The sequence below is a fragment of the Gadus morhua genome, chromosome 7 (assembly GCF_902167405.1).
Source record: "Gadus morhua chromosome 7, gadMor3.0, whole genome shotgun sequence".
NCBI classification, from domain to species: domain Eukaryota; kingdom Metazoa; phylum Chordata; class Actinopteri; order Gadiformes; family Gadidae; genus Gadus; species Gadus morhua.
Genome location: NC_044054.1, coordinates 20,360,385 through 20,590,384, shown reverse-complemented (window position 1 = coordinate 20,590,384; position 230,000 = coordinate 20,360,385). Strand labels below are relative to the sequence as shown.

Sequence of the window (230,000 nt, the reverse complement as noted above, 5' to 3'; positions counted from 1 at the left end):
TGTAGGCCGAGGCAGTTGGGGCCTGACCCAGGCTGTTGCTAGGGCTACAAGTGTATTTCCCAGCATCCTCGGGCTTGACTTGAGCGATGATGAGGGAACCGTCAATAAGAATACTGACTCTGCGCTTCAGGTCACTGTGAGAGGAGAAACGAGGAAAGTAGACAAGCGTCAAAGGAAAGGAGACAGGTTAAGATAAGTCGTGTCAAATCAAGAGGACATGTGCTCATGCCAGTCCTGGCATGAAAAAACAAAAATGATACAATTCTTTTGATTTAACTGTGGTGATATCATCAATAAGTATTCACAGGGAGCCGAGGATCCAGCATTTCAAGCAAATGTGAATGTTAACCTGGTCCCGTCAAAATGCATGCATGTGGGCACACCATTTGAACCTAATTCAGTAGCACAGCCGCAGAGGTGGACTCAACAGAAGGCCAAACAGAGACGGCAGGAGGGATTTGTGGGTGGAGAGAGGGAGGGAGGGAGGGAGAGAGAGAGACTACGGCACAACAGAAGGTTGTAGTCATCTGCTGCTGGGTCCCACCGGCCCGGGACAGAGCGGCCGGGGGGGGTATGGCGGGGGCGGCGGGGGGGGGGGGACGTAGCAGCAGCCTCCACATGTCTGGGCCTCCGCAGAAACGGGGCGGCCGTTTTTGCAGCTGAGTTAAGAAAAAAATGAATTAAAGAATGGAGTGTTCTCTGGCTCATGGGAGGAGGCGAGAGGAGAGAGGTTGTTCTCCTCACACTGCCGGCTCCTCTTGAGAGTGCTCCCACAACGCTCTAAATATAGCGCCTCTGACAAAGCTGATCATGCGTCCACCAGATGAATTGTTTCTATTAATAAGAGACCAGAAGCTGGTGGCTGTGACACGGGCCTTCCTGTATACACACTGAGAAAATAAGTACGACGTGCGGGTGACTTTCGATGGCCTCGGGGATCGCAGTTGTTCTACGTTGAATGGAACGTGTTTTAACCTTCTGTTAGAATTTGCACAGCATTAACTTGGGCTCTGACATGTTGGCAGCCGTGGGATGAATCATTACGTATGGAGCAAAAAAGGACGTGAGATTTCATGGTAAAAGTTGATCTTAGTTCGAGTTACTTTTCTGAATGCGTGAGCAGTTCCTCACCGGATGATATAAAACGGCATGAACAAGCATTTATGTGCAAAGAACATTTGAAATGTTATGATCTACACATTGCAGTGCCAAGTGAGCCACACGTGAGCCTTCAGGACAGCATGACGGTAGTGGTCCACTGCGTGGCTCCTAGTGAGCAGAAAGGACAAGGTGTTGCACAAATGTCTGGAGAAAACGCAGGAAAAATGTATTTTGCCCATGGCTTTGTATGGAAGACATATACACAATACAGGACACGTCCGTCATCCAACACACACACACACACACACACACCTGCGTGCCCACAGACACACACACACGCACACACACACACACACGTGCAAACTCATACCTTTTGACCAGACATGGGAGACAGTGTGCAAGATGAAACTGGGATTCATAAAGAAAAAGCCAAAAATAAACCCACGCACGTCTCAACGCTTGGCGTCCGGTTTGATGGATTTAAGAAGCCCAGATTCTCTTTCAGAAGCTTTTACCAGCTCATAAATAGGTATGTTTTTATCTTAAGACTTCAGCAGGTTTTACACAGCCTGCCTTGTCAGGTTGCTGTTTGCGGTGACCTGTGACTGTAATCCACTCCTGGTGATTAACCTTCCATCACTCACCTTGTTGGCACTGTCGGCTGATTCTCTACAGCTCTATTTTTTGGGCTATATTTATTAGCTCCTGTTTTCATTTGCCCACTTTATACACACATTGTGAATAACATCCACAAGAATAGCCACACAAGAAAAAACCCTGCTTTTATAACATCTCATAAACTGTCTTGTGCAGTTGTGGTTGGTTTATCTGCACAAATGTCTTTGGTTGTTCAATTGAATCTGATGCTGGTAGGAACAAATAATAAATATACTCCGGCTCGTGGAATATATGTTCTTACTTTCCTTCTCCTTAAGCTGCTCTGACCCGTTCTGTTGGTGTTTCCCTTAGTCGTGTGCAGTACTGCACTTTTTGTCGTTCATTTTGATTTATTCTTTTGATTGTTCTCAAATGTACTGTCACTATAGATAAAAGCGTCTGATTAAACCAAACAACTTCAGTAAAACATGTCACTAATGACAATCCTGCATGATCTATCAAAGAGGACAGCATACACAGCCTCAGCCTGACTGTACACACACACACACACACACACACACACACACACACACACACACACACACACTGGGCATGCAACCACCCAACAGCAGGGGGTCGGCGAGTGACCGGGATGAAAGGCAGGTCGCGGTCGGTACCAACGGGGCCTTACTTCTTGAAGAAGACGTTGTCCTCCTCCCAGAACCAGGTGTAGGTCAGGTTGCCCGGGTAGGCCTCGGCCTGGCAGGTGAAGAAGGCGTCCTGGGAAATGTTTACCGTGATGTTCTCTGGTGGCGAAACGATGAACGGAGGGCCTGAGGGAAAGGTTGACACGGGAAAAAAATTGATTTCATGGTTTTCACGGTCACACCTGTCAGGTGTGATAGTGAAATCTAAAACTATATCCAACTGTGGGAGACGTGTGACTATGATGGACCCATGACGTCTTGATTGTCCTCCCAAATGAAATGCTTCAGCTGCCTCTTGTGTTTGTGTTCCAGGTGTGTGTGTGTGTGTGTGTGTGTGTGTGTGTGTGTGTGTGTGTGTGTGTGTGTGTGTGTGTGTGTGTGTGTGTGTGTGTGTGTGTTGCAGGTATGTGTGGGTTTCAGGCTAAACAAACCATAGAATTATTCATTGAAAATAAAAAAAAAGGTCCACCATCTGTTATTTGACTAAACATAAATGTATCAAACAAAAGAACAGAGTTGTGTATCTAAATATACTTGCAGGCTAGACATATTGAGATGCATGTTCGTGCAACATTTACTTCTTTGTTTCCTTAGAAATTGATCATCTGCACTGCATAAGGTTGAGGAAACGGAGACAGAATGGGTGACACTCTTTAACGATTTGTCATTAAAACCAAAAAAAAACTAGTATAACACACCTATGCATAGACCTACGTCTCAAAACATACATTTATTGCTTTTAAATTTGCGAAGATTGCCTAGCATTGACCATGCACCCAATGTCGATGTGAAGCGGAGTAAGTCTCTTGCTTGCTGTGCGGATGTTCAACGGTGGACAGTGAGCCAATGTCATTAGCCAAGTTACAACATTCGCAACGACAATACTTGAGAATCGGTGCAGATCCGTTTATTTATGGACCCTGAGGCCAATAGACCAGAAGAAGAGTAGATACCAAGAGCATTTAAACGATCCGCTATTGCAGTCGATAGCATCCTAGGACTGCTGAATAAAATACTTAAATAGCACCTTCGGCGGCCCTAAAGGTGGAACAACAGTGTTAGCCACAGGCAGCTCAGACAGGAGAGTTGACGCTTAATTGAGACAAAACAAGAAAGGTCTTGTTTTGTGCTGGAATATACGCAAGGAACTATATTTACGTTTTTGTCACAATCTTTGAAACTTACAGAAAATGTTCTTCAACAGACAATGTTCAGCACTCAATGCTCTATTTTTCAAACAATACCTAAAACTTCCCTTCACTGTCTCACCAAACTCTGTCTACTGATTATTATGGGATTCCTGTTGGAAATTACAACACATTGGATAGGCTACACACTACATAAAAGAAAGGGGATTACCAAACACAACATACAACCAATATCCACCCGAGAGATGTGTGGAATTGTGTAGCTCCAACATATTGCCCGCTGTTTGAGTTTGGCGCCATCAAAGGTTGATGGGACATCACGATTTCACCCCAGCTGTGCCAGATGCTTGTTCCTATTCCACTCTCCTAGCACATATTTCATGTCAGTGTTTTTTTCCCTTGCCTCTTTTATCGCCCCACCGTAACCCCTGCTTGACCCCTAACCGGTTAAGCCCCTTAACCTGCTAACACTCAAGCTAACTAGTCTGGTGTGGCAGCAAAAACGACCATGCTTTTCTCTGTGAGTATGTGTGTGTGTGTGTGTGTGTGTGTGTGTGTGTGTGTGTGTGTGTGTGTGTGTGTGTGTGTGTGTGTGTGTGTGTGTGTGTGTGTGTGTGTGTGTGTGTGTGTGAATAAAGTCTAAGCTAATGCGCCTTTCAATAATCCCAAGGCACTTGGAAAACAAAACAAAAAGTAGATGATAGATGATAAAACTTAACTCAAATAATATATTAACATAACATAATATACCAGAAATATAATAGTCATTAAATTGTCAAAACTATTGCCTAGCCATGCTGAAGGTAACATGTCGGATATGTTTCAGGAATGCTTCTGTGCATGTCGCCCCTAGGTCATATCGGATCCCCTGTGGATCAGAACATTTTTCCTCTCCATCATTCCCATTGCAACGGTTCTGTGTTGAACTATAATCTCCATCACATTCCAAGCAATGTCAGCATGTGTGTTTATTCACGCTTTCCCTTTATTTGCAGCTTATGCTGCAGATAAAGTCATTCCCGTTTCCTTCTATGCGGTCGCCCTACCCTTCTTGTATACTTTCCGTGCATTTTTGTGCATCTGAGTTTAGACAGGAATACTGTAAGCATGACAGCAATTACGATTATGCTAATTGTAATTATTTTCTAAACATGTGTTTAATGTGATATAAAACAGCATTAGGTCAGCAGGCTCCGACACAAAGATTTTGATAGAATTAACTAAATGAACAATCAGGCGGATTTGGACGGGTTCATCCGTCTTCACTGTTCATCAATAGCCTTGTTTGTGTGACCCTCCCAATCTCCCGAGTTCCCATTCTGTTTCTCTCTGCAGATTTGTGTGGCCTCGATTCTGTTTAAAGAAATTTTAAAAGCCTTTCCAAAAAACGTAGAGTGCCGATCATTGCTCGGCAGAGGGTGTTCATGTCAAATAAGGAGTGCCGCAGTCGGCAGAATTAAAAAACAATTCAGTGCCCTAGGAAAGTGTAGCAATCTACACAACAATCCATGTTTTGCATCCAAAATAAATGGCTTTACTCAGATTAGAATCTGTTTTTCGCTTTTTGTCCGACTGCAAGATCCTGCAAGAGTGAAGAGGACAAGCATCACTCTGATTGGCTGGAGTTCTTTGAACAACGTATATTCGGCAATCAGCCCGGCCAAGGCCAGACTGATATTCATTGAGAAAAACAACCATGGATATCCAGATCGTCACATAGGGCTAGTTCCTCAAAACCTTGCATTCAAACATATCGAATAGAATACAATAGAAAATAAAATAAAAATAAATTCCTTTCAATGTAATCAAACGGTGCATATCGAAATGGTGTAGAAATCGTTACATAGCTTTCACACAAGAAATATTATACAACCGATGTCAAAGCATAAGCACATATGCATCTACCATCGCTTACCATTAATACACTCCACCATACCGCCACCATCAAATTGGTCAAACCCACAACGTAATCTCTAATCTTTAAATACAGAGTGTCTGTGTATACGACTCACATTCACACACACACGCACGCACGCACGCACGCACGCACGCACGCACGCACAGACCCAAACAGGCAAAGCCACAGTCAAGTAAACACACCCATACACCAACATTTGCACTCACACAGGGAAAGACAAGTTGGCGTTGCCACTTTAAAGTGCAAGCCCCATATGTTAGTCGCGATCTGAGCCCAGGGCCTGAGCCTTTAACAGGCAGGCCGCTTCCATCTGCCAACCCCCATTAGCAGCCCAACTACTACCAGCACCAGACGCACAAGTGTCTCTGACTATGTGCCTAGATGTGTGTGTTTCTGTGTGTGTGTTTCTGTGTGTGCGTGTGTGTGTGTGTGTGTGTGTGGTGGGTGCTTGTGTCTTTGTGTCAAACTCAAACTGTGTGGGAGTTGGTCCAGAACATGCATGAATGTGTGTTTGTGGGCATGTTTACTCTGTTGAATGCCAAATGTTTGTTTTTATCTCTATGTCTGTGCATATGCATGTGTGTGTGTGTGTGTGTGTGTGTGTGTGTGTGTGTGTGTGTGTGTGTGTGTGTGTGTGTGTGTGTGTGTGTGTGTGTGTGTGTGTGTGTGTGTGTGTGTGTGTGTGTTTTTGTGTGGCTTTGTGTGTGCGAGTGTGAGTGTGCATGTGCTCATGTATGTAAATGTGCGCATGTGTGTGTGTGCGTGTGTGTTTGTTTGTTTGTGTGTGTTAAGAGACAAGTATGCACATTTGTTGCTATTTTAGTTAGTTGTTTGCTCCCTATGCTTGAAGCAGGCCAGCTGGCTTAATGGTATCGTTGTTGATCGGCTGCCTGTTAGCTTCCCAGGATAACCTATAATAATCTGACACACCTTAGCCCCGCCCCTCCCAAACCCTGATAGTGGGTGACACAGAGCAATGGGGCTTCTGAATAGCCCCAAAGCGTTTAAATTGGTGTAATCAGTTGAAAGCCATGGTTAACCACCAATTAGCCTTTTGTCATTAAATATTAATCGGCCCGCTAACAGAACGCTCTTATTTATTTACGCTGCCCGTGAGGTGTCATGGGAGGAACATCCAACGTTTCAAGATAAATGTGTGTTTGCGTGTGTGTATGTGTGTGTGCACTATACGATTTTTGTGTCAAACTCTGTCAAAAAGTGGAAAAATAAATATGCCTGTCACAAAACATTTCTTTTTGACAGAGAGAAGAAATTCAACATCGTTCACAATTATTCTGCTGCCTGAAATAAGACATCAAATCTGTTTGAAATGGAACAGCACAGTTGTCAATAGCCACACATGTAGCCAGGCAACACAACATCATTGCACACAAACTCTGGTTGGAAAAGCACCCGCATTGTCAGTATGATAGAATAAAAGTAACTTGACTATTAATATCAGGCTAATATCACCATGAAATATTAATCGTTAATGAATTATTCATCACTGAACTGAACTGCCGTTGGGAATTTAGCATGCCAAAGCAACTTAAATAATCAATGACGGGGCAAGATTAGCCCTGATCTTTGTTACTTTGGGGAATGACCCTTTTCTGTCAAAGTCCATCCGTCCTAAAGCTCAGACAAATCTGACTGTCAAGTTTACTCAATCTATTCATTCCCTTTGATTTCCTGTTTACACAGCCCCTCCCAGAATCAAACGAACAACTGAAGTTCGCAAATTATTTCCACATGTCTCTGCTCCTTTACAGTAGGAAAGGCGGGTGCCAAGGAACCAGCTCAACATTGGAGACAAGAAAAGCAGCAACCTGAAAACCCTTGTTTCAGTCTTATTATCATTATTTATCTGTTCCTTCTTTAAGTAAGAAACACACCTCAAATCACTTCCTTGAAGGTAGTTTTCGGGGATTCAGGCTGATTTGCTTGGGGAAAAATATTAAACTCCACGAAAACACACACATTGACAGTGAAACAGATGTTGGAAATGTGATACTAATAGCTTGCTGATTGTTTGGCTCTCTGCCAAGAAAAGTTAAAATCGTCCTTATGAATGGAATATAAAGCAGAAAATGCTTGAAATACATATTTAGCCCTAAATGTTTCAATAAATGGTCCCAGAGCTCCATTCTTTGTTTATTTCCCAACCTGTTTGTGTGAATCACGATTAAACCATCATAACTGTCTCTCCCGGCTTCAATAGAACATCTGTTGGTATTGGTAACATGAGTCGCCAAAATGACGTGTTGTGTTTAGGTGTGGTCCTGGAGTTGTCATACCATAGCTAAAACCCATGATTGGTCATGCATTCTGAAGGCTGAAGGGGATTGAAAACCACAGGGCTCGTTTTAACGGAAGATAATCTCTGTATGCAGACTTGTGTATGGCAAATATAATATGCTAACCATATTTGCCAAAGATATCTTTGAATCATATGGCAAAGTGAATATATGCTGATTATAACATACTACAAATGTGCTGTATACAATATACTATGATGCGCTGAATAGATTATTCGATCCATATGCCAAAACTATTTGGTGGAGATTTTTATCCAAAATGTCTTACTAAACTCTTTTGACAGAGTTTGACCCTACCCCAGTGTGACGACCTTGAGCCCTACCTTGTACGAGCAGACGTGTGGTGTGGATGACCTCTCCTTGGGGGCTGAAAGCTCGGCAGGTGTACGCCCCTCTGTCATCCCTGTGGATGGTCAGCACCGAGAGACTGCCATCAGACACCTAGGAAGACACAGACACACACACACACACACACACACACACACACACACACACACACACACACACAGACACACAGATACACACACACACACACACACACACACACACACACACACACACACACACACACACACACACACACACACACACACACACACACACTCACACACACACACACAGATCATTATTGTAATACGCATTCTCATTGTACTATAGTAAAAAACGCTAACTATTTAAGCGTAGAAATTAATATATAAAATTGTGATGATACTTCAATGATTAAAGGATTAACAGCATATAACCCTAGGTGTTTGCTTATTAGATGCACAATGAAAATTGTTAAGCAATTAGCCATTGTAAAAAAAAAAACGAGTTGGTACATCCTCAAACATTGTAGGATAATCCTGCGGAATTGGCCCACCTGTACTCATAACTAAAGACACTGAAAAGAGGGACACGTTACGAGATCAAAGCTCAGCACAAGCACAGGCTGAGTGGGCTGCAGTCATCCATTAGAAATAGATGTCACATCCAGCCAAACATGGTAAATCTACTTCAGGCGAGGCAGCAGGCAGAAACAAAACCTGGCACTGGAGATGACAGAGCAAGTGTTTAGTATCCATTGGGCCCCCGTGACAAGACAGAAAGCCATGCCTGTCTCTTACTGGGACCTACTGTAAAGACTGTCAGCGCACACTATCGCCTCAAAGGACCGACGCGGCGCAAAGCACGTACTCCTTTCATCCGTGTTGCTCTGCCTTGCTTGCTTTGTCACCACACCACACACACATGGATAGTTGCAAGGAACGGATGCATGGTTTGAAGAAAAGCAAGAGGGAAAAGAAGAAGTAAAAAGGACATAGAGAACAAAGGAACAAAAGAAAAGAGACAAAGAAAGAATGCAATTATATTTATTAACTCCCACTCAACGCGTCCAGTCAATTGATTTCCAACTACCTTCCCTAATAAAATTATGAAATCAAGATACTAAAAGGCACTTCCACAGCCATCAGAGCTCATATCCCTAGAGGTGAGAGTATTGTACAATAATTATTCTGGGATGAATAAATAAATAAATAAATAAATAAATAAATAGAGAGTCAGCATTTGGTTAGACACTTTCTGACCTTTGCCAACCCGCACAATCCATCTCCTCCTGGGGGAACACGATGTATTGTCGGGCCAAGAGAAATTATCGGATCAATGCTGGGAAGCGAGATCTAGTAGTTGAACCAGCACCCCACTCCCCCTCCCCCACCTGCCTTCCATCTATTCAGGCACAGTGTGTCCCTGAGTGTGTCAGCCCTGGAGACAGGGATTACTTTACCATCACAGCTGGTGGAACAGCAAAGAACAGCAAGACATTTCCAGGTCTAAAATCTATTTTATTTATATATTTTTTATCGGAATGATTTTAGCATTCCATTCTATTTGATTGCTTTTGTCTTACACTTCTATGATACACAACGATCATGGAGTTCAAGTTTGGCAACAAAAAAAAAAGTCATGCTATCGTGTTTTGTCACACGAATAATTGTTGAAGTGAGCCAAAGTCTGTCAAATGCTCCCAAGAGTTGAGGTAAAACTTCTACAAAGTACGAAACAGAGATCACCTCCCGGAAGATTTACATTTGCATACAAGTTTAGCTTTTCATCCGTCTTCATCAAAGACAGGAACATCGTGTACCAGGGAGAAAAATAATGGCCGCGATTGTGGCAGATCCCTGCCGTTCAACTGGGATGAAAAAGCAATACCATAAGACAGCACCAGTCCAGGGTGTTCTTGTAACTCAGCCACTCTCATGGATCCAAAAAAGAATACACATGGAAGCACCAAAGTTCATGGCACACACATTAGGCAGATTGCAGTGACATCAGCTCAAGCTCATCACATGTCACTCCATCAGTGGGGAGTGAATGTGTTGATAGCACTGTCCACACACTACTGCTTAATGATATTTATGCATGAGAATGGAGAATATGAGGATGACAGACAATGGGTGGAGATGAGAGGAGGGGGAGAGCAAGAGAGTTAGAGAGAGAGAGAGAGAGAGAGAGAGAGAGAGAGAGAGAGAGAGAGAGAGAGAGAGAGAGAGAGAGAGAGAGAGAGAGAGAGAGAGAGAGAGAGAGAGAGAGAGAGAGAATGAGAGAGAGAGAGAGAGAGAGAGAGAGAGAGAGAGAGAGAGAGAGAGAGAGAGAGAGAGAGAGGGGAAGAGAGACACAGAGAGAGCGCTAGCGTCTCAAACAATGGCGAGTCCAATTTAGATGCATAACTCTTTCGAATAAAGTCATTTGAATAATTGATCCAGGGTCTGAGCATGGCTTATATTTCGGCATGGAGCAGGCAACAGAGGCAGTAGATCTAAGCATCTCTACTGTAATTCTTTTTTTTTTCTGCTACTGCAATGCGCTCCTCTGTGTTTATTAATTTCCCCTACCCCCTTAATTAAAAATGAGGAAGAGCAAAGCTCATAGGAGCTTGCTTTCAGCATGGTCCCTTGTGTTTCAAATGACGGGAAAACTTAAACATGTTAGAACAGTGAAGTGGGAGGGACGGAGAAGATGGAAAATGTTTGTTCAATTCAGATCTATATTTGAAATTAATATTTAACGATACAGCCGGTACATGTAACGGAACCTCTAGTAGGGGAACGGTTGGAGATAACACGAGAAAGAGGAACAAATGGTTTGAGAGACATTAAAAAGAGAAAAGGTTGGAATGGAAAGTTGACTTGAACGTACTGTGAGGAAAAATTATGAAAGAAAGATGGCTACCTTATATTTTTTTAACATTCGTAAGTATCATGATATTTATACTATGGGATTAGGAGCTACATCTTTGTTATTAAAAGCTATTTAAAAAATAACCCATTGTGTCGCATTTTGTCAAGTCAATAACTAAACTGAATTCTTAAAGATGTCCTGTACTTGATAATTTTAGCCTTATTGGGGAGCAAGTAAAGCCATGTTTTATCAGAGACAGCATTTCCTTCCTCCCTTAGACACACACACACACACACACACACACACACACACACACACACACACACACACACACACACACACACACACACACACACACACACACACAAACATGCAGCTGCCCCCCCCCGCGCCGCCCCCACCCCACAGACAAACACACACACACAAACATTTGTGTGAAACATTTCATTATTCACCCTCAACCAACAGACCCACAAAAATACACACCGGCACACAATGCATCCGGCTAACAACACTTAATCTCGGTAAAGGTGGCAGCTTTAAAACACACACACACACACACACACACACACACAGACACACACACACACACACACACACACACTCACAAATACACACACTCACACACTCAAATCCATACCATCTAAAGTCTTAGGTCACAAAGTACGGTCAAGTACAGAACACAATAGCCCGTGAAAGGGCAGAGGTCAGCGTAGGATGGCGGTTGTAATTGGAAAGCAGCAGCTGTCCCACCTTGTACTTGGCACTGTTGACCAGCAGGTTGCCCTCGCGCAGCCAGCCCACGGAAGGCTTGGGGTTCCCAAAGGCCGTGCAGGTCAGGGTGATGCTGCCCCCTTCCTTGGCCTCCACATACTGCGGGGGCGTCTCCGTGAAGGTGGGCGGAGCTGAGGGACGGGGAGGACGCAGAGAAGACAAAGAAATCAATGTGTCGAATGTATGCTTTGGGGTTTTGTGTCATGAAGCAGAAGCATGTGGACAAGATAAAAAGCTCCAAGCAGCCTGTTGTCAACGATTTCTATTTTGATAATGAAAGTAAAAACTACATATAAATATATATACTTTTATTTATAGATAGAATACTCAGTGGAAAGGTTTCAGAGTGCTTGTTCGACATAAGGCAATATACATGTTTTTTTCAAATGGAGCTATATTATTGATTTTGTTTAGCTGAAGTTAACTCTTTAATTAAGCTAAGGCTAAACGGAAAAAAACTTGGATGTAGAATATGTAATTAAATGTTCCTTCCAAAAGAGTCAGAGACGAGAGATTGTGTATAATGATTTTCTATCCTGAATTGATTTGTTGTAATGCATATTTTCTGTGAGTTTAGGTGATGTCTTTATTTATCTAACTGATGCATGTTTGACTAGTCCACTAACATGGGTTTAATCCGTGCCAGTAGATAATAAACCGTTAAGAAACGTTACATTATTCCTATAAATTTGTAATTCTTATGTTACACCATCTTGGCTTCATTGGTATTGAATACTGTTATACTGTAATAATTTGAAAGAGAAGAAGTAAACACATTTTTTTTACAGAAGAATAATTTTGTGCCTTAGAATATATTGACCCATGATAATACGGAGCTGCTACATATTGCTAACCAAATCGACATTGATCTGTTCGTTTTAGTCAATAATAATAATAATAACAATAATAAACTTTATTTATATAGCACTTTTCAAAACACAGTTACAAAGTGCTCACCAACATGTCGACACCACAGCGGACAAGCCCATACGGATATGATTGTCAGAAGTTCAACGGATTTCCTCTGTGCATAATTCCAGATTAATTTTTTTGGGGGATATATATTCCCTGTATAATCACCTTAGGACCATGGCTGATCTGCTTACATGCCTAATCCCATAGCCTCTCAAATGCTATCGTGTCCTTCTATCTACAGTCATAAGCCATAGACCATACTGCTAATTCAACACTCACACTGATTACGGGCCAGGGCACCACGCAGACCACAGAGATGAGGTCGGTAAAGAGATTCAAGTGTGATATGATTCCATTGATATGAAGTGAAGCTTTGATCGTCTTTTGTGTGAATATTCCTTCCAGAGAATGTGTTACCTGAATGATTTAAGGTTCAAACAGGAAGCAAGATATCACATCTCCCTGAGTTCACTTAGTGTAGTACAAGTTGAAAAATCCACAAGATGCGACTTCTCTTTCAGTGGTTGTTAGTAGTGAACAAACAGAAACCCCCAGGCTTTTACTCCGATTTTTAATCCAATGAAAATAATCCCAGTGTGTGGCGAGCGTTCTGGTGCAAACTGGCATCACCCAGGTGGGAGCTACACACTGATGGAAGAAGATGACCCCCCCATCCCACACACACACACACACACACACACACACACACACACACACACACACACACACACACACACACACACACACACACACACACACACACACACACACACACATATGAACTCACTAACAGCACTGTTATAAACCTAGAAATTGCCTAGAAAAGCACTATATGAAATCATCATAATCATAATCGTCAACAGTGGACCACATTTGCAGATGCTAAACAGGAAATGGAGGTGAACCATCCCAATTCATTCACATCTCCATGTGCATTGGGCAACGTCGATATACAGTGTGTTTACACATTGAATCACAAGCCTTGTGATTCTTCTTGAAAGCAACCCCTCGGATTCTCCCCTGACCTAATCTCATTGTGAGTGACTCCCTCTCAAATTAGAGTCACACACGGCATCATTAAATCAAAATGCAATTGTAACGTGACTTGAGGATGTATCTTATAAGGAAAAACGTTGAAATGAAACTAATCACCATTATGCACGCTATAATCTTTAGAGGCAACACACCCAGAAACACATCTTTTTACCCTTTTCATGGAATCGTTATGCTTGTCTTTATGTTTGTCTTTCTGGTTAGTCATTTCAGTGTTGTCTTTACAAGGAGAACTGTCTAATTAGGTTTGACAGCGAGAGCAATTGCAATTGCACAAACATAGTCAAACCCTTCAGCCTAGAGCTTTCTGCATGCTGGACGGCAAATCGTTGTTAGTACCGTAATAGGCTTTTTCGGTTTTTATTTGTAATGAGTGTTGTTTGTTTTTTGTTATGATTCAAATTTGACGGCCATGGAACATTCTGATAAATTGGAGGACGTAGAAAATTGCGGCTTGTCCCTGCATCAAATATTCATATCATTTTCAATGTTGTTTTGTTTCTGGTTCATTAAATGTCAGAGTCTTAGTCATTCTAATCGAGAATGGGGCCTTACTTCCTAAGGCCTCAAAATTACAAAGAGCCAACCCATGACATCAAATAAACACGCCTCTGTTTTCCGTTTTATTATTCCGACTCATCTCTTTGTCACTCCTTTTAGCTGTCAAATCCATTTGATCCCCACGCATGAGATAGAGATCTGGGAGGATGGAGAGACGAAATTAGGCTTTCGGTTTGTCGTTACATACTCATTTAGATGCCGGTGAGAAAGATCTATATACAGCAGATAAGCTTTGTGCTACATTTGCTTTTGTGCTTTTCTTCCGTTTCCTGTTAACGCACCTGAGTATGAATAAGTATCTAACTATGCTTGTCATGTCGAATCAATTAAAGGAGGCACATCTAAGTTCTATTGAACTTTGACCCTACAAGCAGAGCATAAGACAATGTTCGATATAATTTTTAATGCAGGATGTTGTTTGATTAACCTGTATGATCCGTATTTTAATGGCGATTGTTTTTGGTTTTTACAGTACTCAGGTCATCAATAGGTTAAGTCCTATTTATGGCAACAATAGCTACTTTTACCAATATTGTGCCGCATGTGTATCATTATCCTACATATTTACGAGTTTGATTACAGCTGTTAAATGTTACCTCACTCCTTGAGTGAGTGAATGTGTGAGTGAGAGGACTGTCATGCAGATTGTAAACTAAGAGCATGGATGGAAACATCTTCTTCTCTTTTATCCTGCATCCTGTTTGATCTTCTGTGGGAAAAGGCGTCCTTTTCTTTCTTCACTACAGCTAGTACCCCGTACAAGAAGTATTCATCTGCTCACCAAAAGGATGAGTTCTGTCTCTTATCTCAGTGGGGTATACAGTGGCACTAGTGTACATCCGTAATTAAGGAAACGAAAAAGCTTTTAAGTCCCAGGCCAGAACACATTAAATTAAACAAAATCCCTGTCCTACAGATGTATAAGGCGATCTGAATAATTCTAATACTATGAATTATGTCTTTCTAGTGCTTTTAATGAAATCATAGAGAGAATTATGAATGGAAGACGTTAACAGTTAATTGGATGATATTTGTATTTTTCATATTTTAAAATAGAAGTAGAAGTAGTTTGGGCCTAACTGCAGGGTTCTAGTAGACTAGAGCGCCCATGTAACAAGTTGATCTAGCTCTGCACAAGGCACTGGGGACAGACTGGCACTAGATCGGCACAAAGACAACCAAACAATTACTTTCAGCTGGCTCAGTGCAGGAGACAAATAAAAATCGACTTTGAAAATAAGTAAATAATAAAGACATGAAAAAATGTAATCTTGTTCGTCGCATTCAGAGGTGATGATAATGTCCTTCACAGCACAACGGGACATTCGGGGACTCAACTCTGAGCTGTCTAATCCTATGTGGGATAAGCAGTTGCCAGTGGTCATGTATAAATCTGTTTTCTGACCGTGACGCAGAACGAGCCAGAGACCTTTTTTATCCCTTTAGAGACCCTAACCTGCAGCCAAGAGACACACACAGACAGAGACAGACAGACAGAGAGACAGACAGACAGACAGACAGACAGACAGACAGACAGACAGACAGACAGACAGACAGACAGACAGACAGACAGACAGACAGACAGACAGACAGAGAAATAGAGAGAGAGAAAGGGAGAGAGAGAGAGAGAGAGAGCGAGTCATAATGAGAGAGAGACAGAGAGAGAGATAGAGAGCAGGAAAGACAAACACATAGATACAGAAAGACAGAAAGACATACATTTATTTATATATAAAGATAGATAGACAGATATATAGATAGACAGATAGACACAGTAAAAAGAGAGAATTAATGAAAGGAATTCATTACAGGGAAAATCACACTGAATGAAAATGGACAACAAATGCAAAATCGAGTAGAGACCAGCAGTTCTTTGGGGTATTTTGTTCACAGCAGGTCTGTGGCTCTGGCGCATCATCCAGCGGCATGGGGATCACGGAGGTGGTTGGGTCTATTTTTAAAGCGCAGGAAAAAAGACTTAGCCCCCTGTGAGTTGTGAACCCTGCTTCCTTCACATCTCCTCTTGTCTAGGCGGGCCATGCTCTCTGAGGGAGAACTGGGTCGGCACACAAAGTTCTGAAAGCATCTTAAAATGTTTGGAAAGGAGAAAAAAAAAATGGTACCGTTGCGGTGCTTAAGGAGAAGCTGCCGTGTCACACTGCAACCGTGGGAACATCTTGACTCGTGGATCGTTTGTTCATCATTTTGGGGCGGGTAATGTTACATACTCAGCGGTCGCAAAGAACATGTCGTGTTCCCTGAGCGCCAACTACACGCCACAAAACTTTGTTTCATTTTCATATTTTAGATTGTTGATAGCTATTTTTTTTTTCTATTTTTTTAAGTGTTTGCAGCATTTTATAGCGACAGAAGTTAACCCACCCTCATGGAAGTGATGACTCGTTTGGTTCACAGCATAATATAGCATAACGTAGCACACCCTCCCACAACTTATTCATCACAAGCTGTTTCAACGATTACATACAGATTTTTTCAACCCTATTTTGCCATGGTTTAAGTGACTAATGCGGGCAAAAAAAATGTAATGGGTTCGGCATTGCGTGAGAGCGTTGCAGCCATTGCACTCGTGAAACTGGCTACAATGTTACCCTTTGGGGCGATACCGCCCCTTCAAACTGCATCCTCTAAAAGTGCTTGTTTTCGCCACTGGAGGATCCTATTATTAGATTGCAGGGCCTGTATCATTACGGATATTTGGTTCAGGTTGAAAAATACAGAAGTCATCTTTTAACAAGCTCTGAGTTTGTCTAAAGTTGGAAAATTAAGAAGAGTAGGAAGCTGTTTCACGTTCCATTAATGAATGGATTATAACCCTGATCTGCTTATTGTTGGATTGGTTTGAAGCCTTCTGGCCCATCCAATTAGATGGATTCATACGCAGCATAACAGAACAAAACATTTCAGGATCCCCTTTTACTAAAAGAACAGAGGTCACCATCTCTATCTTTGGCTTTTAATACAAAGAGGAGCATGTCAACATTAAACAATGTTGCCTGACACACGATGTCGACAAGTTTTCTTGCTGACAAAGAAGTCTATCCCAGGATAAAACCTTCACATTGAGTAATATTACCTAACATGTTTCCTTTAGACACATCTAAAGGAAATTGACTACAAACCGGGCCACACCACTATATCTAATAAAACAATCCCATCACTACATTGAGGCCCCATCATGTACAGACCAAAGTTGGGAGCTGAGAGCAGGCTATCCAGTCAAACACCACTGATGGATATTACCTCATGTGCTGTGGGGCCACAAGGGGGTTGGCGTAGTCTAGTGTGTAGTTTACCATGGCAACCAGTATACCAACCTGTGTCAGGACAACCAGACTCCCTCGAAGTGCTTGTCTATGTGTGCAGTGTGTGTGTTTGTTTGAAGTGGCGATATAAACGCTTCAACAGCAGGCTGAGTTGACTGTGCGTGTGAAAGTGCATACTGCCGCATATGTGGCTGGGGGCGTTCCTTGAGATGCTAAGTTCTGTGAGTGTACAGAACATTGCATCCCACTGACTGTTAGCTTATGCACATACCATAAGGGATGACTAATATGGATCTCAGAGCCCCGTTTCCTGGGTTATTTCTGACAGAAAATGCCACAATTAGTATTTATCCACTACTTGTGGACTTGAATGTCAGTGGCCCTTGGGAAGGTTAGCAAATGGCTTCCAAAGCATATAGAGTATTTACTATGCAGTAAATACTATTAGAAACATAATGTCCTCTGGCTGTTGTGAAATACGCCAGGTAAGCACAGCAAAACATTGAAGAATGTGTGCAATGTTCAAAAACGTACTACTAATTACCCATCGTTGAGTGAACACCGAACATTACTGCCAGCCGCTCGGGGTGCAGTTCTAAAATAGAAGCAGTTTCGCTCCACGAAGATTTTTTAACTTCCAGAGCGTTGCTGGAAGTTAGATCTTGGAGGCATTGGCTGGTGTCAGAACAGGGTGTATTTGGTCTTCATTTTTAAAACACACCAAGATTAGTTGCACACCTTTTGGTTTTTCATAGACCGTTTATTAGTCACATATATTTTTCCAGACACCCCGTATGGTTTCAGACACTGCATATGACAAGGCGGGGTGCTGGGTGCAGGGTACTTACCGTTGACGGTCAGATGCACCCAGCTGCCGTTGTTGAAGGTGTCATAATGCTGCTCGAGCATCAGCACCTTGCACTCGTACCAGCCCTGGTCGTCGGAGCGCACATTCTCTATCCGCAGGGAAGACTTGCCCTGCAGACTGGCTCGGCCTGTCGCGAGAGAGAGAGAGTTGGGGAGAGAGAGAGAGTGGGGGTGAGAGAGTGGGGGTGAGAGAGTGGGGGTGAGAGAGAGCGAGTTGGGTTGAGAGAAAGAGTTTGAGAGGGAGAGAGAGAGAGAGAGAGAAAGAGAGAGAGAGAGAGAGAGAGAGAGAGAGAGAGAGAGAGTGAGAGAGAGAGAGAGAGAGAGAGAGAGAGAGAGAGGCACAACGATTAATCAATAAATCTATAATTTTTGGAACACATTCACAAATGTAAAATTACTCTCACCATCTGGACAAGGTATGTAGTGCAAAACCTGTGTGTAACTTGGACGACGACAAAAGAGGTTCAGGTTTAGGTTTAACTCCCCCTCAACCTGAACAGAGCTGCGTACTTGAGGATGAAGTTTGTTCAAAACTCTGGGTGACATATTGCTGACAATGCAAGGGAAAGGAATTTGCACCCAAAAGTTCTGCACTAAAATTGGATTTCTTTTTTTCGGGGCATGGAGAATGGGGACTGCATGTTTCTACCAATAGATTGCTGATATGTTTCGCGAACAGCAGGTGTTAGTTAACATGAGATGAAATATTCGCTGACATTAGCATGACTGATATTAATAAGGCAACACACTTTAATTAGTTTTTCGATAAGATTCTTCATCAAAAAGTTAGCATTCGTCAGGCAATAAGGCAGAATTTAGAGAATTATTAAGTAATAAGAACGGCTCAGGATATTGCAGAGAACATAAATGACACCTCTCCACAACAAAACCTGCAACTCAAGCCCTGCCTGCCACATCCTGCTGTACCCTACCATGATGTGAGTGATGTTTTCCATTTAGACCTGTGCCAAGAAAGGTCATTGCTTCCTGTGAGGCGGTGACCAACACAACAACATCACAGAGCCCATCGGGGTCACCTTCCATCGAGAGGGATCAATATTTTGAAATTGACTAGGACTACAGGAATTAAGGAGTAGCATTTTCCAAAGCATAAGGTGCTGTTGCCCCCGGGGCAATCTGGCACCCGGATTGTAGCAGATGGTATCTGGCAATATGGACGAGACAAAGGGCTTTCTGGCAGCAAACACCCGCTCAACGATAAAACGTTGGCATTATCAAAGCCTGACTATCCCTTATTAATCCTTCTATCCTCTCCACTTAGGGAATAGTCCTGATTTATCTAAACCCCTTGCATGCTAGTTTGGGTAAATAAAACTGTTGTGTGTAAACATGGGTGCAATAAAATGTCACTTCAGAACCCATGAGAACAATATAACTGTTCATAACACACAAATCTTGATTGGCTGTCAGGTGTTTAATTGGTTAATGCGTTCCTCCTGAACTCCTGGGGTTTCCGGTTCGAACCCTATAGGGTCGGACTATAACAATAGTTATTATAAGGGGTGCCGTGGAAGGTGCCAGTTTAAGGTGTAGGTAAATGCAGTGGCTGGTGGATTGTAGTAGAATCACAATGTAATCACAATGTAAAATGCAACTGGACTGATGTAGTGGAAAACCCTACTCTCAAAGAAATGACGGGCTTCCGTCTTATCATTTTGTTATAACATTGTGCGTCCGAGGGACAGCAAGCAGTGGAGGATCCAGTGTGCCATGGAAATTAGATCTCAAGGCTTCAAAAATGTGCGATTCAACTTGCTGAGCAACGTCACGTTCAAGCTATTATTTCTTTGTCTGTTTGTGCACGTTGCATAACAACAAATAGATTGTAGCTGTGATAAAAAGAAAAAGATAAAAATACAATTATGCTTTTTAATTATCGACATTGGGAGCCTCGATTGATGTTTGAGCATTGAGTCCCACCAAAAAACTTCCATTGTCTTCATTCTACTTATATTACTTATTATCATTATACTTATATATTATGCTGTTGTTTAGGAAATAATTCTGCAATGTGTGTAAGGCACCACAATGTGATGTATACATTGGACCTGCAGAACGGGAAACCACAACCATTATATGCGCTCTAAGTAGTCAGTACAAGACGGTACTAGTCAGTACAAAACAGTTGCCTAGTATAGAATAGCAAAGCCACGAAAAGTTTTCTCAGTTAAAAAAAGAACGCTCAGGAAGAGACAATTTCAGACACCGGGGATGGTTGTCAGCAAGCGTCAAACTAAATGAGGACAGGGTGAAATAATGTGGCAAAGTATTCAGTCGTACTGTTCAACGAGTTCCAGCAAAATAAACACATGGAGTTGCCATTTCATCAGGTATAAGGACCAATTTGATCCTTTTTTTTGTGTACCATCCCACTCTGTGGATCAGAGACTACATCCCACACTGCTATTAAGCCCGGAAGAGCAATTTCTCATTTCAACTTTTAAATACACATAATGGAGCAGCAACGTTGACTTTCAGACACATTTTAATGCTCCAGGGAATCCCTCCCCCCTACACACACTCCCACACACACTTTCTTTCGGGGGGGACTAGATGATAAACTGTCTACTGTCACACCGCAAGGCCCATAGACACTAACAAGAATGTATTCACTGGCCCAAGAGGAAAGTCTTGGATTAGACCATGTAGGGACCTGCATAGGCCACACTTGAGGTCTGAACGCAGGTTGTGAGTCTGGATGCACATAATAAAGCTCTCACAGGGGATCTCCTGCACATGGACAGTGGCATCTGCAGGTACTGTCCACTATATTCTGACCCATATCCAAGGGGACAGGAATGTTATCAGATAGGAAATACTGGGAGTTTTTACCACTGAGAAATGACTAAAATAAAATGATGGTAATGATGATACAATATGCAACACAACCCTGCATGGACAAAGGTAATGAACAGCATATTTCATATTCAGATGCAAGGTTGTTAAATTAAGCTTGGGCAGATTTATGTTTTTTTCATTTCTTATTCGCGAACCAATCTTTGACGCAGCTCATCTTTCTAGATGGCAAATGCCCATTCAGTTGAAAGATTTATTTTCTGTGCGCTCACGCATGGCCTTTTCTTTCTGGGGTTCATTGTCTTTTCCGAGAGGCCGGATATAACTACCCCCTAGCCTCATCTGATAGTGTTTAACTTTGCTCTGTTTGAACAGAGTCAAAGGAAGTAGCAACACAATCGTACGTGGAGGGAAGCGACAGCCCAGGGAGGCAGATAACCCGCAGCCAGCAGGACGTTCCTCACTCAGCTGATTAAGGAACAAGTCCAGCTGTTCGCCCACTAAAAAAATCTATTCAGTCAGCTTTCACGTCTGCGCGTCTCTTCCATCAACTCCCCGTTGTCCCCCAATTACAGCGCTTTGACAGACGCCCACTCTTCATGATTGACACAAACGAAGATGTCATGGCAAGAGTGGCCCAAGATGCAGGAGGATTGAAAGGGGTGTCAAGGTGCTTTAAGTGCTTTTTGAGTGCTTTAAGTACAATTCTTCTTTGTGTCATTTGTATGCAACAGTATTTACAAGCAAATACAATGCACTGCAACGTCCATGGTTGAAATGTATTAAGACATGTGAGACAATATACAAATCCATAGACCACAAGCGCACGTTAAAAACCTAGTGAGGAATGCAGTACAACGGCCCCCTGAATGGTTAAAACATTTTGAAAATAACTGACTACAGCAGTCTGACCGGTTGGCCGGACAAAACTCGATACGGCACACTTTTTGAGAGGGAGTGACCGATATGCGAGTCCTGAGGGGAGGTGTCTGTAATAGTGGTGCAGGGTGTGTTGTGTCTGAGGCTAATGTGTGACCCTTTCACCCTTTTCCGTCTAATGTGAACGCCGCTGAGTGATTCTTGCTCCAGTCCAATGAGTTTCTACTCATGCGGATGATCTTGTTGTGAGGGGGGTTGAGGTGGAAGTTGCTCATGGAACCAAACCAGGCGGTTGTGCTCAATGTGACGGCGGACGGATAAAAGATCTGTTGAATGCTTTTCAGAGAAAAAGCAGTGTGTTCTCAATCATGTTTCGCTTCAGATAAATAACCGTCTTTTTGGGGCAGGTTAGGTTCGGCTCTATGCCTGGAACCAAATTTATAATGAAATGATAATCCTTGAAGGTTAGACAGAAAAGGGAGGTTGCAGATTTATAAGCTGTAGCAGATGTCTGAGAGGTCGCTCCTTTTAAATGTCACCATTTTTAGTTCTGGGAAGGAGTTTCCATAGGAGGACCGGACCAAACCGGGGCACCCACTAATTCAATATATGGCTTAGTAATAGTTCCACGTTGACGCAACGCAATGATCGTACAGTCGATTCGACACAGTCGTGACCTGTTTTGTTTCTGCGTCGGGTTTTAGTGAGCGGACCAATCACAACCCTTGCTGCTGCGTTACCTCGACGCAAGGTTACAACTTTTGGGAGGCGCACGTCAGGCCCTTGTGGATGATGAAAGTCGGTTCCACAAGGACGTAATTGGTCCGGAAACCCCCTTGCGTTGCTTCCTTGAAGGGCCAAGCTAACCCCTTGAACCCACCACAGACCTGCCCCTTCCACATTGACCCTGCATAATTCTCTTTCCAGTATCTCTGAGCCCCTCTGTTTTTGTTAAGTTGCGATCTCACAAAAGGGACAATGACTTACAGAGACCAAGGGCAAACATGTTTCAGAGTCTGACAGTTTGCTTTGTGAACGCCAACTGCCGAAATGGTCATCCCGGAAATCACTTGTTCCAGATATCCTCCTGATCTAAAGGGATCACAATGCAAGTCTTTATGAGAGTTCATCCAAGCTGCACTGGATCTCGACCTCTGTGTATGCTACAATGATGATGACGTAGAACTGTTGCGTAGAAGCTGGATGCAGGATTCCAATCTGCAGTACAAAAAAAGGTCATGTGACACAATACCTTCTTTCTAGTGTGCACAGTATTGTTGAGGTTAGCTGTACTTTGTAGCATTGAAAATTAATTAAGCTTTAAGCTTTTAATGGTGTCCAAAAAACACTGCATATGCATGTGTGGGGGGGAATTGATTGGCTTTCATAGCTATAATAAAGTGAGAAAATGGCTCATATTGTTGCTAGTTCATATAGATTTGAGGAAGACAACTGTATTTATCGTTTCTCTTATAACATAAACATCATTCTTGTCACCTTCCTGTGTATTACCAGCTGAGAACACTGGATTGGATTTTATTGGATTAATATCTTAATTTCAAGGTTTTAACTGAATTAAATTTAAATGCGACAATGAGCTAAATTCCAATGAACGTCAGAGATCCATGATAGATATAACACAAACAACCAGCTAATGCAATTAGGCTGTCATATTATCAATTTAGTGGTTAGACAAGCTATACCCACCTTGTCTTCTACTCTAAATATAAGATGGATGATAATACATGTGCAAATATAGCTCTTAGGTAATCTGTAATTAACATAACCTGTTCTTTGCTTCTCTTGTCGCTGCCATTCCCTGTCCTCTGGCCCTCAACAGTTGCTCAGGAAAAGTGAATATCTACGATAAACCCCCACAAGAGCAAATATGTGTTTTGCTTGACAAAATGGTGAATTATAGGAGGCCTAAAAGGTGTAAAGAGCACTTTAATGGATATGTACTCCTTTATCTGATGCAGACTCTGGCTCTAAGGCACATATTGATAGATGTCAAAGTCAATGTTTAAATGGGATGCTAATTGTAAAATGCAAAATAATGTGATTGATTAGAAATGGAATTCCGTGGATAAAAAGCCATTTTTCCCTTTAGTAAAAGTTAGGGAGGGAAGGCACTGTGGCTTTTAATTGTGTTAAAGCTGTATTGTGCTTTTAACTAGCACTAGCATTAACGTGTCATGCACAAAACCCTTGAAACAAGCGAAAAAAACAATCTACTGTTTTTTACCTATCGCTACATAGATAAAAAAAAATAAAAAAAACATATAAAGTGTAAAGGTATTTTAGCCTCAATAATGAGTATTACGCACAACCACTGACACAATAACGCTAACAATAACTTAAAAAATTGACAAAGAGTTATCTGAAACATCATCCGTCAATTCCATTACCTTAAAGACAACATCGGGCCCCTAATTGTATGCATTGTTCTTGGTCCCATCAGAGCAAGAATTGGTTCAAAAAAGGAAACAATTTGAAAACAAATCAAAGTAATGGGTTCCGGATGAACCAAAAACAATTATAGGTAAAGAGAGTGACACTGGGGTATTGATGATACCACAGGGTAAGTGTGGTTGTGGTGTTGGAAGAGGTAATATTATCGGCCCTGAAAAAAGCACTGGCTTGTTTAAAGGTCCTGAAGGTACGATTTGTGCACTATAATTTGAGGTTAATTTGTTTGAAAGCAATCCTTTAGCTATTAGTGAGTGCAATGCTCACAGCAATGCTGTAAGAATATCTATTCTATCTGATTGTGCCTACCTCTGCATGCGAACATTACAATTGAATGCTGCTCCCGGGTAACTTCTGACCCCTCAGGGCATCTCTTCCCTGATTATTACGGGGAATCCATCTTGCCTGTCAATCACATGCGTGCACACAGTGTTATCATTGCTAAACCACAGGTGCAGGAGGGAGGGCAGATTTTTTGGGGATTATTTAGAATATCTTGCTCTCTTGAGTCTTATCTGCTTCCAAATCATACAGACCACTGCTTTAAGGGGTTGACTAAAACCCGAACTGAACAAACCTCTAGTCAAATAAATCTATACATCTATCATTCAAAGACTAATCCTTGAACTGTAGAGATACCACTTCCAACTTCCAAACTCAGCATTTAAGGCTAAAAGATTAATATAAGTGGAGCCAAAGTACGTCCCCAATGACGGCAAGCTGAAAACGAAAGGTGTTAATGGTTCGACGATGCATTCAGATCCTACAACAATAACCTTGTTGCGGTTTTATTCAGAGATGAAATTATCCGTGGTGCCAGTTTAATGTGAACCACAATGTCCGTCCCTTACACCATGTCCAAGCACAAGAAAACACCACATGCCCCTTCAAAAGCGAACGACCCTGCACACCTCACTGACATTCCCCAGGGGTGTTAAAGGAATAAGAGGACGGAGCTTACCAGCGTACTCGGGGTCCACATGTGGGGGGTAGAAGCGGAAGTTGATAAAGAAGGGGATGGGCATTCCATACTTGAACCACTCCACCACGTAGGGCTGACCGTTGAGGGGGTGGGGCACGTCGCATCCCAGGATGACGATGTCGCCCGCGCGCGCCGTCACAAACTGGGGCTCGTCCTGCACTCCGCGGGGGGCACCTGGGGTGAAGGCATTGGGGTTTCTTGGTCAAAATCGCCAGGGTTTGTTGCTCATACTCACAGCTGAAAGGGTTCTGGGTTCCTTCACCTCCAATGCAAGCTAACCTACAGGTATCTGTAAGCCAGCTGTCCCACCGCTACCTGCTCCATTTGAATACCATCGTCTGCCATCATTACATATATAATTGGCGCTATCATTATATTTTATGATTATTTTTATTTTAAGAATTGCAAGAATATGGATTTATTTGAATATCACTTTTATAACGAATGAGAGGAGTGCCAAACATTTCACAGTATCTCAAGTGTCGCCCTCTGATATTTTTATGGTCCGTGGTGTATTGGTTATAGTTGTCGATCTGAGAAGCTTTTTCCACTGATTCTTCCTGTCTATGAGGAGAATGAACACATCTTGTGTCATCTTCAGCAGCTTCAGCTATTTCTTCACTGCCTTGTATTATTTGTGTGAGTGTTGGCCAACAAAATCCTAGAATATAGTACCTACGCCATTTGGATGAGTCAACACGGGACCGAATCAACAGACAAACGTGTGTGCTCTCATGTGTACATTTGGGGTTCATGAAGGCATCAGCATCTGCTTTGATGGTACACTTTGTCAGCTCATTCACCTGAAGCAGTCAACTTAAGGTAACAGTGATGAATTATATTTTTTACCATTGCTTGTACACCTTTAGCTTTTTCAGAATCTAGTCAATTAAACGATCAGCAAACCCCATTGAAACACACGGTCTGGGTTGGGGGGGGGAGGGGGGAGCATCGATCTCAGGCTAATTACTGTGTAGCTGGTCTTTATGACCGGAAATGTGGTGTGGTAGCATTTACAAGTCAATATGGCTCATATGCACTCACGTGTCCCAGCATTCTAAAGCATCCATAAAGGCTTGGCTAATAAACTCCAGGTTTATTTGATATGTCTGCTGCGTGAGGCCCTACAGTTTCTAGTAACTGATCACGAAGCCATGGCGGCCTTGAAGGCAAATAAACAAATAGCAAATCTTCTTGACTCGAGATTAAGTCCGGAAGGGTAATGATATACTTTGGCATTATGTGCTCACGTCACTTCCCTATATCAATTTGAATCACTGCTGCGCTTTTTATTACACATCCTGCACATCACAGAGTGGTTCAGCCACCTGATGTGCCATGTACCAATGACCTCGTCTTGGTAAAAAAACGTTGGTGGACAGGTGTGGGTGAATAAACATGGCCTACTCCAGACTATCTCCCAAATATACTAGTCGGAGGAAGTTGATACTACAAACTATTCACCTGAAAACAAACATTTGAAGGGGATTTTGTAATGAAATGCGTTACGTTAAGTCAGAATTTTCATGCAAACACAGGGCAACCATGCATGGATGAGAGTACATAAAAAGACCTTCAGCCACAGCCAATCTGTGACGGGAACATTGAGAAGGGTGTGGATCAAGTGTTGGTTAACAGTGATCAGGCGTGCCTGGATGCATACTTATTTGGTGAAGCATTGATGTGTCCAAAAATCTAATAATAAAATGTTATAATCCAAGTGATTAGTTGATTGAGTGATCCAATCCACTTTTAAGTCGTGACTTTAGGGCGCTCCTTATTTGGCCTCCATGGGATCGGCTCTGGATGAATCCACATGAATTGGGCCCTGCCTCTCCTCCCTACTGGCTTTCTCAAGTCCGTTTGGTATAAAAGGGGATGATGAAAGCGTTGCATGCCAACGCCTGCGAGAGGCTTGGCTGAGTTAGGAGCAGGGTGAAGATCAAGGGGGCCAGAATCTTTAAACGCTACATCAGGAACTTATATTATTGCATTCCGCACACTAGGATAAAAGCCAATATTAATATTGATGACATTCATTTACATCGAGATCCATTAAGGGACCTAGAAATGTTACTAAGTAAAGAAAAAAAAATGCACGCCCACATATGTGTAACTTCAAACGATATTGTAAACTATATGGGTCATGTGAATGCTAATCACGAGCCTAAATACTACCTTGGTTTTTGCTTATCTGTAATGTATTTGAGGTGTGGAGATCTTGAAAAAAAGTTGATTTACACATTTCCAACTCCTTTATTCAGTTACACTTGACTACCCAACAGTATCTGTATCTCATCAACACCTGCAACCAAAGGTTTTTCGCTGGAGGAGCAAGAAAAGGTGAACTAAAGGTTTAAATATGTAATACTAAGGTATGGTAGATTGAGATTCATTCTGCAAAATTGGTTCCTGCAATCCAATACAAGATTGAGAAACTTCAATGATTTATGCCCTACCATTGTGCATAAATCCTGCAAGTTATTAATAAAAACTATAAGTGAGATTAAGAGGCACATCTCTATTTAGATCTACAGTCACCTTGCAACAAGGATGCACGTAGGCTATAGTGGCTCACTGCTGTGGCACATCAAAATCCATGTCTAGAACGAGGAGATAATATTCAGACCATAATTGCTTCATACGTGGCGAGTATGTTTCTCTCTTTCTATCGAAAGCGGCATATTGATGATGTAATGTGCTTGTGCGCTCTCATGCTTTCTGGGAGAGCAGTATAATAATGGGGTCTGAGCATGAACACAAGTGCTTTTCCCTCGTTCCCTCTCTCCCTCGCTCTCTTTCGCTCTCCATCTCTCTTTCTCTCCCTCACACTGATACCAACACAGAAGAGCAATAGAGACACACACACACACACACACACACACACACACACACACACACACACACACACACACACACACACACACACACACACACACACACACACACACACAAACATACACACACTCCCTCAAGCGGCACCATGTGTTGATTGGCTGCTGGTGACATCACCGCAGAAGGCGCAAAAACAGCCCCCTTGGAAGGTATGACTTCACTGTTTATACGGGAGCGACAGAAAGAGAGAGAGAGAGAGAGAGAGAGAGAGAGAGAGAGAGAGAGAGAGAGAGAGAGAGAGAGAGAGAGAGAGAGAGAGAGAGACATAGGGGATGGAAGGATAGGTTATATGCTTATCCTCTGCCCCATAAGGATTGGGCTCATTTACAAAGAAAGGCCCTTGAGAATGGGATGGAGGGGGAGGGTTGTCACATGGTGTAACTACAGAGGTGCACCGACTAAAGCACCAACCCAGTGGTGTACAAGACCTTGATGTCAGGGTTTGCATGGAAATCTCGTGTTCATTTCAGTACCATCTGAGTTGCCTTTATATGGCTGGATCTCTGTACCCAATGGTAATAGATTCGTAACTGCCTTTACCAGGTTCATAAATATATAACAAAAATAATTAATACAAATGACTTGAAGGCAAAACTCAATGGTATAGCATACATAAAGGAAATTGGAATTTCCTCCCAAAAAGCAAAAGAGAAAAAGTCTGTAATCTTTTTCTTGCTCTTTATCAGAGTTATTGTCACTGAATTGTCTACGTGTGTTAATGTGTTCATATTTCCGACTGGTATAAATGGTTCGTACAGTGTGTGCCTAGCAGCCAAAGTCAATGCCGGCTGTGAACCTGAAGATATCCTGGAGCAAGAAGTCCAACCTCTATCTGCTCCTTAATGGCATGTATCCAAATACAACTTCTCTAGATAAAAAAACTTTGAAGAAGTCTTCCCACGCATACTAGCACAGAGACTCAGAGCGTAGCAGATTAAAACCAACAGTATTTTACTGCATTTCATGGACACACTGTTGGTGTGTTTGTCTCTTACACACTACCCAGCCCTTTCTTTTGTTGCGCTGAACGTTGTCCCAGTATCCCTGGCTTCTATACACGCTCTCAGATAGTCTCCTGCTAGATGCTTGGCCATACTTAAGCTGGGACAAGTGGAGCAATCTGTGAAAGTGACTCCCACAATGGAACATGAGACTTTCACACAAAACAGCAGGAAACATTGACACATTTACAAGGTTGTGCACTATCGCACAGCCCATTATACTGGCAGTCAAAGAAGCAGCACTGTGGAGGACGGTTAAACCTTAAGTGTAAGCATGAGGGGCTGGGACTTCAAGTCAAGTGTGTGTGTGTGTGTGTCTGTTTGTGTGTGTGTGTGTGTGTGTGTGTGTGTGTGTGTGTGTGTGTGTGTGTGTGTGTGTGTGTGTGTGTGTGTGTGTGTGTCTGGTTGTGTCTGTTTGTGTGTGTGTGTGTGTGTGTGTGTGTGTGTGTGTGTGTGTGTGTGTGTGTGTGTGTGTGTGTGTGTGTGTGTGTGTGTGTGTGTGTGTGTGTGTGTGCATGCTCGTATGTGTGAGCCTGTTTGTGTGAGTCAAATTTCAGAGAAATAATGAACCCAAAACTAATCTTGGTTTTGGAAGTTCTTAAAAACTGTCAGCTATAGTTTGTCAGCTAGCTAGTATGCATGCTCAGAGCTTGATATCAACATCGCTAGCCACAATTTAAGCAAAGAATCACTTCTAAAATAGTCAACCATGTTCCAAAGGATTTGTTGCCCAATGAAAATATGTAAATGGATGCATTGATCGAATATATGAATAGGAAAGAAATTGTGCTGAGCCCGAATAATCAGATAGCATCTATTGCATGCTATATTCAAATATAAATTCAGAAAACATAAAAAATATTTGAAGCTTGAAAGTATGGAATCGGTCCAGCCCTAAAAATATAGCAATTAAATAAAAATACACCAAATATCACTAATGAGCAAAATAAATAATTTGTAAAGCACAGAAAGGCCAAGTGATAGTGTTTTGTTATTCTTTTTTTCCCGTAAAGCCAGGAAAGCAATTATGTTGAACCATGTGTGTCCAGGTACCTAGGGCAGAGACCTTAAAACATGACTTGAGATAGTCTTAATTAGAAGAAACCCAACCAAAATCATCCCTGCATTCACAGGTTACCCCAAGGGGAAAATAAAGATAGCTTCAAAACAGCCCCAGAATACAGATAGGATTGCTTAAGCGAATCAGCTTAGCGCTCAAATTCTCTTAACTAGACATAAAAAGCCAGTACAATACAATTTGAGATCAATAGAGCAAAGAGTGCGAAAAATAAAGTATTCACTGTGCAATCACCCCTTAGAGACAGTGGGAATCCAAGTAGAATGAGCTGTATGAGGGGATTGTAAGAGCTAGTGTTTAAGAATATTTTTTTCCTAAAATGAATCGCAATGCCAGAGCAAAGCCTGACACTTCTCTCCTTCGACAACTGTCCGGCTGGAGAGTCGATACCGCCGAAAATAGATCACAGTGGGTTGAGGAACTCTAACAGGGTAGGATGGACTTGACCTAGTTCTGCTCACAGAGCCCCAAACGAACATCCTTCATCATTTGAAATTCAAAGCAGACCATTCCTATGAGAATGCTGCATCTGACTCCTGCATCGCCTAAAATATAACTCCACAACTCTGCAGGATACTGTTACACTGACAGGCTTGGTTCAAGGGTTAGTCACATCTTAATTAACCCAGAAGAACCCACAACATCTCGATAACCCTCACAGAGGAATGCTGTGTTCCTAATGAATTAGGTTTGGACACTCGTTGTATGTGTTTGTTTCTTTGATCACATTTATGTTTTGTGATTTTGTTTTCACTGGATGTGCGTTTAAATGCCCTAGCTATGTCCCCTCGTTGTGAAACCTGCCCTATTCTTCGGTTAGGGTTGAGGATGCTGATAAATATCATGGAAAATAATTCTGTACTATAATGACTGTAATTAAAAACTTACTATCAATTAATATACTGAACTATAATTCTTTTTTTATCATCTTCCCAGATTCTTCAACCTGATAGTAGGTGCTTAGGTGAATGGTCGCTATCATCATAGAGATAACAGCCCATGCAATGAGCAAGTGCTCAATACTTAACGACTCTGAGTATCTGAACAAAGTTGCAACGCCAAACTGGAATCCCCAAAAATGAGCATTTCACCCAATAAATGAGCTGCATTATTTGAAGGGTCCAGGGTTCCTTTCCCGTCACATGGTTGACATCTCTGGGAATGTCTGCTGACTGCTACTGAAAGTCTGTCCAGCGGTATCCCAGCGGCCCTGGCCCTCCGGCGAGACCGGCAGGGACTGCAGTGTTCATTGAGGCTCACTGTGGGTTGAACCTCAAGGTGTTGGTCATTCTTATCAGTCCAAATAAAAGAGGACTGAAGGGACAGGTTTCAGGCGTTGAAGTGCCATCATTTAGCTAGCAGGTCAGCTACCACGAGATGCATACTGATCGGGGGAATTATGAGAATATTTGCATTGAGGTCTCACTTTACATAATTATTCAGTAACCCATCACCTCTGGCTGCTCTTGTCACTTAATACCCAGGTTCTATATAGGGGAGGGGTATGAATCAACCAATCAGCGAAGTAGGGGCCGTGAGACGAAGGGTAGGACTTAGATTCCTTTAGAATGGAGGGACTAGAAGCAGGACTACAATCCAATTAAATCAGTTGACCACGAGTGGCTCATGTTACACTGCAGGCTTTTATTTGGATCTAATAAAAGCCACACAGCGTGGTAAAGCATGAAGTGACACATTTGGCCAAATTAGATCAGTTGATCGAAAGGTTCAAACAATTCGCAGTTGTCTCCCTCCAGGCCTCTACAGGGAAGCAGAATATGATTAACACAAGTGGAAAGAGCATGGTGCCCCTTTCGGCAGAATCAAATAAAACATATACCGGTAAATCATGTTCCGCTATTTGATATCTATGGGTTCTAAAAAATCATGAAACAAAAACTAAACCCATTAATTTAACCTGTTGCAGAGTTATTCAGAAGTCTTCGCTGGTGGGAGTACTGACGAGGACAGAGAACTGGCTGTTGAGCTCCTGGTGACTGTGTGGAGCTATGGTGCGATGGTTTCAGGCGGCCCAGTGGACCTACTGCCCTTCTGAAGGTCCACACCATTCAGCCTGTCAGCTCTTCAGATGTAATAGGACAAACCTCACTGGATATCTTACCAGAAGAGCTTCAGCCGTAAGTATCCTCACATTGTAATAATTAAAAGATTGATGAAGATATTATTAATAGAAATGTGATGACGATGATGACGATGAAGATGGATGGATGGATGGCTGGATGGATATTGTCTGTTATATAATTGGGGTTTTTGAGGGTTTTTCCAGGCTGTGTAGACCTACAAGCCCACCCTTACTGGGCAATTAAAGCCTTTCAGCTTGATCTTTACAATTACAGGGAGTGAGGGGCTGATGGAATGTGCTGAACGATGGGGCCGACGTAGCCAGTGGTTCAGAAAATGGGATGTTTATCCATCTGGCTAGGATTTAAGGGTTCTACCACTTAAATTAAAGTATAACGGTAATTATATAAGAAAATATAGCCCTACAACCATCTCATCGTGTTAGTGGCTTAGTTGTTTTTTGAAGTTCTGTATCACCCAGTATTAATTAGCTAAATAGCTTCCTGGAGTTCAATTATAAGATGTTACAATATCAATGTTAATAACTGTGCCGAATTAAAACACAATAAACAGCGTACGTTCAGCGTGAACACATAGGCACAGACTACAGTGAATAATACATTTATGAAATGTTTGGCCTGAACATAAATGGATACTTATGGATGTCAACGGTAGCACCAACGCCACAATTATGGCAAACTTACTCAAGAAACACTCACATTTTTTTAATTAACAACCAATATAACAGATTTACGACTATACCTCAAAAACAACACAATAATAAGCAACACATCGGGCTGCGTATGGAAGCTGAGGCCTGTTAACACATTCCAATGAATATCTAGTTTATGACTAAATAATACATAAGTACAATATAATAAATAATAAATCACATAATGAATCTCTCACAAGGAATAAACACTGCAACAGTTGCAGTGTTTATTCCTCTTCAGTGAATACCAATGTGGCTGACTGGAGGCCCGCGGTGCGGCGTGCACCCCCATCCATCAGGCGGCTGCTGACACGCTGGAAACGAGCAAACAGCCAAGCGTTAATGTGAGGCCCCGCCATGTCGCTGGGAATTCAGAACACAGCCCGGTCGGAGGACGAGCCTCCGATGGAGTGAAATACAGAGATACCGGGAGGCGGGTTGAGCTAGTGCACACAACGTATCTGATTGCTTCTATTGACGTTGTGATCTGATGATACCATTATCGTCCTAAGCGTTGTACAGATCTAGCGCCCTCTCGTCGCTTTTTAACAAGGAATTATTTCATAATCGATTCGGTTACAGCTACACTTACCACTATCCCTTATTGTAAAATGAACACCGAACCCCTAACCAAAGATTGCCAATGTCATGTTTGCAAAGATTACTTGCATGGCCTTCCTTAACAGCAAATCCCTGCGCGATTTGCTGGGGAATATGACCAGAAACCCAATCCGAACTCCATACTTCCACGAGGCAGACTTTGGCTTTCCAACCTCCAGCCCCGGCCCTGCGATGCACGATAGCTCAGTATGCAATTGCTGTCGTCCTTGTTTGCCCCTTGTGTCTCTCTCTCTCGACTCTCCTCTCCTCTCCCCTCTCTCTCCCTCTCTCCTCTCCTCTGCCCTCTCTCTCTCTCTCGCCAGTAATACAGGACATGTCCTTGGCTGTTGGTGACCATTGCTGATTATGGCCCCGTATTCCGCCAGCCTGAATCCGTCTGCGATTGCCAAGCCCTGGTCTGATCCTAGCCGGACTTACTGGTGGCCAAAGCATAGGCTGTGGGAGAAAGCGTCCCAGAGACTTTCTGCTTCCATAATTGGACTGAGTGCTCTGGCTAAGCATTACACACACACATTTACACACACAGACACACCCACACACAGAAACCCATACACACACAAACACACGCATGCATACAAGCACACAGACACAAAATGAACAGATGAACCCAGAAAGAAAAGGCAGGCATATGCATATACACACATTATGTTAATCTGTCCTTTCCAATTGGGAGACTCTTCCGTCTTTTCTTAAAGAGCGGGTAGAGGCCTTCCCAAAATTACAAATACAATCTACAATAAGCAAAAACCATTCCATTAATATATCAGTGTGGACATGATGAACTATGTCCTGCTGAAACTAGGAACCACAGGCAAAAAGGATTCAATCTAGGTTTAAACCCGGATTTGAAAAAATCTAAAGCCTCTCTTTTGGATACAATAAAATATTCAAGCTCTTTTTCATGCTACACTGTTTTCAACTGCTGTCAATTTGAGCCTATAAAAAAGTGCACTTATGTGAGGACTGAGCGACTGTTCTTTAAATACATGTTCTACCAAGCTAATGTTCTATGACGCTGCTGCTTAGGTTTGAATTGGAGCCCTGCCAGTGTACCTTCCTAGGCTTTTGAGGAGGGCTGTTTGTGTTACTAATGACTGCACAGAGATGGGATGTCCTAGAAAATGTAATTTGTGTATGAGCCCGTGCCCCTAGGTGCCCTAAACAGCGGTCGCATTGTTACAGCTCCGTCTCAAAGCTTGAGAATGAGTCAGCTGCATTCAACGTCCATAATTCAACACATCCGAGAAACATAATGACTTATTATCCATTAGCACGTGATATTGATAACTAATTATACATCACAGGATGTTCCAGATGTTAAAGGCAGGTATATTTACTGCTGCTGTCAAAACCTAACTACCGGTATATAATTCTGTAACACACACAATCACATGCGATACCCACAGGGCTTTGAGAGAGAGAAAACACACAACACATTCTACTGGACAAGGGCATTAGAAGAAGGGACGTAGAGGAACGTAGAAGAATATACCATTGGCCTTTTTTTTTCTTTTTTTACTATCACTGCAAATCTAAATTGGGAAAATGCTAGAGTTGTGTTTGTGTTACAGAAGGCAGGGACAGATGTGTTTCTTAGAGTCAGCTGGACTCTTACTTGACAGCGAGGGTAACAGATGCCCTTCCACCCACCAACAGTTATTCTTTTGTCATAGCTGGTAGTCCTGCTTCTGCTCCTGATCGAATGATAGAGCAGCATTCTTCTGTACATTTCACAGTTTATGCAGAAGAAGTATTTGGGAGAACTACACACACACATTAGTGTGTACAATGGTCTTTAAACTCAACAGTGCTGGGATGTCTAACCTCACTCAACAACCAAAACACTTGTCAACAAAGACACAAGACACTGGCAACTGCTGTTGCCATGCCAATGATTCTTGCATATAACCTACCATTTAACAGCAATTGACTTTGAAACATTTGTGCAATTCATGGCGGCATGCCTTCACTATGAGCATCTGACATCTTGTTTCAATAGCACTCTTGATAGCTGGGTGGTCCTACTTGCCACGCTTGTCTGTCAATCTGTCACGTAACAATTGACAATTGTGTGTGTGTGTGTGTGTGTGTGTGTGTGTGTGTGTGTGTGTGTGTGTGTGTGTGTGTGTGTGTGTGTGTGTGTGTGTGTGTGTGTGTGTGTGTGTGTGTGTGTGTGTGTGCATGCTTATCTGCCAGATCATTAACTAAATGAAAGAAATAGTGAGAAGTCATCGGAATTCTACTGTACCACTTTTGTTTGAGCATAAGAAGCACAAGCTATATAAGTGGTTCAATCTCTATGGGGAATTCATGTTCTGAGAGCCTTAGATTTTTCACAAGTGCTTATTAAACGTGTTGAGCTAGTGCTGCTCTTTTATGCTAAGCTATCACATCCAACCAGCTTGGATCCCCCACATTTTCCTTTACCTCCATCTTTAGGCTGCAAACTAAACATGGAGTGTGTGGTTTTTGGCGAGCTCCATTTGTCCTCGGTTTTTGCAAGTCAGATCAGAGTATTGCGGTGGGTAGCTCATTATCTGTGGTACACTACAGACATTTGTTGGAACAGAGGCAATCTGAAAAACCTCATAACTAGGGTTCAGAAACTAGAAGGTCAAAGGTAATTTTTTTGGAAGCTGGTCTTGGAGTGCATTGTGTTGTGCGTTGGCAGGATAATTATCAGGATAAAAAAGGTTTCCAGTCAACAATGGATGACAGGGGGAGGTCAAATGGAAATGTTATGAAATGATACACAGGTATCAGGCGGGGGTTTAGTTAATGCATTTTTAAAACCTAGAGAAAAGAACAGCCAGAAACCATCAATTTTGTGTATAAGAGAGTTTGACTCCTAGCCAAGATGTCTACAGTCTAGCAGCTTGCTTGAGCAATATGGTAAACCCCTAACTTTTCCTTTGAATAAATATATCTGGCAAATAATTCAGTGTAAGTCGCTTTGAATCAGCAAACACTAAATAGTAAATATCAAGTTTAAGTACAGGGATTATATGAGTAGTGTTTGAATCTCCGTTCTCTACATGAAGCAGGAAGTTGCGTTATCCGAAGACTTGAAAGCTCGGATTTCCTATCCTTTTAATGAAAGTCATCAAAGTCACTTTGCAAAGATCACAACAAAAGCCCTTGCAGGCCTAATGGAAGTCGATGAATACTTTAATTTACTCTAATTTGGATTCAATTATCTAGACCGCAACATGTCCGATATATCTGTAGCTAGCAATCCCTGCAGCGCATCAGGCTCCGTACCTCAACCGACCCCACCACCACCATCACCACCCCCACCACTACCCCCACCACCACCTCAACCATCAGCCCCACCACCACCTCCACCCCCACCACTACCCCCACCACCACCTCAACCACCACCCCCACCACCACCTCAACCACCACCCCCACCACCACCATCACCACCCCCACCACTACCCCCACCACCACCTCAACCACCACCCCCACCACCACCATCACCACCCCCACCACTACCCCCACCACCACCTCAACCACCACCCCCACCACCACCTCCAACCCCACCACTACCCCCACCACCACCACCCCCACTACCCCCATCAGCAACACCACCATCCCCAGCCCCGACCTCACCACCATCCCCAGCCCCAACCTCACCACCACCCCCACCACCACCCCCACCACCACCCCCACCACTACCCCCACCACTACCCCCACCACTACCCCCACAAATACCCCCACCACCACCCCCACCACCACCACCACCACCACCACCACACCACCACCACCACCCCCACTACCCCCATCACCAACACCACCATCCCCACCCCCACCCTCACCACCTCCACCACCAAACCCACCACCACCTCCACCACCCCCACCGCCGCCATGTGGTGAACATCATATCAAGTGTCCGGCCCCGTCCTGAACAGTCTGCCAGTGTACAGCCAGACATCCGCCCGCCATCAATCCCATCTACTGTACTATGTCGCCATGACGCCGAGGAGAAGAAACCTCCCCGTCTCTTCCTGCTTCTCCTCCTCCTCTGCTGTTAGGAGGAGGATGTGGGCTGAATTTTGAGTAGCAAACGCCGGGGCTACAGTGAGATATCTCATAGCCTTTAGCCGATGAATGTTTAATGGCTCTGGAGGAGCTGACTACGCTGCATTGGACGGCTCTCTGTAAGATGAGACGGAGCTGGAGGAAGCTGAGGCTGGCACGAGTGGTGTGTGTGTGTGTGTGTGTGTGTGTGTGTGTGTGTGTGTGTGTGTGTGTGTGTGTGTGTGTGTGTGTGTGCGTGCGTGCGTGCGTGCGTGTGTGCGTGTGTGCGTGTGTGTGTGTGTGTGTGTGTGTGTGTGTGTGTGTGTGTGTGAGTGTGTTTGTATGTGTGTGGGGGGGGGGGGTGGATGGGGTACAGTTTGACATATTGATACATTTACAAAAAGAAAAAGGTCTTAAAGACAAAGTATACCTTTTTTTTGACTGGGTATAAACAGCACACTGTTCTGAATATACACCATTAATTCAAAGGTTAGCAGAGGATGTTTCTACATAGAAATTATAATAATCTAGCTTGGCTATCATAAGCAAGAATCTGTGTGACATTTTCATTCTGGGCAATCTCAAAGGGAGTAATCATAAGCCGAAAGCCATGTAAAAACGAGTAAAGAGCGGGCTTTGGGCACTCGCTATAAGGGCGGGTATCTACTTGAGGCCCAATAGGACTGCCATGCCTCGATGTCTGAGAGCGTATTACAAACAGGCACAAGGCTAACAAAAATGAAAAGCCCAAGAAACACCAAGATCCTGCTTATTGGCCATATTTTTTACAACTTTTGGTCATAAGAGACGGTTGCATACTTTTAAACCTCTAGTTAATGTGCTCTGTGGGTCAAATAGGGAAACATTTTATAAAGCATGTTTAATTGTGTCACAACATAATGCTAGCTGTCAACCCCTTTGACTTCAGTAATTGGTTTTCAGGCTTTGCTACAAACTATAGAAAGCGACCGTGGTCAATAAAGATCCAACGTCAGGCTGTATGAAGCAAACATTACTCATGAGGTGATAGTGGCTTGAACTACACATCCAAAGCCTGCCCTTGCAATTAGCTATAATGCCTAAGGGGATGAGCGCTACTACTGCGTGGTTATATGCAGGCCTTCCTTGGGGGCAAATATGGCAGGATGTTGAGCTCTCGGATGTCTTTGTGAACCCCCAGATAGATCTGCAGTGATTATACATCACACACACACCCACACACACACACACACATACACAGAGTCATTGTGCGGAACAAATTCCAATCTAATGGCTGAATCACCGCCATGACAACAACGCTTGGCAGAGCACAACTTGTGTGCGACTGTCAGGTGTACACAGGAGTCTTAAAACAGCCATTCAAGTCAAAGGCCAGAGGTTGTCCTATCGCAAGAATGTGCTGTTGCACCTGGTACCCAGCATAAAACGTATCTTTCAAACAAAGATTCATTATATAAGTTCAAAAGATATTTAAAAAGCTACTCAAAGCTGCATTCCAATTGTATTCTGAATATTGGTTGGGAGTGACAGTTGAACGAATCTCCCGACCGCGATCCAAATATATCTCCCCTCAAAAAGTACATTAACAATAATGACTTTTGATTCATTGGCAGGTTGTGGTGGAACCGTCTACATGATGTAATCGAACAAAAAATCGTAGATGTTCACATTTTATATAAGAAGAGCGACACAATGTGATGAACATTCAGATATTAGCATTACAATTAAAGCGTGTCATGGAACACAATAGTCTGTCCATGGCCAGGAAGTCTTAGAAAGCAAGTCTTCATCCATACTAAATATTACTAGAACCCATTACCCCTCCATGGGCATACACAACATTGTTCCCTAGCTGCTCCTTGCAGGGTTGATACATAATTTATCATATACAGAAAGGCAATACCAGATAAGGGAGGCTTCACCCCCCCCCCCCCCCCCCCCCCCCCCCCTCCCCTACTCACACATCCCTCCACCCACCGGCGCTGCTGATAGGCTCAGCACATAATGACAATGCAATTGGAATAAAGAGAGTGACGGTGGGCAACTGCCCACAATACACACCGTGTACATGTTTAATGGCGCCATAGTGCCGAGCCGGGGACTATATGGATCATGTAATGCATTGCGTTCCAACTGTTTACTATTTAGCAGATCCTTTCACAGTCACTTTTATCCACTGTAACATCCAGTGATAGTGGTCGTTGAGAACAGGTAGGGCTAATAGGCATCTTGCTCAAAGATACCCAGAGGTGGACCACACAGAGATTGAGAATTGAAGATGGTATAATTTGGCTGTGAGTCAAGCATCCGAGGCAATTCACTATCCTGCTTTGACTGATTGAAAAATATAAATGAACTCCTCAGGAATTTATATAATTTTCTAATATTGTGTACCTCCAAGTACACAATATTAGATAACACCAAAACTAAAAATTTTGACCAGAACATGCCTACGCTCCAAGCGCTGTGTCAATACTCTTGAAGAGGTCAAAGACACAATGTTCCTATTAGGCAGTAAAGCACCCACTCAAGAGCTTCTTATCGATGATTTATACATACTGCACAGAATGCAATCTAACTTCTTCAGGACAAGCAAAGTGCATTAAGCAAAAGCAGTACATGTATGGTCTTGCTGTGTTAATTAAACCAGTTGTTCTCAACTGGTCTAACCTCAGGACCCACAATTACCATCAGTCATTAAGTCATGACTAAAATGCAACTGATGTAATGTAAAAAAATTCAGTGATCAACGGTGCGTGTGAACAAAAAGCTGCAACTATTGGGGCTAAACTCAATGAAATGGTAGGCCATTGAAACATGAAATAACATAAGTATATTCATGGGCTTCTTTTAAGATTAGGGTTTGGCATATGCTCTGCGACCCATTAAAAAGATTCACGCGACCCACTTGAAAACCACTGAATTAAATATTGCCTTCTTCCGTGCCAATGGTAAAAGCCCTGCTCTTGTGATTGTTTGCCCTTCATTCGCAGGTCGAAACTAGTAACACACTGACCTTAGTATCACCCAAGTTCTGTCGACCATCCTCATTCATAATTCAGGGGGAAGGTTCAGCAAAGACCTACAACCCAGCACATCTCTTGCCTACGATCACACACTAGCCAATGCAGACCCACACATCACCCCGCCCCCGCCCCTCCCTCACCTTAACGGACTGGTTCACTGATATAAAATGGAGGATGCTGTGGCCTTGGGGGAATGACAGCAGCCCTCAGTCAATGCTTAGTCAATTGATTGACAGCTGAAGGTTGGTGACTTTTATGGAGCGCCATTCGCCCATGGCAACGGGGGTGCTGCTTTTCATCAAGCTCAATCAAAGTGAAGAGACCCCCCCCCCTTTCTCTTGATGAATCATATAGAGTCCAAGGCTAATAAACATACTGTCACAAAACCGCCACCCGTTAAATTAAATAACTGATTAAATATTAACTGATTGCTATTTGATTTTTAAGGATTTTATGTAAAATGATCTGGAGCATTAATTAACATTGACAGTTGAACACAGGTGTTTTTCTTCTTCTCGAAATAGTAACTGAAACCTCTGCTGGTAAGCTGTCACCCTTGTTAGCTGTCATTTTGGATGAAATAAACCCATTGGCATTGGGCTGTGTCAGTAGTGTTTCGACACTCAAGCATCCTTTGGCCTCCCCTTACGATATAGATGAGGCAATCTTACAGAGATACAATCAATGTTATCCTTCATCACACTCAAGGTAACCGAAATGCAACCTCTGGTTTTGTTGGGCGTACAATAGAGTGCAGATAACAGTTGGATAATTACATTTCTAAAAATAACAACCAGCGACTGCCAACTGTGAAATGTTGCGGATGCTGGGAGAATGTTGAACCGGTGTTTGCGATAGGATTTGAAGCCTCTGTAACTGGGTTAGCAGGGTTTGCGAATGTGATCCAGGAATTTGGAAGATAGTTTTACAGTATAGGGAGGACTGGCGCTGATCGAGCTTTGCGGATCACAGGGGGAAAGGCACATCTCAAACGGACACTCGTGTGTGTGTGTGTGTGTGTGTGTGTGTGTGTGTGTGTGTGTGTGTGGGTGTGGATGTGTGTCTGTGTGTGTGTGTTTGTGTGTGCAACTATTCCACGGAGCCAGACAGGAAGGAGCATACACACACACACACACACACATACACACACAGGCACAATGCAGACAGGAAGTGAGCTTTTATCAAAGTCCAAGAGCGTTGAAATTGACTCATATTGCAGAGAGGGATAGAGATATGGTGTATATGCTGTCCAAAGCACCTCTATGGATCATTACTGGAAAGGTAGCCGTGAAAAGGGGCAGAATAAATAGCTAAGCGACTCAAAACTCGAGGGTATTTGGACATTGTTATTGTATTATTTTTTTATTTAATATCGTTTCAATGGGTGAGTTTATATCGCTGTACTAGGCCTGTGTCATTTCAGCACAATCTATTTGATTGTGCTGAACTGCTGGTTGATCTTGAATTCCTGTGTAGTGTGTTGCACCTGTTACTATGACTACATCTATAAGATGGAACAGAACTTGAGTACTGAGATTGAAGCTGCACTACAGTAACTCTTACACTGCAGGCATCTGGTTTGTACAAGCTTATTTGAATGTATGTATGTATGTATATTAATATTATTACCATCAACTGCCTCAAACCATGGCTTACCGTTACCTTACGTTATGACTTAGATGATTGAGCTTGAGGTGGATGAAACGTTTAAAAGGTGATGAAGGGATAAGTTTAAATGCAGTTATGACATATATATACTTTTTTTGATCAATACATTTTTGAAGCATTTTTATAACTATTATGTTCAAAAGTTGATATTCTCTTCCTCCCCCTATGTGTAATACTTTGCAGCATGTTTGAGCCAGCATTTATCAGGACAAGGACAAATGAGTCTTTGTAAATTATGTACTACCAAATGATGGCTTGACTGCATTAAAGAACACATTGTTGCAGTGCTCTGGAGCCTGGTGCTCCATTCCTGTCTTGTGTGCGTGACCCCGCAATGGATTGGGGTCATCGCCAGCATTGTCCTCTGCCGGGCTCCGATAGAGAGCCAGTCGCCCACAAACCTAGCTGCAAAATAGATGGGTAAAACAATGGCTGTTGTTGAGGACATTGACGAAAGAATAAGCACCAAGTTGTAAAGAAACCGCAAGCAGATAGTAACTACTGCCCACAACTCTATTCAATCACAATCACAAACGTCTGTGTTACCAACAATTGACTATCTGATTGGAAAATGTTTTGAAGACCTTCAAATACAACAGTATTTCCTTTCAAATCCAATATGTTTCAATCTCACTGCACACACACACACACACACATACACACACACACACACACACATACACACACACACATACACACACGAACACACACACACACACACACACACACACACACACAAAAACACACACACACAAATACAGACACACTTAAGTGAAACGTGGCCGGCTGGTGGCCATGCCTCATAGCGCCAGAAGACATTTGTATTAAGTTGTGCATTGAGTGGCATTTACCTCACAGCTTAGTCATAATTACTTCAACTTAGTCAGAGGCAGACAGCCGGTTAGCGGGCAAATGTTCACGTCCGGTTAAAGACTCGCTGGTTCCCTGAGGGGAGTCTGTCTGTTACTGTGTGTGTGTATGTGTGTATGCGTGTGCACGCTTTTTTTGCACAGATTTTTGTCATTTCTGTCTGTGTGTGTGCATGTGTGTGTGTGTGTGTGTGTGTGTGTGTGCTATGGTGGCAGACGGTGCGCATCGGGCACACGCCGTGCACCCTGAGCCTCGATTAACAACGCCCCCCATGTTACCCAGCACTGCTGAGAGACACACGTCCCCACAGAGCTGGAGGAAGACAGACAGACAGACAGACAGACAGACAGACAGACAGACAGACAGACAGACAGACAGACAGACAGACAGACAGACAGACAGACAGACAGACAGACAGACAGACAGACAGACAGACAGAAAGAAAGAAAGAAAGAAAGAAAGAAAGAAAGAAAGAAAGAAAGAAAGAAAGAAAGAAAGAAAGAAAGAAAGAAAGAAAGAAAGAAAGAAAGAAAGAAAGAAAGAAAGAAAGAAAGCTGGCGTGATTTGAAAGATGAGCTGAGGCAAGAATGATAGGATGAAATTGTGCAAGAGAAAGGGGAAAGGGAAAGGGATGGAGCAAGAAAGAGAGAGGGGGGGGGGAACGGCACCCTGGCACATATCCACAGCTATCACTGGTAAGGCAGGGTATTTCCAGCTGCCAGTTTCAGAAAGCAGCACTACCAAATCTAGCGTGTGTGGATATGAGTGTGTGTTTGTGTGTGTGCTGATGTGTGAGTAAATGAGTCAGTGAGTGAGTATTTGTGTGTGTGTGTGTGTGTGTGTGTGTGTGTGTGTGTGTGTGTGTGTGTGTGTGTGTGTGTGTGTGTGTGTGTGTGTGTGTGTTAGTGTGTGTATCTTAGTGTGCTAGTGTTTGTGTCTTAGCGTGCGTGCGTGCGTGCGTGTGTGTGTGTGTGTGTGTTAGTGTGTGTATCTTAGTGTGTTAGTGTTTGTGTCTTAGTGTGCGTGCGTGCGTGCGTGCGTGCGTGCGTGCGTGCGTGCGTGCGTGCGTGCGTGCGTGCGTGCGTGCGTGCGTGCGTGCGTGCGCGCGTGTGTGTGTGTGTGTATGTGTATGTGGGTGGTGTAGGGTAAGGGGTCCAGTTCAAAAGGGAAATCCAAAAACCAAATCCAAAAACTAAACAGACCACTCCTCTACTCTTCACCTTCCTGAGTGATTTGGAAGCAGGGGCTCAAACCGCCAGGGAAGGCCTCTCTTCTTCTGGTAGCAGACGAGACATGGAAAAGCCACTCAAAAGTCTTATTTGGCAGGAAAAATCCCAACGCGTGCTCTCCTTCCAAGATGAAGCATTACATAATTGTTAGACACGTGTTTGGCGAAGTGTAAGTCGGCATGCCAGCCTGCGGTAGTGTTACAGACACAGTGATGGCACTCTGAGGCCAAATTTGTTTCCGTAACGTCCGGGTTTCCAAGTAAAACAGTATGTTGGTGAGGGCCGTAGCACAGGAGGCTCCTGCTTATTGGTGGAGGCCCAAATGGTGCTACGACTGGTTGGAATCTGGCTGTTCAGTGACGTTTTGATGGAATCAACAAGGGTTTTTCTGTTGCTTTTTAAAAACACAGAACTGAATAACATTGGAACAAGGCTTGGTTGATTCACTTGAACTAAAGATGAAAGAAATAAATAATGACTAAATAAACTGTTGAGATTCTCCATGTATTTTGCTGTATCTAGTCGTTAAAAAGCTCTACTGCTGCCCAGCGTGAAGTCAACATCAATCGGCATCTTATCGCTGTCGCTGCAGCACAGATGCTGTCCCACTTTCCATCCTCCCCTCCTCTCCTCCTGTCCTTTCTCCTTCTATCATCCCCACATCTCCCCGGTCCTCCCCTCTTCCATCACCTCGTCTCTCTGTCCCCTGCTTCTCTTTTATCTCCATTCATCTCCTGAATGAAGGTGAGGGATGTGTCATCTTCAACTATTTTCTCTTCTCTCCTCCCTCTATCATCCCTTCTTCTCCTCCCTCCTCTCCCCACCACTCTGCTGTCTTCTTCTCTACTCCCCTCTCTATGCTTCCTCGTGGCCTACTCCCTTCTCTCCTCTGTCCTCTTCCCTCTCCACTTTCTCATTTCCTACTCCCTTCTCTCCTGTCCTCTACTCTTAACTCTCTTGTTTCCTACTCCATACCCTCCTCGGTTCTCTTCTCTCTACTTTTCTTCATTTCCTAATCCCTTCTCTCCTTTGTCCTCTTCTCTACTATTCTCTCTTGTTTCCTACTCTCTCCTCCTCTCCCTCCATGCCTTCAGCTCCCCTCCCTGCCCTATCCTCTCTCCTGTCCTCTTCTCTTTGCCCTCCCTTACATCACCCCCCGACACGCACACGCCCCACCCCGCCCGATTCCACCATACCCCCCCCCCCACCCACCCCATCCACCTAGAGGTGGATGAGAGGAGGATGAGGGAAGGGACGAAAAAGTTTGTGGAATGTGCTATTGGTATGACTGCATAGCAAAGAAGAGAGCGTGGGGGGCTGGGGGAGGGGGCACACTATGGGCGGCACACTGTGGTGTCAATCACTCGCTCAATTATTCAATTAGTTGACCGCTCAATCCATCTCTCTAGCCATTGCTCTCTCCATCTCTCTCTTTCTCTCTCGTTCACTCACTCTATCTCGCTCCCTCTCTCTATCTCATTCTCACTGACCACTTTCCTGCATTCAGCCATGCAATTTATATCACGTGCTTGGAAAAAAATGGCAAAGGTGTAGACACACATTTTAATGTGCACGCATCCACGCACACACACATACACACACATACAACGATAAAGGTGCCAAGATCTATATTGATCTGCCTTCTCGAGGAAGAACTGCTGATTTAAATTCACTGACTAGAATAAGAGTAATGTGAAAGGTGAAACTGAAAACTCATTTGAGATGTAAGCCAAAGGAGAGGAGACCAATCGATTGCTACATCAATTAAAAAATACATAATTGTTTTTAAATGTTTTCACATCATTAGTGAAATAACTGAAGCATGAATAGAAATATATTATTTTGGAAGGTTTGGCTTTGACTAACAAAGTCATGCTCCATAAGCAATGTGTCGAGATACCTAATTATCAGTTCCAGTGCGTTTTCTTTATTTTTGCAATTTACCATAATGCAGTACTCGTACAGAAAGCACGCCTCCCTGTGGACAAAGCAGGTAGTGCAGCGCAGCCTTGGGAACAGGTCCCAAGGAACAGGTTAAAACACTCGTTTTGATGTTATCCTCCTTAGCACTATTCGCATTTTTACCATATATATTGTAGTCAGTATACATCCATTGAACAACAGAGCGGAATAGTTCAAAGCTATAAGAGGCAAAAAACTTGTACAGGCCTAGGCTACTTTACGGCCATATCAATTCCAACACCTCTGATATTGAAGAAACCAAAACCAAAATCAAACCCGCGCCGACGCCAGTTAGTTACGTTGGATCAGTCGAAGGTAATAAACCATCACCGTTATTTCAACGTAGAGGTACTGCTCTATCTTGCTTGGAATACCTGGGAATGTAGCTTTCTAGGTATACCAACATATATGCTATTCAGGTAAGCAATGTTTTACTTGAATTACTTTTATCCCATGTATCTGTTAGCCTATCAGCGAATATTCAAACAGCCCATTTCCTCTTCGCATGACAGGCGTGGTATTTCGCATAAACTTATTCATGAAAGTGTACATCTTACATCACAACCGTCTAAAGAACATGATGAACACGCACAGCAAAGTGGAAACATTTAAAACTTGAGCAAAAGCGTTGTTGCAAACAAATATTGCACTTCAACTCACCTTGAGCTGCCGTTGCTCGGGTGCTGAAAACACTTGCTATCAAAGTGGCCACATACCAAATCATAGTACTATTGCCAACCAAAAATAAACCTCATCATATCTCAAAGTGCCCCTTTTCAATCAATCTGTCTCTTGCCCGAGTGCCGCGGACGATTCAAACTGCCGGTATCCTTTTATTAATCGTGCCCTGAACACTTTTCAACGGCGCGGTCCCCTCTCTCTTCCCCTCTCCTCCTCTCTCCTTTCGCATTCTCTCTCGTGGAGACAGATCACCTGCACCAATGGGACGGCGGCGGACGACGGCAGCTCGTGAAGTCGCCGTGAAACCAACCCTGACAATTTAGACACGGGCTCCGCCTCCGCGTGCGTTTCATTGGTGCGCGTGGGAGGGAAGGGGAAGCGGATTGGTGGCGGCTCCCCGTCGCTCTTCATCCCAAACTCCTCGTCGAGCCGCTTCTTCAAGGTGAGTTGGAGCGTGAAGCCGTATCGAAGCTGCAGTATCATCATGCGCAATAAATAAAACGGAGCACCACGATGACATGCCGAGCGTGGTCAACTTTGGAAATGTCATTCGCCCCCTTTCCCCCAACACCACCGTTTGAAAAGGTCCGAAATGGCCACGGTGTTTCATGCCACAGCCGTCCGAGGTGCATTTGATGATAGCCTAGCGACGCACTTATAGCGGGCGATCCCCTGGATTAGAGCAATATAGTATTTTACTTCTTCGTTTTGTGCTGCTTGAATGACGGATTAGAATTGACGTCTTCGTTCCATCATCTTACTATTTGTCAACCTGAGTTCCATGTAACAGGTCTTTTGGGTTGGGCGAACTGCGCATAAATCTCAAAGCATATTTAACAAAACGTAGCCTATTTTAATTCGTTTATTAATTCATTTATTTTAAACGATGTACTAAATGGCGTATTATAAAACGTCCATGTGCTGAGCCAAGCCAATTCTTTACACACATCTGGTAATAACCGGGACAGCAGCACCGCCCGATACAGCTGTGATTCAACTGATTCACCACCTTGCTCATAGGGCACCCTAGCTTGCGTCAATACGTCATCCACCTCCACACCTCCTCTCATTTACTGGAGAGGACATTGCGCCCTGCTCTTATTCTTTTATACTATTATCAAATAGGCCTTTCTACTACAATACGATACGTTTTACGATTGATGTATTTGCCAAAGCCTCCGTGGGGTGATAGAATTAGGTCTGATAGGTTGAAGCAGACAATGAAGCTCTAAAACATAAAACATCATATAGGCCTATATGTGCAGACAATTCATGAAACGAGTTAAACTAATATCATGAAACTTGGAATAGTTTGCCAATTCTTAATGATTTAGTATTAAAAATGCCTATCCAGTTTAGAGGGCTTCTGCCATATTCATGTTGAAGTAAGTTGGATTTCCTGTAGACAGGGCTTATTAATATTGATTCTGGCATGGCGTGGCTTTTAACGATTGGTTTCTGATGAGTGTGGCCGTAGCCCTATGAGTGCTCTAATCTCCAATACTCTTAGAATTTATTCTGAATATGTGATGGACATGACATCATTTTTGTTTGCACCTCCACCAACATAAACCAAGCCCACCGGACTAACCACAGTTAATCACCGGCACCACCTTCCACGAACCACAAAGGCAATTACAGAGAAGAGTGAGACGTAATTCTCCATTTGGCTTTACTTTGAGTTGGCAAGGCCCTTTGATCTATGAGGCTCTATGACCCTCCTGGGTCCTAGATAGGAGAGAGAGGGGTTTGTAAGGCTGGACTTTTCCTTGGTGAGCCCATAGTTTGGACCGGATGGCTATGGAGTGCTAATTGCTGCTGTCTGATCCAAAGACACAACCTCACTTCCCTGTCATCGAGTGTGCAAACACAGTCCCTGCTGGAAGGTGCACTGTCACTCACTTTCCGTCTCTTGTTTCCCTCTTCCTCTCGCTCTCCCTGTCTCTCTCTCTCTCCCTTCTTCCCCCCCTCTCTCCCCCTACTACTCTCAAAAACGTACGTCCTCTCTCTCTAAACCTTCCTCTCTCTTACACACAAGTATTATCTTGCTCTCCCTCTGTAAATCGCTCTCTCCCCTGCTCTACAGCTATGACCTCTGCTGTGTCTTCCCTGCCCCATCTCCCTTGGCCTGAAAGGCATCCGGTATTTTTTTTCTGGCAGTTTGCCCTCCCTAAGCGAGACGCATGTCAGCATCTCTGACAGAGACATGGTTGCTATACAGAGGCAGCTGAGTATCCTCTTCCTGTCCTCTGTGTTTACCAGCCATTAGCACGACTGTGTGTTTTTACTCCCGCTCCAGACATTGATTCAATAGCTGTCAGTCAGGCGATCAAGCGTTGCATTCCAGCAGATTCCGTTAATGCACGTTTGGGTTCTGATGCAGTCTTAGTTAAGGGGCTTGTCATGTATATGGAGGGTTTGATTAGTAGCAAGTCTTGCGTGCCAGTAGGATTGGAGTTATGTGTGCCCACTTTTAGAGGCAAAGAACATTTATCATTGTGATGAACAGAAATTTGTAGTCATAGGCCGAACCTCTGATTAATATCGCATCGGATTTGGCAGACACAAACCAAGCATCTTACGTCTTATCGTGTTTTACGTGAATTTCTTACAATAGATGGCCCCAGTAGGAATATATGGGATCAACATTTGTAAATTATTACTATCTGTACATAATTTATAAAGATAGTTATAATTATCTGTAAAATGACCCAAACGAACCCTAACCCTATAAATAGTTTTGTTGATCATTTTCCAACATTGTTTAATGCTTACAATTTTCAATTAAAATGTAGCAAGATGGGAAACTGCAGAAAGAGTATGATAACCCTGTTCTCAAAAAAAATAACCCCATCAAAATATTCTGTCAAAATGCAATAATCAGTTCCTACTTGATTTAGAGGAGACACAAATAAGTTCTGATGAATCCTGATGATTGGTGTGAATTAATTTCCACTAACTTCTCCAGAACTTGCATATGCAGCACTGCAACATTTTAACATCATGTCTCTGACTGTGACTGTGAAAATAGCAACAAAATAAAAACTCAACAAATCAGGAGGAACAAATCAATACCAAACACCTCAAGTACTTGTCAGCACTAACAGTGATAACAAGCTGGCAGAAGAACCCAGGGAAACAGCCAATTCAAATGCAACCACTTAATAGAGTAAAAAAACACGGTATACGCTATATGAAAAGTTGGAAGTTTCAGATGCGTTGAGATACAAAGAAATACTCCAAGTCCACACTTTCATGGCAATATCAATCTTCTGGGAGATTTAGCCGATTTTTGCTATTTTCTCTGAATGGAAGCCATTTTCTACAGTCTGACCTACAACTGAAACTCAATACTAATACAATATTTTACACAGAGGATAATTCATCCAAATCATCTCCCGAACTCAGGAGATTCTGCACCAACCATCTAAAAACTAAGTTCAAATCCAATTTCAAACAACAGAAACACACACACAAAATCACACACATGACATACACACACACACACACACACAACAGCAAAACACCAACACAGACATTCGGACCAGCTCTGTGTCTCGGTCGTGGTTTGAGGGGTTCGAGGTACCGTGCTCAGAGCACGGCCCCTGTTGTAGAAACAGCTTCATCATGCTCTTGGACGAACCCCGGTCTGGAACAGGGAAAGGATCAATGCCCTCCCTATACCTCCCCCCCCCCCACCTCACCTCCTCCAGCGCACCCCATGGCAGTTTGTCAATATGCTTCCCAAGGGGGGAGCACAATGCAGTGCCACCTCATAACCAGCCCCCCCCCCCTCCCTCCTCTTCTGTCTCCAAGTTTTCTCAAATTTGGTCCATGCTGATTGCATTTGGGAAACAAATCAGAATCGGGAAAGATTTAAGCACGGACCAGGTTACGGTTGGTCGTATTAGCCTTGCTAATCTAATTCAGGTCTGCTCCACATTTTGAGCGACCTTTAGGGTTGCGATGGCCGCACCTCTTTGGTCCCAAGTGAGGGGAATTGTATTCTCCATTCATATGTCCTGTGATGTCCCCTTCAGGCAAAAATATCTGTATGCTGCCACCTCTCTCTCTCTCTCTCTCTCTCTCTCTCTCTCTCTCTCTCTCTCTCTCTCTCTCTCTCTCTCTCTCTCTCTCTCTCTCTCTCTCTCTCTCTCTCTCTCTCTCTCTCTCTCTCTCTCTCTCTCTCTCTCTCTCTCTCTCTCTCTCTCTCTCTCTCTCTCTCTCTCTCTCTCTCTCTCTCTCTCTCTCTCTCTCTCTCTCTCTCTCTCTCTCTCTCTCCCCAACCTTTACCCCAACCCCAGGAGGGATGTAGGTCCAGCTGGCATGGACCCCAGCCCAGGCCTGCCCTGTCTGTCCCGTCTAGACACAGTAGGCATGCCCTGCCCCCCCCCCCACACACACACACACACACACACACACACACACACACACACACACACACACACACACACACACACACACACACACACACAAGCATACATGCACATACACACACAAACACACACATACAGAATAGAGACTACAATCACATAGATATCCAGGTCAACACACACATATAGCTAGCAACACAGTGCATGGGAGATATGAAAGGGATCCATTGATGCAGGGTCTGTCTGCTTAAACTGCACCCTCTTATGTGTTCATGCAGATGAATTGGTTGTGGATCTATGGTGTCTCCCCCAACACATAGGTAACATTAACATTCTCATCTCTGATGAAAATATTATTTCAGGCCCTCCAGCAAAAAAAGGAAGAGCAAAATTAAAGAAAAGAGTACCCCTAGTTATTTGTAGTTTGACACCTTCCATTTCCATCAGCAATCCACTCAACAGTACACAACTATAGCCCCCTAATTGCAGAGCACTCAAAATGTAGATTAAGAACGTAGAAGGAAGTGCAGCAGCAGTAATACAGCTCTTTTCATTAAAGTTAACCTGAAAAATGAATGTCTTTTCAGAGCCTCTCCGACTAACGCAATAATTACATAAAGTAATATGCTCTGTGGATCGGGAAACAGTTCTTTCATCTGTTGCCTGTGTATGTTACCGTGACAATGCTGCTCGCGGGCTGTGTTCCAGGGGGCCCCTTGTGGAGGCTAATGTAGCGTGTGTGTGCGGAGCAGGGGACTTGGGGCAGGGGGGACCAGCACCCCATTCAGCAGCCGGTGTGTGTGATCGTACCAGACAGAGAAACAACTCCTTTTGTTATTTATTTGAAAAACAGTTAAAGTCGCAATGTGTGACATTTCATCCAGCTCCTGGCTTAAAATGACATGGAGTTATCCGTAGTCAATGCTGATTGATAGTGATTTAAATAATGTTATGATCGATATGATATATATTAGGGATGTTAAAATGAGCGCGCCTGTTTACAATTCCCAAATCTGTGGTGTTCCGTAAGTTTCATAATCAACCCACACTGAGTGAGTCAATAAAACTCCCTCAAGATCACTTACGTACATTTGGTATGAATGGTAATGTGTCATTCCATTTGATAGTCTCATTTAACTTAAATTGGAATGGATTTAAAATAGAATTGAAAAATGTGATTCATCAGTTAACCCACCAATACTATGTGATGAATCGCGATTAAACAATGTAATAGTTTGACAGCCCTTATATGTAGGCCTATATATATATTCTACAAAAAAAATTACTGGCAAGCCCAGCCTGTACCTTAGTTTACAACAATCGTACTTTCAACCCTCCCTGAACCCCTCCCACTCATGCCATCCAGTCGAGCTACCCTAGTTTGCGTAACACAGCGCGTTAGATTGGACCGAAACCTGTTTGTTTATTGAGTTCTGAATGACTCCTCCTGCCTACTAACTGGGAGGGGCTCAATCTTACACATTGGTACTTAAAACATAATGTTTATAAATTCACCATATGGGGGCATTAATAAGTGTAAATTAATTGGAAGTTTAACATTTTTTATCCGTGTAGATTTCCTTAACACAATATTCATGGCGATGAAGACTACCACTCTGTGTTGAGTAATATGGCAGAACTAGACAGTGTTGGCTTCGTGATGAAAACATGGTGATTTGATAGCCCACTATTAACAGCATTTCACACAGTGTCATGTTTTTTGAACCATCTAAATCAGGGAGAAACATAGCAACCAAGACTCACGCTACGTATGTTATGAACATACGACGAGCATGATTCGATGCTCACAAAGAGTAATGACATGTGATTATGGATGGTTTTCTATTTATTCACTAATGACACACGAATAGCTACGAATAGCAAGGGTATTTACCTCACACAAATCTGGCTAATAGATCTGAATCACTCGACAGGGCCCGCACACGCAGTCAGAATTTAGCCATCCGTGTGTGTGTGTGTGTGTGTGTGTGTGTGTGTGTGTGTGTGTGTGTGTGTGTGTGTGTGTGTGTGTGTGTGTGTGTGTGTGTGTGTGTGTGTGTGTGTGTGTGTGTGTTGTGTGAGTGAGTGTGTGTGTGCCAGCACTAGTGCGTGCGTGTGTGTGCTTTGAACGTGCTGCTGTACCGTTCTGCATCATCCCTTTCCTCTCCCTCTTCGGGAAGCACAACTGTGCATATCAACAAGACTGAGGAAGTGCAGAGTCACTGTCCAGGAAACAAGGCTCTGCTGGCAGAGACAGGGCGAGAGAGAGAGAGAGAGAGAGAGAGAGAGAGAGAGAGAGAGAGAGAGAGAGAGAGAGAGAGAGAGAGAGAGAGAGAGAGAGAGAGAGAGAGAGAGAGAGAGAGAGAGAGAGAGAGAGAGAGAGAGAGAGAGAGAGAAGGGAATGAGCTGTGCCAGGGCGCCAGAAGCGAATCTCATTAGACTGAGGGAAGATGACATAAGCAGTTAATGTCGTTGGTAGTGATGAATTGCAACAATATCTATTAATTCGCAATCACGTCATTATAATGGAAATATGAAAGAAATATCTCATTACTGGTTGATTGGGGCCGTGTAATTGGCATTCATTATGTGGTCACTGTTTGTTTTTAGTACACAAGTTAACTTACAAGATAAACTTCACAAAATGTATACTTTTTTTTGGCCATTCATTAGCTAGCCTAGAATGCAAATATTAATATACCTAATTAAGTACGACAGATAAGCGCTGTCTATGTTAATGTTTGCTAACAAGTTTTCACTATTCAACACATTGCTCCAAGTGAGTCCCCTATTGTATGTCTTGTGACACAATTCCACTCAAGTAGTCGCCCACACACAAACAAACACAGACTCACTCAGACACACACACACACACACACACACACACACACGCACACACACACACACACGCACACACACACACACACACACACGCACACACAAACAAAGGGTTCTGCGCTAGACGAGATCCCGAAGCCCTTCGGTGAGTAAACGGACGGGTGGGAGAGCCACGTACATCGGTCTGACACACCGGCCGTTAACGGGGGCTGTCGCTGTGAGTCATCTCTATGAGAGCAACCCCTCCCATCATGGTCCATTCAGCCCGGGCTACCCTTCCGTCTGTGCTCTGAGCGAAGGGGGCTGTCCCTGCCCACGCTTGTCACTAACTCGCAGAACCTGACCACACACACACGGGTCATGCAAGGTGGGCGAGGTGGGAGGAAGCCCTGCCCGTGCTTTGACATGTGCTGGCTGAGTAAGACCAATCACTCCCTTTCATTTTGAGTGATATTTTTTATTTATTTATCTATAAGTAAGGGGGGGCAATGTGGGGGAACTTGAACGTAAATGTGGTGTTCAGTTAAGAATAAATTACGCCTAACACGTTTCAAATTAACTTTGTAATTCACCGAGCAAAAGGTATATAAATCAAGCACAAGGTATTTTTTATTTACGTTTGGAGCAGGATGGCTGAAGACCCTGCCCATGTACAGCATCGACCCTCTCCGTGCGAGAGCTGCCAGTGCAAGCAATAGATACTGTGAAAACTTCAAGCCGCCATGACTCAATATGATGATGTTTCCATGTGTGGGCTTTGACAGTGAATAAACATGATGAACACCCATAACCTTTCTGCTGCGGCCAATGATGCGCGCTCGGCTGACCACATGCTGTTGCTGTTGTTGTTGTTGTCGGGGACGATTCCCTTCTGACTTAATCATCTGTCAGCCACTCACGCCCACCGACACCTGACGTGAAACACAAACTCCTCCGCCTCACCACACACTCGGCCCAACTTTCAAGGTTGCGAAACACACCGCAGAATGCTTGGCGACGTCCTGAAAAATTACATTGACAAAAGTTGCATACAAATCGACCTAGAAGTGCATCATCAATCACACCGCTCATATCTCTCCATGGCTACAGATGTTGTTCTTCTTAAATTGATTACGTTCGGTGAGGGTGTGAGGGGTTCTTTGGGGGATGGGAAGACAACAAGCTGACTCAACCAAAATACTTTGGAATAATCAATTTAGAGATCTCTGAAAAACTGTGCCAAGTGACTGAACACAATTGTAGCAGTTTATATATCTGCGATTTTTGACTTTTGGTTGATATAATTGTTACTACTTTTTCAATTGAAGCATTTGAATGAAAATTCCTATTCATGCTCGGTTATGTGGCGCCACCTACATCTGTATTCATGTCATCATTCCCTATCTTTATAGGCTCTCTGGTTGGAGATGTGAAGGAACTTTCTGCTCTGGGCGGGGAAACTTCAAAATGTTACCAACCTGCAAGCTGCAGTGACATAAAGGCAACACACACACACACACACACACACACACACACACACACACACACACACACACACACACACACACACACACACACACACACACACACACACACACACACACACACACACACACACACACACACACACAGTGGCGGTTCTAGGTCCAGGTACGCCCCGGGCAAGACTTCCTACAAGCGGGGGGGGGGGTGGAAGGAGCAATTGTTGACGGGGGAGGGGAAAGCGATTGTTGACGGGGGGGGGGGGGGTGGGGGGGAAACCTACGGACTTCAGTGAGGGTTTCGTTCCGTCTATACACGGCACCTTCTCAACGAGCAGGTGTGCGCCTGCAGCCAGAGGAGGCGCCAAAATACCTATTCCCCACACAATGTTATGTCGTACTTCATTGATAACCGCTACGCAGCGCATTTTTATACTGCTCGTGGCGCCCCCCAAGTGATTTGCCACCCCCCACAAATATGCCGCCCCGGGCGGTTCGCCCGTGCCTAAAACCGCCACTGCACACACACACACACACGCACACACACAAGCATTACCCGCATGCACATACAAGGCTGTGCGCGCATAAGCACAAACACATACAGTGCTGCAGTAGCAGCCGGGCACAGAGCTACATGTCTGTGAGGATCTGTGGGGCTTGGATCTCAACAGATGGTCTTCAGGTTAACAAAAGCATCGGCTCCTTGCTTTGACACATTCGTGATGCTCATCCCCTGTTAATCCAATGCTCTGGACCGACAAAACTCACTCTGTCTTGACAAAACGATGCGCGCAAGACGCACTAACCTCACGGCAGTCACTTACAGTCACGTCCTTTAAATGTGTGTGTGAGTTGTTTTCATTTACCCCTTTTTTTGATGCCCTTAGAAATAGCATGCATCGCTTTTGTCTGACGTAAATCGTATGTGTGACATGATCCTATGTCGACGGTATTGAAATAATTATTGAAGTGAATATTCAAAACTAAGTTTGAGTGGATATTGTAGTCTATGCCGTTTTGGTGTTCATAGGAGTTTACAGGCCTATGAAATGTAATCTGAATCCATTACACGGGCTATGATGAGAGGATCCTTGATGTAACAGGCTTCAAAGGCATGATTAAGAAGGAACTGGAATGAATGAAATAGAAACCCACACTGTTCGATCAATAAGGTCAGTTGTCGAGCCTTGATCCTACATGACCTTTAGATGGATGCCTTCCATTCCACGTTCTTCGAAATACTGCATTTTCTCGTCCACTTCCACTATAATAAGTGGATTTTAAGCCAAATACGTTAAATGTGTGAGTTATTGTGCAAAAAATATAATAGTTGATTTTTGTTAGTTGCAAAAAATGTTAGTGAAAAGTTAGTGCCTGTGTCGTAAGTGCAATCACCAGTGCCACTAAAGGACACACGCTACCATGGTGATAAGTTACAGCATTGCACCTGATTTTACAGCACCCATATTCCCACATCAGTAAAAGTGTATGTAACCAAGGGATGTGTATGCATGTGAACCATATTATAGGTCGGTCACTCACCACCACCATGCCTTGAACTATCGGAACTTAGTTTTATAAATGGTGTGGCTGTAGTACCGCATACACCCTCAAGAAGGCACTCATGGCTAGTATTTTAACTCAGGCTGAAAGGGAATGCACACACTTGACCCTTACCATGGGATGGGACAAGTGTGTATGATTGGACCACAGAGTAAACACACGTGTATCTCATAACGCTATTTCTGGGGAAGTAATATTTGACATTCCCATGAACCTGCGGAGGCCTATATAAATTGAAATGTAAACCATGCATTGTCAATGCTGATGCCGTTTCAAAGCCCTAGGAGTATTCTTAAAAATCACCTGTATTCATGAATTCTCTTTCTGACCCACTTTTTTCCATAAGCTTATTCCATAATAATTTATCTACTCATCCATGGTATGGCTGGAACGCTATATTTTGTTCCCCCATTACAATGGATTAACAATTATGTTATTATTAGTTCATTGCAATAATTTCAATGCTTAGTATGTATTTCTCTATTTTTACTATTCAAAAAGCCGTTATGATTTTAACAATGAGCCATACAATTGCTGTATTCTCACTTAAATACAGCCTACACAGCTCTATTTCCGGATAGAGTTCAATGATATTGCTATGATTATATATCTAAAATGTCTTATGACACACAGTAGCTATAAGTATATCATCCTAATACCTGGTGGTAAAGGGGGCACATTCATTTAAAAAAGGAAGTTTGTTTAAAATAACAAATGGAACAAAATTCCGGAAAAGATGCAGGGGGAAAAAATATGCTCATCATTCATCGGCCACAAGAGGGCGGTATTTTAATAAAAAATAATGTGTGATACAAAGGTAATGGGTTTACCAATAATCACAGAGCCGAAGACATAGAAGACAACCTAAAGCTAGTAAAAATCCCCATAATCCATTCAAAAATGTGTATAATGAATAAAACCATTGACAATATATCTTGGTTACTGACTGACGACCTCAGCAGTTGAATGAAAACAAAATTTAATGTCATCACAAAATGTTCTGTGGCGTTGGTGCCTTCAGACAAGTTGGTTAAGTTACCACCTTTCCCATCTGGTGAATGTAGTGTAACCCCGGCTAAAATCCAGACTGCACTTATGACATAATAAAATGCAGCAAAATGACTTTAATTAATTTGATCCAAAAGGGCATCTAAGACAAGGGGCGTGGATGAATGGGCAGCAGCTTGGGCCACTCTTACCATCTCCCTCCCCCTTCTCTCCTCTGTGCTTCTGTCTCTATGAGCTTGGAGTGCAGAGTTGTGTACAACATTGGGTATGCATTACATCACAAAGCATATAGGCTATGTTCCAACTCTCATAAATACTGGCCACAAACATTTTCTGCTGCATCACAGCTCTAAAGGATGACCAGGGGAAGAACATCAGTAACCAATAAAAGAAGAGGATGAGTACAGCTCTAAATCCAAGCAACCATCCAAAGTGGCACTGTCAGAAGATTGCACCCCAAGCACGGTTGGTCGAGTATACCTTCTCGCTGTCAAGGCCAATTTACACAAAATATTCTCAAATGCCCTGTATCATCGCCTCGCACGCACAGGTCTCATCACGCCCCCGTATCACCACTTCAGGTTTCGTTTGTGCACATACAGGTACATGAGGCGTGAGGATTTACCGACCCGACACTGCATTTAAATAATTTCCTACGGGCCGGGGGTAAAACATCTGTGGGCTGAGTCTGTCATCCGAGTGTTTAACAAAGTGGAGGTGTGCTGCTTCCAGTTTCTGCTGTGGGCTGAAGGGAGAGAGCGAGAGGGGGAGGGATGTTTTTCTGGCCGGCAAGCGGTCAGAAGCGATGAATTATGTAAAAGGTCGCGACCTTGCCGATGGGGTGATTCTCGACATTTTGGTTGTGGACCAGAAGGGGGGGTTGTTTTTACTTAAAGGCCCACTATGCAACTTTTTTAGCCAAAATTACATTAAGTATGCAGGTTGAGAGTTATGCTGATGGTTCTGCATCCATTTCTGGGTTGATTGGTGGGTGTGTCATTTACCCATGTCGCCTCTCCAGTGAAAAAGCGCATATGCAACTTGATCTGTTCGGACCGACACAATCCGGATGTGACGCAGCGGAAGTATCCTCGAAAATGTAGTCAGATTGTAGTTTCGAAAATGCTTTACGGCACAGACACACCCCCAAACATGGCACCGGCTAGATATAAACAGCCAGTTGCGAGGCAATTGTTGTCCGAGGTAGGAAACCCAAACGCCGCCGTGTTTGGGTGCATGATAGAGTTTAGATCGGGTTAGATTAAATAATCTCGGATATAAATAACGATCTCATCTCATCGTCATCCGTTTATCCGGGGTCGGGTCGCGGGGGGAGCAGCTCAAGCAGGGGGCTCCAGACTTCCCTTTCCCGGGCCACATTGACCAGCTCTGACGGGGGGATCCCGAGGCGTTCCCAGGCCAGTGTTGAGATATAATCTCTCCACCTAGTCCTGGGTCTTCCCCGAGGTCTCCTCCCCAATGGACGTGCCTGAAACACCTCCAAAGGGAGGCGCCCAGTAGGCATCCTTGCCAGATGCCCGAACCACCTCAGCTGACTCCTTTCTAAGTAAAGGAGCAGCGGCTCTAATCCGAGTTCCTCACGGATTACTGAGCTTCTCACCCTATCCCGAGACGCCAGCCACCCTTCTGAGAAAACTCATCTCGGCCGCTTTTACCCTCGATCTCATCCTTTCGGTCATCACCCAACCCTCATGACCATAGGTGAGGATAGGAACGAAGATCGACCGGTAGATCGAGAGCTTTGCCTTGCGGCTCAGCTCTCTTTTCGTAACAACGGTGCGGTAAAGCGAACGCAATACCGCCCCCGCTGCTCTGATTCTCCGGCCAATCTCACGCTCCATAGTACCCTCACTCGCGAACAAGACCCCGAGGTACTTGAACTCCTTCACTTGGGCTAAGGACTCATAAATAACGATAATCGGGTTAAATAACTTCACATGGTGTGTGGTGTGTTTCCAGCATTCGTAGTGTTGATCAGCAGAGAAATAGTCCGCCAAGACGTTGAGGTTGCTTAGCAGCCAGAGACTCTGTCCATGCAAGTGAACGGAGCGTTCACTCTTCGTCATAACTATCAAACCAAACATCCTTCACATTCACCGAGCGAACATTCTGAAAGTAATATGCACATTTCTCGCTAAAAATGTTTCCATAAACGCATTTAATTGCGTAACTATGTTACTATTTCCACCCAGAAAAAAGAAAGATGTCGGCCGTATGCTTCTGTGCAAGGGTCACTACTATGGTCACTACAGTAACGAATTGCTTTACGGCACAGACCCACAAACACGGAACCGGCTCGATATAAACACAAGTAACTAATGGATGGTTATATTCATCATAGATCAGCCGACTAAAAAGAGACAGAGAAACCCAATGTCGGAGGAACAGAAGAAGAGAAAAGGGAGACAGACCGACAGAGAGGCCAGACACGAGTAAACGTTGGGCAAGCTTTTCAGGAATAGCGTGAACTGAAAGAAAAAGAAGACTGCAAATCAGACGCCGACTCGGCCGTGTTGCTTTTGAAATTGAAAGTACCCTTGGGTGAACTTTGTCTGCGTAATATTCTTGATTCTGATAGTCTCTGTACACATGTGTTTGCTCAACCATTTTTTTGAGCCCTGTAAAAATTGTTTTCTCGACCGTTTTGTTGTGAGCCCTGTTTGTTTCTAGCTTGCTTCGTTGCAACCATATAAACACCTTTGTTTCCATGGGTGTTTTGCTGTTCGTATGTCTCGTCCCCCAGATACAGACTGAATCCCCGAATCCAGGTTCTTGTTTATTTCGATTATTATGTTGGCCAAACCTCTTACACTGATTGTTCTGTTCAACCTAAGATAAAATAATTATAACCTAGGGTATAAATTCTCCCCGTCAACTATAAAAAATTATGGATTTATGTTTATTGCAATGCAAATACACCATTTTAAAAATGTATAACCTTGCCTACACTTTATGAACATCTATTTCGGACATGGCTTCGCGCATTCGCCGGCTTCTCTGAAAACAAATGCACATGGCTCGCGTAGAAGAGCATGGGGAAGGGACGTCAACGAGTTGTTACGACAGTGTTGTGAAATATCTACTACGAAGCTTTAGGGGGCGCTGTGTAGAGAAATGTGCGTGCCAAAACCAAGAAAACAGCCAAGAAATGCCCAAAGTTGCATAGTGGGCCTTTAATACTGTTTTTTTTTAATGAATGCTGGTTCGCACATTATTAATGAACAAAAGGGAAGAATATATTATTTCCTAACACGTTTCTACCTATTATATGTAAATTAAGATGACAATGCAGTGCTAGCACTCTGCGGATGAATCTAATGATATTTAAGAATCACACATCACAGTGACCATATTCCTGATTTAACTTCATGACTTTATATATAATATTACATCCAAAGGAAACAACACTGCATCGCACTGCTAACAACATATGAAGCCATCTAATATGCATTTTGCAAACTTTTATGAATTATTTCAGTCAAGGTCAAACATAAAAATCACATTCATAATAAATAAAACGTTCTCACTCCGCCAAAAATTAGGCTGTGTGTCTTCGATAAAAACAGAGTCGGTATGACCTTGTTAAAAAATATATCTGAATATGAATATGCCCTCCGATTTAGCAAATTTTACAAATCTGCTTCAAAGTTTCTACCTGTTTAGTTGTATTCTTCAAACATGATCCTTCTGGTAAAAAGTGCATTAGGGGAACCAGGCATGTGACTGGCTACTGAGTTTATTATTGTACATGTCATTGGAAGCTAAAACAAACAACTCTATTTAAAGACGCCCTATCTATGTCCTGAGGTTACGAAGCACAAGCTGAAAAATACTTCAGATACAGTATATGGGTGAATCGTGATTCGAAACTAAAGTCTTGTATTGTACATTTGTGATTACATAAAATAATCTGATCTGATAACGGTGGATGGAGTTGTGCTATTTTTGCATACAATAAATGAAGGATTGTTATTTTGTACTTAAAGGATCTCTATTTAATCCCTTGCACACAAACAGGATTAAGTTCAAAGTAGGGCTTGCAGTTCTGAACAAAATTTATTTTACTGACGGTTCAAAATGTGCACAGGCCTTTAAATATCATATAAAGTGATAAATGGTGTGCTTTTGACCGGTCAATCAATCCAAGTCTGTATGTGTGTATGATTGTGTGTGTGCATCTGTGTGTGTGTGTGTGTGTGTGTGTGTGTGTGTGTGTGTGTGTGTGTGTGTGTGTGTGTGTGTGTGTGTGTGTGTGTGTGTGTTAGTGCGCACATGTGCATATGTGCACATATGTGTGTGTGTGCGTGTGTATTAGTGCCTGCGCATGTGCGTGTGCGTGTGCGTATGTGTATGTGTATGTGTATGTGTGTGTGTGTGTGTGTGTGTGTGTGTGTGTGTGTGTGTATGTGTGTTTGTGTGTGTGTATTTGTGTGTGTATTGTGTTCACCTGAAATATATTTGTTTCTATTTTTAGACGGATATGCTCCATCGCCAAAGAGCTTATTATTTTTGCATCTGTAACCTCAATGTCATATAGATGATTTGCCTGATGGAGATCAATTTCAAGGCAGATTGATTATGCATATTTTCTTATGGGAAATGGCCACTCTAGTAAAAATAATATGAGTAGCGATAAATCTAATTACGGTAGTTATATTAGATATTCGGGCAGGAGAAAGAGAGAGAGAAAGAGAAAGAGAGAGAGAAAGAGAAAGAGAAAGAGAAAGAGAAAGAGAAAGAGAGAGAGAGACAGACTGACTGACGGACGGACGGACGGACGGACGGACGGACGGACGGACGGACGGACGGACGGACGGACGGACGGACAGACAGACAGACAGACAGACAGACAGAGAGAGCTACAGAGTAAATACACTGAAAATTCTGTAAAAGATGCAATAAAGTCATGAAAAAGCCATATCTTGAGTGAAAGCCATATCTTGAGTGACATACAGTGTGTTCACTGTATATTGGTCTTGGTTCTCTGAGCTGTTGCTTATACAAGGACCAGAGTTACTAGCAAGAGCAACAGGAAATCCACGGTCCACAGAAGGCTTTTCTATATCACGTGTAAACCTGCAATCCGAGCCAATAGAATTGTCAAGTCTTGAGGGTAGCTAGTGAATGATCATGCAAACTCAAGTGAAATCCGTCATCGGTTTTGACAGAGAAGCTAACTTTGCGTGATTAAATTCAAGTGCGAAGCTTGTGCGACCGATGCAGGCAAATCCCAGTTTGTGTTAATTAACCCAGAACTGAGTGAGCCACTCGCCTAGTCACGTGTAAACACAGAGACACAGAGAGAAAGAGAGAGAGAGAGAGAGGGAGAAAGAGAGAGAGAGAGAGAGAGAGAGAGAGAGAGAGAGAGAGAGAGAGAGAGAGAGAGAGAGAGAGAGAGAGAGAGAGAGAGAGAGAGAGAGAGAGAGAGAGAGAGAGACATTCGTAGCAGTAAAAGTATGCTAGCTGGCTCAGAAGATGAAGGGGCTAGCATAGTTTATCACAGCATCTGGGGATCTGGCACCCGGCCACCACACCTCCCCTCCCTCTCGGTTTCTATCTTGGGTCTCAAACACTGACTTGTGTTTATGTGAAGATTCTGCGATGCACAATGCATGCATGTCAAGTAAGTGAGGTCAAGTGAATTGTGTCACTTGTGTCGAGTCACAGATGCATATCAACGGCTCATGGCACTGCTGCCTCTGCTGCTGCTAAAGGGATGCAGAGAGAGAGAGAGAGAGAGAGAGAGAGAGAGAGAGAGAGAGAGACAGACAGACAGACAGACAGACAGACAGACAGACAGACAGACAGACAGACAGACAGGCAGGCAGACAGACAGACAGACAGACAGACAGACAGACAGACAGACAGACAGACAGACAGACAGACAGACAGACAGACAGACAGACAGACAGACAGACAGACAGACAGACAGACAGACAGACAGACAGACAGAGAAAGAAGGAGAGGGAGAGGGGGAGGGGGAGAATGATGATAATAATAATTATTGTTAATAAAAATGTTGGCCAAATTGGGGTTTAAAGGCCGTGTTGCAGGGTTTATTTTCCAACGAATTTGTGCAATTTGCTTGTTGGTAATAAGATTTAAACTGTTATTTATTGTATTTAATGTTGTTAGGTATCACAAAACGGAATGTAATACGAAAAAATAGGTACTATTTTAGCGGTTTGCTATTGATTCTCATTTCCCCCAGAATGCATTGCATGACATCACGGTGGGGAGACACGGACCAAAGCCGCATTGAGACCCTTGAGACTAGAGACTAGTAAGAGAGTGTTCAGCAGATTAAACAGATACATAGATAAATACATAGATATTATTCATAGTTATTATATGCTACACTTGAACCTCCTAAGATGGCGCAACTTGATTGGTTCGCTATCTCGGGATATTGGGCAATATCCCATGATTGACATTTCAAACTCGATATTGTTTTCATTGCAAAATGTCCGCTAATAACAACAAATAAACCTTCGGTCTCGGGGGCTATTCCCCACTATTCACTTCGCATTCGGCGAATAATTGTTGATTAATAGCCTAGATAGATATATTGCCTAGTCAAGTCTTTATTAATACCAAAATACACAAATCGTCGGGAATTCATATGGGTGATTCGGCTCACACAGTACAGCCTACAAGACTCCACAGAACAAGGGAGACAACAAGTCTGACTGGACAAACGCAAAATACATCACATTAAAACTAGACGCAAGCATTGATAGATAAATAGATAGACGGATAGAAAGATAATTAAATATGTTCTATTATTTGCCTTGCGGAGCCAGCCAATACTGTGCGCGTATGCAAATTAGTCATGTGTGCCTAACACAAGAAAGACTAATGTTGAGAAGTCATGCTAAAAACGGATAGCAAGCGAAAGCTAAACCAGACTGTATCAATCACATACTTTGGGTCCATTCTAGCTTATGGTAGGAGGCTAGTCTTTAAATCTTTGCAGTGACTGAATGTTGATGATTAAACAGATTGTTTTGCATAAGATGAGTGTGTGCGACTGTGCGTGTGTCCTTTCCAGCTACGGCATACTGCATGGTTATGAAGGCCTTGTGGTTAGTTGTGGTCTTAGTGAAGCAGCCTAGCCTTGGAGTTGGATAAGTTGGAGTGATTGGGTACGGGCGTGCGAGAGTGAGAGAGAGCACACCCGCCGTGGTGATGTTTGGCTTGTCGTGGGCTGTCTGTCCGCATCCGCCGGGTTGGACGATGTGCTTTGTATATGTGTTCAATGTACATCTGTCTGGTCGTATTTGTGGTAGATTGATGGTTAAATAATGTCACACCACTATCGGTTATACTTGCAGGCACTCATTTGCAAGTGTACCGATTGCGTGTCCGATAGGCTAAGTTAGCCCAAAGCTAGCATTATGCCTTATTTTTCTAGATCTTCTGACTAAGTTTACCGGTACTTACGACATAATCGCTGTCACTAGATATAAAGAAAACGTTGACTTTCACTCGGTGCTATTCACTGACAGTAAAAATAAATAAAAGTGTCGTTATTGTGCACTGCTGTTCATTTACTAGCTCCAGCGCTCGTTGCTGCGTTGCTAAATGATAGCAGCTCTCCGCTCATTCTCCTCTGACCATGCATTTAATTGGCTTTGACCGCCATCAGTTCTCGGCAATTCCCTATTCGCCCTCTCACGTCTGACAGGTTCGAAATTATACTGCTGTGGGCACTCATACATGTTATTTGTGGTTCTTGCCACCTCTTAGACGCCATAGTTCCAGTACTAGGCTGAGGCTACCTTCCACCACGTCTTCCCAACGTGATGTCATCGCCCAATGGCGTTAGAAAACACCCGTTACTGACAAAAACGACAAAAACTGGACACTATTTTGGAGATATTTTATAAATTATACACATATTTTGATTGCTTTATGTAACCATTAATCAAAACTTCCGGTTAACCTGCACGTAGGCCTTTAAGTCCACTGTGATGACTGAACCTCGACCCACTGCAATGAAAATGAGCCCTGTAATTGGCAAAATGATAGGTCGTGGTTGGGGTGGTGCTGGTGGCGATGGTGGTGGTGTTGATGGTGGGGATGGAGGTGGTGGTGGCAGAGGGGTGGACTGTGGAGGGATGGAGAGGAGTGCATTTTGCTGAGCCCTGCATGTGTACCAAGCAGCATGGGGGTTAAGGCCTGACTAATTTAGTCGGGGTGGGGCCGAGGGAGCTGTACCTTTTGCCGAGCAGTGTGGAGAATGGTGGTCTCGATGAACAACAAATACTGAGCATTGTTTGTTGGCCAAGATGCTGCAAGTCCCTTATTCAAACTGTTGAATCCTATAAACTCTCAATGTTGGTCAGTTCCCCGCCCCTCTCCCTCCCCTGAGCACACCCATGGGTAATGCTTTGTCGTCGTAGCTGGACATCGCCAGCTCGGAGCAGAATTTACTTAAGATTACTAATGACTAAAGAGGAAGAAAGGCCAAATAAGTGATTAAATCTGGTCACTTTTCAAACAACAGATTTCGATGGGTGTTTTTGATAAAACAATTCGTTCTTTAATGAGAAATTTGGCAATTGTCCAGGCTGTACCATGTTCTAAGAAGAGACACTATCAAGAGAAATCAAAGCGGCAGGTGTGTAAAAATGTGCACTGAAATAAGATACAGCAAATTGGGTTACCTTCTGAATTTCTCTTTGGGAATGTTCAATGTCACCAAAAGCAATTACAGTAATTCAGAATCCCTTCAATCACTGTGGTTGTTGGAAGGCAATTAGACCCTGACAGTCTCAAAATAAATATCACTTAACCGCAATCAAAAAACACATGCTGTTCTTCCCGCAACAGGCGAAGCATGGGAAAATATATTTGCATTCAGTCCTACACTGTATAACTCTGACCTTGGGCCAGTGCTTCACAAGTATTTAATTAACCCATTTCCAGCCCACTACCCCTTGGGATGTCAGCTATTATCATTAGAAGGTTTTTTGAAACAATTACGTCTGTAATGTTTCTCTCGCATCCCCTCTAATGAACCATTTGCCATCCACTCAACAACATAAAGACATTGAAACACGGTTCACCGAAAAGCTATGGTATTGGAAACGGCTTAGGGAATCACTGTTTACATTGTCTAACTTATGACGATCAGGTGTGTTATCGTAGTCTCAATGTGTCGTAAATATCTTCTTAAAGGGTGGACATTTTTGGGATATTTTTTAAATCCTAGGATATAATCTGCAGTATTTAAGGCGAGGAAAAGTTGAACGACGGAGGAACTATGTAACACTCCACCACGGCCTGCTCCAACAAAGTAGTGTTACAATCTTTTTAGTATTGTTTAATGGATCATCTTACTACTATAATAGCAGGCCTGTTGCAGCAGTTACTCAAGTTACTCATGTGCGCATGTGCCAAGCAGCCTGCAGCTCACACACACACACAGCACGCGCAAACGCATACATACGACACGCAAGCAGCGTGTCGTTCATTTTGTCATATAAAAACCGTTACATTCAAACATCGCACCGACCAGCATATCCACACATAAGTAACGGAATCTTAAAGAGACAGTGTCCCTATAACACAGAACGAAAACATGTCAATAACACAGTATGGAGTCCACCACAAGACTACACTTTGTTGCTCAAATGTAATATTACCCTCCTCCTTGAGCCTCCCGAATGTCTTTTCACTTTGTTGCTCAAACTTAATATTACTCGTCTCCTTGAGCCTCCCCAAATGTCTTGTGGTATTGATATCCCCCCCTCCCCCCTACGGACTGTTTTAGTTATTTTATTTTTCTTATTTTTTGTGTGTATGTTATGTGTGACTGTAGGCTACTGCTGCCTGTCTTGGCCAGGACACTGGAACAGATGTTTAATCTCAATGATGATTATTATTTTCAACCAACCAATAGTAGTTGCCTTGCATTTTAAAATGTCAATACACTTTTCAGCCCTTAATAACAGTAAAAGCTATTTAATAATTGCTTTGCATGCATAGTATACTACACTTGCCATTGAACCCCTGTTACCCCTGTTACCATGAATTGATTAATTTTATAATGTAATCAAATGCTCGCACACTAGCTGCTTTCAGACACGTGTAAGTCCTGATATTCTCCTGATGGGCCGTATGTGCGAAAAACATATCCTGACATTTGTACCCTGAAAATCTCCTGAATAATACTACCCCTGCGGTAGTATTTTCTCCGTAGGAAATGTAAATGAAATTATATGTGAATGAGGAGTAGAAAGTCAGTATTCCTCACAACACTTCAGTGGGCGTGTCGATGACACTTCTGCATGTCATGGAGTAGCCTCCTAAATGATAATCAGCCTGTTGCCTTTTGTTTGCTGAATGGTTAAAAAATATTTAAATGTTATACGTTGTATAATTATAGGCAAAATGTTATTATATTATGCGCTCAGAAATTGGTTACATTATCGACTGGGGTTCCATATTGCTATGGGTTTAATTACAACTAGAGGTTGAGCGTGTGCAACGCACATGCGAAAACTCTAGTTTCAATAATAGGCCAAGACTCCATGCATTCCAATTTCTTAGGGGTCGAAGCATCAGCGGGAATCGAACCCCACACCCTGGCGGTGTTAATACCATGCTCAAGGAGGTATAGAAGGAGCTTGACGAATGAATGAATTGAATTCATTGTAGCCCAATCATCGACAGAACCACCCATTTGGTATAGCGGTTCATGACAGTGGTATAGAAAGTCCTCACACTAGCCCTAATTTAATTAAGTTGGAGAAAGAGCCCGTCTCTGAAGCATGCAGATCTGAACAGCGGATCTTTCCGCCAGAAGCGGGTCTCCGAGTTAAGACGCTAACGCGCTTTGTGTAGACTTATCTCGGCCGTTGCAGAATCTTGAGATAATTCCAGAATGACCCAAAGCACCGCTTTCCTTAACCAAATCTGTGTCCATCTAATCCCCTCCTGTGGGAAGTATGATGCTTGCGAAGGTGATGATGATGATTCAAGCAAAAGGGGACACAGGGAGGGGGGCAAATATCTGAAAGGAGGAGGGAGAAGAATCGAGAAATCAGGATAATCTCAGCCTCTCATATCCTCCATATTGAAATAGTTAATATATTTTATACAGATATATTGCACACGTAATGATGCAGAATGTTGAGATAATTCAAGAATGACCCAAAGCACCGCTTTGGGTTATATGTACAGTATATATATATGTATATATATTTTCATACACAGGTAATCCTCGCTATATGTGTAGAAACAGTGACAGATGTGCTAAATATGAGTAGATACTTTTCCTGAATAGCTCATATTAGTGTCCATGTGCAGATTAATAGGGTTTAGCCCTACTGTCAATCCCAGTTTGTTTGTGTGTGTGCTTGCATTCTGAGTGTGTGTGTTTGTGTGATCGTGTGTGTGTGTTTGTGTGCGCATTAGTGTGTGTGTGTGTGCGTGTGTGTATGCGCATGTGGGTGTGGGTCCATGCATGCGTGCATGCATGTGTACCCGTTTTTTACGGCATACTTGGGCATGTAAACTAAGGGTTGCCTTGCATCCGATTTATGGGAAAAAGCTGCTCACTGTTACATGGTTTTACATCATACTCATACACTACCATTGGTCAACAAAGTCTCCACACAAATGTGATATCTATTCTTCAGTGGTTTGGATTGGTAGAAAAGCAGAATTGTAGATTGTGTATTTCATTGTAGACCTTCACTCTATCTCTCTGGCGGACACATAGAAGGAGAGATGATGATGATAATGATGTTTTTCAACATTGCCTATCCATTCTCAGCAAGCTCCCAAACACAAACCCCCTCTACATGTATCTTTGCTGTCCCATTTTATTGTCGAGATGTCATTGTCCTTCCACCTCCACCCCTTCCTGGGTATAAACTATTGACACTCTAACCAGTATTTACGTTTCCACCGTCCTCTACGCTAGCCTTATCCCTGTGAGGGGGGGGGGGGGGGGGGGGGGGGGGGGGGGGGGGGGGGGGGGGGGGGGGGGGGGTTATTTGAAATAGCCATCCATCTGTCCATCCATCCATCCATCCATCCATCCATCCATCCATCCGCTCTTCTCCCTCTCTCTCCTCTTATTTTCTGGATCAGTCTCTCCGTGGGTGTGTGGCGTTTCTCATGCCCGCTGTCAGCTCCCATTACCTAATTGGAATGGAGATGCAGCTGGCTCCGAGCTCTGACTTTCTGCCTGCACTGCACTCCTCGTGGAGGTTCCGGACCCCCCCTCTCCACCCAGCCAGCCACACACACACACACACACACACACACACATACACACACACACACACACACACACACACACACACACACACACACACACACACACACACACACACACACAAGCATGCATATATATACATACACTTTTAACCCCCCCCCACTCCTGACCCTTACATCAAACCCCACTTTAGACTTTAGTTTTATTCAACACTCTAAATTGAGCTCCCTCTCGCTATCTCCCCTCTCTCTCTCTCTCTCTCTCTCTCTCTCTCTCTCTCTCTCTCTCTCTCTCTCTCTCTCTCTCTCTCTCTCTCTCTCTCTCTCTCTCTCTCTCTCTCTTGCTATCTCCCCTCTCTCTCCCCCCTCTCTCTCTCTCTGTCTCTCTCTCTCTCTCTCTCTCTCTCTCTCTCTCTCTCTCTCTCTCTCTCTCTCTCTCTCTCTCTCTCTCTCTCTCTCTCTCTCTCTCTCTCTCTCTCTCTTTCTCTCTCTCTCTCTCTCCCCTCTCTCTCTTCCTCTCTCTCTCTCTCTCTCTCTCTCTCTCTCTCTCTCTCTCTCTCTCTCTCTCTCTCTCTCTCTCTGCCTCCCCTCTCTCTCTCTCCCTCTCTCTCTCTCTCTCTCTCTCTCTCTCTCTCTCTCTCTCTCTCTCTCTCTCTCTCTCTCTCTCTCTCTCTCTCTCTCTCTCTATCCCCCCATTCTCCCTGTTGTGGCCTGTCGCGGTCCAGGTCACTGGGATGGGGAGGAAAGAGTGAGGGTGGCTGGGTGTCGAAGCTTGGTTCAGTTAATACATGCACTGTTTAATTCATCAGCTCTGGCGGTGGCCCGGTGGCTTTCACCCTCCTCGCTCACCATGTGTCTGCTGTAGGTTTTTCATGAGCTCCTCATATATGCAACCTTTTCTAGGGTTACATTTTTCTTTTATGTTTATTGAGAAATATTTGTTGCTAAGTAAAAAAAAAATGGTGATATGTTGCATATGTGACCGCAACATGAAAGCAGGTGGTGGAACAGCAGTAAGTACGTAAACCTGTTGGAATATTGTCAATATTTTCGGCCATTCTTTTTTTCAGGCGATTCAGGGGACGGACAGGTACAGATTGAGATGTAGCTGGAGGACTTATGGCTCGTCAATGCTCATTAACTTGAACAATACTATAAAGGGAAAAAATGAAAGCTCTGGATATGACCTCGATATCAAAGTGTTTTTGAGGACAGCCTTTGTGAGGAAAATGAGGCCTCTGGCACCAAAGAAGGACTTTTAATTGGAAAGGATGACACAAAAAAAACGTCACTCCTGAGACTGCCTCGCACATTCAGTTCTATGACAAAAATCTAACAATGGCGTATCTGAAAGAGAGTCATTAACGATACAGAAGTCATTAACAAAGCAGCGCACAAAAATACATATTCCGGCAAAGCTAATTTTGTGCTCAAATGTCCAAGCAGCTTTAGGAAATAATGGAGGACGTTTCGATGATAGATTACGGGGACTGCATCGGCCATTTCTCATCATTAACAGGCTGACTCCGCTAAGCAGGAGGATCTGGTCATTCCAGAGACAGAGGGAAAGCGCTACAGTCACGCAGTATTAGCGAACGTAGCTATGTGGTCCGAAAGTTTTTAATCAGAGGATTAGAGGATTTCATCTAAGACAAAGAAGCCCGGAATAGCTATTCACATGAACGTTGGATAACGTTGGACGTTAAGGGAGGGGCTGAACCGGCTCTTCTCGAATTGTTCTGCTTCAAGGTGATCCGCCAGTGAAACAGAGGGACGGATGGACGTCTGAGTAACACAGAGAAAGTTGGTGTCCCCTCAAAGAACAGAGTCCTCCATTGTCCACGAAACCATCCGTCCATCCTTCGACCCATGCTTCTCCAATAAGCTTGCAGCCTTATTAACCAGGGACTCAGCCGATGAGGATAAGTACATGTAGTTAGGAGTAGGCTTTAATTTCCTGACCCCAGCCAAGCTACAGTGTGGAATCACAGACATCCCAGCGCCCTGAGCAGGGCAATAAAAACATCCGATGGTAGGCTCCAGCTGATTATGCAAGCGGGTGGCTCCCAGCCACAGCAGAAATAATTGAATGCCTTTCGTAATGATTAGCCAATCTATAAATTATTATCCCTATCAACGATTTGTCCTCAGTCTCCCGGTAGCCTGACACGTGTCTGTTGGCGAGGAACAGAGATGTGTTTCGTTGGGAAAGGAATGCTATTAAAGAGTCTCCTACATAATTCCACATATAATCAAACATTATCAATAACAGGTGTCGATGACTAAAAACTATGGTCAAACAAAATCACTGGATTTAGCAATTCAAACTACAATCCGACCGCACTGCGTGTTTGTGTGTGTGTGTGTGTGTGTGTGTGTGTGTGTGTGTGTGTGTGTGTGTGTGTGTGTGTGTGTGTGTGTGTGTGTGTGTGTGTGTGTGTGTGTGTGTGTGTGTGTGTGTGTGTGTGTGTGTGTGTGTTTCTGTGTCGGTTGCGGTTGCGGTGTGTATTAGTGTGTGTGCCCTGTTTGTCTGTGCATGCATGCGTGTGAACATAATATTTGAAGTGTTGAAGAGGACAGTGTGAACTATGTCAAAGGCTTTGTCAAAGTGCTTCTTTCCCAGCTAAGATTACCTCATAAATCGGTCTGGTGGCAGGCTGTCCCACATCAGTACAACTAACTGACTTGCTGATAAGCTGAATTATTCAATATGTGGAGCCGCATATAGTCCCTGACAGGGGGAAGATGCCATACTTTAAAGATCTCAATCTTCTCGATAGAAAACATTTTTTTTTCTTTCTAGTTTTGGCCCGGATTCTGCTGCCTGGGAGGATTTAGATGTGAAAACACCTCATTTAAACAGCTTGGGGGTTTGCCAACACACAACATCGTCAGCGGTTAAATGATCCATTGGGTAAACAGTGGCAGTTGTGATGTCATAACTTTTACAAGAAGAGAAATACAAGTGTGCAATGTAAACCAGCCAATCACCAGTGACCCCTAGTATAAATAAAATCCCCCAAAAAATAAACTTGTTTAAACAATTGGTGAAGGATGTGCTTTGAGAAATCCATAAACATTTCCAGGAAACGTTTGAAATGCAGTCGAAAAACAAGCCCTTAAAGAGCCATCCTTAACCTGCTCAGTGGGTCAACAATGGCTGCTGATGACTTTCTTGTGTGCGAGGGAAAATGTTTGCACAGATGATCTCACCTTAGCTCAGGGAAGGGGCTTTGGACCTTTTATCCTCTCCTGGGCCGGCCTGGCCAGCCACCTCCCACCATCTGGCTTCCATTTCTCATGGTAGATGCACAGACCATGCAACCGTCTTTCTGCTTTTAAAAATGTATGCCTGCCGGTTTAACCCTCTATCTGACAAAAATATGAAACTCTCTATCTGCCTGTATCACTGTCTGTACGTTTTTCTGTCTATATGCCTGTCTCTGTCTCTGTCTGCCTGTCTTACTGACTATGTGTCTATCTATCAGTCAATATGCCTCTCTATTTCCCTGTATACATATCTATCTGCCTGTCTGGTTCTCTATATGTCTGTACAGCTCTCTACACGCCTGTCTGACTCTCGCTCCCCTTGTCTTTCAATATAGATGTCTCACTCAGTATCGGTCTGTCTCCCTGTCTATATGCCTGTCTCTCTTTCAGCGGCCTCAATGTCTACCTGCCTTTCTAACGGTCTCTCTGTCTGCTTGAGTGTGTTCAAAGTGCTTGGCTCAGGCTGCGTGCACAGCAAGCCAAGTTGATAATGTACACTATTATTCAATTTGTCAATGTCTATGCAACTTTTTTTATTGCTCTCACTATTAAACCCAACTTGTTTCTGTCTTGACATGGACATCCTTATGCATGAAATATTTTTTAGGGTTAACGTATCAAAAACGCTGGGTTCACTTCGAAGTAATTATATTAAAAACGTTGCGATACAGGGGCTGGTTTAGGTGGATGACGATGTTGTTGATGTTTTTGAATGGAACTGTTGTTCCATTCCACGCTCTTTACCAGTCTTATCTCGGGCCTCGGTGTCATAGTGCCTTGCCCAAGGGCCCTGCGCTTGCTATCGGGATTACGCCTGTGCTGGGTGGACTAGTTTGCACCACTGAGTTAAACTGGTACTGATAACAGCGCTCCCGCCTCCCGCCCGCGTCGCTTCATCTGCCGAGACGCAAGAGCCTGATTACTGGAGACACCCTGTGTCCCCTTTGGGGCGGGAAGGGAAAAAAAACCTCTTTATTTGATCCGAATTTACTTCCTCCGATACTTACGCTATTTACGGATCCGTCTGAAAGCCCTGGAGTCGCTTTAAGCTTGACATGGATCGGACGGGGAGTCGAGAGTTGAGAAGGAGCACGTGACAAGGGTGAGGGTTGAGGCCAGGGTGTGGGGGCGTCGGTAGCGCTAACAAAATTCTATTTTCTTCGTTCCTTGACGAGGAGGGAAGTGGGGTGGTGTTGTTGAGAGGGGGCGGGGGAGGCCACAGGGACACGGGCGGGAGGGGGGGCCGAGACACACTGCCATAAGCTTTCCGTCGGCCTGTCTGTCACCTCGTTGAGACGTGAGACACGGGGGGGATAAAAATACACAGCCCCAATACCCTTGTATCCATCCTTCAACCAATCATCTTTCACGCCCATCCTCTTACTGCCCCCCCCCCCCCACACCCCCTCACTCCCTCCCCCTGACCAGCTCTCTAATGGCGACCTGAGAGCCGCCTACGAGTGAGTGCTCTGTCCTTCTGCACTCTGGGTAAGATGGGTACCCCCCCCCCCCCCCCCCCCCCCCCCCCCCACACACACACACACACACACACACACACACACACACACACTCTGAAAGACAACCGTTTAACCCTTCTGAAATCGGTGGAAAGCTGCATAATGTAATGACCCTTTGAAGAGGCCGGTCTTACCGGCGATGGATCAAATACCATGCAGTACTTTGTATCCAATTAGTGATGGCATTCCTCACTTTATCTTCATATCTGTTGGGGACCTCTGCACCCCCAACCTCAACCTGACTCTGCTCACCCACTAATTAGTCAAACAGGGGGAAGGGTGCAGTACCCTAATACATTGATGGATTCATCAAGTCATATTTTTAAGGAGTTTCCATGGGATGTCCGGGAGATGAAATTCTGATATGCATGGCACGCTTGGATGTACAATGCTTGGGCTTTAGTGGTTGCTAAGCTGAGCTGATGACTATATGCACTGGTTACATAGATGAGTGTTTCATACAGGTCCACAGCTGTGAACTTACCTTTACAGAAGAATAAAATCATCTTGAATCCATCTTCTTCATGGTGTCTTAAGGGTTACTTTCTGGGAGCTCTGATATAGATATAGATAGACATGTATTCAATACAAATATTTTATGAATATTAATTATCTTAATAGTTTACCTTTATCCTAGTTCCAGCACATAACACCAGTGCAGTACCTGTTTTATTTTCACTTTCTGTGGTTGTCAGGAATCCTCTAATCTAGCTGTCTTCTTGTGTATTTCCTAATTAAAACGTCCAAGGTTCTGTTTTACCAAATCAAACCAAACACTATTGATAAAAATTGGCTAGTTTAAAATTCAGGACAGTGACACAGAAGATCGAAAACACCACACCTCCTCCGACAGACGACAATGTTCACGCTAACCATATGACACTCCCTGGGTGAGCCTGTTGGCTCCGGGCCCAGTGGGGCATTGAGATAAGGGCACCCTCAAGAGAAACCGTGGGAGAGACCTGACAGAGCCAGACCTGTACCAAATCCCAAAGCAAGAGAAGAACCCTTCACATCTCGATCATTTGTTCCCATCTAATCCAACATTGTATGTGTAACCGATAGTAGGTAGGCTTTCCCTGGTGCTGGCCAAGTTCTTCCCGGGTTCACCATCACAGGACTCAAAACCCGGGCATTGGAACTAGAGATGTTGCCCATGCAACACGCCTTGACTATAGGCGGCCAACTCCTATAGCCAAGTGGTTGTGATTTATGTTTTTCTATGACGCAACCTATGCTCATTTGAAGCACGTTACATAAGTAAGGAGGCATTGATCATATTCAAGTGTATGGTTATTAGGTGTCTGGCCTAGGGGGGGGGGGGCTGGTCTTCAGGTGTCCCCCCTCCGAAATCTGGGACCCGTGCCTAGGAAGAGGAGGCGTCTGCCCCCCCTCCAACCCAGGGGGTATTTACAGACCTGACTGAGTCACACAGCTGCAGGCACTGTGGGCCACAACCTGGGTGTCCGCGGGGGGGGGGGTCATCAGGTCCAGGGGGTACCGATGACGTCTCAGTCTGCTGCTTTAGAGAAACGATGAGAACCGCGGCCCGACGCCCTGAACCATCCCCCCCCACCCCCCACCCCTGGCACGTGTGTAGCATCACATCTTGCCAGCCCCAGAATAAAATACTGACGAACACCACCGCAGCCTCTTAGCACCCAGGGCTGACTGACTGCTGCTGTCGTTTGATTCCCCCAGAACACCACACTGCTCCTGGCCCGCAGAACCTCTCACCTCTCACGGTCATCCCATGAAAGCTAGGTGTGTATATGTGTGTTAGTGTGCCAGTATGTGTGTCAATGTATGGGGGTTTGGGTCTCTGTCTATCGATGTGTATATGTGTGTGTCTCTGTACCTTCTACTGTGTTTGTCTGTGTTTATATGTGTGCTAGTTTGTCAGTAAATGTGTGTGTGTGTGTGTGTGTGTGTGTGTGTGTGTTAGTATCTCTGCAACCATGCGTAAGTGCAAAGTGCATGTGATCATCAATGTGTGTGTTTATCTCTGCACCCGTGTGTAAGTGCATAGTGCATGTGGACATCAATGTGTGGGTTTGTGTGTGCGTGCTTATCAATCTGTGTGTGTGTGTGTCTGTGGCTCCGTCTGTCTATGTGTTTCGTATCTACATCTGGCGGTCTCTATGTGGGCATCTGTGTGGTGGGGGTGGCAGGCAGGGAGGCATCTCTATGGAGCGACTTATCTGCCTTCGACCAGCTGCACTGCTGACCCAGATGAGGATCATGAAAACCTGGTGTTTTCCATGCACGTGCACGTGTCCGTGCAGTGTGGGGCGTACCAGTCCAGAGGTAGAGATTCCAGCTTCATAGTGTTTCATGTTTGGTCTCCAGCAAGCCATCTGGAGCCATGCTGATGAACCCACGTGTGAGGTTCATCTAATGAGTGAAATCAGTCCGCGCAGTGTGTGTGGGTGGAGCACACAAAGAAAGAAAAAAAACCTGAGAGAACGATTTTCAGAAGCCTGACATGCTCCTGCTCTTCTGTTTGATGTCTGGTGCTTGTATGCTGGCTTTGCATGTTGTAATTTTGGGAAAATATCCGTGTGTCTCTGGGTTAGCTGCTTGTAGTTCTGGTGAACGAGATGGTTCTTGGTGTCAAATACACATTCAAATACAAAGGGATGTCCGCATTTTTTAAGAAAGGCTGAGCTGAGAGGAGTCATGTACAGTTCAGTAATTCCTAAATAAAAATGTTCCTGTGATACCGGGAACGCTGCCCGGCCTAGAAGGTTGTGTTGCTCCAATGACTGCACTCTGACTTGACCGTTTCACTCACATGTGGTCAAAGTTAGTGTTTTTAAGATTAAAGGATGAAAGTAATTTGTATAAGAGAAGCAAAGTATGCTGATCCTGAAGATTTGTGAATAGAGATACAGAACTTCAAATGAACACAGATTTTGTTTTGTGAAAAGATTAGTAACAAAACGCTGTTGGCTCCAGTCCAACGCAAGGAAGCCAATAGGGAATTATTAAGCCGCCTAAACTTCCATCTGTCATTTTCAAAGCAGAGCTGTGCATCCAATATGCACACACAGATCCAATCCAAAAAAAGCTCAATCACTATGTCTTCAATTACCTACTTCGGGGACATTTCTCAGCAGCGAATGTAGGCTAATGTGTGAAGGGAAACAAAGGACCTTGCCTTTTCGCTGGAAGTCACCCCAGAAGGCCTGGTTGCCTGGTGCCACAGCCTGGCATAACACGTGTGTGAGACACCGGAGAGTGCGGCGCTTTGGCTACGGCTCAAGGTTACAAGTGTTCCAGCGACGGGGTGCTAGGGAGATGTAAAGGTGTTAGCTTAGAGGAGGGTACATGCTAGTCAGTGTATCACAGTGTCAGAGGGGGAAGGGGAGTGTTTGTGGGGGGGAGGGTGACTATGCATTGATGGGTTACAGAAAAATGTAGCAAGAAATTCTGCAATCGCTGTGTTTAAATGGTTTCTGATTAGATGCGATTGATTTGTTGATAATGGGTAACGCCACGATCAATGCCGTGGGCTACGTCCAATGAAACTTTCAACTGTGAAACAAAGTGACAATAATGGTTGAATTATTAAGGTCACAGAAATTCATATTGTATAGGAAGAATGTACCTACCACATATCCACAACATAAAGCAGTAATGTCCATATTGTCAACAGTTAATATTAAGCAATTGCTATTCAGGCTAACAATCATCTTCAACAGAAACATCAAAGGCTTTATTAATTAGATATTAACAGTTTATCAGACTGTATTATACTATTGCAAGTACAGCAACAGTATAATACTATGTACAAAACTATATCAAATATATTCTATAAAATGTCAAGTTTGAGTTTGTTGGCAAGGTTATAGTAGTAGAGAAGCTATTGTGTGTTGTATTGTTAAAATAAGTCCAAATTATACAATTTAATATAATATGAAATTGTATAATTGTTGAGGATATTATAATCCTACACTATTACATAACAAATGAATGAGTCATGATGTCCTGAATTCGACATTTGTTTCAAAGAACAAATTACTGTAGAGCATGTATTTAGACCCAACGATGCAGGACTAAACAAAACAGGCAATATCCGCGTTCAATTCTTGTTCCATGAAGTTGTGTATACAAAACAATAGGTTTGAGAGCAGAAGATAGAGTTTCGGGCTGTATGGAGAAATGGAAGGCTGTTCTAAGTGCTGGATGTGAACCTGAGTATTCAACAAATCCAGACACTTCTATTATTCAATAGGAACATGGTGAAAAACAAAAGAGTATATGTTCATGCAGGAGGATATGTATGTGAATACATAAATGAATGTGTGTGTGTGTGTGTGTGTGTGTGTGTGTGTGTGTGTGTGTGTGTGTGTGTGTGTGTGTGTGTGTGTGTGTGTGTGTGTGTGTGTGTGTGTGTGTGTGTGTGTGTGTTTGTGTGCGTGCATATGTGTCCGCATGTATATGTGCGTGTGTGAGTGTGTGTGTGTGTGTGTATGTGTGTGCCATCTGTCGGTTTAGGTCTAGGATTTTTATACTCGTAAAATATCATTGTAGAATACATAATGTGTCCCTTACATAATTCAGCTGTGGTGTTTCTCACTAGAACATGACCCAAGAGACGTATTCTATAGAAACGGAGGAGTAGAAAGAACTAAGGAGAAAATAGCAGCGTTGTTCCCTCACTGGAAAGCAACTATAGCTTTCAGTTCATGCGGCTTAACTTTACTCAATTATCTTACAAAAGTGTTTGTTTGAAAATACTATGACTCTTGTGCTACTATAACTTGAGAAATGAGGCAAGTAATGTTTAGACTGTTTTCTATTCTAGACAGTATTCTACTGTCCTGAGTAAGCATAAAAAGTGATTATTTCATTCAGCTTCGTCTGATGTATGCTTCACCTCAAATTCTGGAGAAGTTTGACTGTTGCCATGTATGACTAGTCTGGCTATTACCAGACCAAGCTCAATCGTAGATTGTACATTGGTCTGGGGAAGCTGCTGTCATTTTCTTCAGCCCAAGAGGCGTGATCGACAGGCCTAGTTCAACTGACTGTGTACGCGATTGGCTGCTTGCCGTCGCTTCCCTGTCGTCATTGTGTTAAATCAGCCAATAGCGCTCCAAGGGGAAAAGCCAACTCGGGGATTGGCTCACGGATAAATGTTTTGGAAGCAGAAAGAAATGTATTGCTCTTCTCCAGACTCTTGTGCAAGGCTACTCAAATCGCCGGCAGAATGGGCGGGGCTACCTAGTCTAATGTATGACTATAAGGGGCGGACGTTATCATTATTATAATGTACCATGGTGTCCTCTCTCAACTCTATTGGCCAATCTGTTTTGCTTTCAGAGGAATCCAAAAAAGACAGTGCACAGAAATCCGCATTTTTATTTTATTGGTTTTAAAACTGAAGTTGACAAAGCAGAGAGAAAGATATGAAAACAGGATTTTAAGATGAGTAGGGCTTTCAAAACATCAAAAACACATAAAAAATGAATGATAACAGAAATAAAGGGGGTCACCAAAAGGCTTTTGTTTCATCCGTAACAAGGCTGTGGGAAATCTAGCGAAGGAAGAGGAAACATCAAACAATGTGTATTTTTCTGCCATCCTGACCACAGGAATGGTCTGTAGGTGTGATCACACCTACAGACAAACTGAGGTTTAATTGGACTGAATGTGCTCAAGCGAAGCTATGTCCTCTCTACGTAATAACAACCTCAGCTCAGTCAGTCTATTTGGCATGGTTGGCCCAATAATATATATATGACTTCAATAAAGAAAAGCGTTATTGTTTTACTTACGTAACATTACCATTATAGACAGCTTCTGTCAATTTTTTAAATTTAGGCAAAGAAATGTTCTCCCTTCAATGTCTAAAGTGCTGTGGCAATCTGGTAGCAATGATAGCAACCGTTGTGTCTAGTAGTTTCTCTAGCGTCTCATTTGCACAGTAATTGGAGGGAGGAGGGGTTGATTGGATGTTACTTATAATTAGCGTGTGGTTTACAAGTCATTATGATGTGGGTTGCATCTATGTCCATGGACGCAACATGCTTAGTACTTTATCTATTTTATTTCATTTTAATTATTTTGTTGTTGTAATTACCCTTCTTCAGTCATTTTGCAAAGAGCATTCTAAGCAAATCCTAATATACATTGTTTTTTCTTCCCATAAAAAGTAAATGACAGAATTGAATAAACCGCTGTAACGTCTACTCAAAGCTGACTAGAGGCTGAATCTGAACAGGACTACCATCCTCAGCAAACCCAAGGCTTCATAAGTAACCAGCATTGGTCATTAAGGGATGACCTTTCCATAGGCAAACAAGTAGGGCGAGATGCCTTATTAACCAAACTCTTGCCGACTGTAATGTTATACCACGTAAAGATAGAGTAAAGATGGAGCTGAATGAATTGGTAATCTTTATTCTTCAAATATGTTCTCTATCCGTTTAGAAACAAATGTATACTTACATTAATAAATTAATTGTATTTATTTGTTTTGGGGGAGCGTGCCCAATGTGTCTTCATCCTGCCAAACAAACTGGGGTCTTATCAACCTTAAGAGTAATTCATGGGTTAAAAATGCTGCCTCTAACGATACAACTACACTATAGCTATGCTGTGTTTATCATTGCTTATGATCAGTGGCAACCCAGTTAAGCCTCTGACTAATACACACAATCCAGAAACAATAGTGCCCTTCTTGGTAGATTATCATGTATGTTGATTGAACCAGAAATCCTGTTTCTGTGGTTTGTAATATATATTTGTTGATCTTGATTGAATGATTTCTGCTGAATGTTTGAAGGCTGTTCTCAATCAAGTTCATGTTTGTCAGACATTATCCTACCTAGAAAGTAAGATGTAAGGAAATTCTTGAATTAAGAAAAATAATTGTTTGTATAATAAGTGACAGTTAGGTTACTTTTACATGTATTTTCGCTCTGGTTGTTGTGTTCATTTGTTTTATCACATGACATCTTTCAACCGCAGTTCATATGATGGGCCCTCAGGCCTAAGCCAATAAAACAGTAATTTGTTTGACAGCAGGGATTATAGATTGCAGCTCAATAGTAGCAAAGGTTGATGGCGCTAAACACTGTTTACGTATTGTTTCGTGCATGGTTTTCAATGCATCGCAGGGACGTAAAGCAATACATTATTATTAGCTAGATATAATTAATACTACAACTTTAACTTTGCCTGATAAAGCTATTGCAGATTGTTTGTTTGAATTACTGATTTACATCTGTTATGCAATACAAGGCATGCTCACATAATCATTGTTCTATATTTAGAGGGGCTAATAACTTAAGAAATTGCATGAAAGTGTATGACTCATAAATATCTTTCTCATTCCTGTGTGTGTTTGAATGTAGGACCTGTGTTCATTTTGCGTTGCTGAAGCTCAAAATACATAACGGTTTAACTCAACATGTTCAACCCAACAATGTTGTGTTGAATTTGTAGTGCCATTGACATGTTGTTTTGCCCTTTGGTGTCCAAAGGGTTTCCCCATATGTTCCACAATCTTATTGTTATTTGAGTCTTTTTGATTAAATATTTGATCAAGATGAATTGATGATGTTTCTTAAAGGATTTGCAGAAGTAGCATTCCAAATTCGGGACAGATTAATATATTAATTTAAAAATGGGATCAACATCAAAAGAAACAGAACAAGCATGCATGTAAATTAGTATGAAACATGGAATATTTAAAGCTATTTATGACAGATTTTGTGACTGTAATTCAATTCATTGTTCATAAGCTTTATTCGTATCATTATGCATTAGATTGACAACTGCAAAATATATTTGACAGGATTCCATTTTTGTTTTAACTATATATATAATTCCAGTGAAATATAGCTTTAGGGGATTTTCAAATATGAACAGTGCCGACTACTTGTGGACTTTTCCCCTACACATCGGGTGACTTTGTTGATTTATTTAATAAGGTGCAAATGCAACTGTGCTTTTTGGTTTCCTATCTGAGCTTTGCAGCTCTTCCACCTAAGGCTACCGTTGTAAAACCTCCCACATCTTGTCAACTATAAATTCTTGTCTCCGTGAGTGATGCTTTCGGTAGCTATGGAAACCTAATATAATAGATCCGACCCCCTCCTCCCTCCCTCCCTCCCTCCCTCCCCCAACCCCCTCTTCCCCTCCCCTCTCTCGCTCTATCCCTCCCTCTGCCTCTATCCGACCAGCCCTCGCTGCATCCACTCCAAAGCTCTTTAGGCTACTTTGCGCATGTACAGCTAAACAGAACACATCGACACGAAGATGGCGATAAGAAGTCTGATTTGTGTCCTGATTCTGTTCTCAACTCACTGTAAGTAACATTTGTCGTAAAGTAAAGGTGTACGTCCTCATCTCATTCTGGCGGTCCTACGAATACTCGTTCTGTCAATACCGAACTCACAAAACTAGATTCCGCGACAGAAGCTAACGGTCTCATTCAACTAGTAACTATCGGGCATCACTCAATCCTTTGGACTGGAACTAAATCTACTTTATAATGTGTTTAACAATCAGTTCATTTATCTGACTGATACTAGTGTGGGTTCTTGGGGGGCTGCCTCTATATTGTAAAGTGCGCGCATCCAGACCTTGGTTTGCGAACCCCGTTGTTCCGTGAATCCCTTCCAGTTCGACAGCTCGTCCCCACTAGTTCGGTGACTTTGGTGTGTTTGACGGTCTGTTTGAAATGCTTCGTGCGTTACGGTTTGCTCGCTCGCTGTTTCCCTGTTTCGTGTTCGTTCTTTCGGGTTCGTTTTGAGTCTGGACGACTTCCACGCTTTTGATGTGCGCTGTAAAGAAAAGTTTCCTTTAGGCTTGTAAAGTTTGGATGAGTGAGCGAGCTTACAGTTAGAATTCAGCTATAAATATTCGCAGTGTTGTTTACATCAAGTGTGGTAGATTGTGATGAAGATGAGGACGAGCGTGATGATGATGAGCTGTGTTGAAATAAGTGACGCGAAATAACAGTTTTTCCTAACGGGGAATAACGAGCGTCTGCGGGAGGAGCAAATGTGGCCACAGCATGCAGTCTAACTAACTAACTAACCCTAACCCCCTCTACCCGGCCTCAACCATTTCAGGAACAAACAATAAATCCTGGTATTCTGGGTCTGAAGTGTCTGGTTTTATCGACTGCGAGGGGAAGGCCTGGCTGTGCTTTGATTCTGTCTCGCAATTACAAAAATAATGAGTGGACTTGATAAAGGTTTTTTGATAAAGGTTAATTTTTATACATTTGCTCATTTCTTTTAATTATCATATTATTATATTCTAAGTTTTGCATACATTTCCAATTTTAAGAGACGTTTTGCTGTTGGAAGAGAGTTTGCATTGTCACTTATATAATCCTGATTTCTGAAAACATCAGTACAAAACTGCATATTAGTTTCTGTTCATCCAATGTTACCACCTATGTGTTTGAATGTGTGGTTACTGCATTAATAATGACCATTAGGGGATAGAACCACACGTGGTGGTGGCGTCTCTCTTTTGACTGGTCTAAATAAGAACGGTTTAAAAGACAGACAAAAAGAAAAGCAGTTAAGCATTGACTTCAGAACATACAGTGTGTGTGTGTGTGGACACAGGCTTAAGCATCTGATTTTAATTAAGACTGGCGGTGGAAGACATTTAAAACCTGTTGCTGGTGTCTCACTAGACATAGTACACCACATTCCTTTTCAACCGATACATTTTAGTAGCCGGTTAACGTACCGTTACCCGTGGTAAATCTGTAAAAAAAAAAAAAGAGAGAGAGAGAGAAAAAAAGTCACGGTGACAGCACAATTGACATTTTCAGGGGGATGAATCGGGTCGACTAAGATTTAGGAATTTCTTTTGTCTCTTCTGGCCAGGGCTTAGTCATGTCGTCGGCTGGCCCATGGCCAGTACCACTGTCTTTAGAGCCAGGCTTAATCTGGCCACAGTGCTGCTGAGCTAGACATGCTTTACAACCTGCTCTGAAACTGACCAAAGCTGGCCACAAACCAGGCAGTGAATTACTAATTGGTTCTCATAGTTACTTCTATGTACTGATTTTCATGTGAATTCCACATATCTCCTCTAGCAAAGCTTTGATCGTAATTCTTTTCTTGCATGTTTCACAAATGTGCTAATGATGTGTAAAAATAAAACAGCTAATTCGCTGTGGGTTATTTTTTGACACTTCACTCAAGTGACGTGCACATTCTCGACTTATGTCTATGTATGTATATATATATGTGTGTGTCTGTGTGTGAGAGTGCTTCTAATTTTTCTTTCCCATGTTTAGCTAGCTGCTGCGTCATTAGTAAGCATGCAGCCCTTCCCCATCATGGCATGGCTAAACATAGCCTGACATAGCTCCTCACTAGTTGCTCAAATCAATATTCATGCACAACAGAAACACACAAACAACCACACACACACACACACACACACACACACACACACACACACACACACACACACACACACACACACACACACACACACACACACACACACACACACACACACACACACACACACACATAACAAAGGGAGGCATGTGTGAGTCTGCAAACTTTCCATTCTGATGTAATGGATCACTTGAACATTTTCCATTGTTTTTGGGGCTCACCTGGATCTTTACACTTTGAAAAACATTCCAAGAAAAGTGGTACGCTCTCTCTGCAGTGTGTGTGCCAGGAATCCCCTGCCAAAATATGTGTGCTTTTGGAAGATGCTCAAAGGGGATTAGCTTATGTGCTAATATAAACCTTTGCGAGCACTGCTGAGAGTCTTTTAAGGAAGACATGTAGGCGGATATTGAGGGGGCTCTACAGCAATCTTCTTCCATCTTCTTGTTGGCCGCCTTTTAAATAAGTTTCGTAAACCAAAATAACTTCAAACATATTTATTTGATTCTGGATTTTGAGCGTTCCCATGGACTTTCCCACCGACATATTTAAGACAAGTAATTCTCTTTACTTTCGCTAAATTGGCACTTATGATAATTCTGTTTGGGCTCATTTTGGCCCCGGAATGAAGTCTGCTTATCTTATCCTAACAGATTAGATAAGGGATATCTCTGTAAACGCCACGAAGAGCACTTCCTCACAACTCACGACATTGCACAGTGTTGTAGAGGGACTGAAGGTCGAGAGCGTGAAGACAGGAGGAGATAGAGAGAGTGGGACATAGAAAGCGATAGAGTTTCTAATCCTCTGCTCCTCCAGAGATACCCACGGCGCTTCTTGGATAACATTTCTCAACTGCTAAGTGGATCTAAAAAATGTTGTGCTTCAAAACTGTTTATCTGCTCTAAAGGGAAGCCAGGCAGCGAGGGGCAACTCCTCTCTCTTGCTGTCTATCTCCCGCTCGCTCTCACGGTTTAGCACATGGCCGTATGGTGCGGTGTAGATGGCATGGCAGGAGGTTGGTGTTCCTCCAGGGGGGATAGGCACTGACTGATATCGCCTCCTTCCCTCCCTCCCTCCGTGCCAAGGCTGCCAGTTGTCGGATGATTCCCTACCCAACCCCAGAATCGGTGAGCAAATGTTCAGTGGGTGCTCCCAAGAAGGTATGCTTGGCCCCCAGTGGGCGAGTCCCGCACACACGCGGGACTGATGTGTTAGCTAAAGAGACAAGTCAACACGGGGTTGAAAGCAAGAAGACACCTAAAGGAGTCCCTTCGACGCGCGACATTGCTTCCACCACGACATAAACCATTGTTGGCTTCTGCGAGAGCCAAAGCGTTGGGAAGGTTTTTGTCACTTTGTGTATACATCACAAAGGCCTGTTACAAAATGGCCTGGTAGTTGGGCTGATTATCAACAAGGACTGGGAGGCCAAATTTTCCTCACCAGTTCATTATTGTGGTTAGATATCAGGATTGCTGCCCTTTTACAAGCCTCTTAACTGATATCATGACCTGACATGACATGATCATCTTAGGAAAGCGACTTTTGGGGGTGGGGGTTGTCATTTTAGTGAGCAGCACGCTTCTATCTATTTGAGTCTCAGTGCCATGACAGTCTTGCTGATACAAAGCAGAAGCAGCACATGGCCCAGGCTGTGGTATGACCTGAAACAGCTGAGAAGCCGTGGGTGGAGGTGTTTGGGGGGGCTGCGTTGGTCGACTTGACCAGAAATATCCGACGCTGGCTGAGCTGTCCCTCCCAAAAAACCTGCGCAGGCATTTACAGCAAATGCAGCATTCCTGAACGGAAAACACATGGAGTTAGAGGCGGCCATGTTGAGTTGGGTGTGTGTATGCTGAATAACAATGAGTACCCACCTGTTTCTTACGCTCTTAAAAGAGACCTCTGTCTGTCTGTGTTGCGTGCGGTTAAAGAGCAGGAAGCAGGGGACTTGTAAAGACAAGAGGTCAACAAAGTCTCACTTGTTGAGGTTGGTTTTAGAAAGCTTGCTGGTGCATTGGTTGACACCCCTCTAGAGAGGGACATCCATTAACATGGTAACATTCACTCAAGAGATTACAGACCCCTTTTGCTTTTATCAGTTTTTCCCTCTCACAGCAATAAGCTGCCCCAGATGGGCAGGGTGAAAGACATCATTCTCACGTTCCAGAAATGGCAAGCATGTGCATTTTTCAAATGTCAATAACACCACCATGTTGGAGGATCGTTGGTCATGAGCCCAAACAGGGCATCGGGCGTTTCAAGCCGTCCATCGACTCGATATGAAAATATTAACACTTGCTCCAGAAAAAAAATGGAATATATATGGTCATTATGGAACAGGGCGGGTATTGGGTAGCCTGGCTCCGCCCGCCTAAGTACTTCCTCTAAATTTTGATTTCCCTTCAGTACTAGGTCTGGGTCTGCGGTATGTTAGTGGGTTTTCTCCGTCCAAACTTTCTGCGTCCAATGACGTTAAAGTCAACTCTCGTTGACGGACATCTTCACGCACGGTGTTTGGTTTGTTTACAGCCTGCGCGCAACGTGATTCCCGGCCAAACGTTAGCGATTGGTTATGGCAGATCCAGAGTGGCACTGGGCAGATCTAATAGTTTTAAACTTCAACAGACACCCGCCTTCAATTGAGTTAACGTGTGTCAATTGAGTAGGTCACGACTGCAAAACTCATTGCAAATGAAATGAAGTACGAGAGTCTGGTAGGACTAGGTATCGGGCATACACCCTTAAAAAAAAGTATTTGAAGCAAACTGCTTGGCAGCCGAAAGCACCAGGGAGATTTACGCGAAGGAATACCATTTGTCATCATGTCCTGTGTAATGTAGCGGCCCGGAGGCACCTCCCTTCCTCAATAGCCCGACCAAATTGCCATGTTTGTTTTGCCAAGATATCATTATTGCTTGTTTAGTCTACTCTAGATTAGTAGATAATCTCTGAGATGGCCTGGCTGTGGCCACCCGAGTTAAGGGTGGTTTCAGGGTGCCTTTACTGTTTCATGATCTCCCTCAGTCATCACATGGTCCCTCGGGGGGGCCGTGTCTTTTTTTTTCATTTCTTCCTTCCTCTGTTCCTGTGTTCGCTGGGGACCAACCCGTGCCGATCAATTGGCAAAAAAACAAGTCGGCCATCGATCAGACGTCGGGCCGGCCGTCGGCTTAGGGAGATGATTAGAGGGCCTGGTTGATGACACGTTGGAGCCAGTGAGAGCTGCTCTATCTCGAGGGGCGGGGGGGGGGGGGGGGGGGGGGGGGGGGTTGGAGCCGCCGACACCCGGGGGCCAGAGCTCCACGGCGCTGAGAGTCATAACCAGATAATCGCTCTGGTTTCATCCACTGTTTACCGGGAGGCCTGTAACAAGCGGCAGTGGGCGTCTAAAAATAGCCCTGAAAGATAACCTCAGGTGTTTGGTCACAGTTCATTCCACAGCGTCGATGTTAGATATACGGCGCAACAATTCAGAGGTAGCAGCGGTCATCAGAGCGTCATGCATCATGATGCCTTGTTTATTTCTCGTTTATTTCTCCTTCTCATAAACCTCATAAAACCTCATTAAATCACTGCGCTGTACTCATTTCAAGACGCTTAGAAAATACTTTTGCTTAGTTGTTCACTTTGAAAACATTAAATCTCTTTCTAATCTGGAGTTTGGAATAGCAAACATAACCTCATCAATTGCAGGAGGGTACGCCATAACAGAAAGACTCAGCAGGAGAACATGTAGTGATACCTGGATAAGGCCGACCCAGCATAATGAATAAATCAAATACTAAACCCACAGGTATTTAGTGTGTTGAGGCTTGAACAGGCTGGATGTGACACTGCTCGATCCGTGGCTATTTTGGACCGCGTGTGCATGTGAGAGAAAGCAGGGTGCACAGATTTCCGTAGAGTTAGAGCAGTCTTCATCTAAACACCGGAAAGAAAGCATGCTGATATTTACCAGGTTGCCGTGGGATGAAAAGGGATTTGCTCTTAGGAGAGATTTCTTGGCATGTTTATAAATAAACAGCCGTGTTTCATCTGAAATAGGATCTGGATTTCCTTTTCCCGATTTTATTCCCAATCATCCCCCCCAGCTCATCTGAATGACAATTTTAAATTTAAATTTTAAATTTTAAAACCATGATGTAATGGAATTGTAGTGCGTTGATAAGCAGCCACTGATTAAAAGGCAGAATAATGAGGCAGAGAGTTAGAATGCTCTTTCTGCGGTAAAGCAGCAAACACAGCGTTGACTGTGTGGTGTTACCTGGGAAACAACCCACATTCTATAACCTCTCGCTCCTGGGGGCAGGCCAATTACTCTGCTTACAGCCTTGCCAGTAAGCCATTTCACGCAGAACTGTGTTGGCAAAATAATACTTCATTCATTTATCAATTGCCATCCCCTGAAGTATTTTATATTCACCGTCTAATATTACAGAACCATCTTGGCTAGATAAAGTATATTATTTCACCATAGATATGCTTTTATTTTTTTGTGTCATTTTTAATTTGACAACAATTTCACAGTGACTGGAGTCGACAGCTCTGTCATTAGGAAGTAGACTAACATTCTTTTAATTAAGACTAACCATGCCCAGAGCTACAGATGCCTTCAAAACGGCTTGCATTTGATACAGTCGCTACTGAGAAAGAAAGAGAGCTTGCATATTCCACAATCATCCACCCAAGCTTGCTTTCATGTTTGGTCATATCTGTGATGTTGTGCTTCAGAAAAATAGGTTCATCAGAGAGATGTCAGTTCCATTTTTATGTTAAGGAGCTTCCAGAAGTTCGACTTCAAACGTCAAATTTGTATCATGTTTTGTCAAAGCTTTGGGAACTCTGTTTATTCAGGGTGTATTCCAATGCAAGAAGCCGCAAATTAAAATAAACAGCGCAGTGTGTATGAAGAAGGTCAAACGTCATGGACTCATCCTAATGACAGAGGACTATAACTGACATGCTCTTTGAATGGGGGTCTAATGTCCCCTCAATGCTGAGAACACTTTCAGAAGTATGGTGCTCAGAGAGAAAGAAAAGTAAAATGAGTATAATTAAAAGTATAATTTATTATATCTTGAGACTCTATTTGCCATAGGTTAGATGGGGACTGTGAGATGAACACTGGTAGTGCGACCGAGAGGTACAAACCAGGGCTAAAGGCCTGGGCTGGTTGCAGCAGTGTGTCTTGAAAGAAGAACTCAGCAGCGCTCTACTCCAGGGGTTTTAGAGTGCTTGCGGTCAGAAGTGACACAGAAATCCTGGTGGTCATCCAAAGAGACTTACCAGAATGACTAACTGTGTTCTGTTTGAGTGAGTTTGGAATAGGGGCAATGTTTCAGGCTACCACTGGGATCTTTTCCTTTTATTGTTAGTTGCTGTTTTGATGTTGATTCTGATTTTGTAGAAAGTATTGCAAAGTTTGAAGCTGAAAATCATTGATGAGCAGCATCGCGATCTGCGTCCAATCAGGCTCCATCTTGCTTCAACACCTTCAAGTTTAGCTCAGAAAATATGTGTCACTGCTGACTGCCGTCCTATCACAAATTAGTTCCCGGCCTCTGGGCTTATCAGGTCAGATTTAAGGTCCATTCAAATATTACATTATAATTTACTATAACATCTTCTCCTTTAGGTCCATATTCCACAATTAGTTTCTATGTGTAAGTATTTCACAGGACCCCTATATAGTGCACTTGTGACCAGCAAGAAGTGCTGAAGCAGCATAACTTTCTTTCTTTATTTATTTATTGTACTAAAGATGTGCACTGCAACGCTAGCCAGGCCAGTGTACCAGAATTGTTTGTTGTGTAAATCACCCTACAGATTGAAAGCTGGGATCGATAGCATACCCCCTCACTGCTACTATTAGAATTGCAATGTGCATTCAGCTGACTAGCCAGATAGTGTTTGCGGATTGTAACCAAACCATCTGGCCATATGGCCTTAGTGGTCTGCTCCTTCTGTGCTACTTAGTGCTTAAGACCCCTTGGGTTGAAAAGGTCATCGTTTGTGCTTGTTGCGTGTTTTCAACAAACTTCCTAGAAAAACATATTCCAATTGATACGCTGTAATGAATGACCATTAAGCTAATGCCTTGGTGTGAGGCCAATCAATGAAATACGCAAGGTGACCACTGAGGCATTAGCTTGGAGTGCTCTTGGCACACCGCCATGAAAACCTAACAATCAGCTGTGTGAAGAAGAAGGAAAAACACCCCATCATGTCCACAGAGTTATTGGATGGAACACAAGTAAATTCTTAAAGAGTGCTGACATGGGTGATCAACGGGTCGTAATGGGTTCCCTAGGATCTGTCAAGAAAGATCATGGCTGCGCACGCGATCGGGGGCTTTTAAAGGAGTTTGTAATGAACCATGTTGAAGAATAGTATTGAGAGAGAACGAGAGATAGACAGAGAGAGGGAGAGCGAGAGCGGGAGAGAGGGAGAGGGAGAGAGAGAGAGCGATGCGGCCAATTGCCACAAGTGTGCAAGGGCATGGTTTGGACGAGTGAATGCCTGACATAGTTGTCCGGATGCCAGGGATAGGTGACGAGTTTGTAACACGGTGGGCTGCTTCCCGGCCCCAGATACGCCGGCTGTAGCATGAGCTTCTGCTAGCTCTCAGCGTCACGGAAGGCGACGGATGGAGGGGGGGGAGAGAGAATGGGAGAGAGATAATGGGATGGGGGGGGGGGAGTTGAAAGTAATTTGGAGGGGGGTCGGATGGATTTTGTTTTATGACTCAAAAATAATGCTGGGCATTTCTCAACCTTTTACTCGATCATTTTATATTAGCTGCCTTTAAATCAGAGCAAGAGGGACTGGACTGTAAATTTAGCTGCAGAGGCCGTGGGCCGCCACACGGAACATGTTTAATACTGTAATCTAAGCAAGCATTCCCAAAGCTGTTTTCACATCCTTGGTTGGAGGAAGAGGGATTTCTTAATCTCACAATTAAACATAATTGTCGCGCCGCTCGACATTCCGCATTTTTTTTTTTTAGTCCAGCCCTAAATGACCTGACTTATCTCCCTTCGTCGCCATTTCCTTTGGCTCGGTGCGCCTCCTTTTCCTGTTTTAGTCCAGGCGTATTTATACAGTGGTCATTAGCAGAGTTCATCCTAGATTCCTGAACGGCCCCTCTAAGCCATCCGAGCATGGGCCATCCGACCATGGGCTATCCGGACATGGGCCATCCGAGCATGGTCATCCTAGCATGGGCCCTCCTCGCGCGGCCGCACCACGTGCTCCCATCACATGGTTCATTGTTGAATATTGAGTAGTGAGAAACAAGGCAAACACATTGTATGGAGATGTAAGTTGAACAGTATCAATTCATTATTAATAATATGAGTAGTTGTGGTGGTGGTGGTGGTGGTGTTGGTGGTGGTGGTGGTGGAGGTGGTGGTGGTGGAGGTGGTAGTTGTAGAAGCCTTATATAAGGAGGCAAACGCTCAATTAAATGATGTGAAAGTTGGAGAGAAAGATATATTTGCAATTATTATAAATGAGTTCAATGTTATCTTATTCACGGTCATGAACACCATTTAAAATTGTCACTTTTAAAGTACTGTATTTAAAAGGGTGTTAACCAAGAAGCAGGTGTTTTTTTATCAGCTGTCACTTTCTCCCATAATCCACTGTCTCGTGATCATTCTGAGCATTTCCTTCCATTCACTGCCATTGAACGGAACTGGTTGGACTCACGGATGGACCAATAATTGTAGTAATCATGTTTGACACATTAACTACTTCCATTGGCAATCTTGCGGTGAAAAAGGCTTCATGGTTAGATGAAACCCTGTGGAATTGAATTAGACTTGTATGGAGTTTTAAATGCTAATTGCCGCCTGAATCACAAGCAAAGGCATCTGTAAAATGTCAACATCTGGCCACAGTAATGTTCTGCAGCAGTCCCTGCAGTCTGTATCGTTCCCACCTTAAAGGGGAACCGTCACACCCGGCTATTTTTTAATATAAGAAAGTACTGCTCCCTCGGCTTGTTGTGGACAAGTTCTGGTGTGAAATATCGACTGAGGTTCTGCACGAAAATCAATGAGAAGTTGGACCATGAAAAAATGACGTAAATGCCCAAAGTTCGCCTTGTTTGTTCAGGTAGTGAAAACGCGTGCATGAGGCAGTGCTCCTCCATATCAGAAAACATCCAAACACTGTCCCCTCTAAACCGAACCATGTTTCATTGTTATTCTCAAGAAGGAATAATGGGTGGGGGGGGGGGGTGCACAGATCTGTTGCTCCTAAAATATTCAGCGAATGAAAGCAAAGAGGCAACAAATAATTCATTGAGAAAATAAAGAAGAACAGTAGAAAACACCGGAACAAAAGGCTTTCAGTCAGCGGGGGTAAAGTTTATGGGAGCTCAGTTTGTGTGAATGTGTGTGTGTGTGTGTGTGTGTTTGTGTGTGTGTGTGTGTGCTTGTGTGTGTGTGTATGTGTGTCTTTTGTGGATGGGGAAGTGCAAAGCAGTGGAATGTACCCCTCCCTAACTCGCACACACACACACACACACACACACACACACACACACACACACACACACACACACACACACACACACACACACACACACACACACACACACACACACACACACACACACACACACACACACACACACACACACACACAAACACACAAACACAAACACTTCACCCCACTCCACCCTCAAAGTTTGTCCCAGAACTCCTCTCAGAATCTGTCATCCATTCTGGTTGATCCGGTTCGGGCTAGAACAATGATCTTATGGTTTCATAAACCCCATTCAAGCACACATTGCAGTGAGAAGCTCCATCTCTTGGCGTAACAAGTGCCTCTTAATGGCCCCCCTAGTCTTCCACGCACTGGGCCTAATGAACCCACCCACTACATCCGTCCATCCAACCCTCCCCACGTCCCCCCCCCCCCAGGGTCATTCATGTGGAATTGTCCAAACAACATTTTTCTCCTTCTCCATCTCTCCGCTCGTCTCCTTACTCCAGATCGTCTGTATTGTCTGTGGGGGCCCTCCGGCAGTGCCTAGGGGCCAACTGTTTACGGGCCACAAAATACCACCAGTGGCCAAAGCGCTGGTATTCCGCTCTTGAGAAGTAGAAAAGACACGGTACGGTAATACGTGCAAAACATGTGCTTGTTGTGACGTATGAGTGGGCTTCTTGTGGAGCCAGTGTGTTATGCTGGGAGGCCCACCCTGTGCCCTGCCCTTCTCCCCCACTGGGCCATGACACGGGAGGGGCTCACTGGTGACCCCGTTCCCTTGAACTGGTGGAATAATCATGGCTGGCAGGGATAACATTAATCGACTCTAAACTACACAGACATTTTTTTTTATCCGCCATTATACTGATCAAATTCTTTATATGTAACAAGATACCAACAATGTAGTAAAATTAACCCTGTCTCGGATTGTGGATTTGTTTGGCCAACTCTGGGTTTATTATTTCGCATAGACCTTACACACAGAACAGGCTCTTTGATCTCAACAGTATTCACTGTTTATTTTCTTGACAGTGGTGGATCAAGCAAGGGCTGAAAAGTGTGTACAAAGAGGCTCTACAAAACATGTACTAGCTGACCTCTACAAGTGTGCGTTAGGGTGATTTTTTGAGAGCAGGTACAGACGAAAAGATCGTCTGACAGGCTTAGAGACGAAAGAGCACTCACTTTAGGACCATCAGCAGCTGTCCCCCTCAACCCAAAACAAGCGCTCCCCTTCGTTTTTCTTCTCTACCACAACAGAGTCCCCGCTGTAACATCGGCCCAGCCTCCGGCCCTGTGTCACTTTCTTTATGAGCCCGGTGGGTCGCCATAACCCAGGCTGCGGCATCACAACACAGGGACAGGCTTCGGGGGGGCTTGGCATGGGCCGGCTCTGGTAGGCCGGTGGGCTGTAATGCATGCGTCTGGTATTTCCCACGGAAACCCATTGGAGCATTCTTGCCCCCCCCCCCCTCCAGAGCAGGTGACGGTCCGGGCTGGGAGGTCATGGGAGGCATGAGGCATCAGATGGTTATTCCTTTTCCTTTTTTCTCTCTTGCTTTTTCTCTACCCCATCCCCACCCAGCTGTTGCTGTTTGGCGCGAGCATTCCCCGCGCAACCACTCAGGCTGCCTATGCAAACTATTTGCGGCGAAGGTATGCACATTGGGCACATTTGCTGTCTAAGGGGGGGCGTGGGGTGGTTGTTGGGGTAGGTGGGGATGCGTGGGCAGCGGGTGTCTACCCTCTGCTTGTAAATTTTGCGTCATTGATGTCTCTATGTTAGATTCTTCAATATTTCATGTGTTGACTCACAGTGGTTAGTGCAGGTGGGGAGGAACGGTTGCTCGTGAAATTCAGGAAAAAAAAGGCATGAATCATCTTTTGGTTGTCTGTGTTCCAGAAAGTTTCAAAGTGTCATGAGTTTGGTATGCGGGTTTAGCAGAACCAGAGCCTCCACCCTTTGACGAGTCAAAGGGTTGGGAGTTATTTTACCAGAAGGAGTAAACAACTGCTTTAAAACACACACGTAAAATATTTGATGTTTCAATGTGAGCTGTGATTTTCTTATATGCATTTTGAGGATAGCAGGCACATTTTTTATAAAGGTTTTTAGCAATTCCTTCACGAATAACTTCAGGAGGAAAGCTATTAATACACAACCCGATGTGAAAGTGATTAGATACACAGGCTGTTGGCTTTCTCCATCTCCATCCACTAAGTCCTGGGCTTTCAAAACAAGGGGCGTTGGGAAAGTGACCCTTGAACCCCCCCAACCCACGCCTGTGCAGGCTTTCCTTCACCTGTGACAGTTTCTCCCCACATGGTCACAAGTGAGGCGACCTTACATTCTATCCTCCCATGTTTGTACTCCCAGCAAGCGCTTACTCAGGAACAATGCCCACGCGGGAATTGCCTCCCACAGCATTGCACACAAAAAGGCCCAGGCCAGTTGCCAGTGATGGCAAGATTAGGGACCTCACTGGCTGGTGTTTGGTGCTGAGAGGAAATCATTTGTCAATGTGTAAATATTGAATGACTCTCGCATTTGACCCATGCCAGGTGAAAAATCGCTCCTTGGGGGTGTTCATGTTTATGGGAAGTAGACAGTGAATGGTTCTTGGTTGTATTTGATTTACGGACTATTAAAGTCAATTGATTGAAGGTATGTGCCTCCAAAACATAAACAGGATGCTTTTGCCAGATAGCCCTTACTGGAATTTGTAATGCAATGTAAATCACATCATTGAATGTGCATCACATCTTGTGATTTCCTGCTTGCTTCATGTTACAATTGATTACACTATATTGCATTACATTTCAGATGAAAGGATTAACATAATACTTTGATGTGCGTATTAGTTCATTTATTATTTTTGTTTCACTCGTAATTGTGTCCAACAGACTGGATTTTAAGGTTTCATGGTCCAATTGCCAGACATCAGTGCTCCCTGGTCACCGTGGTGGAAGGGGAATGTAGCCATGTGTTTGTAATGCGCGAACGCACAACAACAGCTCCAATGTTACGGCATGTGGATAATTTCTTGAGTAGCATAACAGTTGTTCCAACATCCATGGATGCTAAAGCCCAGCAGTATTGAAAAAAAAAAACTCTCAAAAGAAAAACACACTCTCAGAAAACGGTTTAAAATGTTTGTCTCCGATGTCTCAATCTGTAAAGTCCACCCATCCACCTTTTCATAGAGAACGCAATGCTACACATAATATACACGTATATAATGTGTCCGCTAGGCACAGCGGGGCCCATCCTAGGGCACACAGCTTAGCTATTGTTTTACGGGCGTGAGCCAGCAGACAGAGCTCCCAGGGTGAGGAGGGTGGCACAGGGCAGCCACCACTGCCCGAGCAGACAGGCAGCTTTGTCTCCGGGTTATGAAGTGTTCATGAGCTTCCTGGGGGGGCCATCTCATCGCTCACATATGGCTCCGGAGAGCCAGAGCTCCGGGGCCATTGTGTGACGGACAGACAGCGGCCTCACAGATGAGAGTCTGTCTTCTCAGGCTCCGTTTAAGGTTGTCACATTTTTCTGTGTGCCCACGAGCGTGCTAAGGTTGGTTGTGTGGATCTGTCAGAGGTGATCCTGAGTGCAGGCACCATAACATCTTAAGCCTTGTAGCCTTATGGGAATAGTAAACTAAAATAGTAGTAGTGCGTCTCATATGGATGGCAGCATCTGCTAAATGATTACGATGTGTGTTTGCTTGTGTGTGTGTGTGTGCGTGCCCTGCATCCCTTGTGACCATTACTGAAAGTGCAGCTTTTGTGTGGAGCGTGTTTTTGCGCCGCCATTGTGAATATAAAGTGGTCATCCTTGGGCCAGGCAGGAAGTAGAAAGGCAGATAAAAAAAGGCCAGTCGGCTCGGTTAGATCAACATGTCCCTGCTCTTCAGTGCTGCCGTATTGTGGTGCTGTCAGACCAGCCTTACCCGGCCATAGTAGACTACACTTTGAGGCTAAACACCAAACAATGTCCGCTTATCTCTTTCCTCGTCCGCAGAGCATCTGTCTCGTTGCCCATTGTCAGTATTGTCGCCGTATAGGGCATCAGGAGGTATAGAGACTGCTGGCGGGTCAAATACACCTCTATAGAATATACAGGCGTCCACAAAAAGCCTTGAACAGGGACCATGTATCCCCAGATGCTGACGCATCCACTGACATCTGTGAAAAATTCTTAAAATTTTTCACTGAGAAAATTGAAAACATCAGATCCCAGTTTAACCCCTCCCCATCTGACATTACGCCTGGCTGTTCAGGTGCTACAGTCATTTTTAACACATTCAAACAAGTTTCTTTAGAGGAGCTTAGGGAGATAGTCTCACATATGAAACCCACATCTTCCCCTCATGATGTTGTCCCCTCCCATATCATTAAGGACACTTTTGATACAGTTGGCCCAAGTATTCAAAACATCATTAACTCCTGCCTAGTTTCTGGCACAGTCCCTTCATGTTTTAAGCATGCTGTCGTCCAGCCTCTGCTTAAAAAACACAACCTGGATGCTAAGTGTCTAAAAAATTATCGCCCAATTTCTAAGCTTCCTTTTATTTCTAAAGTGATGGAAAAAGTTGTCCTGTCACAACTGCAACCTTTTTTAGATTTAAATGAAATATCAGAACCTCTTCAGTCAGGCTTTAAAACTCTCCATAGCACTGAAACGGCTTTGTTAAAGGTGACAAATGATCTGTTACTCACATTAGATTCTGGTGAAAATGCTATCCTGGTTTTATTAGACCTTAGCGCTGCCTTTGATACTGTGGATCATAACACTCTTCTGACCCGCCTTGAACAGTGGGTTGGTATTAAAGGCACAGCCCTCGATTGGTTCAGCTCCTATCTGAAACATAGGACTTTCTCAGTATCCATCAGTCAGTTCTTTTCATCCACTGCTCCTGTCTCCTATGGGGTCCCACAAGGGTCCATCCTTGGACCAGTCCTTTTCGGCCTGTACATGCTCCCGCTAGGGAACATTATCAGGAAACATAACATCTCATTCCACCTCTACGCAGACGACTCTCAGCTGTATCTTCCACTGAAGTCTAAGGACTCTTTACAACCTCTCCTGGACTGTCTGGATGATATTAAAGGCTGGATGGCAACTAACTTCCTTCAGTTAAACAGCAATAAGACAGAAGTCATGATCTTTGGCCCTCCCAAATCAAAACACACTCTTGTCAGCAACCTAGATAACCTTGAACCTTTTGTCAAGTCCCATGCTAGAAACCTTGGTGTCATCCTTGATTCAGAGCTTTGTCTTGACAAGCAAATTTGTGCTGCTCTCAAAAACTGTTTTTACCAGTTACGCGTAATTGCCAAAATCAAACCTTTCCTGTCTCCTAAAGACCTTGAAAAAAATCATCCATGCCTTCATTACATCACGGCTGGACTATTGTAATTCCTTATACATAGGCCTACCCCAGTCCCTACTAAACCGCCTTCAGATGGCCCAAAATGCAGCTGCAAGACTGCTGACGGGCACTAAAAAACATGACCACATCACACCAGTTCTTGCCTCCTTGCATTGGCTTCCTGTTAATTTTAGAATTCAGTTCAAGGTTTTACTGATTGTTTTTAAAGCTCTTAATGGACAGGCCCCTACTTACATTTCTGACCTTATCCATCCACACCAAGCCCCCAGGTCCCTCAGATCATCTGGCAATGCTCTCCTCCATGTGCCTCGGTCAAGGCTCAAGCGAAAAGGTGACAGAGCCTTTGCAGTTGCAGCGCCACAGCTGTGGAACCAATTGCCCCTGGACATTAAAAAAGCTCCGTCCATCTTTGTTTTTAAGTCTAGGCTCAAAACTCACCTTTTCACTCTATCCTTCCCAGCTTCCTAACCCTCCGGCTGTTGCTCCATCTGTAACTCTGTATATGTCTCTTGTTGTCATTGCCGTCTCTGTTCCTGTTGTCATTGTTTCTGTTGATCTGTCTGCCTACTGTTGCTCGTCTCATATTGTAATTATTTGTTTACTTATTTTATTTTATTTATATCACTATTATGTACAGCACTTTGGTCAGTGAAAGCTGTGTGAAATGTGCTTTATAAATAAATTTTACTTACTTACTTTTACTTACTTACTATTATCTGCTGGATTGGGGAGGAATTACTGGGGAATGATTTGGCCTATTATGATGAAAAGTTTTAGGTGGGAGTCAATATTTCCATGAAACAGTGATGTGTTTGTGTGTGTGTGTGTGTGTGTGTGTGTGTGTGTGTGTGTGTGTGTGTGTGTGTGTGTGTGTGTGTGTGTGTGTGTGTGTGTGTGTGTGTGTGTGTGTGTGGAGCTGGGTGTGTTTCAGGATAATCATACTGGGTGTGGTAGCTTTCAGTGTGTGTGTGGAACAGAACGGAGAGTCAGAGGAATGTTGTTATCCAAGGGATTGACGTAGTATTATCTGATCCATTCATCGTTGATGCGTTGGAGGAGGGGGTCTGGCCGGGGGTTAGTTCAGGCTAGCACACAACAGCAGGCAGCTGAGCAGCAGCGCACCCTGTTCCCTGGCCCTGTTCCCTGGTCCCTGGTCCCTGGTCCCTGGTCCCTGATCCCTGGTCCCTGGTCCCTGGTCCCTGTTCCCTGGTCCCTGGTCCCTGGTCCCTGGTCCCTGGTCCCTGTTCCCTGTTCCCTGTTCCCTGGTCCCTGGTCCCTGGTTCCTGGTCCCGGCACATTCACAACAAGCGGGCCCCCGGGGCGCCATGTGTCTTCATCACACCCGCAAAAGGCTGCGGTGGAAATGCATTCCTCATTAGGATTAAGGAAGGGGTCAGTCCGCCTTCACCAGAATGTGTGGCATTCGCAGGGATGCCATCTGTGCAGTGTGGGCGAGGGGCTAATTCTGGCGCAGTAGTTGAGTGGCGCGATTTAACACAGATTGTTCCTCCGTGGCAGCCCTACTTCAAGCGCAGGATTTTCAACCCGGCAGGGCCCGTGGCCAAAAAAACAGACGCAATAAAGCTGAATCTCCAACCTCCACCCCCCCCCCCCCCCCCCCCCCCCCCACCCCTGTCTCCCTCATCCCGCTGCCCGCCCCTCAGATCTCAGTTTAAGCTGACGCCACAGATCCTCCCAATTCATTCGGATGGCCAACATGTGTGGCACGTCAAATGGTTAGCATGACAAGGATGCTGTGCCAGGGGAGGCCGGCTTGCTGGCTAGGCTTCATGCCTCAATCCGTTCTGACAAGGTGCTCTCTCTTCCTCTGTCTCTCCTTATCTCTCTTTCTCTCTCTTCTCTCTCTCTCTCTCTCTCTCTCTCTCTCTCTCTCTCTCTCTCTCTCTCTCTCTCTCTCTCTCTCTCTCTCTCTCTCTCTCTCTCTCTCTCTCTCTCTCTCTCTGGCCATGCACAAGGAAAGAATAACAGCCATCAGTTATTTCATCATGGAAAGTGGTGGCGGCCTGGCCTTTTATCTGCCTGTATAACAGTCAGGGTGGATGTAGAGCTGCAGCACTTAACTGAAGAAGGGATTTCAGCAATTAGTGCTCTGCTTTTACGCTCCCCAATAGTAGGCTACTTTCCCCTTCTTCTGTCACATGTTAACCTTTTTATTAATTTATTTTTCGACCGCTCCACACACTTTAACAGTTATTACTTTTAAAGTCATGTGCTATGCTAAAAAGCATAGCACAAGAATAGGACTCTCCAAATGAACAAATTATCGAGAATGAGCGTGTTATCTATCATGATGACCAATTACTTTGGTTTACTTTATGATAACCAAAGGAGTACAGTCAGTGACCCAGTAAGACTACAGCAGTGAACAGAGCAGATGAATGCGTCAGCTGTTACAGCTAATTATGCATCACGTTTGACGTAGAATGTAGGGTTCTGTTACCTAGGTAGTATTCAAGAAATCTATTTAAACCTACAAACTGTAGTTTGGCACCCATATATGAAGTGCTACTGAGTAAAACACTTTATTTAATAATTACATTAGTGAGGAATTGACCACCATCATAACAAGACAGTAGACAAACAACACATTTTCGGGTAAACACTAATTGTCACATCTAGCATTTCTTTGTATTAACCTTTTGATTTTGGATAACTTCTCCTCCTGTGAATGTGGCCTTCCCTTTATCCAGGCACAATAGACCTCAACCATTGTTCGGATTAATTAAGCATTCATCCACTCCTACCAGACCCTGAAACTGTGTCACAAACAAAGGTCTCCATTGACCTGGGCAGGGGTCGGAGGAACCATGTGAACACAAGCAGTGTGACACCGAACAACAGGGCTATTTTAATGCTCAAGTGAAGGCTCTGATCGTCTCTGCAGCGTGCCGGTTCACATGACTTCATGAATTAACCCCGGTAATACTCCATCCCTTCGTTCCTGCAGAGAATGCCAGTGTACTTCGCCCCCCCCCCCCCCCCCCCCCCTTGTCAGCAATAACTTTTGGGCGGCTACAAAGAGTATGACTGTTCACCCAGACACGGAGACACGGAACCTTCCGCTTGAACACAACACGAAAAATACAGAAAAGGGGACTTCTTAGAACATAGGGTTAGGGTTAGGGTTAGTAGGGTAGTTAGAATAGTACTTTCTTCTTTTGGCATGTCTTTGAACTGTCTGGTGGGGGACAGCCACAGTGTTTTTACACCACAGCCCGGGATCTGTGAGTGCTGTGCTGGGGGGAATGGGGTTTCTGGCAGGGTAAAAGGCACAGCATGTGTCAGGTGGGAGAGTGAGAGTTCTCTCTCTCTCCCCCGTACCAGTCATGTGAGTAAGTTGGTGCGCTCCATGACTAACGGACTAGCCAGCCGCATTGCAGACACGAACGCTGACCTAAAGTGACAGGTTCCCAGGCGTTCCATGACACCACCGTTCCTCCCACTGCCTATTCTGGCCCTCCCATTGGCTTAGACAATGCATATAGTCTTTTTGACCCTGCCTGGAATGGGAAGAGGGGGGTTACCGGGGAAAAGGCGCTTGGGTTTGGCCCTGGCCTTGCCTGGCATCACGGATCAAGGCCCGCAGCAAGGCCCAGTATGGAGCTGAATATATGAATACACAAAGAGAGCTTCCGGCTGGGGAATGCCAATCTGTGTATGAGCGCACCTGGAACTAGACAGACCCTCTCATGATGTCATGCTTTTAAAGCGTTTAGTCATGCAGTCCAGGGTTAGGTGATGGTGCTAAATGGAGCATACACATTTTTATGATAAAAGACTGGAGATTTATCAGTACACTGAGTGCCTTTGACATTATGGGAAGTATTTTGGAATGTTTGGGGATGTCACCTAGTGGTTTATTTGTCCAAGAGTTAACCGGCTAGATCACAACTAAGGAAGATGGGACTGTTACAAGTGTAGCGCTCCACTCCAAGTGGGATCTCTCTTCGTTTCCAGATATATCCCGATAGTGTTTGGGATGGATTGTTGACACGTTTGGCATTAAACACGCATCTCCATCTGACCTTGTGTGATCGGATTTCATCTCCCTGCCTGGCATGTGATAACCGCAGTTACACTTCCGCATTGTTGTCACGGCTGACCTCTGTTAAAGCTATGAGAAATGTGGCCAGTATCAATGTTTTGGCTTCCAACTCCTCCAGCCATGCCAGATGCCTCCACCGGTTGTGGCTAGAGGTGGTGGATAGTTTCACTATAATATAGACTCCTTATCATTATAATATCATTTTTTTTCATCCATCTTATCAACATAGGCACATGAATGGCAGCGTGAATGACACATGTGTCGGAATGTGGTCAGTAAGGGTTAGATAGTACGACAATGTGCTCATAGACATCCCTGACCTCCCCTGGTGTGTTTATGTGGACGGGACGTATCATGTTTTGTATTTTCAGAGGATAGTATCACTATCAGTTTTTATGCTGAATGCGAAAACACTCCAAAAATGAAAAGGAAGTCGGTCAGTATTTGGTCTGAAACAGCTTACCAAATGTGTTTGAACCTCGGAGATCTGCTCATTCACATACCAACCATTTGAATTCCTCAAATTGTAGCTGCAGACTTTGAAAATTAAAAGGAAATGCATATTTGATACAAGAAGGATAGAAATGTGTGATTGGATCGTCCCTCTGAAAAGTAATGGTCCTCTTCACTATGAAGTTCATCGAACACCTATAATTCAGTAATTCACCTGGACACATCAAAATCCACACGCCACTCACACTTCAGACGGAGTACAGATGCAAACCCCTAGCTGGGAACATTGCAGACCTACTTCCCCAACATACCTTGACTACCATCTCAAACATGTCAAACATCTTCTTGAAGATTTTATGTCGCCGGATGTTTAACGTGGTCACGAGAGTCTGCGAGACCCATGCCTATAACACTAGGTCTGTCTCCGTTCAAGATCAAACGCGTCGTTGACATGTGCTTGGCAGCTGAAGGAGTGCTGGAGGTATTTACTTTGTGAAGCTTGCCTTATCTTCGCTCTAACGGTCCGCCTATATATAGTTTTACCAGCACGAGAGCACACTCTAAAAGGCAGTTCCGTAACCTGGTCATTTTGGCGTGTAGCGCAGGAATGCTGCGTATCACACCCTTCATCACAGTTACATTCTCAAGGGCTAAACACAGCCCACCATCAATGGCTTTCACCTCCTACTTCATCAGATGAAGAAGGAAAAAACGACTAAGCATCCAAATGTGTTAGAAAAAAAATCCTGGGGAAAACAGGTTCCTATTCATCCTCACATGTTCCTTCCATGAGTGCACTGTGTTACTGGGTGAAAGACGTCCATCAAACAATCAATCGATGAATCAATTTGAGTCAAAAAGGTGAGGCTATTGCTTTGGCATTGATCAGTGGGGATAATGTCCTCCCACAGCTGGAGAGAATACATTAAATCCATGCAGTTGAAGAGGTAAAAAAAAGAGGGTTGAAGAGAGAGTATATGAAGGATTTCAAGGAGTGCACAGAAGTGATTATTCATACAACTCTGTTATAGGTCAGTTTTTTCCTAATTTTTTAACGACCATATAACAACTAACTAAGATACAGTTTCCAGATCAGGCGAAATCGTATTTGTCATCTTTTTCCAGCTGATGGAAGGAGATTCCCCTTGTTATTTCTACAAGGGGAATATTTTGTCAAGAGAGTCGATTCAGACCTTTATCATAAATGCCTCCAAAGTGTTGTCAATCGTCTGGGAACATTCCTATGAAGTGGTATCACTGACTGGGATCTCAGTGTCCCACACACCTCCTAATCCAATCACCCGCGCCATGTAGCGCTTTGCTGGAGCAGAAAGGTAAAAATAGGGACATGCAAGGATAAGAAAGTTCACTGGTGGAGTTATACGTGGGCAGAGGCACTGCTGGGTGGCAGCTGTGACAGTACAATATGGTGGGGCTTTCCCCTGTCTGAGCGCTACCAGAGGCAATCTCTAGGTGTCTTTGACTTTTCTTCTATTTGTGTGGCCGGGGGTGGTTGCTATTTTTTTCCCGTTTACTGACTTTCTCCCAGTGTAAACACAACAGGTGGGAAACTTTCTGTTACTCTCTGCTCTCTGGGTGGAAATGGTGAGGGACCCACTTTGAGTCCCAGTTACTATGGAAATATCCAAAATTGCTATGGGAACCAGAGAATCCTTTGTCTAGCATTGAGCTGTAATCGTCTCTAAAAAAAGGAGCTTATGGTAATATGAAATGCTCTTATGAATTCATTTGTCAGGCTTTGTGTCCCAACTGACATCATAGACTTTTATCAAATGGAAATTAGCATTTCCTAGGGGTAAGGATTTGAAGATATGAGTGGCTCAGTCCAAAACATAACCGTGTTCTGTGTTCTATTTTTGGACGGTTTCCGGTTTACGCTTGGTGCTGCCATGCATCATTCAATGAGTCATCCGCTGCATTATTTTTATTATATTCTCTTTATTCACATTCTTGGATTTTCATTTTATGGCTCATGATGAACTTGTTTACTCATACATATACTACAATTGGTGACATAATGGACGTTTGATTAACACAAATGGCAGGATGACAACCTTGCAGCCTCTGATGACATCATTCTGATAATCCGCCATCATTTGCCCAGGCAGAATGTCAACACAAAATAAGATATGTAAACACACATATTTGTTTGTGTTTTCCCCTAGGTTTTGACCCTTAAAATGAAACGCAAGACTTAACTTAACTTATTGTTTCCCAAATTCTGCCCAGGGCTCCCAAAGAAATTTTGTTCATTGTGCCCGAAAAGCAGACGTATTGGTCAAGTATACACGGGCCAAAAACCATGTAACCTAGTTTACTTGAGCAGATAAATATTTGCTCGCCATGAAAGATGTTCTGTTCACTTCCAGTGGAGCGTACTTCACACACAACCTCCTTTTAAGTCATTAAAAAGATGTTCAAGAGGGATTCCGAGAAGGGCAGTTGACCCTTTCTCTTAAATCAGTGGAGAGGTGGAAAAGAAAACAGAGGCCTTTGTGGTGACGAGGGCTCCTGACCAGCCAGAAGTTGACGTTTACGTACAAAGGGACAAAATACATTGATGAACATTTATAATGAACATGCCAGAACGAGGCATTTATGAAACAAAGTCCATATTATTAACTGATGAAATTCATTTTCATTCATTTTATAAAACTGAAGCAAGGTGATACAGTGATGTATTATTGTAATCATGTACAATTTATGAATACATAAAAAAATGATATTACAAACTCAAAAGAAGAACCACTTATGTGGTAATGTGTTTTAGTTTTAAGGAAAATATTCAATTCAAGGCTGAATTATTCAAATATTTAATTAAATCATGATTTTTCCGTAAAATCAGTAAAATTGAAGGTCATTTTGAAGTCGTACATTAACCTGGCATGGTCTCCCTTTTTTTGTTGCACCTTTTTCTCTCTGCCTGCCCCACAAACCAGTATACTCGGTTTGTTTTCACACTTTTGTCTCTCTCTGTCTCTCTCTCTCTCTCTCTTCTCTCTCGCTCTCTCTCGCTCTCTCCCGCTCTCTCTCTCTCTCTCTTTCTCTTTCTCTCTCTCTTTCTCTCTCTGCCATATTGTAGCTTCGCTACTTTTCGCAAATTTTGCAGCCGCGGTGACGGGTACACCCCGTATCTAGGCCAAGCAATTCACGCTACGTTAGCGACACGCATGAATATGAGTATGCAACACCTAACTTTGTGTTTTGATGGAATTAGATGTCTCCACGATGCACGTGCTCTACTTCTTGCGCTGCACCTGCTTTTTCCAGAGCTCTGGGAGTGTGTGGCGGCTGCCTCTGCTACAGCCTTTGGTCTTTAATATCAGATAGGAGATGGGACACACACACACTCTGTCTTGCATGGCATTTTTATACGCTATGAAAGAAAATACATCACTCAGAGGACTCGACCTTGGAGCTGTTAATGTCAGATATGGCAGAGGGGTTGTCAGTAGGCGGGAGGTTGGTGGCTTCACCTGCTGTAGAGTAGCTTTTAACTGGAAGTACCGGGACAATGTCCCGTGTAACATTGGCGCCATCTTTGAGAGAGGAAACAGCACAGAGGCCCTCCCCTACCTCTTCTCTCCTCTCTTTTCCTCTCCTCTCCTCTCAGCTCCTCTCCTCTCCTCCCATCCCCTCTCCTCCCCTCTCTTCTCCTCTCCTCTCTTCCCCTCTTTTCTCCTCTCCTCTCCACTCTTCTCTCACAAGCCTCTCCTCTCCTCCCCTCTCCTTTCCTCCCCTCTCTTCTCCTCTCTTCTTATCCCCTCTCTTCTCCTGTCCTCCCCTCTCCTCTCCTTTCCTTTCCTCCCCTTTCCTCCTCCTCCCCTAGTTCAATCACAGCTGCCGATTAGAGAAAGAGGGAAATTAGCTGCTCCTTTGATACCACACAATTGTACTGTCCTTCTTCCCTGTAGGGAATATTCCAACAATGGCAGAACTTAGGGAGAGAATTGACCATTATCCTATCAGGTTTGCCAAGTCACCAACGTATGATTGTCTTTTGTTGTTGTTGTTCGAGTTGTTGTGGACTTTGTTCTGTGATCAATAAAGCAGTCGGTGCTTTTATGCTGCCAGTCTTATGCATGAAAAGCGAGGCTGGAGATAGCAACCGGTGGGGGGTAGTTAGCATAACCTGTGAGCCCACTTTGATGTTGAGCAGGCTTGGGAAGGAGGGCGTGGGAAGGCGATGTGGGGGAGAAAGAGGCTGTGCTTATCCCTGGGGGGAGGGAAGCAGGTTGCTTAATTGAAACCTTTCTATTTCCGACAGCAGCCTCACCTCTCTCTGTTCTCATCAGAGCCGCGCTTCAATGAGCCCCTGCTAGAATTACCGGGTTATGTCGAGACACACAAAAAATAACAGCTCGTCCCAGGGAAGCTCTGCCTCCGTGTGTAAGTGGAGATATCCTGGTTTGCTCCTGTGGTGCCTGCTGTATTATTTAGCTAATGTGGGGGGTGAAAAGAAGCAGTGATTTATCTGTGCATTACATTAGGATTAGTGAGAGGAGAACCCAGGGTACACATCATTAGGCCAGGGAAGATTAAAGAAAACCCAACAAAAACAAGAAGAAAGCCCTTTGACGGAGCGTTGCCAGACCACACACGGCTGTGTCCTGGGCAAACATGAAGGAAAGGTGTATTAGGCATGTAGGTCAGTGAGTGCCGGCATGCTTTACGAGCTAATAATCCACATTATGCTTGTCTTCTAAACCAACAAATACCATATGTGGTCCAAGGGTGAGAAAACACCTTTACTCAAATGAAGTGTGTGTGTGTGTGTGTGTGTGTGTGTGTGTGTGTGTGTGTGTGTGTGTGTGTGTGTGTGTGTGTGTGTGTGTGTGTGTGTGTGTGTGTGTGTGTGTGTGTCTGTGTGTGTGTGTCTGTGTGTGTGTGTGTGTGTGTGTGCGTGCACGTGTGCATCCGTGTTTGCATGTGCGCCCGGCGTGTGTGTTGTGCACATTTTGTGCCGTTGTCACGGCTACATAATGCAGCGGGGATGAAACCATAGTGACGGCCATCGGAGAAGACAAGCGAGAGGGCGGCAGACAAGATGACTGTTACCGTGATTAACCGAGGATGTTTGACAGCCAAGGCTGCAGGGGAGAGACGGCAGAACACCTGTGCAGGACCTAGTGAACCCAAGCAGAGATGGTACTCTCTCACTAGGGCTGTGTAACCCAAGCATCCATGTGTTTTCTCTATGGATGTAGAAGTCACTTGAATTTCCCATTGCGTGCAACAAGCTTTTCAAACCTTACCCCAAACAAGAAACCAATCAATGACTTTTATGCAGCATGACATCGCCGGGGTTTGTTTAGGAAAGCAGATTTGCAATTCAGCCTGGATGACTTTTAATGAGGGATCTTTTAGTGAATTAAGAAGGTTCTTCACTACATCAGCGCTGATCAGGGCCCTTCTTAATAGTCTTCTGCATTTAAATGTGAACTAAAACGACATGGAAGAGACTCTAACTCTCTTCCATGTTGTTTTAGTTTATTTAATTGCAATACGACGTTGTTCATACAAACAAAGACACAAACAAGCAAACATAACTTCAGTCATGCAGAGTCGTGGATATGATATCCTTGGACGTTATGTTTATTTATATTCATACGCTGCATGACATATACCCCAGGCAAGAAACATTCATTAGTGAAATACAAATGCATGCGTGCGTTCCAGCAACCTAAAACATACTCAGAACAATGGAATAAATGTTTCATTATCCATAGCCATCATCGTATTGTTAGTGGGTCTCATGTGTCTCATACCCTGGGCACTAAGGCTTCTGTTTTGTTGCCTGGCGTTAGGTATTTTTGCATCTGGACTGAAGTGACCCTTCCTTCAGGGACTTGGGTTTCCTGGACATCTGCTTCCAGGGCAGACCTTACACGACTTTTTATCTTTTACTCAAGCGTCTAATCTGTGGAGGGAGTGGAGGGAGAAGGATATTGGTGGATAAAAATGTATCATCACATTCCCAGGAAAATACAATGTTATCGTTCGTTGAGCCGGGGGACACGGGACATGAAATGTTTTTTTACTATTCAGGGTGTTTCATTTAGATTTCATGATGTGAATTTCTCCACAGATTGTGTACATGTGCGTTCGTCACGCAGTGGTCAAGCTCACAACTGGGCGGAGGTACTGATTCATCCCATTCAGTTGTTGTTGATGCAGTTCTCTGGATCTACGAGATATGCAGCACAGGCCTTTTCACGTCTGTGTGATCAAATCCCTTGCAGCCGTTCCATATTTGAACCAACAAAAAAATGTTAAGCATTTTCACTCAAAGAAGCTTCCTTCCCCTTTTTATTTTTACTTTTTCACCCAAGACACAGTGACAAATACCGTCCTTTCTCCTGCTCTGTGATGAAGATCAATACAAATTCCCATTACTGACAACTGAGTGAATGGATGAGACTCCCATCGCTATGCAATGCCTGCTACGAAATGCCTGCTACGAAATGCTCATCCTCCACTCCATTCTGGTCTAACCCTGCTTCAAGTAATGCGGCACTGTCTGATTTATTGTATTGCAGTTAACGTACCAATATATTTGCGGGGCTTTAAACGGAATCCCATCGATACGTCAAAAGCCGTACCCATCCAGTACACTCTGTTACAGCCGCATATCTCCTTGTGATAATTATAGACCCGTGCGCCACGCGATTGGTCAAGCTGAACCGCGCTAGGGTTAAGTCAACGCCACCTGGTTGTGACCTACATGTTGTGTTCCTCGTAGCGTCGACGCTCAGTAACAACAGGCTTTGGTCTCTGGTAATGATGTGTAGAGACGAGGAGCTAATCAGCTTAGCGTGTCTGCGTGGCCACATGAACCCAGACAGTCATGTGCAAACAGGGAGGATGACAGTTGGCTGAGGCCTCGGATGACATCGAGGCTAACCTCGATTTAGAAGTGCCTAGGAGTGTCTCAATGCTACGGCTAATTAGTCCTGTGTGTAAAACCCCCTGGACTTAAGGCATTTTTTATCGGAATAAACGCTGTGAAATTAACAAAGAAAATAGAGCACACCTTGTAGTTATTTTTCTAATAACCACTCAAATGGGCTATCATGGTGTATCACTTGGCTCCCACGAGGCAGACAATTATAAAGGACTCCATATCCCAGAGTGACCCATATGTCTCACAGCAGATGTCAATGGCAGGGTAGTCGCCACTAGCCAGGCCGAGCCAGGTCGGTGAGCAGCCGCAGCAGCAGCAGCAGCAGCAGATCTATTGGGTGGCTGTTGAACTCGGGGACATTTTGGCAGGCCGCGGGAGCATTGGAGACAGGCCACTGCACCGACTGTACTACCACCATGTTACAGGCGGGATCACAAACATGCCACACAACCCCAAGCCTGACCACTGATCGCTACGGCAACGGCTAAAGCCCCCCCCCCCCCCCCACCTCCTGACATGTGCGCATTTGTATGTTTCTCCCTGTGTGTGTGTGTGTGTGTGTGTGTGTGTGTGTGTGTGTGTGTGTGTGTGTGTGTGTTATTCCCTGTGTGTGGGTGTGTATGCGTGCGTGACTGCATGCGTGTGTGTGCTTGTGGGCCACAGGCTATCAGTATGATTCAGCAAGCGTACCCAATCCTAAGGCCTTGTCCCTCTACCACAGAGACACCCAGCTCATTCCTGGGTGCTGTTGCGCCATTAGTCCCACATGGACAGCAAGAGAGGGGGGGGGAGGGGGAGAGAGAGGCCACTGGCATGGGGGAGCTCTGCCCCATAAAGGGCACATGCCTCCCTGCACAATTATCTGCTGTGCATAGAAACACCATCCTCCCAACACATGAGTGCACGCACACACACTTAGTCATACACACTTAGTCACACGGGCACACAAACACACACACGGCCACATAACGACGGTGACCGGGAAGACTAAAAATGGAAGGTATTACAGCAAGGCCAAAGAAGGCCAGGGCGCAAACAATGGTCATTGGGTTGGTTAGGGATGGAGGTGGGGGGCGAGGGGGGGGGGGGGGCAGGAGGACTTTGAAGTGTCTCTAAATTTACCATCGATGGAATTCTGTACATTTGGGGAATGGCTAATAAAGCAGAACACCTGGGTGCTTCCCACCTCTTTATTTGCCATTCCCCAAAATGGTCAACTGTGGCGATTGCTCATGGCGGTGAAATCATGACTTTCAGATGACAACTCGTGCTCATGTTTCCTCTCTCTCTCTCTCTCTCTCTCTCTCTCTCTCTCTCTCTCTCTCTCTCTCTCTCTCTCTCTCTCTCTCTCTCTCTCTCTCTCTCTCTCTCTCTCGCTTTCTTTTTGTGTCTTCCAGGTTGCTTTCCAACGTTGGCCGTGGTGTTGAAGACAAATGACGACGCGCCATGGACAAACGAGTTTGAATGTAAGTGCCGAACGACACAAAATAAAATATGAAAAACGATCTCTCTCGAAGCAGAGAGCTGATGGTGGTTCATCATCGGAGAAACCAAACCCTCTCCCTGACACATACCATCTGGAATTACTTTTCTGCCACTCCCCGTTCTGCTATCCATTTCAACGCGTTCTGTTTTATTTTCAGCAATTGAATTATCCTGTTTGATTGAGTCCATCTCCACAACCAACCCGCGCATTGAATGGAAGAAGATCCAAAACGGCGAGCCAAGTTATGTGTTCTTTGACAAGAAGGTTTCAGGTACTTGTTTTTTCGTTCTGACGGCCTGATTTCAATTAGTGGATTAATTTCAGGGTTGTTTATCAAGCTGATCTTCTCTCTGTGACCCTGCAGGGGATCTGGAGAACAGAGCGAGGATCAGAGAACCGGCCACGCTGGTCATCACCAACGCCACTCGCTCGGACACGGCTGACTACCGCTGCGAGGTCACGGCGCCCAACGACCAGAAGACCTTTGACGAGATCATCATCAGCCTCGTCGTCAGAGGTACTTATTATCATTAGAGATGTCCGATATTATCGGCCCACCGATATTATCGGCCCGATATTAGCATAAAAATGTAATATCTGTCAATATCGGTATCGGATTTTTTTTGCCTTAAAACCGATTTCTTTTTTTTTTTCTTTTTTTTATAGCTCAAATAAATGTTTTCAAAATTGTGGAGTACAGTGCACATTGTAATTGACTCATATTTGTGCATTTATTCAATTAAGGTTATTGAGTTTTAGTTAAAGAAACATACTGCTATGTTGCACATAGTTGTTCAGGTACAATGTTTTATCATTTGTGAAGTCAAGTTTGCCCTATTTGTTGTGGGCATTGTCAAGATTATCTCAGGGAGAGTGTAATCCAAACTGTTGTCTGAGACCATTAAAAAAATAAAAATAAACATGGCACTTTTCCCTTAAATTAAGTTGAAGTATTTTTCTTATTTTGCACAGACAATGTTAACATTTGGAAAGCCTTGTTGCATTCAAGAGTGCATCCAGTGGGGCATCACAATAACATTAAGCATGTTGTGTTAATTCCACAACAGGAGATATGTAATGTTACCTGAATTAGGTTTGAGGAAAAATAACACAAATATCGACATCGGTATCGGCTGATAACGGAATCGAAAATTTAGAGTTGGACAATATCGCATATCGGATATCGGCAAAAAAGCCAATATCGGACATCCCTAATTATCATGATTATTATTCGTGTCGGGTCTATTATTTCATCTCTCCTTTCATCACTTCTCTTAAAGTACGTCTCCCGTGTTTAATCCATTGGCTTCTTTTTATTTCCAAGCACATTCCCAGACCCAGTAGGTCTGGTAAACACACACACACTCCCAGACTCAGTAGGTCTGGTACACACACACACTCCCAGACCCAGTAGGTCTGGTAAACACACACGCACTCCCAGTCAGACTCAGTAGGTCTGGGAACGTGTGTGTGGCCGACTGGCCCGACTCAGGTTATACCCGTTGCGGCGAAGCATCCTGTGTATTAATATCTTGCATCTGATCTATTTCAATAAGCCTCATATAACGTATCAAGAACTGGCTAAACGACCCAAGGCCCACCGTAAATCTTTTTGACCGATTGGGATTATTATTATTCGGAATTGGACGTTCCTCCTTCCCGGTGCTGAACGCAAAATCTATTATTGTTATGGCAGGAGAGATCTATCCATGCATATGCCCCGTTGGACGGGGTAAGATGATACCACGTTGCAGGTCCCTTGCCAAGCCTCGGGCCTAACACATAGGGATGCGTTGTGCCACTCGACCTGCCCAGCTGCAAAGGCGTGTTCAGGGCTAAAAGAGGAGACCCTGAAACTGCATCCGCTCCGAAATTGCTGTGCTAAAGAAAGCCAGCACCGCGTGTTTTTTGGGGTGGCAATGTTTGGCACCCTTGGCCCGAACAACACATACCCATCTGCTTAGCGTTCGGGACCGGTTCCTACGTGCGCGGGGCAAATGGGCAAAGGTCGTTGGTGCGACAACGGTCTACGTTTAGCGATTGTTTCTCAAAGATGGATGAGTTCAGGATTAGTGATCATAAAGTTTGCTCTCTCTCTCTCTCTCTCTCTCTCTCTCTCTCTCTCTCTCTCTCTCTCTCTCTCTCTCTCTCTCTCTCTCTCTCGCTCGCTCGCTCGCTCGCTCGCTGTGGGGGACCCAGTAGAGCTAACCCATCCCCGGCGTATGTGTTTCTGTGTGCCCGCAGTGAAGCCGGTGGTGCCCAAGTGCAGCGTCCCCAATTCAGTGCCGGTGGGCAAGTCGGCGGAGCTGCGCTGCGTGGAGGACGAGGGCTTCCCCAAGTCCCAGTACCAGTGGTTCGTCAACAAGGAGGAGATCCCCGACGACCCCAAGACCAGCGTCCGCTTCCTCAACTCCTCCTACATGCTCAACGGGGAGACGGGCACCCTGGTGAGCCCCCGGTGTGACAGTGAGGGTGTGGGGGTCACCGCGGTGCTGCGGGTGGCCCGTTCTGCACGGGGGGGGGGGCGCCTGTGTTTTGACAAGGGCATGGCCGGCAGCGACAAGGGCGTGGCGCCCCGCAACGGCCATGCGGGGCTCGACAGACACCCGAGGGGCGGGGCGCTCCGGGTATTTCGGGCAGACAGTTGATGGCGGTGCGATAAGGCCCGAGCTACGACGGGAATCCGCCCCGTGCCCGTTTGCACATTCCTCCATGCTGCTGCTGCGGCTCTGGCCTGCTCGCTCTCTCTCTGGCTGCTCTCTGGCTGGCTAGCCTGCCCCCCCCCCCGACACACACACACACACACACACACACACACACACACACACACACACACACACACACACGTCCCTTCTGACCTTCTCCTGGGACACACATACGCATGTTACTTATATATGCACATACGTACACATGCGTACAAGCGTACCTACATAGGTGCACATACGCACGACAGAGGTACTTGCGTGATATTCATACTGTACATGACATGCATATAGTACAGATATCATCAGACGTATGCATAGGTATATAATTGTATAATGTTTATATACACACATAAGTCATTCATATACATAATTGCATACATACTAGGGATCGACCGATACAGATTTTTTAGGGCCGATACGATACCGATATTTTTTCATCAGCCATAGCCGATACTCCGATACGCCGATACCGATATTTAGAGCCGATATTTAGAGCCGATACTGCTTTTGCTCCCTCAATCATAAAAATTACACTGATAACAAATGTTACAAGTCTCAATTTAAAAAAAGGAACATTTATTGAACTTCAATATAAAAAACAATATTTAACAAATAGTAAAAACAGGTGAGGTAAAACAAGTAAGAAAAATTAGATGAGCAAAATTTAACAAATATTAAAAACAGGTGAGGTAGAACAAGTAAAAAAAAAAAAAAAAAATATCGGCGAAAATCAGCCGCGTATCGGCCGATACCGATACACGTAAAAAACGCGAATATCGGCCGATAATATCGGCCGACCGATATATCGGTCGATCCCTAATACATACACACACCTACACACACACACATACATTCACACACAGGAGAAAACATTCATACCAAAAACCAAACCAAAAGAACACATCGGTCAATGTAGTAAGTACAGCTTTGTGTTTTATCTCATGCAGAAGTTCACTGTGGTCCGGAAGGAGGATGCAGGGGAATACTACTGCCGGGCCAAGAACGACGCGGGACATGCTGAGTGCGGCCCCCAACGGATGGAAGTCTGTAAGTCCTCCGCAAACACAGTGCCACACTGTCAACGCAGCGGCACTCTCCACGGGGAGAGAGTCATGCGTGTCATCTCATTAAATGCTGTGTATTTATTTAGGAGCTAATCATTATTTAACAACCGTTATGGTTTGAAGTTGAGTTTTCACGCATCGCTGGAGAATATACCCTGAAGAACATCGACATCAATTGATTCAATGTGATTCACCCAAATTCTGACAGAGTGAGGTTTGTTATGCAGACTGGAAAACGCCACAATTACAACTATGGATTACTATTGGATTGCAAGCATCACTGAATATATTGTTTGAGTATTTCTTTCCCATTCTAAAAATCCCTGTCTCCAGTTTCCAACTTTGATGTTAGTAAATTAGGCTGGGCTAATTTGCCCAGCCTAAAGTGTATTTAAAAAATATATTTTTAAATACACTTGATTCTGTATTCACCCCTCTCCTCATCCAGATGACCTGAACGTGGCTGGCATAGTAATGGGAGTACTGGTGGTGGTGGTCGTGCTCCTTTGTATAACACTTGGAATCTGCTGTGCATATAAGCGCGGTTACTTTGCCAATCAGAAAGAGGCAGGAAACAAGTAAGAAACAATTTAATAAGAATTTCTCAATCCAATCATTAATAGTATTAACCAGCACTAGCTTAAAACAAAGAGTTGTGAGCAACTCATTATGTTATTTTGTGTTTAATGTGTTTATTCTTTGTTTTAGCTACAAAGTCCCAGCGAAGGGAGACGGAGTAGACTATGTCCGGACGGAGGATGAGGTGAGTCCTCCCTTTTGTCTTTTTCTCCAAAATCTGCTGACAGTGACATTAAATAAGGAGTCTGTTTATGCTGACTTCAAAAAAAATCTTGTTTTCACTGACTTAAAAGAATAAGTTGGTTTAAACTGACTCTAAATGAAATTATAGAATAGAAGGACACAATAGCAAAATAAGATCTTAAGATCCACCATTTATATACATGTATATACATCCATCCATCCAGTCAATGCAACGGTCATGAGTCCCTCAATGCAGGACATTCACGGTTTAATTTATTGCTATCTTTTTTGCAGGGGGACTTCCGACACAAATCTTCATTTGTGATCTGAAGGGGGAGAGCAGCATTATTTCCTGGGGCGTCGAAGGCCAGATATGTTCACCAGTGTCCACACGAGGCTGTTCCAGCACGGTGCCGCTGCCACAGATTCTGCCTTGGACCCCCTCGGCAAGACTGAAACCAAACAATTGAAAAAGGGTTGCCAAAGGTCACACGTTTTCACAGGAGCTACCCAGGAGGTATCTCACCATCTGGTCCAGGAGTCATCACCGCCAACCGACTTATTTTGCTACATCATGGAATCATTGTTTTTTCTTTAACAGCCAATGCCAGGTTACACATTCAACTGAGGAAAAAAACACCACAAAGTTTAACGATTACGAAGGATGTTTCAGTGGGTGAAAAGAAGCTGGAGGTGACATGTCTGTACTTTGCTTTAAACCTTGTCATTTGTACATTACTACTGTGGAAATGTGTCTGACTATTTTTGAAGGAATATATTTTAAGATGCCTCTAGATAAAAGGTTTACTTTTTTAAATACGTGTAAGATACTAACATGATTTTTTTAATTATTATTTTGGTTGTGGATGAAATACAATTAATTAACACTTTAACCTAGCCTGGATCCGCCCGCCTAAGTACTTCCGCTAAATTTGAATTTCCCTTCAGTACTAGGCTCTGCGGTATGTTATGCCGCGTTTCCACTGTAGGGTACGGTTCGGTTCGCAAAGGTGCGGTACGGATTGCGTTTCCACCGCCAAAAGTGGCCGTGACCAGAGGTGCGTTCAGAATCGCAAACATAGGCGAACGTTCGCGAACGATTTTAAACATTTTCCGTTAAACGAACATAAGCAAGCAAACGTTTACGAACATAGGCAAACTGTCTGAAGAGGTAGTTCTCCACAAACAGAGATGGATCGCGGTGCTCTCTTCGGCTACGTGACATTTGTTGCCATGGCATTAAACTAAACTATATTGGAATCATTTACTCCTTTCCTACACAGAAAGCAATAGATAAAACGTTTCATATAGCCTATCTACACCCTTACTTCAACTGTTGTCTTTTGCATCCTAAAATGCGATTTGAACGTTATATCGCAGTAAGTGGGTACAACTTCGGTGACGTAGCCCTCTATTCTTAAATTTTCCGTACTGGTTGTCTGCAGTAGGCTTTCAACGAGGTCGACCACTTGCAAACCCTCTTCTGTAAACTCTTCCATTAACATGGAGGCTGCCGCTCATACCATGGCCTTCGTATCCATTTTTTTCGTTTACAGTTTGTTTAGAATGGTGTTCAAAAATCGTTCAAAATTAATTGTTTAATGTCAACGCGTTCGTTGCGAACGTTCGCCTATGTTCGCTGAACTTGAACGCACCTCCGGCCTGGGCTGTACTCCTTTTGCCCTTGTCTTCAGTACTCTTCCGTTGGGTGCGTTCGAGTATTCTCTGCGAACCGACTCGGATCTGACGCCACGCCCACACTTCAAGCGTTTTATTATTTCGCTCGGTCGTTGGAGGAAAACATGGACGCCACCCGGAAAGCTGTTGTCGCGGTAGCATTGGCAGAGGACCAGGCGCTCCAAAATAAGTAGGCTATTGGCCATAGGCAGAGATACGGACGCAGTAAGGTATTGCAGTAATACGAGTGATTGAAATTGCCATTTAAACCACCAAAGTGGTCCAAGCACAATGAAAACAGTTCATACGTCAAGTCACAATGGGCGCAGCCATCTTGAATTCTGTCTCGGAATTTTGCTCGGTCACCACTGAGTTCAACCGAGATGGCGAGTTCGCCGTCGGAGGAAAAGGGGCGTATTTGTGCGTGTCGCTAGGCAACGTCCTCGGACCTCCGAGACGGATGGATATTAAAAGAGACGCCTGAAAGGGTGCCGGAAAATTCGAGCTACGCACCCCCTCCGTTGATTGGTCGTATTATTCTTTACAATGAACATGTCGCGTAAAACGCTTGCCTGGGCGAACAAGGAGGTGGAGACGTTCCTCTGCATTCTTGGGGAGGAAGACGTGCAGAGTTAGCTCTTGGTTTAATGTGTCGCGTTCAACTTTTCCATTGTTTTTATTGAGCAGGCTACACTGTGTCGCGCTGCTATGATGTCACGATGTTTACGTAGCTGCCGCGGCGATCGACATCCGGCCTACAGTAAAGGGTACTGTCGGCGGTGGAAAGTCGACATCGGAACTGAGCTGCCGCCCCCTCCCTACCGGACTGAGGCGAACCGAACCGTACCGCACCCTGCAGTGGAAACGCGGCATTAGTGGGTTTTTTCCGTCTAAATTTTCTGCGTCCAATCAGAGAACAGAGGGAGTGGCTGAGATCAATGAAATTAAAGTCAGCTCTCGTTGACGGACATATTCACTCACGGTGTTTGGTTTGTTTACAGCCTGCGCGCAACGTGATTCCCGGCAAAACGTTAGCGATTGGTTATGGCAGATCCAGAGTGGCACTGGGCAGATCCAATAGTTGTAAACTTCAACAGACATCCGCCTTCAATTGAGTTAACGTTTGTCAATTGAGTGGGTCCAGAGTGTAAATGAAATGAAGTACGAGAGTCTGGTAGGACCAGGCTAACCACCATTCAAATGTCAACATCTACATGGTTTCCCAAGAAGAAGAAAAAATAAAAAGGGGGAAGATTTAAGAAAATGTTAAAAGGACAAGTATTAGCATATCAGCACCTGGTTCCAGAGGTCTTACATGTTTGATTTCTTTTGTGGGGTTGTGCCCGGCTTTTTGATGAGATAGCGACCGGTGTTCATGTTTGTAGATAGTCTTATACAGTAAGAAGGCCTCTGAGGTTTGTCAGTCAGACGCTGTGAACCGCTATCAGTGCTGCATTGTCTGCATTTAAAGTGTCCTTCAATGCTTGCTGTTGATCGTGTATATATTGAATATACTGTTTTCTTTGTTTTGTTCCTTTGTTTTGCAGTCACTCGTGTTCAGTTTTACATAAAAATAATACAGGGTTTGTTGGTTAACAAATGTACGGATTGTATATAGATTTACATTTTTTTTTTAAAGAATATTTAGTGTTTGAGGCGATATGAAACTCTTTCCATTGGTAAGACCGAAAAGATCAGGTAACATTTTACATGCACGGCATTTCACCACCCACACATTACACCTGGCCAGGCGCCTTGCGGTGGCGTTATGACAGATTGATGAATAGGGGTTCAGTCCTTGTGTCAATGTTCATGACAAACACCATTAAATATTTATTTCATGCCATTTTTCACTCAAACAGATTGAAACTGCTCCGCCGTTTACCTTATACGATATGTACAACTGATGGGAAGTCGATTAGGGGCTGCCCCGACGTTCAATTTTTGTTTAAATTAATTGACGATGAGTTATCTGGTGTTGGAAGAGATGTCACGTGTTAGTAACCCTGATCGCCCATGTTAGAGAAGATCTGCCCGGATCTGTTTGCATGTTACGGATCAACATTTTTTTATTTCTTCCATTGCTTCTAAGGAAAATATTCCTAATATGAGGTTTGTGAGTGTGTGTGTGTGTGGGGGGGGGGGGGGGGGAAACACCAATCGGTTCACAGATTAATACTTCCCACACAGGGAGAGACACAAGACACTCACGGTGCATCCAAAATATCCCAGCTGAACAACGCTTCTCATTTGTATGTCATTCCTCTTCAGTGCCTTTCTGCTATTGACACGGATATTAATAAAGAGAAGAAAAACAGCATTTACATGAACATCTCGGGGGAGAGCTGCCCAAGTATTGACCTTTAACGATGGATTCTACCTAGTTATTGACCTGCATAATTCTCATTTGTGAAACTCCACGGGCGTTTGAGAGGAATGATGCCGCCCCAAATTGTGAAAGCCAGGAGTACTGTACCATTTTCCCTTATGACATATCTGCAAATTTGTAAATAGTTTTTTTGTGATAGAAGTTAAAAATGTAGACATGTCTTTTTTTTAATTGAAGCAGAATTAGAAAATATATTAGTGCCTAAATATAGTGGAATTTATTTTTGGTAAAGAAAGGTAATAGACAGTATTAGGCAGAAGGATATATATACTCAAACCAACTAAATAAAACTTTACATACAACACTGGTTTCCCTGCGCTGCCTCTTAACAGAATCATCTAATTGACATTTCACTGTATACTGTACTTTTGCATTGCCATATTAACGCAAGCTGACATAAGGGTGGAATTATGAATTATGCCTTAATGTGCCATGTACAGTACTTAATTTGTTATGAGGTGTTATTAATTGGTGTTTGTATCAGGAGTCAAGACTATAAGGAGTCAAGGCTTATAAGTTATGGTTCCACGTCGACGAAACGCAAGGGGGTTTGCAGACCATTAGCTCCTTGCAGACCCTCCTTGCGTCCACTGCAAGGGCCTGGCGTGTGCCTCCCAAAAATTGTAACCTTGCGTAGAGGCGACGCAGCAGCAAGGGCTGTGATTGGTCCGCTAACCCGACGCAGAACCAAAACGGCTAGCTTCACGACTGCGTCGAAGCGTCTGCGTGGTCATTGCGTTGCGTCGTCGTGGAACCATAACTGAATTATATGAACAGGCTACATACACTGAAACAGGACTTTATATTCTGTGGTAACTAACAGGAGAGGTTGATGGAGACCTCTGTTAGGAATCCAGTTTATATTCAGTTTGTAGCAGGCGAGGAAAGCCAAACAAACAACTGCCAAACACACCGTCCACCCCAAGGAGGACAGTAGCTCAGTATTAAGAAGGTCTCTCCAGGCCTGACGCAGAATGGTGTGTAATTTTCTTAGGAATAAACAGTGTGGAGAACCTCATTCTTCATAAACCAAACTCAAAGAAGGTAGAATGTGCATCTAAGGTCAGGGGATTTGTTTCCCCCTGTTTTTATTTCTGCTTTGGTTACCTCTTGAACCATTCTGTTTGTGATTAATAAAACTCACTTCTAATACCACAGTAGATGTGTGTTTGTTATTTTTATTGTATGATTGTTTAAGCTAGAGAGGGAAACAATCGTTTTTTTTGTTTATACATCTACCACCAGTCTGAAACACAACTTTTTGTTAATCAAAGGCCTTGCACCCAGATGAGTTCCTTGACTAAATTTAATTAATATGGTCACCACCTTCAGTGATACACGGTTACATAACAGAGCTAGTATTTCCCTTAATTTCCAAATAGCTCCGTTTGACATTTATTTTTTAATATCAAAATAAAATCGAAAAAATACTAAGGTGCAATAAAAAAAATCATACTTCTTATGATCAACCTAAGATAAAATTTAGCATGCAGAAAGTGTTTGATCTCATCCCGATTTTCAGCGGGTGTTTGGATTTGTCGAGCAAGAAATCCGTGCTCGTCCAGTGAGTTGAGAGAGGAGCCTGTCAGCTCCAGATGAGACGTGCACCGAGGCCTCTAGAGTATAAAGCCGGTGAAGAGGCGGAAGAGACGAGAGCCCATCACTGTGTGTGGACACAAGGACACGGCCTATTTAGACAATATAGCAGCACAGAAAGACGAGGGGTTAGCACTGACGTCTTGGCAGCTCAGAGGACAAACTCAAATGATTAGGCTGTCCAGGGGGAGAATTCAGCCATTTGTTCGCACCAGGATGGGATCACAGCTGGGTGCTGCTGCTGAAATTTGGCTACGGTCTCCTTCTGCAAGTTGAGCAACTTCTTGAACTTCCCTGGACAAAATAAGTAAGTATTTGATACTTAAGTTTTATATTGAGATCCTGGTGTGTGTTCACAGATTTTCCCCATTCGTCATATTTGTTGGAAACAGATTTCCGAAAAAAAATAAATCCCTTCAACACAGTGACAAGATGGCCTAACCCTAACGTGTCTATTTTTGGCCTTTGTCATGCAGTTATTGTAAGGTTTCGGTGCAAATCGCATTCTGACTTGTGTCTCTGCTCACTAGAAGGAGTCAAGCAGTTAAAAGGATTGTCTGCCAGTGAAGCATGTTCCTGGACCCGCCGAATAATCTCAAGTGACACACACACACACACACACACACACACACACACACACACACACACACACACACACACACACACACACACACACACACACACACACACACACACACACACACACACGGCTTTCCAATTTCAACTCAGAGTGCAAAGTGAAATCTAGTTGGCCTAATGTATGAATTCAACTGTCGTATTTGAATATAATCAATTAATTGTTGAATAATCAACATAGGTCATTCTCATATTTCAATAATCCACAACAACAAAGAGCATGGTTAGTGTCTAAATATGTAGTATACCATTGTTGCTATCCAATTATTATCCAACATTCCCTGGGTTTATCATTCTGATCTACATTGTTCCATGGCTCGACCGCAGCACATCAAGGGTATCGGCTATAATATAACAAGCGTCATTTTGCGCAATAACTTTTCCCTTCGAAAAGCTCTAATATTGTTTTCCTCCTGTGACTGTCTACCCCCTGATGGCGAGAAGCTGTCATCACACTTGTGATGACCAAATCTTGTTCTGGCTGTTTTCTCTTGATGAAAGTCAATGCTAAGATTGTCAAACATATTCGATTATTAGACAGGATATTAGATACTTTCAATAAAATTAAATTCAAATAGTGTATAGCTATTTGAGTGTGTATAGCTCGCTAGCCCGCTAGACAGGTGTCGTTTCTCACATGCCTCATTGTTGCGCCAAAAAACGCACCTTTGGTTACAACACAAAACCTAAGTATTAATATGTTTGAATATCACTGTGATATCACTGTGATATTTATTAAATGGTTGTGTATTAGTGTATGTATTCCGTCTCGGCAAATAATACAACATTTAGAATATAATATACATTTGGTAGCATGTGACTATCTATCCGCGCATGCGCAGTGGACCCGCGACTGTTGTGCTCAACAGCCTGCCTTTCATTGTATGCCACATACAGTAAACTCAAAGTGCAAACGTAAAATATACTAATCGTTATTTACAACGCCATTTAACATCTTAAAGTGGAGCGGCATTGTCCCGAAAGGACACATCTAAAGACCTGAGGCGACGAGGCTAACGTAGCTGAAGATAGCTGCAGCTATGAGCTTCTTCGGTTTTGGCCAAAGTGCGGACATAGACATAGTTTTAAACGATGCAGAAACAAGAAAAAAAGCGGAGCACAAAGGCGAAGACGGCAAAAAGGAAAAGTATTTCTTGTTCTACGATGGAGAGACGGTGTCGGGGAAAGTAAACGTGACGCTCAAAAACCCGGGCAAGCGGCTGGAGCACAGTGGCATCAAGATCGAGTTCGTCGGCCAGATCGGTGAGACCGCCCGGGCCTGTACTTTGATCTCACATTTCACATGAGGGGGCCATGGTTTTAAAGTCATTTAGTGACGGTTTTGTACCACTTAAACGCCACATTATACCTAACAAGGGAACATACATTTGAAAGTGTTAAATGTCACTTTTCATAGCTAAGTGTCAAGTCCCGTGACAGATCTAGCCAGCTTGCAGCCGTTTGCGCCTGACGCATCAGCTGAGTCGACAGAGAAAAGGGGTGGGTTGACCCTATTCTACGTCCATAGGGTTGGCAGGGAGTCTGCAACCGTTGACTTGTTGAGAAAAAAATGTGGTCTGCATATGACAGGTTGATTGCAAAAAAGAAATCGTCCAAGGAGGAGGTAGACCTATCCACTGTGTATCAGCAATATATTACCAATAACTGACGCTAGTATCGATAGAGAGAATCCGTAGTCAAATACACTGGAAGGCTTAGATGTGTTAGGAAATACAGCGTCCCCGATCATCATGCGTCTGACGCCACATATCTGCACACTTCCGGGTTGCACAGCCCATGTTTTTCTGATTCCCACACGTCGGCATTCTAGCAAGCCCGGCCTATGATGCATCTGGTTTAAACAAGTTTAGTTTCAGGGCTTTGAAATTTCAATGCGCTTTTCTTTTGCTGAGGTGGATTTAATGAGGATGCTTGGAGCCTAAACAAACAGTGACAATGATACAGCCAACAATGATATAGCTGTACACCATATGACTTCCCTTGATCCTTAGAAATAAGCCCAGGCATAACCACATAAATATGAAATCTTAATATCATAGGACCATAACGCCAGATCGGACCTCAAATCTTTAACAGGGCAGGTTCTTACTCCAGCAGGTATACTAGACAAACATTTAATAATGCCATCTTTATTTCCACAACACCCAGGTACAAACAATATTTTGATCAAACACAGGATAGCCCTGTCAGTCACATTTAAGGCAAACATTATTTCACAAATGATATGACCGTGTTTATTAAGCTATATATCAGTCAATACATTTGTAACAAAGTCATAATAAAGTTTCTCTCTTACACTATCATTAGTATGGGAGTTAACAGCCCCCCCCCCCCCCCCCCCCCCATCAAAAGACGGCACAGTCTGCTAAATGTCTAAACTTCATGCATTTAAATATGTAATATGTATGTCTGAACTGCATGTAATTTCCAGAGCTCTACTATGACCGGGGTAACCACCATGAGTTTGTGTCGCTGGTGAAGGACCTGGCTCGTCCCGGAGAGATGACCCAGTCTCAGACATTCGACTTTGACTTCACACACGTGGAGAAGCCCTACGAGACGTACAGTGGTGCAAACGTCAAACTGCGGTAAGAAAATTCTGGGGGAAATTAAAGCGAGATTCTGAATTAATAAACGATAGGTATTGAAAATACAGGATCTGTGTTTTCGGCCAAATACAGACCAACGATTTCCTTAGGGTCTGGGCTGTGTGCCGGCCCCTTTAAAGTTAGTGAAGCGCATTTTATGGAAACAAGGTGACACAATGTTGTTGAGTTGTTATTTTAAACCATTGTGTCTCTCATCATGCATTGTCAGTCACATGACCCATTTCCTCTTAATCCTTTCCAACTCAGCTACTTCCTGCGAGCGACGGTGGGCCGGCGGTTGAACGACATCACCAAAGAGCTGGACATCGTGGTGCACACGCTCAGTAGCTACCCGGAGATCAACTCCTCCATCAAGATGGAAGTGGGCATTGAGGACTGTCTGCACATTGAGTTTGAGTACAACAAGTCAAAGTAGGTGGTGCTGGAGAAGGAACGGTTCCGTGTGTTTGATTGAGGACACTGGGCAAAGATCAGAGGAGCAGAACAATAAAAACATATTGAAAGATAAAGTTTATGCTAAGAAGCTTTCTGTAATATGTTAGAGTTGTAAAGGTTGAGAACAAAAAGTAGGGGAAGAGAGCATGATTTAAAACCAAACACTAAACAACCCACCCTCTCCGTCCCTAGCTCCCGAAATCACATTTAGAAGTGTTGGATTACGCTAACCTGTGATTGTTAAGGAGAGATGGATTCCCAGACCCAATCACGGAACAGATGCCCTGATTGCAAAGAAATTAGCCAGGAGGCATCTGAAATCGAAATTAGCCCATACAGAGGCAGGCGCAGTCAACTTGAAACCAATATTCTCACCGCTTATTTCGCTCACTAATAGCTGAAGGATGGCTGTGCTAACTCTAACAAATTACACTCAAACAAGAGCTCTTAAATCTTGCCCACAGCACTATTTAATTCTCTATATGGTTATAAAATAACCGTTTGGCTTTGGCGAAAGAGAAGAGGGGTAGTGAGGAGTCCAAGGAAGTGTCAAAGCTGTCCGGTAGCAGTGTGTTCTCACTGCACCTCACCCCACTCCCCTCACTCCGCCTCCATGTTCAGGTATCACCTGAAAGACGTGATCGTAGGCAAGATCTACTTCCTCCTGGTGCGAATTAAGATCCGGCACATGGAGATCGACATCATCAAGCGGGAAACCACGGGCACGGGGCCCAACGTCTACCACGAAAATGAAACCATCGCCAAGTACGAGATCATGGATGGAGCACCAGTCAGAGGTACCTCGCTCCTTCCTGGTCTGTGTTTATGTTGTTTGGGAACATTTTGTGTGTCATAAGAGTGCTTAGCCCGTTCCTCAAACAAAACCTACCTCAATTGGTCGGTTTTCGATTATAATTTTTTGCATTTGCAGTCCTTTGAATAATGGGTGTTTAGGGTATGGTGTCGAGAGAGTTCGCCTCCCATACGATCTGTCACAGGTTTGATCTCCAATGTCCCAAGACACCGAAGGTGCCCAACCGACCGGTACCTCGCTGTTATTCGCTTTAGGCTAAAGCATCTTGCCGTCTGCTAAATAACTCGATAGAAAAGGTCTCTAAATAGAACCTTTTGCTTGTTGTTCTTCATTTGAGCACATGACGACCCTCCTCACAGCAGACGGTTGCCGTCGTCTAGCCTTTCGTATCAACCGGATTACCTGACGCTTTACTTAAGTTGAATTGGATCTATGTTGTCGCTGCTGCAGGGGAGTCCATCCCCATCCGGCTGTTCCTGGCCGGCTATGAGATGACGCCGACCATGAAGGACGTCAACAAGAAGTACTCTGTGCGCTACTACCTCAACCTGGTGCTCATAGACGAGGAGGAGAGGCGCTATTTTAAGCAGCAGGTATCAACGCACACACGCACGCGCACGCACGCACACACACACACACACACACACACACACACACACACACACACACACACACACACACACACACACACACACACACACACACACACACACACACACGGCGCACACGGCGCACACACACACACACGGCGCACACACACACGGCGCGCACAGACAAAAAGACAACGCAGTGTTGACTGCCCGTTAATCCACTCCTTAAAAGGCCCAGTCTGTAGAATTGATGGCATCTAGCGGTGAAGTTGCAGAATGCAACCCACTGGATAACCGCCCCCCCTAATTTTGAAAGTGTGCTCAAAGTTGTCAATGTGACAATGTGATGGTGCGGGACTTGTTCTTGAGGGTTTCTGACACAACGCGGTTCCCCAGGAAATCACGCTGTGGAGGAAGGGAGACGTCGTGAGGAAGAGCATGTCCCAGCAAGCGGCCATCGCCTCTCAGCGCTTCGAGGGAACGCCCAGAGTGGAGAAGTCCCCGGCCCTGGAGGATGACAGCTAAAGTCTGAGAGAGAGAGAGAGAGAGAGAGAGAGAGAGAGAGAGAGAGAGAGAGAGAGAGAGAGAGAGAGAGAGAGAGAGAGAGAGAGAGAGAGAGAGAGAGAGAGAGAGAGAGAGAGAGAGAGAGAGAGAGAGAGAGAGAGAGAGAGAGAGAGAGAGACCCCCCTTTAAGGACCCCACACTGTTCTGCTGTTTGATTTCTGATGGAATGTACTTTTTTTATTTCTATTTTGTGAGTGAAGAAGAGTAAGGAATTGTGCATTCAACTGCAGCGAGCACCAGATGGATTTTTACTCAGAAATAACTACTTTTTTTATGACATTTTCATTTTATTTCATTATTTTTGTTCTTTATGAGAAAAACTACCGTAATCTGGTACTCAAGGGAAGGATTTTGAAAGGTTTTTAAAAATTGGTAGGGCTCCGGAATTGGGATGTGTATGTAACCAACTGCCATCTATAGCATGTCTCCAATGTCATCCAGAGAAGCGAGAACTGCATTTGTCTTTTATAAGACTTATAAGACTTTTTTTGGCCACTTTACTTCAGGAAACTGGTCCACCTTTTTTTGATGATACTGATCCTTGAGTTTGAGTACAACAAGTCAAAGTAGGTGGTGCTGGAGATTTTCTAAGCATCTACAATGGAAGATATATAAGAAGTTTAAAGCAAACGGCAGTTTTATTGTTTGCACTTAAAGGCAGACAATGAGGATTTAGAGCATTGACTTATAACTTTGCTTGCACCCTCTTCATACATTCCAAGCCTTTCACTATCCTTTTCAAAAGAAATTCAAATTTGTATGTGCAACATCCATTTTACCAGCATTTTAATATGGTTTTGATGGTATGTCAGTTGAAAACTAAAAAAGGATTGTTTTGTAAATTTGCTGCTGCTAAAACAAATGTGTGTGCGACTTTTAAACAAAACCCCAATGTATAATTCAAAGTTAATTAACTCCATTTGTAGCCTGCCAATGCTATTTGCTCTTTAATCAGTTTTAACTTTTCTTTTTTCTTTGATCCATGCCAATTATTTAAAGTATGAGAGTCAAGAGACTAGTGTTTTCAAAATAAATAAGTTGACTTGTGATTTTGCCAAACAAAAAAAGCCCTCCACTCCACTAATCCCTGGGTTTATCAAGAGAAATGAGTCAGTATTTCACCAGTGGTCTGCCTGTAGTTTAGCTAATGTAGATGCCTGCCACATAAGGCTAGTAGGCTAGACTGGCCAGGCCACCTCTTACGTCTGACGTTGCCAGTAGTTGAATAGAACTGTGCCTCATTGTCTGTTGCCAAATGGTTTCAGATTAACCCTTAAAAAATGGATGTTGTTCCCTTTTCAGCCCAGCGCCTCTAAAGTTAGTTTGTAATTTTTAGATGTGGCACACACCCAGCTCCTATGGTGACCACAATGTTCAGACTTACGCACACGCTCAGCATCCTTCATTCTATGCTGGTTCTGTTGTTGCTGTTGAAACCCCTACCCACCCCCTCCTCCTCTTCGCACTACTCCTTGGTTTAGAGAAGGTATAGGGTGGCATATCTCACATGTTGGTGTTGGTCTCGTCTCAGCTGTCTTGGGTCCTGCTAGAGGCTTCTCACTGTGTCTGCATAGTTCTGTATCTTAACCGGAGAGGAATAGTGCAGGCCTTGCCTTCACACCATGTGGTTGTTGTTGTTGATGAGTACATTATTGTGCGTGTCTCAGAGCAACTCGGACAGTAGTTTGGCAGTTTGGATATTCAATGCTATTCTAGGTTGCTTGAGGCCTAGATCTATTACTCAGGACATAGGTCAACGCCATCTTAAAGGAGGTGTTGAAGCCCTGGATGGCAGTATATGTGCATATTGTGTTTGAGTCATATCCTAAAGATCATTGTTGCATGGGTGAGCATTGAGAGGTAATTGTTTTTCTGGTTCAACATTCAGTTGCACTGCCACTCTTTAATGTATATAAGATGTGTATATTTGTATCTTTAAAAAACCTTTAAGAGTAAAAAGCACTGAAGCCATGCCTCCAGGGCTCAGCCTCATTCATAATGCTTGGCCTGTATTATTTTTCTTGTCTGCAAATTATATCACTATAAATCTTTGCTGTTTAACCTTTCTTAGCATTTATTATGACGGGATGATGCTAGGCAGTTAATAAACTGTTTCATAAGATCACCTTATCAGACACATTAAGGTTTGTTTTTAACTGGTATGACCAATACCAGGAATACTTGAGATTACTTGCAGGATATAAAGACATTTTTATAGACTTCGATTTTTTTTCTGCAATGCTCTTTATCATGACATTTCATCAACGTATAATCTTCCCTTGTCCCTTGACTTCAATAAGTCATGGATAGAAAATTTCAAGTAGGCCTACTGTGTGTGTGAGTGTGCGTGTGTGCATGGCCATTGTTGTGTCCTTGAAAAGTTGTTTGTGTTCTCCTTTTTTTTAGAGGTACACCCTACTCCATATACTTCTTTTCCTGGTTTACTCATTGTGTTTTGTCAGTTTTCCCTTCAAAAATTAAGCCATTAGTATTGGAGGATTTGGGCAGTGGGAGTGATCCGTGAGGTGTTAACTAACCTATTTTGTGACGAGAATGCAAATAAAAAATAGAGTGAGAAAATTTTAGAAAAAACAACACATGTACAATGTAAAATAGCTCCTTTGTACATGAAATGTTTCGCTCACTATAATTTTTATCATGTTTTCTATTTCTGTGCTATTTTTAATTAAAAGAATACTAATTTAGTCTTATTACACAGGAACATGTTTGAATTATCAATTTTAGAACATTTATTTCCATGAATCCTGGTATTAAACTTTAAATGTATTTTTAATTACCTGAAAATGTACTAATTCATCATGGAGCATTATTCTGCACTCCTTAAAGGTGTACTACTATTGTTAAATCTATTTGCCATTACAGACTCGACAAACTAATGAAATGAATTATTTATTTTAAATAGTTATTTCTAAAATTTCATAGCATCCTAACTCAATATAATTAACATTCATGACCCCCAGGTAATCTTTCACCACTTTAAGATGCAAACATATGTGCATAGCTTGCAGTATTCCGACGCCATTTGTAGATTTTCTGAGAACCTTTAACCTTTTGCTTTTACAATGACTGCAATAAATTCATCCCTTCCAGCTGCCATCTGCAGAACAATTTGACTTGCACTATAATGGATGGTTTAATAGGTTGACACGACGTTCAGCATGTATGCGAAGCAAACATTGATTCATGTTAGGTTTTCCTGAATCATGAGTGTCGAAGCATTTTTCCAGCCCAGATACCATCACCTCTCCAAACAAAAACATTGCGCAAATATTCCTCAAGGCCACATTCTTGTGAAATACGTGCAATGGATAACTGAGAAGTGATTCATCTAAACATCTGCTCATATCATTTGCGTGCAAACCGTTTCTCCATTGGCGTGCATTAAATTGTATTGAATGTTATTTCATTCTAAAACAGTAATAAGTAGTCTAAAGAAGTGCAGCAAAAAAACACTTGAAGTAGTAGTTTGGTGACATAGATCCATCCAGCTCTTCTGAGTTCTTAATGTGATTTATGTGGGTACCTGCTATGGCCTTTATTTCATTACTTGGTCGACAACACTGTGTGGAAACAGTTTGAAAAATAGATCTCCTTAATGACCCATCATCTTGCAGTCGTCACTAAACCACTGGTGTCCCCGCTTGCAGGAATAAACGCTCCATTGTTGTCTCTCTGCCCACACGCGATCTGACAGCATTCGTAGGCCTACCTCATGTAGGAGGATGAAAGCTACTCAGTTTTGTAGATGTTATCACAAGTCTTTGTAGATGTTGGAATTACGTCAAGGGTGTAAGAGAAAAATGCCAATTTTTTCATGAGGCGTTATTACCAGGCTATAGCACGGACGCCCTCTATTGGTTAAACGCCGAAGGTGTAGATCAAAGGGAGTCGCAGAGATAAGACATTCCCTACCAATAGTCGAATACAATACCAAATCATTAAACACAGTGTACACCAGAGCTGCAGTTAAGCCTTCAACACCACCATGTCCATCACAGTTATCTGAGGGCCTGGTTTGTGAGTAGCCTAGTGTTTAAACGTATTCAATAAAGCAAGGCCAACGTGTGGTATTCAAAAACCAAACAAGTCCCAGCAGTGTTTTGAACAGTTCAGCTGTGTCGCGGTGGGCTTGGCAGGCGGAGCGGCGTGCAACATACGTCTCGCGGCTGCTCCCCTGGCTGCGCGAGGCTGCGCACAGCGTACCATTCTGAATGATACCCACGCGCCCTGTGCTCGCTCCCGCCACAAACTGGATTCATTGGTTATCGACGCGCGCGCTCCGCAAGTTGCCGTACAACCAGGGGATTGAACCGTTCACTCGTTCCACGTTAAGTTTTCACCTCGTAAAGGGCGTCCTTAGAGCCTACGGGACTTTGGTGAATTTGTTTGTTTTAAGAGCCGAGAGAGCGCCACGTTAAACCTCCCGGGGTGAAAGTATTTCATTGAGGATGGTCAGTAAAGTGATTTAAATCCGCCGTTCATGAGCCGTGTCCTGTGGGAACGGTTTTGTTCGCGGCTCGATAATGACGAGGGGGCTGCTGGGGTCGTTGCCTACGGTTTAGCACCAGTCGTTTGAAACGTCTTTTCGGTGGAGAATGATCTCCGAAGTGTTTTTGCTCTGATGGATGAAGCCGTGCTGGTGGATCCGCTGTTGAAGACGCCGAGGGGAGATAACAGCAGCAGCACAACACTACAGAGCGACAGCGAAAGCTAAGCCCATCGACGCCGACGTTAACATCAGGTCACCCGCTCTGTTCTGACCCATACAGGTATTTCTCATACGTATTACTTGTTTACAGATATGCGAGTTTGCGATTAATGGTTTGGCTTTTTTGGGGGAGCATCTGTTTACATCTGCAGCTTGTGTTACATGGACGTGGTCGGTACATGTGTGTCACTGAACCAGATACAACATATGCATGGAGGCAATGTAAAGCAGGCGTACTCAACCCGAGCCTGGCGTCTATTTGCATAAGCAATGTTCCCTGTGTGCTGTCCCTAAGTTTGTAGGGAGATGCGTCCACTCAAATGTCCCCAACGCGCTGTGTTCCCATCGAATGTCTAGCCTTACCGGAGGGATTTCTATGCATGTTTCCTGTATAACAAAAAAATCCAATAGCAAGGGTTCCGAAACCTTTAATCGTGTTGCTGATTCAATAAAGATAACGCTACCTTGAATTATACGATTGATTAAGTCTACTTTAAGGTAAAACAAACTCGAAATTAGAGGTTGGCTTGATGTGCAAGAGATGATGTATGTAGTCATTCGCTGCACTATTATGTTTTCCTTCTTGATTAATGATGTTTAAAACACCTATTCGAGTGAAGCAAACACCTGGGCACCCTGGTAGCAGTCTACATGACCCATCCTCAGGCACACTATCGTTTTAAAAGGACACGAATCGATTGGATATATAACACATGTTATTTGTTTTGGAGTCATGTTTATAATTTATTTACCGAAGGTGTGGAGTGCCCCCCCCCCCCCCCCCATTTCGACAATGTATTGCCTGCTCCCCACTGTCTTTTTACATTTAGAGAGTGGAGGTTGAACAGTTTGGGGTTCCCAGCAGAATAGAGCACCCTTCTTTGTCTTGTACAAGTTCCACTTAAAAGTCAGCCACAGACTGAGAGCTGGACGATGGTCCTCAAACTGATGGATGGGGGTAGCTGTATTCATGAACAAAAAACACCGTGGTCAATGTAGATGAGGTCCTTGGCAAGGAACAGAGAGATTTGTGTCCTCCAGGTCTTTCTGCTGTGGCATGAAGGAATTGCGTCCGCAACATTTAAGGAACGGGCTCAAATGACTCATCAGTTTAATGGCCTGTTTTCTTATGTGGCTTAATTTGTACAGATCGAAGGCCTTATGGGTCTATACTTATTTGTTGTGCTTTTCTTGTAATTCCTTTTTGTCTCATACTCATTCGACGTTTGATGCATTCAAAATGGGTTTGTTTTCAAGAAAACAATCTGTTTCCTTGGCATGTTCTTATATGGTGGTCATTTTATCAAGAGAATAAATGAGTAAGCATGAATTGTACGTACCATAACCACAAGACTTCCAGTGCAACATCACCACATAACTTGTCGTTCTGGAGAGGATTAATCATTGCTCCTGCTTGCTCTGTAAAGGATGGCTGACATCAGGACATTCAGTAACAGGACTGTGCAACCTTGTCTCCGATGCCCTATTACTGACACAATCGCCAATCAATTCCCCCTGAAAACAAATGGCTGTGAAAAAGCGTATTAAGATTTGTGGCATTCATAGTGATTTACTGTCCCAAGCCTAGCCACTCGTAACACAGCCGAGAATTGATTTGTTTTTCTTATCTGTCTATGAATGAAGCTTAGCCTAGTGTTGCCTATGTTATGTCATGTTTTGTACGCATCTTCTGTCAGGATAAGATGCAATAAAATATTGTTGCTTACGGTAAGGTGGGGGCTGTTAATTCTTTACTCTGGTATGGTCTTACCAGGAATCCTCACTGGTTTGGTCCTTTTTAATAGTTTAGAGATCAAAAACGATATGGCCTGTCCACCACCAAATCTTGATGCACAAAGACAATTGAGAAAAGAAGGCATGATTTAGTGTTGATTCTGAAACTAGGCCTATATGCTTTCGACAATTACAATCTATCTTCAGGTGTGCACTGCAGTCACACTTACAGAATAATTTCACACTGACCACATATAAAACATTCACAGAGGTCTTTAGTAAGGCCTGCAATTAAAACATTTGAAACTTTTATGGGCTGGGCTCAGGGGAGGCTATACTTACTTTAATAGTCCATTGATCAAATACGCACTGGAACGCATTTGAAGCACCTATGCCTGCAAGGAAAACACTCACAAACAAGCAGGCTGTACAGGGCTGTTCTCACAAACAGAGATGAGTGGGTTCCTTCTTAAGATTTGGAGAGCACAAGGACGCCCAATCTTTCACGGATGGCCTTCGAAAGGAGAAGGCTTCTTATCCACTATGGTGATGAACTAACTAACGATGGCTTGCCCTTGCGTGTTGGTGTGTTTTAAAATGACCATTTCACATAGGATTTTAGGATGCAGCATTCGGGTTATATGCATCATGGTTCCTTGAGTAAAGTAATAGCAATCACTGTTATGCTGGCAAAACATTTAGGTTGTCAGGCTGAAACGTTAATTTCATCTTTCACAGCTGCTGTATCACTGCCAGTTGAGTAACTACTGGCTTCAGCAGACCGTGTTGCATTAAGATTAGAGGGATTCATAAAAAGTATTTGGATGTAGTTTTATTGTTGCCCATGGTTCATTTATCTCAAAAAATCAGGCTTCAGTAACTCTGTTGCTGAGGGAGACCAGATGTTGGCCAAAGTTCATAACTTTTTATAATTGTGGGTTCACATCTTTTGCAACTACGAGGGATAGATGAGAGTTGAGGATGGTTACAGGTGCAATTCCTTAGGGCACTTACCGCAGACAAATAAAAGTTACAACTAATTATTAAAGATATATAGTTATTTCCAATGTAATCCTATGTAATATGCTGTGTTACTGGTTCGTTTGCGGAGAAGCAACACAACCGATACATTTGTTTGTCAAAATGTCTGTTTAGGGATACGAAAATTCACTCAGCCATACATTTTGAATTGTATCAGCCCCTTTTTAAAATTGGTAGCAGGACTGATTGGACCCCACACTGCTGTTATGCAACCACCCACTTTGTTTTGTTTACTAATTTGTGTCGCTGAAATCTCTCGGGCTTTCAAAGGTCTTGTTGTTTCAGAGGTTTTTCTATTTTCTTTCTATCCTCAGCGGCTTCACACAAAGGCAGACATGACCTCTGAACCCGGCCTCAGAAATGAATGTATTGTGTTGAACCAAACAGCCATTGTGTGTTTCTTCTGCATGGTCATTAATTATACATATTGCATATAGCATCGACGATCCCGTGTCCTGAAACACATGCAGCACCATGAACCAGAGAAGAGGACTCTTCTTCACTTGTCGTGTTTCTCAGTACATCCTCATTCAAGATGACTGCACAGTCACAGGCCTCAGTGATTGCCACAGAAATCCCAGCAGAGATTCCGATCCCCCCGTTTACAATTCTGGCATTGAGAATGGCGGCTTTGGTTAGAAAGCTGCCAGGATATTCCCACAATAGCAGGGCGGAGGATAATGAGGTGGTCCTGACGGGATGGAATTCCCATTCAAGGCCATCTTGGCAGCAAGTTTGTGCAACAACTCAAAAGATTCACTTTGGGGGGACTGGGAAGGCGATACTCCTGTCTGCCGTGGCAGGGAATCTGTCCCTGTCCAATATCTTATGACAACACAGGCAAAGCTTACTTTCCCCATTGGAGGCTTGCTGAGGCACACAGTTCTTCACTATATTTTTCCTGTGTCGTATTTTTCCAAGTCATTTATATTATTATGCAGGGGGCTGTATAAAAGCAGAATAATATGTAATGCTGGTTTAAAAAAAAGTTATTTCTAGAAAAAGATAATGCCTACATTAGAGTGGTGTTACAGAAAGTGGTGATCTAATTTAATGGAGTTACAAAGCAAATCATTAGACGACTGAGAGTGAAAGAATGCATATGAAAGCAAATCTCTGCCATAGGGTTTGTAAATTTAGAAGCCTTCGAATTTTCTACGTGGAAATGTGAAGACCTTTTGAAATCATAACAACTAAAAACAGATTCAGGTAATCTGAATTTATGCATATCATATTTATACAGCAATTGATGGAAAGTATGGTCATTAATTGAGACGACTTGCACTCACTGAGTTTGAATATTCATTTATGAATATTTGAATCGGATAACTAACGAGTCATTCTCCATTCTCGTACACAGTCTGATCGATTGATTTCAGTCTCTATGGTTTAAGGACTGTCCTTCAATGCCCTGAAGTTTAATAAGTTATGAATATCTTGTTTGAAATAGCTGCAACTTCAACTTTGTATCTGAATTGTTGAACACTGAAATAAATATATTTGTAATCGTATTTATGACATGTATTGTCATTACAATTTTTTTTTACTTTTTCAAAATGTTTTTGCTTTAAAAAATTGAAACACATTGGCAGTGATTTGCTTCCGTTAATGACCCCTCTGAGCTCTTGGCTTTTTTGTTTGTCCTGTCAGTTTACCTTTTTTATCTTTAAGTTTGCTTTTATTTCAGAATATAAAAAACATTCATATGTGAGTGGCAATATTGTAACCATGAATGAAATAAAATCAATCCTCAACTCGTGGCTGTGTAAATTAAGTAGTTATTATTCTGCAACTGTATTGGGGTTGGAATGCTTCTGAGCCCGCAAAAGAAATATAATGCACAAAACAAATCCTCTAAAAAATACAATATTTATAGTATAAATGGTATTTGCAACCCCTGATGTTTGTTTCTGTAATTCTGCTTACAGAAACTAATTAAAAATGAGTGACATTTTTTTTCTTGGGTGAGGTTATGTTTTTGATTGAGCATTACAAAGCTTAGACATTCATAAAGCATAGCCCTCTGCCGCATCGCACTATCACTTGTTATAGCTCCTTGTGACAGTTGGGCTTCAGCTGATGCCTAGTCGGGTGCCTTCCATCAGCTGTGGATTTGGAAGCCAGTAATTAGGTCAATGGGGGTCGCCTTAGTGGGCCCTAAGTGCTATATATTTTATTATTTTGATCAATCAATGCTATGGAAGTAAATACGAACTGTTGATATGGTTTGTTGATTGTGTTGACACACACTTACACTATTTTAAAACACTATTTCCTTTAAATAATATTTGGCCATGTGGGCACAAGGATATCGGTGCAATTGAGTGTTTTTGGTTAGTGTCCTTTGTAGTACTGTTGTACTCTTTCCCTTTCATACACTCCCCCCTCTGAAGGGGCTCTGTTCTTTGCTAAAGCACCACTCCTTTTGGCTTTCTCGTTCTTCTCTCCACTCATCCTTGTAATAATTTCAAATGATGATGGTGTGAAACTCGACAAACTACTGCTTTTCTTGCCCAAAAAGAGTCAAGATCTCTAAAATTATTTTAGATTTGGCTTGCACATTCTTACCTACAGAAATGTTATGTCTCTTGGAATTCACCAATCTTTGCACTGCATTGAGAGTCATTAACTAGTTTTTCTCATCTGAGGGACAGGAGTTTTTTTAACATCTATTGTATTCGTTCAATAAATCGAGGAAAGTTGGACATTATCAAGTTCTTCCATCCTCCTTCTTTTTGCGTCATGCTTTTCTTATTAAATTTGTGTGTCAGGCCTCGATTTCCATATATCAATACTGACATTGTTTTGATGGCCGAACACATTTCACACATTTTTCTAGGGTTAGGCTATCTATTTCAGTGAGCTTCAACTTGTTTTGAAACCCTTCATTTGACCAAAGAACGTGTGTTTGTAAACATTGAAGAACTAATTTGAATTGTCCTTAAATCAATCCAATTAATGATGGGGGCGCATTTTCACCAATGTGGTTTTTCGTTATCGTATTCCAAATCTACAGCATATTCTAGGTATTCAAAATAATACATGTGGCTGCCTGTACTGCTAAATCCATCTCTGATATCGGACTTGTATTGTATAGATCAGGTGTTTCAAAACGTGAATATACATTGTGTTACAATCAATGGTGATTTGGAATCGATTTGTTTATTTTTGTTGAGTTGAAAACTAGTTTGGGAAATTGGTGAAGGAGAAGTATTATTATTCACCTAAATTGTTTTCCCTCTCAGTATGGTGACTGGTTGACGGGTTCTTGCAAGAATAGTCTGGTATCAGTGTTGTGAGTCAACAACGAGATCCAGTTCCATAGGGGAGATTGTAGATGGTTTCGGAATGCAGTGCATGTTCTGATCAGCGGTAATGGAGAAAAACACAAAGTACTACTTTTGCGTTTGCCTGACAGATGCTAGGATTCAGCGTTTTTAGCTTCCTGAACAATGAACAATCGTATACAACAAACATAATGTTACAGGTTTGCTTTCAATAAAACAAATTCCCCTTAAATGCATTTATTTGAGTAGTACATACAGTAATAATTGCTATTCAAAATTGATGACTTTTACATTGATTCATGTTGGCTGTTTTTCTCAACAGCACAAAAAGGAGTTCATAAAACCAACACTAAAAGGGAATTGTATTTGTTTCTAGGAAAGAGGTTGAATCCAAACAACCTCTTTTATGATGTCAAAATACATGTGGTGGAAGGCACTGTGTTCTAAGGGGTATTATTCTATTTAAATTCCAGTGTCTTGCCATTTCTGTGCATAAATTCAAGCCCCTTTTAGACTACTAATGAGTTCTCTTCTCAATGTTGTGGACAGCAGAGGTGCCTGATGACAATGTAGGACCCCATATGATACCCCGGTTTTCACACTGTGCCCACAATAGCTGTTAAAGTCATCCTCAAAGTACACATCCTCTCTCTGTCACCCTGCCCCGACCACACCCTGATCCACAGACTCACAGGCTTTGTATTCTGTTAACAAAGGTGAATTCATTTAGCAAGGTCGTCTCTCGGACATCTGGTCTGTCGGGTCTCTGGAAGGGACACTGTAAAGTAGGCATCGAATGACACGCGTGCATGATGTGGATTTACTACAGCAGCGCCTGTATTAAATCTACAAGCCCAAAGACAGTATTACATGGTCGATACTTTCCTGGTCTGGTATCTTGCAGTACTCTCTGGTTATTTCATTGGTTGGGAAATTAATCAGGGATGCTCAACAAAGTGGTCAAGCTCTTAATGTGAAGTTCAGTGCTAATAAGTGTAGTCAATGTCTAAAAAGAAAGAATAAAATACGAAAGAATTTGAATCCCCCCTCAGCTGTCCGCCTCGCTATACGTTTTCCTTGCTCATGCCACTGTTTGTCTACTTCTGTGTAGAGCACATGAAAAGCAACTGCCTTTGATTGAGTCAGCACAAGCTATTGTCACATTGCATGCTAGATGTGCAGCAGCCTTTTTTGTTGTGGCCTATTTATTCCCTTTTTGGAGATCCAGATGAATATGCAGTAGCTAACGAAACAGGGACAGTGTGGAGCATCAAGCTGCTTAGGCAGACGGCAGCCAACCATCTGACGAGAAACAATAAAGAATTAAATACGCATAACATCCTGCATTCAGTGATCAGTCTGTGCATTCTGTTGGAAAGAGGAGGGAAATCACAAGGAGGTCATGCATATATATGATTTCATTATAAAAAATAAGTCAACGGGGATGTATTGACAGTTTATTTTTGTATTTATATATGGAATATGCAGAGACAACGATCCAAAATGTCAAAGTCAGGGATAGACCAAACTTTCCTTTCTTTACTTGGGGCCCATGTCCAAATAGCCTCTTTATTTCAGCGTATGCGGCCGCATGTGTACAACCAGACCAAGATAACCGCACACGGGGTCTTTCTCCAGAATGTTTTGGCATTTTTGTGCAGCCGCTCACCTTGTACTTCAGGTTAAAAAAAAAATGTAATGGAAAAGCACTGCCTTCATTACTGTTGCTTTTTTGTCCCCCAATCCCAGATTAAATCAACTGTCAAACGAACACCTGATAGGCGTATGCATCGTGACTTCAATCAACCAACCAATTGACAGCCCTACAGCTTAGAGAGGTTAGACAGGCTTAGCGCCTAAAAAGAAAAGCTGATTTCACATTTCCTGACAGTAATCATTCCCTACAAAACATTGCTCTGCTAGTTCATAGCTCATATCAGACTTTAGATTACTTATCTAATGTTTCTCTTACTTTCGCTTCATCATATTTGCTTTGACCAATGATCTTGCTGGCAGCAGTAATATGTTGGAGCGTAATTGGCCGCAATTAAGAGCAAACAAACTCAGCCAGTGCCAATAGAAAACGTGTCTGTAAAGGTTTCAAATGAACCCTGTTATAAAAACCACCTGCTGAAAGCTTCGCCTGCTTGCGGTAAGCAGTCTCTCTTCCATAAAAAAATCCAATGCTGCAAAATAGGAAACAAGGCGTTACTCTGCCCCTTCAGTTTTTGATTTCCGGCCCAATTCCGTCTTAGTCAGAAGTTCTGCCATAACATAGTAGGACTGCTGGCTCTGAATTTATTGCTCTGTTAAATGCCACCCCTGGATGTAAAAGAGTGCTGCTTCCAAAAAAATGCACCCTCTTTTTGCAAAGAATCATTGTTGTGAATCCTGTTTCTCATTCATCTGAACATCTGCAGGCTGTAACAAACCTTATTTCCAGTGGCCACCTGGCTTTCCCTGCACTGAGGTCTTCTCTCTGGTGACTCGATCCAGGCCCTTAAAGTGATTTGACGTCACAAATGGGCCCTGATGGGCATGCGTTAACAGCCTGAACCGTGGCTGACAACGGAGCCGACATAATCGACTGTGAGCTCCAATTACACAGCAGCACAATGCGTTTTTTTGGCACCATTGTTTTCAGATTCTTCCGGATAATGGCTGCCTGGTGATGCCTGAGTTGTAGAACGTATTCATATTTTTTTTATAGAATACATGGGGTGGGAAGATTAGGGTCCATCATAGGTCTCATTCGGAAGCCTTCGGAATGGCTTGCATTCATAATGATTTTCAGGACAGTTTGCTTTCGCGATTAGGCTCCATCAAGCTCCCATTCAATCAGCCTCTCTTCAGGGCACCTGACTATGAGAATGCTTCTCCGTCAATGTGGGCTGCATGGCAATATGCATGGCAGCATAACTGGGCTGGGTTTTTGGATTATGCTAAACCCAAATGTCTCAAATTCTCAGCTTCACCTCTGGGGACTCCACCACATGGCAGTGGTTTAATTAATCCAGGGGAGGCAGGACGAGGACCGAATGAATGTTAAGGACAAGCATCTCTTAAATGCTTATCCAAAAGTCTAATCTACGTGTCTAATGCCGATGTGCAGTTGTAGTAGCCTTTTATTCTTGCAAAACTAAGAAATATTGTTATTTTGTTAGAGAATATAGAGATATATTCTGTCTCCTAAAACAATACGGTTGAAAAGAAATGCAAAGCATGCACACTGCTTTATAAAAAAGAAAAAATGGAAGGATTTAGCAAAGGTCAGATAAACCTTTCACTGTCGGACACCATCTGTTTTGTTTACGTCACATGTCTGAATCCTAAATCACTTTCGCCTTAGTCCTTGGGCTCTTTTGTGAGGCTGCTTCTTCAACATCCAGACGTCACTTTGCCGTCACTGCCTGCATTTTCTCTTCTTATCTATCTGGGCCATGGCCACCGTAACAAATAATTGAGAAGTGTACTAGTTTCATATTGAGTGATGAATCATCAAACTTGCTGAAAATGTCCCCTGAAGGAGCCATTTGATATGAGATGTAACCATTGGTGGGTGATAAGAATGGAATTGATATAGAAAAAAGAAATTGAGAACAATAAAGCTGTATTACACAGTAAAACCTCTCAAAATCACATGCCGGTTGTCTTGGCAGCAACGACTTCATTTAGGATTTAACTTAGCTTCAGTTGACTTGGTGCAGGTTTTAACACGGGTCATGCCACCACAAAGTATGCCATTTTCATTTATGACTAGTTTAGGATGAGGATCCATTTAATTTCAGAATTGCCATGCCAAACACCACTTTCGAAAGGTTAAACCATAAACGTATCTTCTGATTCGCCCCAGTAACAAAATTGTATTTGATATTGACAAGGACACCTTCCTTTTTTCTTCCTTCCTTTATGCAAGACACCCTGTCTACGAAACTCCAAGCTTTGCGGTGTTTGTACTTGTAGGAGGTCCAGTTTATAACTTCTCATCAGCGTTGAGCCCCACTGTCCCCTGCCAAGGTCGTGCATTTTATAGGTTCTTCTGCTGCATCGGGGTCCACCCCGCCTCCCTCTCTTGCACGATTGGCACATTACAAACTCGATTAATCTAATGACATTTGTTCAGATGAATCCTTTAGTCTATAAAATGTAATCGACTATAGTCTATAATGCCATAAATAATTTCATAAATAATAGGAATTGCCAATTTCAAGTTACAGTTGTCTGAGTGATGTTACATCTGCTCGCTTTACCTGACAAGAAAAACAAAATACATTTTGTTTTGCTACAAGGCTACAATTTCTGAAGCAATAAGCAACATATGCTTTCTATTTGGACTCGGATTTGATTAACTTTCTGTCGTTGGCCTATTAACTAGACTATTAATAACATTTTAAATATATCTGCACACACAACCAATAACAATTTCCAACTCGACCCTAGTTCGCCAACGACATAAAGTGTATTCACTGCAATTTGCTTAAAAAATCGACATTCCGACTCGGTTATTAATTGGTTGTAGAAATGTATTGCTGGTGGAAGGCAGATCGGCCCAACAATGACATGATTACAAATGTCCTTCCAATATGTGTGGTTCTGGCACCGACTTGTAACCTTGTCTTTTTGCTTCCACAGGAATTTATCTTGCCAGCCTTTCAAAGTGGCCTATGTCATTGCACACTGAGCTGGGGTCAGTGGGATGTCTCCCATAAGGATGGCAGACATGTTCCCTGGCTTGGTTGAAGACATGTTATTGTAGTTGGCAAGCATACAACATGTACCTTCCATGTTGATTTACTCAGAGAGAATAAGTATTTTATTCCCCAGCGCATGCTTGCAACATGACTCAGCAGATGTGTTTATCTGTCCACATTTTGCCCCAGCTAAACGTAACTGATTTTTGCTGCCTGAAACCTGGTGTGCAGTGCAAAGCCAGTTAGTTTGAGAGGAATGAAATGAACATGGTGGTGCACCCTCATACTAAATCATGTTCGCTCTTGAATCTGTTTCTGGCATCCTCAAGCACTTTGTTGGCTCTGTAGAGAGCCTAACTGTTGGATGAAGATTATTTATGGGGAAAAATTAACATTCCAAAAATGTATATGGAGATGGAGGTGAATATGACACAAAAAAAAGAAGCTAACTGAAACTGTGCTTTTAAAATGATGCATGGCCAATGGCTCGTTTTGCAAAGCCATGCGTGAGCACTGCGCTTTGTGGTGAGATTATAGCGTCATTCTGATAGCATCATGCACTGCGAGAGAGAGAGAGAGAGAGAGAGAGAGAGAGAGAGAGAGAGAGAGAGAGAGAGAGAGAGAGAGAGAGAGAGAGAGAGAGAGAGAGAGAGAGAGAGAGAGAGAGAGAGAGAGAGAGAGAGAGAGAGAGAGAGAGAGAGAGAGAGAGAATTACACCAGCTTCTCTATCTATATTCATTAAATAGTTCATCAAGCCTGAGCACCAGAGGCAAGGCGCGCACAGTGAGCGGTCTCCCCATGATTCAGAAGCAGCTGCTTATGCCGTGGCCACAGAGAATTCTCACCTCCCACGCCTTTCTGCGCCCTCTCTCTCTCGCCCCCCATCTTTTCTATGCTGTCTCATCTGCCTGCGTCTATTGGGATTGAACGCGTGACTGCTTGTAAAAAAAAAAGAAAAGGTATCCATCACATCAGTTTTTTTCCTGTCTTTGCCGACGCCGGGTTGCCTGCGTCCTGTTTGTACCGATGAGTGCCCTGTTTAGATTTACCCTATCCCATAGTGACAGGTGATATTGAGCTACTCATGCATTTTGTCAGACTTTCTGTCTCTCCTTCATACCCCCCCCCCTTCCAAGCCCTGATTGGCTATCCGATGAAGGAAGGCACATGGTAACTCGTAATGTGTCCGTGGCATAATCTTTTAATTAATTATTTCTTAATGTTTTGTAATTTTCGTGTCTTAAAAAACAGAATCAATGATAATCATTAAGAAAACTAAAATGTTGTGCGGTTCAACTTCCGTTGATTCATATCTTGAGTTGTAATGAACATATGGTAAACATTGACATGGCAATAGTTAGGATTAATATGCCGTGACATATTTGATGGATGCCATACCACAACTCTATCTTTCAGTCTTGTTCTTTAATTATTGACACAAGGTATTGGGTAACAGAATTGCCTTCCGATTTTTTAATACGCTTTCATGAGCTTATTTTGGAAAAAAAAATTGTTATTCTCTTTCGTATCTCTTCTCTCTCATATCACAACACCAAAAACTAAAACGATTGAATGAATTTTTCAATGTCTCTGAATGGCCAAATATTGTCCATTCACAAAAAAAATGGTCATGGTCCTTATGAAACGGTAGGCTGGCAGACTGATGTCCATAACGTGTGCCCATGTCTCTGCAACACGTTGCAGCCAAGCAGCAATGATTCATACCGGTGTGTTTTTTGAGCTAGGATACTCGTGTGTTTGACTGAAGCAAAAGCCCTTGTGTTAGACGGATCCATCCTAGCACTGTGTTAGATCCACAGTCCATAGATCCAGAGCTAATGATTTTTCTCCTGTTTGTTTCTCTGCTCTCTCATCCCTTTTTTCCAATTTCTTTTCTCTCATCTCCCCTTTATCTCTCCTTGCCTTTTCCCGTATTATTCACAGCCCCCCTTCTTTCTCTCTTCCACTCTCTTCTTTTACTCTCTACAATTCTCTCACTCTCCTGCATTTTGCGGCTGTCATCCGATCACCTCTCTCTCTCTCTCTCTCTCTCTCTCTCTCTCTCTCTCTCTCTCTCTCTCTCTCTCTCTCTCTCTCTCTCTCTCTCTCTCTCTCTCTCTCTCTCTCTCTCTCTCTCTCTCTCTCTCTCTCGTCTTCCCACTTGGCTCTCCTCTCGTGCTCCGTCTCTATCTCCCTACCTCTTGACACCCTTCGCGTCCCTCCCTCTTGCTCGCTCACTCACTCCCTCTCTCTCTCTCTCGCTGTCTCTCTCCCATTCTCTCTCTCTGGAAAAGGCAGCTGATTGCAGTGAGTCAGTATCATGGAGGCAGGCTGCGGGGCTGCCGCAGCAGTGGGGATCTCAGCGCTAACACTGCCTGGAGCTCTGACTGCGTCCAGCCATGACGTCCTGGACAGGTGAGCCCACCCCCTCTACCCCAATCTCTCTCTCTCTCTCTCTCTCTCTCTCTCTCTCTCTCTCTCTCTCTCTCTCTCTCTCTCTCTCTCTCTCTCTCTCTCTCTCTCTCTCTCTCTCTCTCTCTCTCTCTCTCTCTCTCTCTCTCTCTCTCTCTCTCTCTCTCTCTCTCTCTCTGTGTCTCTGTCGCTTTCTCTCTCTCTCTCTGTGTCTCTGTCGCTTCCTCTCTCTGTGTCATACACACACAAACACACATGCATGTACTCAAGCACGTTACCGCTCCACTTTAGAGGACCTTTTGAGTGCAGAAGATTTGTGGATGTTAGGAGAGAAGTAGAGGGGGTAGACCACACCTTAGTGTTTGGTTTCGGTGCGTTCATGTTGTCGTGTGTGTGTGTGTGTGTGTGTGTGTGTGTGTGTGTGTGTGTGTGAGAGAGTACGCGAGTTTCCATACTTTGCTGTTCGGTTGAAAAGGGGCATTCTGTGTGTGTGTTTATGTCAGTGATTCAGTGTAGCTATGGGTTGTTTCAGGCGTTTGCCTGTGTGTTTTGTAAGATTCATTCATTCCTCCTGTATGTTCTGTGCCTGTGTGTGCACTCATGTGTGCATGCATGCGGATGTACGAATACCTGCAGCGGCAGCCTTACAGCTGGGAAACTGTGAGCACAGAGTAGTGCGAGACTTGGCCCCTGCTTCCCTTATACCTCAAGGAGAAATGACACCACAGAATGCGCAGAGGATGGGAGGGAAGGGAGGGTTGTTAAGCTGACATGCCCGAAAGTAACACACACGCGCACAAACTGCACGCACTGCAGACCCAACCTGTGGTGGTTACTAGTAAGCCAACCTCCCACTACCCGGTCATTAGCCATCCCATAATGCAGCGGACTCTCCCGGAAGCTTCCCTCGTACATCTCCCCCCCCCCCCCCCCCCCTTCAATGACAAAAGCATTCAGTATGCTCACAGCAGCGATTCGGCGTGTCGGCTTTCTCCTAATTACGTCATCGCTACAGCTGAGTCCACACACACACACACACACACACACACACACACACACACACACACACACACACACACACACACACACACACACACACACACGCACACACTATTGCAAAAATAAATGTGAGTTTGTCTCCCGACGAACACAGAGGCTGCAACCCAAAGAGGATCACAGGGATGTTTGAACACACACTTCCGCCTTTGTGTTCACAATTAAAACAAACCCTCGCTCGTCCTCCCTTCCGTTCTATCCCTCTTTCATTCTGCCTGTTTCATGATAACAGTGACTAAATTACACAAAAAGAAGATGTATTAAAGAAACCTACTTTATCCTTTCGTAACATGACAGTGAATGACTCTACCTCATGATGATCAATATCCACAGCATTGACCAGTGAGAAACAGTATGGGAACTGTTAGTGTCCTGGGATCCTGTTTTGAGAAATGCTTCTCTAGAACACGTTGGGTAGTGGCATATAGAGCGATATGACATAGTTTTGAGTCCAACTTGATATTAGCTCAGGCCAAAGTGCAGCAGGAATGTGATCGCTCAGGATTTGATTCGATGGTGAAAAGTGGCTAATCCCGCTAGCCAGCATTGGGTCGGTCCATTGCAAGCCTTATATGATGAATGGGAGTGGAAGGGTTAGAATCATGGTTAGATATTTATTGGTATTTGAAATGCCATCCCTGCAGGAGCAGCCGGAGGGGAAATCCTTCTACAGCTGTGGAATAAGTTGCATTGCATTCAATTTATAGATTGTAGATATAGATTTGTAAATTATGCATCTGTTCACATTCTGTTAGCAGCAGATTCTTGCCAAAAGAGAGAAATGTATCTCTCCTCAATGGGCTGATTTTAGTTTCCATTGGTTCATGCAGCCCTCCCCCTTTGACGTCGGACCACCAGCTAGCCAATGGCTGTCCTCCCATGTTCACTGAAGGCCCCCCCCCCCCTTTCCTTTCACGCCACATTGCCAGGGGTCTTTCCCACAGTGGCTGAATTAGGTTGATGTGTGGCGGTGCCCAGCTCTGGCCCTGATGCTCGCTGGCATCTGTCCATCTGTTCACACACACATCTGTCTAACCCCTTTTTAATTAATTAATCTGTTTAGCTGGATTACAGTGGAGGTTGCCCCCTCTATCCCCAACCAACAGCCCATCTCTCATCTTTCATTTCGAACTAGGTCTAAATCCTGCTCCAGGGTTACCATGGTAGCAGCAGCTTAGCATACATTAGACACTTGCCCGACATTAAAATGAGAGACAGAGAGACAGAGGGCAAGAGAGAGAGAGTGATGTCTAAAAAGGAGGAATGCTGCAACATCATGGAAAAAGAGGGAGAGAGAGATGGAACTGACCCTCTGAAACGCAGCCACGCTCAGCCCCTTCCCTGGTCCATTTCATTAGATGATTTGCGGTGGCGTGGCCGGCGTGTTTTATTAAAGCGCTGGGTGATGCCTCCTGGTACTCCTGTTGGCCGGTGGGGAGATGGTTGAGCCCGGATGACTCGAGGAGGGGGGGGGGGGGGGGGGGGGTCGACGCGACGCGGTCGGGGATGGCTGACAGAATGGGGACACAAGGAGACCTAGAAGTATTAATCCGTATTTGTCTGGAATCTGGACCCCTTGTACTGAGCTCCGACAATCGGACCCCACATCTGGCGGTAGAGGGTCTGTCTGCAGCTCTGGCTGAGGCCGCTGACGTGTTGATCTAGTGTCTGGAAGTAGCTGAACTGTAACATGGTCCAACAAGTCTGTCAGTCCCTGGTGCTTACTTATGTACAGGCTGGGGTTTCGAAACCGAAGAGAGTGTATTTATATTGGTCTTATTGGAATGACTAATTTCGTTATTAGCACTCCAGCAATCAAAAAAAGAGACGCAACATTGTACTGAGCGCATTTTATTCCTGTGCATTATACCATCATCTATTCCACTTAAAAGTCAATGTCCTCTCTATACTGGATATACTGGGTGGAGTGGATGAAAGCATGATGGAGCTCGACCCTGGGGAACCTCATGCTTGACTTGATGGGGTTATGAGAGATCATCATTAAATCAAAGCATCTGCCGGCCTACTTGGCTGCACCATGAACGTGAACTCCAGCAAGGATTGTACATGGGACAATCTATTGGCCACAGTCCTCATCAATAATTATTTTTGTTGTGATTACCAAATACTCTGATGTTTATTATGTATTCCTTTTGATACATTGGTGCTAAAATCTCAGGTTCTAAATTGTTGCTCAAGTGTTGCTTTTAATTAGCTAAATTTTGTTGGAGCTTTCTTGACTTCACGTATGCTGGAGTCATTAGTTCTATAGTGGATTCAGTGGAAATTATTCCAACCTTGTTTTGTTCATTTCACTATTAACTTTTTTGAACTCTGCAACTCCCTGCTCAAGTTAACTCACTACTGCACCTCCACTTCTACGAGGTCCCCTTTATCATTCTGTTTCTTTTTCTTACCCTACAAACCAAGTTAAATAAAATGTCCTTTCTTATTCACCGCACTCAGTAAAACCGTTAATCATTGGTGGGCCGGACTTCTCAAGTAGGCATAGTTGCTGGTGCAATCGCCAGCCATGAAGGATGAAGCCTCTTTGTTTCCAGAGTGTTTTTCACTGCCTCTTGGACACCGCATGTAAAGACCCAACCAAGAGGAGTCATTTGAAGAGAGGTGAACCAACCTGTCTACACTGCCATCCTGAAATGCAGTTCAGATCTCAAACCACCTGCTCCCAAATAAAACACTCCTAGTTGAATATGTATATGCACTCCTAAATACGTTGGCACGCTGCGTAGTGAAACCAAATAGCTGTCATGTGAATTAAATGGTTATAGGTTAGGGGGTTTGACTCCAGACCAAAGGGTATGCCTTAAGACGCCGTCACCAATAGTGATCCCCCTCTAGTCATCCCTGAGAAAGAGTCCTAAACCTGTACACCTGCTGTATACGTCTCTTTGGAATGAGGCGTTTGCTTAATGACTGCAATTGTAAATAGTTCAAGCAAACTTTAAATTAAAGAAAACAATGTTTTGTCAAAGAGTAATGACATTTGTTTCCTTAGTTCAGAGGGAGTAGACTGGCGAAATGGTGTTTCTCTACAGGAAGGTTTCCAGGTAACTGCATCAAAGGACTTTACATGTGGGTGGATGGTCATGTTGTGTATATGCATTTCCTCCAATGTGGGGTGTATATATAGCCTGGTCCTGCTGATCGTGTCAATGGGGTTGATTCTTTGATCCTAGGTGAGCCCATCTTCAACAAAAAGTAACCGCTGTGCTTGGTTAGCAAGGAAATGTGAAACGATCGAATAAAAAGGTGGAGTGTTTGAGTACTTTGAACAAAGCTGCCTTTCGGAGTGCAGTCCAGACTATCAAACTGGAAGGATGTCTATCAAGATTGTTTTGCCTCAGATCTCGAATTCAGAATTGAACACAGGAATGCAAATCTAAATACTCTGCCAGAGATTTTCAGCTACCGTGTCTCATATAAGCAACATTAACGTATTTTTTTGGTCTTGTGCTTTCTTCCTCTTTCTTCGTTGTATTTATATATTTTTTGCTGCTAGCTTATCAATTTTAGCACCACGGTAGTAGTTGTTGGTGGAGCCTTGTCAGTGTCTACTCTTTCAAACCCTTGACTCTCCACGAAGACGGCTGCTAGACGCACAAACAGCAGCTGACAGAATCTGTAAATGCAGGACTTCAGCTGTTGAGATTCATGACTCCCTCTATGCGGCTCTTCTCCTTTCGGTATCCTAACATTTGTGCTTTGCCACGGACTGTGTGTTGCCTCAACCTCTACCCTCTTATTGCTCTCACTGGAGAATACTGACTCAAGGTTTTTCTTTATCCCTTTCACCTCTAATAAAGGAAGCGCAGGAGAAGATTTCCACCGTCCTTGCCATGTCCACCTTGAGTCCCAGTCGTTTTCTTTGAAATTATAGAAACTATCATCAAGACATTCTTTTGTGTGCTTACTGCTTGACTAAGTTTAATGTAGAATCATTTTGTTTTTACCTTGTATGTGCACAGCAGGGCACTGCTAACTTGATTATAATCTGATAAAAGCAACATGATGGTGGTGTTGACAGAAAACGAATGGGCGTAAAATCATTTCGTTTTGAGTTTACACATGTGCCCAAAAGGTCATTGGATGAAAGGGTGCAACCACATATTAGAGTAAGCAACAACTTCTATACTCTTGTTTTCTGCTTCTTATATGATATTCGGTTGACGGTAAACTCACAATTAAATGGCTGGTTATTCATAACCAACCCACACATTAGTGATTTAATTGTACTAATGAAATAGTAGTTCTCATTTTGTGCATACAAACCGACGGAAGCTTCAACAGGACGTTTGCTTTGCAGGGCATACGTTTTTTAGTGCCTCTTTCTGGTATATAGGTCTACATTTTCAGCACGGCTGAAGAGCTTTTGTGTTTTTGTGTCCGCTTCTAACAAACCCAGATGGGAATGCCCAAAATAAGCCAGTCCCGTCAGTTGAAAGAGATAAGAGAGATGAGCTGCCTCTCTTTTACCCCTTCCCTTTAAAATGTTTGGCGCAATTCCTGACAACTTTCTCTATACAAAAAAAAATCGTGCTTTGCAAATAGGCCAACCGTAACAACACTAGTAGCAGTAGTACCTTTTGAAGACGCTTCATTAAAAATGGATAGGATATGCATATACTGTATCCATCGACTTAGCCCAAGCCACGCTGGAAATGCAAGAAGGATTTGTTTTTGTAGGTGCAGTTTAATTGATTTGAGTCTCGCCAACGTACAATGCAGTCCTCAGCCCACTTGTTTGTTAACTTGCTGCATGTAATTGATAAACGACCAGTCTCTGCAGACTGTTAGATGGTAGGTGGGTGAGTGTGGCACAGTTGTTAGATGGTAGGAGGGTGATTGTGGCACATTTTTGGTCGTCCCAATTTCAACGCTCTCGAGCCATCACTGTACTTGCATCATTCATCAGAGGCCTTTTTGAATGATGCCATGCCATGATATTCCCTGGCGTCCGTCATTAAATAAATGGAAGCACAAATGCATGCTATTGTGCCTGGACAGGTTTTTATCCTCTCTGGACACTTAAGCCATGTGTCTCCTGATAAAGTGAATTCATCTATATTATATTTTTAATTTGATGACTTTTATCTAACGTTAACATTTCCTGTAAAGCATTACATAATATTATTTACAGATTCTTTCTTACTACATTATTTAGAGTATTTACTTAATAGAAGCCTTGCAAACCCGATCCCTAAATAATACAATTCAACCAAAATCATTGGCTATAGTTGCATCTTTGTTAGCAATCGATGTATTGTGCAAGCAGTCATCTTAGATACTGTTTATTATGGCATGATCAATTTATTTACATTGCATGAAAAGGATCAGTTAGTTATACAAATAAGGCACAATCACTGCACAGGTTGCTACACAGGTGATCGGCTGCCGAAGCTCTAACGATCCCTTTTCCCGTCAAATTGTTATGGGAAGGGCAGGCAACAACTTGCCAACTTGGTTGAACACAAATGCATCATATTAAAACTTGGCAATAGAGGAATCCTTGTTTTCCTTCCTATCTCTTTGTTCTGTTATTGATCGCTTATGTCCCTTGCAGTGTTGTCTGTTGAAAAGGGACCAATTGAAATGGTTTCCATCAGAATTCTCTGTCAGGGTCTTTGTCTGCTTTAACTGAACTTCCAGAAATCACGTTTGCTTTCGTATGGCACAAAATAGCATATCGTTATGTGTTAAATTTTATTTTTTAAATGAGCGTTTTTAATAGTATGTAAGGATGTGGAACCATGTTTGCATTCTGAACTCCCCAACAACCTATCCTTTTCAGGAGAGATGCAAAAGTTGATAAGGGTTTATTTGCTTGTCATCCCTGACTGAAGATGCAGCCCTATTTCCATAGTAAAGGAAATGTAAATTCTCTTTCACTGTTCCTTATCACTCAGTGCCTTCGAGGACAGGCGAGGGCTCTAGCTGGGCTAGGAAGCGTGGGAGAAAGATAAGGAAATAAGAGACACCTTAACTTTTTAGCTTGCAAAGCTAAATGGAGGAACTGCAGGTTTTCATCCAATAAAAACGGAAAGAGAAGTGATGGGGGGGGGGGGAACAGGGGACAGGAACGGTTGGACGTTGTTGGCAGGGAGGTAGAGCTTGGAAGCTGAGCAAAGTCAATTTCTTTAGACAGATGATTCCCCTCTTCTGGTGGGCTAGCGCTCTCTTCTTTTCTGAAGGACTGTAAAGTGCACTCCCGTCGTCAAACACAGAGACCTCTCTCTGGCAGTCCTCAGCTCTGCTGCTGAGAGAGTGGCCGCCGCAGGTGCTTTCCCTGCGCCTCTTAACTCAAAGGATGCCGGGAAGCCCGGGAGTCTGTTTCGTCGCTGTCAGCCATGGCGTTGCTTTGTGGTGGTGGCAGTGACATCGGAGGTGGAATACGATGTCCAATCAAGGCCTTCTTTCAAACCGACTACCACTCGGAAAGCTATGCTCTGCTTTCCGGGGGTAATGCTCAGTGACCCGATAAACGGTGCGGATCGGGGGCACCACTAGGCCGCCAACGAGGACAGCCGAGACGACCGCCACCGCATTCCTAAACCTCTTACCATCCCCCCCTTCCCTCCGGTTCTTGCTGCCATCCACCATCATCATCATCATCATCATCATCATCATCATCATCATCATCATCATCCTCATTATCATTTGGGGCATACATGACGGAGGGATGCCTGAATTCCTTCTGCGTATTGTCGTGTAAACAGCCGGCTACAAAGGAGTGAATCAGGTGCATGTCTAACACAGACGCCACTTTTTGAACGCTAGCAAGACATTTGTTGATATTAGTTACTGTTTTACTCTTTAATCATTTATCAGATGCTTTTATCCATGTTGTAGACGGGTGAAATGACAATGGAGGGGCTGGGATGGAACCCAGTAACTATGGCTGTGAGTGCTAGCTTGCTAATTTGTCCCTCCAACCGATAATTAGATAATTCAGTGCCTACTATGTGACCAACACTATGAATAGAAATGGTAAATGAATGGACAGCTTTTATGGAGCTGTAACTTTTGAGACCTGATGCTACTCAAAGCGCTTGACAATTATTGTGTTACATTCACCCCTTCAGACACACATTCACACACCGACGGCGGTGTAAACCATGCAAGGCAAAAGCCAGCTCATGGGGAGAAGTTAGGCTCAGGTGTCTTGCTCAGGGACATCTCAACACTTAGCTAGGAGTTGCCAGGGATTGAACCAGCAACAGCCTGCTCTATCTCCTGAGCTGCTGCCACCCTTGGGGGTAGAAACTGTGAACAAGACACCGTGGTCCATGGGTCTAACTGCTTCTCTGAGCTCTCATGTGCTCCCTCTCTAGTTTGACCATTTCAGTTTTTTTTCTTAAATCATGCCCACGTTAATGACTTCCTTGGTCCCAAACCTTTTGGAGTGGTTACAAGATTTATGAAGCACTGTGTTGACCTTTGATATCATCACTGACTATAATGATGTCCTCGGGGACTGAGACTGCTTCAGTTGTGTGTGTGTGTGTGTGTGTGTGTGTGTGTGTGTGTGTGTGTGTGTGTGTGTGTGTGTGTGTGTGTGTGTGTGTGTGTGTGTGTGTGTGTGTGTGTGTGTGTGTGTGTGTGTTATAGACATGCACGGATCGAGTACTTGGCCCGCGTGACCTGGCTTTAACCACGGCAGCAGGCGGTTGTGGATTAGCCAATTTTGGGTATTCGTAATATGTGGGTGATTTGCGGAAGGGATGTTAAAATCAGCTCTTTAATTTACTGTTAAGAACTATTTCTTGTATGCAATCCAATTTTTTGCATTTGAGGTTGGGTATGCATTTCCTTCAATGCCATTATAGCCTGTCAGACAAAATCAATATGTTATTTTCTTCAGATTATCTTGTTATTAGAGTTTAGGTCTACACCTATTATATATATTTTTTTGCCGCTGGTCTGTGTTTTCTGTTCAATTTCATTTTCCGAGATAAAGAAAGCTTGTTATGTTATTGTCAAACATTTTGTTGTTTGGTTCATTAATCCAAATGGTTACAGTTACTAGGCTGCATTCACATGCATAGGGAAACGCATGGCATCGAGGTATGCAAATTCTTCTCTGACTAAATAACAGCTTGAAATTACAGGAGTCCACAAATCTCCTTCATTTGAAATGATTAAGAACAAAGCAATTGCAGTTTTCAGCAGCACACATAAGCTACGGCCTCAGCTTTCTCTGTGATCTCAGCTAATAATATAATAGCCTAATATTAGCCTAATAGGCATACATTTGACTAATTTCATGACTTTCCTTTCATCTTTTGTGAAAAAGCCTTTATTTAGTCTCGGGTGCATAGCTTTCACCATAGTTTTAGCCTTAGAAAAATCCTAAAGTGCCATCAGGGTTGGAGAAGGGCATTTCACAATAGCGGATTTGGGACACGGACACGGGTGTAATTTTCCTATTCTTAGATATAGAAGAAGTTTGAGTAGCAGTCGGGTGCAGGTACAGCAATATGTGGATACCTTAACTGCGGAACCCTGGTGATGGTTATTATGGGTGTGCAGCTCTCTTTTATAGGACGAGCCGATACAGAACTAGATGCATGCGGTACGATACGACTCGGATGCAGATTTTTTATTGTCATGACATCCGCTAAATGTCAGCCGTGTGTCTTTATGAATATATGTATAAAACCTTGTTGGTTTCCTAAATGTTTCCATCAAGCAGGGCCCATGGGAAGCACACAGAGGGAGTTGTAGCAGTCTTAAACATGCGTTAAATGTATTTTCTTTTAAACTGAAGATTGGTGTCTGGTGGCCTTGGAAGATGAGATTCCTGTGTTTGCCAGTCTGCCTCATGATTTGCAAGTCTGTACAAGGAGGAAATATGTAGAGCCAAGTCATTAGGTTTTACAAATAGAGGTTTAACGAGTGCTGCATAAAATCCTTCTGTAGGTGTGTGTGCGTGGGAATGTGTTCAGAGAATTGTGGTTGTATGCAGATTATTCCTCAACCTCTCTCCAACCGTTCTTCTTATATCGGCATCTGGTGTGCCTTGGGTCCAATTATTCCCACACTGAGATGCTGCATTTGTATCCCTCCCGCTAGCTTGCTAGCCATCTTGCTAGCCAGTGCAACCACCAGAGTGTGCCCCGCCTGAGGCCACTGGACCCCAGCCTGTACCCCCCCCTCCACAACCCCCCGGTGGCTGCAGGCCATTCTCCTCCTCCCTCCACCACCGCAAGTTCATTTGAATTCATGTCACATCCTACCGCCCCACCCGACCTGGTGGTGCCCTCATTTTCCGTCTCCCCCCCCAACCCACTCTCACATACAGTATAGTAGACTAGACCATGTAGGAGGGTCTACATGGTCTATATTGTACCCGTTGTTCCCATCCACCCTGCCCCCCATGTCCTACAGCAACATGGCCTCATCCCAGCTAGACCCTGCGGGCTCTCGGCCATCTTCACACTACATTCGGCACAGCCTTTGTGCTAGCACAGTGTAAACAACAAAGCAATACAAAAGTCCATTCAAAGTATTCATGCGTCTCTACACCTGCCTTGTGTTGCTGTGGGCTTCTCCATTGTCTACTGTATTCTAACCAACAGACCATTTGCTCTGAACTTTTCCAGCCCTCTCCTTTCACATACACACACATAACCATCGTCTCTGTATCTCGGTATGATGACGGCAGTATTTCCTGCCATTTACAAACTAGGGTCAATTTCTAGCATTAAGCTTGCTATACCAATGCTTAGTTCTTGCACTGCTGTAAGCAGGGCAAATACTGTTCTCTTGCATGCTTCTTATAATTCCCTTTCCACCACTTTTCGCTGGCTCCTCGCACAAACATTATCATAGAATGGCAATTTTTATTTTATCATATGATAGTTACTGCAGTGGAATAATGTGCTATGATATATTTTTTTGAGCAAGTGTGCATATAGATGAGAAAATTAAAGTTACCATAATTACTAATTCCATGTTTGTACGATTGGGTCAGTCATAGCATTGAAACCTAAACATTTATAAAATGCATCTTCTCCCACAATGTTTGCACAAATTCCCCATATTATACATTAAAATGTTTAACCTTAATCGCTGATTGTTCAAATCTAAACACACAAATGCATACACAAACAAGTGTAATATATGTGTACCATACATATGTTTGGCTGTATATACCCGGACCTCCCAGGCACCATCCGAGAACTCCCTAACTACTGCGCAAAACATCCTAGTAACAACCAAAAACACCCTAGTAACTGCCTAGAACACCATAGCAACTACCCAGAGGTCCCTAGCAACCACCCAGGACACACTAGCAACAACGTTAGAACCACATGTAGTTTTACGTTCATATATCACAACCATACATACTACACAGACCTTAACATATGTTCACATGTGTGTGTGCATACATATGTACACAAACATAGGTATGATATGTAAAGCCACAGACATAGGTACGTACCCATACAAAAATACCCATACCAATACATACATTCACAAAAAGAATGTACACATTAGTATACACGTACACATACATGATTGTACGTACATATAAATAAACATGCATATCATTACGTATACACGCACAAAAAACCCATGACGGGAAGCCTACAGAAATTGCAGGTTTTTGAGTTGGAGTTTATTGTCATGACATCTGCTAAATGTCAGGCGTGTGTCTTTATGAACTGTGTCTGTGTGTGTGTGTGTGTGTGTCCCCAGAGGCCTGAGGCCCGGCCGGAACTTCGAGGACGAGGACCTAGACGTCGTGTCTGAACTGGCCTACATTCACCCCCGAGACCGGCCCGACTGGGAGGAGACCATTAGTGCCATGGTGAGACACACACACACACACACGCACACGCACACGCACACGCACACACACTATAACAAGCAAAGGGGGACGTTCAGATAGCTGTATACTACATGCACATAGGCAAATACACGGGTAGGCCCATAGTTGACCTGCACGATGCATACTCCCACACATCATGCTCCCACTATCATACATAGCACATACTAGTAATAGCAATTATACCAACATACACACACAGACATGCAAATAGACATACACACATACAGTACAATACAGATACAGACTCAGTCAGTCCTTCAATTCATTCCAGGTCGCTAGACACAGTGGCAGTGACATATTGAAGTCCCAAAGAACTTACATTTAGGCTTACTCAGTTATCCTTTGTTTGTTGTTTTCTTTTTCTAACTCCTCTCATGGATTAGCTGTGAGCAGCAACATCTCCATTCAAAATTGTCTTACCGGCACTTGCTGGCACAACACCCTTATCATGAAAGCAGATGGAGACTTTTAATGTGGTACAAGTGGAGAGCTCAAAGCCCTCCGACGCATGGACATTAACCTACCCCAGTACTTATTCCGTCCGTACCGTGTGCGCGTCGCCTCTCCGCATTGCACTCCATCCACATCATTCATCCTTTTACTCTCCTTTCAGCACTCTCCTCTCTCACCCTTTCTCTCCTCTAGCCCTCTCCCCTGTCTTTCCCTTTGTAAGTCTCTCTTGTTTATCCGTCCCTTTCTCTCTTGTTTATCTCCGTCTCGCTTTTCTTTCCCCCGGAACACTTTGTGGGGACATCGACAGTGGCAGAGGAAATGAGGCCGTTGTTATGGCAACGCTTTGAGCCACCCCTGGCCGCTTCCCGTATCGCAAGTGTTTTTATCGTTGCGTTTTGATTGGAAAGCGGCTAGGGCAAGTGTTGATGAACAACAACAAACGCTACATGCTCATGAATATTAATCGGGGGGAGGAGGGACTAACGGAAACCATACTGCTATGTCTGTGTTTGTTATTTATATTTCCTGCTGCAAGCGGCAGGCAAATCCGGACTGGGATGGGGAGAGGAAGCTTAGGAAGGTCGGTGTTAGCTCTCGTCGTGGCAGCAGGGCCATGGATTCTGCCTTTTTTTATTTATTTCCCAGAGGCAAGTTTGATGGCAGCGTCTGAAACACACAGTACTTCAGGAGAGATGCGTGGACTAGAATTTAATCCGATTTAAATCTAGATGGCCTATTCATGTAGTTAATTGCTTTGGGTATTAATGGGCAGTCTGATGTTTGGCAGCTTGATTCAAATGACGTTTCTTTACATGACATAATCTGCCAAACCTAGCTATATGTATCCAATCTGGTAAAGCACTTCTCATACTTTTATACAATATATTTGTGTCTTTCGCACAAACCTGAGATGACTTTCAATGGTAAAAAGATGTGCTAGCTCCAACTAAATGTCCCCAGCAAGAATATGAATAGATTTTCTGAAACCATCCCTCCAGGTAATACTAGCTCTGTACATTATACTTTCCTTACTGACTTTCACACTGGCAGATATGCAGCTGCTCCCCATTGCACTGTACACCAAAGAGGAGTCTGGGACAACAAAATAACTTACTCATTCTGTGTCTCTCTCTCTGTGTCTGTCTGTCTGTCTCTCTCTCGCGCTCTCTCTCTCTCTCTCTCTCTCTCTCTCTCTCTCTCTGTCTCTGTCTGTGTGTCTGTCTGTCTGTGTGTCTCCCTGTCTGTCTGTGTGTCTTTCTGTGTGTCTCTCTGTCTCTGTGTGTCTCTCGGTCTGTCTGTCTATGTCTCTCTCTATCTGTCTCCTACTGTCTTTGAATTTAGCTGCCTTCCATTAAGCAACAGGTAGGGGTTGGCCTGGCCATCTTGCTCAAGGTTGTCTCCGATTGGCTGCAGACATTGCAGATTGACCACTGTACCGTTCAGCTGGGAATCTAAACGCTATCTCCTACGCTATTCTGCCATTGTTTCTCCCGATAGGCTGCGATCTGGCATGTTCTGCCTCGGGGGTGTGACAAGTGACCCTGGGAGTTTGGAAACGTTAAAAGCTACTGTGCTGTCCCCGGGCTCAGCTGACTGCAGCGTCAGCATGTTTTCCTGACAAAGTTTGACCTCATCTGCATACCATCCTATTAACTGACGTTGATGCAAGACTTGTCCTCTCTTGCTTGGTGTACTTGGTTTCGTTCTGGGCTGACGTCGATTGTATCTGAGCAGCAAACCCAAACACTAGCCCGAGTGGAATGTTTCACAATCAAGTCTTACATCATCTGGGTAATAGTCAGTTTCACTTTTTATTAAGTGTATTTGTTTATTTAATTATAAGAACAAATAAGATACAAGTCTTCAAAATAATAAAATCTGTAAATTACCGTTATTGTTGCTAAACACATTTTACGATTACAATAAAAGCTATAAATTACAGGTTAAATGCTCACTTCACAGAGGGGCAACCTGCACACTGACATCATCTTATCCTCTTTCAAATCAAGACATCAGTGATTGAGTCTGTGTGTCTGCTACTAAACAGCCATAACAGTGTGACCAACAGCCCATGCATGGAACAACTGGACAGTGCACTGACATTTACTAATCAGCCCCGGTAACAGACTCAGTGGGGTCTGTGTCACAGATGAATTGCGAGCTTGTCCAAACTGTGGCACACACTGTAAGGCTCCAAAGACTGCTGCCTCCCATTTCAAACTATTTGAATAAAGCCATAGCAACTGGCCAGCAAATAAGAACATTCTGTCTCTGTGAGGGGACCGGGTACGGTCAATAATTGTAGTGACCCGTGTTCATTTGAATGAACCTTGCTCTCCCGGCCTGCCTACACACGCATGGCTTTCTGTAGCTCCCAGAAAACATGGCATGCCCCTTAGCATCTCCGGTTTGTAGCATGCTCCCTAATAGCCATGCAAAATCCATTCGGCATCCACAAAGTGCTCTGAGAACTTAAACAGCATGCAAAGTATATTAAGTTTTTCTAGGCCTGCAGTACCAGGGTTTTTCCACCAGGCCATGATGGCAGCAAACTCCTCTGTTGAAATTACACCGGAGGGAAAGACCCCAACTCAGTACAGTCATCTCTAGTGATCAGATGGTCCAACCTATTCTACTTGCATCTGACCTGCGGCAATCGGGGCGGTCAGCTGATACCAGCCATACGATTTTGTAAACATGTGCGCTAAAAATAACAACAAGCAGTTAACAGAGGATGTGTATCATTTTTCTTGCCTTTTCAATACTTGTTGGCCAGACTCAGGGTTAGACATTGACATTAATCTGAGCGTGTGTGTGTGTGTGTTTGTGTCTTAGGCCCGCAGTGCAGAGATCCCTGAGCTGCGCACAGAGCCCCTCATGCGCTCGTGCAGCAGCAGCACAGCCAGCATGAAGGTCAAGAATGTCAAGAAGTGAGTGGCGCACCACTCTCCCTTTCCCCGCCCAGCAGGGGGGGCACATTCCCGGACGCGCGCACACACACACACACACACGCTCGCATGCACATGCACATGCACGGATACCAAAAGCGCTCGCGCTCAGATTTGGGCGCACACACACACATTCCCGTACACACATGGAAATTCAGACACGCACGCACACATACGCATATACACACACACTTACACACACACACACACACACACACTCCAACACACACAGACAAAAAAAACAGCACAGACAAAAACACACACACACACACACACACACACACACGCACACACACACATTCCCGTACACACATGGAAATTCAGACACGCACGCACACATACGCATATACACACACACTTACACACACACACACACACACACACTCCAACACACACAGACAAAAAAAACAGCACAGACAAAAACACACACACACAAACACACACACACACACACACACACACACACACACACACACACACACATATCCACACACACATATCCACACACATACAGACAAAAACACATACTTGCAAAAAAACACACAGACAAAAACACACACACACACACACATACTCATACTCATACTCATACTCATACTCATACTCAGCCACAGTCAGACACAGAATGTCATCTACCTAACCATGGCTGGCTACACATACACATGCGTGCATGTATAATATTGTGCAATATTGTGCATGGCACTGTCACACCCACACAGAGGCAGTCACACATAGAAAATCATCTATGCACTCAGAGACGCAAACGCAAAAACAAGACACACTCTTTGATACACACAAACACACATCCACAGACTAAGTTCACATAGACACATAGACAGTGAAGGCTTAGGATGCACCCACACACACAAATATACACCTGCCACCGTCCATCTGCCTCAACTCTCTCATGTGTCCCCTTTCCCAGCCTGCTGTCTGTGTCTCGCTTCCCAGCCGCTTACTCACTGTTTATCGCCTGTGTTTGATCCCCTCCGTTCCCCTCACTTCCTCTGTCTATCTCTGTTCCCCCCCGACTCGCTTCCACCCCCCCTCCCCCACTCACCCCTCCTGTCATGAAACATTTCCTCTAGTGCATCGTCCTGACCTGTGTGTGTGTGTGTGTGTGTGTGTTTTTGTGTGTGCGTCTTTCAGACTTTCTTTCACCAAGGGACACTTCCCCAAGCTGGCCGAGTGCGCTCATTTTCACTACGAGAACGTGGACTTTGGCACAATCCAGGTAAGCAGACGCCGTCCTGACCCCACCACCCCTCAACCAACCCTCAAACCACCCACCCCTGGCTTAGCTCAGCGCTTAAGGTGGTTTTTATACAACTCTTTGTAGAATTGGTACACCTTGCCGTTTTTCCCCTTTCTGAGTGGGAAACATGTCAGCAGTAAACAAGGGAGACAGAGTCTGTTCGAGTTGCCTTTCCACAACCGTGACTCACTCCAACCCATCGTCTTTATTACATTTGACCCAATGCATCCACAGCCAGTGGCTGCTTTGGCTGTTCTTCTCTAGTGTCCTATTTTTAGTGTTGAACCCAGACAGGCAGCCATGAAAGATGCCATAGGCTTGTTAAGGTTGGAAAAATGATTAAAACGCGGGTGGAGGTGGAGCATGGTGTAATTACAATGAAATTGATGTCTCTTGTAATCTACTGCTGGGATATACACTTTCCCTGTTGGCTCAGTCGATTCTTTACCTTTGACTCGCAGAAAACGCTTGAACACTGTAAACCGGTCCGTGGTTAAACTTCAGTTAATGGGGTATACATGCTGGGCTTTGCGCTGAATATTTTGAACCCTGTTTGTAAGATCAATCACTGAAAAGTCCTGAAAACATCATGGTGGGGTCCACTCTTGTCTTCAAACTGATGACTGCCGCAGCTTTCTCTAGAAGTTGCATTCTTGTAATTCCCTGAAGGCACCAATAGGGGTCAGTGTTCAGCTGACATTTTCGTTGCACACAGCCATAGGGTACCGCGTTGAGATTTAAAGAATGGTATGATTGAAGAATCATAAAAGCAAACATATGAAATTAGGATTGTTTCCTAAATCTAAAAGATAATAAATTTTCTGTCCTGACACGGCAAGACTTTATTATTAGTGAACTATTTACTTTTTAGTAATCTCTCCCCTCGACATTTTGTGGCGTTAAGGTTGCGTGCCAAAGGACTTGATCCCAGTTACTTTCCGTCTGAGCCGTGCTCTGTATTGCCTTTCATGTTTACTTCTCTCTGTTTTATGTAGGGCCGCAGAGTGGTGTTAAACCACTCAGCTGCCCCAACAACACAGTGGTTTAACACGGCCCTGTGTGTCCATATAGATGTCCATAAACACAGACACACAGAGTTTTGTTTACTGACATTTATTTTTCTACAAAGTCAATTAACCTATTTCCTGTAAAAAAAAAAAAAAAAAAAAGGAGGTCATCTTTGTTTAACAAGCCAGCACCTTGTTGTTTAGGCGCCCGTTTGAGTCTGACTCAGAGGTAAATTAAGTCAACGTCCATGCCGCTTCCTAGTGGAGCACAACATGTTGACTTACATTAAGCTCATCTCCTGGAGCTAGGCCGTCTGACTCAGCCGGTACTGTGCTAACTGAATATACATTCATTATATTTTGACATATTGGTGCTCCATTTTAACATCTCTGCCATCATTTGGGCCTTGCCAAACATCAGTGCATTTTTATTGTATTTATTGACAGCGGGTTTAAGTGTCTCAGGGTTAATTCAGAAAACCTGTCATTAAGTTAACTCTATATTACGTGTGTCTTTAGGTTTATGGCCTGTAAAGGGTTACAAATCATGACTGCACCCAACCCTTACAAAGTGGACAGTCATCCAAAAGTTGGATGACTGTGAATTTCTGTGAATTCTGTTGTGTCAAGCTGCTTCCTTTGTGCTGACCATAATAAAACGCGATATCCACAATAGTCAGATGGATTCCCTGTCTCTGTAGATTCACAAGGATGCACAGGGAATATTTGGTGGATTAGGGTGGTTCTAGTCTATATTATGCACTACATTACGTGACAGCGGAAAGACTTTAAAACCAACTATTTTTGGCAGTGTTGAATTTGTCTCTGGTGATGCTGTTTCATTTGTAACAATTGTCTTTTTCATGACGGGCACATATAGTATACCCCTTGGTCAGTTAATTTGAAGGATCAGTTCACCCGAAAATTACTGTATTTTGCCCTGCTTAGGGAGATGATAATATCTAGCAATTCAGTTGAGTAACTGACTGGCTAGTGACGATAGCCATGCAGTTGCTCAAGTCAAAGGAATAAAAAGACAGTTGAAAAACAAAAAGGTGACAGCTTTTTTGAGAAACGATGACACAATAATCCACAGACCTTGCTGTGAATTTCTGATCAAACTTATTTATTTTTTTGGGGGGGGGGGGTGCAGTTTATTGAAAGAAAAAGTCTCCCGACAACTAGGCTGACAGCCAGTGCTTATCATAGCCTAGAGCCTGTCAGCAAATTGTTAAGACATTTGAGTATCCTCTGAAATCCCGCAGTGGATTTTCCTTGCCACGCAAGTATGAGTATTTCATAAGAACCCAGGGGGGGCTGCATTGTGCTCACTGGTTTGCACAAAGGAATCGCTGAGCATTCTGTTGACAGCATCCAATGAGGTGGGCTTGTTTGTTGTATGGATACTGGGAAACAAAGTGCAACAGTAAAAAAGTTGTTATTGATTTATTTGTTTGCCATATACAGACGAACTACAATAGATACAACTTAATAGAGTGATACAACTATGTAAAGAGAGATACAACTGTAGAGAGATATATACAGAGAGACATACAACTTTACATTAGCGGATTTACCAAAACAAACCCAGTTGTCGGCTGAATAAAACAACCCTGCTGCTTGGTCCAACTCTAGCAGCATAGAGCTATATTTAGTCAAAGGTTTTTAGTTAAAGGTTGTTATTTATGATGCCTGAATACCCTCTGGTAACACCTTGCCCTTCCTTTTGGTCTTGACGTGGGCATGTGCGATATGAACACTTAATATGGACACCGATACAGTTGATGTGCCAACATGGAGACTCAGCCTTCCCATTGGGAATGCCACCTACCTTCTTATAGATAATTGTATGCCCCGTGTGACTCATGTGATATCCACTCGTAGACCTATGGCTCCCATGGAGGATATAACGTAACCTATAGCATAATCATATGTAACCGCATATAACTGAAGGTTAAGTGTTCCTACATTTCTCAAGAAAGTAATGGTTGCCAAAGGCCTCCAACTGACTCCAATTTGGCCTGCTCCCTGTGACGACTCCTAAGCCATGTTATAAACCTAATCGACCTAATGGCTGCTATGCTTTCCAAAAAATTGCCGTAATGATTGCAGCACTTATTAATCAAGTTTATTTTCAATTTGCAGTTTCCCCCACCCCCCCGTCACTCACCACCAGAACTTCATTTGTTTCTGAGAGCAGGGGGTCCTTTGGGTTTTTTGAGCCACTTTGATATAAATCAGACACGCGTCAGTGATAGTCAAGTTATTAAAACATATTTTTGAATAACTTTAGGGGTCAACCATAGTCTGTCCCCACCTCCCATATTCCACCACAGTAGATGAGAATAAGGAATGATAGTAAATATCTGAGGAAGTGTGTGTGTGTGTGTGTGTGTGTGTGTGTGTGTGTGTGTGTGTGTGTGTGTGTGTGTGTGTGTGTGTGTGTGTGTGTGTGTGTGTGTGTGTGTGTGTGTGTGAATATTTGTGTGAAAGTTTGTGTGCTATAACTTCGTCCATAGTAATTACCACAACTGGGAGTTCAACAGCTGTTAGCCAGCCCCCCACCCTCCTTAATTGACAGAAGGTCACCCGGGTCAGAATGGGGCTGTCTTTTGTGAGTGTGTGTGAGAGAGAGAGAGAGAGAGAGTGTCGGTCTAAGAGTGCGGCCATGCGTGTGATAAAGATTGACGTCCCTCTATGGCCATGTATCGGGGGGGCCTGTGTAACTAGAGACGTGCAGACGGGGCCGGCACACACGCACGCTCCCTATAATGGGAAGAGGGAGTATGATGGGAACCTGGTCGGCTCTCCCCTCCTACACTCCTGTCAGCCATTCATGGTGACCTCCACCTATCGAGCCATCTATCCCTCCATCCCTCTATCCTTCCCATTCATCCATCTTTGCCTCATGGCGGCTCAACCTTGGCTCCTCCCCCCACCAGATGAGCAGGGTGACTCAATATGCTCAGATCCCTTCCCTCGTCCACTCTCTCGCTCCACCCCTCTCTCCCTCTTACACACACACACACACACACACACACACACACACACACACACACACACACACACACACACACACACACACACACACACACACGTAGGGAGACGTATTGCCTCCCCCGTCAGGACCCAATCCATCAATAGCAGCAGTGCCGGTTTTCAGCTTAATAGTCAGCACGTTGTGGGCTAGCTTGTTCCTTCTAACGCGCTAGCTAACAAACTGCCGCAGCATGGGGAGAATGTTGAGGAATGCAGGCGTTTGCTTCAAAACATCAGTTTAGTGTTGCCTCCTAGAGCGTTACACCCCATGTATAATGGTGAAATGATGTGATTATGATAACAGGGCTTGAAGCCCACAAACCACAAATGTCGAGTGGAATATTGACAGCTGAATTGACAACCTGCGTTGTGTTCCTCGCATGTGATGGATCACTCAACCCCCCCAACCGACGATTTTGTAACCGATAGTCGTCCTTTGTCAATGCAAACAAAGGGTTTTCCATCATATTGTGTGTGTGTGTGTGTGTGGGTGGGTGTGCACGTACACCCACACACACACAGACACACACAGACTGCATGCCTCATTTTCAGAGGATACATGGCCAATGTAAAAGGGTTCTCCCGTACACTCAAAGTCAAGCTCTCTAATTGACCTTTCCATGTGTTAGGTGATTATTTATTTAGAGCTCCCATTGAGCCCCGAACAGCACATGAGAACACACATTCACACACACCATCGCGTTCACCTCCAGCCGTCAAAACACGATCTCCCATGTACACAGTTTAATGAAAAATAATAATACACTGTCGAAAGACATTTTGCTGGAGAAGAGGGCACATGCTGCACTGTTTACAGCTGATTTAACTTGCCAACACTGTAGAGGGTTGTTTTATTTTCCTAAGGTGCGTGCGGGACCGTTTAACTGCAAGGCTGAGTTTTTTTTTGTCTGTTGATAAATGCAATAAGTTATGAAACCTCTTCGAAGGCTGTGTTTACCCCCGCCTGGACCCCCTATGAAATGTAATGTAATAGAAAAGGAGGTGCAATGCTCTTCAAAAATACGTCTTCTCATTCCATTCACACTGTGTCATATCCTGCGTTGTCGGGAGACTGCTGTCATCTCGTCAATTCCTATTATTTTAACCGGTTGTTTTTTTCTCGCAACCCGCCACACTTTGTGTTGCTTTAATATTGATCTGAGGAACTGAAGCGACTTGAGCCGTGAGAATACGGTTAATACAATAATCCGAAAACGCATATTGACTTTCCTCTATTTATTTTAGTTTTTGTCGGCTGTTAATCACAGCGTGCACCGTGTGCAACGGTGGTGGTTTTTCATGGAGCATGTCTTGAGGTGCAGGGGAACCTGCAGGGGTGGTGGGTGTGTAGGGAGAGGCTTATAGTAGAGTAAACAAATCTCTCTTATAAGGGGATTTTAGGTGATCTCAAACCCCCTCCCCCGCAGTCCCCTGTCCCCTCCAAGTTGTAATCTCATCCACTTACTCCAATCCTTCTAGGTGTCTAAATCCGATGGCAAACCTCAATCCCCTTTACAAGATACGTCTCTCTGGGCTTCGGTAATGAGTGCAGGTGTGCGGTAACCCCCCCCCCCTCCCTTCCTTCCCAAGATAGCTCTCAAGTGCAGCATTAAACCCCTGCAGGCATCCTTGCACTTGAACTCCCCCTCCTTCTCCCCAATACATTGTGCACTGATAACAAAATTACCAGTGTCAAAACAATGTAAAAGAGTCCCACCCCTGCTGCAGTATATTACTTATTCTTGTTCTGCAGTCTATAGTCTGCACATTTTGCAACACAGCGTGTTGGTTTATTCACCTTGAATAAGCCGAGGACTGGAGGAACAGGGTTTCTAGAATTTAGAGGTGAAGTTGAAGCTAAATGTTTACAGAAATGGTCCAATTATCAAATTGCATAGCAACTTCTCATGGGGAAAATAAAGCAACCTTTTAATTTTTATTACCCGGTACTATTAAAGACACATTTTTGCCTTACTTGCTAACCTTGTATCGCAAACAGTATGCATTCGTGGTATGGCAGATTCTGAAGCAGAAAGGTAACATAAATGTGTCTTTCCATTTTGAATGCGCTGTCCGATGAGAGCGTGACGCCCTATATGCCATCAAAATAAATCACCACTAGCGTCAAGAGCAAAAAGCTGAATGAACTGGGTCAGTGGTGGATTATCATCGGACACTAATAGCTAGAACACGTAGTAGAGTATGATGGGAGTATTCTTGTCCACTAGCTGGGTTATGCCATTGCATCCACCCCTGTATTGGACTGGCAAGCTAATGGAGAGATATGGATCACTAGTGCTAGTGGACCACCCATTTAATTCGTAACCCAGGCAAGGTTTTGTATGAAATGTTGTGTCTAATTAGTACATTCCATTGGCTTTCTGCAATTGTTGTGTTGCTCTATTTGGTCGTCTGTTTTTTTTTCCATCGTGAAAAAGTTGTAAACATTGCTGAGCTGCATGCTTTCTGATTTGGGAATCTGTAAATACAATTATGACGCATATGCTGGACCAACAGATGGCTGGAAGAATGTCAAGGGTTTGTATTGAGTTTTACAGACGGCTTGCCTTCTATTGGTATGTAGTTAGTTCCTCTCTCTCTCATTACGCTCTCCGTGGTCGAGACACGCTCATGGCCACGTCTCCTGTTCTTCAGGGGGAAAACTCTGTGACCGGGGCGTCCACTCTGGGCCTTAACCCCTCTCGCTGTCTCCTGGCTCTGATAAGTCCTCTTCTATAAAGCTGGCAGCCATTTGAATTTCCATTCCGCACGCCGGTCACAGGCCCTTTTTTTTAAATCGATCTCATATGTTGATGGCACATATGATGTCATTGCTACCACTGATGCAAGTTGAAATTGTTCTCGGCTATTCCTCTTTGACGAACAATCAGAGCACAAGAAGGTTTTTCTGGACGGTCTGGTTTGGGTTCAGATGCAGAGGACTCCTCCCGTTGCTGTTGTGGTACAACAGCAGCCAGCACAAGTTATAGTTATTATGTACCAGTAGCCACCACCAGATATAGTTATTGTGGACCAGTAACCACCACAAGTTATAGTTATTATGGACCAGTAGCCACCACAAGTTATAGTTATTGTGGACCAGTAGTCACCACAAGTTATAGTTATAGTGGACCAGTAGCCAGCACTAGACTGCTATGTTGGACCAGTAGCCAGAACCATACTGTTATGTTGGACCAGTAGCCAGAACCAGACTGTTATGTTGGACCAGTAGCCAGAACCAGACTGTTATGTTGGACCAGTAGCCAGAACCAGACTGTTATGTTGGAGCAGTAGCCACCACAAGTTATAGTTATTGTGGACCAGTAGTCACCACAAGTTATAGTTATTGTGGACCAGTAGCCACCACCAGAATAGTTATAGTGGACCAGTAGCCACCAGCAGACTGTTATAGTGGACCAGTAGCCAGCACCAGACTGTTATAGTAGACCAGTAACTAGAACCAGTCTGTTATGTTGGACCAGTAGCCAGTACCAGACTGTTATGTTGGACCAATAGCCAGAACCAGACTGTTATAGTGGACCAGTAGCCAGCACCAGACTGCTATGTTGGACCAGTAACTAGAACCAGTCTGTTATGTTGGACCAGTAGCCAGCACCAGACTGTTATGTTGGACCAATAGCCAGAACCAGACTTTTATAGTGGACCAGTAGCCAGCACCAGACTGCTATGTTGGACCAATAGCCAGAACCAGACTGTTATAGTGGACCAGTAGCCAGAACCAGACTGTTATGGTGGACCAGTAGCCAGGACCAGGCATGTTTTCTGTTTGGTTGGTTACGGTTTTCATCACTGATTCCCCGTCTTGTGCTTTGCCAGAGATGAAGGGTTATTTTGTACGCAAAACACAGATGGATTGAGGGAGAACCTTGGCTCACAGTAGGTATTTTTGAGGTATATCAACATGCTTTTTTTCCGATGCCACATCATTGAGCTGTGTTGTGTGCTCCGGCAGTAATTGCTGATGCTACATCATGAATCTTAAGTGCATTTTACAGCCCTTTGTCATGGATACCGTCACAGTCTGAATAACCATGACAAGCTAACACCTCTCAACATAGAACCCCAAAGAACCCAGTCTTTATTACATACATCGTACAAACTCAGTTCTAGAATGTGTACCAAGTAGAAAAGGTTGTTGTAGTAACTAAAAAATAAGGGGAAAATGCCCCCCAAAAAAAGAGGCCAAATATAGGGAACCTCCTGCTCACTGTGGTCTAAAATGATATCTTTAGTACCACTTTACAAGGCTGAGTTCTATGTCCCAAAAAGGGCACCCATCTACTGTCAGCACAGGTCCTGTCTTTGAAATGCCAACATGCTAGCGGACAGGAGAGAAAGAGAGAGGGGCACACAAAAGCAAGAGAGAGGGAAGGAAAATGGCACGTGCAAGAAATGCTGTCCTGCAAGTGCATCCACTCGTTTTCCCTTCCTTTCATTTCCTGCCCTCCCCCCTCTCTCCTCTGTTTCTCTGAGCTCCCTCTCCTTCTCCCCTTCTCCCCATCACCGCTCTTTGTCCTGGGGAATGCACCAACCAGAGAAAGAGAGAGAGAGAGAGAGAGAGGAGGGCGGGGGGGGGGGGGTGATAGGGGGTGTGAGCCAGCATGTCAGGGAGGGGAGAGAAAGAAAAAGGGAGTGAGAGACCGAGAGGGAGAATAGTGTGTGTGGCAGGGACGGTGAAGGAAGGAAAAAAAAAAACAGCCCAGCCGGCGAGGAGGTGGAAGGGGGGAGCAAGGAGCAACAAAAGAGGAACTGGGCTCTTTACTTTCAGCACCGCTTCTCCTCTTTTCCCTCTTTGTTTCTCTCACGGCTAAGCCAACTAGGATCTTTCTTTTTCCTTTTTTTTTTTTTATTCTTCCTCCTATTTCAAAGTTATTTTGGCTGCCGGAGACCAAAAGCCCCGAAACAGGGACAGGATCAGAGGAGAGAAGGAGAAGGAGAGAAAGAAGGAAGGAATGCAGTGTCACGTCTGTGCGACAGAGGAGGGGGGCAGGGCGACGTGGAGGGGATGAATGCCGCCCTGCCGAGGAACGCGTCCCGTACCGCTGTCGCCACCGCTGGCTTTATCCACCCTCACACTATCAGCCCCCACCCCTGCTGCCACTGCCGCTGCTGCTGATGTCGTTGGCTTGCAGATCTCTTTGAATCCGCCACAGGGAAAAGCACACACACACACACTCACACAGAGAAATACACACACGCATGCACCCATGCACAAACGCACACATGCAGCGTGTGGTGCAGAGTTGACGTTTGCCTCCAGCTGAGGGGTAATCGTGTCCTGGACGGGCCGAGCTGGGAGTCTGATTGAAGCGGAATATACTTCGACGTACACACAGAGAAACTCAGTGATACTTTTCTCCCGGCTACCTCTTCCCCACTCCACAGTTTGAAGTGGAGGGCTGAGGACAGGTGCGTGAATGTGAAGGAGCGGGAGGGAGGGGGTATCGGAGGGGGGTTTCTGGCAGTAAGGTCGACGGCGTGGTGTTACTTCCACAGCCCACAGTAACCGGCCAGGAAGCCTGTGAAAGACGGGATACGATCCACTGTGAGTAAAGCCATCATCTTCTCGGTCCTTGGCTCCGCCGTGGCCTTTTAAAGAAATTGTGTTTTCACACTGGCTGAGCTATCGCCAGCATTAACTTGTGTCTTCTTTGCACGGTCCATAAATACATGTGCTGCGGTTTATATATGGCTGCTTCATTACACCTGGTGCTGATCTGCTTTAAGATCTATGGGAATTAACCAGCCGACTCTATGTCTAACTGTGAAAGTGCTGGGTTTTAGATGAATGGATTGAATGTCTCCAGTTGGGGAAGGATTTATATGCAAGCACAGGCATTTTACCAGCGTGTATTCTGGGCTTGACTTGGTTTGTAAGTGGCACTTACTAACAATGCGTAGAAATGGGTTTCATCCTTTTAGAAAAAAGCATGTGGTATGTAAAATCTCAGTGGAAAAAACTCAATTAAAATGTGAAAGGAATTTCCTCCATTTGATTGATTGATTTAGTTTCATTTTCAAAGGCAATAGAATTACTTCAAAAGGCAATGGTGCATTAGCTTGCTTTTGTAAGATTGAGTGTGAGTGAAGCACAATTGCTGAAAGTACAGTTGGGACGAAGTGCAATGAGAAGCACTCTCTTTGCCTTGTAAAGTAAAAGTCTTGGCTTGGTGCAGCGTAGTGCTGCACAGGCATCTTTGCAACCCAGCTACTCCTTTAGACAGCCACACATTGCTCTGCGTAATGCATTCAGTTGTGCATTGAGTGTCTGCTTTACACCTCTATGGGCTGCGGCCACTGAGCAAAGCTTAAATCCATTAAAGCCATTACAGGTTCTCTGGAATTTCCCATTATCTAATGTCCTCTTCGAAAATAACACTAATCCCCGTCCCAATAGAATAGCCTAGCTGCAGTTGGTTCACAGCCCAACATCGTCAGATTACACCATGGTATGTTCACTTCTGTCCCAGAATGGGGCTAATTTCATCGCATTGATTCAGTGTAATTCTTTGAGGGGTAAAGGCATTTTCATCAATTGGATGAATGCTTATACTTGCTTATACCTAATTATGACTTCTAATGTTATTGTTTGCCAAGAAAAAGGGATAAAATATGTTGTAATGTAATGCAAATGTCATGCAAATCAAGGGGTCATCTTTTTAAAAGCCGGTTTGTCAGGTGTGACAACCTCTGTTTATGGTGCACATATGAATAAATGATAGAGTAGGATCCATCACAAACCCTGGCAAGCAATTAAGAAAAAACATAACAGCGCTTGTCTATGTACCGCATTTTGTCCTTACTGGGTAAATTGCATTGTAGCCTTGGAACTACGAATAATTTTTGTTATGCCACACTGCCAATTTTTGATCTAATTTAAGGGTTGGTGCACAGAAAATTGTAGTCACTTTTCTAACTCACTGCTTTGAGATGCTGGGGGCTTTCACCAATACATTGGTTGTACATGGTCTGCAACAACACATTTTAGATATTTTCTCATGCTCTCCCTCTCGTGTGGTTGAATTGGTCTCTTATACTGCCCTGTTTTAAACAAGGGATGTATGCTTATTGATGCTTCAACATTCATGTGTAAGAATGTGTGGATGATTTGATGTGAAATGTTTATCCAATCAACTCTATATCCTTTAAACATCCTAGGAACTAAGATGGATCCTCTTGTTAACTGAAAAAGAGAATGCTGTAGGGTATCTTATTATGGGAAGATTAGCCTATTCAGGTGAAAGTGATGGGCCGAACCATAGTTTGAGACAGCATAACAGGTTAGGATGGCCAGCCAAAATAACAATGGATCAGTAGACCATGAGAATGAGCAGTGTAACATTTGTGGACCCACTTGATGAAAAAGTCCCTAAAAAGCCTTGTGATGGATTCATTACGGAACTAGATTATAAAAAAAAAGGGCACGAACAGCCTAAAAAACTGGTTTAAATCTCAACGATCAACACTGGTTTCTTTAACATTTGTGTTCAAATGGTCAAAGTTCCCAAGCATATCATGTTTTATGGCGCTTGCGTAGAACTTGTCCAAAACATAACTGCATTTCTTTGTCTTATGACAAGCCTCATGAAGATTGAGCAAGCGCCTAGTCAATATAAACACACGTTTTTTTATAGTCCTGTATATCACTTCCAGGTGCTGTTCTGCCAACCATTTTCTTCCTATTGAGTTAGTAGAAGGAGAACAGTATCACATGTTGTGGTTTAATTAGTTTTCACTCCTGCAGTACAATGCAATTTAACTCGACGTGTTCAAGAAAGGCATATTAGATCTCGGTTTTATCCATTGAAAAACATGCACATTCTTTATGCGTGTGTTTATATGTCCATGATATCCAGAAAAGAATGGCACCATTAGAAGTTCAACAGATGTCGTACTCGTAGTGCAATCAAAACTTTCTCCCAATTTGGAAAATAAAATGTAATAGTGGTTGTTGGTTTGTGCAAGGTTTTTCAAAGGCTTTTTTGGGCACTCTGTTAGCCAACTTGTTCCTCATAGTTTTTTGTGAGCCTGAATTTAACAAGACTCATTTTGCATGAGCATTATTTTCTATGTTTTGGAGAGCCGTACTGTTTCATAAGAGATTGAAGAGGAGTTATCCATTCTACCCATGCACCTCCCTTGCCAACTGTCTTTAAATCAAGCTTTAATAGGAACCAAAGCACGTTTTTTTTCTTCTCTCTGGCACCATGTCATTACCCAGACAATGTCTGTTTAGGGACACATAAATAATATCGTTCTCCTTTTTATTATCCACCACTGGGGAAGAAAGACACCTTTGTGTGTGTAGCACATATGATTTTACCGGCAGAAGTTGTATTTTTCTAACTAAATACATGCCGGCATAAAAGATGAACAAATATTGGCGGGAAAGAGTGACTATATGCATGTCACCAACATAAAAACATGGTCTAAGGGTTAATGTACAAGAGAGACCTGGTCACAGAGAAGCCTGTAGTAGCCGGCCCTCACGCTAGCCACTGCTGCCAGGGGTGTTTAAAGGAGTTTCAGTGGCACAGAGAGTGGAATGCTACAATGCAAGCATTGTTCTGCTGGTGAAAAGACATCAGCACCCTCCTGCACTTCCCCTGCTTCCCCGCCCCTCCCACACCCACCTGAGCTCCATAATTCACATGTGTGGAGGCTCTATCCCACCTGGCACAGTGACAAGCGTAATGCTTTCAAACAGGAGTTGCTGAATGGCTCCCAGAGGTTGGTGCTCGCAAATTGATATGGAGCCCCCCCCACTCCCCACCAACTGGTTTCCAGTAAAGTTTCTGTTGCACGCGGAAACAATAATACCTTTTTTAAACATGTTAAATCCACAAAATCTGAACATTAATTGAGTCTTCGTCAGTGTATTCTAAGGACGCAGTGGTTAGTAACAACCATAAAGAACTGTGAATAACCAATTAAAATGTCGATCCTGATATAAGAAATGGTACAATAGGGTAAGGGTCCAACCTGGCAGGGTTTTTTGTCATTACCGAGAGAATTGGGCTTTCACGCAAATAAATGACAAAATGCTTAAACAAACCATTTACTTTTTAGTCATCAAATTAAATGCACTTTATTTTTCCCAGAGGGGGAAATTCCGTGACTTAGCAGGCTTTATCCAAAGCAACTAATTGTAAACTCAGATACATGTCATAAGGAGCGGGTATAGGGGTTAGGCCTCTTGCCCTAGGGTGCCTACAGGTAGGCTGCAGACACTGTGGATTGGGGCCAGTACTTGTGTGTGTTGAACATCTACAAACAAGCCCCATTTCCCGGCACTGCTCCACACATCCGAGTGGCTGTCTTTTCACAGCTCCCCACACACGGTTCTCCCCCCCAGCGCTACACTGACGAAGCCCGTAGGTAGCAGCTGCTCCTGGGCTGTGCCTGGGCTTGTTCCAGCCTCCTCTCATCTATATTTCAGTACAGCGTGGGCGTCCAGCAGGTCTCCGTTGAGAACACATGAGCATAATCATCTCCTGAAATTTGTAAATAGAACACCCTCCCTTTCCTCTGCTGTGTCCCCCCCCCCCTCACCCCTCTAATGACAATACCGTGAAGATCCTCAAAACGAGAGCCGGCCACAGCTTGTTCCAATGAATTCTCTTTGTACCAGCCAGTCTGGTAATTATTTAAAGTAGATGGTTGGTGTTTTGTACGTCTTTTTATTCATTCATTTATTTGACCACCTGAAATTATCTCTGCGGGACATAATTAAACCACGGGCAGCAGAAGCCTTTGATAAGAAACGAAAGCAAAAGTACAAAATCGTTTTTCTCATAGAATTGCTGTACCACTCTTGTGTCCTTTTGTGGAGTGTTCTTTGTTGTTTATTTATATATATGATTCTGTTCTCCTGTAGCTTTCCCTGGCGGATGAGCAGTGTGAGGTGACCCGTAACGGCTATGAGTCCAAAGAACTGGTGTACCTGGTCCAAATCTACTGTCAGGTAAGAATAACACTTCAGTAGGCCTGGGATCCATGCATATATTCATATATAGCACTTTCACACCACTAACACACCATTATAGCTGGGAGAACTAACACAATATTGTTGAAAACCTGTTGAATAAACTACACATAGTTTAGTCATATATATATATATGTGTGTGTGTATATATATATATTTGCATACATTTAGCATATTTCTACCACTGCCAACTACAACATTCATAAAGCAGTTTCAAGATTTATTGTGCATTCACTTCAATGCATTTATGTTATGATCGCTCCCACATTGTTATATAAAAAAACGTGCTATGTAGGAATGGAAAAGTGAGAGCCACAGCCCACAGATGTCCATGAGTGATTCTTTATTGGAAGGAAGCATAGACTAGGTTTTTAATGGAAAGTGTGCCCTGTTTGATAGAAACCTCAATGTCAATCAAATCCTGCCCTTCCGAATACCATTGGCCATCAATATTTAAGCTGCAGAATGAGATGAGATAATAATGAGAGAATTTTTGTGGAGGGCACTAAGCGTGACAAATTGCCAAATTCATCATTGTTGGCAAAAGTTTAGTGCTTTGAATGAAAACTGTGATTAGGCCCGAGTGCACCTGCAATGCAGCCCGTAAGCTATTACTTTGGATATATCTTTATCGAATTCTATTTCCTTGACCTTGCTGGAGGGAAAATGTGGCTGTTCTCATGGAAATCCCAGCTCTCGCCAACACCAAGAAACTCAAGAATCTTGATAGAGAGAGAGAGAGAGAGAGAGAGTCGGCCAGCTAAATTGGCACCAACATTTCGCCTCAGAGCGGGTTGGCAACAGCTGTTTGTTTTGATGCGCCGCTAGTCTCGTCGCGTTCTAATCCACAGAACCGTCGAGGGGACGGGCGGCGGCGATGAGGCCCAGTAGAGAGAGAGCTTCATCGGGTAAAGTAGAGCAGAAGAGTGTCCCGTTAGTCTGAGAAGTACCTCCCCCGCCCCCGCCCCCGCCCATTGCCATGGTGAAAACAGCACTTGGATGGCACTGGAACCCCAATCCGGCCGCCGCGGGCCCTGCTCCAGTCTCTCTCTGGGCCTCGTTTCTCTCTTTTTCTTCCGACCTTGGTCTCTTTCGAGGTTTGGATGGGATTTCTCGCCAGCTGAAACAGAAACAACAAATCTGTGGAACGACTAGAAGTGGATTTTCCTATTTTTTGCACGTTGCTTCTGTGTTTAGGAGCCAAGTTGTGTTTTGTGTGGTGAACCATGGGCAAAACTGACCCGGTTTGCACTGGTGTTTGTTGGTTTTTCTTTCCTCCTTCTGTCAAACCTGAAAAGGCAGAGTTGGCCCCATTAAAGGACTTGGTATGAGGAAATGTGTGGACATGTTTTGATGAGCTACACAGATAGTGAAAGATTTCCCGTACTGAGGTAACTAAAACCCTTTTAAGGGGGGAGGTTGTGATACTTGGACGGGGATGTTGAACAACCCTCTGGTCACAACGCTGTGTTACAACTCCTTGAGCCGTGAAACAGTTTGAAAGAATGCATAGTAGCATAATGTCCCTACTTGAGATAATAACAGAGTAGGGTTTATGTGACCACCAGACGAGCTTCATTTATATATTTTTATCCCTGTCTTACCATAACACGTTCTCCCTTGTTGGTTCTGTTATTTTTCTCAATGGAGGCCTTGCATCGTATTAATTAGTATATCGTATTAATTAGTATATCGTATTATATATGTGTATATGGCTTTAGTCCATCAAATAAACATTGCTTTATCAAGAGATCACTTTTAAGGGGCTAACAGGTAGGTACATGTTGCGGGTAAGGTCTGGGTTAGCGACGACAAATTCCCATGCCCCTGTGGGCATCACTAAGTACTTGGAAATCACTCTCCATCACATTCTCTCAAGATAAAGATAAAATATTATTTTATTATTAGTTTTGAGTTATGGAGTATTATGGAGCTTTCTTTTTATGTACATTACTCCCAAGCAGTCAAAGGATTGGTTGCTCTGAATATATCTGCTGACTATCTGCTCATCATCTGGACATTCAACATGAAACAAGAAGCTCCGTTTGCAAAACCGTACGGATCGGGACGGAGGCTGAAGTCTGCTGTAGAATCATAACCAAACCTCACCCCGAAAAATCCAGGACACCCATCAGATACTTGCCGTGACCACTAAGTACTTGGAAATCACTCGGCTGCGTTTCTCCCGTGCTAGGGCCGGAGCTGGATTGTGAGGCGCAGCTATGAGGATTTCCGTGTGCTGGACAAGCACCTGCATCTCTGCATCTACGACCGCCGCTTCTCCCAGCTGCCCGAGCTGCCCCGCTTCGACAGTCTGACGGACCAGTCCGAAGTAAGTTAAGCACTGCGTCGCAACCTCCAGGTATGCACACACAATCATAGGGGGGGGTGTGTGTGTGTGTGTGTGTGTGTGTGTGTGTGTGTGTGTGTGTGTGTGTGTGTGTGTGAGAAAGAGGACCACAGGAGGGAAACCGCACTTGGGTCAATTCATGTCAAATGTGGTTAATAACCAGCAGTGGAGCCACCATGACCCATTAAGGCAAACGACTTGGACTCAATACATATCTTCAATAATCTTCTATTTTTGTGCTTGATTGAACTAGATTCAATAAAACATTAGGTGGAGACAGGGGAATTAAGCCGACAACATTAATAACGCGATCCGACAAAACGCATCTCTGCGGGGGCTCCCGACCAAAGAAAGCAGTACAACCAGTCGTTCTCGTTTTATAATGAGAGGCAATTTCCGAGTGATTGTTTCACTTGTCTGCCTAGAGGAGGACATAGTCTTGGCTCTCAATAGCCGTTCCTAGGATCCATTGTTCCTTGGGACGTATTGGCAGGCTTTCAAACGAAACCCTGGCACGCACCTCCACCGCTCAAATGAACCTCAGCGAGGCCGAGTGTAGCTGGGATGGGCACGGCGATTGTCAACGGAGGAACGTCGGTTACATGGAGCCCCAGAGCTTTTGTGCGGCAGCCCGTGTCTTTACTGCTCTCATCTCCGCCTTTCGAAACCAGAAAGGTGCCCTCTAACGAGGTATCGGCGGAGGTTGTTTTGAGTGTGATTGGCTGCTCGAAAATCCGAAACCAGGCGCCCTTTTGCCACATACCACAGGCCTAATAAAACCCCCTGGTTGCACTAACAGAGAGGATAAAAAAAGAGTCGGAATGGCCAAATGGGCTGGGTAATTCCGGATTAATTGGGAATCCGGTGTGTCTTCGTACTTTGCCGAAGTGAGATAATGGATCCGGCTCATGTTTCTTAGGGAAGGTGTTCTGTAAAGCTGAATGTTAACTGCCCCCCCCCCCCCCCCCCCCCCCCTGCTCTCACAGTCTGTTTCCCAGATGCTATTGGCCTACCTCTCACGGCTCTCAGCCATCGCTGACAACCAGATCAACTGTGGGCCCGCCCTCACGTGGATGGAGGTAAGGTCCCTCAAAGAGGAGCCTATCAAAGCTGCACATTGTACAGCCGTCGCCACATTTAATTACATTACGTTAGTTCAACATCCCTTAACCCATGACGATAACTGAACACTCACGTCGAGATTTTCCCACATTGGTCTTCCACTGACTAAATTGCTTCAGAGGGAAAATAAATCACTGGCCTTGATTGAGCCAGAGTTGTGCTGGTTTAAATAAATGCATGACTACATGCATACTGTGTATTTTACAGTGGGGATTTGCCACTCTAAATATATAACATCTTGAGGATATTTTCTGGCTGGCGCTGGTATTCGCCATTACGACAGAAAACCACAACACACTGACTAATGACCCTGCTGTCCTTTCAAATAAATAAAAGCTGTGCATTTCTATATGCATATCACTACCAGGGTTGGAGCCACTTGTCGTATAAAGCTCGATTTGTGTGTTTGCTTGTGTCCGTGCGTGTGTGTGTGTGTGTGTGTGTGTGTGTGTGTGTGTGTGTGAATGCGTGTGCATGTGTGTGGGTTTGCTTGCTTGTGTCCTTGTGTGAATGCGTGTGTGTGCGTGAATGTATGTGTGTGCGTGAATGTGTGTGTGTGTGTGTTGCGTATCCCAGGTGGACAACAAGGGGAACCATCTGTTGGTGCATGAGGAGTCCTCCATCAATGTGCCAGCCATCGCTGCTGCCCATGTCATCAAGCGCTACATCGCCCAGGCCGCGGACGAGCTGTCATTTGAGGTGACGGCCCTCAGACGACACAGATGATGCATCTCCCTCTTTCTCTTTCTCCCACCCAACCACTCTGTCACGTCACTGTGTTATTCTGACACTGTCTATGAATGATTCTTGATTGACTACTACTTTGTGTCTTAATTCCTCACAATGACTGGTGCAAATGTGTACATGCCACTTAGGTTTGGTGTGAAAGACATTGTCTGAGATTGATTAAGACATTGATAGGGTTGGACGTTCCACAAAAGGCAACTCTCTTTCATATCTCGAACCTTGCCAACAGAAAATATCAATAGATACAGTATACAACGTAAATGTTTTCGGTACTATGTCGGCCACACTTATCTAGAATTGCGCCAGGGAGCTGAAGGGAGAATATTTCAATCTTTTTTTTCTGTGCTGCAGTGCACGTCAAAGCTGGTCCCAATGCAACCCAGTATTAATATATTCTCTCTCTCGCTGTTTTTTTTTCCATATCTCTGGCTCTCTCTCTTCTCAGGTGGGTGATATCGTGTCGGTCATTGACATGCCCCCCAAGGAGGACACCACATGGTGGAGAGGAAAACACGGCTTTCAGGTTGGTTGTCTGAGAAAATGTCCCCTGCAGAAGTCCCTGTGTGCATGATGATCAACTATTGCAGTTTTCAGCCACTGCGGTGTTGACAATGATACCGTATCTCTCCACACAATCCATCACATTCTCTCAAGATAAAGATAAAATATTATTTTATTATTAGTTTTGAGTTATGGAGTATTATGGAGCTTTCTTTTTATGTACATTACTCCCAAGCAGTCAAAGGATTGGTTGCTCTGAATATATCTGCTGACTATATGCTCATCATCTGGACATTCAACATGAAACAAGAAGCTCCGTTTGCAAAACCGTACGGATCGGGACGGAGGCTGAAGTCTGCTGTAGAATCATAACCAAACCTCACCCCGAAAAATCCAGGACACCCATCAGATACTTGCCGTGACCAATAGTACTAGAATCGTCTTTTATCCTACTACAATGTAACGATAAGGAAATTATAGATTCATGTCAGAACCCGGATTCTTTGCACTCCTACAGAATGCAATTGTAGTACATTTGCCAATGGTCAACTGGCCTCAACTTTGTTCTGTTCTGTTCTATGTTCTGTTCTGTTTTACCAATTCATTAGAAAAGAATGCTGGACCTGTACAACCTGTACCTCAGTGTTAAACTACACAAAATACAAAAATGCACAAAAGAAAATCCCATAACATCGCAATATTTACAGAATCGCATTGCATATCGGTATCAGCACTCTAAAGTCGTATTGTGAGGCCCCTCCCGACTCCCGTCCCCCTAGGTTTGACCCTCTGTCCCCCACACCGTGACCCCTTGCGTGTGCTTGAATCCGGCCTCCAGCTGCAGACAGTTTTTATCCATCTCGGCCCCTCCAGCCACCCCTCGATCTGACATGACCGCAGCTTACCGCTGATACCCCCTGCTGGGTGGCGAGTGCGTCCCCGTCTCATAATCCAGAAAGTGTTAAAGCAGACAGCTGGACTACTGGAGGTTTAGCAGTGGGTGGGGGCGTCTCTCTCTGAACTCCCATGAACTCTAGAGAGCTGACTTGAATGGGTTTATTTATGTCTTTATTTTTTCGTCAAGTCGTGTGTGTGTGTGTGTGTGTGTGTGTGTGTGTGTGTGTGTGACTGTGTGTTTGTGGCTACATCAGAGCAGCTGCTGTGCCATCTTGCCTATGCTTTCACTCACAATTTTGCTTACACTCTCGCCCTCACTTTCTCTCTCTGGCTCTCTCTCCCTATCGCTCTTGCCCTCAATCTCTCTCTCTCTGGATCTCGCCCCCTCTCATTCTCTCGCTCTCTCTCACTCATTATCTCACCCCATATCTTTTGCTTTCTCTTTGTCACTATCTTGCGCCTTATCTCTTTCTCTTTTCTCACTCTCACTCCACCTCAATCTCTTTCTCTCGCTGCCTCGCTCTCTTTATCACTATCTCTCTCTCTCTCTCTCTCTCTCTCTCTCTCTCTCTCTCTCTCTCTCTCTCTCTCTCTCTCTCTCTCTCTCTCTCTCTCTCTCTCTCTCTCTCTCTCTCTCTCTCTCTCTCTCTCTCTCTCTCTCTCCCCCTTTCCCCCTTCCCCCCCCCCCCCCCCACTCTTTCCACCGGGGAGCAGACAGCCAGTCAGTCAAGCCGTCTGTGTTTGTTTATGTGAGTGGCCGCGGAGGGTTGTCAGACGGCGCTGTCTGTCCATCTGTCGTGTTCAAGGCTTAGCGTAGCACAGCTCCGGGCGAGCTCTAGCGACGCTGCTTCAGAGACATGGTAGTAGAGGGGGGAGGGGGAAATCAAAATACAGCAAGTTGATGGGATAAAAGGAATGAAAGATCAAATTGCATGAAAAAGGCCTAGGCTCCAAACTGTACACGAGGGGGCGTGTCAGTATGTTGGTGAATGTTACGTGAGTGAACTGCTGTGTTGATTTAGTATCATGGTGCCACCTGCCGCTCTGAAATCCTCCTCTGATGTATGATATGCTGTTACCGCAGTAAAACGTCATGTGTCAGACAGCCAGCCCGCGCTGGCTGTCTGTATCCATTCTATCCACCTACCATTTAATTCTCCCCCCCCCCCCCCCCACCCCAAAAATCAGGCTTTCTACTAAAAGGACTCAAAGTCCCGACTCATAATGTACGGCGCGCTCTGCTTTAGTAAAAGGCCACTTACTTCACATCCGAGCGGCCCTATTTAAATGGCCCCTCCCGGGGCCCTCGGTGAGGCCCCTTTCAGAGCATGTCAGCGAACGCAACGCCCTCGCCATGTTAACACGACCGCGCTCCACGGAGATAAAAAGGTGTGTAGTAGCTGTTGAGCAGTGCTCTCCATCCCGGCTCTTGTAATCTAAAAAAAAGTGATGGTCCTGTTACTCTCTCTCTCTCCCTCTCTCTTTCCCCTTCTCTCTCCCTCTCTCTCTCCCCTTCTATCTCCCTCTCTCTCTAGGTTGGCTTCTTTCCCAGCGAGTGTGTGGAGCTGATAAACGATAAAGTGCCGCAGTCTGTGACCAACGCAGTGCCAAAGCCAGGTACCCTGGGCCTCTAACACAACCCTCTAGTGGGAGTGTCTGTATGCTGAGAGGAGATTGCCCTCATCGTTTAATCACCTGAATATCATGTACTGCAGCTGATACGGGCACATATCAATGAATGAGTTCAGGCCTTGTGATTGTACCATATGAAGTACATGTGGGTTTTGTGCTTTTGTGTTGGCTTGCGCAAATGTCAGATAACATGATGATTACAGCAAGTATTTTTTGTGTTTTAAGGGAAGTGTGTCTTTATTAGACCATTTATTTAAGACCTTGTTCCTAATGCACCGTTCTAATGCACTTGTATCTGCGACAAATGGAAGGGAAATTATGAAAGTTTTTTCTTAAACAAATTGTTATTTTAACGGCGGGGCGGGATGTTTTTCCTCTGTCAATATGCAGATCAACTGCATATCAAAATAAGTCAAGTCATCGGATAAGCCCAGTGACCATATCCCTCTTGTTGTTAAACTGAGTCAGAATAATAACACCATAAACCCTCTTGGCATGACTACAGCACACATTTTTTTCTTTGATTATGGTTCAAACCGGAGCCCCGCACTTGAACCCTTTCCCTTATCCCCCACATAGAATTAGATTGATCCCCAAAAAGAAAAACAAGCCCTGCATCCATGTAGGGTCTTAAGCCCCTCCTGTATCAAGAGGAGTGACTCATGAGCAGCATGACTCACACATGGCTCCACGTGGAACTCCGTGGAGAGGAGCAGGCTGTTTGATCGAGTCTTACTGAAGAAATGAGGATTACCAAATTAAAAAATAATTAGAAACACCCACCTCCACCTCCACCTCCTCTTCCTCCACCTCCTCTTCCTCCTCCTCCTCCACCTCCTCTTCCTCTTCCTCCTCCACCGAGGTCTCCTGACCTCCAACGAACTGGAAAATTGGAAAAGTGATGACACGCTGCAAAGAAAAACATGAAGATATGCAAAAACATAAATATGAGCCCCAGTAAGCCACAATTATCAGGGGGTCGGCGGGGTATAAGACGTTTCAGATGCGGGGCCTGGTGCTATTGGTTAGCATGTGGATCATTCCCAAGGTTCAGCAAGCGCAACTTTTTCTATTTGGAGTGTATTATGGCACGCCATGCACGCCACAATGATCCTCGATAAAGCCATTTTAGCCCTCACACTATTTGTGATGCTCTCATGGCACTTGTTCCGGGCACACTTCGCTCATCCATCTGCACGTCGATGTTTTTCAGAAAATGTTATGTCGTTGTGTTTGTTTCGCTGAGCAACATCTAAGAAAAAAAAGTGAAACATCCATAATTCAATGCTCCTTCAAATGATTAACACGGGGGGACACAGCTCATTAACTAGGCCCCGTGTTGGCTCATCTCTCAGTGGAAACCTATGGCTGCATGGCTTATGCCCCCCCACCCCCACCGCCACCCCAGTCTGTCTCTTTAATGTTGCAGACATGAATCCATCCTGCTGGTATGGGTTATTCGACTATTTCTGATGTTTGCTTTGCATCTGACTGTGAACCGCTCCTCCCCTCTCCCCTGCTCAGCATCGCCATGCACTGGTCTGCAGCCTGCATCCTGGAACCTCTTCCCTCCCTGTGCGTGCGGGTATACTTTACGTTCTCTCTCATTCTAGTTCACCGCCCCCTGCTTTATATCGCCATGGGTACTTTTAGTACTTGACAAAAAGATGTATACGGCATGTACCCGTGATTTGCATTTGAGCATTGTGACTGTCCAACACGGCATAAACACGGTGTAAACGCAACGCTTCATGCCCGCGTTGTCGCCACCAGAGACTAAACCTCCAGGTTCAGAAAGTAAATGCCCCTTCTTAGTTAGGTACACCCACCTCAGCACATTTGCTTAGGACTCTCCCGTCAGCAGAACCCAGAGGATGATAGTGAAATTTGCTGGGCTGCATGAATGAAATAAAGTACAAATAAGAAGAGCCCTGCAGGGATTTGACTTTCAAAAACCTGGAATTGTCTGCCTCGATTGTCTACCTCAATTGTTGAGGTTGTCTATGTATAGTCAGGTCGAGGGCCACATTCAAGTGAGGCATCAAGGCTCTTCTACGGATGCCCTTTAAAAAATAAAATTGATTTTACCGTCCCATTGGCTTACTATTCAAAGCCCACCTGCCTCCATAATCCTAGATAACATGGTTTCTAACTCAACAAGTGCTTTTCTCCCCCTCCCTCCCCGTCTCTTCTTGATGACGCTGCTTGCCTCATCCATGCATCCATCCAAACATCCAACCGACCGACCATCCATCCGATCATCCTCTGCCTGCCTGCCATTGCGCCGGGCTGCATGCAGACCTGGAGATGGAGAGTGTAAAACAGGACAATGTTTGGGTCGCTGACCCCCTAAACCACTACAGCCCTGATTCAGGTAGACAAACAACGCCGGGTGGGCGAGGGGAAAACTCTGAATCACCCATTTGTTCTTCTGTTGTTGCTCCTCTTTCCCTTATGATCTTTAACCCTAACACCTCTCCGATCCTTTGCACTACTTGTGTTAACTGGTCATGGAATCTAACCGAAGGCTTCAGATACTCTTGTTCTTGTGATTTGTCTATTTTTCTACCCATTTTATGCATTTATTATTTGGATCAGCTACTGGCATTTTCTCATTTTTTTTATGCGTGTCATCGTTATTTTCACTTAACTTTAATTGCTTTTAACCATTTGAGCAAGCATAGCTTGTTTATTTGTGTATAATGCGTACCAAGTTTGTGGTAAGTTTGTAAAGATATTTGTGTGAATATAGGCCAACATTTAGATGAGGAACAAACCACATCACCTACCTTCCCATTGGAGCGTTACACTTTATTCCTCTTCTATACTTACTTCCCTTATTTTGTAATCAGTGCTGTCTTGTTTATACAGGTACGTTTCTGTGTCCATTTGCAGTGTCATGCTATGTATGCAATGTGGTGCTGAATGACTGGATAGTATGGATGACGATGCATTGAAAATGTAAACGTCGAATGAGTGTCGTCAAGTGTCATATCGCTCTGTGCAGTTACTTTCACCACTCCTAGGTGATTTCAAATAGCTTGAGCTTTATTACAGGGCTCCTCCAGAGCTGTTTGAATGGAGGCCGGGGTCTGAGCTCTGGGCTTTTGCCAGCTGTATTTGTATGTATGTGTTTGGTTGAGGCTTGAAAGGAGCATGCAGGGGTGCCATGGAGCTAGGTCTAGACCAGCCTTGATTTATTTAATCCTTTTAAAATGGGGAGCGGGGGGAGCTCTAAAACCCCATCCATTGAGCATTAAGCTTTGTGCTGCAACAGTAAGAATCTCTGTCCCCGGCTGTTTCCCAAAGTGAAGGCTGCAGCCTTGCTAGGACGCGTCCTTGCTAGTCGCGTCCTAGGGAGATGAGACTAGAGTGCTAGCTCGAGTGCTTCCTAGCCTTTGTAACGTTCAGACTTTGGAACGACTTGGTAGTGTGGAAGCGCTTCCGCTTCCGCTTTTTAATACTGCGTGTCCGCTTGTAAACACATGTGCGCTTATGAATAAATCATGGAAGCAATCAAGCTGATATTTATTTGACTTGTCTGTTATGAATGCGGTCATGTCTCCTTCGCATGGAGCCTCTTTGGGGAAGTCACAAAAGCTTTGTAGCGGTTGATCGAATCGTCTTTATTAAAAGGAAAATCCATTTAATTTTTTTATAAAACTAAGTGAAATTGTCTGAGAACTTAATTCATGCATCACATTTACAGTACGGTTGATTACTATTATGCAGGGGGAAAAAGACAAAGAGATGATAAACATGTATTCATTTGGATAGATTATTTACCTGATCTGATTCATATATGCCTACTTATGTGTTCAAAGCACTTATGTGCTTTGGACACATAAGTATATCATATAAAATACTATTATATACGTTCATTAAAAATTACAAACATTGCAAATGATCGGTTGTGCATTAATTTGACAACATTGGATAGTGGCACTATCCCTTCCACCGGTAAACAAATGTTTGTGCGCCACCCTAAAAAAGGGCGTTGAGCATGCTTCCTTGACATTGGGAAACAGCCCCCCTCTCCATGGCGACTGAAAGAGCACATTCCAGCAGGCAGCCCCACAACACTCGCTTACAAACTCGGCACTCCCAAACTTCTCCCACTCCTCCGAGATCGACTACTGCCTTTGGGGATCTCAAACTGAGAATATGGTAACCTTTTTTTTTTTAAGGAAAATACCTGTACTGACCCAAGGTATTCTGTTCATCAGTTAGACAATCCGTTCTGTGGCATTGCATTGCAGTTAAATGCAGATGTGTAAGTGAGCACAAGTGAAAGCTACTGGCAGGCCTTGCCCCCATTATGGTCCACCAGCTTGCTTTGCCAGATGTGGCGTTCCACCTTTTATTTTTCCACCATGCAGTCCTTCCTGGCACAGACTATCGTCACGTCTGGGGACGGGTGATTGGGCAGCTGTGTGCAGTGCAAGCCGAGACAGCTGGTTATGTGATGGAGAGAAGGGGCAATAGGAAGAGGAGAGCCGTTGCGTTGTTTTTGTCTTTTCTTTGGGATGTAAAAACCGACAGCTCATTAAAACATTTAATGGATATAGCCTTATGAATAATGGCTTACTTAACTCTAAGAACTGACTTGGTAGACAAAGTGAATACCCCTGCCCTAGCCGTGAACACCCCCTGTGGTGTCCGGACGACCACGTGGCAGGTCTCGTATGTTCGCGTGTCCCCGTGTACGCATGTCACCTCCATGGGTAACATGCGTCTCTCGCAGCGGCGGCGGCGTCTCTCGCGGCGGTGGCGTCTGTCCCGTCCGGGTTCTGCATTCTGAATGGGTGGGGTACTTTACCTGGGGGTCGTAGTGGGATCTTCATGCCCGCATCCTCCACCATATGTGGCAACCATATGGGGCCTCTAGGGCCTCTAGCCTCTAGCCTCTAGCCTCTCGCGGACACGAGCGCTTCCTCCTTCCTCGCTCCCGTTTCTGGTCTGCCAGAATGTCAGTCCTCTTATATTGGCTCCTCGGCTTTCGGCCAGGTGTCCCCCAATCAAGCTGATTGGGGTTCGGTCGGTGCTCTCCGTCGCCGGCTGGTGGGTGACGGTGGTAACGGCGATCCAGGACCAACCCTCGGGCTGGTCCGGGCCGAGGTTTACGGGGCGGGATGCGTGTGTGTGTGTGTGTGTGTGTGTGTGTGTGTGTGTGTGTGTGTGTGTGTGTGTGTGTGTGTGTGTGTGTGTGTGTGTGTGTGTGTGTGTGTGTGTGTGTGTGTGTGTGTGTGTGTGTGTGTGTGTGTGTGTGTGTGTGTGTGTGTGTGTGTGTGTGTGTGTGTGTGTGTGTGATTTGGAAATCATGTTATTACTATTACATTGTTGTGCATTAATAATGGCGCCAAAGATTACATTACTAAACCGTCAGTCTCCGTATGAAACATGAGCTGCATGAACTTTGCACCTTGCACGTGGATTCCTCAGTACTGTACAAAATGAGAGGATTTTGGACTCTTCCAATAGTGAGCAAAAAGAGGGGGCTAAAGAAAGGGCTTTGAATACGTTATAAGGATTGTTCCACTGCGGGGAACCACCAGATGCTGCCGCTGGCTCTCCTCTGGAGACAGTAAAACGATACAGGGAAGTAGTTGGCTATTAGCTGACAGTGCGAAGAGGAGAGTTTGTGGTGCGCCTTTGCTTTGAGCGTGGACTTCTGACGGGAAAAACTTGCCACATTGCGACTCTCGCCTTCTTTCGTCCAGTTGCTTTTATGTTAAGTTTAAAGAGGACAAAGACTCGATTAGTGTACACTACTTGAAATTCCGCTTTTTTTTTCGCCAAGGACAGTTCGCCGTTATGGAACAAAGGTAAGAATCTGGGCCGTGTTTTTCTTCAAGTAACCCGTTTCAATAAATACACGTATCGTTAATATTGTTCCGCTCGAATAGAGGCGAACCATGTGGATATAATCGTACTACACAGGGTTTCTCATAGGGTTTCTACACACCCAACAACACTGACGAGATGATGTTTTACCGTGGCCTACAGTTACCCGATAGCCAAACCAAAAAGTTTTCGTAGGGGAGGATTACAATGCTATTAGTGATGTACATGTAACGTCATCACTGTCATGGTCAAATCCAAACTAATATCTCAATTCAGCTATTCCAACTTTCTGTTGATTTCAATCCGCCTTTAACAAACGTCTGTTTTGGAAGGGACATTTTCAGCATAACATTCCTAACCTAACGTATTACTCGTCTAAACCGCCAACTATATGGCTGTAGGTGTCTGCTTTTGAAGTGACATTTAAACCTAACATTGCTAACCTGGTACATTACTCATAGGTGTACTCCTCCCAAAATTAGCCTAATTTGTACGTACATCATTGATAACGTAACTTCTATAATAAATAAATAATCTCCCTATATTGCTCTGCTGTGTGGTTATGTTGACACCCAAGAGCTCATCAGCTAACATTGAATGCAACTAAACATTGTATCCAACTAATTCCTTATTCATTGTTTATTAATTTTAGGTTATTGCAAACTTACTGAAAACTTACTGCGAAATGGTCGTGTGTATTGTGCATTTAATGACACGTGAAGGGCAACGGCTGCCCGCACTTGTGTTTTATGCACACAAATAACACACGCCTCTCAGCTTTAGTTACTCCTGTAACAAAAAAATGATTTAGTGGCGCTGGTATAGCATTAGGCCTGAAGTTATCATTACTCAAACGGATCACAAAACTGGACTGTTGCAAATGTCCTACATAAATGCTCTTTGTTGAGTGCAAGACCACACATAACCATTTATGTGTCTCTGGGCCTCTGTTCTGTCTTCTCTAGGCTAGAATTGTGTTAAGTGGGCCATTTAGCGTTAGGAACAATAAGCCATTTTGCTCCTTCCATCACCACAACACTTGAGCTCCTATGTCCTTTTCCGGACAGAGGTCACTGTCTCTGATGGCCGCCTTCTAATAGGACACATACACAGACGAGACACACACACAGACAAGCACACACTGCCTCAGTTGTTTACACTTGACACTAAACGGTTCCTCTCCAGGACGTCAGTGGAGGATAGTTATGGTCTGTTAATGTGGCGCCCATTGTATTAACGCTGCACCCCTCACCAGCAGTTTCCCTCCTCTGGCCCTCTCTGCCCTGATAAGTTATGTAAACAATGTCAATACAGCTTAAGGCCTCATCCATTGTGAGCTATCTGCAGCCCAGTGCTTGTGTCACTGATAGCAGAACAGAATCAAAGAAGAATGTAGAACAGATCAAAGTTTATTCAAAGCTGCTTAATTGCCAAAGTGAGATCCTTTTATTCTCTGCACAGAGGAAATTATTTTGTCCCAATTCAGCCTACTACCACATTACTCTTACATGCTAAATGACAGCATTGACAACGTGAGCTCAGTGCTATCATGGTGCGAGCTCTTCTGTGTTTAAAACCTGGCTGTTGCTCTGACTCATGAAGCCCTAAACCATGTCTTGATTACATTTCTTTTTGTAATGTTGATTACTGTTCTGACTACAGCTTCTTCTTTGAGAGAGTAAAGCCTGGCTAAATGAACGGAATGATGTTGTTTTAATGCTTGGCTTCCTCTCTCTTTAAACACTCATTTGAGTCACGCACCAAACCTGCCACTGAACTCTCTCCTGGGTAAAGGGCCTAGTTGGAAGAATATCAGTAATGAGGAGCTTGCAAACAAAATGGGATTGAGTTACTGCTAATATCGTGATCTACTAACTCTAAGCCTTCAGAAAAGTGTAATTCCAAAATGAGTCATAAACGCTTGAACCTCCTGCAGTGGTTAAATGATACGAATGCAAACACCAGGGATAGGCTGTTGGCTCTCATTTACCTAGCTGTAACTGCTGAGAGGTCATCCGTACTCGTCCAGATTCTTGGAAGCCGTCTTAACACCGAGACCCACACTGAGCACCGCCCAATGACAGCTGAGCTTGATTAATCACAGTGCACCATGTGATGCAATGCCTTTTTTTCAACTGCTTTGGAAGCCAAACACACAAAGCGTTTAGCATAGTGGACAAGAGCCCCAGCCTACAGGACTGTGTATTGGCAAGGATCTTGCAATACGACATTTATGGTGATGCAGAAGGCAACGACAACAGCTTTATGTTCAACAATATGGTGTGAGGCTGTGAATTACCATGTTAACTTAAGGTATGAGTTGATGTTGTGCAAATGACTGAGCCCAGGGGCAACAATATCCTTCATTTTTTTTCCTATGATATATATTTCCGTCTATCCTTCTCCCTCACCGTCCAGTCCCGTCCGCATCATTCCATGTCCCACTCTGATGCCCAATGAGGAAAGGTTGGTCTGAGGGCCTCCTCAGTTCTCCAGCCTGCTGCAGATGCCCATGTCTCCTGGGGCTGTCAGGTGTTGAGATGTAGAGCAGAGGATGGGAGTTCCTCTCTGCTCTCCTCAGCAGAAGAGGGAAACTACACTCTGAAGTGACATGAGAGTCGATCGAGGTGCCTCGTTTGAAAATGTCACGCTCGTTTATCCCCAATGCAACGCCATTGTCCGTTTTTGTCTCGTCCGACACGGACGCACACAAACACGGACCCAACAGAGTATTGCAGGCCGTTTGATCCCTCGACAGTGTAAATAATGATGCCTCAGCTGTTATTTTCTGGCTGTGGATGCTGAACACAACAGAGGGAATTCAAAAAAATAATTCTATCCCAATAAGGCTGTAGAATCAAAGGGATGATTTACACTTCTGTGCCGAATAGCCGCCGTGTGTCTACGGCGACGCTTGTATTTCCGATTCTTCCTCCAAAACATTACATTTTTCACTATGCGGGTATCAAGAGAGCAGAGGTATACCAATAGCAGCTATTCGGGTAGAAGTTTAAACCTTGCACTTTAGGATCGAGATTAGGTTCACAGAGCAGTCCGTGTACACCTAACTGTCTTTATTTCATCTCATGTGATGGAGAGCGCCTTATCCATGGAGAAAATTTCAATTTAATCGCTGCAGCCTCTTGATGGATGCCTGATCACGTGCATGGCGAGGCCCAGCGAGGTCTCGTGATGCAACACTAACAGCAAATTAGTTTTAACGTCGTTCTGTGGATCTTCTCGAAGCCCGAGTGGAGTGCTGCCGCTACATAATGCTCTGGGAGGGTTGTAATGTAACTCTGGGTGGTAGTGAGAAGCTGAAAGGAAAGGGTTTTCTGTTTTTAAACACAAAAAAACTCTGTGCTGTTCTGTAATGGTACTTCAACCACCAACAGATGAATATTTAAAACGAATGCTTGGCATTCTAGCAGGGGCTTTTGTCCACATTTGCGAAGAGTTGTTTACCTCCGTGGCGTGCATTCATGTTGCAAATACCCGGTGTTGTTAATATTAAGTCTCCATGCCAGAGGACCAAGCATTACCGGAGAGACATTTGTCAAGGATAGATTTATGATTTATAAATGTTGCAGTTGAATGCCCGTGGGTCATATACAAACCTGCTTCTTTGTTTTTTAAACATAGTTGTCACTGTAGTATTTAGAAGAACAGCACAGCAGCGCCTTACCGCATTGTATTATCCCAGAATATAGCCCTTTTCGGTTGCGCATTTAGACAAATATTAAACATATTGACTTGATTCTACAAACTTTCTTTGATGGGATGTTATTTTCAATGAAAATACAACATAGGAGAATGATCACCCAAATGAATGACCCACTTTTCTATTGAATAACCATATGCTGCGGGAGCAGGTGAAAAGATGGCAGGTCTGCTCACTAAAACTCCGGAAGAGCGGAAATATCGGGGACTGTGTTTCAAATTAGGAGCAGGAATGTGCCCCTGGAATACCAGAGAAAAATAAACCTGCTCGACCATGATGACCTCTCCTGCTTGGCCGGGGGGATCTTGCATTGGATACATTAGTGGCTGTGTCTTTGGTCAAAGTACATGGTACCTCTGAGGCCACAAAGGGAGATGAATCTCAGATCCCGCTTTGTGTTCTTGACATGTTTAGACAAGGTAGAATTCCATTCATCTTCACAATAACTGAGGTCCAGATTATCATTTTTGGCATTCCCTCTGAACTCTAGTAAAATGTGTTTAGGATCGTTGCTCCTTGCGCCCCATTCGGATATTGAAGAAGGTCGTTGATATAAAGGACAGACGTAATGTAACGCACTACGCACACTGTTAGTGATATGCAGAATGAAGAACCTTGTCATGTTGAGCTTGGCTAGCAAGCTCAACAAGACATGTGTTATGCGAAGCGAACTGGTGCTTTATGTAAACTTGGTTACGCATTGGATCAGTTTCCATGTGGTGCTATGCACTACTAACCACTATGTATTTAACTTTGGTGGTTGTATTTTCAACACATTTGGCCTATTGTATGCAGTCACCTCTATACTGTGAATGGGCTCACCAGTTGAGGCGCATTTTACTCAGAAGTTAGTTACTTGTACTGTAACAATGGTTGAGAGAAGGCTAAGGGCTCTGTAATTCAAGGAAGACGTTTTTATTTTAGATGTCTGAGCCATGTGGTAATTCTGAAAGCCTGGTTGTAATTCTGAGTTCCTTCCTTTTTTCCCATAGAAGCCTTTCAAAAGACATTATTTTTGAGAATGTATGCTCCAGCATTTCAGACTTAACAATGCCCTCTGAGTCCATCAGCATTGCTTAGAACCGCCCTGAATAAGATGTAATACAGTAGCAGCAGCTGCCTCAAATATTTCTTAAATATTGTGATCAAGTGTGATAAATTCCCTGTGACAATGGAGAGGAAAAGTCACCTAAACATTTAGTCCAAATCAGCAGTCAGTGGCCGATAATTCATTCTCCGCCTGTTTGTCTTTTTGTAATTACTGCATAACTGTTCCATAAAATATTAATTGTTGGGTGCTCCGGTGGCGTAGTGGATAGAGCGTGCGTACCATATTGGCTCCGGCCTCCGTTGCAGTGGTCGCGGGTTCGAGTCCGGCCCGTGGACCTTTACTGCAGGTCATTTCCCCCCCTCCCCTCTCTGTCTCCCCATTTCAACTCTTTCCTGTCAATAAATAAAGCTTGAAAATGCCAAAAAAGATAATCCTAAAAATAAATATCTATTAATCGTTATAGCCTGAATTGTTGTTTGAGGTTCCATTTCCTTTCTCAATGGCCACAGTTACTAGGCAGTAGCAGAGTAGAAGGACTTGACAGCATGGGAGGGAGTTTTGGGGCTTCTCCCTGCAGGCTAACAAGCAGTGGGTGGTGCAGAAGAGGGTTTTTGGAACCGATGATCCAAAAACCCTCTCCTTGTTTATTTATTTTGTTTTACATCTACACAAAACAGATGTTTGTACAACAGGTCCCAAACTTTAAGAAGCGTAGCTTTTTTCCGGACACTATCGGATTAGCTGTTTGTTTTGAGGTATTTTTTGGACCGTTTTTTCAGGGTTTTTGGTTGAAGAGGAGAAAAGAGGCCTGGTATTTGCTGAGAAGAATGCCTTTATAGTTGCCTAGGAGGTGGTATTCAGTAGCAGAGCTTACGCTTCAAGTTAACTACACACGCATAATAGAAAAGGGCTTTCCATCCCAATGAGGGTTAAAATATCCACAATAGGTCGAAAGGAAGAGAAAAAATACGCCGACCCCATTTGTACCTTGGTGTGGAGATTCGGTGCCGGGAATAGTACTTGATAGCTCTGCTGCACAAAGAGCTGGTTTGGAAACAGAGGGGGCTGGTGTACTTACCGGATCGGGGGGGTACAGCGTGTGAGGACAGTTTTATGTTATTGTATTGGAATACATTGTTTAGTGTGAGGCTGAGGCAGTGTAGTGTGTCGTGTGGCTTTGGGATAGCGCGGCTAGACTCCAGTAGGCACCTTGGTTATTTTTTAACACCATGTTCTCATTTGAATGTCAACTTTTGCATAATTAAATGATTTATTAGATTACTTTTATTCAGACCAAAATCCAAGTTGCTGGACTGTAACAGTGTCTTAAAAAAAATCAATATTTCTCTCTACATATACTTATACTATATCTACTTTCTACTATACTTATACTTATTCTATACTTCAACAATACTGTGATGCAACTCACTGGGAATGGGGTTAAAGAATGTATCAACGCTTTAGACTCTAACCTCGTGTGTGTGTCCCCTCCGTCCCTCCACAGTGTCTAAGAAGCACGGCAAGCTGATCACCTTCCTCCGCACCTTCATGAAGTCGCGGCCCACCAAGCAGAAGCTGAAGCAGAGGGGCATCCTCCGGGAGAGGGTCTTCGGCTGTGACCTGGGAGAGCACCTGCTGAACTCTGGTCATGACGGTAGGACCATGAGTTAATCTCTCCCTCTCTCTCTCCCTCTCTGCCTTGCGCTCTCTCTCTGTCTCGGTCCGTTTCACTGTCTCTCTGTCGCGTTTTTTGTTCTCTCAATTAAGGAAAGGAACACCTTAATTACTCTATAGTGTCTCTCTCTCTCTCTCTCATCACTTACTCTATGTCCCTGCTCTCTGCCTCGTTCTCTCTCTCAATCAATCTCACTCTCTTTCTCTCACTCTCTTTCTCTCACCCTCTCTCTCTCTACTTTGCTCTCTCTCTCTCTCTCTCTCTCTCTCTCTCTCTCTCTCTCTCTCTCTCTCTCTCTCTCTCTCTCTCTCTCTCTCTCTCTCTCTCTCTCTCTCTCTCTCTCTCTCTCTCTCTCTCTCTCTCTCTCTCTCTCTCTCTCTCTCTCTCTCTCTCTCTCTCTCTCTCTCTTCCCCCCCCCCACTCAGGCTTCCGGTAGATTTGTTCCCACAGTGCTTGTGAGGGGGTTTAGCTGTGACTGATTACAACTGTTTAATTGATGGACGTTAAGCATTAGCAGTGAGGGAGTATTGACATGGCGAGAGACATTGATTTTTTTTTCTCTAGTGAGACTTCATTGTTGCATAATTGTTTTTTCCCCCCATATCATTTGTGGAAAAGAGTTTATTTAGAAATAGCATGACTATTAATCAACCGAACAACTGGTATGTAATGAAAATATCAAGAATATACATGGGCTTGTTCACAAACTTTGACAGAAAAGTGGATCATCTGAAAACGATGAAGGGAGATGCTTGATTCAAATTAATATTCTTAGATATTCTCCCCAAAACATTTAAAACCTAGCAAAAATTAACCTGCAACTAAGAAGCCCCCATGCTACACTGTGTATAAAATGCTACGTTAGACGCTGTTAATCAGAGCTACATAATGCTTGAGTCCAGGAGGACACAATGTTATGTAGCTATCCACTCTGTTCTGGACGTCAAATCGAGTTCCACAATGCAATGATGCTGTTATACAACTTGGTGCTGTTGGGAACAAGGCGACGTGCCTGGACCTACGCCTAGTTGGGACTCGTGTGCCTCAGTTATTTCTTTCTCTCTGTCACAGTTATGTTATAACAATATTTGTAGCGATATTGTATCATATTATTCTGTAATACTTTTGCATTGTGTGAGACTTGGTGCTCCTCCCCTCTGTCGTGCAGTGTGTCATTTCACTCAACAACCCTTGTTCCAAAGAAAGCCATAACACCTCAGACACACTTAGATAAGACATGATGTGATCAATTCCTGTGACTCAGTTCAGTTGGTGGCCTGATCCCACTCCACTGCTGCCAACATCCCTCTCCGCCTTGCTCCGAGAACAGCTATATGAGCTAATATATAAGCAATATGTATATAGGTGATGAAGTCGCACTGAGTTCGAAAAATACTGCAGAAAGAGTTTATCCATATTATTGACATTGGCTGCATCCGAATACCTAGTACATACTATTTCTGTCTAGTGTCTACTACTTGACCATACTACACTTGACTGTGTAGTACGGTCTACAGACATGCGTAGAACGCCTCCGAACGCCGCCGAAACTCCACCGGATGTTTGGAGATGACGTATCTCCCCCCAGATGGCGGCAAAATTTACCTGTTTTCCGTCTTGTTATCGTTGCTATTAAATAAAAAAATGTCTCTTTCTACGCGAATGGCTCTTGAAATGGATATCTCTGCTAGAAGGCGTCGTCGTCGGTCATCTCGTAGAGCGACTTACCGGCAGGTTATGTTGTGTATATATGTGGACATTTGGTAAGTCATTTTTTTGGAATAATAATAATAATACATTTACAGTTATTTGTTACTCCGTGAAAAAGACGATTGAAGTTCATTTTTCCTTTTTTATTGAACACACACACACACACACACACACAAATAAAAAGCCGCTGTTGGTGGTGTCGGGTCAGCCATCTCTTCTTCGTTTGTTACCAGACTCCGGTTGCATTGTGGGATAGCGTAGTGTGGTCCGTGGTTCACTTTGGCGGTAGTATGCATTCGGAAACGACTTCCGTACTACAGAATGCATACTGAGTATTCGGACGCGCTAGATTTTTCGCATACTACAAAATGCATACTATATAGTATGCAAGTACGAGTATTCGGATGCAGCCATTGTGTCTCTGCCTGGGAATGCAAAGTAATTGGGCTTTCCTTCCCTGGGTGTCTCTTATTTCTAGTGCTCGTCTATGTGTGGAATTTGGTAGAAACAGCTGCTTTAGCTGGTCTCTCGCTCTCTCTGACAATCACTGAACGATGTGTGAGATGAGTGGGAGGCCTGGGAAGCTGGCTGTGTGTTTGTGCGTTTTGACAGAAATCTCCCACACCACAAGCCTGCACACTCCCTTATCTCGCAATAAGGTCCCCGGATGATTTACAATTCTATTTCTCCCTCTTGCTCTTTTTGTTGTTTTCTCATCTAAACATGTATATACAATCACTCAGACAGAGCCCAAGCTAAGCCGGTTTTAATCGTGTGTGTGTGTGTGTGTGTGTGTGTGTGTGTGTGTGTGTGTGTGTGTGTGTGTGTGTGTGTGTGTGTGTGTGTGTGTGTGTGTGTGTGTGTGTGTGTGTGTGTGTGTGTGTGACAGTGGCATGTGTGCTATCGATCCAGGGCCATTAACTGCTATGTCTGCAGCACTTTCCTTCTCCTACATACACAACACAAATCAGGTCGGACAGAAGTCCTCGCAAACATTTATGTACTGTTGTCAAGTAAAACAGTTTCCCCCGACAATATTTACAACCCTTCCCCTTGACTAACAGGCGTTAAGGTTAGAAACGTGGTTTTAATACTGGAAGTGTAGCGATAGCGACAGAGACCCTACTGGGATACAGCCTTTTTGTGTCAGACTTCCCCCTGCTGCAGTCCATGACATGCCAGTGCTTTTATTGTATTTGTATTTTTTTCCTTGGCGTCACGATTTGCTCCATATTTAAATTCAGGTGGACAGATACTCCACACAAATCCAATACCGAAACCTTCAGAATTATATTAACCTTGTGGCTGTCGCCAAACCTCTGGCAGACACATTGAATTAAACAGTTGTTGGGATGTGTGTGTGTGTGTGTGTGTGTGTGTGCGTGCGTGTGCGCGCGCGCATGTGTGTGTTGATATGCAGCTAAAGTTGTGTATTTTTGGTTGTTTCCCTCCCCCTCAGTTCCTCAAGTGCTCAAGAGCTGCACAGAGTTCCTCGAGAAGCACGGGGTGGTGGATGGAATCTACCGCCTCTCTGGAATCGCGTCCAACATCCAGAAGCTGAGGTAGGGATCCACACGGGCTGGGAACAACGCAGCGCCTTCCTGAGGAGTTTGTTTTTTGATGCTCTGTTCCTGGTTCTCTCTCTCTCTCGCAGCGGCTTGAATTGAAATGTGTTGGGTGCATGTTCTCTAGGTTGACTGCAGGTAGCCCAAACATGCCAGCCAGAAAGCCAGTAAACGCACACGCCTTGACTGATGTATCTGTAGTTTGTGTCTTTTTATGCGCTTTTTTCATATTGGAAATCGAACACTTCGAAGCAGGATTTCGAGCCCGGTCACAATCCCCATCTTTATACTGCTAATATTCCTTCAAGGCCTATTGCAAGCTCTATTGCCATCATAAAAATGGACATTCCTTTCGTCGGTTGACATGTGATAGGGAGGCTTCCTTTTTAAGAGCAAAGGTACAAGCATGTCTTGCTGAACAACCCTATAACCTGTTGTTTTCCTGCTAGCATAGTATTGGGTAAGCTTTTGACCGTGCGGGTAATCTAAAAGGATTGTGCTAAATCTTTTCAATTACGCGTAGTATAGGTGAGATTCAGTATAAGTATGTGTGTGAGATTCAGTATTTGTGTGTGTGTGTGTGTGTGTGTGTGTGTGTGTGTGTGTGTGTGTGTGTGTGTGTGTGTGTGTGTGTGTGTGTGTGTGTGTGTGTGTGTGTGCCTTGATTTAGGATTTAGAGTTGTGTGATTCAGGTTTTAGAGGGCTTTGGAGCAATATCCAATCGTTAGATTTTTGTGAAAGCTCATTTGCACACTCTGTGAAGCATGATCCTCTATTTACACATATCAACGTAACTTATCAGTAGATTATCTGAAACTCTTCACTTGTGTCACAGTTCTGTTATGGAGAAGAAAATAAGCACAAAGGCTTCAAACCCTTTGGTGCATGCATTGATTATTGTTACATTAGTCACAAGGGGACAGAGCCAAAAGGTGTTTTCTAACCCGAGATTTCTACTTCTTTCCCTCTTTGTTGCGCCCTGTCCCTCTCCCTCTGACTCCAGGCACGAGTTTGACTCTGAGCAGATCCCCGACCTGACCAAAGATGTGTACATCCAGGACATCCACTGCGTGGGCTCACTGTGCAAGCTCTACTTTCGAGAGCTGCCTAACCCGCTGCTCACCTACCAGCTCTATGAGAAGTTCTCTGTAAGCATCTTTCAGGCTACCCCCCATCCACCCCTCTAACCCTGCCTTCATATCTGAAACCCTACCTTCCCCCTGTGACCAACTGAGAAAAGCATTCCCTCCTTCCCTCTCTCTCTCCCTCTCCCCCGCTGTATGTGTATCAGTCTCTTTCCAACATCATCCATGTTGTTGGTAGATTTGTATTCATTTTTTTAATTTGTTTATAAATGTGGTTATAAAGGTGGACGTGTCGTGTTTGTATCCCCCCCAAGGAACAACAGTGGGTCTCAGAGTCAGTACAAACTGCAATCGTTCAAATCTACAGGCCTAATTCTCCTTTAGGAATCCATTCAGGCAGCTACGGGGAAGGCGGGGGAACGCAATATCTTATTTCTTCACGCGCTAACGCTTTAGCTGCGAGGCGCCCCTGGAATAATAGCATTGAACAAAGTGCACCCTGTCATTACAAATGTGGGGAACTGCACTCGGGGCGACGTGGAATAAGAAACCGCTCTCCAAACACAACAGGGCCGTCCCTGAGGACAGGGAGATGTTTGCTCGTTGTTATGGCAGCTTTACACACGGTGGAGGCAGCGGGGATGAGGACAGAGGGCGGAGGGAGGGAGACGCTTAGGGGGGATGGGGTTTGGAATCTGTATTCGTTAATGTCCTCCCCTTGCAACGTATCTTAACTTTGATGTTGTTTTCATTGGGCTATTCCTGTTACTGTTAAACAAACGCTTGATTTCTCTCCCCTTCTCTCTCTCTCTCTCTCTCTGTCTCTGTCTCTCTCCCTCTCTCCCTGTCTCTCTCTACCCTTCTCTCTCCCTCTACCCTTCTATCTCTCTCTCTCTCTCTCTCTCTCTCTCTCTCTCTCTCTCTCTCTCTCTCTCTCTCTCTACCTCTCTACCTCTCTACCTCTCTCTCTCTCTCTCTCTCTCTCTCTCTCTCTCTCTCTCTCTACCCTTCTCTCTCTCTATCATTCCCTACCTAAAGGATGCCGTATCGGCCGCCACAGACGAGGAGCGACTCATCAAGATCCATGACGTCATCCAGCAGCTGCCCCCGCCGCATTACAGGTCCGGTGAAGAGTCACAGCCCCACCCGGTGGCCGCTTGAGGATATGCATGCCCAGGGTGTACACCCCAGAGTAAACCGTGCTAATCGTTGATTGGTGTTTGATGTGCGCAGGACGCTGGAGTTCCTCATGAGACACCTGTCGCACCTGGCCACGTTCAGCTACATCACCAACATGCACAGCAAGAACCTGGCCATCGTGTGGGCACCCAACCTGCTGAGGTGGGGGGCGAGCACACTGTGTTTCTGGTGATATTCCTCCTTCTCCATGGCGTCTTTATTCCATGTGATATTTAGGGTAGAAGTGGTTAGGGTCTTACTCTGTCCCTAAAAGTGCTGTTTTTTGGTTCCCAACATCCGCAGACTAACCTGAACGAATCCTTGAGCAAGGAGCCTAACCCGCATCTGCTCCACAGTGACGTGACTCTGAATCACACATTCACTGCTTGCCACTTTTGCCTTTTATTACTCTGAATTACTATACAGTAATTAGTGGGATTACCTTTTAGGATAGCAGGACAGTGAAAAGAGACAGGAAAGTGGGTCGGAAGAGAGATGGAATCACTTCTAGCTTCGGAAAGGCTTCAAACCTTATTTAGAACAAGTCGTATTGACTCATTTGCCGCCCACTCTAGCAATGTTTTAAAGTAACGTGTATCTTCTTTTCTTTGACCTTTGCCCATCCACCCCCCTGCCGCCTCTCGCCTCTCGCTCCTCCCCCAGGTCGAAGCAGATCGAGTCGGCCTGCTTCAGTGGCACGGCGGCCTTCATGGAGGTGCGCATCCAGTCGGTGGTGGTGGAGTTCATCCTCAACCACACCGACGTGCTCTTCAGCGCCAAGCTCAGCTCCCTTATACGGGAGGGCGCAGGTGTGTGTGTGTTAGTGTGTGTCTGTGTGTGTCGTGGCAGCAGCTGTCCCCTTTTAGGTGTAGTTCTGGTGGTTTATAGAAGACATAGTTTCCGAAGCTGTTTGGATTTGTTAAAAGGCAGTACATTCCTGTGGACTTAAAGACTAAAGAAAAGGGTAACAACAAATGTTACCAAATACATCTGTGATTATTCAACGATAGCCTGCTACATCTTCTCCCACTTGCTTTTAATAGTCAGCTTTGGTTGGTTTGCTGGTATTCATTACAAACACCCAATAACGCATTTATTATATTATGTTTTCCCAGCAAGCGGCCTTTCTAAAATGTTTTTTCATTCACTGGGTTTTGTTGGGACGTTTCATTTTTAGACGGGGGGAATAGCATTTACGTTACGACTGTTGACTACACTAAAGGTAAATGTCAAATGTAAAGTAGAGCTTAGGGGAGAATGAAAAGGTTCCCGGAACAGAAACCTGACCCTGCCCTCCCTCCGCCCCCAGGCCACAACTCGCTGTCGCGGCCCAAGTCTCTGCTGGTGTCCTCTCCCTCCACCAAGCTGCTCACCCTGGAGGAGGCCCAGGCCCGCACGCAGGCCCAGATCAACTCCCCCGTCACTGAGGACAGCAAGTACATCGAGGTGGGCGAGGGGCCCGCCGCCCTGCAGGGCAAGTTCCACACAGTCATCGAGTTTCCCACCGAGAGGTACGTAACCCCCCCCCCCTTCACCTTTTCACCTCACCCCAAGCAGGTGTGCAGAGTGAGACTGCATGAGTCTGAAAGGGAATTTTACCTAAGGGTTCGGCAACTAGGTCAGAACATTGCATTCGGCAAGTTGTGCTTTTGCATTTCTTTCTGGGATTGAAATGGTCCTGCATGACTACATGACCTGCTTTTATTCAACCCACTAGAATTTTGTATTTATTTCTCTCTCTCCTCACGATCCGGCAAATGACCAATCGCTTGTGTTTTCACACTTACAGTGTGAAAACACAAGCACTGCACACTCCGCAACGCCAAGCAGCAGAGTTGAATGCCGACGTGGCTAATGCCAGCCGTGCCAATCAATGCTTCCCATTATATTTGTCTATAATGTCTACTGTCAGTCTCTGGAAAAAAAAAAGTCATAGGCTTAAATCGCCTCTGCAAAGTACCTAGTATATAGTGAACCCATGGATCATGTTTGAGCAGACGTATATCTAACCCGACTGTCTCCCTCCCGGCTCCCAGGAAGAGGCCTCCGGTCAAGGCCAAGAAGTCCCCGGTGGGCAGCTGGCGGTCCTTCTTCAACCTGGGGAAGTCGTCCTCCATGTCCAAACGCAAGCTGCAAAGGAACCCCAGCGAGCCCAGCGAGCTCAAAGCCATGGCCCTAGCCGGTGAGAGGAGAGGAATGTGTATCCTAGAATGTGAATATTTGCTGCTACCGATAGAACAACAAACGGCATCAGTTGAAGGGCTTCGCCTGCTATCCTGAATTTAATCATTGCTTTACATCAATTCCAGACTTAATAAATCCATTATTATTGATTCGAACTCTTGTCAATTTGGGATTATATAACGACTACATCCTGGCACCTATGGCATTACTAGCCATCCGTTAAATTGCCTGTTTGAGGCTCTAGGGGAGAGCTGCTCAATGTCCTCTGAGCATTAGCCTGTGTAAGCCCCGCAGAGTTTAATTATGAAAAACGGCTCCATGAATAGACCTGACACTGGGCCAAGAGCGAGAGGACAATGTCCCTTTCAGTAGTCGCAGTCAGAGGGAATACTTATTAAATGCGTTACATATATTATAAGTATCTCCGGTCCATCTCTGTGATGTCGTTGTAACACCTTTCTCCCCCCCCCCCCCTCGCTGTGCTCCAGGTGGGAGAGGAGACACGGCAACGCTGAGATCGGCCAAGAGTGAAGAGTCCCTGACGTCCCTGCACAACGTCCAGGGTAACGACCCATAAATCTCTCTGTCTCGGTACCCTTATAGCCTTAAGCCCACTGGATCCTGTCCAGTGGTTCAGTTCATGTCGAGGGTGTCGACACCCACATCCCTCCCAGAGCCCAGACTGAGCCGTTGCCTCTGCCCCTCTTCCCAGGAGAGTCCAAGGCCTACCGTCCGCGGCGGCCCCGCTCCAGCAGTGACGCCCTCTCCCCCTCCTTCGCCAACGAGCTCCTGGACGGCGGCCACCACCCACACCACCACCGCCGCGGGCGCCAGTCCGACTCCTACGACAACCTGGACGCGGCGGCGGCGGCGGCGGCTGGCGGCGGCGGGAGCGACGGGGACGACGGCCCCATCCGCGTGCCGGCCCTCATCTCGCCGCCCCGCTGCTCGGCCGCCTCGGGCGCCAACGGCGGCGAGGACGTGGACCTCAGCCCGCCCGACATGGGCGTGGCCTCGCTGGACTTTGACCCCATGTCCTTCCAGTGCAGCGGCCCCGACACGTCCTACGCCTTCCCCCTGGACGAGACGACGGGCGCGGCCGGAGGGGAGGGACTCTGCTTCAGGACCCCGGGCTCGGGCAGCGTCTCGTCCGTCGCCGACGAGGCCCTCTCGCCGTTCCCCCTGGGGCCCCTCAACTTCCTGCTGCCGCCCGCTGAGCCCGGACGCACGGCCGGAGAGAAGGCGGGCGGCAAGAGGATGATGACGACGTCGTACTCGTACACGGACAAACCCACGCAGGCCGTCTCGCCCATCAAATGCGGGAAGTCAGCCAGCGCGGACTGGCTGTCCGCCTCGGATCTCTTCCCCACAGAGCTGTCGCCGGGCGGGGAGGCCAGCCTCAGCCAGGCCTTCCAGCTGGAGCTGCAGGGCAAACTTGCCACGGCCGACAGCCGGGAGTCGAAACTCAAAGGGAGCTCGGAGCCACCGCAGAACGGCGCCGCGAAAGAGCACCAAGGTAGGTGGAGTGAACGCCACCGCCAACACACACAAACACACACATAATCATACCACACACGAGAATGTTTCTGTTATATTCCTTTATGTATGGTGCTCACTCTGGCATTTAACAATGCATGCCTGTCTTCTTGTAGGTTTAGCTCCACAGGTTTATGCTTCTTACTCCTTGCATGGAATTCAGTTGAGCGACGTCTTGTCGCACGATGCCTGAGCACCGTGCCTAACGCTTCCTTCTCTTTCCTGCTCCCGAAGAGCCTGCATGCGTTCCGTCTCCCACCTCGTCTTTTTCTTCAGTTTCTCTCTCTCTCTCTCTCGCTCTCTCTCTCGCTCTCGCTCTCTCTCTCTCTCTCTCTCTCGCTCTCGCTCTCGCTCTCGCTCTCTCTCTCTCTCGCTCTCGCTCTCTCTCTCTCTCTCTCTCTCTCTCTATACAACCACAGTTCCCCCTGTTTGTTTATTTGTCCCTACCCCCCTAGGAGCCATAGCACTGGACACTTCAAAGGACCCCTCCCCAGCCCCTCCTCCTGCTCTCGCCCCTGCAGCCCAGCACTCCGCCCCTCCCCCTCCCCCACCCAAGACCTCCGCCCGCATGCTGGCCCTGGTCCTGGCCGAATCGGCCCAGCAAGCCTGCGTTCAGGTCCAGAGCGAGCCCACCGAGCCCCCCGCCGCGCTGGAGGCCGCGCCCTCCTGTCCCGTGGCCCCCCAGCCCAAGCCTCGCTCGGTCAGGGAGGGCCCCTCAGACGGAAGCTCCACAAAACCTAAAGTCGACGGCCGTCCATTCGGGGGGGGGCCCGCCGCCGCCGCCGCAGGACCCCCTCTGCACGCGCCCGGACCCTCCACCCGGCCGCACGCCCGCCAGCGAGCCTTCGCCAGCAGCGACCCTGGAGACGGGCTCCAGTGTACACACCACAGCTCTTCCCGCTCCTCTGAACCAGGGCCCCCTCTTAGCCGGCTCCACCAGCCAGGGGCCCCTCGGCCAGAGGAGCCCAGAGAGGCAGCAGAGGCAGCCCCGCGGCGCCGCGCCGCTACCGGCTAGCACCAGCACGTCTTCCACCGTCTCGGGTCCCGGCAGCACGGCCCGCTGCCAGGGGGCCGCTGCCGGGCCACAGCCGGCTCCTGAGGTACGGCTGCTGGCTCCGTCTTTGGGCAAAGAGGAACCCTGAGTGGCTTTTCATTGATTAACTCTGAGCTGCGGCAACTTCTTGTGAAAAGTAGTTAGGTATTTCTAATGTTTCAGGGTTTTATTTAAGTAAAATAATAGTACAATTTTAGATACATGTTGACATAGATCTATGTTTTACATAGACTAGTAAAACATTCATTGATTCGAAAAAAGCCTTTACCTACAATACATAAACACAGAGAAAGTACACATATTCACATTCACAAGTGTTTCTTTATATTTTTCTTCCCCAGGTCAAGTTAAGAGAGAATGTGCCGCCCCCAACCCTTCCGAAGCCCACAGAGCGCCACTCGCTGATGGCCCACCAGCCCAAGCCGGTGGCCGTCTCCCTGTCCCAGCATCCACCACAACCCCAGCCCCAGCCCTCCACTCAGCCCACACCTCCAGCCCAGCCGGACACCCAGCCCCAGACAGCACCCCATCCAGCTTTACAACCAGCACTCCAGACAGCACTCCAGACAGCACCCCAAACAGCACCCCAAGCAGCCCCCCAAACAGCACCCCATACAGCAACCCCGCTCGCACCCCAGACAGCTTCACAGCCAGCGCCCAGGACGAAAGGGCCTGTGCCCCAGACCGTGCCCCAGACGAACCAGGCCGCACCCCAGACCGCCCCCCACACTGCCCCCCACACTGCCCCCCACACCGCCCCCAACACTGGGCCCCACACCGCCCCCCAGACCGCCCCCCACACCGCCCCCAACACTGGGCCCCACACCGCCCCCCAGACCGCCCCCCACACCGCCCCCAACACTGGGCCCCACACCGCCCCCCACACCGCCCCCAACACTGGGCCCCACACCGCCCCCCACACCGCCCCCCACACCGCGCCCCTTCCCCAGTCTTACGGCCCCGCCCCGCCCCGGCCACAAGTGGCCCAGCTGGCCCAACCTCAGTCGCAGGCCAAGGTGAGCGCCCGCGTGGCTCCCACCACAGCGGAGACGACAGAGAAGCCGTGGGAGGCCATCGAGCCAACGCAGCCCCCCCGCGGGGCCCCCGAGACGCCGCAGCCTCTGTCCAGGGAGCCCCCCGGCCCCACGCCCCCGGCCCCGCCCGTCCGCACCATGGAGAGCAAGCTGGCGGCCGCCGCCCTCAGCCACAGCGAGGGGTCCATGCCCAGCGCCCACCCCGACGACACCCCCCACTACGGCCCGCCGTCCCCCCGCAAGTCCAACAACCACCAGCCGGCCTACCTGTACCACACCCAGGGGGAGGCAGTCTCGCTGGAGCCCCCCGGACCGGCCTACTACCACCACCAGCACGGCAGTATCCCCGTGGGCCCCCCCGCCCCGGCGCAGCACCACTACCGGCCCGACGTCGTGCCGCCGCCGCCGGCCCCCCACCACTCCTACGTCTCCAAGTCGGAGCCCCACATAGCGTACCGGGCCCACATGGACGGGCGCTACAGCACCCTGGGCCCCAGGTCCACCCACCACTCCATCAAGTCCCGGAGCAACCACACCCGCAGCATGTACATCTCCCCCGGGCACCTGGTCCAGGGCCAGGGCTACGTCTCTGCCGACCGGATCCCCGGGTACCCCACCATCCGCAGGGTGCACTCCATGCACGTGCCCTCCGCCATCCGCACGGTGCCCGTCCTGCGCACCGAGGTCCCTCCCGACGACGAGCTGTTCTTCTACCACCGGGCGGGCTTCCCCTGCAAGGCCTTCCAGCAGCAGCAGCAGCAGGCCGCGCAGCAGCAAGCCGCACAGCAACAGGCCGCGCAGCAACAGGCCGCGCAGCACCAGGCCGCGCAGCAACAGGCCGCCGCCCAGCAGCAGGCCTCGCAGGCCGACTACCACGTCACCCAGCTGCAGCCTTACTTTGAGAACGGCCGGGTGCAGTACCGCTACAGCCCCTACTCGGGCTCCAGCCCACTGGAGGCGCCGTTCTACGACGTGGACCCCTACGGCAGCATCCGCCTCCGACACGTCCACTCATACGGCAGCCGGGAGCTGGGGGGCACGCTGGGCCGCCACTCGGGGAGCAAGGCCAGCGGCTACCACTACCTCTCCCGCCACGGCATCCCGCCGGGCAAGGAGCACAGCTTCGTCAGCAGGGACATGCCCCCCGGCCACGGCCCCAAGGGGGGGCCCGTCTACCTGTCCTGGGACCCCGAGGAGTGCGAGCGGCTCCGCATGCACTCCATCCGCAGGGAGAGCCGGGCCCGGCAGAAGATGAAGGGGCCCGTGCTGTCCCAGTACGACAATGTGGGCGTGTACCCGGCGCCGGACCCCTCGGGCTACGACAGCCTGCACCTCCGCAGCAAGTCGGACCCCGGGAAGGCGGCGCAGATGGCGGCGGCGGCGGAGGCCAAGGAGGGCCGACACCCCCAGCCCAGGAGCCTGGCACCGGACGCAGACGTCCTGATGTACGTTGAGACCTGCCGGCCCGACGGCCCGACCAATCAGGGCGACTCCAGAAGGTGCCAGTCGTCCAACTCCCTGTCCGCCTCCTCTAGCCACAGCCTCTCGGCACCGCACGACGCCAAACACCAGCACGGCGCCGACGAGCTCTGCGGGGGATCCGGCCGCTCCAAACACTGGCAGCAGGAGCACCCCAACAAGAGGGGATTTGTGCCCCGCTACGAACGCCCCGAGGCCGACCGCCACCAGGCCAAGGCCCCCAGCGGTGGCTACCACGGCACCGAGGAGCCGGCCTGGAGGGAGCAGCCGGCGCGCTCCAAGCCCGAGCGCTCTCACAGCATGAGGGACCCGCCACCGCTCCACGCCCCGGCTCAGCCAGATGCCGAGCAGGACTACTCCTACCACAAGCGCGGCGGCAAGGCGGCCCCCTCGCACTATGACAACTTGGACGACTACCACCAAGTACCTCAGCCACAGGCGCCCGTCCAGAAGCGCGGGCTGGGCCACGGCACCTTCCCTACTCCCGCATTCACCGCGGTCCACAGCAACAGAGCCTACACCACGGCTCTGGGCCAAGGTGCCTTCCTCCAGGCGGAGCTGGCCATCGCACGGCCGGAGACCGAAATATGTACAGAATAGGAGAGACCCCTTTTCTTTTGTGTTTGGCAGGGATGTCGAAATTAACTTATGCCGCGTAGAAGAAAAGCTGACATTGAACAGCCTCTGCAGGACAGGGGACTGTCATATGACCATTATTTTTGTTGGCCCGTATTTTTAATGAATTGTAATTAAAACCTTAAAAAATTGACTTTTTACAGAAAGTATGAAATGTACCGGAAAGTGTCTATTGTCCAGCCGGTCATGTTGTGGTGATGATTTGGACAATATTCTTAAATATATATAAATATATAAAAATATATATATAAATATATATATATATATATATATATATATATATATTACACTAAAGACAATGTGGTACATTAAACAAGACACTGCAGAGATGTTGGACAAACAGCCTATATCAATAGAAGACTAGCAAAAGGTTTTATGTTCATTTTTTTCATTATTTTTTCTAGACTAGGCGCTGGGTACAAGCATTAACTGGGATTAAGGTTTTGCATTTTAGAAATGCATGTAATCTTGGTCTATTACAGGACAATTCTGTGTACTTCCCTCTCCATCGCGCACGTCTGGATGTGACAGCACAAGTCAGTGTGGGAGGAGGCCCGTTAGTCAGCAGGCCCCGCGCTGTGCGCCCCAACCCCTTCCGGCCTCAGTATAATCAGCCCAATGAGATGGTTGAGATACACTGTGTCCGTAAAGTTTTCAAACATTGAGGGGGAACTGGGGAGGGCAGAGTATGAAAGATTGACGATCAAGCAAATATAGTGTTTATTAATGTCTTTGCTCTATGTGTGACTGTGCCATTTTTATGTACATTTGCTATAGAGAAGAAATATACAGAAAAATTGGAATTGCTGAAATTCTAATTTATGTTGATTTTTCTTTTGGTTCTTGTTTGTTCTACATTGTACGAGGGACCAAGCAGTTTGTGAACGGACTGGTTGGAGTACTCACTTGCACAGGATTAGGAGGAAGCTGAATGAGTGAATGGCTGTTGATGATATTAGTTGTGTAAAAGATTATATTTCCTTCTCTTTTTTCATCCATTTCGAAGAATATACGTGAACTGGAATAACTGAATAAAGTAACCCTAAAACAAAGTCTTCTCAAACAAGGCGATAAATAACGCTTTGCCAACTTTCTTTTGTTAATAACTTGAGACCTTACGTTGCTACCACTTAAACCCCTTTATACCCCCCTTATATTACAAGCAATTAAAAACTGATGGTTAATCCACAAGTAGATTCTGGTGTAACATTTAACCTAAATATTTGTCAAATCCTGTTTGTTAACACTTGGGCTATAAACTCTAGAGATTATTCCATTTTATGTACAATGATTTCTTGACAAAAATATTAATCATTTAATCATTGTTTTTATAGTAAGATGGGGCTGAGCATTTTCAGAATTGCATTTTCTGGTTTGCTCTAAATTCTAGTTATTGGTGGCCCCAGTTTTTCTTTTTACAAAGTTCCCTTGTTTGCTTCAGTCAGCCAACATTGACTATTAACCTAAATACACCTGTAACCCTTGTCCAGATGAGGCTCTCAAAGTTAAGAAGCGCTGTTTACTTGAATGTAAAGCACCCATATTTGAAAATTGAGTTTTCTAAAAAAGGTATATGATAAAGAAACATTAAAATCTGTTCTTAAACGGGTCTATTAATGTTTTCTTCAAAGATAATGCCAACCTGAAGATTTTAAGGTCCCAGAATTTATATTTAAACAAATGTCTAATTGATGTGAACATCAGTTTGGGTTTTTGTTCCAGCAGTATTCCCTTCCCCATGTGTAAATACCTTTGCTAACAGACAGGTCTCAGCCTGTTTCATGAGGACAATAGAACAGCCTTCCGTAAGCACATATTGAGTTCCTGCTTGTTATACAATTTAATTTGACAGGAATAGGAGATATATATTAATCATGCAATACTTCAGAGATGCCTTTTCAACTACGTATCGTTATATGCCTCAAATGTTTGCGTGTTTCAAGCATATTGCCATATCTATAAATATCAATATTTCCACCCTACACTACTGTTGAACCAAAACATTTGTGTCAAATAAAGAGTATTTTATAATATACATTTACCATATATTATAAGATCACTTTTATTAAATGTGCAAGAATAAGTTGTGTTTTATTGCAATAACAAAAACGTTAATCGGCATTGGCAATGAAACGCTAGCCAGGCATAGCCTGACAAATTGCAATCTACAACTAGAAAATGTATTTCCTGCAGAATATGGGGTGAGAGCTGTAGTGCAAAGTGAGATTGAAGGTATGTTTCCATAAGTGTCAAAGTGTAAATGTCTAAATGGAGCAAACAATGTAAACATGCACACCATTTAAGAAATGTAAAATGATTGAAGCAAAATAAGTAAATGGATAAAGTTATAAAGTTTGAATACATTTGAGATAAAATATAGAATAGCTGAGCTGATAACGTTTGAAATGGTTAAATCAAGTCAGTATTACACTCTGGTGTGTGTGTGTGTGTGTGTGTGTGTGTGTGTGGGGGGGGGGGGGGTAATATAGGAAAAGTGTGTTATTGACGTTTCTTTCTTTGATTCTTTCCAATCGAGTTAATCGTGATAAGCTCACAAAATGATAAGCCTTGTACCGTTGGACCCCTCGTGGTCTCAGCTTTCATATGACATCGTTTGTGTAGATAGCATGACGTGAAAAATATAGTTTTTAAGCAGGTTAGCATTAAGCTCCTACCAAATTGGCCGTTTGAAGGTGAGAGCGTGAACGCAGCCTGACATTGCCAGACCAATTCGCAAATCAATCATGAGCTCGCTGATTCGACCCCCTTTCGAAGAGGTCGAAAGGGGCTTCCATCCATAACCAATCTCATCTGTGTTTCTTGTCCTGCGAACTTGTTGACAGTTTATCAAAGAACCAACCTTCTTGGTGGTACTGCAACCATGTCTCTAAATTTCTCTAGTTAATATGATTCAATCAGACCATATCGTCTCTTTGAGACGTGGTTTGAGAATATACATGCCTGCTGGACTGGATATAACGCTGAACTCTGACTCGTTTTAGTGTGGATAAAGCTCTGTAGGCTGGCAGGCAGGTCCTAACAAGACTATTACATGAAGAAACATTGACACGTTTATGAACCAACTAACCTCTGTTCTCATAAGACTGAGTAGGCCAATAACAAAGAGCATTCTGGAGACACAGATGTTCATGTACTGCATATTAATAAACTATTATACAAATCAACGTGTGTGTGTGTGTGTGTGTGTGTGTGTGTGTGTGTGTGTGTGTGTGTGTGTGTGTGTGTGTGTGTGTGTGTGTGTGTGTGTGTGTGTGTGTGTGTAAAGGACAGTTGGAGGCGATCTGAAAGTGGCATAATAATCTTGATATACAGCGAAACATTCGCTGAATAATTATATTAGCGAGGGTTTGAACAACTTGGACCTTTCTCCGAATAAATGGTGTAAACGCCCTGATTTGAATTTAATTGGATCTAAATTGTTGTAGTATTTCATATTGGTTTGTGCACAAGTCCTCATAATTCATAAAGTCAAGTCACGTTTTGAACGTCAGTTCAATAACCAACAAATGACGTTTCGATCTATAAAATCGGATTAACGAAACATTAGAAATTAAAGCAGTCACATATTCAACTGATGTTGAGTTCGACGTGTTGCAACGCTCAGATATATAAAGCGAATTAATAATATTTTGTACAGCACTGCTCACACGTATCGTTTAGTCCGGACCAACAACACAGAGTACAATTATATATAAAGCGAATTAATAATATTTTGTATCGCACTACCCCCGTCCGGACCAACAACACAAAGTACACTGAGCAGCGAAACCAACCAGAGGTGTGTATGTACCATTGACCGCGGTGCATTGTGGGAGCCAGATGATTGACACGGTCGCCATGTTCCTCCATTGTGTGAGAGAGATAGTAAACACTACCACTGCTACACAACCATAACACGTATATCCCTGCGCTAAAAACCTTCATATTCACCCCGGTAAGTTGGATCCTGTTCCGATTTTTTCTCACTAAACCACAAGTAACGTTCTTATATTACAAGTTTATACTTAATAAAGACATTATTAGCGCGAAATAGGCTTTTATTTCGACGCTGGAAAAAGGAAGAATCTCGTTCCGCGATGGCAGGGAAAGGCTTTCTACTTCCACTGAGAAATGTCCGCTCCACTTTCATGTCCACTTTGGCTTCGCGGTTTTGCGTCTAATATCATTATTTCCGATTTGGTTTATTAGTTGTATTGTAGGTACACTTGTCTTCTATGGGGTCCTGATAATCGCATGTTTACACATTGTCCTGTTTTGTTAAAAATTTTGAAAGTTTATGTCCCGCTCTTTGCCTGTATATTGGTAGGTTCGCTCGATTCCTCCTACATTTCATCCGCGGCCATAATCGTGTTCAAGGGGGCGGTGTTTCGCGTGGTGAGCCCGCCCTTTAGCGCTGCAGACTATGACCTCATTGGTCCGCGAATAGCTTTTAGTTCTCTGGATTGGTTGATTTTCACCGATGATTGATGGATATGAGTGTCGCACACGTCCGTGGATGCATTGGCGGAGGCTCTGAACAGCTGCCCGACCGTCTGACCCAGACCGTGAAGAAGGTTCCCAAGGTGAACCCCGTTTGAGGCGTCGCACAATTCACATCGTTTGTGATGAAACAGAAAGAAATTAATACGTTTTTTTTGTAAACAAACAGCCTAAACCATAGTAAGTATAAATTTGCCAAGTAGCCTGACATTTTCAGTTTCTATATTACAAGTCAAATGTTAATAAAAATGGGGAAGTGGGAAGTGCTGCTATTATGAAAAACCGAAGGCACTTTAGATTAAATAAACAGAATTAAATTACATTTTATTTGTATAGCCCTTAATCACCATTACCGTCTCAAAGGGCTTAACAGGCCAAATATTTATGACACCCCCCTTCACCCAAGCCCCCACAAGGGCAAGAAAAAAAAGAAAAACAAACTTAATTATTTTTTGTGTTCTCAGGTGATAAGTCAGCGACATGGCCCGTACCAAGCAGACCGCTCGTAAGTCCACTGGAGGAAAGGCTCCACGTAAGCAGCTGGCCACCAAGGCGGCCCGTAAGAGCGCCCCCTCCACCGGCGGCGTCAAGAAGCCCCATCGTTACAGGTGAAGCCCCTGCTCCCTCCTCAGCTCTGGCCCCGTCCTCTGCTCAGGTTCAGCCCCTCCTCTCTGCTTGGGTCTAGCCCCTGCTCTCTAAGGTGTGGGTTCACGTCCATAGAGATTAATTACAGTTGTTTGGTGAATGCAAATATGTTTTAGAATGGGTGGGTTAGCCCACTGAGAATCAGACCCCTAACCCTGGCTGTGTTATTGCCTTGCGCAGCCAGTTGAGCTCTACTGGCCCATGTATATTAATGATGTGTTCTAGTTTATAAATGAAACTTTAAAAAACATGTTTATCATCCAGTCAACAGAAAAGTAAGAAAGAATATTCACACAGAATTTCACAATATGAAATTCTGGCTCCTCCTCATTTAGTTTGTTTGAAGCTCTGTATTCAAAATGGCTCCTCCTTCGTCCTAAGGCCAAATGCTTGTCCACTCGACCAATCTGCCATCCCATTAAGACCTCTCACCGTCTCCCTTCTCGTTTGCGTGCTTGTTTCAGGCCCGGCACCGTGGCCCTGCGTGAGATCCGTCGCTACCAGAAGTCCACCGAGCTGCTGATCCGCAAGCTGCCCTTCCAGCGCCTGGTGAGGGAGATCGCCCAGGACTTCAAGACCGACCTGCGCTTCCAGAGCGCAGCCATCGGGGCCCTGCAGGTACGATCACCTCCGCTTGGTTACAAGCGCTGGCCTGATGTTGGAGTCAAACCACAGGGACTCGTAAAGCGTGGTGATAGTTGTATCTTTGATGCTATTGTCATGAAATGAAGATTCAAGTTGTGTAAGCTGAATTAAACACAAGGACAAGCTATGCCCTTGGAATGATCGAAAATAGGAGGTTGGAAAGTGAGTTAGGAAAGCTATTTTTAGTCTTGTTTCATACTTTTAATTCCCATATGCCTCAGTGAAACAACAAGCAGGTAGACTGTTTAGAATGGTATTCTAAGTTCATAAGCATAACGTGACATAAATTAATATTGTGTAAAACCCCCAAGGTCATCGTGATCATACTTTTTCCTGTATCACCCAGCCCTACAGAGGTTTACCCTTACCAAATGTTAACGTGAACAAAACAATGAATAATTAGCAGCAACAGGAATAACCTGATTTCCTCCCCCCCCCCCCACCCTTTCTCCTGGCAGGAGGCCAGCGAGGCCTACCTGGTGGGTCTGTTCGAGGACACCAACCTGTGCGCCATCCACGCCAAGCGTGTCACGATCATGCCCAAAGACATCCAGCTGGCCCGCCGTATCCGCGGGGAGCGCGCCTAGAAGGGCATCGCGCCGCACAGCTTTTTTTATTTCAATGTTCTACCTTATACTCTTATGTTTTTATTTTTTATAACCCCCCCCCCCCCCCTTTCCTGTTCCCATCCGTCCGTCCCCCTGCTTGCTTGTTAGACGTTAGCGGCATCATAATAACCGAGACATAGAGATAACTTCAGTTCACACGTCAGCACTTCATCTGCGCCAATTTTCTTCTTTTTTTTTTCTTTTTTTTTTTTAAGGGTACCCATTTGTGCAGGTGCTGGGTTTCGCCGGTCACACACACACACACACACACACACACACACACGTACACACACACCTTGCTCATCCCTCTAGGTTGAGCCGCCAAGCGGGACGCCTCCCAACCAGCGTGTGGAGGCCGAGGCCATAAGAGGGGGGTCCGGTGAGGGGCAGGGGGGCTGGTCTGCTTAAGGGGAGCGGCAACTTCCACAGCAGGGTGCTACTTGAACTGGCCCCCGGCTCTGTGTGGGTCACTCCCTCTCCGCTGCTCTAAACGGCCTGCTCTAGTGCTCTCAAACGCCAACCAAGGCGTGCCCCCTGGGCTCTTGTCATCCGGCGCAGGTATGGGGAAGTGTGTGTGTGTGTGTGTGTTTGTGTTTGAGCTCTGACCTGACAAACCAGTTATTCTCAGCGCTCCCGTCTTATTTACTAAATCACAATATTGATATTTGTTGTGAATCAAGGTGTGTTTTTTATTTTGCGTAATGAAACATCTCTTCTTTTTAACTTCTGGAATCAGCAGAATATGAGGGGACATCGTGAACATATGGGGTTTAGGTTTTGGTTTTTCAATTTTTTTGTAGTAACTAAGGAAAGGCTTGTTCTTTCCCGAGATAATGTCTATGGTCGGCCACAGGGCGGTGACAGTTTACCAGCTCCCATTCACATTTTCACTGTTCATCTGTCGGTGCGCGTTGTGATACTCTCTTCTCTCTTGTTATCTTGGTAGATAGGTGGTAGACATGTAATGACAGTATGCATTGAAATTGTAGCAAGATTTATTCTCTGCATGTATAGATTTGGTGTGTGTGTCTCATGTAGGTTTGACCGTAGATTCTTTCGATTTCTTAAATTTGGGATAAAAACAATATAACCTCAATTGTTTTTTCTTTCTTGTTTTCTTATTACTCAAGATTTTCAGAAGTATAAATAAACGGATATTTGTATTTTCCAAATTTCTCATATTATTGTGGTAATAAATAGATGTTACATAAAGAAGCGTGTTGGGTGTCTTATTTGTTGTGCCTTTTCTGCGCTGTTTTGTACTTTACACAAACAGTCCACAAGGGGGTACCATTGAACAAATAAGCAGCTAGGCCTCGTGTCCATACAAATACCTTTTACTATTTGTGATAAAGTCGATAAGGGACAACAATTATTCAAAGTTTTAATTATGTGTGTAAAATAAGGTTTGGAGCATGTCTATTTGAGGGAGTGTTTGTGTGGATGATGGCTGGGTTAAGCAGCCTCACCTGGCCCGAGCCAGACTGATGGGTGAGGCTGAACACCAGCCATCACCAGACACATTCGAGAGAGATCCAAGGTATTGTTGGCTACAAACTTCAAGGTAAAAAATGGCTTTAAACGTCCCCAGCCTGTGTCCTTGTCTGAGCCTTAAAGTCCCTTAGGTTGAGTAGTGCAGCAACCTAGGTGGCGTGTAGCCATTATCAACAAACCATTATGTTACAGTTTTTCTCAGTCGCTTGGGTTCATTTCTCAGATCAGAATTGAAATTCTCAAAACTACCTGTTCAACCTTCACATCAGTGTGTCACTTGTGCACATGAAAAAAACAGTTTCTCATTTATTTGAACACGTTGCAAATGCTTTGGTACATCCATGCACATGATTATGTACAATTCTCTGCTCTTTCCTACATTATCAATTGCTTACATCATGTTGATCAAAATGTATTGTAATGGTCTCAATGGAATAGTCTCACCCCCAGAACATTTAGGTATTAGTTCATTGCATAAGTCTTTACATGCAAAATGGTTGAACAAGTTGTCATAATATGTGAAGCATATTTCTCTCATTTCTATACACTGGCATTAGACTTTTTTGTTATTTTTTCTAAATCTGTCCTGAATTGGTAAATTGCTACCAGGTGAATCTTGACTTTCTCTAAAGAAGGGAAATGTGTGAAGTGTTAGATCAACCAACGATCAACCAATAGCTCAAAGGTGCCTCATGAACCATGAACTGGCAAGTATATATATAGCTGGAGCACAACACAATGTTACAGTAAATTGTCTGAGAATTTGTGGCCCAAGAGACAGGAACGTCAGGAGTTGTAGGATGACTGCACTGTAATTCCGACAGCAATGCATGTACAGTTTACCCTAAGGAGATTTGCCTATGTTCACATTCTTCTAGCAATGACATGCTCTGTCAACAAATTACAGTGCAAACAGTCAAAGCGTAAATGTGAATCTTGTCCAGTCTCTTGCAATCAATCTCCCACATACAATAAGGTGTAACTTACAATTTACAATAATGTCTTCAAAACTTTAGCCATAGTTTACATCAGAACATCCCTCCAGAGTACACTGTTATATTGACAACATGACTAAGCAATTTGACTGTCTTATCCGTAGACAATGACACAAGGACTCATCATTGAAACAGATATTTACTTTTGAGAGATGAACTAAGGATTTTGAGCAAGAGACTGGCTTTTGCATGTAATCCATGGTGTTTTGCTATTTGAACACATTATTTTGAGAAATGCACTTACTGCTTTGCAAATTTCAATTCTGATCTGAGAAATGTACCAAAGCGACTGAGAAAAACTGTAAGGAAACATATTTGGTCCCAACGCCACCTGAAGCCCATTGCTAACGGCAACATTTGAAAGAAAGTTAAAGGTTGTATAGGTGATTTGCTTTTTTGGCCATTTTTGCAAAATTACTTGAAATCCTTATCATAACCCGCTTACAGCCACTGAGTTAGAAGTACTGACATGAAAATTAAACAAGTCAATCATCTGTGGAACGGGCAGGGCTCGAAAAACTCCAGCCAATCATTTCCATTGCCACCGAGTTGCATTGGACAGTAAGTACGTCAATCAAACGGTCGTACTGCACTCCCCCTCCCCCGCGCCCCGCGCGCGACCCCTTCGTGCAGTACTCGTGACCCAGAGCTCGTGACCCAGAGCAAGCTCCTGTTTGTTGTTATCCTGCGGTAGCTACTGGAACTAGTTAATCCACATTTGGACCTAGCAGTAGAAGACAATTTCCATGGCAGACAAGACGCCACCATCCCCACCACCACCACCACCACCAGCAAAGAGAAGGAAAACTCTTTTTCAGAGAGTAATTGATAATAAAAACGCTGAAAGAGAAAAACTGAAATCAAGAATAATCCTAGGCGCTGCTTTCGAACGTTGGCGGCAACTGAAGGACGAGAAGGGTCTAAAAACCGATGCTTGTGTGGCGGTTGACCTAGTTTCAAAGTTTATACCGTTTATACTCGGTAATACCGGTGTGGAGACGAGTGTATTACTCGGTGTGAAAATGTCCACACCGCGGCAACCCTAGTGAAAACCAGGACTTCCAATACAATTATATGAAACAAACATACATTTTCTAAAAATAGTAATGATTTATGTGACCGTTTAATGTTTATAACATCTGGTCCAACCATTGCAGCGAGAACGTATTCTCAGCAGGGGGTGCAGGGAAAAAAAAAAACTCAGCCTGCACTAGACTCGCAACTCGTTACATTGATAAAAAAAGATGTATAGCAGCGCAGCTCAATTACACCAGTGCATGCGCGGACAGTTGAAAATCGATCGTTCACATCCAGCTGCTCACAGAACAAGTTTAGCGCACCACCGCTACCCTCACACTTTTTCATATAACCTTTTTTCAGCACTAGGTCATATGAGCATTAAATAAATGCTGCGTCTCAAAATGCCTTGGACAGCAGCGAGGATGACTCGCTTTGCCACGGGCCGAAACAGTTCGGAGCGACCACAGCCAGAGCGAACACAGCGGGGCAGAGGAGTGTCAGGAATAGTCTTTGGTGTACACATCAGTACGGCCTATTTGCACTACTGTTTAGTGGCAATGCAGTGTTTTATTCGATGCCTTTTTATTTTCGTATATTATTTCAATGAATACAATTTATTTATTCATAAAAAACGGATCTGGTCTTCAAATCTTTTTTCCAAATATAGGTCGTCTTACAATGGGGTTTGTGTTTATATTCGGACCAATACGGTACAGCGGGCGCTCACATGACGTTAAGCATTTCCTGGTGCATAATGTGACGCTTCAGAACCTAAAATCCCGTTTCTCCCCGTTGACACGACAACACATAACCGGCGTTTTCAGAAATCTCCACTTTGGCCTGAGTTTTTAGAAATGATCGTTTTCTGTGATAAGACAGGGCCTCGGACAGGGGGTGTTGCAGCACCCCCAGCACTCCTACTTCCCGCGGTACTGGGTGCAATTTACAGCTGAATGTAGTGCCATGTTGTTAAACGAAAACCTACGCTAGCCTGGCTCGCTCTCGCGCATCTCTGTTCGCGCTCGTGCATGATTGCGCGTCCAGGTACTTGGAATGGGTGGAGTCAGAGTCAGCGTTGAAGGAGAGGGGGTAGGACCATTTGAGTTGTGTATTTTCAAAATCTGCTGGCGTTTCGCAAATCACCTACCCAACCTTTAATTTTGAACCTCGAAGAAAAGGTGTTCATTTGTATATTCATACAAATGTGTATTTACTTCCAACTCATCTATTAAGTTTGCAATTTTAATGTATACTGAAAATATTTGATCATATTGGGCAGAAAAATAGTCTTGGAGTGTGTAGCTGTTGGCTGGTTTAAGCAGCCTCGCCTGGCTGGACTCAGGGGCTGGTTGAGGCTGCACACCTGTTGTACATTGAGCAATTAGTGTGCACAGATTAAGCAAGCCATCGCCATGGACTCTCAGGGAGAGATCTCCTAGATGGCAACATGTAACACCATGCCATGTATCACCATAACTTTAACATAAACCGACTTCACACTCAGCCCCCTTCTTCCTGTGATTGGAGGAGCCCAGAAAAAAGCAGGCTTTGCTACAGTCCAATTGCCCACTAGTTTGCCTTTTGCCAAGGCAAAATAAATGTGAAAGAACACCATCGTTTTTGTATCCTGAGGGAAGTCCAATTCGCTGCCTTGTCTCTTTTATTGGGTAGGCCTTCAGAATTTTTCTGGGGTTTGGACTCCATGCTTGTTTACTGCTCCAGTTCTAAAGACTCAGCCGCGTTTACATGGACACATCTATGCCGCATAGATTTCTATGCGGCATAGAAAATGGTCATGTATTCGCCTCATTCGGAATACAATTATCTGTTCGGCATAGATTCTATGCCGAATAGAAGAGGTGGTGTATTCCGTTTTAAATCGCCATGTATACACTTATTCCGCATAGATTGGGGTTTAACTTAGTGCAGCCGCAGTAGTTCGCAATTGGTCCACTGAGCTCCGTCGGTACTTTTAAGCACACCGAACTTCACCGCTGTCAAGGAAAGTGGATTTATTGCCTGATTCACGTCTTTGTTATCACTCCGTAAAAGTAGTCCGGTAAGCGTGTCCGGTTGCTAAGCGACGGGACACGTGGGTGTTTATTAATGACGTGTTCGCGTATCGTAGTGTCCGAGCTCGTCCGAGATAACTGTAAATGAGTAGGCTACTACTAGTACTTTTGCAGGCTGAACGTTAAAATACTTCTTAACTTAGAGAGATGGCAGCTGCAGTAGCCTAGTATGCAATTGGACCTTCGAGGATTCCTGGTCACTAAATTCCCGTAAAACCACTCTCTCCCACCAGTCCTGGCCGCGGTCTCGCATCCAAATTCCTCTTGTTTGCGGCGGAGCTTAGGGTAAATATAAAGATCTGACGAGAAATTGACGTTGCTGCGCTGTCGTCCTCCTTCTTAATTGAAGGAGCAGGCAGAGAAAAGCTCTCTCCTGCTGTGCTTTCATTAAAATCAATTTAAAATCCCCTTATGTCTTATAGTGATAAGACATCCATTATGTCGCCGCCGGTCCAGAGATGTGTCAGGTGTGCGCGAGAGACAGAAGGGACCTATACAGTACATTCGGAACACATTTTAGGAACAGATCTATGCCGCATAGAAATCTATGCGGATCAGATGTGCCATGTAAACGCGGCTAGTGTTCTTATGACTCTGACAGAGAACATTACATGGAGTGCATAGCCCCCCAGTAATTTAACTTGCAAGCTGCCTCAGGGATCGATCTTCATAATCCAAGGAAATGTTGCTTCCTGTATTCTCAGTACAAGGCATCTTGTCTGATAGACTGCAGACATGTGCGACACAAACCCAGCACATTCAACCTCGGAGTCAAACACTAACCACTAAACTAACCTCATCTACATGTTTATACCTAATACCAGTTTTTCCACCACTGTGTGTGTTCTCTAGGAAAACTACGGTGGTAGAAGCGGTATTAATGGAGGCCAAATGTTTGGTTTGAAGAAGCCAGATTTTAATATACTTGGACTATTTCCACATTCTTGTCATATGGAAATTGAGTTTACTTTTTGTGTGTGTTTTCAACCGAACGTTATCTCAAGCGTTTTGTTGTATTTAAAATACATATATTTTCCTTTCTTGGTGTTTACCGTTATTATGGCTTTGCCAAAGACATTTCCCATGTTCTTCCCCTGAAAGAAAAAGGTGGCAATCTAAACTAACTCTTAGTAAAGTGGAGGAAGGCCTAGACGTACACCACAAAGGTCCTGTGCCTCTCTGAGTTCACCTTTCTCAAGGTCTGCTCATGGCGGTCCATCCCCCATCACATCTGCCGCTCCATGGGATTACAACGCAAATGACTGTCTGAAACTCGCAATGCTGAAAGGGGGGGATTACAAGTGCACTGGGATCAACCAATCAGGGCGCAGACTCTAGAGGATTAACCAATCACCACAGAGAGGGAGGGCTACGGGATTAAACCTTGTGCAGATTGGGATTAGGTCGGCACAGAGTGAACAGAAATGTCTCTCTTGCCACGCTTTTACTTCCCTTGTTGATGAAAAGCTTCTTTCATGCTCATTGGTTTTGTTGGCCCTTGTCAAAGTCTAAATTAAATTTTGAATGTATTTGTCCCTAACTGTGTATTGAAGTTATGTATATATATATACTTATATATATTGTTAATTTGGAAAAATAAGGAAAATCTCAATCTTTTTGAATTTGGGGGGTAAGATCCTCGACACATACAGCATATGCTGAAATAAGGAATAAAACAATGGATGTCAAGTGGTGGTGGCTGGATTCAGGTCAGCCAGGGATTAGCAGGCTGGTAGAGGCGCTGGGGATGGGTTGGTGGTGGTGGTGGTGGTGGAGCAGCAAAGGGAGTGGGTGTTCCAGGAGGGAGGAGGATTGGGGGTGGGTGTCCCGGTGCTACAAGTAGCAAGTGGCCTGGCTGTTGTCGTTAGGACGTAGTGAAGCGGTTCTGATCCGACCGAGAGGGAGAGAGAGCCACTGCATCTCAACTGTGTGAACCATAACATGAGGTTTTATCATATAACGTGGTACATCCACCTATGAACAGGTACTTTTTGTGACTTATTGTCTGAATCATTGTATTTCGTTAAAGAAAGAAAGATGCAAAGAGAGAGAGATGTGAGGGAGAGAGAAGGTGAGAGAGAAATAAAATGAGGGAGAGAGAGAGAGAGAGAGAGAGAGAGAGAGAGAGAGAGAGAGAGAGAGAGAGAGAGAGAGAAGATTTATGCATAAGATATAGACAAATAGTGTCAGGGAGATATCAGAGTGAGAGACAGAATGAGGGTGGGAGAGAGAAGGTGAGAGAGAGGGAAGGTGGGAGAGAGAGAAGGTGAGAGGGAGAGAGAAGGTGTGAGAGAGAAAAAGAAAGAGAGACAGGGGAGTAATTCCAACTAATTCACTTAGAGCATTGCTGAAGGGAGGCTAAGAGGATTGGGTCACTCCCCGAATGAGATAAACCAGAATAACCAAGATGGACTGGTGCCATAAGACAAAACATGGCCGAACCGGAACACGCAAGAACCAATCAACAGTGCGTCACTGCTTATTGGGGAGCCACTGAGCAAGCAAAAATAACATGCAGTATGGTGTCAAGAAGAAGCAAAAAAGTTTATTAAAATGATTCAAGGAGTTAAACCTTTTGAATTCAACTTCGAAGCACTTTCGATGCCAATAAGAAGTAGTAAACAAAAGTGTTTTTACAAGACTTAAGGTTTAATATGTCACACATTGAACATATGTTTTATTTTTTTGTTACCAACTATGTTGATCAGACATACTGGCTAATCCTTTGATACTTAAAAACACACAGGCTTCTAAAATCCTCTCTAAAAATGTGACCAAATAAAACATGTAAATCTAGTAGCATCAACACAATAATAATCAATAAACTCAAAAAGATTAGCGGACTAAAAGGAGCCAGTTCCTCTCCTTGTGTTCTCACTCTATGACAATGCCTCATTAAAACAACGCTGAGGCGATTCAACAAAAGACAAAAAAACAACCAAAGATATCTGTTTAATACTTGTAACGTGAAAAGAAAAGGATGTCTTCAGTGTCTCTCCCATATCAACCCTGAAGGGCCCTTTCTGTACACATTCTTCCTCTATTCCTTATGTAGTCAAATAAAAGGCTTTATTTGTTCTTATGTTGGAGCCGGGGGGGGGGGGGGGGGGGGGGATGTCAGGGAAAGCCAAACACCATATTGGCCTAGAAGCATCACTTACCAAAGATATTTTTTTAATACTTTGTAACGAGAGAAGAACAGTATGTCTTCAGTGGCATTCCCCTAAAGTCCCTGAAGAGCCCCCTCTGTTCACATTATATACCTATATCTATTGAATAAAAGGCTTTATTTGTTCATATGTTTGAGCCTTATGGGGGGTGAGGAGGAGGGGATTGATGTGAAGGACAGCCAAACACCATATCGGCCTAAAAGCATCACTTTAAAGTGATCCTAAAATCAAAAGCGTGCCCCCTCCACTCACATCCACACGACCCTCGACAACGGAGTCCCATTTACAAAAAACACCTACTCTTTCAAAGAAAAAAGACAACGAAATAAATAACAACAAAAGATCACAAGTCCTTGGGGTAAAATGGCTTTGATTCGATCTCTCACTGCTGTCCCAAGGAACCCTTTCGGTGGCCCACCGCCCTCCCCGGCCCCCCTCCTCAGAGCACCTGGAACTTCCAGGAGTTCTGGTCTTTGTGGTCCAGGCAGTCCATGGTGGTGAAGCCCAGCTTCCAGGCCTGCTGGTCCTTGTAGTCCAGGCAGTCGACGGAGGTGAAGCCCAGGGACGAGGCGGTGCCGTAGCCCTGGGAGGACAGGGAGGCCGGGGACTGGCTCAGCGAGCCCCCCATGGAGGGCACGGTGATGGGGCTCAGGGCGCCCCCGTTGCCCGACATCTGCGAGTGCATGGGGGAGAGGTAGGCGCTGCAGTCCAGGCCGGTGAAGTAGGAGGTGGTGCCGGCGTAGCCCTGGGCGTAGGCGGACGGCTGGCCGTAGCTCATGGGGTAGTGCGAGGGCCGCTGCATGCAGGGCGCCGACGACGCCAGAGGGTCGGGCAGGGGGGAGATGGCCGGGCTCCAGATGGACACGGCGGCGTTCCCGCCCGCGCTGGACACGGACGACAGGGTGGGGCCGGTCGGCAGCGGGGAGGGGCTGTAGTTGCCCGCCGGGTTGGCCATGGCCTCGCCGGGGCCGGGGTCCTGGGCGGGAGAGGCCTTCTTCTTGGGGGGCCGCGGTTTGGACTGGCCGCTGCTCTGCTGCTGCTGCTGGCGACACTTGGCCCGGCGGTTCTTAAACCAAACCTGAAGCCGGCAACGGAGATACGTCAGGTTAAAGGCGTGGTTTTGTTACACGTGGAACTTGGTTAAATAGGCCCGGATTGCATGGAATATTTAAGTTGCTTGTTAGCTGATGCATTGTTAGCATGCCTACATCTACACCCTAAACTACAAAAAAATAAGGAAATAATAGGCCTTTGTCAAAAGAATAAAGACAGAAAAGTCCATTGTATTATAGAAATAGCCGTTTAATTAATACTTTCTACCAAACCAATAGCACTAAAATAGCATAAGGCATTTCAATGGGCCAGTTAGTACAGTACCTGAACACGTGACTCGGGCAGGTTGATCTTCAGAGCAACCTCCTCCCTCATGAAGATGTCTGGGTAGCGCGTCTTGGAGAACAGGGCCTCCAAGATGTCCAGCTGGGTGCGAGTGAAAGTGGTGCGCTCCCGACGCTGTTTCCTGGGGGTGGCTATACAAACACAAATACACGATTATTACATCATTAAAACAAAAGTTACTAATTATATTGAGTTGATGTATGAGCTGAGGCTATCATATTTCTCATATTTCTGAAGAGCCACGTTAGCCACAATGGAGCCGTTAATATCGCAACAGTCATAAATATAATGCCTGTTAAGCCCTTTGAGGCGGTAACTGGGATAAAAGGGCTACACAAATACAATCGAATTGAAAGAACAAAATAATTACACATTAAGACGGTTTTGTGATAAATGTCCATGAAAATAAAATGATTGCGTTGTTTTTGGTCTGTCTGTAGAGTATAGTATAGTATAGTATAGTATAGTATATATTGTTATCATATCATATCATATCATCATATATATCATATATATCAGTATAATATATATTATACCCCACATGTTTGTGTTACCCGGTCCATTAAACAACACCACCAACCACAATGGGGAAATCATGTAGACATTTACGCATACACTGCAAGTTCTTAAACAAAGCATTTTAGACGCAGGATCAATCTAACTTTATCTAAAGTAATGTACATTGATAAAACGGAAACCCAATTCATTAAAGTAAGATTGGGTTGAGTTTGCGTTTTATCAATGAAACGTATAGACCCATATGTAATTTGAATAAGGGAAACAGAGTTTCCTTTTTTTTGCAAGTTTATCTGAATTGAACAGGGTAAATTCAAACTTTTACACACAAATCCACCGATCCACTTCTAGACACACTGCTTGTATACGAGCATGACCGTTGCAGGACTTTTTGCACTTTAAAAAAATACTCGACAACCTTACGCCAATTGTAAATGGAACAATTCTTTAAACGAAAAAAAACAAGTTTGTTTTACTCACATGGATATGCCACTGTCGTATGCAGTAGATCCATTCCAGGTCCAGCCATATTTAACCCGTTCATTGTGTAATGAGGTTGCTTTATGTAGGACATCATGGCTACGCAGGCTTTGAACTCCTCTCTCTGAGTGTCTGTCAGCCGTTCCGCGCGTAACGGGGGCCCGGGCTCTCCACCTGCTGCGTAAAAGTGCGCACAGCGAGCGCGCTGGTAGGCTAGAGAGGCGTGCGTTTCTGACCCTCAAACTTTACGGACCCGTTGTTTCAAAATGTAACAAAAGTGTTACAGAATTGTAACTTTTAAAAATTAAGGAGGTAGCATTAAACGCGTTTGTTCTCTTTCTCCTTGAGTTTCTTTTCTCGTGCTACAGCCACAGGCCAACGTTTTCCTCCGTGCCCGGTGAGATTGGTCCAGTGTGTTCCTTCACCACCAGACTCTGCTAATTAGAGACACCAAAGACACCAAGTAGCTCCACAAACCACTCCCCTTACACACACACACACACACATACACACACACACACACACACACACACACACACACACACACACACACACACACACACACACACACACACACACACACACACACACACACACACACATACACACACACACACACACACACACACACACATACACACACGCACACATGCACACATACACGCACACATACACACGCACACACACACACACACCCTCACACACACACATGCATACGCACACACACACACACACACACACACACAAACACACACACGCACACATACACATGCACACATACACACACGCACCTACACACACGCGCGCACACACACACACACACACATGCATACGCACACATGCAGGCATTTGAGAACTTCTATGCCAAATATCCACAAGGCGCTTTCTGTACAGTTTACCTCGAAACGCTTCCAGACGCTTTGCTCATGATATGAGGTTTAACCTCTTTTAGCCTCTTCTTCACAAACATAACTCTGTATTAAGGTGAAGAGAACAGGCCATTATGCCTCATATTCCCAAAAACCTTTTTTGGTAATTTTGATCTTTAGAAACATTTGAAGGGGTATATATATATATATATATATATATATATATATATATATATATTATTTGCATATATGAAATATAAATAATCAATTTTTCATAAAGTAGGATGTGTGGTACAATTACAAAGCTGTCCATTTGTAATGTCCTTAATCTAGATTGCCCTATTGTTACCTCTTAGGACACATTCACAGTTGTTCATTCAGTCCTAATTCACCAGACTGTGTGTACTATATATCCTACAACTCCAACAACCATAATCGAGCAATAATTTGCAGATTACTGTAACCCCAGATCACACACACACACACACACACACACACACACACACACACACACACACACACACACACACACACACACACACACACACACACACACACACACACACACACACACACACACACACACGTACGCACGCGCGTAGAAGCAGGACACGCAGCTGCACAAACCCGCCAAAGCTCATTTGATTTATAATATGCTTTATCTGAAAAGTAAGTATCTTATCTCCAGATAAAGGCAGGAAAGACAGAGCAATCCCTTCACTAGTGGGGACGTCTGGGTGTATATAGGGACCCGGCACCAACGCCGTGCCTGTGGAAATACAATAGGAACCTGAGGAGTCTCAAAGTGTATGGGGGAAACAAATCACGGCTGGTGGATCTGTTGTTGGAGCGATGATGAGGCGAAGAGAAGCTGACATGGACACATTGGATGTAGCCGTGGAAAACTGGAAGAAAATGCTCCTGTCCTCGGAGTTGTGTCCACTGGTCCCTGGTCTACCGGTGTCAGGATGGAGGACACTGGGAAAAGGCACTATGGGGGCTGGCTTTTGCAGAATTCAACCACCATTGTAGATCAGGAATATATTCAGATATAGCCTTTTGCTTTGTGTGTGTGTGTGTGTGTGTGTGTGTGTGTGTGTGTGTGTGTGTGTGTGTGTGTGTGTGTGTGTGTGTGTGTGTGTGTGTGTGTGTGTGTTTGTGTGTGTGTGTGTGTGTGTGTGTGTGTGTGTGTGTGTGTGTGTGTGTGTGTGTGTGTGTCTGTGTCTGTGTATGTGTGTCTGCGTGGGTGCATACTTGTTTGTGTGAGGGCAAAGGTGTGTGTTTTTTGCATGCAAGAGAGCCAAAGAGAAAGACTTA

At 44.4% G+C, this 230,000-nt stretch overlaps 6 protein-coding genes across 7 annotated transcripts in view; 4 read left to right on the top strand and 2 right to left on the bottom strand.

Moving 5' to 3' along the window:
• The window catches only part of igsf9bb (immunoglobulin superfamily, member 9Bb), a 78,581-nt gene extending 30,877 nt beyond the window's left edge, over window positions 1-47,704 (bottom strand). For both annotated transcript variants that reach the window (XM_030362304.1, XM_030362305.1), the window contains exons 1-7: window positions 47,380-47,704; window positions 25,535-25,729; window positions 18,390-18,536; window positions 11,708-11,859; window positions 8,113-8,230; window positions 2,390-2,531; window positions 1-134 (exon numbers count right to left, since the gene is read on the bottom strand). The exon at window positions 1-134 is cut by the window's left edge and continues 12 nt beyond it. In XM_030362304.1, coding sequence (XP_030218164.1) covers window positions 1-134; window positions 2,390-2,531; window positions 8,113-8,230; window positions 11,708-11,859; window positions 18,390-18,536; window positions 25,535-25,729; window positions 47,380-47,443 — 952 coding nt within the window. In that variant the 5' untranslated portion in view covers window positions 47,444-47,704. The remainder of the gene's footprint in view (window positions 135-2,389; window positions 2,532-8,112; window positions 8,231-11,707; window positions 11,860-18,389; window positions 18,537-25,534; window positions 25,730-47,379) is intronic.
• Window positions 47,705-83,853: 36,149 nt separating this feature from the next.
• Window positions 83,854-118,171, top strand: jam3b (junctional adhesion molecule 3b). Its single transcript, XM_030362164.1, has 9 exons — window positions 83,854-84,001; window positions 112,806-112,874; window positions 113,052-113,165; window positions 113,259-113,411; window positions 115,139-115,341; window positions 116,547-116,646; window positions 117,112-117,241; window positions 117,372-117,426; window positions 117,720-118,171. Exons 1-9 carry the CDS (start codon window positions 83,953-83,955, stop codon window positions 117,753-117,755), a joined length of 909 nt encoding a protein of 302 aa, XP_030218024.1. The 5' UTR covers window positions 83,854-83,952; the 3' UTR covers window positions 117,756-118,171.
• Window positions 118,172-124,539: 6,368 nt separating this feature from the next.
• Window positions 124,540-131,550, top strand: vps26bl (vacuolar protein sorting 26 homolog B, like). The gene is made up of 6 exons (XM_030362398.1): window positions 124,540-124,986; window positions 126,176-126,332; window positions 126,600-126,764; window positions 127,410-127,585; window positions 128,053-128,195; window positions 128,589-131,550. Exons 1-6 carry the CDS (start codon window positions 124,764-124,766, stop codon window positions 128,715-128,717), a joined length of 993 nt encoding a protein of 330 aa, XP_030218258.1. The 5' UTR covers window positions 124,540-124,763; the 3' UTR covers window positions 128,718-131,550.
• Window positions 131,551-132,983: 1,433 nt separating this feature from the next.
• Window positions 132,984-210,491, top strand: arhgap32b (Rho GTPase activating protein 32b). The gene is made up of 27 exons (XM_030361057.1): window positions 132,984-133,546; window positions 146,533-146,653; window positions 158,429-158,540; window positions 161,850-161,944; window positions 163,112-163,196; window positions 177,162-177,248; window positions 179,464-179,601; window positions 180,606-180,698; window positions 181,318-181,440; window positions 181,934-182,011; window positions 184,422-184,503; window positions 186,043-186,093; window positions 186,818-186,892; window positions 196,639-196,788; window positions 199,979-200,081; window positions 201,088-201,232; window positions 202,208-202,290; window positions 202,403-202,510; window positions 203,012-203,157; window positions 203,658-203,859; window positions 204,385-204,530; window positions 205,021-205,095; window positions 205,245-206,048; window positions 206,524-207,082; window positions 207,120-207,168; window positions 207,464-207,643; window positions 207,761-210,491. The coding sequence occupies exons 2-27, from the start codon at window positions 146,559-146,561 to the stop codon at window positions 210,233-210,235; spliced, it is 6,339 nt and encodes a 2,112-aa protein (XP_030216917.1). The 5' UTR covers window positions 132,984-133,546; window positions 146,533-146,558; the 3' UTR covers window positions 210,236-210,491.
• Window positions 210,492-214,060: 3,569 nt separating this feature from the next.
• Window positions 214,061-217,884, top strand: h3f3c (H3 histone, family 3C). The gene is made up of 4 exons (XM_030362399.1): window positions 214,061-214,226; window positions 215,236-215,379; window positions 215,881-216,034; window positions 216,520-217,884. Exons 2-4 carry the CDS (start codon window positions 215,252-215,254, stop codon window positions 216,646-216,648), a joined length of 411 nt encoding a protein of 136 aa, XP_030218259.1. The 5' UTR covers window positions 214,061-214,226; window positions 215,236-215,251; the 3' UTR covers window positions 216,649-217,884.
• Window positions 217,885-224,770: 6,886 nt separating this feature from the next.
• On the bottom strand, window positions 224,771-228,266 carry crx (cone-rod homeobox). The gene is made up of 3 exons (XM_030362520.1): window positions 227,815-228,266; window positions 226,798-226,949; window positions 224,771-226,498 (listed from the first exon to the last, which is right to left on the bottom strand). Exons 1-3 carry the CDS (start codon window positions 227,909-227,911, stop codon window positions 225,860-225,862), a joined length of 888 nt encoding a protein of 295 aa, XP_030218380.1. The 5' UTR covers window positions 227,912-228,266; the 3' UTR covers window positions 224,771-225,859.
• Window positions 228,267-230,000: the final 1,734 nt, after the last annotated feature.

Coding starts and splice junctions, on each gene's coding strand:
- jam3b (XM_030362164.1), top strand. CDS start 83,953: ATGGCGATAAGAAGTCTGATTTGTGTCCTGATTCTGTTCTCAACTCAC. Junction 84,002..112,805: donor GATTCTGTTCTCAACTCACT/GTAAGTAACATT, acceptor TGTGTCTTCCAG/GTTGCTTTCCAACGTTGGCC. Junction 115,342..116,546: donor ACGGGGAGACGGGCACCCTG/GTGAGCCCCCGG, acceptor TATCTCATGCAG/AAGTTCACTGTGGTCCGGAA.
- vps26bl (XM_030362398.1), top strand. CDS start 124,764: ATGAGCTTCTTCGGTTTTGGCCAAAGTGCGGACATAGACATAGTTTTA. Junction 126,333..126,599: donor GGTGCAAACGTCAAACTGCG/GTAAGAAAATTC, acceptor TTTCCAACTCAG/CTACTTCCTGCGAGCGACGG. Junction 128,196..128,588: donor GGCGCTATTTTAAGCAGCAG/GTATCAACGCAC, acceptor GCGGTTCCCCAG/GAAATCACGCTGTGGAGGAA.
- arhgap32b (XM_030361057.1), top strand. CDS start 146,559: ATGGAGGCAGGCTGCGGGGCTGCCGCAGCAGTGGGGATCTCAGCGCTA. Junction 205,096..205,244: donor GTCCCTGCACAACGTCCAGG/GTAACGACCCAT, acceptor CCCTCTTCCCAG/GAGAGTCCAAGGCCTACCGT. Junction 207,644..207,760: donor CGGACACCCAGCCCCAGACA/GCACCCCATCCA, acceptor CTCGCACCCCAG/ACAGCTTCACAGCCAGCGCC.
- h3f3c (XM_030362399.1), top strand. CDS start 215,252: ATGGCCCGTACCAAGCAGACCGCTCGTAAGTCCACTGGAGGAAAGGCT. Junction 215,380..215,880: donor AAGAAGCCCCATCGTTACAG/GTGAAGCCCCTG, acceptor TGCTTGTTTCAG/GCCCGGCACCGTGGCCCTGC. Junction 216,035..216,519: donor CAGCCATCGGGGCCCTGCAG/GTACGATCACCT, acceptor TTCTCCTGGCAG/GAGGCCAGCGAGGCCTACCT.
- crx (XM_030362520.1), bottom strand. CDS start 227,911: ATGATGTCCTACATAAAGCAACCTCATTACACAATGAACGGGTTAAAT. Junction 226,950..227,814: donor TACGACAGTGGCATATCCAT/GTGAGTAAAACA, acceptor GTGTTTGTATAG/CCACCCCCAGGAAACAGCGT. Junction 226,499..226,797: donor TGCCCGAGTCACGTGTTCAG/GTACTGTACTAA, acceptor TGCCGGCTTCAG/GTTTGGTTTAAGAACCGCCG.